Source organism: Odocoileus virginianus, chromosome 18 (assembly GCF_023699985.2).
Source record: "Odocoileus virginianus isolate 20LAN1187 ecotype Illinois chromosome 18, Ovbor_1.2, whole genome shotgun sequence".
Lineage (NCBI taxonomy): Eukaryota > Metazoa > Chordata > Mammalia > Artiodactyla > Cervidae > Odocoileus > Odocoileus virginianus.
The window spans coordinates 55,509,212-55,797,569 of NC_069691.1; the positions used below are offsets into that span (position 1 = coordinate 55,509,212).

At 40.5% G+C, this 288,358-nt stretch overlaps 1 protein-coding gene and 1 long non-coding RNA gene across 16 annotated transcripts; one reads left to right on the plus strand and one right to left on the minus strand.

The window, feature by feature from the left end:
* Positions 1–16,210: 16,210 nt before the first annotated feature.
* Positions 16,211–185,458, plus strand: ELAVL2 (ELAV like RNA binding protein 2). Of its 15 annotated transcripts, none has more exons than XM_070480730.1 (9): positions 46,326–46,423; positions 47,527–47,698; positions 105,442–105,532; positions 108,303–108,546; positions 141,822–141,925; positions 171,323–171,476; positions 174,875–175,100; positions 182,101–182,139; positions 182,682–185,458. In XM_070480730.1, the coding sequence occupies exons 3-9, from the start codon at positions 105,461–105,463 to the stop codon at positions 183,010–183,012; spliced, it is 1,170 nt and encodes a 389-aa protein (XP_070336831.1). In that variant the 5' UTR covers positions 46,326–46,423; positions 47,527–47,698; positions 105,442–105,460; the 3' UTR covers positions 183,013–185,458. The 15 variants fall into 15 exon arrangements, with proteins under 15 accessions (XP_070336835.1, XP_070336836.1, XP_070336828.1 ...); XM_070480723.1 differs by having other exon boundaries at positions 47,527–47,661; XM_070480724.1 differs by having other exon boundaries at positions 47,527–47,661; positions 182,685–185,458.
* Positions 38,185–45,959, minus strand: LOC110148299 (uncharacterized). The gene is made up of 4 exons (XR_002317135.2): positions 45,528–45,959; positions 43,433–43,529; positions 41,089–41,872; positions 38,185–39,653 (listed from the first exon to the last, which is right to left on the minus strand). It is a non-coding gene; the product is annotated as an uncharacterized lncRNA (long non-coding RNA).
* Positions 185,459–288,358: the final 102,900 nt, after the last annotated feature.

The following is a 288,358-nucleotide window of genomic DNA, read 5'->3' on the forward strand; positions in this document are numbered from 1 at the left end:
CCAAAAAATCAAGAGAGTTCCAGAATGATATCTACTTCTGCTTTATTGACCATGCCAAAGCCTTTGACTGTGTGGACCAGAACAAACTGTGAAAATCCTTCAAGAGACGGGAATACCAGACCACCTGACCTGCCTCCTGAGAAATGTGTATGCAGGTCAAGAAGCAACAGTTAGAACTGGACACGGAATAACAGACTGGTTCCAAATCAGGAAAAGAGTATGTCAAGGTTGTATTTTGTCACCCTGCTTATTTAACTTATATGCAAAGTACATCATGAGAAACGCTGGGCTGGATGAAGCACAAGCTGGAATCAAGATTGCCAGGAGAAATATCAATAACCTCAGATATGCAGATGACACCACCCTTATAGCCAAAAGCAAAGAAGAACTAAAGAGCCTCTTGATGAAAGTGAAAGAGGAGAGTGAAAAAGTTGGCTTAAAACTCAACATTCAGAAAACTAAGATCATGGCATCTGGTCCCATCACTTCATGGCAAATAGATGGGGAAACAGTGGAAACGGTAACAGACTTTATTTTCTTGGGCTTCAAAGTCACTGCAAATGGTGATTGTAGCCATGAAATGAAAAGACACTTGCTCCTTGGAAGAAAAGCTATGACTAACCTAGACAGAATATTAAATAGCAGAGACATTACTTTGCCAACAAAGATCCGTCTAGTCAAAGCCATAGTTTTTCCAGTAGTCATGTATGGATGTGAGATTTGAACTATAAAGAAAGCTGAGCGCCAAAGAATTGATGCTTTTGAACTGTGGTGTTGGAGAAGACTTTTGAGAGTCCCTTATACATCCCTTAATCAAACCAGTCAATCCTAAAGGAAATCAGTCCTGATTGGAAGGACTGATGCTAAAGCTGAAACTCCAATACTTTGGCCACCTGATGCAAAGAACTGACTCATTGGAAAAGACCCTGATGCTGGGAAAGACTGAGGGCAGGAGGAGAAGGGGATGATGGAAAATGAGATGGTTGGATGGCATCACTGACTTGATGGACATGAGGCTGAGCAGGCTTCAGGAGTTGGTGATGGACAGGGAAGCCTGGTATGTTGCAATCCATGGGGTCACAAAGAGTCAAGACATGACTGAGTGACTGAATTGAACTGAATTGAGAGGGCATGAGGAAATACCGCTTGAAAGGGATCAGTCCAAATATCTTGCCCTTCCGCATCCTCCCAATTCTTACCCTGGAGGGCTCAAAGACTAGCAAATTTCAAGGGTCAGGGGTAGGGGTTTGGAGGGGCTCCATAAGGAAGAAGAGTTTCACATCAAAACAACCCTGGCCCTTAAGCTTGGTGTGTTATATTAATTTTGAATTGATTAATTCTTAATTTTGACTAATCTCTAAGACAGTGCATTCTGATTTCTGAATTCAGTCTGTGTTTTGACAAAATGACTATAGGATTATATAAGTTCTTAAAAGGGAGCAAAAAAGTCATGGAGATCTGCCCAAGTTTCCACCTTAGGGGCAAGGGAAGATTATGCCTACCAATTATATCTCGTGAGTCTCAGTGACATAATTATTCATGGATATAAAATAAAATATTATGCACAATTAAAAAGGATGCAGCAGTTGTATATGTTTGTATATGGAACTACCTTCAAGATATAGTAAGTTTTAAAAAAGTATAAAACTATGTATGCTGTATGCTATCATTTTTATTTAAAAACTAAAAATATTTATGCATGCATGTGTGTATATACATATATATATATATACATATATATATACACACATGCATGCATGCTAAGTTGCTTCAGTTGTGTCCAACTATTGGTAACACTATGGGCTGTGGCCCATGAGGCTCCTGTGTCCATGGGATCCTCCAGGCAAGTATACTGGAGTGGGTCACCATGCCCTCCTCCAGGGGATCTTGCCAACTCAGCCCAAATCCACATCTCTTACATCTCCTGCACTGACAGCCAAGTTGTTTACCACTAGCACCACCTGGGAAGTCCGTATCAACATGTACATATATATGTATTTTGTATGTACAGAAACCATTCATTTTTGAAGATTTACACTAGAATTGGTAACAGTAATTGTCTCTAAGGAAATGATCCATACTGATGGAAGGCAAGAGTAGAAGAATACTTACTTCTCACTATATACCTTTGTGTATTTTGCATTTTGTACTGTGTATTGCCTATTCAAAAAATTAAAGTTAATTAAAAAGAAAATAAATGATTTCAGGGTCACACATAAGGATGGCCAAATGAAATCATATTACAGAATTGACTACAAAAAATAGTAAACACTAGACCAAAAATGTCATATATTCAAGGAAAGCGGCATAGCCTAAGGCCATTTTTTTTAAAAAAGGAGGCAAGGGAGGAAGTGGTTAAGGTTCCATGCTTCCAAGGCAAGGGGCACTGAGTCTATCCTTGGTGAGGGAAACTAAGATCTCACATGCCATTCAGCACAGCCAAAAAGTAAAAATTATTGAAAACAAAAAGTAGCCAACAAAACAAGGAAAGGATTTTGGAAGACAGCATGATGTATCTCTCAACATCAGCCTCCAACCTGCCCTAACCCCACCTAAACTGCACTATTAAGGTCACTGAGGTGTTCTCTCTGGCCTTTATGTTTTCTGAAAGGGAAAAATGAGGACTAACACAAGGTACAGGCAGATGAGAGACGTAAATATCTCATTTGTAGCTGAAAGAACTTAAGTGGCTGACACAGTTTAGAGTTAGAGCAAAATGAGCAACCAGCTAAAACCCAGAATTAATTATGTTTATCTACCAAATCACAGGCATCATTATCCATCAGAGAAGTAACTATCATCTTTGGCACAAAGAGTTAAGAAAGGTCAGAGTACAGTGCTAAGGGATCTCATTCAATAGGAAACATGCCATCAGAAGTGTGCAACTTTCCCTTTTCTTTATCCTGACTGGAGAGTAGTGGAAATGGTTCCTAAGGAGAAGGAGATGATAAAAAGCAAGTGAACAATGATGTGAAAGAAGTGAGGTCTACACTCAGAATTAAGAGACCACCTTAATTCCAAGTAAATTCTTAAGAGTGAGATATACCACCACTGCCCAGGCAGGAGCAATGAACCTTGGTAGAAAATGTTTATTATGATTTATGAAGTGATAGGAGAATCCACATGTTCACATAATCTTGAGTTCTCCTTCTTCCTCACTTTGCCGTCTTGGTTTGAGAAAAAAAACCTAGAACACTAAGTCCCTAGCTATCAACAATTTGTGAAGAGAAAGCAAACTGGTTTTAGTTAAAGTAGCAAGTTATCAAAGCATTCCTTTAATTACAAGAAAACAAATACAGGTCCAGACTGATCCCCATGCACATGCATAAAGAAAATAAATAGTAGTCAATAACACAAACATATTAGGAAGTGAGGAAAAGCATGTGAAAGACAAACACTGAACCAAGCCTTCTAAAAGTATAATGCAAAAAAGTGAATTAACTTCTCTGCAAAACTTTGCCATGTAGAATAAATTTAAGGAAAACAAGAACTCAAAAATGAGTTTTAAAACAGCAGAATGAAGAAAAGAGGGATTGTAAACCTAAGGAAGTAGAGAGCCAAAACAATGTCATAACGAACTAATAATAAATTTCAAAAGCAAGAAAGAACTGACCTGAGGTAATCATAGGAATGCAAATGAAAAATAAAGAAGTTAATAAATTGGAAGGTCATGGCACAGTGGTAAAGAATCTACCTACCAATGCACAAGACGCAAGAGACATGGATTCCATCTCTGGGTCAGGAAGATACCCTAGACTAGGAAATGGCAACCTGCTCCAGTATTCTTGCCTGGAGAATTCCATGGACAGAGGAGTCTGGTTGGGCCCCCTACAATCAATCCATGGGATCGCAAAGAGTCTGACCGGATTGAGCAGGCACACATGCATAGAAGTGGAAAACTGACAAATTTCATGTAACGGAACAGTGTCTCTTAGGTTAGAAAATTCAGAGAAACATAGCAATGTACTCAAAGACATAATTGCTTTCTTTTTTTTTAATTAGGAGAATCTTTCTTTGAACTGAAGCAAAAGTTTAATCTGCAGATTGAAAAGTAACATATATTTTGATTAGGAAAACTCATCTCTGAGATAAATCCACAGTTAAATTACCAATCTTCAAGGATAAAGAATTCTTCAGGCACCTAAAAAAACAGCAAATCTCCAACAAAGAGAAATATCCATGCTGGTCTCATATTATTCCACAGTAACAATCAGTGATGTCACCGGAAAATATCTAAGAAATTTTGGAGTAAAGGAATATAACAGTAATGTAAATGTCCAACATACACAAAGTATACATGTATACAAGATAAACAGCAGCAGTATGTAGAACAGGCAGATGTTTTCAAACATGAAAGAAGTCTGAAAATACAACACCCATGCACACTTCTTCACCAAAACCACACAAAAGATAAACCGAAAAAACAGAGGAACACATGTGACTTGTTAATGAAATCCAACTACTTAAGAGATGATGGAAAAATAAGAGATGCATAAAAAGTCTTGGGCAAACACCAAATCAATTTAAAATATGTCTAAATTATAGAACAGGATGTAATGTAAAAACCTTGGCAACAACAACAAAAAAACCTTGGCAACATATAAATAATAATATTAATAACAAGATTGAGAGGTAGGAAGAGGGGTAAAGAAAAAAGTTAGTATCTTCATCTTTCAGAGCAGAGAAACATTCAATGCCATCTACAAATTGAAATGGGAAGGTTTTAAAGCTATGACTCAACATTTGCATGTTTTTCCGTCATCTCTTCTAAACTTAGAGGGATCTCTTAAGAAATAATATACTTCGTATTGGATACAAGGTTTATTTGAAATTTAGCAGTCCATTCCAATTCATTTCTACTTCATTTGACTTCTTTCTAATTCATTACCTGTTTATAAAAATAGTATTATAAAATAAAAAAAAATAGCAAGTATTGTGTGCTAATAATGGTTAAAAAGGGATTTGGGGTGATTTTTATAAAAAAGCTCTTTTCTGCATGACTTGAACTCATTAAAATGAGCAAGTATTACATTTACAAAATCAATGAAGAATTTTTCTTTAAAAATGAACAGGAAAGATAAAAACAAGGAAACATTTCCATTATTTTAATACACTTATATTGAGCTCAATAGAAACAGTGTTGTAATTTAATTATTTCTCAGACTTAAGATTTTCTGTGTACTCAGATATATCTCATCTTCAAATTCCAGATAAGCACTTCCATTTGAAAATCCCTTGATTCTGTAAACAGAATTTAGCATGCAGGATAAGTCCAAACACTTAAATTACTGACTTGGCTGCTAAATCAACAGTATAGATGTGATTCAGGGTTGGAGCCAGAGGAAATGATGAAGGTTTGAGAGTGGAGTTATTACATTATAATAAGAATGTAAAAAACTGCTTCTGCTTTTATGAAGTCATCCTTTGTTCTGTTCCCTTCTGCTTATTCCTCCACCCATCTGAACTGGTCCTCGTTTCTTTGCGGGAAGCTTGTTTTTACAAATGCTCTCCTCACATACATAAGTATGATACGTTCAGGTTAAAAACAATACTCACAGAACATGAACTACAGAACTACATAGGATTTTAAAATATACATATTCATACAGGCTACTTATGGTGTGTGTGTGCTCAGTCGCTCAGGCATGTCCAACTCTTTGCAACCCTGTGGACTGTAGTCCACCAGACTCTTCTGTCCATGGGGTTTTTTCAGGCAAGAATACTGGAGTGGGTTGTCATCTTCTCCAGGTGGTCTTCCTGACCCAGGAATCGAACCCACGTTTCTTGCATCTCCTGCACTGGCAGGCAGATTCTTTACCACTGCATCATCTGGGAAGCCCATGGGCTACATACCGCATAAAAATTTCCTTCTCAGACTCCTTAGGATTTTTAGTTCATTACATGAGTTCCCTAAAGTCAAAGTGCCTGGCACAGCTTTATTTTGTCTTTGTAAATCCTAGAGAGTAGATGTTACAGATACTTGTTTACGATGAGAAATATTTTTTTTCACTATATGGATGTGGTAAGAAGAAAAATGACCCTCACCTAAGATGTCTATGTCCTAACCCCCCAATTTTGTAAATATACAGCAAAGGGAAATTAAGGTGGCAGATGGAATTCAGGTTGCTAATCTGATGACCCTGAGATGGGGAGAGTATCCTGGATTATCCAAGTGAGCCCAGTGTAATCATAACAGTCCTTATAAGTGAAAGAAAGAAACAAGAGTCAGTATCAGAGGGATACGATGTGAGGAAGACTCCTTTGCCTTTGAAGATGTCAAGGGGCCACCAGCCAACGAACATAGGCAATCTCAAGGAACTAGACAGAACAATGAAACATATTCTTCCCCTCAGCCTCCAGAAGGCAGGACCCCTCCTAACACCTTGATCATAGCCCCAAAAGACCTGGGCTTATGACATACAAAATTTTTGTTTTAAGCCATTGCTTGTGGTAAGTTGTTGCAGCAACAGTAGACATCTAATTCAGTAAATAAAAGGTGAAGACACAGCACAACCTTTCTCCATGGATCAAGCTTCTGAATTTCCGTGGATACAGGGCAGGCTTTAGGCAAAACAAAAAGTAGCTGTCTAAAGCAACTTGTTCCCTGTGAGCATCCTACTGCTGCTTTTGGATAACCTTGCCTAATAAAACCATAGGATTTAAAGAATAAAAAAGGAAAAATCAATCAATAAATAAATAAAAAATAAAAAGGGCACTGTCTGCTATATACCTATACTACACTGCCCTTCCAGGACCAGGCCATAACTCCTGTTTCACTTTCCGCCCCCTACCAGTCATTTCTAAGACCTGGGTGGTGGGTGAAACAGCTGCAATGAGAGAGAATGGCATGCACAAAAAGACTGGGTGTCTGAACATAGAAACAAGGCAAGAAATTCATTACCCAGAAGACAAGGCATTCCAAGGAAAGAGTTCCATCTTTTGTCTTCCTGGGGAGAATGTAACAGGGATAAGGAAGCACAGCAGAGAGGACACAAGCACAGTTGGCCAGTAAATCCTGTAGCAAAAAAAAAAAAAAAAAAAAAAAATGAGCAAATGCCTAGGCAGGTAAACATTCCCTGATATTAAACAGGGAAGTTGAAAGGCAGGTATTGAACACAGGTGATGAATAAGATCTGTGAATGGTCATCACAGGCAGTTAATTATATGAGAAGCTAGTAATCCCCACTAGCAAAGAAAAGGGAAAACAAAGTATGAGCTCTCTAACTAGAAAATTATGGTCAAAGTAATAGCAATAAAGTCTACAAATTGCTGGGCAATTCTTAAAACAATCTTTATAAACCAAATGTTAACACTTCAAATAATGTGATGTCTTAACCGTATTAAAGTGTTCTCAATAGAAAGCTTCTTAAGGAGGGACTGGAATAGAATGTATTCTACACTTTGGGTAGGCTGTGTCAATTAACATACTGCTGCATAATGAACCACACCAAAACTCAGTGACTTAAAGCAATAAGCACTTATTATTCCTCATGTGTCTATGGGTCAGTTGGGCAGTTCCTCTCTTGGCTGGCATTATTCATGTATTACCTGTGGAACCTGCAGGCAACTCTCCTGATTTTGTCTGGGAATTGACTGGCTGTTGGCTGGCCGAGATGTCCTAGTCTGGCATACCTGGGTTCTCCTCCACGTGCTCTCATGTCTGAATAGGCTACTCTGAGATTATTAAAATGGTAGTGTCAGGGTTCCAAGGGAGAGGAAAAGTGCAAGGATTCTTGAGGCCAGGGTGCACAAATAGTACACTGTCACTACTGCCACATTCTGTTGATCAAAGCACTTCACGAAACCAGCCAAATTCTAAGGGTATTGATAGAGACAACTTCTCTTGATGGGAGAAACGGCAGTGTCACATTATAAAGGACATATTCTTTTGCTCAAGCCTGCAGCAGAGGTTCTCAAATTTTCACAGACATCGGAATCTTCTGGAAGACTTCTTAAAACTTGGATTACTAGGTCTACTTGGGTTTCTGATTCAGTAAGTCTGGAATGAGGCCCAGTTTTTTTCCGTTTCTAATAGTTTCTCAGATGATGATGGTGATGATGTTTGTAGATCATACTTTGAGAACCACTGGTTGTAGTTGAGTCCTCTCTATCAAAAAAAAGTTAAAATTTAGCATACATGTACTTTTATTTCTGAATAAATTATTCCCTGCATAGCATAACATATATTATTCATGATATATTTATCTTCTAGTAAAATAAGTAAGTGTTGGCCGCTCAGTCGTGTCTGATTCTCTGTGACCCCATGGACTGTAGCCTGCCAGGCTTCTCTTGTCCATGGGAATTTCCAGGCAAGAATACTGGAGTGGGTTGCCATGCCCTCCTCCAGGGAATCTTCCTGATCCAGGGATTGAACCTGGGTTGCCTGCATTGCAAGCAGATTCATTACAGTCTGAACCACCTGGGAAGCCCAGTAAAGTAAGAAAAGTTTAAAATCTGAGTCCTTTTAGAGGATTTTTATTTTCCCTTTTTTCTGAAAAATATAATTTCCTTTTCAAAGTGGCACCCTAAATACATAATAAACTCTAGTCAATCAAAAACTACTGACAGATGTTCTTTTATTTCTCTCCTTTCCTCTCTCTACCCGTTTTACTTTCCATCCAGCTTCACACAACTACAATTAGGTCAATAAGGGCAAGATCTTGATTCAAACGAGAAAATTGTGTTTTATATTTAAAATTACCTAGAAGCAAGTAACTGAATAACTTAAAAGTGTATTCATGTTTCATTTTCTTATTTAACAGATGAAGGAATAGGCTCAGAGCAGTTGAGTAACTTATATCCAAACCCTATTTTTGTCTAGTCACCTCTGCCTGACTGTCATAAACACACATGATCTAAATTAACTGCCATCTACCTTCTCTTTTTATCTTAGGTCTCCAAGTAATGGGGGGCTTCCCAAGTGGCTCAGTGGTAAAGAATCTGCCTGACAACATAGGGGACGAAGTTTCGATCCCTGGGTCAGGAAGATCCCCTGGAGGAGATCACCCCGGTATTCTTGCCTGGAGAATCCCATGGACAACGAGCCTGGCCGGCTACAGTCCATGGAGTCACAAAGAGTTGGACACAACTGAGCGACTGACCAATCAACTGCAAGTAATTCTGGAGATTTTTTGTAAACTACAAGTTAATTGTGACTTCCCGGCTCTTAGCAAATGCTCCCTGTTTTCTATTCTCTATTTACAAGAGGTAAAGAAGTAATTACTGGATTCTTACCTATTTTTTGAGAAGACAGAGATTAGTTACATTACACTGAAGAAATGAGACTTAGATTGTTTTATCTAGAATTATACACTGAAATAGGACTGCATCAAACAAAATAATAAAATACCCAGATCAGTCCCTGTTAACTATCCATGATAAACTATTAATTGATGATAAATTTATTGTGCACTTCTTTAGTCTTTTTTTCAAAGTGCCAAAGAAAACACCTTCATTCCGTTAGTTAGCATATCCACTAGTTCCATTTTTCCTTTCCTAGGAGATGTGTGGTACTAGGTGGAGGACTGAAAGGGAGATCGGGAGAAATGAACTTAGTAAAAAGTATATTTTTCAGAAAGTCTTTAAAACTGTTCAAAATTAGAAGTGTACAACTGCCTGCAGTTCTTGGTAGAAACTCCTATAAATAGCCTAATATTGTTTACCTTTTAAGTAATTCAAAGACTTCTCTATTTTCCTAACATAGTCTTATCCTAAGTGATGCTTGTTGATCACCCACTATATCCCAATCATAACACACAAAGTTCATAAGTATTATTTTATTTAATATTCACAATTCTCTAAGATATCAATAGATACTATTTTTATCTTCATTTTACAAATAAAAACTAGGCTTAAATGATTAAATAAATAATCACTCAAATTACACAGTTAGTGAGTAGTAAGGTTGGAGCTCAAATAAAATTCTGTTTGATTCAAAATCTTACCAGTATTATTATTTTGTTTTGCTATTTGTACTTTTTAAAAAAGCAACTCTAGTAAAATTACAGTACAGAAATGGCTTTCAATCAAATGAACACTGAACTTGTTTCAGAAAAAGAAATTTATGATAGAATGGAAGGGGAAAGATGAAAAGGAAACATCTGGTTTATCCAAAGAAATTGCACCTGAGCATAGCCATTAAGTGTTCTTGCCAGGGAAATCCCATGGACAGAGGAACCTGGGCAGGCTACAGACCATGGAGTCACAGGAGTCAGACACGACTTAGAGACTGTACAACAACAGCAACACAGTTATGAAACTGACGAGTTCAGCTAACACGTGTGACCACACGTGCAGAACTCCAAAGCAGTCACCTTCGGAAGACATGTTCATTTAAATCATGTCATCATTGTTGCACCACATTTTAAACCTGATTGTTCTGTGTACGTACCAAATTGTTTTTTATAGTAACAAAAAAATGTTTATTTTCCAGTTTGTGATTGCTTACTTAATTTACTAGATTTGACCCTGAACAATTTTTTTGGATATTTTCCAAAATCAAAATCAATCTTCAGGGTACATATTTGTTGATCTTTCCGGCATGCCCTAAAATTATGATTCAGACTCTGAACATAATTCCTAAAAGAGGGCATTTAAAATTGTTTTGGCTTTGTCGGTAAACTGGAGTCAATTAAATAAGTGTAGTCTTCCAAGGTGAGTATTCTGAATGTTGCAATGTGCATACACTCCAAGGTGACTATGCCTATATGTTTATTTGAAAACAAAAGCAAAAGGGTATTTTATTATGAAAAGAAGGCAGAAAGATATCTGGATTAAATAAACTTTAAGTTCAATCTATTATAGGACAGTTATGGGAATTCCTTAAAAAGAACTGTCAGTTCCAGGACTTCCTCAGATAAATGGTTTTACAAACCTACTCTTGGTTCAATAATTTGAGCAGATATCCCACCAGTACTAGTGACCTGGTTTGGGTGAAGTCTCAGAGTAACCTTTACCTGGAGTTCTTCAAAATGGCACATATGCAGAGTCATTTGAATAATCAAGCAGATTTTATCTATAAGCAGGAAACTAAAACAACAGTAGTAGATATGTCAGCTAGGAAAGCTTCAAGCTACAGAGTATTCAGCTAAATACAGATTAAATAAAGAACAGTATATTTTTTCATATAAAACAAAAAATCCAAAGTTAGTCAAGAATCCCAATTCTTCCCATCTTTTTTCTCCACCATCTTTCAGAGATTAGCCTTCAACTTATTGCCTGATAACTGCAAGATGGTTGTTCCATCTCCAGACATCACACAATATTCATGCAGGAAGAAGCAAGTAGGGCAAAGGGGTAAAAAAATGTGTTGGTAGCTGTGTTTATTCCTCTTGCCTCAAGAAAGCAAGTTTTCCCAGAAGCCCCCTCAGCAAATATGTATTAACATTTAATTTTCCAGAAATACATCAAACGGCCACAACTAACTGCAAGGAAAATTGGAAAAATCAAATAGCCAACTTTCTAGTCTCTAAATTAGAATAAGACAAGGAGGAAGGAAGTTGAGATTTTGTGTTCAGTTCAGTTCAGTTGCTCAGTTGTGTCCAACTCTTTGTAACCCCATGAACCACAGCATGTCAGGCCTCCCTGTCCATCACCAACTCCTAGAGTTTATTCAAACTCATGTCTGTTGAGTCGGTGATGCCATCCAACCATCTCATCCTCTGTCATCCCCTTCTTCTCCTGCCTTCAATCTTTCCCAGCGTCAGGGTCTTTTCCAATGAGTCAGTTCTTCACATCAGGTGGCCAAAGTTTGGATTTTCAGTTTCAGCATAAGTCTGAAAGGACTGAATGAATATTCAGGACTAATTTCCTTTAGGATGAACTGGTTGGATCTCCTTGCTGTCCAAGGGACTCTCAAGAGTCTTCTCAAACACCACAGTTCAAAAGCATCAATTTTTCAGCACTCAGCTTTCTTTATGGTCCAACTCTCACATCTATACATGACTACTGGAAAAACCATAGCTTTGACTAGATGGACCTTTGTTGGCAAAGTAAAGTCTCTGTTTTTTAATATGCTTTCTAGGTTGGCCATAGCTTTTCTTCCAAGGAGCAAGTGTCTTTTAATTTCATGGCTGCAGTCACCATCTGCAGTGATTTTGGAGCCCAAGAAAATAAAGTCTGTTACTATTTCCATTGTTTCACTATCTATTTGCCATGAAGTGATGGGACCAGATGCCATGGTTTTGTGTTGAATTAGCCCAATGGCAATGGGGTTTACACTTTACTAGGTGGTGTGTTTTCATTCTTTGTCTCATTAAATCATCACAATAGTAGTTTGTCCTTGCTCTGTTAATTTTCCTAAAAGGAAAAGTGTAGTTTAGAGTGCTTAAGAGAATTGCCCAAGTCATTCAGTTTATAAGAATTGGAACCAATTTCTATATGACTCCAGAAACCCTACTACCTAACATGGGCAAAGAAATCTCAACAGCACAAAAATAACGCTTTCCTAGAGACTGAGTACTGTCTTCAAAAGGCAGCACGCAGGAGAATCTCTAGACTCCTTATTGGAGTCTTACACAATCGTCTTGTTCCTTCTTGTAACAAAACTCACTGAGAGGTTCCTAAAAGGTGAGAGTCAAGGTCACTTGGGTTGAACCACTGTATTCCATGAGTCACTGAAACCTTGGTGTGACTCTCAATATTTACCCACTGGTGGGAGATATACAGATGGTTACTTACTTACTTAATACCTAGCTTATATATTTTCCAGGCCTGGTTTGTGTTTATTGATGATAATGTCATTCTTGATGTATGTCAAAGAAACTATTTTGTCCTCTATTTTTCCCAGCTACATACAGCAAAGAAAATAAACCAGGCTTCTAATTGTAATAAAATAGATTTAATAAAAATAGAAAATAGAATATATTACCTTTTTCAGGTGTTAAACATCCTCTTTTCAGAGTCTACTAATGCTATAACATAGGTTATCATGGAATGGGCTAGAGAATTTTGGTAGGACAAATACTTTTGCAGAATGGTGAGTTTTTTGTTTTAACATATCTATAGTTTTTCTTTGAGCTGGATATATCCTTCTCTCCTAGAAAAAATTCAATTTACATTTAGGCATATGATTCCTGCTAATTTAGTACAACTGTGTTCCACACTAGGCTCAAGTTCTCCTCATTAATGCTGAGTGAGTTGATACGTCTTAATAATCTCCAACTGTGTTAACGTCTCCCAGGTGCAATTTCATGTTTTGCAAAGTTAATACATTTAATGCATACATTTACTGGAGCTATTTTTATCACATCTTAAAATTTTCACTTGTTAATAAAAGACCCAGTTTCCAAATTTATTGTTCATTTCTTTAGTCTGTTTTTCAAACTGTCAAGGAAAACACCTTTATTCCATTAGTTAGTATTCCCATTCCTTCCATTTTTTCCTCTCCTAACAGTTGTAGTTCTAGACTGGAGGAGCAGTGCAGGAGAGCAGAGAAAAGTGAACTTATTCAAGTACATATATCTAGAAGGTCTTCAAAATGGTTGAAAAGGAGTGTAGGGGGAACTTACCCAATCACTTAATGAGCTATTCTTTGAAAAATATCCTGGTTACCTTCAACCAGAAAAATATGCTAAAAAAGAAAAGTCCTTAGTGTCTTGCCCAACTAGGTCTTGAAGTAATGGTGAATTTTAAGAACAAAACAAACATTTATTCTTTATTATTACACTTATAATAAATAATATACTACAAAAACCATTCAAGCTCTGTCTCCACTCACAACTGTTTTTATGAAGCCTTATATATTATGCAAATTATTAGTAAAACAATGTAAGGGGAAATATCTTTTTAAAAAGTTTTCTATGCTCTTTAAAGAGCTATTTACATAGAAGCAGTTATTTTGTTAATTATATATTTCATATTCTTAGTCATTAAGGTATATCTCTAAAAAGTTCTAAGAGTTGTGAAAAGTAGTTGGTTAAAAAAGGGGAAAGTTTTTGTACTCTTGAAGGTTTATAAGAACTGAAGGAACCAGGTAAACTCAACACCATATCCTTTTTCCCCCCTATGCTGAAGGTCTCTGATAAGATCTCTGCTTGCTGTCACTAAACGTGTTTTCTTATTAGAAGCAATTAAAAGCTACCATCGGTTCCTTTACCTTCCCTTTGGATCAGAAGCTCTTTTTGAATAGTGGCATAAAAGTCATCTTTAGTACTCTCCCACGGCCTAGAACAGCCTGCAGAACCTATTCATATACGCACAAATTTTAAGTAATTAATAAATAAATAGCTGACATAAAAACGGAGAGATGCTTCATTAGAGATAAATGTCCTGTTTTCTCTCTGCTTTCTATTAACTGCTGTAAGGCATGAAGAAAATATAGAAGTGGATTTCAGTGTCAGAGAAATGGAGCTTCATTAACTCTAACAAAAATAGATAAATATCGTCCACGCGCTTCTGGAGAAATTGTTCAAGTTGTTCGAGACAGGTGCTCTGTAGCCACATCGACTGGATAGCATCACAGTAAGTTGGAAATGGAAAGTTGAGTGTAAAATAACAGTCTATTTGTCCACGTAGAGGAATAAAGTAGACCGTAAGGCTTTCCCACACTTGAAAAATCAGTGCTTGTGAACTGGAAAAAGTATCCGCGGATGTTTTCAACGGGGCAATAGGAAGGCAGCGAAGCAACGATTCCAGACTCTTCACAAAGGAGGCGAAAAGAGAGACGTTTTCAGGTGCTTTCTGCCTTCTGGGGGTTGCAGAGCGAGAAGGGCGAAGGAGTGAGACCGGGAGGGGTGGCAAGGTTGCGGGGAGGGGAGAGGAAGAGGCGAGGTCGAGGCGTGGGAGCGGAGACTTGCATGCACACCTGCGAGGGCGGCGCTTCGGCCAGGGAGCCGCGCAGAGCAAGCAAAGCGGACGGGGCGTCGGGCCGAGGGCTACCCCGCGGTCGGGGACCGAATCCGTGGCCCGCTTCGCGGGTCTCGGACCCGGAACTCACTCCATCACCCTGGCAGCCCCCTGCCCGGCCGATCTGGCTTTCGGTCCAGCTGCAGGGTTCCTCGGCTGCCGGCCGCGCGCGGGCAGGGCGCCGGGACCCCTTCTTGCAGTCAGCTCACGGGCGGGGGCCTTTCGTGTGGGTTTCATCCCCACTTCTCCCTCTGCGCCCGGCCCCCAAGTTGGCTCCGGGAGGAAGGCGGTGCGCTGGGAACTCAGTCTCGCGCCTCCCGGAGCCGAGCGGAGCTGCGAAGCTGACAGTTTTAAACTATCCGCCAGCTAAAGTCCCGGGCGCACCACTGCTCCACTCCCGCCCCACCCAGCTGTTCTCCCCACTTCCCCTTACGCCTGTATGTTTCGATTTTAGGATCTTCTCTTTCCTTAAGGACAAATTCGCTATCCATTATCTGTTCAGATGGAAAGGATCAGATGGTTTTCATACTTTTTTGAACGCTGACAGTAGAAAATCCCAGAGGGAGGTGGAGAAAGACGGAAGCGTGCGTGAGAGAGAGAGAAACCGTCCGATCTAGGGGGGAGGGCAGGGGGCTTCCCTCTCCTGGAGGACAGACAGAATGATACATATTGTCATTAACAGTTTTGACCCACCCAGACCCCACCCTTCGGTTGCATCCATCACACAGTCATTACAAAGGGGCAGCGCTGTCATACTGCCTGCCCTGCTCCCGGGGCTCTCGGGCTGGCTTAATGAGGTGCACCCAGCCGGGGCTATTGTGCAGCGCGAATGAGGCAAGGACAAGACGGCAACGATCCTAGCAGCTGCTCGCTGCAGCCCCGCAGCAGTGGCCAAGCCCAGACCTCAAGTGGATGGATGCCTCTGGAAGTGTCTTCCTGAACGAACCCATCAGGCAGTGGAAGACTGTGGCGGGGCTAGTGAACTTAGATGAGGCGTTCCTCTCCTGCAGTTGAGCCGGCTGGAGGCAGGTGCAGTCGCTTGGGTAACCGCGGGGATGCTGGGGGCGGGGGAGAGAGAGCTGGTGGTGATTTTAAGCCCGTCCTCTGTCTAAAGGCGGCTTGGACCAATTTCCCTTCCAACCACTGTTTACCTTTTGTTTTGTTAGCTTGGCATTTCCCACCCCACCCCCTCTCTGGTGTGGTCTGAACCTTGCATCTTGCTCTGGGGGGTGTGCATTTTAATGTAATTCTGATTGGTGAATGTTCTCTCCTTTTTGTTGTGATTACTAGAGACACTTTAGTCCTGCCTTCCCAGTTCTGCGCCCTGCACAAGCAGTTTTGAAAAATTAAGTGCAAAAAGCATGACAAAGCAATATGAGGTTGCCGTGGTAAGTGAACTTTTAAACAAAAAATTACTATTTCTTCTTGTGTGCTCGGTCTGTGGGTGGTTTGAAGGGGACTCATCACACACAAAGGGCTGGGGGCTGGGTGCTGGGAGCAGGGGGCGGTGAAACAAAAAACAGTAGTTTTAATTGTTTTCTCTTTACTCTGGTCAGTCAGTTAACATGTTCCGTGTTGATCTGTTTGACAATCTTGGGATGGCGACGTACTTGATGCATTTAAAGTGGGTGACAGTTGGCAGTCAGCAGGGTCGAGGTACCGGGGAGGGAGAAGGGAACTAGGTTATTGTCTGGTTTCAAAAGAGCCGTGCAATTCTGACTTCCTGAACTCTGCACGGGAGCCGGGTCATTCCTGATCAAAATCCTAAAGAGAAAAGGAACAATGGGGTCACTGCAAGTTACTACAACTATCTCTGTGCTGTCTCCTGCACCGTTAGACCTCCCCCTTTCTTCCTTGCACTAACTCAGGTGGCAACCTTAGAAGCCATCATTCTTAGACAAATTTTAAATGCTAAATGATGATCAAATGATGCATTTGGAAAGTTGTGATCTTAAAAGATGGGGTGCTGGAGAAGAGAATTGCTTCCTACCCTCCTTACCACTTCTCCCTGCCCTCTTCCCCACTCCATCCTCTTTTTCAACTAAAATGAACAGATTCATTTAAGGGTCTTTCCTCCATCTCCTCTTCTAATCCTTTTTATTAGTTTTTTTAATGAGAGGTATATTCCAGGGAAGGGTTTCTGAGTTTTGCCCCTGTATCTCATTTACTTTCCTGAGAATAACTATCCAACTTAATATTTGTGGTAAACTGGAACAATTTTCAAGTTTGTTAAAAGGCTCAACCTTTCCTCTAAAATTCTAAATTGTTTGGCCAGCTCTCAGTAGTCCTATTTTTTTCCGTTTGTGAATCTAGTTGCCTTTTAACTTGTCAAGGGCTGGCCATGGAGATGACTGGGCTCCACAATATTGGAATGGACTTGCACATTCTCTGATGAGGCAAGGCCATCTCAGTTTTCTCATATGAAGGATGGGATGGAAGCAAAAGTACTCCCTTGAAAGGAATTGTTCTCATGTTTTGTTGAAACCACTTCTAACTTTGATTTATATGTGTGTAAATATATAATCGTATGTGCTTACATTTCTCTCAAGATGTATATGAAATAAAGTTTTTTAAAGTTATTATAAATGGCCTCTGATCATGAGAAACACATATAGTAACTTTTTAAACTGATTATTTTGCAATAAAGATTAATGTATTTTATTAGACTTACAGTTTAATAACTTATTTTAACAACTGACTTATTTTTTGTCTATTCTACATGAAGCTAACTGTCATTTACCAGTGACTATCACAGGAAAGTCACACCTTATGGTTAACTTTCAAAGTAATCACTATTTGCAATTACTATCCTTAAAACAGTTTTCAGTTTGAGAGTTTAACTAAACAGTTATCTGTTGGTACAAGAAGAATCAATTCAGTAAAGTTTTGGCTCTCAGAAGAGTTTAGATTAGAATATAATATTTTATATATATTTTAAATATATAATTAAATCCTATTACAATTGGGAAGTTTGCTTTTCTTATATATTGATAGTCTTAGAGCACAGGTAGCCAACTAACAGTGTTTTTCAATTGCATAATTTATTTTGGACCATACTACTCAACTCTCTTACCTATTTAATTTAAATATATAGCCTGAACATATAGAAAATTATATTGCTTTGATACTTGAACTGAGAAAAACATCTTTAATCAGATTTATTTTATCATACTCATAATCTCAAACAAATCCTCAACTTTACTGTAGTTTTTCATTTGTGCATTAAAACTACTATTTCAGTTAAGGATAATATAAAAATTATTATTGAAATAAGTTGGATAGTTGAAAGTTGACTTCTATGATAATTATTAATAGTGTAGATGGTTAGCTTCCTATAAAAGTACTTAGATTAAAGCTTTATATTCTTGGCACTTTCAATTACTAATACCCTAATTCTGTGGCAATTGTAAGTGTGCAAAATAATCTCTATATGGAAATTTCTTTATATCAGAATATAATATTATAATCATTTTTTTCTCAGTGTTCTAATTATATGTTATTGGCACATTGGAAATACAGTGGCCCTGTTTTGATATTTTCCCCTAAACCTTGTTGCATTAGAACAAATTTTACAAATAACAGAAAGCTTATAGTATTCATAAAAACAAAATCCTAAGTGCTTTCAACTAAGCAATGTTTCTATTTTCTCATAGAAATATTCATTTCCCATAACATTGACTCACTTTAAGTGAATAGGTATCATAAATAAAGGAGAAAAAAATGGATGAGATATAGGGAGTGGGAGTGAGTGATAGCCAGGGTCATCTAATATTATATTGTAGATTTTACCTTTTACACTGTATCTTGGACTTAAAATGTTCCTGTAAGCAAAAAGTAAAGGTAAAAAAGAAATGGCTGAAGTGAAACTATGATTTTAAAAATTAAAAAATAACTTTCATTTATTATGTCTAATTAGCATTAAGCTTAAGCATTAATCTTATATCAAATACACAATGTAAAACAGCTAAGAAGTTAACTTTAATAGTTAATATTTGTTGTCTTCCTACCATGATCCAGTCAGGCATCCATCCCATCATGTATGTAAGTGCTTTACCTGTATTATCTCAATCTTCAGAATTCTCTAGGTGGTAGGTCTAAGAACTGAGTAGTTAAGTCAGACAGCTCATAAACCAAGAAGTGAGGATTTGAATCTATCTGACTCTAAACTTGAGTTCAACATCAAGCAAAATGAAAAGGAAATAATAGAAAATGTGAGCTCATTTACTAAATTTAAAGAGACCTTCCACATAAAACCCATGTTATGTCCCCAGATTCCAAACATAGGAATGACTACCTGTTACTCTTGGCACTTTCCTCAGTAAAACATTTTGGAGAAAAAAAAATCTTACTGAAATATTCCTATGTCTCCAAATTGGGTTTGGATATTTTGCTGGTTTGGCTGGTTGTTTCTTTTTGAGGATGCTAATGGAGAATTTATTGCATCTTCTAATCCCACCCCAAAAGTTAACAAAAGAGGATGATTAAATTGAATGACAAAAGTATTTTCAAATATGTGCCAATATATTAGAAATGTACACAACATACACAAATATGTACCAACAACTTCATAAAAGGAAAGACTAACTGAAAACCAGTTTCCCTTAAAAATAAGTCCCTTATTTAAATTTAACTTAAATAAGCAGTGATTTTTTTAAATTTTACCAACATAAATAAGATTAATTTTTCATTTTAAAGACTTTTTTTAAAAGAAAAAGATTCAGTTACAAAAGAAATTCAGTTACAGTAACATTTGCTAAAGTAATGAAATGTTGTATGACTATAGGTAGCAAATCATTGCATGATTTTTTTGGCCGTATGTTTATTTTCTAAGAGTTTAATCAATTAAGTTTTAGCCTAATTATTCAGTGAATAGGGGCCTCCATTTTTAAAACTACTTTCATCTAATGAACTAAGAGACTTAAAGATAGAAAATGATATAGAAAATAAAATCTCAAATGGTGCTTCATTTTGTGATTGCTTTTTTAAATATAAAATGATAGACTCTGAAATACTAGGAAAAAAAATCCTTTCTCTTTAAAAAGCTCTAATTGTTCATTTTTATTTATAAAATCTTTGAACCTAAGAGATTGGGACATAGATACTGTATCTGCTCAGGTTTATTTATTTACTACCTTGGGACTGCAAAACTGAAGATGTTAAGATTTTATCAGGAGAATCCACTCAAGCCCCCCTAAGTACTAATAAAAATCTTTAAACACATCATGTCTTTCAACAGAAAACTGCTCAGTTTTTCACTTTCACCTGAGAAGAAATGAAAGCACTGTATCTGCATTTTTTGCAGTGGATGGAGTCCTAAGTTGTTTTGTGTAGACCCTTTTCTTTAAAAAAAAAAAAATAGAGTTGCTTTTATTAAATTCAGAGAGCACTCATATTTAAAAGGGTATTTGAATTAATGCTCCTCCCCTGATAGCTCAGCTGGTAAAGAATCCATCTGCAATGAAGGAGACCTGGGTTTGATCCCTGGGTTGGGAAGATCCCCTGAAGAAGGGAAAGGCTGCCCACTCCAGTGTTCTGGCCTGGAGAATTCCATGGACTCCTCCATGGTGTTGCAAAGAGTTGGACATGACTGAGCGACTTTCACTTCACCAAGTAAAGGACTTTTAAAATGATTTATCCACTTTGTGAGTTTGATTCTTAGAAAGCGAAATCATCCAGCCCTATCGTGTTTAAACCTGACTATGAAAATTCCAGTAACTTTTTTAAAAGTCTGATAATTTTGAACTTTTAAGAACAATGTTAACAGTCTAAGAGTCAGTCACATATAATTCAGTTCTGCCTCACTTTGACCTAGGAAACCATGCCTTAAAAGACACTCTTGGACTTTTACCCCTGTTCCCCAAACCTAATTCTGGTTATTGCTTTATTTTAATTAAAATTCAGGCTAGGTTGTTTAACAGAGTTAATATTTGTATACTGTTTTATCTTATTATATATATTATGTGTATAGTATATTTATTATAAATAATATATTTGTTATACATATAATAATTTTAAAATATATGTATTTTTATCAATATGTATTTGTACATAATAATATATATTTATTATTGTAGTCTATCCTTGACTTGGAAATTCACATTACTTTATTACTGACTAAAATCATAGAGTTTTATATACAATTTTCTTTCCCTTACAGTTCATCAAAGTACTTAAGTCTGTATGTATAAATAATAACTATACAAAAAGTTATTTTAGTATGAGGCAAAAAAGTTATTAAAGCAGTTTTTCAGTTTCAGTTTGTGGGATAATGCCATGAAACTGAATTTTGTCTAATAATAATAATAATATTAACATTTATTATTCACTAAAAATCTAAGAGTATTTTAGGATAGGTTTGTGGGGTCTCTTGTACCTCTCCACCATCACTGTCCCATAACTTCAACAAAATAATAATTTCACTTGAAAAATTAGGAAAATGCGGACTCTGTTTAAATTAGGAAAATAAATGAAAAGACCTTACGATAGTTCCTGCATAGGTCCTAGAATCTTTAATGCTATGCATTTCAATTTTTACTTTAAATTATTTCAAACATGAAATCTTTACATTTTGTGTTCAAAGTAAAATCACATATTATGGACTTTCAAAGCCCTTCAGAACATGAAATTTTTATAGCAAAGGGCTGAATAATACTATCTAGGTACCGCCAAACCTGACAGTTTGACAGTGGCTGAGAAGGCAGCATTAACGATTCTAACTTACAGAAAGACAAGTAACCCAATGAAACCTGAAGCCACCGCTGTTAAGAAGTGAGAACTCAGTTCTGTGAGTGCTTCCATTAAAAAATAAAACCACTGGGCACATTATGTTTAATAAAATCTAGAGAAGTACTCTTATCCTTCATTAGAGATAAGGAGAATAAGGACTGCTACAGAAATCTAAACTGGAATTTCTAATTTCTCAGTGCTTTAGGTCACCATTAGATCACCATTAGATTTGATGTTATGGTAGAGACAGTATTTAATATATGGTTGATCCTTATTAATCACCATAACAGTTTGATATGTCTTAGAGTATGGAAATAATAACCGTCACTCAACAAACATTATTGTATGCTTATGAGGCTTAAGGTACAGTGCTGGAACCCAGGAATACCATGCTGGGAAAAGATGGCTTTGCTGTCAGGCTATATAGAGTCTGTGTAGAAGGGCATGTCAGTCTCCTTATAATGCAGTGAGATAATTGTTATCAGAAGTGTGTATGAAGTGCTTTTAGAAAGCAGAGGAAGTCATCGCCAGTACGTCCACTGTTGGCTTTCCTATGGGTATTCAGGAAGTGTTTCCCAGTGGAGGTGAAATTTTGCATACTGACTTTTTTTTTCCCGTTAATAGTGGAACTTCAAATAATATAAAGAAGGATTAAAGTATATATATTTCCTACTCTCTACATTTTGATATGTACTTATGATGAGGAAGAGCAAGTTTTCTATGTAGGATGCTGAATTTTTCAAGATTCATTAGTGTAATTTCTCAGATATACCATTTTTGACAAATGCACACAATCAGGAAAGCCTTTAATATATTATGTTAGTGTTTTCTTCGTAGTAGCATAATGGATAACACAAAGGCCTCATTTTTATTCTTCAATGCTCTACCAAATAAAAAGGTATCTTGTAAAACCTTGAAAGGCACACAAAAGCAAAAGTAATTAAATAACATAAATGGTGAGGGAGATTGCCTGTGATCTGGGCTAGCATTAGAAGGGAGGTATAAGAAAGAGGTTATTTGAGAGGAAATGATAGGGAAATATTTTAAAATAGGAAAAAGGGTTCTGCTTTATAGCAATTGGGTATCAACTTAAGTGATTTCACTTTCCTTTGTATTGCTTTCACATTTACAGTGGAGGAGGAAAGTACTATTAATCTCCAACTTTCCTTATTTATGATTGTTTTATTATTGATCAGACTAAAACCACCCCATTTTCTTTTTTAAACTACTAAATGCATGGAAAATCTTTTCTTCAGAGTGATTGGTACTTCCTGTGAATATCGTGCTCACCGATGTCATGACAATACTGCTTAGTCCATTCTTTCTGGGATTCTCTCTTGGCAACAATTTTTTTTTATTTCCTTGTGTTCATTTTTAGGAAAATCCTCTCAACATTGTTATATGTATTATTTTATAGGAAGGAAGCATGTAAAATACTCTTGAACTCATATTACTTGTGAGTTTGAATAGCATTCAGATTAGAATGATTTCCCCAGAATTTTATAGGCTTGCCCAATCCAGCTGTATATTTTATATGCTAATGTAAATTCTATTTTTGTTCCCCTTGGGGGTTTAAGTGATTATAATTGTTGCTCTTCAAAAGCCAAACAGATGATGATTGCTGCTTCAGGAGTATACCAAAAGAAACTGGCTTTCATTAAACCTGCTCATCCACTTCATAATTATCTCCATTTTATCTAGCTAAGAAGCAGGAAAAAATGGCAAGTACAGTTCACTGAAGCCAGTTCAGTTATTTAAACATCGCTTTATTGAACTAGCAGGAGGTGTTAAAGTAGGGGAATGTTTTCATTCCAACACCGATATGTAGCCAGTGGCCCAAGTCAAGAGTTAGTTGAACATCAAATGCCAGTGGCCACAGGGAATGAGAGGGGAGGTATTCTGAGCCGTTCTGAGAGGTGTCTGCTGGTGGGTACAGTAAATAGCACTGCAGCGGCCGCTATTCTGAAATAGGCTTTGTGCTTGTTCTTCTTTCTGTATGTTCAGAATGGAGTTATTCTTTAGTATCCATTAGGAATACTGGGGCTCCCAGGTGGCTCAGTGGTAAAGAATCTGCCTGCCAATGCAAGAGACACAGGTTCAAGCCCTGGGTTGGGAAGATACCCCAGAGAAGGAAATGGCAATCCACTCCAGTATTCTTGCCTGAAAAATCCCATCATTAGAGAAGCCTGGTGGACTACAGTCCATGGGGTTGCAAAGATTTGGACATGACTGAGTGACTAAACGACAACAAACAATTCATTAAGAAGCACTCAGAAATACACCCTAAATAAAAGGGAAATTTCCTATAAAGTGTAAAAAAAAAAAAAAAGGAAGTGGATATTTATAAAGCCTAAAAAGATGCCAAATTCCGAGACTGATCAATATCAAAAGTCCTTCAAGGAATCTTTATGGTCACATAAGCCTGAGACCTAACCATGGGTCAGAAAGCAGATTTTTGTGGAGGTTGGTTTTCCTTAACTGAGACAGTATTTCCCCTAGGTGACCCAGGGCTGTGAGTTATCTCTGCCCTAGTCCTAGGGAGAGGACGGAAGAGTAGCCTTGGAAATGGGTTGACTTGGGACGTATTTTGGGCCACATACATAACTGACTGTCCTCCTAATGGCATAAGGAGGGTCCATGAACTCTCACCCAGAGGAATAGAAAAGTGCCAAGTCAACAGCTGTTCAAGCTTCCAGCTGTGAGAAAGCAATTCTCTCTGGTTAAATGAAATATTCTGAAAGGGATCTCTCCTCTAAAATTTTAGAGAGCCATGTTTTAGAAGCCAATTGTCTAAGTCTAGACTTATATAAAACATTACATTCAAAAACAACCAAAAAGGAAAGTTTCATTTTTTTCTACAGATTTACATTTCCATGTTAATTGTTCAGCAAGTCTGAGCCAGTTTCACTTTTTAAGACATAGGGTTATTATCTTTCAAGTTGATTTTGAAACTTTTGGGGTATTATATTGAAAAGAAAAAAGAAAAAGAAAGCTTACATAATAAATAAAAGTAAATATATTCCTGAAAGGTTTGGATAATTTGCTAGAAAGTTATGTACATTAAAAAATAATTATTTTATCTCAATTCTTATGCCACAGCAATAAATATTTTTTCTAGTTTTCATATACGTAATCTTATTTTGACTTCATTACATCCTTATAAAGTAAGAAAAGAAAATAATATAATTTCATTTTACCTTTACAAAAACAGAGATTTAAAAATAGTTTTACAATTAGAATTTAGGGAAAGCCACTTCTTGGTCAGTATCTTAATCAACATTTCATTGATTGACCAACAGCTTGGCAAAACGTGATGTTGGATTACATCTAGACTGTAGAGTCATTAGTGAACCCTGAGGTGGGGTTGCAGGTAGAATGTTTCTAGATGTTTTCCCAGAGAGATCTTGGGTGAATTTTTGCATGTTTAGATCCAAGGAAAGGGTATTGGCCTTCTCTCTAAAAACTCTCTAAATTCAAAATTCTATTTGGGGGTATGGCTGTACTGGGTTTTCTTGGATTCCTGTATAGAGATGTACTTGCATGCTAACTCACTTCAGTCGTGTCCGACTCTTTGTGACCCCATGGACTGTAGCCCATCAGGCTCTTCTGTCTATGGGATTGCCGAGGCAAGAATACTAGAGTGGGAAGCCCTCCTCCAGGAGATCTTCCCAACCCAGGGATCGAACTCACGTCTCTTATATCTCCTGCATTAGCAGGCAGGTTCTTTACCACTGGTACCACCTGGGAAGCCCAAATAAAGATATGCTAGAGTATAAAGAACTCTGATTGCCTACCAACAAAGAAGGCCTTAAGTCTGAGACCATACCAACCGCACCTAGAGCAGCCCTAGGCAAAAATGGTGAAAAAATGAGGAATGATTTATCTCACCTCCCTATCACCTACCCTTGATACCCCTAGGACCTGGCTATCCCTTATTCCCCTAGGTTCTCATTGTCTCTTTACAGACCTTGCTAAAATCCAAGATCTGCTAGGACAATCTCTCCTTTCAACAGGGAGAGAGTTCATAATCTAATAAACTAACCTCCACTAATGGGACGATATTAAGGAGAGTCTTGAAAGTGAAAGTCGCTCAGTCATGTCCAGCTCTGCGACTCCCATGGACTATATACAGTCCATGGATTTCTCCAGGCCAGAACACTGGAGTGGGTAGCCTTTCCCTTCTCCAGGGTATCTTCCCAACCCAGGGATCAAACCCAGGTCTCCCACGTTGCAGGCAGATTCTTTACCAGCTGAACCACAAGGGAAGCCCAAGGAGAGTCTTGGTTTTAGTTGATATTTAAAAGTTCCTCACAGGGAAAATGCCCTCATTTTTGTTAAACAATCATGGTGAGTTAACTCGTTGGGTGGTCATTTCAGGCCAAAATATATCTTTCTCTGGTAATTGCTTTTCTTAACTATGTGGCAGTCCTAATCTGTATCACTGAGGAGATTGCTCACTTGTCTTGGAATAGGAGAGTTAGAAATGAACTCAACAGGAAAATATAACACTGGGAAAAATTGATTTGGTTGTATTGGCTTATCTGCTTAAGTGTATTAAACAGAAGCAAAAACTACAAGAGGTAGTAAACACTAAAATATATCCATGCCAGTGGAATGACTGTAATTTCCCAGGGTTATCTCACATGTCTCTTCTTTTATTATAATAACAGGAAATTTTAGAAAATCATGCTTACGCTGTGACCTCACAGACATCTGAATACAAATAAAACATTTAAAATGTCTCCCAGTTAAATCTCTTTCAGCATAACCCAGAATACGTATTTGTCAATTACTCAGTTCAAGCCATTCCAAAACAGTTCAAGCATGAGTTTACTTTAAGTCTGTATTTAACTGAGCAACTGAAAAATCTGTATCATTTTTTGCTTTAAATCAGTAGCTCATGAGAATCATTCATAGAGGTTTTTATAAACATGTATGCTTAGCCCTCACCTTGAATGACTGAGTAGAATTACTCCTGGGAGCAAGACCAGGTATCTGTACTATCAAAGAAAAAAGCCTCCGCAAGTGGGTTGAGGTATGAATGCACTTTCATCTGATCTCACCAGTTCTATCGTTCATTGAAGATCCACTCTGTGCCAGGCACTCTCCTGAACACTTGACAAATGTTTTTTCACTTAATGCTCACAACGTCCCTAAAAGGTAGCTATTATTTTAATTTTTTTTATATTTATTTATTTTTCTGTGCCAGGTCTTAGTTGTGGCATGTAAACTCTTAGGTGCAGCTTGTGGAATCTAGTTCCCTGACCACGGATCGAATCCAGGCCCCCAGCCACTAGATCACCAGAGAAGTCACCTATTATTTTTATACTCATTTTACCAATGAGAAAGCTGAGGCTTGGAGAGATCAGGCAACGTGGCTGGAGTGGGGAGTGGGGAGGACCAAAATGAAAGTCTGCTTGAGTAGTTTGAACTGCTACAACCCTGAAAAGGCCTTTTTAAATATACAGATTGCAAATGTATGGCTGCATTTTATAGCTGTAATTTCCAACCTAGAAGCTTCCATTTTGCTGCTTTGATTACCCTAAGATTATCTGGAGCGTACAGGGATTGTTTCATTTTATGGCCTTAAAAGAGAGCCACTATATTCATGTGAAAGAAGACATGGTCTAATAGGTAAGAGATACTTTACAATTATAGATAAAATGTTTTGCTTTCTTTGTATAAAGGTCACAGATGGCTTTGTACCTTAGTTCTTAATTCAGAAACTCAGGAGCTGCTGTAAACTACCTTTTAATTTTGTGGCTGGAAAATATTCAGAAGTAAGACAGTGTTAGAAGAGCATGATTTTCGTTCCAGATCAATTTCTTATTTTAAAAATATTTTTAAATTGTATAAAATCATTGCTGAGAAATGCAGTTTCCAGTGTGGAATATGCAATTTTAGGATATGTTCTTTCTGATTTGGGACTGACGCCATTATTTAGAATAGTGATGACTCATGTCTAGGACTGAAATCTGTTTTTCATGGGTTTATACATTTTTCCCCTTGAATTGCACCAAAAATGGTTTTTTAATTGGCTTTAACTCATGCCCAATAAATTGGACGAAAATTGATTGCCGCAGTCATGTTTGGTTTAAAATTATTCAAGACTGCACCATGAGTCAAATGAGTGAGGGCAGAGGCATTTTATGTCCTCTATTTATGACAAATAACTTTTTTTCCAAAATGATCATACTTTATATATAAAAGTTAATATATATTCACATTTTATAAAGCTTAAAAGATAATAACAGGTCCACATTAAAACACACATCCTGTTAAAAAATAAAATTCTCTTGTTTTGATATTGTTTCTTAGTACCTTCTTTTTCACTTCTGTCAATACAAGTTTATTCATAGTATTCCTTTAAAAATAAATAATGCCTGCACACAGTTCTTGTTGGATTCATGGTCACAATGTTAGATAAATGAGGCTGTTTGGACTGTCCCATCCTATAGAGCTGAGATAGTGAAGAGTGATTTTTAGAGACAAAAATTAAACAATATGAAAATTGAATTAACTCAGGTAACTGTCTAGGGCACTGAAATAGCAATTCACTAAATGGTACCTGTCAGGAAGCCAGTTATTGTTCAATCTCATTATAATTCTTTACTGTCTTACAGTTTTCATTTATTTATTTGCCATAGAAATTTAAGGGCTTTCCTAGTTGGAAATAAAGGTTCATTTTATGAGATTCTTCAGCAACTGCAAGAAAGAATAGAATAGGGAAAAAGAAATGCTTAATTAAATGAAAGAGCATCCCTTGGTCATAGGCAGTGAGTGAAGAAAATAGTTGTTCCTGTGTGCAATTCATACTGGGCAATTCTAATTGGACAAGATAGTTATGTCTGATATTGTATTATTCTTAGAAACTGGTAGAGCAATTTCTGAGATTTTTTTCATTTTGTTCTATTATATTTATTTTTCATATACATTATGAACTTGTCTTTTATAAATTACTGTGTTTAAACTATAAAGCTCCAGAGCTATTAATGTGTCCTCTAAATCTACATTGTCTTTGAAGAGGTCACCAGTCCTCACGACCGCTTATCAACATCCTAGTGGCTACAAGGCTGAAGTGAGCTCTGGAGCTGTAGAGACTTTTTTTTCCTTCTCAAAACTCAGAACTACCTGTTTTTCTGATCTGTTTTAAAAAAAAAGCTCATAATTTTTACAAGCTCAATAATGCAGAAAATGTTAAGAAAAACTAGAAGTCCAAAAAAAACAAACTAAAAGTCCAACTCCTATTACCTCTAAATAGGCACTGTTTAATATTCTAGTGACTATCCTTTACATGATGTTTAATACTTTCAACAATATTTCATGAAAATCTTTGTATATCATCAGTCACCAATATATACTATCCTTGTAAATTATTAACTGTTTCCTCTATGGTTATGGAGTAAACATCTGAACATTAAAATTTACAAAAGCTACATACTTTCTTTTTTTTGGCCTTGCCTTGTGGCTTGTAGGATATTAGTTCCTCAACCAGGGATCAAACTTGCAACCTTGACAGTGAAAACATGCAGCCCTAACCACTGGACTGCCAGGGAATTCCCTGAAAAAGCTACATATTTAAAATTTCTTCAGCTCCCCTGAAATTGCCAGTGGTTAGGACCTCCTAGGACATATTATGTAATAGTTCTCAACATTTTATTGCATTTGACCTGAATTGTAGAAGCAAATCATCCAATTATCATTTTTATCTCTTTTTCATTTGTCAGCAGTAGGTAGCATGGCAAGACAGGAGTATAATTATTTTCACAATAAAAAGTAGAGTTTTGTTTGTGTCTGGTAACTGTAATATCTATTTTCCTTATGCCTTTGTTTTCTTGCAAGTATTAAGTTCTGCTTTGTTTCTTTAGAATTACTGAATTTTATATCTGGAAAGTACCTTACAGGTCATCTACTAAATAGTGGTTTAGGACTTGGACCATTCAAATGGACTACTGAAGGTCAAATCCCAGCTCTGTCAACTTCGCGTTGTGTGATCTTGGGCAAATTACTTAACTTCCTCAGTTACCTCATCTTTAAAATGATAGGATTATTGTGAGGGTTAAATGATTTAATGAACATAAAGCATCAGAAACTTTCCAGGTGTGTAGTGGTTGCAGACAACACAAGAGATGTGGGTTTGATCCCTGGGTCAGGAAGATGCCCTGGAGTAGGAAGTGGCAACCCACTCCAGTATTCTTGCCTGGAAAATTCTTTGGACAGAGAAGCCTGGCGGGCTACAGTCCATGGGATCGCAAAGAATCTGACACGACTGAGCATGTCACATCAAAGCATCAGAATGCTGCCTAGCACATGGAATATACTTAATACTTGTTACCTATTATTATTTTTGTTAATCCAGTCTGCTCCTAGGAATCATGAGGTTTAGTTGGAGGGACTTGCTGAAGGGAATCAGCTAGTTAGTGGGAGAAGTAATACTCAGACTCATGTTTCCTTTCTTCAAACCTAGGAATCCTAGCCAAGGCATCCTTCCCTAGCGTTGTTGGTAAACTCCTCTCTTAAGCACAAAGGTGTTTTAGGGGCATCCACAGGACTTTCCTGGTGGCTCAGACAGTAACATGTCTGTCTACAATTCGGGAGACCCAGATTCGATCCCTGGGTCGGGAAGATCCCCTAGAGAAGGAAATGGCAACCCACTCCAGTACTGCTGCCTAGAAAATCCCTTGGACGGAGGAGCCTGGTAGGCTACAGTCCATGGGGTGGCAAAGAGTCAGACACGACTGAGCAACTTCACTTTCACTTTCACAGATAATTAGGCTACCACATGATTGGCTCTGATTACTGATTTCTCTTCCTCATAGCTTTCTTGGGGGTTTTTTTGGCTCAAAAGTATTATTTGTTTAGAACGTTATCACTTCCCTAACATCTGCTATAAATATTTTCGCCATTAAAACATTTTCATTATTATCAGTGTAAACCCTTCTTTTATACATATCAGTCTTCCCCACATTTCTGTCCCTTGACCTTGCCACCTCATTCCAGGGAGTCCTTAGAGTTATAGACAAAAATCTTCTTCATTCTCCTTCTGTCTTGATTCTGATCCCTGTAGCTTTGAGTTTCTTCCTGTTTGGCATGTCCAAAATTTGCACTTGTCAATATATATATATATATATATATATATATATACACCTTGTATCTAGTAGTTTTATGTCAGTATTCCGCTCTGCTGGCTGTCTGTGATGTGAGGCCACAAAACCTAACCAACCTGGTAATTCTGTTGCTTTGCAGCCCACTTCCTTCATGACAGTTGGCCTAGTCTCCTCATTTCTCATTCTCGTTTGCTCTGAACATACACAGACACACTCATATACACACAAACATGCCCCTGCAATAAAGTAGATTTATATTAAGTTCTTTTAAAACTAAAAAGTAAAACACCATAATATATTTCATATTTTCCTCTTTCATGAAAACCTTGTAAAGATGCTCAAATTTTTCTGCATCCTTTTGATATGACTAATATGGAGATGCACCTCTATTTTAGTAATAATAACATCTAGGAAATACTAATATTTTACAAAACAGTGCTCTTTGAGTTAAATAATAAGCCCTGACAAAAGAGAGACTTCTTTTTTATTGTTTGCACAAGAAATTGAGAAATAGCAGCAAGAGAAAAAAAGAAATTTCACAGTAAATTGTGTCAAAATAATTCAAGGAAATGTCTGTTACTCAGACAACGTAAGCAGTCTGAAACACTGTTCATTTATGTTATATCTTCCAACTCATGTTTACAAAAACTGACATTTCAAACAACCTATTCTCTAATTTGTCATCCTGGAATGACAGTGACCAAAGATACCAAACATTATTTTCCATTACAACAGTACTTTCAGTCTTTAAGATGCATAGACCTGTGCTCAATCAGAGAAATAGATTTTCCATTTAGTCACATCAACATGAAGGGTTAAAAGGGGTTGGTGTGAAATGGCAGTGAAGAGTAACTCTGGCTATTCTGTGTGTGTGTGCTTTTGTTTACTCTTGGTGGTAATTATACTTTCTGGTAGAAGTCTGGCAGTCACATGGTTGGACTTGATTTTGAGTGGGTCAGTCCTATCAAATTATAAGATATATTTAGGTTATAGAGAGATGCCTCTTGAAGTTTAAAGAACAGTAAGTTTGTTTTTCCATTGTAACCTATGAACTTAGACATCCCAAAGTCTAAGTTTCATTCTTTTATCAGGCTGCAAAGCTTGGTTTCCTTTTGTTCTGCTTACTCACTGAAAGTCCACATCTGTAGCTACATCTGTATCAGTCCATGGCAAAGTAAGCCCAGGAGGGAACTGCACAACCATAAGCCATAGGCAAGATTTAGTATTCATTTGACATCCTATATTTTACAATGTCAAGCGGTCATTATGGCTCCATTTTCTTTCATTCAAAACAAACAAACTATTATAAAAAGCATAGTCTCCTGTGCCCTTTATAGAGTCTACCTCTGTGTTCCTTTGGATGTTTCTTTTGATAGATTTTTCAAGCACAGACAACGTAAGAAATACAAAACTGGAGCAGAAAGTACTGTTCACCTATGTAAATGGAATAAATATAATAGCCTATAAAAATATTTGTGAAGAGAGGGAATGAGCCCGGGGAGAGGCAAGTGATAAGGAGGTGGAAACTGATTTCTTTCAAGGCCATAAATGACAGGTGACTTCTAAAAATCTTGCTGTAAAGGTAACAAGAATGGTAAATAAGAATGGATGATGTCTATATATATATATATATATATATATATTGTGTGTGTGTTAGTCGCTCAGTCTTGTCTGCCTCTGCGACCCCATGGAGTATAGACTGTCAGGTTCCTCTGTTCATGGGATTATCCAGGCAAGAATACACAGAGTGAGTTGCCATTCCCTTCTCCAGGGGATCTTCCTGACCCAGGGATCGAACCCAGGTCTCCCACAGTGCAGGCAGATTCTTTACCATCTGAGACACCAGGGAAGCATATATATATCATATATATATGTATGTATAATATACATATGTACACATACATACAAGTATACATACATACATACAAGTATATTATACATATACATATGTACATATATATACTTGAATAATAAAAGCTTCTCAGCACAAAATGAAAATATTTTGATTTGATTAGACTGTGATAGTACATATTTGACTCATCTTGATTTCTGTATTTAACTGAATTATAACCTGTACTTAATGCCAAACACTAACATTGGTAGCCTAACTAAAGGAACAGTGGTTGCAATTAATGCCAAAGAGAGTTACACATTGCAGAAAGAATGATATTCAGGAAACTTATTTTGTATTCCTATTAATCTTAGAAATGTTACCTAAATTCCTCGTGCCTCTGTTGTGCCCTTGAAAATGAGAAATTATTTATGTCCTTCCTTACCTCCTGCGTTACAATGATAAATATGTAAAAGTACATTGAGCTTTTTGTGATAAAAGTTACTATAAAAATCTAAGGTGTTTTTATTATTATATCAATCAAATGGGATCTCAGACTAAGTTCCTTTTTGAAGACGCACAACTTTTTTATGGATGAATCATGAAATTGTATTGGGAAATAAATTGAAGCTACCTCACAGGGGAGACAGAAGATTTTATGCCTTTTGCAAGCCTTTTAAACTTGGTTACAATTAGAAATGTAAGAAGCTATTTATCATAAGATATATCAGGAAATTAATGAGAACAAATGAAAATGTTTAAGAGACAGTATATAAACACAGGAATTCTAATTCTGGCTTCATCAAATAAATGTGCTAAGTCACCATTTTGTTCCGTAACCTTAGTTACCTTGTATGGACTACTTCCTCCATGCCAGGAAGTCTGAGTACTTCACACTTATGTCTTCATTTAACCTTACGGTGATCCTAAATTAAACAATATCGTTACCATTTTATAGATCAGAAAATCAAGGCTTAAATGAGATAAAATAACTTATCCAAGACCCAATAGTAGTGGAGTCAGGTTCAGATCCAGATGTAGCTGAAGTGAAAACCCAAGCTCTTAAAATTTTCAAAACTGTAGCTCCTAATAAAGCAACATATCAATTTCTATTTAAAGGACTAATCTTCAGACAAACCATACTATTAAAAAACTTATAAGAGATATTATATAAATATAGGCACTTAAAAGATGCTTAAAGCAAACTGAAATGGGTCTTTTGTCAAAGATTCCGGAATAGTTAGAAATAGGAAATGATTATGTACTGCTCATCTGACCCTCACCTGAAGATAAATGTTATATCTGGAAAGATACAATTAGTTGTCTTTTTTATAATAAAATTATAATCAGTTTTAAATAAAAATATTTTAACTTTTAGATATTTCCAAAGCTTCCACTATTTTGCCTTTATACATCATAGAGAGACTGTTTACCTTAAAAATCTGTGATCCTATTTCCCACAGAGAAGAATTAACATGGGGAATCATTTTAAAAATAAATTTTGCACTTAAAATTTTTAAATTATTTTTTATCATTCCTAATCTATTGCTATGCTTTTAGAAACTATATATCATTTGTGACAAAAATTAGATAGGAGTGGTCTTTATAATAATTTCATGCTAAAATACTTTTCTGTTCAATAAATTTTTCTTTTTAAAATTATCTTTTCATTTTGAAATATTACAATAATTTATATTTGTAAAATATATTTGTCTCACATTTCAAACTTATAATGCATCTTTTAAGCCTTATGTAAATTATCATCTTTAAAAAGTCCTACTTGTAGTGAGAAAGAATAGGTTAAACAGTTCTTTGTATGCATATTTTTAATTTACTTAAGAAAGCTAAAAATAAAACCCATAGCTTAAGAGACTCATTAAAGCTGGCAATTCAAATTTGTTTGACTATTTGTAACAAGCAGGAAAATGTCTCATTATCACAAGATAATATAATATTGCCTAAAAGTCTGGAATTCATTAAAAATATTTCTTAAAATGTGTATATAGCTGTCATTATTTAAACTAATACCATAATATTATGGAAGTGGTGTTATGGAGGGGAGAAATTACTTAACATAAACTTATATTTCTCTGTCATGGAAGAACCCTTGCAGCACTCATTCATTTGTGTGCTTGAATATTTTTAATACCTCTTGGTGTTACAAGGCATGAAGGATTTTTGCAAAAAATGTTGAACAGAAACATGTTTGAGATTCCATGACTTCTATTTATTTGCTTACTTCCCTATGAGTAATCAAATGGCAATTTCAAAGTTTAAAAGAATTGTTTTTTTAATATATCTAAGCAGTTCAATAACTGGAAACATACATTAGTATCTTAAATTTTTTCTCGTCATTTTTTTGACAAATTTATTTTCAATTCTTTCTCACCCCACTGTGATGTCAATTAAGTGCACTCTGACATTGATCAGAGTTTTGGGGTTACACAAAGTAAAAACTGATCGATTTTCTAAAACTGTGTTAACCATGTCTTATCAGCTCAAGGTATCTTTTTAGAAAGGTTGCTAAAACAAAATATAAATGCTGCCTGGAAAATGCACTTGGTCCTCTCATACTTCCACACTCAAGAATGCACACCAGTGAATTTGCAAACTATTCAACAAAATAGAGAACAAGATACAGTGCAGAGTCATCAGTGAGTCAAGACAACAAGGTCACTGGCTATATTCTGGTTCTTTTACATTTTAAACTTTTTGCCAAACATTTATTTAAATAATGCATAGAATTTCATGTCCCATATCCATAAAAGCAGAAGTGTGTAGATGTAAAGTGTGCTGAGAGAATCAGGTGATGTCAAAATACATGTGTGGAATTTCTTGAGTTTCCCGAAATAACCCATAGTGATTATCTGAGTAAAGGGGGTGGGGTGGATGAGATAGAACTCTCATTCTTGTAAGTAGTTAAAGCAGAATCGTTTCTGTGGTTGACAACTTCTTTGGCTATTCTAAAAGCCAGCCTGGAATCTCTCCTGTGGCCCCATCACTTCAACAAAAAGGTCAGGTTTCCTCCGTTTATGGTACGTACACTCCTCTGTATCTGGTTAATCTACTTTTCTTACAACAAAAGGAAAATTTTAGAGTCCATTTGGAATCTGTTTCTAATACTTGAGTCAGAGAGCTTTCTCTATCCTATGCTCTGAAAAAGACGGAATTCTGTTTTGTTAATCTGATTAGTTTAAATTGGCCCTTAATCTCTATTTACACCGAACTTCACACAACTTTATTTTGTTCTAATTGTTTCTACATCGTAACTATGACTAGGAATCATGACTAAGATGTTGTGTCCCTTTGCAACTTTCCCTTACAGCTTCCTCTCCCCAAATAATTTTTAAAACCGGTGGACTTCTCTCACCGCTCCCCTCCCCCCATTAAAAAAAGAGATCCCGTTCCGGGCGCCCCCTCTCTGCCTGCCGAAAGCATTTTAATGACAGTTTACTTTAGCGGTCTATCAGCCGACTGCTGCCTCTGCCACCTGAATTTCAATTTCTTAATTTACAGCCCAGATAAAACAGAATGGAGCAGGATCTGGACTGCTCTCTGCACTGGGTTGGCCTTATCAAGCGTGAAGTTTGGCGCATTGCAAACGCATTCAAGTGATTATCTGTTGAGGACCTCTCGAGCCATCTCCATCTCTGCAGCGGGCTGATAAGACAGCTGTTTCTCTAGCCGCTGTCTCCCCGGGCCTCAGTCTTCTCCTGATACAAACTCTGCCTTTGTCACCGGGCTCCGGTGCGGTCACTTGCTCTATGGGGCAAGGGTTTGATCTGAACACACGTGGGGGAAAAGTGGGAGTGTGTGAGGCAGCGGAGGAGAGGGGAAATCGGAGGGGGAGAGCAAGGAGAGCGAGATGGGGGGAGGAGGGAAAGAAGGTGAGGGATCGAGGGAGGTGGGGGCAGGGCTGCGTGCCGAGCCGCGTTGATAGCTCTGATTGACTGGTTGCTCAGCCCGGCTTTATTATTTCAAATTAGACGTGCATAGCACACAAGTGGAAACATAAATCTTGAATATAAGAGTCTCCGAGCCTCGGAAGCAGAAAAACCGCTTCTTCCCAGGTCCCGGCAAAGGGACCGGCGAAAAGACTGATTGCCACCAGCTGAGACAGATGGTTTCCTTTAACTTTGCAAACTGCTATTTTTAATTACTTGTATTAATTTTGCATGAGATGTATCGGCTCTAGGAGGAAGCTTAGAGCAGGCTGTTAGCACCTCTGGAAGAAATGGACACGAAGCTCTGATTTGCCCTTTCTCACCTCCCGTTTTTCTTACTTCACCCTCCCTGGTCGCCTAGATCACCCTTTGCATGCTCAGGAAAGACGTGAGTTTATCTTGCTAAAAGTTGGTCCCAAGTAAAATAGAGGAGGGAAAAGAACATGAGGGCATTTGTAGGAGCGTTTACATAAATGATCGTTGATCCTAAGCTGCAAATAAATTTTCTGAGACACTCTGGGGCACGTGCAACAGATTTTAGCCTGAATATCCGCTGGCAAATGATCTAAAGGAGAATGAACCTCATACAAGTTTTGCCGAGAGAGAAAAAAAAAGCGATGGTGGTGGGGAGGAAGAAAAATATAGGCTGATTTTAAAATTTTACCGAGACACTACATTACGTTTAATTTAAAAAACTATACAATTCATGTGTCTTTAAGTGTAAGCAGTAACCTCAGAATTTAGGGTCAATTCTTGCTGAGGTGTTCCCTTTAGCCTTTTCCATTAAACAGGAGTTTAAAGACAAAATTAAAGAGAAAGTAAAGGATGTCTGTGATCCTGCTCACTGCCATCTCTGGCACAGTCCCTAATGGAAAGTGTTTGCAATGTAAAGGGTTCCTTGCAAAATAGTCTCCGAGGTCACTCACCTTCTGATAGAAGGCTTTGCCCCTCTGCCAAGCGATGGAGGGAGCTGGGGGAAGAATTGGGGGAGGGGAGAGAGGGTTTGACGGGTAGACGTTTTTGTTGCGATTCCTCTGGGAATTTCGAGGATTAAAAACTCTGGAGTAGGTTTAGTAGACTTTTTGATGACTACCTGGATTTGCATTTATTTTGTATGAACACACTGATGACTGGCAGGCTCACTGGGGGAAGAAGTGTCTGAAAGGAGGAGAGTGGAGTGCGCACAGCCAGTTCGGGGCACTTAACCTTCCTGGTGGTTTGTCACTATGGCCGAGTCCTAACAAAAGCAAGCCTGTTCAAAATAAACGTGTTTCTATGGACAGGCGAGCCTCTTCCTTAAAGTCTGTAGACATGAAATTTCCCCCCAAATTGCAGTTTCCGTGTCTCACTGGGAGGGACAGAAAACTCTTTGCAAACCTGTAGTCAGGCTGGCTCGACTTGTCTCTGTCCATGGTGCTAATTCCCGCCTCATTCTTTTGCCCCGCTGCCATGTTCTAAATTCAAGTAGCATCAGTTTTCTCGACAACTTTTCTTCCCCCCTGTTTTCTAAACCGTGCAAGTAAAGTTGACATACTTCTTTAGGAAGGATAAATAAAACAGTAATCATCAAGCTATATATTTCTCACGCAGGCAGTAAACTGTCACAGTTTCCACATTATGAACCACAGACACTCTCCTCCCTCATCCCAAACAGCCCAACAAGTTAAGCCAAATATTTTTATTTATGAGAGGATATGATGTTTGAAATCACCTTAAGCCAAACATTGTAAACTCATTTAAATAGCTTAACTGCTTTATTTGCTTAAAAAATGTTACAATTGTAATTTACAGTCACCTTTATCATAAATCCTGAAAGTATTTTAGAGGATACTAAAATAGAGGATACTATTTCTCCTCGGATCTAGTATAAGGGGGTTATTTATCATAAAAAATGGCCACAATAGCTTATGAATATTCCTGTGAATGACTGTTCCTCTATAAAGATATTTTTGTAAAAGAATCAATTAAATTCATTATTTTTTTCCTGCTTTGAGAACCATTCATTTTGCAGCTTTCTCTATGTCAAACTTTTTTTTCCAAACTCTCAATGACTCCCTATACCTTTCCTTCTCTGCTGCAGTTTAAAATAATATCAAGTACTTTGAAGATGTATCAGAGCTAACAAGACAATCATAATTCAAATGCTTTTCTAGTGCAAGATCAGATGCTCTGGATAATTCTTTACTCAACTATGAATGAAGAGGGATTGCTTGTAGGTGCTTAATGTACAATGTGAGGTTGATACCTGGTCTTTATTAATTGTAAGATAGAGTATATTAATATTTCAGTCTATAACAGTATGAATTTCAAAGTGAAACCTACATCGAGATATCATTTGTTTTAGAGTGTATTCCATTTTTTATTTTTAAAAGTTGGAAAACTACAAGTTACTTATACTATATCCATTTAAAAGTTTTTAAATTTAAAAACATTTGTTTTATTGAGGAAGTAAACTAGTATTTTAAGATGTTTTCAATTTCTTAAATAATTTAACTCCACTTTACAGAGAAAGAAACATGTTGAAAAAGACATTTGAAAAATATTTGCTCCTGTGAAAAAACCTGAAAAATGTATATATACTGAATGAGTAGAATTTAGCATTTTGCGTTTGAGTGGACAAGTTTACCATTTTTCAGGTTAATTTCTTTAATGACGTAACACACATGCTGGATTTTCATCACTCCACACCACACCCAACTTTCCATATCCACCCTCCCCCAAATCTTGGAAAAATTTACTACTGTTACCTACAAAACCTTTCTTGTGGATACAAACATCACAAAATAAACAAAGTATTAGTTTCCACAGTTAGATAAAACTTATGTAATTGTAAGTTAAAGGTAAAGATTTTCTTCAAATTGCTGAAAATATTACATGATCAAATGCAACTCATTCAATATTAAGAGCATATTAACAAGGAGAAAAGACAATTTACTTCATTGGTAATTCTGACTAAACAGTATTACACTTTTACCCAACTGGCATTTATTATTTTATTTTTTGTACAGATCTAGGGGGGAAAGGAATGTTTGAAGGAAAATGACAACAAACGGAATCTTCCAGCTGTTTATTCATACATTGATTATTGTGGATGAGGTGGAGACTTTCTGTTTTCTTCCCTTGATTTGTTGTTTCCTCCACCCCTTTACTCTCTTTCTTCAAAAAGCTTTGCTTTCTTCTTCCCCTGATTTCCACGCAGGTCTAGAGAAGAGTTTTAAGTGAAATTATGACCCCAGGCCTGTTGTTACGTAAGATGTAGGGGTGGGGATTACAGCATGATAATTATAAATGGTAGTTATATAGATTCAGGCCTTCTTTCCCAACTCCCAGTTATTTTTACCCAAGGATCTCAGATATATTATATGGGCTGTATGGGAAATAAACAGGTTTTCTGTTTTTTTGTCAGTAAGCATTTATCAGCACTCAAGGACACTTTCAAGGAATTATGATTTACTTCAACCCTGACTTTGTAGTCATTTTGCATTGTGACTATCTGTCCCTTTTCCCTCCATCCCACTCCGCCCTGCTGCCGTCTCTAACTCTTACCCGTGCCTCTTCTTTCCAGCATTCTCAAAGATAGTGGCTAGTAATAAACAAGTAAAGGAATTTCTTTTGGAAAGGAATGAGCTTCTAGAGAAGATATTACATTGTGTAAGAATTGTAAGTACTGTGTAGGAAGCTGGTGCTATTTTTCAAGATTAAAAGAAGAAATCCAAGCTGAAAAAGAACCTAGGTCAAGTGGATATTGTTTCTTCTTATACATTAAGTCGATCTTGAGGACTACACTTTCACTTGGAGGATGAAATAAATACCATGAATAAAACTCAATTTCAGCTTCCTGAATGTTATTAATATATGGAGTTTAATAAAGTAGTCTTCATCTATAAAGCAGAAGGGTTGACAGCACTTGGTCTTCTGGTTAAACTTTCTAAATCCAGATAAAGGCTCGACTATCTTTACTGTCAGCAATACATGTGTGGTCCAAGAACTACCGCCAGCAAATGCAAAGGAGTGGCTTGTTCTAATTTTATATACAGCTGCTCTTTTTGAGAGTCATCATACACCTCAAAGTGAAGGACCTTAGCTCAACTCAGTTCCTCTTTCCCTGGACAGGATGTTTATCCTGCACTTTCCTATCGTAACATTTAGTGATAGGTAATTCAAACCGTGCAGCTTTATTTGAAAGCATTTCTGACTTCATTCTTTTCCTAAAAAGAAGCTTTAAAAAGCCCAAACAAACAGCAGCAATATGCATATATTCAAATAGAGAAACACATAAAATCGCCTACTATCTAATATAGCATACTGGAACACAAATTGAAAAAGGCATGCGTGCAAGTAATGGATCTACATTCATCCCTTTCACTCAGATCAAAGACAGGGCGCTCTCACTGACTCATACATACCGGACAGAGTTTTAATGTTACAAAGAAACGTGCCCCAGATGCGGCAGTGATGGCAAAGGAAATGAGTCTTTCCGAAGCAGAAAGGTTTAAGAAGAAAGGAGGTCGTGCCACATCGCAAACTCTGATAGTACAGTTCCAACCCTCCCACGTTGCTCTCTCCCCATCTCTTTTTGCTTCTTGCATTTCCCTTCGCCGCCAGTGTTAAGTGTGTACCTCTCCGCACAACTTACCTTGAAACGGGACTCCATTGAGCTCTCGAGAGTGACACAAGCTCCTAGCCAATCATGTAGCGCGGCCTCGCTTGGGCGGACTCAATAGAACCGTCTAGACCAATCAGGATCCTAGGGAGATGAGCAAGTTGCGTTGTGAAGCGACCTAGCGTATACTTCCGCGCGTGCTGCTTGGGATAGGAGCCTGGCCGAGCAGCTGCACACACGGCAGTGCGGAGGCAGAGAAGGGGTTGGTGATACCGTGCTATAAATCTGTGGTCCAGTCCACCTCCCTTTTAAGACGTCCTCCCCCCTTATTTCTGTTCTCAGTTAGAGATGCAGCAGCTTACTCCTGTAGCGACCTACTAAAAAGCAACAAGGAGAAAGACATCGTCTTTTTGAAAAAACGTTCTTTCGTCTCTTTCTTTGTTCCTTCGTTTGTTTTTCTTGCCCCTTTTTGTTTAGTTGAAAGGCAATAGGAGGGTAGTCTCTCCGTCTTTTTAAACTCTCTTTTTTAAGTTTCCCCTCCCCGTTCGTATTTTTTTTTTTTTTTTGCCATTTCTTTTAGCGTTGGACTTTGGGGTCGAAAGCATTTCTTTTTATTTGCTTCTTTTAAGCCGAGCACAGTTTAGGTTTCGTGCTGTCTTAAGAGAACTATCCAGCAGCTTCTTGCTCATCCTTATTGGGAGAACTGCACCGTTACTTTAAAAACACACATACACAAAAACCTTAAGGGAGAAAGGTAAGTTTCGGTTTGGTTTCTTTAATCATTAGTTGCAGCGATGCGCTGGCAAACCCAGAAAACCTGTAAGTGAGCGGAATACAGAATAAGAAGTTAATTGCACATGTTTGTCTCATTTCAAAGCGACTGCTCTGCTTTTTAATTCTAGAGAGCTAGACTAAAAGACAGTGGACGCATGCTTGACGTATTGAATATTCGCAAATGTCAATGGCAAAAACTTAAGTGGTAAATGTGGCCAGTGGGTACAGTGGGAGTCTAGATGTTGAGTGAGCTTCGGGATTGAGGTTGGAAGTTCATTTCGTGGGAAGAGAGGGATAACTTGGGTTTGGGGGGGCGGGGGGATGCATGCCTCTACTTTCGCGGAGCAACCGAAGGACTGTAGAGGCTTTAGAACCATGAAGGGGAATCAGAAGCCTGGACTTGCAGATTAGACCAGCGAAAACCCCATACTTAATTGCATTAACCAGATAACATGTGCTGGGGAGATAGGATTGCCAGATGGAATTTAGATGCTGCACCAGGCAGCGAGTTGTAGTTGACTGAAAAAAAGTACATGCCGCCCGAGGGCTGGGGCTGGGGCTGGGCTGGGGTGGGTAGAAGCTGTCAAAACGCATCATTGCGAGGTATGCGGACTCGAAATCACGGTCGCCAATTATCGTGCTTCTGTTTTAAAAGAAGATAGCCAATTTAAGGCCGAATTCTTAAGCCTGTACCGGATATGAGATTCCCTTTGTTCAGAAAAGCGTAAATAAGATCCTTAGAGCTGTGTCTGTGGAGGGGCGGCTGCGTGGAAGCCGAACTGTGCTGGGCGCTGGGAAGTGGATTCCAAGCCCTGTCCTTGGTCCTACGCGGCTGACTTCGCCTTCTGGGCGAGGGGGAACCCCTTAGCAGCCGACGGGCTCCGCAGCCACCTCAGTAGCCAACTCGGCTACACAGCCCTCACTCACCCTCTTCCTTGCTGCCGCCCCCCCCCCCCCCCCGGTTTTTCTCGAATAGCTATTGTTAAACTGACGCCTGAAGAAAGATGGTTGGGGATGAGACGCTGGGCAGACTCTTGCTTCATTTTAACTTTTGTGATTTCTCAGGGTTTAGGAGAAACCAGCTGGCTTTCTACTGCGTGAAAGAGAACCCAGGGTAGACGTGGGATAGGGGGAGGGTGTTCGCGCTGGAAGGGTGATCTTGGGGCGAGGAGGGTGGAGGGAGTGGTGGTGGCGCTGGCTTTGCCTAAGAGAAGTTTAAATTATTGGCACGAGGGGGTGTGGATGAGTATGTGTGCGTGAGAGCGCCCGTGTGGTGCTAGAGAGGGAGAGGATGGGGAAAACATACAAAGCCGGCTGGGGTTAATTTCTCTTTGCTCTCCTCCCCACCCACCCACCTGGTTCGAAAAGCCAGCGCTCGGCCGGCCTCCTCTGGACTCGACTCTGCCATCTCTGGGGCAGTGGGGGTTGGGGATTGCACGGTGGCACTGCCTACCACAGGATCTCAGCGGCGAACAGGACTTCGTGTGGCCATTGTTGCTTAATTTATGCCCAGCACGTTGCCACGTACCCACCTATTTCACGTTTGTAAAGAATTAATATGAGAGCTATACAACTGTGGGAAATTGGAGGTTGAATACATTACCCGTTTTCCATTTTCAAGTATAGGTTAGCGAAACTGATGTCGAGGCTGGGTGTTTTCTCTCGTAATTACCAACTGCAGATCTGGCTTTCTTGTGGCCCTAGTGAGAGAAATAGTCAACCATTTAGAATTTACTCTTAACACCGATGGGCCAGGTTGGATGTCGCTGTACTTTCTCGGCGAACAGGTTCTTTTCCCGCTCCTAGTCATGTACAAACACTCCTGTTGGTTAAGATTCTAAGCCTTCAGCCTTTTCCTACATTTATTATACCCATCCTCTGGATGTTGAGAGTGCGAGGGAAGTGGAGGTGATTTATTTCTTAGGCCTACAGTGCAGTCTATAAAATGTAGTCTTAACATGGGGGGAGGGTAAAGAGTGGACATTAATAACCTAAGAAATTATTTCCCTAACAAGAAATCAGTTCCTAAAAGTCAGGGGAAAAGGTGTGAGTATTTGGGGGATGGAAGGATAGGAAGTCTGGGGCCCATAAAATTTCCTTGGTAAAATGGCCTCTTAAATGGGACATCTAAAAGATTTATTAGAATCTGAACAAATAAGTCTGAAAAAAGACAAAATGCCGAGTGTTTAAATATCACCTTTTGGGGGATTAAAAAGTAACTATTTCTCTTAGTTATTGCTTAGTCTGTCCTACACCAGGTACTCCTGGGTTCCCCTTCCCTCTTTTAGCCAAGTGATTGGTAAGCCTACTTTATAAAGCTTAACATATTCTGGAGTTCTCCAGGAAAATGCAGTGTTAGCCAAGTAGAAGCACTTTGGAAGACTTGGGGAACTCTGTTGAGAGAGAGGACTCCCATAACTTCAAGACGTCAGTTTCAGGAAGTAGGGTGTCCTAAGGCATTCTAAGAGTTTTAGGCTTGGATCGGCAAATTTGGTAGGCCCATTTTTGCCTGACGTTTGGAAACAGGCATTCTTAGCAATCCCGCCTGCCTGGGATGGGAATATTATAATTGACTGTTTAGAGGGAGGTCAGAGAGACGCAGGCGCTTTGAGCCATTTTCCCAGGAACCCGTACAAAGTCAATTAAGGTCATTTAATTGCAAATCGTAACTGGAGTGACAACAGAAATGCTGATATAGAATCAATAGGCTCTTTCTGGTGTCCCTCGTCCGGGTCCCCCAAGTTGAGGGATGGACTGTCTCCATTTCGATCATGGCTGAGCCCTCTGCTCTACTGTGTCTGATTTAACTTCGCCCAAAAGGGCAATTTTGTCTCCCCCACCCTCGTCCTGGGTTAGAGCAGTCTTTTCCCTCTTCTCCCCCAGCCCCGCCCGTCGCGTGGGGGCGGGGAGCGCTGGCCGCCCTTAGCGGACCTTGCTGCATCAAACCCGCATCATGCCCTTGAAGCTGTAACCTCGGTCACGTTCTTGCGGCGACTCAGCCGCCCACTGCTCAGTTCCTTTCTCTTAACCTCTTGCGATTACAGGTAGGTTTGACAGGTGATATTTTTAAATGTAGTTTTTTAGGGGGAAGGGTTAAAACGGAAGCTTTTGCAAAAGGGGGGAAAAAAAACACGACAGGTGCTCTCGTAATTAAACGGCTGAGCAGGTGTAAAAACGTGCTTCCGCCGCGTGGTTTGGAGTCGGTTTTGACTCCCAGCCTTGGGTTTGAGGACAGGCACAGGTTTTTCCTGAGGAAAGAGATTGAGCTGGGCGTGGGGGCGGGCCAAGGAAATACAGCGATGGGACGCCCCCTCGGAGAAGAGTTGGCCATTTCGGGGCTTCGGTGGGTGGTGGAAGGATGCGGCGAGAGGCAGGCGCTTATATAGTCGAGTGCAGAATTTCCTACTTTTGCGTTTGAAGCAGAGAATAGCACCCCGCACAGGTACTCGGGGCTTATTTGAACATCAGATTCCATCTAGAAAGGCAGAGAAGGGCAGCGCCGACAAACCTTTATTTTTTCGCTGAGGGACCGGACCCTTCCGCTGTGAAGTAGGGAAAAAGCCCTTTAGCTTTGCTTGCAAGATGTGAGTATATATATGTATATATACTTGATACACATAATCTATCAAAGTACCCCTCGCGCGAATCGCTCTGGTTGCCGGTTAGCGTCCGGAGCCTCGGGGTTTGCAAACTCGCACCTGGTATCTGACGCTTCTGGGTGCACGACGCTTTCCGCGCTTCCCGGGGAACCTGGTCAGGGAGCCTGCTCGGAATTGGAAGCCGGGAGAGAAGGACGGGAGCGGCCGCAGTCAGACGTCTGCTCCCAGGCACCGACCCTCGGGGCGGCCGGGCAGGGCACGCGCCGGCGGCAGTAGCCGCGGCGTCGCGAACTCGCCGCCGGCCCCGCCTCCTGGCGCTCTTCCAAGCAAGCCCCTCCTCCCCGCCCCGCTACAAACGGCGGGACCGCGGCGCCCGGGCGTCACTGAGGCAGCTGCCGGCCGGTTGAGGAGGCCGGTCGCCGGCTCGCGCGGGTGGGGCGTGGGTTCTGCCGGGTTCCAGTCCGCCTTCCCGCCACCGTCAGAACTGGGGACGCCGCCGCCGCCGCCACCGCCTCTCCGCGGAGCCCGCCCGGAGCGAATCCTCCGCGGCTGTGTGACGGCTGGCGGCGCGAGCAGTAGCGGCTGCAGCTCCGAGTCGCAGCAGGCAAGTGCAGGGGGCGTGGGGTGGGGGCGGGCACGCCTCGCCGGGCCGCGAGTCGGTTTCGGACGCCGCGGCGGAGGGCGGTGCGCGCCGCCGCGGCGCTGGGCTGCGGAGTCCGGCCTCGCCTCGGCGGGAGCCCTCGTCCGGGCTCAGGGCGGGAACGCTGGTGGGGGCGGCGGGGGTGGTGCACGGGAAGTTCCTAGAGCTCGGCCCCTGGCGGCGGGAGTCGAGGGAATTGGGCGCCTCGGGAGGTGGCACCGCCCCTCGTGTGGGCACGGGCTGGTTGGGGGCGGCGGGAGCCAAGCGGGACCAGTCGCGCTCGGCAGCGTGCACGGGCGTGGACGTGCCCGGGTACGGCCGCGTGTAGCGCGAGGAGCACTGCGCCGAGACGCAGGTGAGTGTATTGGAGGGAAAGTGGGGGCGGGGGTTTCTAGAAAAAGGGCAGGATTCCTGTGGTGGACTGGCACCTCCGTCCTGTGGGAGGTGGCGTGCACCGGCCACCCCGGCCGGGTGGTATCAGCTCGTGTGCCCCGTGGTCCGGCGCCTCAGCGCGCGTGGCCCCCGGCGCTCTCGGGCCGTCTCGAGACTTGCCGCGGTCGCGCAGTGTGCGGAGGTTTGGGACCGGGGGCGCCCGGGGCAGAGCGGGGAGGCTCCTCCGGCCGCTCTCCTCCCTGGCGCCGCGTCAGGTGAGGTCGGGTGCAGCCGCGGGAGGTCGCAGCTCGAGGTCGCACCCGGGTTTGCGCGCGAGCGGTGCGCTGGGCGGGAACCGCTGGTCGGGTCGGGCGGCCGGGTGAGGCAAGCTCCCGGCTTTGGCTCGCGGCGGCGGCAGCTGCCTCTCGCTCTGCCAGCTGCGCCCCGGGGTACGGACGTGTGAGCGTGCCCTGGTGAGACCGGTGGCGTCTCGGGCGGACCTGCCTCGCTTCACCAGCAGGTGCTCCTCAGAATGACCAGCAAACAGCCTTCCACGGCGTTTCCTTAAAAGCCGACTTGTTATCCTAGAGGGCTGGAGCGCAGAACCCTGCCTCTAGATGTGAGCCACAAGCACGGAGTCGTAGTTGTCCAGTTGGTCATTTAAATAGTGTGTATTTTAAAAGATTGTCTTTACGATAAAATTTTTAATCTCATATCTTCTCTACGTTTTCTAAAAATGTGAGACGAGGGTTACTTATCGACGCTCTACTCTCCTTTTTTCCTTCCCAAAGGATGGCGTTTAACAATGCCAAACGAAATATGTCCGGCAAGGACAAAGAGCTTTTAAAAACTTAATATTTCGGTGGAGCTAGCCATAATAATTCCATCTTCATAAAAATGTAGCTTAGTCCCGAAGTTACGGTAAATAAGTCCATTTAGGAACACTCCTAATACCAGTTGGGGTGTAATTTCCCCATCCCCTTAAGTAAAATCGGTTTGTTTGAAATACTGTTCAGTTGCCCTTGAAGACAACATTGTCCTCAATCGTTTCCCCCAGAGTCGTTTGAATTTTTCATTTGTGCTAAGGTCGCTCTTTTTTGCGGAAGCTGATCTGGAGTCTCCATTTTGGTGAGCGGGCGGAAAAAGGTTTCCTGGATCTACTTTCTCATCTGGACCTTTGGCTCTAGAAATGCGAGACGGACTTGCTGGAGGAACTGCAAGGTTACTGCGTTTGTTTTTGAGCTGTTCCTTATAATAGGTTTGTAGGAATGTTGATGCTACACTCTATGGGGGCGCGGGGGAGGGCGTACATACTTAGAGAAAGTTCTCTTGGAAATGGAGGTAGAGCGATGAGGGGCCAAGAGGGTTCTGGAAAATCAGCTTTTGAAGGAACACATTACATTTAATTTTCTATGCTTCCTCTACTTTCTTTTACTTCCTGAGAGGACATTTTTGTGTTTATGGGCTCAAAACTGGCCTCTTAATGCCCTTTTGGGTAACTTTGTGCTGCCCCCTTTCGGGGAATAAGGTTTTTTGTTTTCTCTTCAAAGACGAGTCGTAGGCGTTTAAGGCGTCCTTTCTCCCCGTTTTTAGGTATTTTCCTTCTCTGTGTCTTGTTTACTCTTAGAAATTATGTCGGGTCATCTATTTAACCTGCACACACTCTTTCCCCATGATTCGAGAGAATTTTAGGTTTAGGATATTCTCCTAGAATCGATCAGGTACCCCAAACTGATCAATGTCCATCAGGCCTATTATTTCCTACCAAACCTAATTTTCCTTTTCTAGGCTCAGGATGTGTTAGTCGTTAGAGTTCCTTTTTTGGTTTTGGTTTGTGGTTGGTTGGTTCTAGTTAATGCTGCTTTACCAGAGAAGCAAGATCCTTGATCTGTCTGGTCGGGCGCTTTTAGGTGAGACCCAGCTCCCAGTTGGTTACTGGAGAACCATGCTCGAAGTGGCATTTCTGCTTCCTCATTTCTTCGTCCAGCTGTTGGTTTTTGTGTGTAGACAGATGTTCCTGGATGAATGCTAGTTGCCCCTTTCAGCCTTTCTAGCTTTCTGTGCTTTTCATGCTAATGTGATTGCTAAAAAATACTGCTTTATCTCCTCAAACGTCTTATTCCCTTCTAGAAGGAAGGTCCACGTTCTCTTTAAGGACACAACAGAGCCATCCAGAATACCCCAGCTTCTAGGCTAGGGTCAACCTTTTCCTCTCTATTTGATTGGAGAGGAATCTTTCTAAAAAGTGTGATGCCTTTTAGGCCGCAGCATGGTGCAAGAGCACTACCGTGGCAAAATACTCTTTCATGTTCTTTGTCCCCGAAGGCCTAAATACTCTGAAATAGCATCTTCTCAAGACTGACTTTTCCCTCACCTCTTTGATGGTTTGCGCTATCTGGTAGGGTCAGTTCTTTTTCTCTTACTCAAAATCTTATTAAACCTAGCATGTTATCACATTCCTATTGCTACCTTTCTCACTGGTCATGTTTACCTGAAAGTAAGGAAGGTTGGAGATCCACAGTATTTAGCCTGGCCAGGTTAATTTTTTTGATGGTGTAGGGGAATTATCTAGATGAGGTGGTGTGGGGCCTGGATGGTGTGCCACCCTGTGGAAAACCTACCGTAGCTGTTTCTGATTCTTTGGAAAATCAGCTGAACAGGCCAATAATCATTGTAAGCTGCCACATCAAAGCACTGATGATGATGATGTTGTTTTCTTTAGCATTGGTAGTCGGTTGAGGCAGGGCCGCTGAATGGGCCCATGACCATAACGCCTGCCGATACTTTGGTTTTGTTCTGGGTCCCACAGAGTATACTGCTTGTCCTGCTTAGAGGCTGTCTCAGTTGTCAGCATTTAGCTGCCAGGTTTGCTGCTTTGTGCTCATACTGTGTTACAGAAGTGTTGGAAATCCAGGGCTTATGCACTGGTGATGCCACACCCAACTCTTGAATTAACTCTGTGGAGGACATTAGATGCACAGAATTTTTACTTGCTTTGGCCAGTTTCCTTTTGCAGATGTGGAAGTCTTCACTGTTTCTGGTTAGCTCCAGAACCCACGTGTTGTGTACTCTGATGCCAAATCCATTGTTTTGTTTCTAATTTGGAGAGAACATTTATCATCTATTTATTTGATTCTAGATACCGGTGGGTTTGCAACGGTTGTTGATTTTTCTTTGATTTCAAGTGCTAAGTAGAAACAGAAGGCACTTAAGCTTAAAGGCAGTAATTTGTTTTAAGGCTTTTTTGTATTAAAAGATAGGCTTTTTTATTGTTTAAGTAGAACTGGTAACTTGAAGTCTGAACTAAAAATAGGAATTAGCATAGAGTAAAATCTTACAGGGGTTTTATGGTATATTTGAGAAAATTTTCTCTAACAAGAAATGAACAGATTTGGCTTTTAGCATTCATCATGTATATCATGACTTTAATTTTAGTAAGGTCACAGGAGAATTTTTTTTTCCTAAGGAAAGATGACTTTCTATATCAGTAGCCTTGTTTGTAATCCATTGTATAAAACAAAAGGCGACTCCTCTGTAACACTGTGCTAGGTGCATCTCATAGCCCTTAACACCAGCTAATACAAATGCTAAGTTTCCAGAGATTAGTTTACGTAAAAATACATGTTTTTGGTACAGATGTTATTTATTTTCTCAGTGCTTTGGGTTTTAGGTTTTGAATACATCAATTTCATTAATATTCTTATCTGTATATTTCCATTTACAGGGTTGCTCAGTAGTTCTGTGTGATGACAGCTAAGGGTTTTCCTTGTAAGCAGGCTTTATGCAGAAGATAGGTGCTTTGGCAAGGAGTGGAATAAGTAAAATAACAAGAGAAGGTCATAGGAATAGGTGGTGTGGGGTTGAAATTGAACCAGTTTGGAGGTTGCCTTATTAATTGCAAGTAATTGTGTTTTTTTTTCTTTTTAATAAACTTGCACTTTCCTACTATTTGTTTTTATTACTGATTTCATTATATCAGTTTCTGACTGAAAATGAGTAGCAAATAAGGTTTGACAGTCAAGACCCTCTTTCCTGCTTTTAGAAATTATTTGAAAAAAACCAAATGCTTTTTCTCAATAGACTTACTTATCCTGAGACAGTTGTAGTAAAATGTTAGGTTTTTTTTTTTTTTTTAAATCATAAAGGTTTTGTTTTCGCATCAGTTAAGTTTCAGACCATTAGGTTGAGGTATCTGTATGTTTTTTCTTTCTCTAATAGTGGTAGATTTATGCCAGCCTTTTTCCATGACTTAAACAGGAGAAGGCAATGGCACCCCACTCCAGCACTCTTGCCTGGAAAATCCCATGGGCAGAGAAGGCTGGTGGGCTGCAGTCCCTGGGGTCGCACAGAGTCGGACACGACTGAAGCGACTTAGCAGTAGCAGCAGTGTTTCTTTTTCCCCAGAATTTTTGTTGTTGTGGGCTGTTGATTACTGGAGATTAATTTCAGCAGCCTTAAAGACTGTTAATGGAATATCACAAAAATCCTTATTCTCATATGTATCAGGCTGACTAACTGTTCTTTCAGTATGGATTTTCATTTTATTTTGTTTTGCTTTTAGTTAGCAGTGGTCAGACTCACTTCAAGCTCAGTACTCCGTTTGACTTATCTCTTTAGGAGAATATGGGCAGTGGTTGCTTCAGAATTCTCTGCTTTTCTGTGTTTCCTTATTATGGAGTCACTGTAAAATTGGAATTTCTTGTTAAGATTGAGGAGTTTTGAGACTCTCTGAGAATCTGAAGAAAGCCGTGGGCCTTCTTTCCCTGGAGAAATTCACAACTACAGAAATTTCCATACAGTTTTTGCCATCTTGCCCTCTGGAATAAAGACTATTAAAGTTCTATTTGGGAAACAGGACTTTGAAAATTGGAATTGTCTTACATTGGTGAGAGCAGGAAGAAGTCACTCTGCTCTGTTCTTGTTTGCTGTCGTGTTTGCGGTGTGGGCCTTTAGCCTTCATCCAAGACAGACTCCAAGCTCCCTTGTCTCACAGTTTGTTTTAAAATCCATTCTGAGTTTGTAAACAAATATTATACTTGTAAGGTGGTCTTGTGAGCACAATGCTGCCAGTTTAGCTACTGAGTTGTCTTGCTTGAGTACATTTTGTCACTTCAGTTGAAATTCTTCATTTAGCAGAGCCAGGTGGAAAATACTAGGCTGGAATTTTGCAGTTTCCATTGTCTGATTTTGACTCAATTACCTGTGTCCTTGGTTTCTTAGCCTTTTGAATATAAAACCTCACCCTCCACATCTCTGTGTTGGCTGGCATGAAGATGAGCATATTAAAGTATAAGGTTTCTGGCAATGGAATGACAATGTTTCCTGAATTGGAAAGGTGGTAATAGGTGGACCTCATAGATGACTTTTTTATATATTTGACTTCCAGTATGTTTTATGAACCATTGTTTTTAGAACATACCATCTTTATAGCATACTGTCATATAATGTATATTCCTGCCATGGAGAAAGAGAAAATTTCCAGACTGTAGGGAGGTTTTGGGAGAATTATGTCTTTGAACATTTCAATATGGAAATAGATATAAATATATCAATGGAATTTGGAAGGGAAGTTTAAAATGTATTTTTTTCTTGAAAATATAAATAAAGTTAAGAGATTACATATGAAATTATGAGAATTTAGCCAGCTGACATTCCAGGAATATAAATGTCTCAATTTAAATTTTCCATCTTTTTTTCAATGAGAAATCAAAATCTAAAATTTAAGCATTTACATTAAAATAATCAGTCCATATTTTCTTGATTTGAATTTTAATCTCTTATCAAGGATCTGTTCCTATACATAAAAAAAAAAAATGAAATTTACACAGAAGTAACATTTTTCCCCATGTTTGTTTTAATACCCTCTCACATCCCAAGTGAAAAGTCACTGATGAATGCCCTGTCAAGTAAGTTATTGGAAATCGCTCACCTGCTCAGTTTTTAAAGGATGTTTAACACTTTTTTATCCTTTAGGCATCATTTGTGTATATCAGAAATAAAAGAAGTATGTCTCAAAGCAAATAAATCACAGTGTATTTGAAAACAGATTCACCAGATTGAGTAAGGTAGGGAAAGTATTCCTGGATCTGATGGTACTTGGTCTGGAATTTCCTCTGAGCTGCTTTTCAGAAGTGAGCTTTTTCTATTTCTCCGTCGCTGCAGCTCTGCTAGAGGTACCTCTGGTGACGCGACGATCACCCACCTTTATTGCAGAGCTATCTGGAATGTTTTAAATACACGAAGTTTATTATAGAGTGAGCAAGTTTCTAGAATCTGTTCCGAGGTAAGGCCTATTTCTGTATGAGTTTGGTCAGCGCCACTTTGTCTCCCGTAGGTGCTGCTTACTGGTGCCTGGCTTCTTTTGTTTAAATCCTCGGGGTCCCTTCTGGCCTATGACTGTGAATGACTCATGGACTTTCCCCAAATACCAGGACACCAGTGCTCTAGGCTTTTATCCTTTCCTTGACTTTGTTTCTGCAGAGGACTTGAACCACCCACAGCCTTCCTCTCCTCTCTGTGACACCTCTGTGCTAGCCCTTAGTCACCTGTCTCTGCTTCTGAGCCCCGCGCCAGCTCTGCTTTTAGCCTGGCAGTTCGGGGTGAGGTGTAACCTACTCTTTTCTTATTTGGCTTGCACTTTTGCATTGGCCCTTAAACATTTTGTTTCATTTTACTCACTGAAGACTACCTTCTGTGACCAAGACGATTCCTATTACAGAACAAAGAGGGAGAAATAGGTGTCAACAGACAAGTGAATTCAGCCCCTGATTCCAAATGGTGGCCCATGGCTTACATATTCTGGAGCTTTTATTTGGCCTAAGTTATGTTATTAGAAAAGTAGTAAGTTGTTGGTTTAGGCTTTGGGAAATATCAAACAGAGATCTACAGCCCTATTTGTGTTGTCTTGGAAATGTGTGAAGATGGAGCAACACTGAGCCTATATTTGTTAACTGCACCCTTTATGTGGAACATGGTTTATTTCACTTCAGAATAAACTTCTGTCTGGCATCTATGGGTGTTTGAGCCTGTGAGTCTAATGCTACAGTTCCTAAAGTCATGGGAATTAAAAAGTTTGTTCAGATATCTAGGCAAAGGCAGTAGTTCTAAAGACTTTAGTTCTTTTGATTTTCTTTGTGTTTGCAAGTAATATTTGAATTATGTTAGATTGTTCCTTACAACTATACATCTTGAAGTCTTTATTTTAGGTAGAGAAGTCTTGTTTTAGACCTCATTTTCTTTAATGCCGCCTCCTTCCTTTATAACATGTGCTTCCATCAGTTTATCTTATCTTTTCTCCACTCCCACTCTGGGATTTTAGACCTGCCCCTTTGGGAGCAAAGATTTCTTACTGCCTGTTGCCTGCTTATATTTGTTCAGATGCTTCCAGGTCAGCAGAAGTTACTTGGTGCTGTGAAAGCTAATAGGATGTTGAATTCAGTTCAGTTGCTCAGTCATGTCCGATTGTTTGCGACCCCATGAATCACAGCACGCCAGGCCTCCCTGTCCATCACCAACTCCCGGAGTTTACTCAGACTCATGTCCTTCGAGTCGGTGATGCCATCCAGCCATCTCATCCTCTGTCACCCCCTTCTCCTCCTACCCCCAATCCCTCCCAGCATCAGGGTCTTTTCCAATGAGTCAGCTCTTCGCATGATGTGGCCAAAGTATTGGAATTTCAGCTTCAGCATCAGTCCTTCCAATGAACACCCAGGACTGATCTCCTTGCAGTCCAAGGGACTCTCAAGAATCTTCTCCAACACCACAATTCCAAAGCATCAATTCTTCGGCGCTCAGCTTTCTTCACAGTCCAACTCTCACATCCATACATGTTAACGAACTGTTTAAAAGAGGCCCATGGCCCACCTGCTAATCTCAGTGCTGATGGTGTCAGCTTAGAAAAGACATTCTCCCCTCAGAATCCTATAAAGAAGAACTGATTCGAGAGGTTACCAGGTGTGAGGTTTATATGTGTTGTTTTTCTCTCCTCTTCCCCCCGCCCTTTTTTTTTTAGTCTTCACCCTTTTCTCTCTAGAAACAGCAGGGCAGCTCTGCAAAGCTTTCTCCCATGTGTGCAGGAGAGCAAGTTGATGCGCCAGCAGAAGTAGAAAGAGGCTCCACATGTCATGTTTGGACCAATGCTGTAATTTTATTTTACAATAAGGAAGGTGGATGTTATTAATCTACTCCAGAGCATAATAGCACAATTTAAATAGCAGAGAGCAACTTTGGTGTGTGTTAATGTCTAGTGAGATGAATACAGATGAATGCTAAGTAGGTAGAAAATGTCAGTGTAGAGCTTTCCTTTTGGTGACTTTAAGCACTTCCATTTCTAGTTAACTTTTTGTTCAGCCCGGCACACAGATATGAAGATCTATTTTATCAAGCCAGCGTTAATGTGGCTTCTGAGGCAGAACAATGCCTATAAAGCCCTGCTCTCCTGGCAGCCTCTTGAGCTGGGCCAGTCATAGCGAGGAATTCTGTATTGAACTTCTTTGCAAAACCCTTCAGAACAATAGAGGCTTAATGCTGGCAGTTTTAAAAATTGGTGCAGTCTTTAGCCTAGCCAGATTTTTTTTTTTTTTTGATAACTTGGAGTGTGACTAAAAGTGTGTGCCTAATTTGAAAAAACAACTAATTTTGAATTAACTGTGTATAGTTTAAAAAATACTATAGGTCTATTCTGAACTTATTTTTCGGAGGCACTTAAAAACAATTCTTGATACCAAGAGTATCTTCTTGGTGTCATCTTCCATGATTATATTATTCTTTTAGATGCATATGTTGCTTATTTTGACAGGCCCTGAAGTGTCTGGTGGAGGGGCTTCCAGGGTGTCTGTCTTGTTGGCGGAATTGAGATTTTTTTTTTTAATTGTGTTTTACTTTTCCTGAAGGTGGAGAATCATTGTCATGGAGCTTCTGTGCTATTAGAAAAGCTTTGGTTTTGGTGGGCCGGTGGGCTAGTCTACCTTGGAGACAATACTTATTCCAATTCATCTAAAGTTTTTTCTTCCAGTTTTATTGAAGAAATGTCTTCAAGTCTTTTCATATTGGAACTATGTTCAGCAGCCAGGAAGTTTGTGTAATACTTAACATTTCATCACACATCAATCCTGAGTGCCTAGGTGCTGAGAGAGCTTTAGAGGAATTTGTAAAGTATCCCTGTCTTTATTCCTTGGTCTGTCTGCTTAAGGAGATGAGGCAGAAGAGAATAACTTAAAAGATGTCACAGGCCTCTCCCTCCAACTTCAGTAGTCTTTTGAGGACTTGAGAAAAGGGACGTACCTCTACAGTCTGGGTGTTAAGGACACGGCCAGGACGCTGCATGCTGTTCTGGGGAGAGGGGGTGTGGTTTTCTTGCTCTCCATTGTTTTGCATCTATATTATATTTAACTTAGTTTCTGTGTCTTTCCTCCTCCTCGCCCGTCCCTCCTCCCTTCCCATGTCATTGTTGTTCCCTTTGCGTCTGTCTTTTGTGGTGTGAATAATTACTTCCTGGTTCGCCAGGAGTCCAGCCGCAGGTAAAGAACGTCCATGCAGTGCAGAACCTGCCGAGTGTAAGTTGTGGCTGAAGAGAGACCCCACTGCGACTGTCTTCATTCTGCTGTTGTCCAGCGAAGCTTGGATCCCACATGCGCGTGTGTGTGGAAACACCTGGAGCCCCCTAGTTTCCCCCACACTTCTCTTCTCTTGCTGACATGTTGTATCAGGAGCTTCATCCGTGTGCAACATTTATTTTTCGAAACACTTAGGAAAGCTCAGCCGTAAGGATGATGAGGCTTCTTTGCCTCCTTCCCTGTTAGTGTGGTTGCAGTAGCAGTGAGTGAGTGACAGGCCAGAACCTGGGCTGCTTTTCAGAACACAAATCTCTACCTTCTCCTTGAGTCTTCCTCATGCTGAGATCATGTCTCCCAAGAGCAAGTGTCCTTAAGGCTGCTGAGTTAGCTTTCTGATGCCAGTTCTTGGTATTCTCAGCTCTGCCTATTGCTTTTCTCCATTAATGGCATTTGCATTATTTTTCTTACTTCTGGAAGGTGATTGTACAGCTTGTATGCTGCTTCATCTCCTTGTTTTGCTGGAGAGTCTCATTCCTTCAGGTGGAACTGGCTCTTTGGAAATACGTATTCTTGTTTCTTGGACTTTTAAAAAAAGATTTGGCTAAGCTACCTGTATTGTTTGTGGACAGTAGGGGGCAAAGTTTGATTTCATGGTGAACAACATAGTTTGTGATCCAGAGAGGAAAAGTGAAGACGTTGGTACAACTTTCATACAACTTCTAACAGTAAGTTCAAAATTACTGCTTTGTAAGAGTGCAGTGAGAGGAAGAAATGCTGTAGTGGACAGCCAAGTTGGCATTGTGTTGGGTGGCGGGGCAGCAAGAAGCTGCCTGTTTTTAGTTGCTGTCCGTCCCGGTTGTTTAGGAGAGAAAGACAGATGGAGTCAGTAATTGCCGGTGGTGTACTGCGCACAGTGATGGAGCCAGGAGACAAGCATTGCCTGTAGGAACAGTGATGACACCTAGAGTTTCTGTTCTTCGAGGACCTTACCAGAGTTCCCTGGGACAGTGAGTTTATAGGTGAGGGAAATGAAGCTCAATGGTCAGGTGGTTTGTTCAGATTCATCCTGCTGCGTGGGGATGAAAAGTCTGTGACCCCTACCTAGTTCATGACCTATCACCCTGGACTCCAGAATGATGTTCTTTCTACCTCTGGTGGTTCTGTTGGTGATAGTCTAAGGTGGCTGAGGACAGATACAGATCCAGGAGGCACCTCAACAACTGTATATCATCTCTAGGCCTTATTGTTTGGCTCCTCAGTGGTGGGGCTGTCATAACAGGTTTTTGTTCAAAAAGCTTCACTCTGGTCTCTGTAGCGCTCGCAGCAGAATACCCACGCCTGTTTCCCCAGGGCCAGGATTCTGACACTGCATTATTTTAGGTCTATGACCAGGTATCTTCCAGGAGAATTTCGTCACAGGCTGGTGTCTTGATGCCAGCTAGCAGTCTTAACTTGCAGGAGTACTTTTTGGAACCATATGAAATATGGATCTGTAAGTGAGGAAATGAAGACACTGTCTTTTTCAGACTTTCAGGATTCTGTTAAAATCAAGAAAAAAAAAAAAGATGGTGATACTGTGTGCTGTATTCTTGGTACAGTTGTCATTCCCCATAACCCTAACTTGTTGTAGAAGAGAACCTATTAGGGATGTTCCTTAAAGTTGTTAGGTTTCTGAGACGAATATGTTCCAAATCTAGTGGGGTTTTAGAAATGCAGCTGTCTTTGTTCTTAAAAAGTTGCAGGTCAGGTACGCCATAGGATGTATGATGTATAAACCTGAATCAACAAAATATCTACCCAGTAAAGATTGTTACCGATTTATCTTGGTTCTCCAAATTAGCTGTTAGAGAATCCAATTGAAGGGAGGGTGGATGGAGAAGAATACAGATTCAAGATAATCTTTTTGTTTTTCCCTAGAAAGGGGACATCTGTCTTGTTTATTATCTCTTGCATCTAGTGTGCTACTTGTTTGTAGTAAAAATTCAGAAAGTTTTTGTTTAATTCACTTGAATTCAGTTTGGAATTGAGATACTACAGTACCTAAAATATGCTGTCAATTGAGAAAGTTGTATTTGCATCTGTAGGTAAACCATGGATTATTAAAATTTTAATCACATTGAGGAAATTTTAGCAAAAAATATTGTTTTAACTAATGCCATATTTCCTCAAATCCTTGATGTACAATTTTTACATGTTTTTAAATCTCATAAATATGTCCACTTAATGTAGTGATTTTTATTTCTCTCACATAAGTGAGAAGTTTAGTGATGTATCTTTCGATCCACAGTATTGGAAAAGAGAGAAGCTTCTTGGTTTCTTATCCTTATGTATATTTTACTTTTTCCAACTTGTAAATATTATCCTTGTGCTCTGTGAAGCTGTTGGAAATCTAAAAAAAAACAACAAAACTGTCTCTACATATTTCAAGCAAGTGTCTCTGGTGTAAAATTGGTCCAACAGGCTATGCACACAGCGAAAAGTATAGCATAGCAGTCAGGTGGAATCCTGCCAAGGGTGCTCCGCACTGCTTAGCCATATTTAGGACATCACAAGATGAAGCAGAAGTCAAGATAGGTATTGAGCGTTCAAGACTGAATAGCTTTTTGTTAAATCATCTAATTGTAGAGGACACCACAGCCCTCGACTTTGACTTGAATACTGCCCATTTAGATACCCCCTACTTCTTAATTTCTCTAAGTTTTTTTAAAGTTGGCCTTCACTACCAAAGATTTTGAGTGAAAGTGGTCTACAGTTCCCCAGTTCTCTGAGAAACTAAAAAAACAAAGAGGCCAGGGGACTTGTCATCAGGTCTTGGGCATTTTATATTGATTTTCCCTAAGGATTTTTATGGAACTTTATCTTATGGAATTTTTTATTGTGACTGACACTTCTTTCTCTTCCCCATCCCCTATGATTATTTCCTGTTTCTTATTGTATAAAGAAATGAAGCAAATTTGCTGACAGTTTATTAAATAGCTCATGGGTATTTGAAAATGTCCACTGTACCTTTTTGCTAAAAAGCGGTTTCTTAAAACTTTAGACTTTCCTCTGGACCTGTAGCTTTTATAGGATTTAAATTTTTATGACTATGTTGTGCCTGTCCTCCTGACCTTAAAGATATTTTACTGTCTTCTTTATTTCTTATTCATTCCCATTTTTCTTGGATTGTTGATCAGCCTCTTTTGCTCTGCAGTAGTTTAAAAACAATTATTTTTCCAGCTTATGTGTGAAAACATCTTAGTTTCCTCAGTTTCATTTACTTGGTAAACATTTGATTCATATTGTATGCCACACACTTAGATAGTGAGACATAGTGGTGAATGTCATCTAGTCTTTGCTGACATGAAACTCAGAGTTTAGGAGGAGACACATGTTACGATTCTGGAAATTATTATTTAGAATTGTGATTTGTGCTATAAAGGGAAAGAATCTTTGGGGTGCCTAACTCAGTGTGGATGGTCAGGGAAGTTCGTTTGTTAACCTTATCTTCCATCCTCCATCCTCCATCTTCCTGCTTTACTCCCACAAAAGCAGACTTTTTTTTTTTTTAATTTCATAGGCATTAGAATATTAGAATGGAAACGGGTCCTGAAGTTGAACTCTCTTCTCCCTGTTAAATTCACGGTGAACTTTGAATCCTGCATCTGATGTATTAACAGTTTATATCTCACCAAAAATCTGTTCTTAAGTATAACAGTAATTGGACAGCTTTCACACTATAACCTATACAACCACTGCCAAATCCAGCAGTGTTATCTGAATAGTCTGCATCCTTTATTCTCTTTACTCATGGTTTTGAAAATATGCTGTCTTACTCAGTTTTGAGGTATAATTTAGCAACATGATTTGATAATACTTTTCTGGTATAAAGATTGCATTTATAAAAACTGTAAAGAGGAATATTTGTTAAGCTTTCTGCTTGGTCTAAAGGACTGGACCAACTTGCCCAAAATTATAATTTGTCATGGTTTGAATTATTTGGTTAATTTATAAATAAACTTTGTAGAATTTCTTTTATGTAAATTCCTTTTATAAATCTTTTATAGAATCCCTGTGCTAGATCAAGGCAACCTACCCCATTACTTCACAGTACTATGTTCCTCCCATATGCATTTAAATTTGAGCTAAAATCAAGTACAATGTTATTTTGAAATTGTCTTTGAAACATTTGTTGGGATGGAAGAACTTAGGCAGTTTTTTTTTTTTTGTAGAAACCTTGGAAGACATTTATTGGGAAATACTTTTTTTCTTAAAATGACCTGAATGTGTTTTGGCCAGTCCCTTAATCATAAAGGGCTGTATATGTTTGTAAGATACTGGTAGTAGAGGCTGGGAAATTGCTCTAGGTAATTAGAAAAAGACAAGAAAAAGAGGTTAAAAGAAATGAGGAAGTGAATTCTCCATGTGGCTTATTTCTTCTCCCGCACACATCATCAGAACAGTACGATAAACTTATGGCATGATATTTTAAAATAATGTCTTACCAACCTATTAGATCATTGTGTTTACTAGAGTATATCTTTTTTTTAATTTGAGGCTAATTGCTTTACCATGTTATATTGATTTCTGCCATACAAGAATGCGAATCAGACATAATTATATATCCCCCTATATATATATATACACACATATATGTATGTGTATATGTGTATATATATATATATATCCCCCTCTTAAACCTCCTTTCCCCCATCGCACCCCTCTAGGTCATCACAGAGCGCCAGCCTGGGCTCCCTGTGTTACATAACAGCTTCCCATTAGCTATCTGTTTTACACACAATATTGTACATATGTCAGTGCAGCTTTCTCGATTGGTCTTACTCTCTCCTCCCCCTCTGCGTCCACAGGTCTGTTCTCTACATTTGCATCTCCATTCCTTCCCTGCAATAAGTTAATCAGTATTTTTTCTAGATTCCGTATATATGTGTTAATATACAGTATTTGTTTTTCTCTTTCTGACTTCACTCTGTATAACAAACTCTGGGTTCACTCACCTCACTAGAACTGACCTGTTTGTTCCTTTTTACTGCTGAATCATATTCCATTGTATGTATGTACCTCATCATCTTTATCCATTCATCTGTTGATGGACATCTGGGTTTGTTGCATATAGAGTGTATTCTGTACTCATTGGTTTCCTCAGAGAGGTGAATGCTGCTGGCTAAAACAGTTGTTTTTCTCCTGTTTTTAATACTGTGTGGTCCTTTGGAAGGTAATCAAAACTTCTATACCCCTGTAGTTTACATCATCTAGAACTGTTTTTTTCTAGTTGGATCTTATTTCATCAAAGCTTTAGATCTTAGTCCTTTTTTCTTTAGGTGGAAATTGATGTCAGTGAAATGACACTAATAATCCCCACTGTTGATTGAGGGAACTTAGAAGTAAACAAGTTTTAGCTCAGAAGAGAATTCTTGTTTTTTCCTCCACTTTTTTTTTCCAATTTTTAAAATTGTGATAAAATCTACATAATGAAATTTGCTATCTTAATCATTTTTAAGTGTAAAGTTGAATGGTATTACATATACTCACATTTTTGGCCAACCAGCGGCACCATACATCTCTGGAACTCTTTTCATCTTGAAAAACAGAAACTCTGTACCCATTAAACATTAACTCTTCATTCCCCCCTCTCCCCAGGCCCTGGTAACCACCATTCTGTTTTCTGTCTCATAATTTTAACTACTCTTAAGTACTTCATGTAAGTAAAATCATTCAGTATTTGTCTTTTTGTGCCTGTTTTACTTTACTTGGCATAATGTTCTCAAGTTTCATCTATGTTGTAGCATGTGTAAAAATTTCCATACTATTTAAAGCAGAAGAATATTCTATTGTCCATGTATACAACATTTTGTTATCCATCTTTGGATGAAGACTTGTGTTGCTTCCACATTTTAGCTATTGTGAATAATATTACTACAAACATGAGTGTACAAATATCTCTGAGGCTTGAATTGTAATCCTTTTGAGTGTATACCCAAAAGTGAAATTGCTGGATCATATGTAACTCTGTTTTTTTAATTTTTTGAGAAACTACCATTCTGTTTTGCATAATAACTGTACCATGTCACATTCCCACCAACAATGTACAAGGTTTGCAATTTCTCTGTATTCTCATCAACTATTATTATTTTTTGTTTTGTTTTGTTTGATAGTGGGCATCCTAGCAGGTGTAAGTGAAATGTGAAAGTGAAAGTTGCTCAGTAATGTCTGACTCTTTGTGACCCTATTGACCGTATAGTCCATGGAATTCTCCAGGCCAAAATACTGGAGTGGGTAGCCTTTCCCTTCTCCAGGGGACCTTCCTAACCCAGGGATAGAACCCAGGTCTCCCGCAGTGCAGCCAGATTCTTTGCCAGCTAAGCCTTATTGTGATTTTGATTTGCATTTCGCTAATGACTAGTGATGTTATGCATGCGTGCTCAGTCGCTGCAGTTGTGTCTTCGACCCCATGACTGTAGCCCACCAGGCTCCTCTGTCCATGGAATTCTCCAGGCAAGAATACTGGAGTGAGTTGCCATGCCCTCCTCCAGGGGATCTTCCTGACCTAAGGATCAAACCCGCATTTTCTGCATTGCTGGCGGGTTCTTTACCACTGAGCCACCAGGGAAGCCCAAGTGATGTTGAGCATCTCTCAGTGTGCTTAACCAGTTGCAGATCTTCTTTGGAGAAATGTGTGTTCAAATCTCTTGCCCATTTTTGAATCTGATTCTTTGTTTTCTTGTTGAGTTTTAAGTGTGTCTATATATTCTAGATATTTCTTATAGATTTACAAATATTTCTTGGGTTCTGTAGTTGCCTTTTTACTCTATGGATACTGTCTTGATTCACAATAGTTTTAAATTTTCATGACATTAAATTTGTCTGAATTCTAATGTTACTTCCTGCATTACATGAACGTTAAGGGGCTGGTGAGGGAAGTGGGTTTGGGGGTAACAATTTCCTATTGCCTTGAGTGTAGATTTGTTCTTGATGGCTGTTTAAATGAGTTTTCATTTTTAGGACACTCACTTAATGTTTTCAGCTGTGTTGGAAGCTCCTTGATGTCAGTGGTTGTGTTTTACAGCTTTGTTCCTTGAAGATAGTAGATCCTGTATTTTAAAAATAAATTTTAAAATTATACAGGCCAAAGTACTGCATATAAGTTTAATTTTTTTAAAGGCATACTCAGCCTTGGTACTGTGACTACTGAGAAGTTGCTGTGTATAACATACATATTTGACCAATTGGGGTTAATCAAAATTCCTAATGTTTAAACTGAGTACTCTGAGGTTTTTTAGAGACCTTAATTATTGCTACACAAAAGTATTTTAAGTGCTGAACAGTAGATAATACAAAAAGTCATCTGAAAATATTAAATTAACAGTGCTGTTTGTCTTCATCCTTTCCTGTGAATAATTATGACTTTCCCATTTTTATTTGCACTCTGATAGCTGGTAAGTTTAACAATTTACTTGGACCACACAGGAAAAGACCTGGTGTGATGCTTCTGCAACCACTTTGACACGACTGAGATTATGCCTTTTACATGTATTTATGACCTCTTTTATACAGCTTCAAAGCATGCTGTATTAAAAAGTATCACTGCTTCAGGACTGAACTGAAGTGGCTGTGTTTGCCAGAAGTAAGGAGGCAGGCTCCAGGGATGACTGCCAGGCTGGTCTAACAGCAGTGTGAAACCTCCTTTGGCTGTTGGGAGAATGACTGCTTTCTGCTCAACACTGAATCTCTGGAAGCAGAGATGCTAGCTAAGATCCAAGGTGGATGCTTTGATCAAGAAAGGCTAATCTTAAGAAAGGTTATTGGGCTGGGTACTCCTGAGGTGCACGCTTGGTATACACAGACACACACACACAGTCCAGGGTACAGTGGCAGCTCCATCTGGTATGTTGCAGGCCGGCCGTGACATAGGACTGTTTGTTCTAAAGCAGCTCATTTTAAAACTGCAATATGTTAAATGGGCAGCCCTTCATTGAAGGCCCCTGGTATGTTGGCAGTTTATCAGCAGCAGGGTTGTGATCCTGTCACTTCTTGTTAATGAAGGCTTTTATTTAGCATAGCAAATCATATCTCCTGTTACATCCATTCTTTCAAATGGTAAACTTGAAAGGGATGTTTGTGACTTTTTATTAATTAGTAGCCATCAGGGTGCTTTAGTTGTCCCTTGTGATCGCCATTTAGCTGCATTTCTTCTACTGAGATGCTGCTTGTCTTGACTAGGAAAATCCCCCAGATGATTAAAATGATTCTTTTTTTGTTTGTTTGTTATTTTTGGAATGGTTTTTTGTCTTTCCTCTTAGGTGGCCATTTCCTCCGGTCTCAATTTCACTTCCATTTTAAAATTCCTAGCAGGGGTTTTTATCAGCATTTACTTTCCCAGTGCAGCAATTTGACTTTCCCAGCACTTGTTTGCTTATTTCTGGGCAGCCCAAGAGAGTAAGTGTTTTGTCTTCAGTTGTAATATGCATTTGTTATATACAGCAAATTCAAGAACATAGAGAATATCAGAGCTGGAGGGGCCCTTATCCACAGTGTTGACCAACACCTTCATTTTATACATGTGGAACTTACGGTAAAGATGTTGTCAGATGTATTAGGAATAGTGTCAGCAGTTGGTGACTCTCCACCCACTGCTGGTTCCTGACATACTTTTCCTTCTCCCAGTTCCCTCTCCACGTTGCTGCATTATTTCCATTTCATTTTTAAAAATGCAGGCAATGTCTTGGTGGGATTGTAAACTGATAGAACTTTAGAGGGCTTTTTGGCAGCAACTAGCATAATTAAAGATATAAATTGACTATGAACCAACAGTTTCTATCTTTGTATTTTTGCTCTCTTGTGTAGGGTATTTATTGCAAGCATTGTTTGAAATAGTAATGTCTTGGGTATTTATCAGGGGATAAGTTATATAAATTTGGGCACATCTCTTATAGTCAGCCTCTCTGTGTCTGTGGATTCAGCGAACTGTGGACTGGATAATGTGTTTACCATCTGTAGATATGGAATCGAAACCATGGATACAGAGGGCTGACCGTGGGACTTGGGAATCCTCAGGATTTTGGTATCTTTGGGGATCCTAGAACCATTACCCTGCAGCTACGAAGAGACCACGTTATAGCTGTCCTAAAGAAAGCATTCTCGTATGTCTGATACTTAGATCTAAAAATCAAGTTGCAAAGACAGCTACAGGACAATCTACCTCTGCGAATGTACAAAAGTATTTGCTTTCTTCACCTGTGCTTGTATTTGTTTATATTGGCTTTGAAAATGTTCGAATTGTTAATGAAACTGTTAACCTCTGGTGTGTGTGTTGGAAGAATTATATTTCTTTTTCATTTTACAGTGTATGACAGTCTTTTTGCATCATATATATGTCTAATTTGCAAAAATATTAATGTGTAGTTGCTAATTACTACAAAAAATGATCCCTCATGTGTTTTTGAAAGCACTTTAGCAGAGTTTCAGTATTCTCTGCATCTCAACTGTTCATTAGTGGTTAGTGCCTCTGTAGAGCCCAGCTTCGTGCCAGGTCTTTGGGAGTTCAGGAGCAGTTGGGTGTGGATACTCTCCTTAGGTTAAGTCTAGTGGACAGCCTGTCATTAGGAAATGTGCTGAGCTGATTGTGGGAGAAACAATTTGGTGAGGGCTGCCGCTTCGTTGGGAAAAGGTTTGTGAAACTACGGAGATGTAAGTAGCACTTTGGGGAGGTTTTTTTTTTTTTTTTTCCATTTATTTTTATTAGTTGGAGGCTAATTACTTTACATCATTGCAGTGGTTTTTGTCATACATTGAAATGAATTAGCCATGGATTTACATGTATTCCCCATCCCGGTCCCCCCTCCCACCTCCCTCTCCACCCCATCCCTCTGGATCTTCCCAGTGCACCAGGCCTGAGCACTTGTCTCATGCACCCAACCTGGGCTGGTGATCTGTTTCACCCTAGATATACATGTTTCGATGCTGTTCTCTTGAAACATCCCACCCTCGCCTTCTCCCACAGAGTCCACAAGTCTGTTCTATACATCTGAGTCTCTTTTTCTTTTTTTGCATATAGGGTTATCGTTACCATCTTTCTAAATTCCATATATATGTGTTAGTATACTGTAATGGTCTTTATCTTTCTGGCTTACTTTGCTCTGTATATAGATAAGACTCTTTTCCTCAGAGAAAGAAAGGGTTTAAGCATAACATGCTCCGTATTGAGGAAATGGTTTTGATTGTTAGAGGGTGGTTAAGTTTCCAGAAGGCCTTGAAACTCAGGAAGGAACGTTTTTCCCTCTCTGTGACTGTGGGCATAGTGGGATGAAGGCTAGAGAGAGACTAGATGGGGACAGTTGCAGGATGGCCCAGGATGAGGAAAATGGAAATAAGGAATATAGGTTGGCACAGCAAAAGCAGCCTTAGAGAGGAAGGAGCATGGCTTCTGGAGGGAAGTAGAATGTAGTTTGGTGCCTGACTGTGGTTGAAAATAGCAAATGGAAAATGACTATCTGGTATCTTGTATACACTTAGCCAAAGTAAGTATGCAGCATGAAGTGTACCTTATTATGATGCCTTATAAAGTGTCTTCTCTGAGATTACATTCATGGTTCCCCTATCATGGTTTTATAGAAATTCTGTATCAAAGGAAGTTGAACTGATTAAAGTAAGTACTGAGATAAGAAGTTTACACAGTCCCAGGGCTAGAGAAACATCTCTTGGAAGGTAAGGAGAGCGATAGGACATCATTCTAAGATTTATCTGTATTTGCTGTAAAAATTCACCATGGAAGAAAACTTCTTAGCATGGGATTCTCAAACTTAGCAGAGATTCACAAACGTTTTTCCTTTGGACCTCTTTTTACACTGAAACTGCTGAGGACTGAAAAGACATTTTGCTTATGTAAGTTATGTTTTATTAATATTTTTATTGCATTAAAAATTAAGATGAGAAAGTTAAACATAGATATTTAGCTTAAAAAGTCCAGTAGTATTAAAAACAACATTTTAAAAATGACAGATACGTATATTTTTCTAAAACAAAAACAGTGGTAAGAATGGCATGATTTTACATTTTTTTTCATTTCTTTAATGTACACTTAATAGAAACAGCTGTTTTCTTACATTGCACCAGCCTGAATGTAGAAGCAGCTATCACATATCATATAACCTTTAGAAAGCTCTGCTGTATGCTTATGAGAGGATGGGAGAAGAAAAGGTATTGTTTTAACCTCCTGAATCTGTGAAAAGGTCTCAGGGACCTTTGGAGGTTCCTAGAGCACACTTTGAGAATTGCTCGGTTGGGCTAATGTCTTCCTGGGACGAATAGGGCAAGGCTCATTTGAGCCTTAAAGGAAAACTTAGAATCTGTATCATGGGGATTAATGGACAGTCATGTTTCCAGCGAAAGTGCAAATTTAAGAATAAAGGCATGAAATTAGAATAATCAAATGTTGAGATTGTACTGGGAGTCGAAGCCTTGAATGGTGTAACCAAGTTCTGTCACTCGCAAATTTTACCTTGGTCCAAATACTGGTTCTTATTTTCCTTACCTATAACTTGAAGCTGTGACTAGCTCTCAGAGTCCCTTGTAGCACTAATGTTCTATGACTTATTCATTGTTTTTTTATAGTGCTCACAACACTTCCCATAAATACACACATGGCCACACATCTATGTACACACGTTTGGAGCGCTGTGGAAGGTCACATGAGCTAAAAATGCACATTGGAGTACTGCACCTAAGCGTTTTCTTTTTCCTACATTGGCTTCATTGTCCTAGTTTGTTTCTTAAATAGAAATTGACTAAATGGTACTGTGGATGTATATAGAATCTTAACCTCTTTTGTCAGCTGTTGAACACACCTGCAGTTTTTTTTAAACCTTCCACTGTATTTATTTACCCCCCCAGTTCAGTCATAGGACTAGAGGAAGGTGAGATGTCCTCCAAACCACTGTCAGGCAGGGCTGTACTTGCCCATCCCAGGTTGCTGAGGTCCTCGCGAGAAGAAAATGACACTAGAGTCCCTTCCTTTGAAAAGCAAAATGGGGTTGTTGGTGGTGGAGTGGTGCCCGTTTACTTTTTTGTAATACTGTGTTCATTTAATATCCTGATAGAATTTCTTTAAGTTTCAGATTTGTTCAGTTGGACATTTCCTGGATTTTAGTTTGAATAACAAATTCCTGGACGTCATGTTGTCATTTATTGAGGCTGTCATATACCCGGATGTGATCAGGAGAGCCACTTATATGTGGAATCTAAAAATTACAACAAACTAGTGAATGTAATAAAAAAGAAAACCGACTCAAAGATAGAACAAACTAGTGGTTGCCAGTGCTGGGAGGGGAGGTGGGAGGAGCAGTGTAGGGGTAGGGGATAAAGAGGTACAAGCTACTATGTATAAAATAAACTACAAGGGTATATGGAACAACACAGGGATTATAGCTAATATTTTGTAATAACTATAGAGCATAACTTAAATTTGTGAGTCACTGTGTTGAACACCTGTGACTTATATTGTGTATCAACTACATGTCAGTTTAAAAAAAAAGCTTAGCTAATAGAAAAATCCATACCAAGCGCTGTCTAGCATTCTTAATGGTGTTGATTTCTGTTTAAAACCAGAGTCCCCTTACTAGGATACCTCTGGTGGGTGGTGGTGAGATATATTGATATTTTGGAGTTTCAGGTTGCAAGAAACTTACTTCTCTGAAAATTCTGAAGTCCTTGAGGGCAAAATGACACTTTTATATTCTGATGGTTCCATGTACACAGAGCTTAGTATTTATTGAATGAACGACAGTGAAACTTTTTATTTCGTTTCAAACACAAAATTCCAAACAAGAAGTATTGATCACTTTTTTCTTTTTGAAATCTCTGTAGCTATAAAAATGCAGTCAAACTGAGAAAATTTCTGCCTAGGTTAAAAAGAAATAAGGCTGCAGTTAATATTATTTTATATGCAGGCACACACTCATATATGTGTATATATATATATAAAATTTGAAACTGTTTCCAGTACTGCTTTTTGTATGTCGTTTGTGCTTTTATATTTCATACTTCAGGAGTCTCAGGGTGATGGTGTCTCTACAGGTAAATTTTTGAGAAAAAGTCTGGAGGGCACCTGTATCTTGTGTTATACAGCTCCAAATGGAAAGGAAAAGTGAAATTGGAAGGAAGAAAAGGGTGCTATACAGTTCATGGTATTTTGGCTTGAAACTGGGTCCAGCTGTTTTCCTGATATGTAGTGTGTTATTGCTGAAAAGCCCAAATAAGGTGCTCTCACTTCAGAAGAGCAGGAAGAGCATGTTAATGCTAGCTTTTCTGTCGCCTCTGCTTAGTAAATGCGAATGAGATCCTTTGAAGAGATTTAAGAAACATACTCATTGCCCTTTAAGGCACCCATATCCAAGGAATACAGATGTAAGTTGTTACTGTAACTTTAAGTAAGGTGAATTTTTCTAATTTTGTAGATTGATTTGCTGAAAAGGATTCTAGACTGATTCTATGCTTGCAGACAAGTCATCTGAAGTAGCTTTTCATTCTCACACCGTTTAGGTCACAAGAAGTTACCATTAGTAAAGATGGGGACCTAGGTCCTTTGAAAGGTGCTTTAAAATTTCATTCTTAGTTTTTTTAAGAAACTGAATGGGGCTTCAGTCCATTTCAAGTTACCCTTGAATGAGAGAAAAAGAGGCTATGGAGAAGCTGAATTGCAGGTTTCAGAGTCAGTTTTGGCACTGAAGCTTGTTCATATACAAGGGCTTCCCTGGTGGCTCAGTGGTAAAGAGATGCAGAAGACACGGCCTCGATCCCTGGGTCGTGAAGATCCCCTGGAGGAGAAAGTGGCAGCCCCCTCCAGTATTCTTGGCTGAGAAATCCCACGGACAGGGGAGCCTGGCGGCTGGAGTCCACGGGCTCACAGCGTTGGACGCGACCTGAGAGCGCAGGCACGCACGCCCATACCGCCTCGGCAGAGCGGCTCTGTGGCTGCCCCTTCCGGGGTGGAGGGGACCCGTGTAGGAACTGACAACCCGGTTATCCCTGCCAGTGTTAGAAAAGCTAAGAGAAGTATGCACTCTTGCATTTAGAGCTTAGGATTATTACACCTAAGGTTAGGAATTCAGGGTCCTTATTTAAGTAAGCAACCTCTCTAAGCCTTTAAGTTTGACCTACAAAATGGAAATAGTGGTGATACCTCTGACAAAAGGTTAACTGGGATGCTATAGTTATGCTCCCCTTCCCCAAACAGCAGCTGTTTTCTTTTTTCTTTTCATCCCTGAATTGGAATTCCTTGGAAAACTGAAGATGCTGAGACTGTTTTAGGAGAAACTGAAGGCTTCGAATCCTGCATAAAGGTCACTTGTGTCCTCTGCACTACAGAGTCCTTGGACAAGTAAGTTTACAGGTACAGGCTTGGTGTAGACTTGCTTGGATAAAGGAAGAAGAAAGGAAAACTGAAGAGATGAAATTTCTTTTTGGTGATAAATAGAGTCCTCTCAGGGTTTTCTAATTCTTTATAGATTTCATGGCCAACCGTGTGTCTCTTGTTCCGTGTTTTAGGGCTGTAAAGAAGCTTAGTCTAGCCAGAAGGGACCTGGGTGTGGTAAGGCAATTACAAGCTCTCAATAGATGATGCACTAATTAGTGATCTGCATCCCTTTCAAACTAGGATGTTGGCTGCTGGGAGTAGCAGGAGTTACTATTAAGCATCAGTGACTAAGAATTAATCTTATTTAGCTGGAAATGGGGATAGATATTGTAATTAGATGCCAGAGACACAGCTCTCAGGCTTGAAAATGTAGGCCCTCAGAATTTCAGTTTTACCTATCCACACAGTGGGCTAGAATACAAAATGTTGTGGGTTTTTTCTTAAACTGGAAGAGACCTAGGTTCTAGCCTAACTTTGATCCTGAGTGTCTTAGGAGGGCACCAGTTCTTGGCGTCTCTGTTTCTTGTGTCTAAAATGTGGGACGGGAAAGAAGCAGAGGGCTGCGTTTCTCCTGTGAGGGTCTGATTTGCTGATGTCAGAACAGGGTCGGGTAGAATGCTGTTACCAGTGACTTTGTTTTCTTGTTCGGAAAGCTCTAGGTGAGAGTGAGAATACTCCCTTCTGTTCTGGGCTTTTTGTGGGCTGTTGTTTAGAGATGGGGGTGAAACATTTAACAAGCTGTTATGAGATTGCATTGGGTTGTGTTATGCTCTCTGTTCTCAGATTATGTCTGTCATAATTGGGTAATAATTAGCATTTTAGAAGGCCATTATGATAAGGGTTTTAATAGTTCCTCCGCCCTTCACTTTACATGACCACCACCTGGGAGAATATTTTTGTGCACCTATCGAGGAAGAAAATGATCAAGTTTTGGATTTAAGAACCCAATTGTTAAATCTTGATTAAATGATGCCTATTAGGTTGTAATTATATCTACCCATAAAAAAAAGATGATAGCAGATTTGATTGCCGGGTTTCCTAAAGCAGTCTTTTAAGATAATGAATTTTAATTACATATGTGTGCCTGGGAACCATTTTAAGCCATTGAGAGGGGAAAATGTGTGAGACATATTGAAAGAGGAAATGTTCACCTGGTTATGTAGCCTTTGGCTTGTGGTTTTAGAGGAACAGGGACAGAAAAGTCTGTCTCCTCATGCTGTCCCCTGACACAAACTCCTCTACAAAGGCTCCTGGATCCACGGGCTTCCGTTTTGTAGGAACTGTTAGGTAACTTTGGTCAGATGTCGAAAGGGTGTGGCATAGAAGAAGCGGTTGCATCAACTTCACTTGGAGGCCTCTTGTCTAAGCTAGGCATTATTGTAAGCAGTCCTCATTCTGTCACGCAAGCACTCTGAGGTGTACACAGTAAAGGGTCACCAGTTTTGCAGATGCCAGATGGGAGCGCAGAGATGTTTATAAGTTCCGGAGGCACAGGAAGTGGGAGAGCTAGAATTGGAACCCGTGCAGCCTGGCTTCCAAGTGCATGGTTCTAGCCATGCTAGAGTTCTCTGGCCAGGTATTAGACCTAGATTGTGGATCTGTTGGAGTACTGTTCTACTTCGGTAACCTTTTTAGCATTGATTTTTATGAACCATCTCCCTGAATAAAAATAGCCCTGTAGGATTTAGGCACATTTGAGTTAGAACCTTGGCAAAGGACAGGTAAAGGGCAGCTCTGGCTGTCTCGCCTGCTGGAAACCTTCCTTGGCTGTTGGTGGCCTTAAGAACAGATTTCAAGCACTTTCAGACATTTCACAGAGAAGGTAATGGCGACCCCCTCCAGTACTCTTGCCTGGAAAATCCCATGGACGGAGGAGCCTGGTGGGCTGCCGTCTATGGGGTCGCACAGAGTCGGACACGACTGAAGCGACTTAGCAGCAGCAGCAGACATTTCAGGTTATCCATTTTTTTCTCAGATGCAGTATTCACTTTGTGAACTAGCCAAATATTCTTTTATCCCTTGAATGTGATCAGTGACTTCTTAGCCCATAGTTTTTATTCACTCATGTGTCTTTTGGGAACCCTAAATCCTACACATGTTGCCTTTTTTCATCTCTTCTCAGCCCATCTTTTATTACTTCTGTCGTCATCTTCCTGGCTTCTCTGTCCATCCTCGCCTACCCACCTCTCGCCCCCCGCCCCTGCCCCATAACACTGTCCTGAATTCCTAGTGCTGGCCTTCAGGTCTCATTTATGTGTGATTTATATGAAATTTATATGATTTTCATGAAATGAAATGATTATATAAATTTATATGAAATTTATGTTACTCATTTATATGAATAACATAAAGATGACTTGCAAATTCTATTTACACTGCTCCCATGATGAATCAGGGTCTTAAACTCAGGGTTCACACATATACTTTGGATTGCTTATATTTTACAATTCAATTAACCAGAAAATAGTTCTCTTTTCAAAGGCTTTTGTTGGTTTGCATTGTGGAAAAATGCATCTTTTTTAAAAAAAGATAAAGGCTCATTTTTGGGTTTAAGCAGAAAGTAGGATTTCGTCTGGATTTTGGTTCATTTTTGTCTCAAAGCCATTTAAATCTTATTGTTAGCAGTTTAGGACTCAGCTGGGCAGATAGTATCCATTGTATAACAGAACATTGAAGCATAAAGGTCAGGTTAATTCAACCTGTGTCCACTTAGGCTAAATTGGCTACTATGTCATGCTTGTGGGTTGGACTCTGCATCAACCAGCATTACTTTACATTATCGTGTTCCTCATCCTTTGTGGGTTGCTGTCAAATGCATCCTTATTTGATTCACTCAGATAGGGAGAATGGGGTTAAAGTGAATGAATAAGCGAGCCTAAATTCAGTCCCTCTATTGTATTCTATGATTATGAAATTGAATCAGTAGGGAAATCTATGCAAGTGTAGTTATTCACAGAATACCTTTTGCGTATTTGAGACAGTACTCTTTGTTTTGAAGAGACTTAATTATAGAATTGTGAGTAAATGCCTTTCTGTTCAGGGAACCAAATATGTAAGTAGAACTGACAGTGGTAGTGTCAAGGCTCCCTGTAAGGATAGTAAACCCTGAATACCTATCTTACGGAAAATCATTGCCCCAGTGAGGGAAATCAAAGATCTTTGGACTATAATGACTATGTAGCAAAATCATAAACTGGCAACTTTGTAGGTTTACTGTTAGAGGGTTAAGCTGTTTTTGCCTTTTGGCAGTATTTTGCTTTTATCAAGATGATCTCAGCTTTCATTAAGTTTTCATCTAATTGAAAAGATTGATTTTTGAGTAGGTGAGAGTCCTTTTATGGAATGTCTCAGAGGACAAAGTATGGGTCAAATCACTCTTCAAATGGATGGTAATTGTGAATGAAGAGTCTTTTATTTTTATTTTTATTTTTTTTTATTTTAAGCATCTTTATTTAATAAATAACTTCACTAAACAGCATTGTAAAAAGTGAACTGTTAAAATTAAAAGGCACTTAAAATAAGAATGTGAATAGTATGAAACAAAACAGGAAATTCAAACAGTGAGAAGTAAATATACAGTGGTCTGTTATAGCACTAATTTAAAGTAAGAAATGCTTAAGTGATAGCTATTGAATGAGCCACAGTACAACTTCACATGTTCAATAAAAAGGCAAATGTACAGCTAAAACATCAATGAAAAAGTACTGATTTTAAAAAAGTCTTACCCCAAATTGCAAATAAATACATTAAATGATTAGAAGAGGTGATAAAAAGCACCAGGCTTTAAAAAGAAAATGAATAAAATAAAATTCACCCGGAGGTCCCCAATTCAGCAAATACTATGTAAATTAAGGCTTTTATGTAGATAATGCTAAATCAAGGACTTATTTTTTTGCAGAACCTGAAAGATGAGTATGTTAGGAGATACAGGTATAAAGTAATGAAATATTTGATCTGCAGAGGCCATGGGGAAAGTCAGAGCTAGGAAGGGAAAACATAGCTTTAAAACCTATGTGCCATTTTAAGAGTTACTTAATCTTGGTAACTTTTATGCCTTCTCTTTGTAAATTCAAGTCTTGGATAAAAGAATTGGGAAATTTTCTGAAGAGTCTTTTAAAATGGAGATAGCAAGTTATCCAGAGTTTATTGGAACTGAGAGCTTTTATATGTAATGAGCTTCCATATTTGTAAATAACCCGAACCAAAATAACCCAGTGGAATCCCTGAGACCAGGGCTTGAACCAGACTTACACTTTTCCGGTCCTCACCCTTAGAACCCTCAAGTTTTGTATTAGGCACTCCTGTAGCAGGACCTGAAAAGTTTGACATTCTTCAAAATTTGGATTGCTGAAGTATTTTACTCTTTGTAGTTTTGTTTCTTGTAAAATTAAGACTCAGTAGAAAAATATAAGAACCAAGATGAGTACACTTCCTTTGTATGATATTCCACAATGTGGTGGGGAAAAATATTGAGATCAAGTCAGTCAGTTAAGCATCCATTTAAGCATTTCCCCCAGTCTATAAGGAGGTGGTGGTGCCACAGAGCAGGTTGTGAAGAGGAGTCAGTATTGAAAACTATCACTTAGCTCTTGGAACTCCTTCCTTGGAGTAAATCAGCTTTCAGGGAGGAGACACATTGGCATTACATGTCTTATTTTTGTGTAAGCGTTGTAATGAACAAAGGAATTTTTTTCTTAAATACGTGGAATCTTGATATTTTAAATGCCTTCCTAATACTGGCAATTGGAAATTCCTGCTCTGTGTAAGATGTTCTTTATTTTATACATGTTCCATTCTCTTTGGGGTAATTTTATATGTTGTTAAAGACTATGAACTTTTTATTTTTCAATACTTAAAATTCTGTATTCTCAGTGTTTTAAGTAGTCACTGGTAGGATAGGATCTTGGACTCTGGGAATCTTTATATAAAATGTAAACAAATTACACACTTAATCATGAGCCTATTACTCTTCTGGTGTATGAAGGTAGGGGCTTAATTTGATTTTCAAGGTGGTTGGGTTTGAAGATACTGCTTAGAAATGTGTTTTAATGTCTAAAGACTGATAATGTTATTTTATTCCTGCAGTTTATTTTGATAGCTATTGATAGGTAGGGTGTGTGTGTGTGTGTACATGCGTGTGCTTTCTGTGTGTCTAAAATGAAGAGAAAATTTAATTCAAGAGAACTGTTGGTCATTTTAACTTTCATTAAGTATTATTTTTCTAGGAGCTATGTGTACCTACCAGTATACTCCTGACTCCACTTATCATTGTAACAGTAGAAGGTGGAGATTTTAATACTTACTTTGCCATGTTTTATCTATATTTCATTGGTCAGGGATTGTCTTGGATTTTTGACAGCAGTGCCAAGTGGTTGATGTGCTGGCACTGAAAAGATTAGGTAGCTTTAACCACATGAGTTTTGACATGATTTCCCTAAACACTAGGGATTGATTGTACAAGCTTTGTGTAATTTTAATAGTCTGGTTTGACAAATGTATTTCTTTGAAGAGGATTGGTATTTTGGAAGTCTCAAATTGTAGAGTTTTTACAACAGAAAGATATCTTATTAATCTTATTATCTTCTGAATTTGAGAAAGGGTGCTGTCTATCCAGTATGGTATGGTATATATCTTGTCACCTCTTAAAAAAAAAAAAAATTGTTGTCCTCAGGAGCTTTTAAGGTCTCTGGCAGGACAGCTTGCCTCTTCTCCTTTGAGAGGCCTGCTGTACATGTGTTGAACAGTCAATCTGTCTTAGAAAGTGGGTGGTTCTTTCCCCCTTTCAGTGGGAAGCTGATGGCCCAGCCCTGGGCACTCGGTGTTCCAGGAAAGGAGAAAACCTGAAACAGTCCCTGAAGTCTCTGAATGTTATCCTGTCCATTTGCTTCTGATTCTGGAGCCAGATTGTAGATCTGCTTGGTATCATTTCTCTGTCCTTTCACTCCGCAGTTAACATGGGAAAGATAGGGTCTTCAGGCAGTTTGAGTGCCCCTGGTGTGCTAATGACTGACCCCGGAGTATCTGGGTACTGCTGACGGTAGGGTACTTTGATTTGGGATGGAGCAATAGAGCTTAGTTTCTTCTGCTTTAAGGTTCTTCTCTGGTTAGGTTTCTACATAAAAACTACCACTTACAAGTGAAGTTATTGTTGGGGTCTTAAAAGGGTCTGTATGATAGTGCATGCTAAGTTAACAGGGTAATTTTTAAAGAGAAGGAGGTATTTGATTGAAGGTGCATGAAGTTTTTATAGTGAGGAGCTTGCGTGTGTGAAAAAGTGGAGAAAATAACAGTTATGAGAGTATGGAAGAGAAGGTCCAGTGAGTGGGATGGAGGCTATTTTGGTGCATATAAAATTACGAGCCAGGCATTCACTTCGTGTAAATCTTGGTATATTACTGTTTTTGTCACTCACATGATAAAAATCAGTAAGATATAATAATGTAGGTTATGGAGTTCAGTTATATCCTCAGGAAAAGAGGGTTGATGAGGCCTGGGAAGTTCCTTGAAGAGTCGATAGGTGAAGGGATCATTGAAAATCAGGAAGATCTGACAGAGACTATTGATTAGAATTTTCATTGCTGGCATATAGGTGGAAATGAAACTGGGAAATAAAACAGTGGGTTTGAGAGGGGAACTAGTTCAACTTGGAGATCAAGTTTGTGGGTGCCTCATGGTCTCCACAGACTTTATGTGATGCTTACTGGGATGGTAAGATATAGGGGGAGATAAAAGTCTTTGGAAACTTTCTGAATTTAATTATGTATGGTCTCCCCCATTTCCTGTTTATATGGAGCTGAAATTTTTATGTTGTGAAAGTTAAGCATCATTGACTTTAAGTAGAGCATGTAGTCTGTTTTCAAATGCCTGTTTTCAAGGGCCAGTTAAAACCTCATGGGTTTTCTCCTCCCTACTCCCAAACCAGAAATAGTTGGGATATATCATGAAATGCATGGATATGATGTGGAATTTGTGATACCACATTTGATTATTTCTCTTCTATTGGTTGGTACTGTCTTTCAGATCCTGTGAAAGACCTTGGCATGATGCCTTGGTAGGGCTAAAAGCCTATTAGAGTAAAAATAAACAGAGCAGTATTTTGGAGCGGAAGGTTTTGCCATAGCCCCTTCTATAATTTTCTTCAGTATCTTCTCTTCCAGCCACCATTAAGAAGGAGGGGGTAGAGCAGAGAGGACAGTGTAATTTGTAACAATTAAAAAAAAAGAAATGGGAAAATTGAAGAGAGATTCACAGGATGGTGCCGGCTCATTCTGACCTTGTGCAGGGTTTTTTGCATGAGAATTTGGAAGGAAACATTCGGGCAGGTAAGTTGTTACGAAGTTAGAGAGGTCCTTGAATGCAGGCCTGTGTGGGTGCGATTGATGGTGTTTCAGCAGGTGATAGAGGGAGATGTTCGTGGGAAGTTGAAGTTAGCTGCGTTGGGATGAAATATAGGTGATGAGGGGAGACAATACAGTGAGCAGTATATATGGTGATAAGACTTGCCCTTGCGTTTTGGGAATTGGAAGATGGAAGGGTGGATGTATAGTGAGGGGAAAATTAATGGTTGTAAATTCAAAAGTAAGGAGGTATTGTTTAGTGGAGACATGCAAATGTACACATACATACACACCCATGGTTCAGATGCCAAGAGTCCATAAAGGTTGGGCATCAGCATTAGGAAGAAAAAGATAATGGAGAGGATGAATTAGCTGAGGGGTTGCATCAGTCTATTTGGGCTGCCATAACAGAATAAATGCCACAAACTGGGTTGCTTAAACTAAAGAAATGTATTTTCTCATATTTTGGGAGGCTAGAAATCCAAGATGAAGGTGATGGCAGGGTTGGTTCCTGGTAAGGCTTTGCTTCTTAGCTTGTAGAGGGCTGACTTCTGACTGTCCCCTCACACGATGTTAACTTGTGTACGCTCCTGGTGAACCTTCCTCCTCTTAAAGGGGCAGCGGTGCTGTTGGATTGCAGCCCACCCTTATGACTGCATTAACCTTTATTACCTACACAAGGGCTCTGTCTCTCCATGTGCAGTCACATTGGGGGTCAGGACTTTGACATGAATTTTAGGAGAGAGGGGTAAAGGTATTTAATTCCTCCAAGGATGAAAAGAAATTAGGTTTTTTTCCCTTGCATTTCTGATCTATACTTTGCTTTTTTTTCAGTGCAGAAGAGAAATACTTTCTGATCTTTGCAACTAGTCAAAGACTTCTTTTCTTGCTCCTCCCCAAGGGATTGGGCAGTTCCAGTGCGAAGTTTCTCTCCCCTTGCAACCCTGTACAGCAGTTTCTGACCAGCTTTACCTTTTAAATTTGGTTTTTGACAGCTGATATGCAATTGATTTCTTATCTCTTCAACTTTATAGTCTTGACTTCTTACAAAACTGTTTTTAAAGGCATGGTGCTTATGCTTTAAAAGCCACTTAACTAGCACATGTGTTTAAAAGAGACACGATGCTTTTGCCGCAGGTGTCGAGAGAGTCTTGGCGGTGTTTTCCCCGAATGTCTGCTGAAGTGTGTGTGCAGCTCCGAGACCCTCTGGGCCCCCTTCACTTGTAAAACCTCAAGAGGTCAAGTGTTTATTGTGGAACTTGTGATATTTTTGTTGGAAATGTTAAGAGATGTGAGGTTTGGGGTGCCTTCTCTTTCTTTTGTGTACTCACACAGAGCACACATCTGCAAGTCACAACTTCTTGGTGGGACACAGGTTTTCAAACTTACAGACAGAATGAGCACCGGAGCCCTATTACAGAACAATAAAATCAAAGCTCCGGAATAAATGACTAGCACCTTTTTACATGGATAGCTAGTCAGTTGGTGGTTATTGGCTCTGACCTAACTTAACTGTTGCTTTCCTGTCTCTTCAGGGTAACTAGGAGAGGGCCATACCTTTAACTTTCTTCTCTTGGGGGAACACAATAAGATTTCTGGCTTTCTTTGGGCTGAGGTTTATAGGTGTTGGTGAGATTGAGTTGTGAGAACAGGATGGTGCCTTAGATGGATATTACCCCATTTCCATCAGTCAAGTTTTTAGTGTGGCCTCATTTTATTTGAAAGTAAACTCTCAGGGCAGCTGATATGCCTGAAATTAATCCTAAGTAGAAAATGCATTTCAAAACCAAAACTCTTTTTGCCTTACCTATGTAGGCACATGTGGGTCTCTGAGAATGTGGATGCAAATGATTTGGTGAAAATATCCATTGTCCTTTCATCCAAGCAGGCCTTTCAGTGTATGTTTGTTTTCCTCTACTCTTTTCACCACAAAACGTCAATTTCAGGATTCCCTCTCTGATCTCTCCTGGTATTCATTATACCTGTTAGTGCTCTTTTGTTTCCAGTGCAAAACAGGAGAACAGCAGTAGGACACTTCGCCTCTCTCAGAGTGGTTCTCTAGCCAAAGCATGATTTGGGAGAAAGCGTCTCATTTGCTGAAAGGCCTTTTTCCTTCTTCCAGAAACTACCATTTTATTTGTGTCTTAAGAGTTACCCAAGGTGTTAGTGTTTCTCTGTGAGAACTGGTTTCAGAAATGGGAAATTAATGTAGTAATTACTTCACTCTAGAAATATGCATTCCTCCGAGTTGCCCTGTGTCTCTATACTGGAGAGGGTTAAAAGAACACAGCTCTTTTAAAAACACCTTCAAATACCTTTTTAAGAATAATTTTTAAACTATACTTAGTAGACTTGAACAGTAGAAGTTAGCCCTTTTTATATCTGTACTCTTTTTTCCTCATGTTGAGTCCTCTCATTTTTAAAAAAATTATTTTTATTTTTAATTGGAGGATAATTACAGTATTGTGTTGGTTTCTGCCATTCAACAGCATAAATCAGCCATAGGTATACATATGTTCTTTCCTTCTTGAACCTTCCTCCTACCCTCCCCTCCCCTCTTATTAAGAATATTTATTTTCTTGGAGAAGGAACCCAAGTTCCTTTCTAGTTACCTATTTAGGTTTCTGTCATAATGACCATTTGTGATAGCTTTTATAATATAACAGATTATTAAAGAAGCAATTTCTTGCCATTCAGAGTGTGGGTTTAAAGGTCACTTAGCTAAAGGATTACCCACTAAGTGTAGAAAATCATCTTAAGACATAATAAGGTATATGAAAACAAAAGTTAAATGGGAAGTCTTACAGACTACCAAGCTTTATCTTGCATGGGCTATTTTGATGAATAATTGAAAGTTTTAACCAACTCTTATTACTGGATTTGTTTCCTGAATATTTGTCTCTAAGAATCCAGTTGAGGACATAGAGAGTATATTTTAATACATAATTTATGCAAAGTTATTATATCACTTAATATGTAAATTCACTAACCATCTGTAAAATGACAGTCATTTTGCAGGTGGTGGGGTACATTCCACCTTACCATTAAGGAAAAATTTCCATATTTAAATGGATACATCTTAGCTTCCTGGGTACTTGCCTGGACTGATATAGAGAATAACTGAAAATAGAAACTAAGCAGGGAGGCCAAGCTTCCATTCTACAATTATGAGTCTTTAAAGTTATCAAGGCCATCTAAAGATGTACTAGTAAGAAGGAAAAAAATTGGGGTACTATTTTGTTACATTCTTGGAATATGGCCGCTTCAGGTCTATTTTATTTGGATTATCTTCTCATTTATTCCTTCCAGTAAGTGGACAAGATGACATGATTATTTTCTCCACGTTCTAAATGAGGAAATCGAGGCTTAGAATGGTGAATGCTAGAAAGGATCACTGCAGAGCTTGTGGTTCCAACCGCTGTGCTACATCCGACTGCTCAGCAAGCCCTGCTCGTTACCTGTCCCTTCATTGACTTGAGATTAGTCAGCTCTTACTTCTTATCTCCCGAACATTCATAGCGCTTTTGTCAGATTAGCTGTAAAAATCACCCTGTGCCCCTTGCTTGTTGCCGTCTTCTGAGCACAGCCCGCCTGGCCTGTGCTTGCTTGTGCGGTCAGCAGACAGGTTCCGCCGGCTGTCCCCGGCCGTGTCGTCACTGCCCTGCTGAGACTCCGAGTGACCTCTGGCCTGGCTCTGCCTCCACAGCTTCACTGATGCTCACGGCCCTGTGCTCCGCTGGAAGTTGGACGCCTTTCCCTTCTCTGCTTGTTTGACTCTTATCTGTTCTGCACGTCCCAGCTGCTAGTCCACTTGTTTTATGAAGGTCTTTGCAGTGGCTCTTAACTTTGGCTTCATGTTACAGTCAAATGAGGTGCTTTTGAAAATCCCAGTGTCGTGGGTCCTCATGGGAGAGATTCTTATTTCATTGGTGGAGTGAAGCCAGGCATTGGATGTTTTAACTGCTTTACTGAAGTGGCTCAAAGAGCTTGTGCTTTACAGTCTGGTAGACCTGGATTTGCAAGTTTTGTAGTTCAGGGCAAGTTAATCTTTTCTAAACCCATTTCCTCATCTGAAAAATAGGGATAAAATGACCTATTTCCTTAGGCTGTTAGGATTGCGTGAGGATAGTGCCCCTGAAAAGGATTTTTAGTGCATTGCCTGATACATCCCAAGTTAAACGAGTAACCGCTGGTGTCTTTCTCACCCCATCCAGCGATGTTGTCTTCCTTTTCTAAATGCCTGTACACTTTGTCACATTTGCCATTTATATATCTGCCTTTCCACCATGTTCATATTTTTCTTGCCCATTAAAATTTGTTTATGGGTCCAAGGTCATCCTCAGTGATGTTTTATTCCATTGTGTACTTAAGTAAAAGCATACCTTTAAACTCTTAAAATATATTAGACATGAAAATCTTCCAAAGAAAAATAGCTACACAGCATCAAAATTCTTTGACTAGAAAAGTAAACTGGGTCATGTGGGTTTCATTTTAAAATTTCACTGGCTTAGATTTTTATTTATTCATTTATTTTTGGCTTAGATTTTTAAAAGGCTTTCTTTTCTTTTTCTCTTGTCACTAAAGGCTGTTACTGAATCCACTGCAAGTTTCCTGCTAATAACACTTTTTGAACACTTAACGTCTTACTTTTCTGTCTTAATAGGCTCCCAGTCCTATCCTTACCTGAAGTTTAAATTTTTTTTCCCCCTAAGCTTCTTATAGCTTCAGGGTGACTTTCTGAATGATATATTCTATCTCTAGTGATAAAGGGGAGATCAACACGAGTTGAAAAGGATAACTGTCTTTCTATTTTTAAAAGATGGGTTTTTATTGAACTGTACTTTTATTTTTTTTAAGAGTAAAAGATTTCTTCAAAACTCCCATTGTTATTTTTCTGATATGTCAGTAGTCAACCTTTGGGTTGTCACCATTTTAGTTGCTCAGAGTCCATGTATATTCCTAAATCATTCATGTTTTATAAATCTCAGTATGAAATAAGCATCCATCTGAGTTCCTTGCCTAAAATAGTCTGAGCTATGTAGTTATGTAGTATATAATAAATTATATCTTTATTTCTTGCATTATTTTTATAAAATTGGGTATCATGATTTTAATTTTCATAAAGTTCACCTTGACTTTCCTTATATATAATGGAAGAGTGTTTTTAAACTACTGTTCTATGTTACTTTTTTTTTTTTTTTTTAGTGCACATGATGTGGGCTTTCAAGGCAATTTTTTTGGAAGGTGACTTTTCTTCAGTAACAGATAAATGCTCTGTTACAGACAAAAATGTTTCTGATGTCCTTGAAAGATTTAGAAATCTCTCAAGTTCAGCTAGCTAAGACAGTGTTCAAGCTAGAGCGTAGCATCAGTGAAGACCAGCCAGGCTGTTCTTTCCAGTAGATCAGTCCACATTCTCTTCAGGGTGACCTTAACTGGTGACCTTCAGAGCGCCGAGGTCTAGAGTTCTTACTTAGGTCACTACTATTCCTTTGGGGCTGTGAATTAATGTGAAAAGGTTGAGAGAAATCGCCTTTAACAGGGATCCTTTATCTTGCCAGTGCAGAATGGTGTAAACTGATTACTTTTCTTCCCGTTATTTCTTCACTTTTAACCTCCTACTCGTCTCAGGCTAAACCTGGTTGCACACTTCGGAAATGTCTGTTTGCAAGCTGACCTGGACCTTGAGCAGCAGCTAATCGGCAAAATAGGTCCAAACTTCTGTTTTAGGTCTGGTTGTGCTTGTGCTGGGAGTTTTGGGTTAACTAGATGTGAGACAGTGAGGGGTGAGTTGTAGCAGCTCCAATCCAAAGGGCATTTCTCCCCATGTTATTTTTGTTCCTATGTGATCCTTAAAGTATAATGTAAGAATGGAAAAACAGGTGATTGAAATGTAATGTTTCCTTTTTGACTATATGTGACTTCTAAAGACAGTTGTAATAACTTAAAAGGTTATAAATTGCTTTGTCAAATAGGACACAGAAATTGATCAAATTTCTCAGTTTGTAATACACTTTCATCTGTGCATGGGCCTTCTTATTTCACTGCTGAATAATACTCAGATGTGTGAATGTAAATGACCATTTATTTATCTTCATGTCTTCCTGTTTATTTCCTTGAAAAGTACTGGGATTGTTTTCATTTTTTTTGCTTTAATGAACCTTCCTCTTAGTGGCTGCTCACATTCTCCCTATTCTCTGTAACAGTTGTTCCTCATAAAAAAGAAGTGTGTGGAGGGAAGGGGACTGATCGATTTGCCAACTCTTTTTGCCTGGGAAAGGCTTTGAAAAAAATCTGACAGAATCCCTGTTATCATTTCCTGGATGCTTAGATACCCAAAAGTAGAATGCATATAACTTCAGAAGAGAAAATGAATACATTTCACTTTATGAAAAGCTGGCTCTGTTTTTTGATTTTGTTCTGATGAGGAAAGGTGATTCTACAATGACCTGTTAAGTGCGTGGATCGGAGTCTCCTTGTTTTCCCTGCAGATATTAAGCATTCCTTGTACAGTATCAATTCACTGAACTCTGATTGTCCATATGAGTTTTCTGATAAAAAATCTAATGGGCAGTGCCAAGTAATGACAGTTAAGAGGTTACTGTCCCCACCTCTGCCCCTGCCTCATTCAGGGACAGTCCCTGGGCCGATCTCTGGGCTTCATTTCCCTCATTAAAAAGAAAAAAGAAAGGGTTACGCTGAGTGGGTTTCAGGATCTCCCCAGGTCCTTAAGCTTCCATCCTGGTAAAATTCAGTTTACTGGGCTTCTCCGTCCAGCATGTGCATGCTTCCCTAGGAAGAGATTGCTCAGGGTGTAGGTTGTATCTTATTCAGCATTCCTTCCATATCCCCAGCACCTGACATGTGGCCTGGCTCCATCCCCTCCCTCCGAAGAGACAAGTATTAATACATCTAAACATGTCCCTTATCTTTAAGGTCTCAGTTTAAATGTCACTTCTCTAGAGACATTTCCTGAGCACCCTTCCTATTTTATTTACATGGATGCTTTTTTTCCCCCATGGCATAGGTTGCAGTTTTAAACAATAGTTTATCCCTTTTCTTGTTTGATCTCTCTCCCACCAAGTTCCCCAAGTGCCTGTCGTGTGGACTGTCAGAGTAGGCATTTGTTAAATGGCTGAATCCATGCATGTCTCACCCCCTAACACATGACAATGGATAGCTTAGTGCATGTGTCCTTTTTGTTTTCTCAACCTTTCTGATTTTTTTTTCCTGTCATCAAGAAATAATCCCTGCTCCCCACACATACCAGATTGTGTCCTCTGTTGTGGTTCTGCATGTGTTCCCTTCTTCACTAGACAGAGTGGGAACTGATCTGAGCCATCTTGAGTATCCAGCACAGGGCGCTGCGTGTTACAGGATTTGCATATTAGAATGAATGTGAATGTCTTTGTCCTTCACATATGTTTATTTGAGGCATATCTATTTTTTCTGTGTCCTTTTGGTTGTGACTCAAGCCTCATTCGAAAGCTCCACCTCAAAGGATCCCTGATGCCTTTTCTTATGTAATAAAACCTCCTGCTTTGCAGGCTGGTTGTAATGTATGGCCACTTTGTAGTTGTCCAGATCCTATGAGTTTGTCATGCTGTCTGCAGTGGTGTGTATTTCTTCAGTTTCACTTTGGTTTTGCTTGCCGTCATTCCATTTAAGTGCTCCTGGATCGTAAGCTGAGATCTTGCTGTTTTCTGTCCTTGGCCCTTTAAGCATTTCCTTTTATGTTCACTTTAGCCATTTTCTTTTGAGCAGTAAAGGTTAACGGATGAGGTAAAGATAGTTCTGCCCAGTGGGTCCTCTGGGAGTGGGATGACGCCATTCTCAGGGAGTTTGGCTGTCTTTCACAAGTATTGGAATACATTTAGAGGTGTTTCCTGGTTTTTGAGGTATGGATTTATTGGATGAGGAGAAAATGCATTTACTTCTCTCAAGCCAGATATGTACCAGTTAGTAACTTGGGGGTACTTGGGGATCCAGCTGAGCTGTCAGATGGGAGAGGGGATAAGGGCTCATTGAGCAGCAGAGATGAAAAGCTGGGAGGGAAGAGAAGAGGGTTGGTCTGATAAGTGCAAGACTCTCAAAGAGATTTGGCCCGCTTCCTGCTCTTCTTCCTGCCCCACCTCTCCCCCCCACTTCACCGCTTTTTTCAGTGCTCTGGGGTTTCCACCTTCAGTTATGCTTTACCCTTGTGCCTAAATGTTTGTGATTGTACCAGAAAGTATTTGGCTGTGTAAAGTGGTTTTCTTGACGTGGTATGGTACATGCTAAGCATTTTTTGGCTTAATTTTAGTTCATAATTATAGCTCTCTTAAATGGCCTAATCTTTTACATTTTAAAGAATAGTAAGCATTAAACATTAATTACCAGTAACTGTCAATTTGCTAACCATGCTAAGACCCTATGTCTCTGCTCGGCTCTGAGCAGATGCCTAGCGTGTACTTCAGTTCTTAATGATCACAGGATGTCTGTAGTACATGGTCCCTAACTTAGCATCTGAACATCCCCATCAGCTGTTTAGCAGGAAAGTGTTTGAACTCGGAGTGTTTAAGCATTCTTATGTTAAACTTTATTCAGATAGTCTGTTCTGTCTTCTGTTGGTAGTTTAAATATTTGGTACTTGAAACTTATTACACAAGAGTTCTTGGTCTGCTTGCAGGTAGATTTAAGATAGAAACTGGCCTTTTTCTTTTTTTTTTTTTCTTTTTAAGCAAACCCAGCCTGGTCCATATGCAGACCTTTATTAATTTGAATTTCCCGAGTTACAGTGATTGTGACAGCTTGACCTTAGCACAGATTAGAAGTGACAGAAAATAGTTCTCTAGAAGGTTAGTGTCTAAAGAGCAATACTCTACATAGTATTTTACAATTTTTATAAGCTTTTCTTTTTTTAAATTTTTATCAAAGAATTTAAAGAACAACCTATATATAAGTAGGTATTAAAAGTATGGTGAAAACAATAGAATAATACATGTTGTGTGCTAAGCCGCTTTCAGTTGTGTCTGACTCTTGGTAGCCTGCCAGGCTCCTCTGACCATGGGATTCTCCAGGCAAGAATACTGGAGTGGGTTGCCATTCTCTTCTCAAGCTGTTGTCTCTGATTACATCAGGTGAGGTGGCAGAGGGGGTGCTGGTTTTAGAGGAAGATTTGGGAGAGATATTTAAATTTGAATGTATAAGCTATTCTTTTATCCACTAACTTATAAAAGCCCTGTTTGCTGGGCATAGTGGGAAAAATCTGTACTTTAAAGATGAGGAAAGTTACTAAGGTTAAAAAATTTTTCAAAGATCACAAACTATGAAGAAATACTGTTAAGACTTGGCAGCAGCCGGCTGTATTACTTCAAACAGGCTTTTGCTTTTATTCTTCACTGTTTTCATATCCCAATTAGTTGTCTGTTAGACTTGGACCTAGAAATCAGATATATGTTCCCCTAATCAATTCCTAGCCCTCACTTCGTTTGATGGCAAAAGCTTAAATTCCAGAGTTCTCTCTAATGCTACATAGAACTAAGACTTGTCTTTTCTTGACCTTACTTTACCTGGCTATCTCTTAACTCTTCTGAAGAGCTAAACTGAAGCTTTTATTTTAATACAAATGAATGCAATTTTTTTCTGATATTTTAGGTCTGGGAAATAATAGCTATACTGGGAATTACTGTGTGTTATAATAATTTGAGTACAGACTGATCACTGCAGTCATTTCTGTAACGCTGGGTTTTAATTAAGAATATAGTAAGAATCATGGTGGGGGCCAGCATAGCTAATGTGAGCCGAAGGAGTGTAACTCTTGTCTGCAATTGACATAATCTAGAGTTTAGCTTTTATAAGGTTATATTAAATTAAAAATATAGTGAGTAATCGATTAGACAAAGACCCATAGGGAGTCAGTATTTAAAAAACTTTGTCAAGTTGGAGGTTATTTAGTACATAGAAAATAATTTTCCCAAGTTTCTTAGGCTGAAAGCATACTTTAAGAGTTAATAACAACCAGGTGCCAAGGGGAGAACATAAATACTTTTTTAAATGTGAGAATTTCAGATTCTGTTCAGTAAGTTCTCCATTGTTTGACTGCTTCCTTGTTTTGAAATCTCATACTGGACTAGTAAACAAACAAATATTTAATGCCAAATGTTCATCTGTTCCCATTTTATGTTTTATAATACAGTCCTGGAAAGAAGAGAGTCAACCTAAGTTACACACCTTAGGTTTTGGGGCTTCCCAGGTGGCGCAGTGATAAAGAATCCATCTGCCAGTGCAGGAGATGCAAGAGACACGGGTTCAGTCCTTGGGTTGGGAAGATTCCCTGAAAAAGGAAATGTCAACCTGCTCCAGGATTCCTGCCTGGGAAATCGGTTCTGTTAGACAGAGGAGCCTGGCAGACTACAGTCCATGGGGTGTAAAGAGTGGGCACATGACTGAGCAACTGAACACACACATACACATCTGAGGTTTATCACAGTGGGCAGTGTACTTTGCACATTTAGGAATTCATACCTCTTGACCTTATTATAAAGATTGGACTGGAAGTTCATGAGGTTTCCTTTTTTTTTTTTTTTTTTAAGGCAAGTTACCATGGATTATGGGGGAAAAACAATAGCATTAAAGTAATACTCTGTAACCTTAAATATTGGCAGTTGATAAAGCATAATTTAATGTGTCCTATAAGACCCTCAGGTTTTAGTTCCTGTGGCATTTAGTGAAGGAGAGGAGGTGAAAACTAGTTTTTTGTTTCTCTCCGTCTGAAATTACCGAAACTTTCTATGCTCAGTTCAGGAGATCTTGGGGGAGACCATTACTAGGTATTGGGTGGTGCTATCTTTTGCTTTGTGCTATCTTTTGCTTTGTGCTATCTTTGCTTCTATTTCTAGAGTATTCTTTATTTCTGGAGAATTGGAAAGAATGGTGAGTCAATTACTTAGGATTTTAACGAAATTGTAATTGTTGTGATATTGCCAAATGGGGCTAGGGACAGTTTTGCAGTTCTTTGAAAACATAGTGGAAACAAAATTGCAGTTTCAGGCCCTAGAAGAATGCATTCAACCTACCCCCAGCGGTTCATTCCTTCAGCCACCGCCCAAGTGGGGCATTCACCCCCTGGGAAAGTGGCCAGTCCTAGGCAGGCTTTCTGTAGGCCCTGGATTGCTTTTGTCCCACTGCCTGCCCACTCTGCAGAGTTGAAACAGGTTTTCATGGGAATCTTTTTGGGCAAACTGAAGGCAGCTGGGAAAGGTGTGAAGTAAGACCTCTTTGCACTTCTGTTCTGTCCCTACCTGCCCTCTATCCTGCTTCCAAAATATAAATGGTGGTATGTCATGAGATAGTGTTTAGAGAAGATGACCTTGAAATTGGCTTATATTCTTGCAAGGGCTTCTGGTAAAATGCAAGGTAATTTTTATCTTTTTCTGTGTGGATCACCCCGCCTGCCCCACATCCTGGGGTAAAGCAGTTAATATGTCCCTTCCATTCTTTATGGTCTCAAAATATTTAATTAGATATAACTTTTTCCTTAGTCTCTGGAAAGGACAGGATATATTTAGTTCTGTATGGACAAAATGGTTTTCAGTTAGTCCTAATCGGGGAGTATAACATGCCAAAATCTCCTTTTAAGAGTGCTCTGAATGTAAGTGGCAGTCTTAATTAGGACGTATAAATACACAGAATTGGAGCCTTTTCTTGGGCTGCGGCAGTGTAGAATCTTAGTTCCCCAACCAGGGGTCAAACGTGTGTCCCATGCGCTGGAATGCCAGTAAAGCTTCAGTCCTTTTTATGCTTGGTCCTTGGAATATTTCATAGATAATTAGGTCCAAGGTTAAGAATCCTGAGTTTTGAGGAACACGATTTATCAAAAGTAGTTAGGATGAACTCATTCCACTCAGGCCCATCCTTGTTGCATCTCTGTGTATGTAGTACCTACAGTGACATTTCCACACATTTCATACTAGGGATATTCTTGTCATTTCTGTTCTCCCACCCACTTGCCAATATTCTGGTCTTCTGAACCTCTCTGTCACCATAGTAGAAAAGCTCTGCACCCTTCAGTAAGTTTGACCTTTAGGCTGTCATGATCCAGCCCTTGCAGGCCAAAGAGAAGAGCTGGTCCTGGGAGAGGACAGTGGAGAACATGGTCCATTTGAAGGGCAGCCTGCTGACTCATAGCTCTGTGGAAATATGGCCTCTGTTGCCACCTGTTTATTTTTTTTAAAGAGAAGCCGGGAATCTACTAAATAATGTTAAATTGCTAAAATGGTGAAGTTTTATATGTTGAACACTACTAGTTAAAAAAAAGACATAAACCAAATAACATATATTTGCAGGTTAAGTCCACCCGCTGGTGTTCAGTTGTCTCTGACCTCAAGATCTTGAGCCTGACTGCTTGTTTCCATCTATCTCTTGGCTTTCCTCTGAGAGGCATATGCATGATTGTATGTGGTTGTTAATGAATATTTTTTTGGGTCCCTTTCCTAACAACTTTTAGATGTGATCCTATAACCTGTTAATAATTTTGTGTATGAATTAACTGAAGTCCACTGTTGTCTTATATTTTTCATTTTATTTACTCTGATCATCTGACTCAGCCAGGTGAGAATTTGCATAATACCTTAATTAGGAAAATTCTTGTCTACCTATCTCAATTTTTCTTCCTGCTGGTCACAAACCACTGTTAGTTATTGTTTGCCATGCCGCTGGTGTTTGATGAGATGCAGACCACAAAGAACCTTAGAAGTGCCCTCCCCCCGGCTGTTGTCATTTCTGTTAGCCCTGTGGATTAGATCTTAGTTCATGTGTAGCCAGTTTTGACAGATAAACAAGAGGATTCATTTGTTTGCATTTTGGTCAGTTTCTAATGTAGGAGACCAGTCATTTTTAGTCTCAGCAATCAAGATATGGGTCATTTTCAGTTAGAACAGAGTACTACTGGTGAAATTGTATTGGTGAAATACTGCTGTGTCTTGGCCAGTGATGCATAATAGTTGTTCTTGCTTGATCTGGTGGCAGTGAGACTCACTCTAATGAGTGTTCCAGCGCAGGGAAAGTTTTGTCCAGTCTTAATTTACTACTGCTGCTTCTACTTCAATGATTCTCTTCCTCTGTCCTTGCTCTTCTTGAAGTACAGAATGAAGAGTATCCTTTTTCCTCAACACACTTCTAAGGCCTGCAGCCTTTTTCGTGAATCCTGGCCTTCAGCCTGAGACAGGATGGCTTTAAAAAGCATGTTTGAGTATAGAAAATCACATTTCGAAGCCATTCTACTTCCCTTATATTGATGATTCTCAACCAGAGATTGGCAATCAGAATCAAGTCAAGAAACTCTTTAAAATTTGTCTGAGGGTGTACTTGAGTAGATCTCCACTCTCTTTACAGAACGAGTGAAAATTTGGGTTTGGGGTTACAGTCTCAAGGATGGCTTGAGGATTTTGTTTGTTTGTTTTTAATCTATCTGTGAATAAAATAATAGCTGATGGTAAAAAGCTGTTTCCTTTTAGGCTGATCTGAAATAGATTGCAGTCATGATTGCTCTGGACTGGTATGTTACTTGTTACACAGTAGGTACTTTCTGAAAGTCTTGTCTGAGGTAAAATACTGTGCATTTACTGCCAAGCAATTTAAGTGTTCAAGCTGCTACAGTGAGAAAATTGTTGTAAAGAAACTTGTTCTTTATATGGGATAAAAGTATGACAGGAAGTGGGTACCAGGAAACTCTTAGTGGTCCTAAATCAGGAAAACTTTTCAGCTTGTGCTTCTTTGTAATTTCATATTTTTCTAATGAGGCAGAAATCCAGTTTAATGTTTAATTGGGAAAGCTGTGTATAATCTGCTGTTATCCTTTAGCATTTTAAACACCGGGAAGGAAGAGGCTTCATTTCTGCTCAAATATATGTCAGGCTCAGATGTTTAAGTTAGCAGTGGTAGTTTCCATGGCAGCAGTGACTCTGCCCTTTTATCTTTTTCTTAGCACAATATTTAGCATAGGTTGTCCAGAGAGATGATTATTCCTGGCCGTGGGTTCTTAAAGACTTCTGGCGGAGCCTTTGACATCTCTGGGTGAAGGTGTGGTCCAGAGAAGCTCCCCGCGGGGTGGGGTGTGAGTCTGTTTTGTGTGCCCTTGTTTTCATGGCATCTTGCACAGTGTACCCCCGTCACATCTGGTGAATGAGGGGTGTTGCTTTTCTGCCCTGGTGGCTTCTGTACTCCCAGCTTCCTGAGACCTTGGCTGGGCTGGAAGGAGAGGTATTAGCTCTCGATGTGGTTTTGGTTTTTTACTTTCATGGTGAAGCCTCTTTTTAAAACTGTGATGTGATTACAATGGACCACTCCTATAGTCCCCTCTCTTCCTTTCTGAGGCTTATGTTGTTTTAACAAAGGCTTGTGGCTAGGAATTTTTTTTTTTAAAGCTGATTCAACTTGATGCTTGAGCTCATAATAGAAGAATCAGTAGGTGTATCTGGAAAGGGACGTGTGTGTTTGTTAGCGGTGGGGCATGACTACCTAGAATATGTCTGCCTTCCTTCCCCTTCATTGACAACCCGAGGTGACTCTTGCTGCTCCAGATATATAGAGTTTCAATAGAAGGTTTCCTGCTTGGCAGGGAAGGTGAAACCGCATGAAAAAAAAAAAAAATCCCATAAATAAGTGAGAATTTTTTTTTACTCATCACCTTGAATTGCACTTCCCTGCATTGATGTGCTTTCTTTTATGGGTTCTGTGCACTTTTATCGCAGAAGAGACTGAAGGTGAGTGTGGGCTAATAGCACAGAGGAGGAGTATCGGTCTCAGGTCTCAGCTTAGCTGTTCAGAGAAGGCTTCCTGGAGGCATTGTGCCTCCTTTCGTGTGCTGAGGCTGTTTCCATTCCCAGGAGAAGAAAGGTAGTGAGGCTTGCGGGCGGAGAGAGGAGCGTGAGTAACAGTGGGAAGCAGCCTGGATGTGGGAGGAACTGCTGGGAGATTGTTAGAGCCTTGTGTGTGACAGGGCATGGTGGGCATGGAGAGGTGGGCATGGCCCTGGAGAGGGAGGTGGGGACCAGCTCAAGTGCCGACGATGCCCCCTCTGCAGGCTGAGATGGTACTTTGTAGTCAACGTGGGGTCAATGTGAAGGCCTGAGAAACAGAAATGGTCCTGGGATGCTGACTGTTTTTAGGTAGATCATAGTAGCAGTGGAATGGAGGATGGTTTGGAGAAGGGACAAGCCTGGAAGCAGAGATCAGGTAGGAGGCTTCAGATATAGTCTCAGCACTGATTACAAATCCTAGTTATTCTATTTAATACCTGATTAGACTCTTGAAATTCTAAAATCCATTTGTAAATGGAAGCTAATGTATATAGCTCATAGTGCACGAGATGACTAAGTGGGATTTTTGTCTGTAAAATATGTAGCTTCAATCCTTTCCTGGACTAAGGAATAAATGCTACTTTTCCTTCCTTCCTTTCCCCTATTTCAGTCATCGGATTCACTAAATTCTGCTTCAGGAGGTGGTCAGATCATCTTTCCTATAGCAAAAGATCCCCAGATCCTTTGGAGGGTTTAAGAGGATGCCGTATTTATTTTTTATTTTAATTAAACATAAAGCCTAGGTTAGGCTTGTGTGTATGCTCAGTCGTTCAGTTGTGTCTGATTCTTTGCGACCCTGTGGACTGTAGCTCACTAGACTCCTCTGTCCCTGAGATTCTCCAGGCAAGAATACTGCTTTGCCATTTCCTTCTCCAGGGGAATCTTCCTGACCCAGGGATCAAACCCAGACTTTCTGTCTTCTTGCATTGGCAGGCTTAGGAAATACTTAAATTCAGGTCATTTTGAAAATCATAATAGGAGAAAGATGGTGGGAGGCCATAGAGTTGTGTGTGGAAGTATGTAGAACACTGATCTGTGAATTGTAGAAATTGTGACAGCATGCAATACGAAACAGTGTGCATATTATCGATCTAGATTCTAGAGTACTGTTATGAATGAGACTTTGTTCCCTTTCTGCCCTGTATTGTAAATAACTCAATATAAGGAGAAAATGCTTGTGTCATCCTTGGAATTCGAATTCTTAACTGAAGTTAGGTAGCAGTTTCTAATCTTAGATAGTAAAATTCCAAGAGGCTGAGCAGCTGATGAGAAGACTTGAGAGTGGAACCTGTGTACTGCTTTGCGTGTGTGTATGGGCTGTACTCGAAGACAAAATAGACAAGGCTGTAATCTTGATGTGAACGTTTAGGCTATTGGCATTGTATGTACTTATATATAGTATTTGGAGGTCAGGGGTCGAAAATTGCAGCATTTTAACTAAAAATTCTAATCCTCGGTCACCATTTGTGACCACATGCTGAATGTAGTTTAATGTAGCTTCAGGGGTCCTGCACAGGAATTGACGGTCATGACTGGGCAGTCTTCACACTGAGCTTTCTGTCCACCCATGTCCCCTTTTCATGTCAAGAAGCTCCCACTACAGCTCTGCACTCTGTTGCCCATTTAGACATGAAAACAAAACAACTGCGCCATGACCTAAAAGAGAGAAGCAAGTTCTCTATGCCAACACGTTAAGATGCATCTTCCTGTGCCCAGCAATGATGATAATAGCGCGTGAGAATTTGTAAAGTGCATTCACATAGTATCTATCTGAATTACATGCATATAATTGAAGCTTTTATAGAAAACAAGCCCCTTTACTTCCTCTACCTCTTACCAGAGTGGAAATAATTCAACAGCTAGATTAAAAAAAGTTTTTTTCTTGTTAAAATATAGCATTTGATCGCACATGTGCCCCTTCCTCCACTTCAAACCTATAGGAGATGCTTCTCTTCAACTTTGGAACTACGTTTGTCCATATGTAAACAGGTTCTGTAACTTATGCTCACACACTTGCTTCATTGTCCATTTATACAATAGGGGGACTTGCCCCAATGCACTTTTTGAGATATCTTCAAGCTTTTGTTTGAAATGTGCTTTAGCTTAGTGATAAGATAACTGGTGAGGTGGGAAGTCTGGCAGCAGTTGAAGTGACTGTCATTGGCAGAGAACCCAAGCACCTTAACTCCTTTTTGCGCTGGAGAGGTATCCAGGATCTGGGATTTTGTATTTGTGCCCACTGTGGATATAAGCAGGCAAGGGCTGAGGTTAAGAAAGACCTTACCTGATCTGTAAGGTAGTGCATTAACTTTCTTTCTTTCTTTTTTTTAAACATTAGTGCTTGCTCTTTCTTTTTAATGGAAAGTATCACTTGAGTTAGGGCTTCCCTGGTGGCTCAGTGGTAAAGAATTCACCTGCAGACACAGGAGACGTGGGGGTTCCCTCCCCGGGTCAGGAAAATCCCTTGGAGAAGGAAATGGCATCCCCCTCCAGTATTTGTGTCTGAGAAGTCCCATGGTCCAGGAGCCTGGGCAGGGGGCATGGGGTTGCAAAAAGAGTTGGACACGACATAGTGACTAAACAACAATAATCACTTAAGTTAGGTTCATTTTGTGATGGTAACAGAAGTATGCACTGTGGCCATGTGAAAAGAGCTTTGAGTCCTTTGTTCTCTTGTGTCTGAAAGTGCACACTTTCCAACATTTTAACTGTTGATCCCTGCAAAGGGCTGAATCCATCTACTGAGAATCTTTTTTTTTTAAATTAATTTTTATTGGAATATAGTTGCTTTACAATGTTGTGTTTCTCCTTAGAGCAAAGTGAACCAGTTATACGTGTACATGTTTCCCCTCTTTTGGATTTCCTTCCCATTTAGGTCACCACAGATTATTGAGTAGAATTCCCAGTGCTATAGAGTGAAAGGGAAGTCGCTCAGTCGTGTCCGACTCTTTGCGACCCCATGGACTGTAGCCTGCGAGGCTCCTCCGTCCATGGAATTTTCCAGGCAAGAATACTGGAGTGGGTTGCCATTTCCTTCTCCAGTGCTATCCAGTAGGTTCTCATTAGTTATCTGTTTTGTACGTAGTAGTGTATATATAAACATTAACTCTTTTGTAGGCAGCAGATTAACCAGAAATTTACTTGTGACCCTCTCCTTTAGGCCCCCTCCCCCAGTTGAAATGTCTGGAAGTGAAAATAACACTTCATCTGAATGCAGTCTTGCCCCTTCCTGAAATGTAGTAAATAACGAGAGGCTTATGTACTTGTTTTTCCTAGCTGGGATGTAGCTTTTTAAGAAAGCCATCTTTTGAGGAGGAGGGGAAGAGAAGATGGACCAAAGGAAATAAAGTATCTTTCTTAGAGTGAATCATGTTTTTTAAGATGCTCCAACTTTCTGTGCTAAGTAATTCACAGTGGTGTTGCTAAATCAAATGTAGCTATCTCTTGGGAGTCTCAGGACTTTAACATCAACTGAAAAGAAAAATACATTTCATAGGTGAATATCAGTGAAATGTTCCACTTTCCAAGAGAGGAAAGAAGCTGGCCCTCTGTGCTGACCTAGGTTTATGCTCCCACAAATCCTACAGTGGACAGGGGAGAGCCGCTTGGTCTGTGTTCTGCAATGCATTAATGAATTACAAGATTTTATATGTCTAAAGGTAGTATCTCATTTTCATTTTCTTTAAATTTCAACAGAAATATTTGTAGCCTCCCAGCATTATGAAGAAAATATGCCTTGTTCTGTTGACATTTTATTTTGTTCACTTTATTTTGGTATAAGCTACTTGGAGTTAAACACACTGTAGTTTGGTTTTCTGTGTGTACGTTCTGCCAGATGACACTTAAGAGTAAAATAACCTTAGTGGCCAGATGGAGTATTGTGGCCCTTTATAACACTTCTGAGTTAAAAAACAATATTTGTGACTATAAACCTTCCTTGTCTTTTATATTCCCTTTAAGACTAGGCATACTTGCTCTTTGGGAGCTCGAATGTGACAGTATTTTAGTGGCTGTGTCCTACAGAGGAGCTATGTTTTTAACCTACCTAATGAAAACACTCAACTACTGGGATTAATTTGAGGATTTCCAATCAGCCTTTCACAATTTGTACAACCCTGAGGGGGTTCCCCTTAGCTGTGACTTTTGCAGAAGAATGTGAAGTTAATCCAATTTCTTTGTTGATTACTATGTTAGCTGTCTTAATTTAGCAATTCAAATTTATCTGCCTATACCAAACAAGAACCCTGCTACAAAACTGTGGGAGTAGTTGATTTTCTTCTTACTATGTTCATGTCCTATTTTAGGTTCTACAGCCAAATAATGGCGTAGAAATTAATAATGCCCACTGAGGTTGGAATGATTCATCACTAGATGCTAGTGTATTCTAGCCTGTAACCAAGATTAAACTAACCCCTGGCTTAACCTTGACTACTGTGGAGTTAGATATATATATATTTATATGACCCTGTTGAAGAATGTAGATTTTAAAGTTTAATTACATATCACAGAAATGTAAGTTATTCATATCACAGAAATGTAAGTTATTCTCATTATTTTCATCTATCATCTACTTTGACCTTTTGGGGTGAACTTTTGAGGTTTTTTTTATTGAACTCTGAGCCTTAGGGGCTATCATAGGTTATAAATCAGTTGCTGACATGCTATATTATTGAGAGTTGCATCTTTTGAATGATTCTGGTTTTTATAGATTTTGCATTTGCTATTAAATGTTTCACTTGCAGAATTCTTTAAAGACTCCATAGATAAAGTGAATAACTTGATTTAATATTTTTAAACTCAAATTTTCAAATATTGGGTTTCTTTAAGGAGATCTCCTGCTCCCAAAGTAAGACACTAACTTTCCATAGAAGCTTATCCTTTTCTTAATCATCATGTATTCTTGGTGGCCAGAAAGATGAATTGATTTGAATGTGAATAGTTAGAATCTAAAGCAGTTTCTTGATCATGGATTTAAATAGTTTGTTGTTGTTCAGTCGCCACTGTTTGCGACTCCAGGGACTGCAGCATGCCAGGCTTCCCTGTCCCTCACCATCTCCTGGAGTTTGCTCAGACTCCTGTCCATTGAATCGGTGATGCCATCCAGCCATCTCATTGTCTTTTTACTGATGTAATTAAACTAACACATTGATGACATGCTTCCTGCTGGGTTTGTCCACTCTCGCCTGGTATCACCCTGGTTGGAATCACTGTCATCCTGCATCTTGGTTACTTCAGTTGTTTCTTGGTTGGTCTTTTTGTTTCCAAAGTTGTTGAGCTCTCCCACACAAACATATCCAGTTTATTTTCACAGTAGCCACCTTTTCTGCTCAAAACCTTTTCTATGGTTCACTTTCTTGTGGCGGCCTTTGATGAAGTTGAGAATGTACTGCTCCAAAGTATGTTACTTTGGCATATTAAATATCTTAAGCTGAAGGAGTTTGAGAAAATAGCAGAAGTAAAAAGGTGATTCTAACCTCCTCCCTCTCCTTTCTTCTCTGAAATGGGTAGTAAAATTCCCATGTGGAAGGAACCCTCCCTGTAATAAGAGGAAGGAAGACATTCTTAACATCAGTACATGGACTTGGGGCCTGGAAATCTGAACAAGCATACTTTGTTCAGTTCAGTCACTCAGTCGTGTCCGACTCTTTGCGACCCCATGAATCGCAGCACACCAGGCCTCCCTGTCCATCACAAACTCCCAGAGTTTACTCAAACTCATGCCCATTAGTCGGTGATGCCATCCAGCCATCCCATCCTCTGTTGTCCCCTTCTCCTCCTGCCCCCAGTCTCTCCCAGCATCAGGGTCTTTGCCAATGAGTCAACTCTTCGCATGAGGTGGCCAAAGTATTGGAGTTTCAGCTTCAGCATCAGTCCTTCCAATGAACCCCCAGGACTGATCTCCTTTAGGATGGACTGGTTGGATCTCCTTGCAGCCCAAGGGAGTCTCAAGAGTCTTCTCCAACATCACAGTTCCAAAGCATCAATTCTTTGGTGCTCAGCTTTCCTCACAGTCCCAACTCTCACATCCATACATGACCACTGGAAAAACCATAGCCTTGACCAGACGGACCTTTGTTGGCAAAGTAATGTCTCTGCTTTTTAATATGCTATCTAGGTTGGTCATAACTTTACTTCCAAGGAGTAAGCATCTTTTAATTTCATGGCTGCAATCACCATCTGCGGTGATTTTGGATCCCAAAAAAATAAAGTCAGCCACTGTTTCCACTGTTTCCCCATCTATTTCCCATGAAGTGATGGGACTGGATGCCAAGATCTTAGTTTTCTGAATGTTGAGCTTTAAGCCAGCTTTTTCAGTCTCCTCTTTCACTTTCATCAAGAGGCTCTTTAGTTCCTCTTCACTTTCTGCCATAAGGGTGGTGTCATCTGCATATCTGAGATTACTGATATTTCTTCCAGCAATCTTGATTCCAGCTTGTGCTTCTTCCAGCCCAGCATTTCTTATGATGTACTCTGCATATAAGTTAAATAAGCAGGGTGACAATATACAGTCTTGACGTACTCTTTTTCCTATTTGGAACCAGTCTGTTGTTCATGTCCAGGTCTAACTGTTGCTTCCTGACCTGTATACAGGTTTCTCAAGAGGCAGGTCAGATGGTCTGGTTTTCCCATATCTTTCAGAATTTTCCACCGTTTATTATGATCCACACAGTCAAAGGCTTACCTTCCTACTTTGGGCTTCCCTGGTAGCTTAGCTGGTAAAGAATCTCCTGCAGTTAGGAGACCCCAGTTCAATTCCTGGGTCGGGAAGTCCCCCTGGAGAAGGGATAAGCTACCCACTCCAGGATTCTTGGTCTTGCCCGGTGGCTCAGTCGGTAAAGAATCTGCCTGCAATGCAGCAACATGGGTTCAATACCTGGATTGGGAAGATCCGCTGGAGGAGGGCATGGCAACCCACTCCAGTGTTCTTGCCTGGAGAAGCCTCATGGACAGAGAGGAGCCTGGCAGGTCCCATTCCATGGGGTCGCAAAGAGTCGGATGCAACTAAGCGCAGCACATCTTCCTAGTTTCATCCTTAACACTCACTACCCCCAACCCAAACCACCTTGTCTAGTCAATTCTTTACACATCTATTGTTTCTTTATCTAAGAGGTATATAAACTTCTTGCTCAGATTACTTCTCTTTTGTGAAGACTTCCATGTACATGTATAAATAAATTCAATAAAATTTGTGTGCTCTTCTATTAATTTGTCAGTCTAGTTTGCAGACCCAGCCAGAACCCTGAGTATTGAAGGGAACTTCTTCCTCCTCTACACCCCGAAGATCCTGTGTCTGTCTTTCCACCTCTTAGACTCATGTCTCTCTAGCCCCCTTCTGGCTTCACCCTGGCTGGTCTCTGCCTGGTTTGTCTTCTAGATATCCCCATGGGGATGTATTTATTTGCTTATAAATCTGTAACAAACTAACCATGAACTTGGTGCTTAAAACAACCCAGATTTATTAGCTTCCAGTTCTGAAGGGCAGAATCCCATGATGTGGGTCTATTGGGCTACCATCAGGGTATTGGCAGGGCTGCATGCCATCTGGAGATGCTGGAGGGAATCTTTCCCCTTGCCTTTTTCAGCTTCTGGAGGCTGCCCACATTCCTTCCTAGGTTGATGGCTCCCTTCCCTCTTCAAAGCCCATGACTGTGGGTTGAGTCTTTTTCGGGTTGTATCACTCTGACACCAGCTCTTCAGCCTCCGTTTTCCATTCACATGGACTCTTCTGATTATCCGGGGCCCGACTGAAAATCCAGGGTAATCTTCCCATCTCAGGGCCATCTGATGAGCAGCCTTAATTCTGTCTGTATCTTAATTCCCTGTCATGTAACATAGCCACATATTTCAGAGTTGAGGATGTGGGCATCTAAGGTGAGCTGATATTCTGCCCACCACAGGGGTGCTTACGTCTCTTTTAAATCTTGCCTGAAAGCTTGCCTTCTCACTGAGACCTCCTGTTTAATATTGGAAACTATCCATCCTTCATCTCCACATTCTCAGCCCTCTTACTCGGCGCTACATTTTCTTTTATTCCAAAGCACACTTATTTCCGGCTAATACACAGTTTTATACATGTGGACCCCTCCTATTGCAGATGTGCACTCCAGGATATTTCTTCATTGCTGTCTCTGAAGCCTGTAGGACAGTCCTTAGTTTGTGGGAGCTGTGAACTGATGTTTGTTGAATGAATGGGTGGATGAACAGGGTAAACCTTAGGCGAATCTTTTCCACAGGATCTTTGCTTTTGTGTTGCCCAGCGTGGAAGCCTGATGCGGACCTAGAATGAAGGGAAGGACTTGGGACCGACCCCTAAACTCATATTTACTCTCTCACCTCAAAGCTTTTAATTCTGCCAGCTCTACAACTACAAAACCTCAGAAATCAGAAAGACTGGCGTCAGAAGGACTCTGTAGGGGCCATAAAGGGCCAAGAGACAAGAGAAATGTTCGCATTCGCTGCCAAAGAACATTCTCCCTGTGAGTCCTGCAGCTGTCTGGGGCAGTGTCTCTGGCAGCTCTTGGACCCTGTTGGCCCCAAGGCCAAAAATCTGAGCTCAGCAAGGCTGAAGAATCCATGGAGCTGGAGGCAGCTAAAATAGTATGGGAGTGGGGCGGGGAGTTGACAGGGATTCCAGGATTGAGGATATCCCGTGAAGTTTAAAGCTGCAAACCTTTATTCCTTTAGGAACCACACAGCAAAGTGAAGAGGTTTAAAGAAAACAAAGAAATGGCTTATTCTGGTAGCCATCACGTCAGAAGTTGAGTTTGAGTGCTTGGTTGACCCTTCTATTGTTTTCATTCAGCAAAGCTGAAATGTATCCTGAAAATGCCAGTTTAGTGATTTGAATGGGAAAGATAAAACATTCTGTAGGCATGGTGTTTGCTAGACAGATGACCCACCTTGCTGCTTACCCAGCTCTCATTTTTGAACTCTTGTTATTCACTTCGCTGATTATTTCCAGAGCTTTAGCTCCTTGCCTTGAGTTCCTCAAGGGAACATGCCTTTTGGCCATGGCTGCTGTCTTTTTTCATAGTGGGTTCGGGGCTCTTAAATGTCAGAGATATTGCTTCCTTGCTCCTTGTGACTTTGTCTTTAGAGAGGTTTGGTGTCGTCTGAGGAAAGGCTTTGCGTTATACTGATGCTGCCCCGGTTCTGTGTTAGCCGAGGTATTGAGAACCCTCTAGCTGTAAACGAGTATCCAAGGTCACTCCATCCCAGCCAGACCTTTTGAGTATGAGATACTTGTCCTTGCCTCTAGCTATGATTCTTTTTAGAGATCTTACCTTTTATGTTTGTTACGTTTTCTAGTCTCTGTCAATTAAAAAACCCTTTGAGATCTGTAACTTAATCCCGATGTATTTAAGTACATTTGAGTTAAAATTTAATTTTTTTCACATCTACCTGTGCTTCTGCTGGTTTTTTTTTTTTTTAAAGTTAGACCCAGGTTCCAGACACCGCAGCTTGATGACGCTGTTGGCCAGAGGCTTGGAGCACATTTGTAGCATGTTTTTGGATTTGTCTTGGTTTCTGGCTTTTTTGTAGTGGTCAGGTAGCCATAGCAGGCTCGTGAAATGACTGTATACAACTGATCACTCAAAAGATAGTTTCCTTTGTTGTGCCATTTAACAAGAATTTAGATTTCAATGGGTGAGGATGGCTGATGGAGTGAGCCAAAAAAATGAAAATATGCTTTCATAATTATCTGTGGTTTGAAATACTTGAAGTGAGATAGAAAAACAAGCTACCAAGTTTGCATACTATTTAGAGAGGTGATTGCCCCTTCATGCTCGAGTTTTTTTTTTTTTTTTTCCCTAAAGGAACTGCTCTTGACCTTAAGTATAATTTTGATTGCTTAGTATGTACAAATCTCAAAGCTGGATATGGAATAGGTGTGACTTGGGGGCCTTTCTGGCAGATGGAACTGTACAGGCAAAGCCAGAAGAATGTATGGTCTTCGGTGTACCGTGACTGCATGAAAGACCAGGAGCAGTTCATATTTTTAGATGCTTGACTAAGTAGCCTGCTGAAAGCAATTGTCAAGGATCTCAGATGTCTATATGCTCTTAATATTAGCAGCTTGCACTTTATTTGCTAGGCATCGGAGAACTCTTGAGAGGTTAGGAAAGTCTGTTGGAAATAGGGTAGTGTGTGAGTTAGGATGATGAGGGAAGCTTTGGGAGGCTGTAATTTGGTGGTCCAGATAAGAAATGAGGGCCCAGATCAGGATGGTATACGTCTCAGTGGACTGGCTGGTGCACATAGATGGTCCTCATGAGAATTGTGCAGGAGCCTTTTCTGTGCCTTTAAACCACACAGATCTGATCCCGGAATCAAGTGGGTTCTAGGTCTCGGAAACTGTTTTTCCCGTAGCAGACGGTGTACTTAATGAGAATTCTCAGACTTTCTTCATTAACCGCCTGTCTTGTTTGGTGGCTTCCTGAAGGAGGTTTGAAAATAGGAAAAAAGCTAATTAGTTTTCAGAATTTTTTATTGGGACGTTTGGAAAATAGGGACTTTGCTTTTTTTCTTCATGTAACCAGGAAACTCTTATTCCCAGCTGTGAGCAAACATTAGCATCGGTTTGGTTTCCCCAAATCCATTATTGTGAGAAACTTAAGATATTAAAGTATACAGAAGGCCATTTAAGTAAAAACAAGGAGGGGCGGGAATTCCATTTAAAAAATCTTGTTGGAAATTTGGAAGTAAACTATAAGTGAAAACATAAAGGCCACTTCTTCCGCTGCCCTCCACCCCACCCTTTAAAATCCATATTCCCACCAAGTTGACACCTCATCATTATCTCTCAGAACCAGGGAAAGTTTAGAATAGTCTAGATCGATCTATGCTCAAGTGCCTTTTCATAAATGATTTCATGAAGAATGACGGGAGAAAAAGTAGTCTTAGTTGGCACAATTGATGTCTAAATTAAGAGGGGAACATACATTGAAACACTTTCTTTAAGCTTTAAAATTAATGGTTCTATGTTGCTGGAATATGGCCTTTTATTTTGCTTCCAAAGAGTTTCAGAGCCAGTAGAATCTATAAATAGTGCACAGCCTGGTTGTCTCTGCTAGACTGAGTAGAGCAGAATTGCCTGTCCTTAAGTGAAGGGGAAGTAGCTTTACATTTTTAGTAACTGAATTGTTGGCCAGCATAAAGGTAAGGGCCATGTGAGCAACTTATTTATAACTTCCCATAAAGGTATGTGTCTGCCTCAAGCAGAGAATCTGTCTGGGGTGCTTGAAATGTAAAAGTGCAGTAGAATCATTTTCCATACACAGCCTTCCTAGCTAGTTGGTGCAATAAAGTGATTGTTCGCCTCCCTGGGGCTTTCAGAAAGAGGGGTGTCAATAGATTAGCTCATTAGCGTCCGCTTCCTGTGGAATGGAAGGGATGAGGCCATTAAATTTGAATCTATGGTTTTCTGTAGTGATGAATGTTTAGATATTAACTCCTCAGGGTATCGAGGACATACATTTAAGCTTGATTTAACCTGTTGGGTGTGGTCCTCCTAACTGTTCTACCCATGTAGTCTAATCACAATTAGATTCTTACCAAAATATCGATACATCATGGCTATGAAAGCATCTTATTTTTTCACAGGTTCAGTTCAACTATAAGTAGTGCCTTTTCTTTTTGTAAAATAAAGAACATAACAATCAGACTGAATTCCCTGGTAACAGTGGGAGAAGGGAAGAAGAGTAAAACATTTTTATGGCATCCCGTAAAGAGTATGCTAAACCCTTTAGGTAGATGCCAGAAAATGGAATCCATTGTCACGTGTTATAAATTTCATCACATATGCATCAAGAGTAAATCATGTACAGCCAGGTTTCTCTCTAAGGATGAAATTTTTATAATCATAAACATGCAAGTAAAAGACATTTTCAGCCCTCCTTTGTTGCTTGTTTATTTTCTTAGACCCAAGTTTTTGCGAATATTATGTTGACCATTTAAAGTAGCTGCATATATGGCTAAAATGTAAACTTTGGTTTCTTTGCCAACTTTGTGACTCTGTTTAGGATTGGAGCAGTTGTATTAAGTGGTAAATGGCCCATTAACCATACTGGATTCCTCATAGCAGCACTCATTTCACATTGTGCTGGCTTTACAATTTGCATATTAAAAACGTTCACTTGATTTCCTTTAGGGACAAAGCTGACATCCTATATAGACATTACTCCAAACAATCCTGTTTATTGGTCCAGTTATTTCAGTTGAAAGATGCTGGTTTACTGCATCTTAGTATATGTGAACAATTCTCAGCAAAACTCCTAGAGATTCTTTGTAGTGGCAGAATAACCTCACAGGGTTTCAATTCACTTTTAATTTTAAGCTCCAGGATTAAGGATCATTTATAGTATAATGTAACAGTGTGGGCAAATATAGCTTTTCTTAATGCCCATCTGATATTTGGGGGAAAGAATGTTTTTATGCAAGGCATTCACTAATGAATTGCATGACTGCCTTTTCTCACTATAAATATAATTTCATTCACATTTCCTCCCTTCTCCCACATCCTTAAGAGATAGGACAGCATGCAGTGTTTTGCTTCCTTTTATTATGGAAAAACATTTTTTTTAAGTTGTGGTTTAAGGTAGTTCTTTAGGATAGATGTCAAGGTAACTAGTTAATACTGTTTTAAAATCAGGCTCTTAATTAAAAATGCTTAATTTGTGCAAGAAAACTACATGTTAAAATGAATTTGGAAAGATTAGATTGGAATTGCCTCAAATTCAATTAAGCCACACTGCATGGACGTGCTGGGAATATCAATACAATCACTGTAAATTTTGTACAAACTGATTTGTTGCATTATCTTGCTCATCTAACATACGGTACTTTTTGTGTCCATATTGCAGACGGCAACTCCAAACTAACATGGCAGTCAGACTGTGTGATGTGGCTTCTCTGCTTAGAAGTGGTTCGTGGGCAGCAGAGCCTTGGACCGGGGTCTGTGGGATTTTTCTTAAATTCTGTAGGCTACTTTTTTTTAGCATGTTGCAGGAGTGCTGAGGCCATACCAAACACTTGAACTTTTCATTTGGCATACTAATTATTCTTACATTTAACCTATTGTGGTATGGCCATCATTAGGATGTAAAGCACATTGCAATTTTAGTGGTATATGTAGCATCAGAACCTGCTTTTGTATGTAACTTTTATTATCTTAATTAGGATTTAGTGCAGCCTCAAAAGAGTGACAAGCTTTTTTAAAAACAAAAAACAAAAGTTTTGGTATGGTCTGAATACTAAGTTACCGTAATTTTTTTCATTCTGTTTACTATGTATTTTTTTGGTTACTAAATTTTGAAGTTATTTACAATTCCTGATGCTTAAAAAAATGTCAAAATTGTAAATCTGGCTGAAAATTATTTGCCCAGTAACTGTTGAAAGAGTTTGCATTCTGTGAACAGTTGTGTTGAGCCTATCAATGGAATATGCATTATTTGTAAAATATAGCACATTAGTATCATTTTATTCTGAGCAGATGGTCCTATAGCTGAGAGATGCTGTAATTTTCAGCGCACACAGCCTACTGCAGCTGTTCACTTGAATGTTGGCTTAGGAGCTCATTCTTGCCACCTGAACATGGAAATAAATGTGCAATTAAGTGAGGAGTGTTTGTTGTCCTTGCTAAATCCTGCTAATTTCAGTCAATGAACACTTTATATTTCAAATGCCATCCCAGTGAGCTTTAGTCCGAACCTCGTATTTGGGTCTCATGTAGTCTCCACATATACCCTAAGTTTTTGATTAGTGATTTGTTTCAATTGGCCTTGGCCACTCTCACCTTGCAGATCATTGTTTTCCTGACTGCTGGACAAAGGTTAATCTCACGTGCATTTTCCTGTGGAAAGAGTGACCCTGGGCTAATATTCTATAAACTGGAACGGTTATGCTTTATTAGCAAATCTGAAACCTCCTTTTGCAGTTTCAGATAAATTGGTTAATTATAATAAAATGCATATCTTGAATTGCTTCCGGTTTTTTTTTTCCCAATACAGATTTCCAAACATTTCTTTATTTCTCTTCACCTCTGAAAATACATACTTGAGAGAGGTATTTTGTAGCTTGCAGAGTAAACAACCCATTTCTTTTGAAAAGGAAATGAAGTTTTGGAAGGGGTTATAGTTGGTTTGCTGTTTCATAGATAGGCTGGAGTTTTGTCTCCTGTTTTTCATGCTGACGGCACAGCCCTTGTCCAGTCTGACCAGTCTCAATCTGCCCTTTGCTGCCTTCTTTTAGAAACATCTCTTGGCAGTAGAGTTCTTCCTGTTTGCTTATCCATGGTTGTGCCCTTTTTATTTTTCTTAGGCAATATGCTTTTTAAAAGACATTTTTCCCCCTCCCTTCTTGTAACAGCCTTTGCCTCTACTTTGCTTTTTTTTTTTTTTTTAAATTTTTTAAATTTTACCTCAAATTCCTTGCCTTTTGTATGTTAAACTTTCCCTAAAACTAGCATCCTGTCAATTCAGGATTGTCAGTTTTGTAGCTCTTTGTGGAGCTGAAAGATGGATGGAATATGAACGATAATCCTTTCAATGATGCTTGGATTTTTGGATTCCCCCACAATATTGGGTTCTAAAGTAGAGAGTTTTTGGAAGATAGTTTTAGAGAATTTGGGGCTGTGGTTTGTAACTCTCGTTCAAAGAGCATAGAATTGGTTTTTAGGAAACTAGATCTAAGTTTGCTTAGTAAGTGATTTTAAAAGTAGCCTGAACAGTTTGAGGCCATTTTCCCCAACTCTACTGTTTATTCTGTATTTGGAGTTTATAGATACCTTATCACTTGCGTTTTCAACAGGTTTAGGTGCTCAAATGAAAATTCCTTGGGCTGGTCTGTTTGCAAAAATTGAACATATTTGCACTGTTGTTTTGGTGAACTGGATAGGTTTTTTTTTTGCTTTGTTTTTTTCCTTTAAAGTCAGAGTCAAGGCAGAATATCACTTGAAATTGTTTGGGGATTTTATTTTGATGCTGTAGATCAGCTGCCTTGTTGGTGATCTTTAGCTGCCAAGGTTGACAAGAATGGCTTGTTAGATTCACAGGGTCCGCTAAGTACTCAGTTTATTCCCCAAGTTGTCCTGCAAATCCTAACATAAGACATTTACTATTTTCTTATTTCTTACCAATGATAGAGGTATAAGATACTGTCAATTAAAAAGATTTTCAATATGTAACCAAAACAGTACATGTTGACAAATTTCTAATTTTTCAAAGTACTCTTGCTCCTTGATTTTAATTAATGGATGTCTGTCAGTTTTAGAATAAACTCCTAGGCTAACTAAATATCTCTGCAAAGTTAGGGTTCTTTTTTTTTTTTTTTCCCTTTGTTTCTGGTAGCATGTTAAACACTTATTTTCTGGTATTTTTAGTTAGAATTTAATTCTGTGCCCTTTGCTACTAAATTTCCTCAACTCTGTGGACACAGCAGGTGAGTAAGGGTTGTGAATAGATCCAGAATGGGGTTCTAGAGAATGTTAAAGATGTAAATTGTGCTTTCGTGCATGTATGGAATATGTATGTGAAACGTACAGCTGTGATCTTAAATTGAATAGCTTAATGTGAAGTAAAAGTTAGCATAGGTGGTGTACTTTTTGAAGCTTTGTTGTAATTTCAACAGGACGACTTTTTAGTGACAAGTGTTTAAATTTTTGGATGGAATCTCTAATAGTTTGTGAAACATGAATTCTGACATTTCTTATTTTCTCTGTTTTTAGCAGGTAATTGCTGCCATGGAAACACAACTGTCTAATGGGCCAACTTGCAATAACACAGCCAATGGTCCAACCACCATAAACAACAACTGCTCGTCACCAGTTGACTCCGGGAACACAGAGGACAGCAAGACCAACTTAATCGTCAACTACCTTCCTCAGAACATGACCCAGGAGGAGCTGAAGAGTCTTTTCGGGAGCATCGGTGAGATAGAGTCCTGTAAGCTCGTAAGAGACAAAATAACAGGTATGCGGTTTTAGATAAGGTCCCTCACATGTAGATGATTATGTTTCAAGGTGTGAGAATATAAGTTTGCTGCCTATGATTCATTCAGTGCTAGAATTTTACACGTCTCGATTTTCTCTCTCTGTTATTTAGCTACATCAGCGGTATGAAACTTTTAAGTTTTAGAGAGTTTTAAGTTTTCCTTTCAAAGCATAAAATATTTTTTATGAGCAGTATATATTTAACTGAACTTTTATATAGTCTGAACTATACAATAACATCTTTGAAATTGTTTCAAAGTTGTACGTGTATCCAGAGCCGCAAGCATCATGTTAACCTTTAGTTTTGAGCTTGCATGGTTTAACATTTCAACAAAGAAATGAGAGGAGAATTGTGTTTAGCAGAGGAAAATGACCTTAAAATGTCCTTTTCCTTAAGTCTCGGTAGTTTTGCTTATATATGACCAAGTAAGTGGTAATACTAACATTGTCAGTGTATAAATATTTGTACAGATACAATTTCAGTATGGCAAGATCTTAGCTTCTGTCTGTTAACAAGAAAGGAAAAAGTGGTATCTGAGTGCTCCTCTTAAAAGATAAGAATGAAAGGATGAGTAATTTGGCTTTTAATAATGGCACATTTTGAATATTAGGTACTGGAAAATCTCTTTAGTATTTTGGAGGATTTGACTAAACTTTTAGAATAAAGCAAAACCTGAGTAAGTGTTCTTGGCCATAGAAGGGTTGATACAGGAGTTGTTTGCAGACAGTGAAAATGGATGAAGTGTAGACAGACTCTGTAGCTTTTTCATGTTATTGTTAAATATGAGTAGTGCATATCAAATGGTTATCACCAGAATATTAAACTAAATATTTGAAATAAGTAAGCAGTTTAAGAAGTTGGACCAAGAATTTGAACTGTGATCATATGACCTTGGACAAGTAAGCTGTTGGCTTCAGCTTCAGGTTTACTTGGTAAAATGAATCAGAAGGTAGAGGGAGGGGTCTGGAGTCAGCTGTGGCTTTTTATGGGATGATACCTTTAGCTGTTCTTTCATTGAGAGAGAAGGGCTTATTGTCTCCAAAGTGCCTTAGAGCTGTTAACCTGGGCTTGGCCTTGTGGCCGTATTTACTGCAGATTGAGGTTCACAGAAAGAATTTATTCATTAAAATTAAGTAAAAACTAAGTAAGACTTGTTTATCATCAATCCATAGTAATATTTTAACTAATTATGTTACTTAGATGTTCACCATGATAATCAGGAAGGTTTGTTTTTTGTTTTTGAATATTGGTAAAAAAATGGATAATATTTTTCCATCCCCACCCCCCCCAAATTAGTGTGAACAGTATACATAAATTGTTTTTTTTTTCTTTTTTTTATTTTGAAAAGTATTTACTTAGTTTGAATAAATTAATTGCAAATAAAAATTAGCTACAATATATAGCCTGAATAGAAATGACTAGAACAAATACAACACAGGACTTGATTTCCTTGCATTAGTCACAAAGCATGTGACAATCCAGAAAACTTCAAATTGTTTAAAAAAAAAAAAGTTATTGAGAAGTTGGGAAAGACAGAGAAAAAAGACTTTTTATTAACATGTGTCTGTCCTGATACTGAATTTTATGTTTTTAGCAAAACAGCATCTTTTTATGTGTGCATTTTGTAGCCTCTTTGACATAAATGTGATAAATGGTGTTAAGGTTTTGATATAAATGATAAGGGTTCTGGTTTGACTGCTTAGTTATCTTATTTAAAAATGATGCTTGAATTAGTTGTAAAGGTCACATTTTTTGTTATGATAGATGAAAGCAGTAAACAAATCATACATCCAGTCATTCAGTCATGCATTGAATTAGGCATTTTCCCACAGGAAACATCTCACAGATTTTCATCTCTTACCTCTGGTCAGTCTTGAATTATCTTACTCTCTGTTAACCTTTTACTAGAGCTGTTATGTGGCAAATTGGATAAATTTGATTTCTTTGTCTTCATTCCCTTAGCTTCTCTGGCTTTATGTGGAGGATGGTGGTAATAGAACCACAGTGCATGGATAATACAAAGTGCATGGTTAGATACTTAGGTGCTGCCAAAGCGTGTTAATATTTGTTGTTCATTTCTTTCTCTCCCCCACTTCTTGGTCTTTTCATAGACAGCTGGATAATGAAGGTTTCCATCCTAGTAAAATTTCTGTTTAAAATCTCTCATAAGCAAACCAAGTACCCAAGGAAATGAATAGTAAGCACCAAAAATCGAAAGTTGTTTTCACTAAACTTAGTTCCATGAGATTTAGTCATAAATACTCCTCAAAACAAGTGTTCCACTAACAGACAAGTTTGAGAAAAACTCCACTCCATAGTTTACCACTTAAGAACCATACTGCAGATCATTAACATTAAAAACTATGTTAAAATCCTGTAGTAAAGAAACCAGTTTGATTTACAGTTCCACCCATTTTATTTAACCATAGAACTCTGGGGAGGGGGTGGTATCTCCATGACCCTAGATTTCTGTTGAACGTGTTACTTTGGAAGTCATTTGCTAACTAGTTATCAGACAATCTGTAATTCTGCCATAAAACTTGTTCACATCAATAAAATATGAACATGTTTCATGAAGTGAACATCCATGATAATGAACTATAAATTAAAAAGTTGAGTAGACACATTAGAATACTTAGTTCCTCTTCTATTAACCTTGTTTTGATTTGGACCGCTAACATCTTATTCTTGGTATGGGTTAAATAAGCATTCAGAAGGTTCTGACTCCTTTAGCTTCAAACAGTTACCTTAGATTTTTTTGTTGTTGTGTTACTCTGAGTTTCTTAGTAAATACTTGCATTGAACAAAGTAGTCTAGTACATAGATTTCTGAAACTGGGTTTAGAATTGTTACACTTGGCAAAGTGGGCGTATTTTCTGAAGAAGCTACTTATTAACATATTTCTGAAAGGTTTTGAAAGAATCTGTGGGGATTTGAACCCCACTCTGGTATTCAGCATTAGTCGTCCTGAGCAGTTTTTCAGTATATGCTTTTACAGTTGGGACAGAGTTTTTCAGTCACTCTAATTATTCAACTTAGTCTTATTTCCTGGGGGAGCTAGTGGGCCAGCTCCTGCTCGCTGATTTTGTAGGAGCATTTAATTGTGTGGTAAGAAAACTGGAATCACTCTGTGTGAAGAAAATTTAAATTCTGCCCCCCCCTTTTCACTTTTATTAAGTCTTTATTTAAATAATGCTAAAATTAGGAAACTATATCTTAAGTACAAAATACCTAGTTAGGAAAGTATGTGCCTCTTTCCGAAGTCCTAAAAGTGTACAATTTTTAGGTTGTGTCAGTGTTCACAAATTAATCCACTATTTTGATATGAGGATTAGGGAACTACATTACAAAACATCTTCAGTTTCAAATACAGTAATCTTCTCACTAGTCGAAATTCTATTGATCATGTTGTTTGCTGGGCTCTTGCTTTGGGCTCATGCCAGCTTTATGCTTCACCTGTTTCCTATCTATAGGTATTAATTATGAGAAGCTGTTGTTTGTATAGCCTAGCTGACGTCGGTCGGTCCCTCTGAGTTCTCAAATGCACTTCAGAGTCCTTGACACCTGCTGATGCTGCATTCTAGAGGAGTGAAATGGATTTTATGATGCAGGAAATGAATAATAGAGCGTTGGAGTTGAAAAAACCCTTGAGGTGACCTTAGCCAACTCCCTCACTGACCAGAGATGAGAGACCTAGGTTTGCTGACATGTCGAGTTCAAGATACACGTCTATTAAATGGCAGAGTGGGGACCCTAATTCTGGCTTTCTCATTCTTTCCGAGCGTGTTTCCTCCTTGCCTTTTTGTTGGAGGGCCAGAACTTACTCTTCAAAAACTAGCACAGGGCCAGCAGTTGAATTTCTGTTGAGACATGTAACTTTTCCAGGATCACACAGGGGCATCATCTGGTGAGTGGTGAGTCTTCCACGAGAGGAGAATGAAAGATTTTTGAAGGTCAGGGCTGAGGGATACATAAAACTAACATGATCATCCATGCCTTTCTAGAAACTATATAATCCCTGATTGTCAGTTTAGGTAGTCTAGCCCAGTAACTGGCTGCACATCTTTACCTGAGGAAATTTTTAAGAATAAAGACTTCAGAGGCCTTGAAAATCTGTTGTCAAGAAGGATCTCTCAGTGATTTGATGGGGGAGGCAGTTCGGTATTTAAAGTCTGGTCAGTAGAATACCTGCATTGGAATCACTTGGGATGACTGTCAGAAACGCAAGTTCCAGGGCCCAGCCCAGACCTACCTAGGGCATCAGTCTGCTCAGGGAGGGCCTGGAATGTGGGCATTACCTGGGCGTTACAGCTTCTTTTTCCTGAACATTCTGCAGGAGATGATAGAGCCGGGGGTTTCCAGGTCTGCCTGAATTCTGGCTGGAAGTGGGTGGGGCAGGTGGGTGTGACTGCAGCGCCCAGCTGTATGGCGGACGGAAGTTTCAGGGGCTGTTCCCTCTCCAGCTTTTGATCTCTTGGGTTTCAGGGCTAGAAACACTGAGTGTAGAAGTCCCTGGGCTGTGTCTTTTCTGAATCCCCGACCTGTCCCTAGAAGAGAGCACGCGTGCTGGGGGGGCGGGGGGGGGGGTGTGTGGTGTGGTGTGTGTGTGGGTGTGTGTGTGTGTGTGTACGCGCGCGCACATGTGTGTAAGTGTGTAATCAGTTTTCAGAACAACGGGGTAGTTTGTTCTGTGGCTGTTAACTTTTCCTTCCAAAAGAGAAGATAAGAGAATTCTAGTTGAAGATCTCAGGAAATGAGTGTTGCTCTTTCACATCTTAATGTGATAGCTTCGCTCTTACCCTAGGAATTGTTGAGGTGGGTCCTGTGCTGACCCCGCAAGCTGCCAATTAGAAGCTTTCAGACAACAAAGGCCAAAACAGACATAAAGAAACACCAGTTACAGGGGCCCAGAAGAGGGGCTTTGCAGATGTAGATTATCTATGGACAGGCAGTGCCTTGGGTAGGAACACAGACCTCTTCCCCCCGCCCCCGCCACCCTTCCTGAGATCCCATGTGGTGAAGTCTCATATAAAACATGAGGGATCTTAGCTAGGTTTAACTTAAGTCTCTGTTGCTTCCTGAGAACTTGAAAGTTAGTTTTTAATGCTGGTTTATTTTATGAGGATAATATGATTTTCAAACTTTATTTTGACAGCATGGTATTTCCCCCTCTTTTTAAAAGCAATCTTAGCTCCTCAGGATTGAAAGAGATAAATGGTATTTTATTAGTCTAATGCATACCTTCAAATTTAATAGCTGTTTTTTTTTTAACTGTGATGAAGTCAGTCACAGTGAGCCCAAGGCTGTGATGAACATTAATTTGAGAAAAGTGGTTTTGTGCATCAGTTACAGTCTTTAAGTCAGTTGATAGTTGTAGCTATTTATAGTATCGAGAGGTTAAGAATCCTGATTCTTGCAGACAAGTGGTTGAAAAGGGTAGGGTGGTTGAGTGAGTTGGTGGGTGATGATAGTTTAATAAATCCCTCATTTTTGCTGACTCTGGGTGTATTTAGTTAGAAATTTGGCACAAAGGCTGGGCGTATGCCCAGGTGTTCGCAAAACAAGAAAACTTGGCAGCACAGGGTAAATGCATTGCTGCCGAGTATATTAACTGTGGAATATAATACGTTTGAATATGTCCATCTTTAGGTTTTAGTGGCTAAATTTGTATAAAATGAAATTCATATAAAATAAGATGAAATTTATTTTTTCATGGTACTGAAGAAACTATCAATATGGTATTTAAGAAACTATCAATATGGTATTGAAGAAACTATTTATCAGTATATCTTAAAATTACATTTCTGTGTACCCTTGTTTCTTCCAAAGGTCGTGACTAATCAGTCATTTCAAAAATCTGATGTTACAAATTGAGCTTTTTATAAAGTTTTAGGGAAAACTATAAAATTTATGCTTGTTTTTTCCACTCAGACCTTTAACTTGGTGTTTTATAGAATAATTTTCAAAGTGTCAGTATTGATTATAGGATTTAAGAAACTAAATACATTGGTTTTAAAATTTTTTTCATTTTAATTTTTTATTCATTTTCAGGGAGAAAAAACTTTCCCTGTACCCTCTTAATTTGCAAGCCCCCAGTCACTGAACCTAACAAAAGACAAGTTACACAGTGTTATATGTCCACTGTATCTCAGTAAAATCAGGGAGAAAAGGGCGTATCAGGAGACGTGGCAGTGCTGTTTTTACTAATATTTCACATGCATTGGGAGTTCACAGAAAAGAAATGAAACAAAGAAGTGGCTAGTCTCTGGGGCTTGTTTACCATTTTAATAAAGCAGAGGGGATTTGGGTTCTGAGGGTGGATAAACTGCAGGGAGTGACCAAGAAAATATATAGGGGGAAACTAATGGAAGACGAGAACGATTTTAGCAGGGTTTGTTTATGCAGCTTCATCTTGGTGCTGGTTCTCCATCTCCATTGGTTAAGAGTGACTCTCCTTTTCCTGATAGAGGAGAGGGGAACACTTTCACAAGGGAAATTTATAACCTGTTTTTAGGCGGAAAAAGCTAGGGCAGAGAAGAGTACTCTTCCTGCATCTGTTGATTCTTAATTGCCTTTAACTCAAAATAATCCTTGTGCCTATAAGTGCCATGGTTTGGGATGAGGGGACAGGGCATATCCTGACTCTCTTCACTGTGAGATAAGTTTAACTTTCAGTTAGCAAACTGAAACAGAGTTTCTTCTGATTGTTGTTGTTGTTAGTTACTAAGTCCTGTTGACTCTTTGCGACCCCATGGACTGCAGGACGCCAGGCTTCCCTGGCCTTCACTATCTCCTGGAGTTTTTTCAAACTCATGTCCATGGAGTTGGTGATGCCATCCAGCCATCTCATCATCCTCTTGTCACCCCCTTCTCCTTCTGCTTTCAATCTTTCCCAGCATCAGGGTCTTTTCCAATTTTGGCGTGTGGGGACAGGGCATATTCTAACTCTCTTGTTTATGAAATAAGACTAACTCTCAGTTAGCAAACAGAAACAGAAAAGTTTCTTCTTCTGATAGTCTGTGGTAATGAAACCTTTAAATGACTAGTTTCTGAAAGGAAAAACATCTATTGTGAGGATATGGACAAGTTTGAAAGAGAACCATTCTCAATTAATTTGTAAATTATCTGTATTTTTGTTTCTCTCTTTTCTTGATGGTGATCTTTGTATTGCTTTGTTTTATTGCATGAGAAAAAAAAAAAAATGAAGTGTATTGTAACTCCCAAGAACAGGTTACCTAGTTTCCCAGCAGCTTTTGAGGAGCTTCTCTTGTGGCTCAGATGGTGAAGTCTGTCTACAATGTCAGAGACCTGGGTTCGATCCTTAGGTCAGGAAGATTCTCTGGAGAAGGAAATGGCAACCCACTCCAGTATTATTTCCTGGAAAATCCCATGGACAGAGAAGCCTGGTGGGCTAACAGTCTGTGGGATCACAAAGAGTCAGACACAATTGAGTGATGAACACTTTCCCTTCCTATCACTTTACTGCGAATGTGAGATTGAATCTGTTGGTTAAATGAAGGTGAGTTTTGACTTTGTACTTTTTTAGTCCTTATTGCCCCTGAGACTTCTAGAATGACCATACCTGTTTTGCCAGTAGATTTGGAACATAGTGTTTTAATGCCCTTGACTTTTTCCCTTAATTAGTTTGATACAAAACACAAACTTTGTTAATGTATTCAAATTTAAGGATACAGTTGAAATTCTTCTGTGAGGATTTCTCCCGTTAAATCATAGCAAGATATGAATGGCCTGATTGTTCTTCAGACCTTTCCATGGTGTTTCTTCTAGTGTTTGTCTACTTGTATTTTTGGAAAAAGTATACATACACGCATGTGTACATCAAGTGATGTAAAATAGAAGCCATTTTCAGTTTTAGTAGCTGTCATCATAATGATGGAAAATGTAGATGAGAAAAAAGATGGTGAAGTAAATGGGAGAACATACAGAACAAATTCTGATCCAGGAATCCTTCCTCTTTTTTAATCTATATAATGTTAAAATCCTGTTTCTCAGATATGCAATTGATTTATCAATCTGTTTTTCTTTTGATGGTGTTTTTTTTCCTGTTTTACTACCTTATCTATTGCACCTGCCCTTGCTTTTTTAACTTTCTAAATTATGAGTACAGCAAAGTGTTTTTATTTTACACCTGTTGGAGCATTTTAAGTGTTTCTTGAACAGAATAGTTGATCATTGAAACTAAAGCTGTGCTTCAGAATACACCTCCTTCTTTTGTGCTTGTTTTAAGTTGCTTGACTTTCACTTGAGTCCGCTGCTCCTACTAAATTTTGAGAGCTGAGAAAACCATGAGTGTCTTTTTACAGGTAAAAGCACTAACTTAAAAAAATATTTTCTGGCATTTTACTTGTGAGCATCTTTTGATCTGTCGGGCCTGTGCAGTGGCTCGGTTAGCATATTTTACTTAAAATAATAATAATAATAATTTTTCCACTGTGCTGCATGGCTTGCAGGATCTTAGTTCCCTGACCAGGGGTTGAACCTGGGCTGTGGCAGTGAAAGCCTCCTAACCACTGGGCTGCCAGGGAATTGCTTAGCATGTTTTACTTACTAATGTATCTGATTTTGCTTCTTTAAGTACCGGAACATCAGTATTTGACATCACTGGATATCCCTTTATGGCTGATGGTATCTTCATACATTTTTTGAGGAACTTGAAGCTGCACTGGCAGCTCCTCCCATGTATTGTGAAGAGCTGGAGTCTCATTTAAAACTACCTTTTTTGTGATTTAACTACCCAGTAGTCCCTCCTGCCACCTCAGGTAGTTGACGGGTGACCGCAGAGGCCCCGGTTGAGGACCTCTGCCCCTCGCAGAGGGTCTCAGGCACAGCCTCCCTGTCCAGTGCAGTCCTGGGACTTGGCCTGGACCAGCCCCCAGCCAGGGCAGAGTAAGTCTGTTCAGCCAGAAGAACCGTTAGGGCTTTCCTGTCTTTCAGAGCAGCTGTGATCCACTCCTAGCATGCCGTGCCCGTGCTGATGAAGATCATTTCTTTGGAATCCAAACAGTAAAAGTTGAATATGGTGCCCTGAAGCCCAGAGCACCTGGGGCGGGCTGAGTGCAAGGAGGGGAGACAGCCATCTCAGCCTCTTGGGGCTCAGGAGACTGCTTGGCTACTTCAAAAGAAGAGGGGAGAAGGGGGGTTTTAGTTTAAATTCTGTTGTAAGCATTCCTTCCCATCTTTCCATGTGAAATGGACTTTGAATGCAGTGGTAATAGGATTTACCAAACCCCTGTGTATACCAGGGTTGTTACTAGCTTAACTTGGGATCAAGTTGTTGGGATTAACAAAGAAATGAGACAAAATGAGTGCTATCTTCAAATCCCCTGCTAGGGAGATGGGCTAAGGGGCACAGGTTTTCAAGGTTTTAGCCTAGAAAGAACATGTTGCACTTATGTTCAAATAAAGGCCTAGCCATTTCCTTGTATTGTAGCATTGTTTGCGTTATTTGACTCTGAACTTGTTTCTTCCAGTAAAGTGCTTAGCACATAAGGGTACTCTTTCTCTCTCTCCCCAGCTCCTTATTCATTCAGTTAGAAGACAGTTGGAGATGTTGTTTTCCTCCGGGCAAACTAATTGAAAAAAGAAAAAACAAATAAATTGGTTGTCTTAGAATTCTTAGATTTTTCTCATGATGTGGAAAGTTTGCAAAACATTTTCTCGTCTTTGCTTTCTAGATGACTTGACCAACAGAATTGATTTTCTAGGGATGGGACAAAGTGGGACTAGGAAGTACAAGTTGGGACTTGGGAGCCCAGAAAGATGATTAATGATACTACACCAGCCTCTGTGAGCTGGAGCACTGGAGTGTAGAGTTATTGCTCTGTGTGGTATTGTGTAACTGTTATTCAGAATGAATTAGCTTGACTTAAAAATGTGAAGGTACTCAGCCAAGCTTCCCCAGTGGACTGTTAACTGGCCTGGAAGGTCAGCAGGTTGTTAAATTGAGCCATGAGGTATCAGATAGATGAAAACTAACTGAGGCTTGTTTTCACTGTTACTGATAGCTTCTTCCTTAAGATTAATACCCCTTTAATGTAAATCATAAATACCAGTACTATATATTCTGATTTCATCAAGTAAGATTTTGAAGAAGAGAAATGAAGATATCTGTGTGTTTGGATGTTAAGAAGCCCAGTGTTCCTGCAGTGTTAGGAGATCAGAGGACTTAGGGAAAAAAAATTGCTGTCCCTTGGTTTTCTTTTGTTGAAATATTCATTGAAAATGTTTAAAGCATTGCCTTATTCAGTCATCACAGACTTTACAGATTCCAGTTTGTGTAAACGGGGTGGGGGGGGGGTGGTAATTTCCATGAGGGCATGGTTAACTTAGCAGATGCAATTTTACATCTTGTTTTCCTTTTTTTGTTAAATCCTTATGCATATTGTGAATTAGAGTTTATTTTTAGCTCTTAATGAGTTCTTTCCTCATCATTGTACTTTTTGTTGAAACTGTTTTCTACATAATGCTTTGATTTTGAAGAGGGAGTTGATATGGCTCACAAGTCCTGTATCTATCCCCAGCCTCCACTCCAGCTCAACTAGAATTTGCATTTTTTCATTTGCAGTAATAGATCTGGTTATCTATTACTTTGTAGAGAAAATGTGGTGATGCCCTTGACTCTTCACCACCTGTTTGACCTTTGCTATTTATCCTAAGAAAGATTTAAAGAAGGCATAGCTGCTTGTAAACAGGTAAACCAGAATTATTTCATTGTATTCAAGATCACTGAAGCCTGAGGGAGCAGTTTTATTTCTTCATACTTTGATGCTTTACATTCAGTCTTAAGGAAGTCACTGGGTCATTAACACAGTAGCTTCCAGGATACTGTGTTCTGAATCCTTCTTCCTGATCCTGGTACTTGTCTCTGAGAGCTTTTTTCATATCACTAAAATGAATTACAGTTTGCTTTCAGTCCACTTTAATAAAATGTACCTAAATCGACTGCTTATGGTATGTCAAATCAGTTGACTTCTCTCCTCCTGTAAAATAAAGGTGCTTTCCTAAATGATCTGAAGTCTTATCTAGCCCTAGATGTCTGTGACCTTTCTCCTTTGTGAACATAACTGCTAAGTTAACTCTTCAGCATAGTGCCAAGGGATTCTGACATGTATGGTGCAGAATCATTCTGCTTCTCAGGCAAAATGATTTGGGATCTAATACTTAAGCTCAAGATATTTAACTAGGGTTTTTTTTTTTTTAACTCTTAGTATTCCTGGGCATTTATTTCAGGGGTTAATTCCCTTCTTTCATTTTATAATCAGGTTAAAATACAGAATTGTCAATATTGATTTGTTACTGTGTTTTTTGTTAACGTGTTTCTTTTTGTAAGTGCTGGAAATTGAAAGCCTTTGCAGAAAGGCATGATGGCGTATCATTTTTCAATGCAGTAATGTCCTCCAATTCCATATTTGGGGACATTAAAAACAGACCTAATGAGCTCTTAAAAATCAAAATGTGAAATCTTCTGAGCTTAGGTTCCCTGATCTTACTAGAGATTTTAGTTCTCTGAGTGTTTATTGAAAACAACATATGTGGACGTAGCTATCAGGGGAAGGAGGGCATCTAATATTCTTTGCTGGTTTCTAGGGCTGGACAGAGACTTTTTAAGAGTCCCTCTTCCTTTTTGGTGGGGCAGTGGTAAGATGCTGCCAGTGAGCTTAATTTAGTGTATACAGTTCTTAGGTAGTTTTGGTTAGGTGAAAACAAACATCTAAAGAGGGAGGGGTGAGGCTTATCTGCTTCTTAAGACTAAATTCTGCCATAGGTACAGGCATCAAGTTAGTCGGCTGTAATTGACTGATAAATTGCTTTGCAAGCTTGATGGAAGTCCCAGTTCTCTGTTCTTTTTTGAGGTGCTTCGAACACCTTTTATGAAATGTTCACTGTGACTGACAGCGTTCCAGGGGTGGGGATCTGTGCCCTGTCTGCATCATGCAAAAAGAAATCCTTTTGAACAAAGGCTGAATCCAGGACTTTGTCATGTTCAGGTTCTGTCCGTAAGTGTACAAGTGAAAGACCCCTTGGATTCCTTGGATTCTTGTGTCCTGTTGATAGAAGGCTGGATAGAGTCTCTAACCTAGTTTAACACATCTTGAATACCTTTAATTTTACTAATGAAACCACCATTTCTAATGCTCAGTACACTAATTAACAAATAAGTAGCTTAAGCAACAAAAACGCTTTTTGACATTCATTATAGTAATTAGCAGAGAATTGGTTGTTGACTTAGATACAGATGGTAGATAGTCTTGTAACTAGGCACTTTTGGAGATTTGTCCTTACTTGTGTTACAACGAACATGAATAACATCACATTGATTCATGACAAATTAAAAAAAAATTTACCTGCGGTAAAATCTACACAGCATAAAGCTGACCATGTTGGCAATTTTAAGTGTATGTGTGGCATTAAATATATTCACAGTGCTAGGCAGCCATCACCACTACTTCTGGAACTGGTTCATCATTCCAACCTGAAACTCTGTACCCATTCAGCGTAACTCCACACGCTATTTCCCTTAGCTCTTGTCAACCACCGTTGTACTTTTATCCCTATGAATTTGTCTGTTCTGGGTAAAACAGTGAAGTAGTTCGGTATTTGTTATACCAAGGTTTTCCAGGTGGTGAATCGGTAAAGAATCTGTCTACCAGTGCAGGAGACACAAGAGACACAGTTGCGAGTTCTGGGTTAGGAAGATCCCTGGAGTAGGAAATGGCAACCCCCTCCAGTATTCTTCCTGGAGAATCCCGTGGACAGAGGAGCCTGGCAGGCTGCAGTGTGTGGGGGTCACAGAGTCAGACACAGCTTCTCACACTGAGCAGGACGTTATGCCAAAGTTTTTTTTTGTCATGCCATGCAGCATGTGGGATCTGACTTCCCTGACCAGGGACCAAACCCCTGCCCCTTGCGTTGGAGGTTCAGCGTGTTAACCACTGCACCTGCAAGAAAGTCCCCCAAAGTGTTTTAAAAGTAAATTATAGCAGTTGTTTTAAGAGACGCTAAGTTTTTGTCTTGGGCCATGGGCTTTTCTGCACATTTTAATTTCCTTTTATTTCACTGTGCCTTCAGGAACCAACCCCTCCTTTTGAAATATTTTCTTGTTTTCAAACTTGGTTCTTGCCACTTTCCCCGTAAAAGGAGTATCCAAGAAGAAAAGAGTGAATTTGTACACTATTTCAGCAGATTGCCTGCTCCTTGCAGGGACTTCATCTCGCCTGTTTGCAGTGGTCCAGCCTGGTTCGGGCTTGTTTTCGTCCTTGGAAGTTGCCTCCGAGCTCCATGGCATGTGGGCAGGCCCCCTGGAGGACGGGGTGGGGGGCACACGCAGTAGATTCAGGGAAGAGAACCAAGCAGCTTCGAGCCTCAGCAGTCCTCTCTGCCGTCATACTCGTCTCCCTCCCCTTCTCCTGGAGAGGTGTGCCACCCAGGGACAGCCACCTGTGCGGGGTCCTGGGACACAGGGCAGTGGCCTCAGTCTTCTTTCTCTTTATCTTGCTTCACCCTTCTTCTGCTCAGAACCTGAAGGCACTCTTGGCCGAAGGCTGTTGCTCAATAGAAGGAGCCAACGAGGAAAAAGTAGAATTTCTCTTCTATAGTTTTAGCTTTACCTTCTGTTTTTCCTCCTCCTCTAGCATTCCTTTTGCCCATCCCATCCCACCTCCCCTAAAAAACAAAGAAACACACACCCACCAAAAAAAGAAAAAAGAAAAAAAGATCCAGCGAGGGAGATCCCTTTTTAGACCACTGGAACAATTGCCATAGTAAAGGAAGCCTTAAGCATCTTCCTGCTGCACCTTTGGGAGACAGATGCTGATGTAGGTTGAATGTAGAGGCAGGTGGTCTGTGGCCTGTTTCTGCCTTTACATTATTTCAGATTCTGTGTTACTGAGTAGAGCAGTCTCCCTTTAAAATTTTAGGTCCCATTTCTTGGCCTCTTGCCTTCTCTCTCGGCATCTGCCAAATGCCTGCTTGGCTACAGGGACATCACTCCACACTTGTTGCCTGTATTTATTTTCAAATGCTGGCTATTGACAACTTAAGAGCAATTGCACCAGTCGAGAGTTGGAAGAAAGCCTGTGGTGGAGGTGTTAATAAAATAATTTTTTAAAGGTAATCCTTCTTATGGCTTAAGGTCTTAATTCCAGCTTCGTACAGGCTTCCCCACACTGTGTTCTTTGTGGGGAGCGTCCGGAGGCCTCTTTTTTGCCATAGGGAAGAGTGACTTCTGGGGCTGGGAGGTCTTGTCAGCTGCTGGTGGCAAAGGTGGCTCACGTTAGCAGCTTTTCTTAACTGAGAACATTGGCGCACTGCAGAACATCTGCCAGGGTTGAGTACTTGATTTCAGGGTGGTGGCTGTGTCTCTTAAGAGATCCGGAGTCACAACATACTCTGCGGATCTAACTTCTTACATTATCGGCACCTTATTTTTCAGGTGAGTTTGAGTTGGAGGGAACTGGTCATAGTTTGCAGAGGGGAATGAAGAATGCTCTAAACAGTGACTTGTTTTGGAGCTAGGATTTAGCAGCAGTTCTTCCTGTGTACTCCACATCAGGAGTGTGATTTGGAGAAGGTCTGGCTCAGTAGTGAGTTATTGATTATTGCATTTGATGGATGAATCTTTGATGCAGTCATTTTATTGAACAGAAATGAGAGAGGTATTTCTTTTCAGTTCGTATGGAGAAATCTATAAGACCCTTCATGTATCCGAGAGGATTGTCTAACTTCATTATGACCATTCCATATTGAGATAATCTCTTTCCTCTCTCTGCCCCTATCTTAAGTATAGGCAAGGGGCCAGTATGGAACCCAGGTAAGATCAGTTAGGTATTTTCTCCCAGAACCTCAGGGAAGTGATGGAAGGATGAGATGGTGATGGTGGCCCATCTCGTTAGACACGCTGTCTGTCTTACCTCTGGGATGATGGCTCTCTTCACTGCTTAGCCCACTGGAGCCTGGTTCCTAGCTCCTCTTGATTCTAAAAATTTCTGTACCTCTTCCAATAAATTCCCTTTTGCTAGTTAGATGAAGTCAGTTTATGTTACTTCTAGAACTCTAGTGAAACAACTTTTGCTTAATTCACATTTCCGTCTCTGTCAAAATTTACTTTTCAATACACCCAAAAGTAAGTTTACTGATTTTTTGGAGGGGTGGAGTTGGTACCACTTTGACTCAGAAGAGTAACTTTTATAATTGCTTAGAAGTCCTTGATTTGAGCTTGTCATCTTTCCACAGAGGGCTCTCAGAAAAGGTGCAGATTCTGGCCTCACTTTCTAGGTAAAACCTCATTTAGGCCAGAACGTTTTCCATTAGGAAGTTATTTGAATCAGAATGGGAGATTGAGCCCTTTTCTGGCTCAGGCCATAAGACATTTCCAGTTAGGTGGATACCTTTCATACCTGTATTATTCTAACCTGAACTTTCAGTTCATGAACTTTCAGTTCTTTAACATAGCATATGTGTTCAACTAGATTCTCTAAAGCATTTGTGTTGTGGCAGAAATTAAGCTGCAGTCTAGAGTCCTCAGACTGCTTCATGGATACAAAGGTGTTGTGATTTATTATTTTGGTTTGTTCGGAACAGCTTTTAACCTTTGAGTCTGAAGTTTGTTTAAGGACTATTTTTCACTTCCAAAAAAACCCAACTACCCCTTTTTGTATAGTACTCTGCATTGCCAGTAATCCTCTAGGCTTTGCATCTTGACCATTTTCCAGGGTCACAGTTTTCCCTCCTTTGAACCTGTTAAATTTGTCATGTCTGTAGTAGATGAACTGCCCAAGAGAACTGCTTACTCGCCCTGAGACTTAGCTTTGAGGAAAACAAAGGCTATCAGTAGAGATGTTTGTCTCTGTTTTGTGAGGTATGTATGAATGTGTATTTTATAAAGTCATTTGTCCCTGTCTTTCAAATAGTTGACTCGTATTTGATCCACGTTGTCGTCGTTGGAGGGAAACCAAAGTTCAAGTATAATTATGCAAAAATCATAGGTGCAATGAAGCTAATTAATAATATACTCTCCTAAGTAACATCCTGTGACTTCTCTCCCATTTCATTACGTTTTGTGGTCAGCCTTTTTCTCCTCGAGTGTAGCCAAGAACCCCCTGAAGACTGGCTGAGATGACCAGTAGTGATGGCATTCTTAGTGATGACTCAGCTGGTCTTTCTGGGTGTTTCTTCTCTGGCTTTTAATCTTCAGAGGTCAGTACTGTTTGGTGGCTGCTGTTGTTTATAGCAACTGATGAGAGTCATAGACCTTATAGAAAAACAAGCTTGCTTGTGAATGATCTCCATTTATTCCCTCTGCTTACTTAGTCATCATTTAATTAAAACCCATTGATGTCTAGTCATGTGGGAACATAGGTAGGTATGCTTAGAGGTATTATATTTCTGTGTTCCATGGGGTCAGTGGTATACATTGTCAGTATCAGTTTTTTTTTTTTTTTTTTTTGGAATGGCTTTCAGTTCCCTTTGAAAAGATCAAACTCTAGTTTTTAATCTTAATTTTAGTATATTTATTTCTAACTAATCATTGATGCAGAATCATAACTCTTGTTTGAAATAATATCCAATCAATTTTATGTCCTTACCTTGCAGCCTCTTAGGGTATTTATGTAAGCTTAAAGGATTAGAATGGGATATCTGTTCGAGTAGCTTTAAGTAAAAACACAGCATGAAGGTGAGAAGAAGGATGGCTTGGCCAGGATATTACCAGGTTTTAGGAAATGATACAGAAAATCTTTGAATAACACCTTAATTAGGCTGTAGATTCTGCACTCTGAAAACAAAAATCCTGTGGGAATTGTTAAAGTTTAACTTAGCTCTTGGTCCCTTGATTCAAATTGCCTTAGAAATTTTGCTTCTCTCTTTGTTTTTTTTTTAAATCTTAGATGAAAATGATAGAAAATTAAAATGAAAGAACACCTTAGCTTTGTAAAGAATGATGAAATTGAGGGCTGAGGTATCAGTCAAGATTGGGGAGTAATTATATCTTATGGTAAGATTTAAAATTTGACCAAGGACAATTATTTGATGAATTTGATAACTAATATAGTTATAACTAGGATTAACCTTTATTTTTTTATTTCTGAATATTTCTCAACCAGGAGTCTTGAATTGCTAGGGAAGAGAGAAATTATGGGTTAATTTCCATGTTTTAACAGTAGAAGGGCTATAATTAAGATAGCCAAGTAACATAGAATAGTTAGTTAATTGAATTTTTAAATTACATGTTTAATGTAATCTTTCATATGCTGGAGGCTTATGAAAAATAATTTGCCTTGGTTTCTTGCTTCAAAAGAATACTGTTTAGAACTAATCAGTCTTTATCTGAATTTTAAGTAAATCTCAGAGGTATCTGGGGTTTTTACACATACGCAAGTCACAACTGTAAGATGATGAAGCTTTTTAAACCATAAAACAAGTTCCACTTCTTTAGTCTTGGATGTAACATTTTAGGGAGGAGCAGAGGATCAAGATCCCAGATAAAATATAGAAGGCTTTTGGGTTAAGGGGATGCGTTGCAATTCAGAGTATATATGTGTGGTTTCTTGCTTAAAGATTGATAATTTAGGTATATATGGACTACTTTAATAATGTTAGTATTTACTAAGAGAACTAGAATGAGCATTATTTTTGGAGATAGGGCTTAACTAGTCAATGTTCTAGCAGCATACATAAAGTCTTCCAATTTTTCCCCCAAATAAAGAAGATTGGTTTGTAATATGTAATTATTTAGTGCCCTGCTCATTTATATATAGCAAGTAAGAAATTGGCAGCAACAAAATAGGAAAATACCTGGACACTGAGGGCTATTGAATACTGGAATAAGGTAAGGACTTGTGTTTGGTGAAATGTTCATTTAAGTGTTGTACTTGTCGTCGAATACCTAGTGTTTTGTGTAACATTCTCCAGCATAAGATGCTCCTTTAATGAAAGTGGCTTACTCTACTGCACAGACCTGAAATTATTTGTGAAACTTAACAAGAGCAAGGTAGATGGTAGAGTCATAGGGGTGAGCATTAGAGTGTGCTTTTAGTCTGGCTTTTGTCACTGATGAGCTATCATTTAATGGATCTCGGTCTTAGATGTAGCAGGAGAACATAAACTCCTTGGCCCCGTTTCTTCAGGGGACAGTTCAGTTCAGTCGCTCAGTTGTTTCTGACTCTGTGACCCCATGGACTGCAGCACGCCAGGCCTCCCGTCCATCACCAACCCCCAGAGTTTACTCAAACTCAATTGAGTTGGTGATGCCATCCAACCATCTAATCCTCTGTCGCCCCCCTTCTCCTCCTGCCTTCAGTCTTCCCAGCATCAGGGTCTTTTCAGGTGGCCAAAGTATTAAGTTTTAGCTTCAGCATCAGTCCTTCTAATGAATATTCAGGACTCATTTCCTTTAGGATGGACTGGTTGGATCTCCTTGCTGTCCAAGGGACTCTCAAGAGTCTTCTCTAACACCACAGTTCAAAAGCATCAATTCTTCGGTTCTCAGCTTTAGTCTAACTCTCACATCCATCCGTGACTACTGGGAAACCCATAGCTTTGTTGGCAAAGTAATGTCTCTGCTTTTTAATATGCTGTCTAGGTTGCTCATAACTTTTCTTCCAAGGAGCAAGCATCTTTTAATTTCATGGCCGCAGTTACCATCTGCAGTGATTTTGGAGCCCCCCAAAATAAAAGTCTGTCGCTATTTTTATTGTTTCCCTATCTATTTGCCATGAAGTGATGGGAACAGATGCGATGAACTTAGTTTTCTGAATGTTGAGCTTTAAGCCAACTTTTTCACTCTCCTCTTTCACTTTCATCAAGAGGCTCTTTGGTTCTTCTTCACTCTCTGCCATAAGGGTGGTGCCATCCATATATCTGAGGTTATTGATACTTCTCCCAGCAATCTTGATTCCAGTTTGTGCTTCATCCAGTCCAACATTTCTCATGATGTACTCCACACATAAGTTAAATAAGCAGAGTGACAAAATAGAGCCTTGTCGTACTCCTTTCCCGTTTTGGAACCAGTCTGTTGTTCCATATCCTGTTCTAACTGTTGCTTCTTGACCTGCATACAGATTTCTCAGGAGGCAGGTCAGGTAGTCTGGTATTCCCATCTCTTTTAAGAATTTTCCTCAGTTTGTTGTGATCCACACGGTCAAAGGCTTTGGCTTAGTCAATAAATACCTACAAAGACTTTTAGGGACACTTGGTGGCAAAAAGATGGATTTGTATGAATGTGAGCTCTTTTGTTAACTGTCTTTGCCCAGTTCTTGAAATGTGTTTGTAGAGTTGCCATGAATTTTGTAATATGGCCCCCAATAACCTAGCAGCTCTGTCTATAGATGTTACTTCTGCATCAGATGGTCCTTTGTACTAATCTCTTGCCATGAAAATACAGCACCTTCCCCAGGAGTGAGCCTCATATGTGAGAATAAGCAAGTAGTCAAGTAACTTGAGTAATAGAGGATGAGGGAAGACGTTTTAGAAATTGCTAAGATGAAGTAAAATTGAGGTACTGTTCTTGAATAAAATTTCTTACCTGTACCCTGCTTATAAGATAGATTCATGGGTACATGAGACAACAAAATAATCATAAGTTAAATTGTTTTTGTGTTTAGGTTTTCCCTGTCTGACAGGGATAATGTACCCAAGAGTTAGCAGCAGTGGTGTATGAAGTTGTAGGCTGTATATTTGAATATTTCATTTTTAATATACTTTTAATCAGTGGTAACAGACAAATCACCTACCTTCTCTGGTTCCACATGATGGTGCGTTTGCTGAGACTCTGATGTGGACAGTTCCGTAACACCTTGGTGTGCTGGATGAATCATTGTCAAGGCCATATCTTCTAAGCGATTGCATTTTTGTCCTTGTGGTTCTGTGAATTTTTAATTTAGAAGATTACAGGGCCTATTAATACATTTTTCAACTTTTAAGCTAGATGATTAGCTTAAAAAGTCACATGGATGTGATATGAAGTTGGCAGCTGCAGGAGCTAACCCATTTTGTATCTCCCTTTAGAAACCATCTGTTAATTGGCAGAGAGATTGCGCGGGGTCTCTGCGTGGTTTGCTGTAGCGTAGCTGTCCCTTACCACGAAGCACAATGGATGTTTATTGCTGTCAGGGCACCTCTTGACTTAATTATAGCCGTGGCTCCCATCGGACCTGCAGCCTTTACAACTTCTACCATGTCCTGCTCAAGTTCCTCTATAGATTTGTTCCATTGGGATTCTTTCCTCTTTACTGCTTTTGAGAGGGCTCTTTTAAAGTCCTTGAAGCCGTATCTGCAGTATTTAAATCGGTTTCCTTTATAGTCAGCAGTTATACCCTAACCTGCCTAAACACAACTGGTCTGTTTGGGGATTTCTCCTAAGTATAAAAATCAGTGCTTTCGTGTGACTATTTTAAATTGAGGGGGAGGAAAAAAAAAAAACAAACCACACTCCTCATATGGTTTTGAAAATGTAACTGCCTTTCTTTATTAAATATAGACTAAACAAAATGTCCTGAACAAAAAGAAGGAAAATCATATGTTATTTATACCTAAATCTTTGTGCAGATTGGGGACAATGGATGTCCTTTGGAATTTTACTTCCTTTGTTGTTGCTAAAAATATCACTGATTTCATTCTGGTCTGTCTTTTTAAAATAAAATGAACTAAACTGGAGAACTGTCCCCAGAAGGAAGCCTTGTTACTTGTATGAAAGTGAAAGCGTTAGTTGCTCAGTCTTGTCCGACTCTCTACGACCCCCATGGACTGTACCCCGCCACACTCCTCTGTCTATGAGATTGTCCAGAGAAGAATACTGGAGTGAGTTGCCATTCCCTTCTCCAAGGGAGCTTCCTGACCCAAGGATGGCACTTTTTCAGGTCTCCCGCATTGCAGACAGATTCTTTACTGCCTGAGCTACCAGGGGTGGTGGCTTCTTTAGGGGATGCTTCATCAGTGATGCAGATAAGAAGGTGAAACGTTACCTGCTTTTACTTCATTTGAAACTTCGTTGTTGTTGTCTGTTGGCCACGCCATGTGGCACATGAAATCTTAGTTCACTGACCCAGGGGTTGAACCCATGCTCCCTAAATTGGGAACGCAGAATCTTAACCACTGTGCCACCAGGGAAGTCCTGAACCTTTTTTTCACTTAATGATATGATGCTCTCCAGTGTCTCCTCTAAATGACCCAGCCTTCCTCTCTCCCTCTCTTTCTTTTTTGACTTGGTATCACCATATTGTATGAAAAAGGACTTAGGTCCATGTGTGAATTCAGAAGTGCTGTATCACTTTGTGATTGCTACCCAAAATGTTAAAATAAGGTTTGTTAACACTCTGTGCCCACTTAGGGTAGTTATTAACACTTTCACTCATAGTAATAGCTTAACTGGGTGTGGAAGAGGATTCAGATATAAGTGTTTTTTATAGCTTTGTAAAAGAGATCTCGGAAAATCATAAGCCTTCCTTAGGGCAGTCATCTTGAGTTTTGCTCTTTTTTGACGGGGGGTTAGTTAGATACTTGTGTGTGCTCGTTCACTTCACTTGGGTCTGACTCTTTGTGACCCCATGGACTACAGCCCACCAGGCTCCTCTGTCCATGAGATTATCCGGCAAGAATACTGGAGCGGGTTGCCATTTCCTTCTCCAGGGGATCTTCCTGACCCAGGGGTCAAACCCACATGTCTTGCATTGGAAGGCAGATTCTTTACCACTGAGCCAGCCAGGATACATAGTGAATAGGCATTTGAGAAGTTGTTGTATGGGTGTTCTGCATTAATGTCAGAGTATTAACCTAAGGTTCTAAAGGCTCCTTGTGTCTTATTATTATGGTGAAGGTAAGAAGTTAACCACCAAGGGGCTTGAGGGGGTTGCCTTTGATGCCCGTCCTGGCCCTTGATCGGAAAGGCCCTCTGGAGGGAAAATAGTACTTGTTCTGAAAGTTCAGTTTTGGGTAAAAGGCCACTTGGATTGAGTTAACTGTGCTCCTTTTCGGGTAAGAGTGTACTTGACAGAGGCTCAGTCAGTGGTAGCATAAGCAAAAGTTTTTGTGGAATAGACAAATAGGAATAGAAGACTTGGGCTGTAATTTGTCCGGATGAGAAGTGAGCCTTTTAGGATTGAGGCGATTTGTAGGGACTTGTGAAAGATATTATGGGTTTTTAGCCTCTCATTTTTGCCTCTTTAGAGATCTCTGGAACCTTTTTGAAAGGATTCTGGGGTCAGATCCCCGTTCTGGGTTGTCACAGCTTCTTGCCCAGTGTTCCCCTTGCTCTTTGGTCTGCATTTCCTCTTGACTGTTCAAGCCGCCAGGGCGAGCTGCCTCGGTTTCCCTCGTCTGTGCCATGGTCACTCGCTGCCTGGTGCATCCTGCAATGTGACCTCTGCGGAGCTTCACGTGGGGGGCCCCTGCTCTCAGCGCCCGCTTCTCCCCTCTGCCCAGACCACGTGTGTTCAGTGCGTCTTTGGTCTGACCAGCTCCTCTGTACTTCTCTACCCGTTAGCTCTTCTCCATATGCCTTTTTTGCACAGTTGCTCTGTCAAGAAACTTCTGAATTTCATCTCTTCTATTTCAAATGACTAAATAAAGCCTTCTCTTCAGGTTCTTCCTGGTTAAGCATGAAATGCCAGTGATTAAATATAGGTGTTCTGTGTTTATTAAGTGTACCGTTTCTCTTGTTTCTTCCTTGCATCTCTCTTGTTTATCATCTTGCTTTAAATTTTTGAGCTAAGATCTTAGAGGGCAGACCATGTGGTATTGATCCCACCTGCTTTTCTACAGCTAGAAAACCATGTTAGGCGTGTGAAAGCATTTTAATGCAATCTGCTGACGAGGGAAGCGTCATGTGTGGGAGACGAATTTGGCAGTAGCAAACATGTTTGGCTTTAGCCATAAGAATTGCTTTCTGAGTTTCTGGAAAAGAAGTATGTAAATCAAGTCCTGTTTTAAATGAATATTTTTATAATGTGGAGATCTCTAATCTGTTTTGTAGTGATGGATTTGTTTTGAAGGTTGAAGTGGTTTGTGCACCTGTGGGGTGATGAACCTTTTCTTTTTTTTTTTTCCCCTTGTGTATCTATTGTCTTGATGGATTGAGAAAGAATGGTAACATTCCAGTGAGTCAAAACATGACAAAGAACAAGAAAAACAATGCAGGTGTATTTGGAGACTATAAATATCCTGGTTGAAAAGTTGTGTACTTTGGATGCACGGGAGTCTGCCTCAAAATAATTCCCAAGCTTGGCCAAAGGCAGTGAAATGTATGCTGAAAAGACTGGGCTTGGATAAGTTAATTCTAGTTTCAAAAAGTAGCTTCCATTCACCAGCTACCTCTGTGCCTTTGAGCAAGTTAGTTAATATACCAGGACCTCCATGTTTTTATCTGTAAAATGGGTACACATGTATCTTCACAGAGCTTTGTTTTGAGAGTTAAGTATGATGGCTGTATGTTAATACAAGTCTCAAAAGTTGCTTGATAGCAGTCAATAATTAGGAAGTGGTACTGTTTGCTTCCAGACACCTCGATAAAAGCACTTATGGGACAGTGGGAACAGACTTTGACCCCAGGCTTACCAGGCTTTCCCAATTGGAAGGTCTTGGCTGGTGAACCTTGGACTTTTGGGTGAGTGAGAGATTTTTTTATTTTCAATCATGTGGACCTGGTAGGATTTGCATGTTTCCCATTCTTTGGGACAGAACACCACAGAGCTCTCTAGAGTGGTCTGTGAAACTCTCATACAGTTTCAGACGGGGCACTGGGATGGTTACAGTGTTTAGGGCCTTAGAATAGTTCTGTTGTAATACCCGAATAAAACAAAGGTCGCACAAAGAGAGAAGCACATTAAGAAATTTCGACGGACAGCTTCCTGACCTCCGTGTGTGTACAGAGGTGGACCCCAGCTGGTGGTGCAGGCAGCAGCAGACGCCCTCTTTCCTACTGCAGTTGTTGACTGGTTTCTCGTTCCCCTCTTTACCACAATACTATTTTGAGGAATATAATTCCCTGGCCCTCACCTCAAATCATAGTTATTTGAAGAACTCCATTGCTTTTCAAGTAAGCACAAGATAAAGCGGATTACACAGCCCCTTTTTGTGTGTCTGTGGCAGAGGAGAGTTAATTATAATTAACAGAGAAATGAGACTATTGGAGCAGACTCAGATCTTAACTTACGAGTTGATTTGTCTTAGCTCAGGGTATATTAATATCCTAACTTTTTTTGAACTGTAGGGTCTGACTTTCTGGCCAACTAACAGTTTTTTGGCTTTTGTTCTCATCATGGGGATAGCTCCAGCATTTGAAGGTAGGCCTGCTGATTTTTCTTTAAGAGCTACTGTGTAAATCAGTGAGTAATGAGAACTGGGCTTTAAAAAACAAACAAACCAAAAAAAAAACCAACGGTCTTGAGATGCTGTAATATCTTAACTTTTTCTCAAGCTGGAGAACCTGGTCCAAGTTAAAATATTCCCCTAAGATGTGTGGACTAGAGGAACTAGTTTATTTTCCCACTTTAAATAAAGATCATATTTCCTAATCTTCCTGGTCTTGGAAGCAAGACATCTTAGTATCCATGTGCACTACTTGAGAATTTAGAGGATTTAATATGCTGTACTCAGAAGCCTAAGACTGGATTATGTGGGAGTTCTTAATGTTGCCTGAAATGGTGATATATTAAGAACCCACAGTTTTGCCGACTTAAGCAAGGTCACACTGCGTTGCCAGCATATTCATAATTACTGGGACTGGAACTATAGGAAAATGGAGCTTTACCAATTGTATAACCGGAGGACAGATACGGCCATTAAAATTAACTCAGTAGGAAAACACTGGTGCTGAGGCTCCCTCTCAAATTAGGTTCCTTAAGTAGTATTTACCAAACGATGACCATTTACAACTTTGATTTCAGCAGAAAAGGCATGATTTAAACTCTTCTGTATTATCGCAGTATATCTGTGAAGTCCTGAAAACCATTTTAAATTTGGGCACCTAAGTCTCAGGCCAGCTTTATTAGCATTTGAGTGGAAGATGAGTCTTCGAGTGAGCCATCTGTTTTCTGTATTATGTGAGTGTCTAGGTGGAATTCTCCATCCTGGTGATAATCCCTGGTAATGTCCTTTGGGAAACTGGTAAAAATGCTCCGAGCTTTCAAGGGAGTCTGGCTTGGAGTAATATAGGATCACACCAGTTCTCTGCCTCATAGTTTGATCTTTCCCGTTAGAGGGTGGTGAGGAGGGCCTGTTCAATTTGACCTGAGTTAGTCAAATGTTTAAATGGGAGGACTTCCTGCGTCTGGCATGCTGCATCTGAGGAGGCTCGGGCTAAGTCAGGAATTAAAATTTGGAGCGAAGCGTGACTAGAGAAGATTGCATTCCTCTGTTCTCTAGGCTTCTCTCAAAGCTTTCCCCTGGCGTGTCGTCTGCACGTGGTTCCGTCCGCAGGAGATCTGAGTCTTTGTAAAGTCTGGAGCACCTTGGTTTGATGCCGGAGTTGCGGGGCACAGCCTGTCTGAGCAGACACAAGACCAGTGCCCAGGAGCAGGAAGTCGGTCTGAAGCAGCGCAGCACGTTTGCAACTTTACTGTGTGGGGGACGAGGGAAGGGCTATGTTAGGCGTTAGAATGAGGGAAAGGGGTTCGGTCTGTCTTTAAAAGTGAAAATTGTCCCCCTTGAAGTGAAAACTTGTTTTCCTAAATATCATTTTTTTTTGTTGTTTGTTTGTTAAGGGATTAAAGGATGCAGCTTTGTATAGGGACCATGTTTAGAGACAGTGAATCTTCTCAATTTGCCTTTTTTTTTTTTAAGTGTTACATTATTAGACCTCAGCTTGCAAATAGTCTTGCTTGTCAGAGAGGACCATAGTGACCTGTTTCTGCTTCCTGGGGCATTTAGAAAAGAGTCATGCTGCTTTTGTCTTTTTTTATTTCATAAAACATTACTGCTGCTCTAAATAAAATAATAGATACACATCAATCAGCATAGGCACCTTTTATTGTTGATTCAACTACTAGGTTTTTACAGAATTCACTCTGCATTTTATTTGACTTGTACATGAATAGTCTCAGCAGACTTAATTATATTAGTGAAAAAGCACTTTCAACAAAATTATATGCTGACATCCCATAATTCATACTTACAGATTTGTGAAACAGATTTATGTAAATCTATCAAATTACTCTAGGTGACATTATTTTTTTAAAATTGAGATTTCATTTAAATAGTATTTGCAGAAAATTTTCATATGAAAAGTTTTACATGAACTGTTTGAAAAGGAATGTATCTCACATCACTCCCTTAGAAAGACAGAATTCTGTCACATTTGAGCATCTTGTCTCCTTTTGTTCTGTAACCATCTGGTGTGATGTAGGGACATAGATGGGGAGCATGTTTATAAGGGCATCTCTCTTCTCAACCATAAGTTCCTGGAAGGCAGACGGCTGTTTCTTCATTTGTTCATCTTTTTTTTTTCTCCCCCCATTAGCTTGTTCGTTCATTCATTGTTTCAGTGAGCATGTTAATAATCTATGCTGGGGTCTTCTGTATCAGGATCTATGCTCAGCTTGCCCTTGCTCAACAGTCTAAGCGATGAGATGTGCAAATTGACTCAGTACCCATAGGTAGTAAAATAAAGGTGGATAATACCAGGGCTGTGGAAGGACTAGGGAAGGGCACTGAACGGTGAGCACTGGGAGTGAAACAAATTACAACAGGAAAAGGTCTTAGAGAAAGCCTTAGAGCTGTGCTCCCCACCTTTTTGACACCAGGGACCAGTTTTATGGAAGACCGTTCTTCCATGGACCTGGGTCAGGGGGCTAGTTTTGGGATAATTCAAGTACATTACATTTATTGTGCATTTTGGAGAGTTGGGCCATAAAGAAAACGGGGGGCCAAAGAATTGATGCTTCTGAACTGTGGTGTTGGGGAAGACTCTTGAGAGTCCCTTGGACTACAAGGAGATCCAACCAGTCAATCCTAAAGGAAATCAATCCTGAATAGTCATTGGAAGGACTGGTGCTGAAGCTGAAGCTCCAATACTTTGGCCACGTGATGCAAAGAGCTGACTCATTAGAAAAGACCATGATGCTGGGAAAGATTGAAGGCAGGAGGAGAAGGGGATGACAGAGGATGAGATGGTTGGATGGCATCGCCAGCTTGATGGACATGAGTTTTGAGTAAGCTCCAGGAGTTGGTGATGTACAGGGAAGCCTGGCATGCTGTAGTCCATGGGGTTGCAAAGAGTTGGACATGACTTAGTCACCAAGCTGAACTTAATTTCTATTATCATTACATGAACTCTACCTCAGATCGTCAGGCATTAGATCCCAGAGGTTGGGGACCCCTGTCCTAGAGGAGGAGATGTGTGTTCCGGGCACAGGGAACTGAATATGAATTTCAGGGTATACATACTTGTAGGAGTCCTAGAAGTAAGCAAGAAGCTGATGATGACCTTGGGAACCAGATTATGATTGGGATTTTCTTCTAGAAAGACTGGTTTTGGAGTTAACAGGAGTCTAGGGAAGGGATGATGGTTAGGATACTGTAGCAGTAATCCAAGTTAGAATAATATGTGAACTGAACTGACCTGAACTGAAGTCGCTCAGTCATGTCCAACCAGGCTCCTCCGTCCATGGGATTCTCCAGGCAAGAATACTGGAGTGGGTTGCCATTTTCTTCTCCAGGGGATCTTCCCAACCCAGGAATCGAACCCAGGTCTCCCGCATTGTAGGCAGACAGTTTAACCTCTGAGCCACCTGTACTAATGCCTAGGGGGTGGGAGGGTTGGAGGGGTGGGGCAGATTTAGCTGGTAGAACAAACAGGATGTTATACCCCAGTGGTAGAATATGCACTGAAATGAATCTGCTTACACAGCCTCCCTAATAAGACTATGAGCTACTTCCTTCAGGTCTTGGATCAAATGTTATGTTCAGGCCTGGGCCCACTCTCACCATTATACTTAGGTCAGCGGCCCTGACCCCGCACTCCCAGCTCTCTACTCTTGCTTCTTTTTTTCTCTTTAGCCTTTATTTTCTTGCAGTATATACTGTAGAGCTTGTTCTTTTGTTGTCTCCTAACCAGAATATAAATTGTATGAAGAGGAACTTTGTGTCTCTGCTGTATTCTCCAGGATTAGCAAAAAGTAGCTTTTCTAAAATCATCGGACAAATGAATGGTGAATGTTGGTGAAAAATATGTAGGCTGACTTTTAAATACAGAACTTTATTTTTCACAATTCTATGTTGAGAAGGATCTCACTTAATATTGGTTGGATAAAATTAAATTAATGTACCAGGTTTGTAATCAAGAATTATGGTGATCTATTGCCTTTACCTTTAAACCTGAGGGGGTAATTTGATATTCAGAACATTGGTAGTTATTTGAAATAGAAAAGACTAAATAAAGTGACCTTTGAATTAAATGGGTTCAGAAGATTGTGTATTTTTAATTAAAATATGCAATTAAATTTTTAATTAAAGTGTGCTATTAAAAGCAATGTAGGTGGCAAGGGAACGGCTGCTGCTTTGAGTTATGCACAGTTTGGGATAAATTGGAGTTTACTGTGTTTCCCACTAGCACTTTGTCACTAAACGGATTCTCTGCCTGTTTTCCTCTTCCTGCTCTGACCCCATGCAGCTGCCTGCGCCTCAGCCCCCTTCAGAGACCCTCGGAGTGTCTCAGCTCTGCGCTTCAGATCACTGGACCATGGTTCTAAGCAGCCTGTTTATAGCTGTTCTCCTTATGCCAAGGAGCAGTTCATAAGGGATTTTTCTGTCTTTTGTGAAGAGCTCTTCTTCTCTGTGGCATGTGTTTAGATTAAAAGGAAGGGTGCGAAACAAAAGCCATTCACGTTCACACGCTATACAGAATACCATGTGCTGAAGTGCAATATTGACCTGGAGTTTTCAGTACCTGCTTGAAGCCATAGGCCTGTGACTGTTCAGAAGGCTTCCTCTGTAGTGACGTTCTAGAATCCCTGCCATGGCTATTAGGACCAAGGCTAAGATGAACGGTTTCAAAATCTCTAAAGGACCATGGGGCCACAGGTAGCTTGTGAGGACTAGTGGAGTTGACCTTATTCTTGATGTTCAGCTACCAGAGGAACTTTTTGACTTCTAAAGACAGGATTTTTTGGTCTTGAAGGCTTTTTTGGGGGGTAAGCCTTGGCTTTGTTATTTTGTTCAGAATTTCTTTTGATCATGGTGGTTTCCATAATTGTTATACTTGGAATTTAAATGTAGAGCTTTATAAGTTTTTTAAAGAAGTGATTTTTGGTTTTGAGATTGTCAATATGCACATTCTAAATTCAGAATGACTTGAAAAATAGACTTGGAGGATATGGATAAATGATGCTTGGTTTCCAAGCCTTCCTTGGTAGTTTATGACTGTTACTAGCTGATGCATACAAAAGTGGGAGAAAGTGGTTCTAAATATTTTGTTCTTGATGTTTGACTTCCTTCTGCTTTTATTTTTTAAAAATCTGCACTCATAATAACCTGAAACAGGCACTATGTAAACAAGGTGACTTTACACTGTCATAGGAATAGCAGCATAAAAATTCACATAGACTGAAATTGATACTTGCACAAGAAGTACTGGAATTTAAGACAGTAGGCAACTGTCTCGAAACAAGTCTTTTTTGGTAGAGCTTTGTTAGAAAATGCGTGGTTACATTATATTTCAAGCATACTGAAGATGGTCCAGGTTCATATATAAACTAGTCGTGAATTGAGAGAAGAACATAGTGTTTGAGATTCTTGGATTCAGGTTCTGATGACTGCTTTCTGCCTGTTTTTTTTTTTTTTCCTCGATTTGAGGATACTGATCGACCTTACCCATCTTCAGATACCATTACTTCCTTCCAGAAGAAAAATGAATATCTCACGAGATCAATGTGAGGCTAAAATTAAACCCTAAAACACCACACAGCTGAAAAATGAGAATGGGGAGAGTCTTGCCTATCTTTGTATCATTTGTGATGCCTTTATATATTTTAAGCATTCAGTACATGTTTGCTGACTTGATTAGCTCACTTGAAAATGAAAATCTGTGAAGTTACTAACTCCCTTATAGTTCCAGTGCCAACATGTTAGTGCATCTACTGCAGTGGATTTAGGAATGAAGCCATTTAGCAGCAATTATCTCCCTTCATATTATTTTGCTTAGGGTAGTGATAACATTTTGCTTACCTTAAATACTAATTGATGAGTGTTGCTCTTCCGAAAACTACCGCTAAACAAGGTAGAAACTTTGTGTCAGAGAGCTCGTTTAAGGATAAATATTGTTTGAGTGTACTCCGTTTCCAGTAGTTGAAATTTGGTTGACTCATCATTAAAGCTAGCCATGGCTGCTTGAGGGAGTCAGATCAAAGACTCATTCAGTGGCTGGATCATCTGATGGTGACGTGGATGACATCAAAAAGTGTTAGTCACTCAGTCATGCCCAACTCTTTGCAATCCCATGGACTGTATGTAGCCTGCCAGGTTCCTCTGTCAGTGGAATTTCCCTGGCAGGAATACTGGAGTTGGTTGCCATTCCCTTCTCCAAGGGATCTTCCCAACCCAGCGATAGAACCCTGGTCTCCTGCATTGCAGGCATATTCTTTACTGTCTTAGCCAGCAGGGAAGTCCATTGATGACGTTGCCTTTGGTTAAATGAATAACAACCACTGGGCTTCTCATTCGTGCATTTAGCAAACTTTTTGAGTGCCCCCAATGTGTTGGGAGTAAGAGCCTAGAGGAAGGGCAAGAGATGGCTTAGCAGACAGGATTTTGACTTTACCCAGCAGCACAACTCCAGCAGGCCCCTGCTGTGCCAGAGTGACCTCAGGAGGCAATAAGCTGCTCCTCTGAAGTCATGGATGACTTGAGGGATTTAGAAGAAGGACATCTACTAATATTTTAAAAATGCATCTGCCAAAAGGCAGGCAGTCTTTACTGCAGAGTCACTTCATACCCAGACCATCAGCATCTGGCCCTTCTTAGGGCTCCCAGAATCCTTATTTGCAGTCTCAGATTCTCTCTCACTGTTAAAACTGTTATTTTCAGCCTTGACTACATGTGTTAGAGTCACTAGGATTTAAGAAACCTGGTTTGTAATAGACCAATTTAAAAAAAAATTGGGGGAAAGGGATGCCGACATCAGTTTCTGTTTTTGTTTTTTAAGCTCTGTGGATGATTCCAGTGTACCAAGATTGAGAAAGGACTTTGATTAGAAGCTGATAAAATATAAGTGTTAGTGTAGTGCCAGTAGATAGGAGAAATGGACTCAGTGCTTGTACAGTTGATAATTTGGTTTATTTTGTTATAGAATAGCAGCGTGGAAAACCACACAGTGTTCACTTTGCCTTTCCTTCCCCTGTTATTTTGGTAGCATCGTGTCTGGTTTAATTTTAAATGAATGTGTGTAAACTCCTTAACATGTAGTAGACATGTTATTTTTCCTTTATTTTTTCACTGGAGTGGTCTATCTCCATTGATAGTGAAAGTTCTCATCACTGACTCAGCAGTCTCATGGGATAGGAATTATCCTCATACTAGAAATAAGGAGGTTAATGACTCAGAGAGGTTACGTTGTCTCTTCAAAGTCACACAGCTGGTAAACAGTGGAGCTGGAATTAGAACTTATGTGTGTGTATCTCCTAGCCCATATTCTTTCCATCATAAACAGATTCCTTGAGCAGATTTTTTAATGTTCAGCCAATTTGAATCGTGCTCAGTGATAACAGAACCGCAGCACATTTCATAAGAGGGCACTGTGCATGCAGTAGACACATGATAAATGTCAAATTAGAAAAAAGCTGAATGCTTAAAACTACAGTGATTCACATGCAACTTTTAAAAATCAGATCTTTGAGTAATACACAATTTCTGTGAGTAGTGTGATGAAAAAAATTAATGAACTGAGTTTTAGATCTCTCCTCACCCCCTTTTATAAAAATAGGAAAAAATGTGGTTTGATTAAAGATACAAGTTAGCAGTGATTATCCCCTCAAAATGATAGTGGTCCTCAAAATAAAATTACAAGTTTTCATGGTTATTAGGCATTATATTTAGTTTTCTCTCTCCCTCCCTCTCTTTATATACGTGTGAGGAACCAGTTAGGAAAACCACAGTGGCCTTTCTAAATACCTGTATTCATAAATACTTAGACCTAAGGTACCACTTAAAAGAAAAAATATTCTCTCACTTTGCTATGAAATTGATCCAAAAATGGTAGTTTATAGAAAGCATTTGGACTTTTACTGGGAATCTTCCAGGAAACCCTCAATTGGTTTGGTTTGACTGTTAGTAGACTAAACCTTTAAATGTCCATTTTTGTCACCACCTTTTTACTATTTTTTGTCTTGTCAAACTGAGAAGCTTTCTTTTAGTTGAAAAATGGAGACCTTTAGGGTTGACTTTACTTGTCTGTGCATTCCATTGATTCCAATCTCATGTTATTTCCTGTTCCCTGAGAGTCGGGACACATCAGTGAGCCGAGGATGAGAGAGGTCTTAGATGATGGATAAAAGCAATGACAGGCTCATTTAGAAGCAACTCTTATTCCAAAATTTTTCTGTTACGTTTTTATTTTTTTTCTTTCTTTTCCACATATTCTTATGGGTTTGTTTGTCTTCAACCATAAATCTTTGTATTCATATTTCCTTTTATTCCTTTGCTAGGTTTTCAGACCCCTTTAGTAAATTGGATTTAGTTTATTTGAATAAGCTCTCCTCTAAAATTAATGTACTTAGGCACACACACACACATAGATTACATGTATACACACACATACGCATGATTCTCCACTAGTTTAGACTATGAAATAATTGTACTTGGTAAAGGCTGTAAATTTATCAGGGTAATGTGTACAGAACACTGACAGATTCTTGGTTGATGCTTTTCACTTTCCAGTTTTATGTGCAAGGAAACGGAAGCTGAACAAGACGTGCCCGTGAAGCCCACACAGCGGCTCCGTGGAGACTTGCACCACAGCTGCCTTGCTGCTGGGCGCTGGGGCTCAGGCAGGGCGTGTGTGGTGGAGCACTGGGGATGTGTGTGTTTTAAACAGCACAGCTTGCTGTGTTCTAACTGATGTTTAAACTTGAAGCTGAAATAGACAGGAGATGAAAAAGGCCACATGTGTATTTCTAGAATTAATGTAGACTTCTTTTTACTCCTGAGAAAATCTACTGGCATTAATGACAAGACTTCATGCCAGAACGAACGTGGATGTCTGTCATCAGCGGTGGAGAACTAACGTATGCCTTTCTCCCCTTCCCTTTCATTAGGGCAGAGCTTGGGATATGGCTTTGTGAACTACATTGACCCTAAGGATGCAGAGAAAGCTATCAACACCCTGAATGGATTGAGACTTCAAACCAAAACAATAAAAGTATGTTTACATTTTTTTAAATATCTACTCACAGAACAGAGGTTGAAAAAAATTAAGGTCTCTTTGTAGTTCTTTCCTTTATTGGTTTTGTGCCCATATAGACACTTCTCTGGGAGGCATAGCAGAATGTTTTGGTTTGTTGCCTGATGGGGGGAACTTAATTCATGAGTACTGCATGTGTGTGCTGACCTTACTCCTTCAGTCGTGTCCGACTGTCTCTGACCCCATGAACAGTAGGCCACCAGACTCCTCTGTCCATGGGATTCTCCAGGCAAGAATAATAGAGTGGGTTGCCATTTCCTTCTCCAACTACATGTATTGCATTGGGCAAAAAGTTCTTTCGACTTTTTCCATTATAATTTACAGAAACCCCCCAATGAACTTTTTGGCCAACCCATTAATTACTTGTGTATTAACAAAGGGACAGAGCAGCAACTTTCTTAGATAAGTATGTTATGAAACTTACTGAATTAAATTTCCATCCTTTATAGAGAATTACTTGCCTCTAACTTGAAAAAACCGTATCTGTTTCTTCTAGCACAGGGATCAACAGTTTTGATTAACAGGCAATAAAAATGTTAGCTTTGCAGGCCATTATCAAATGTAAAAATCCTTTTTAGTTCTCAGGTCATAGAAAAGTAGGTCCTTGAGCTATTGTTTGACTCTAGTCTAGCAGACTCAGCTTACTTTGAGGAGACTGACTAGGAGAGTGTTTATGCCACACAGGTTATTTTTTTTTCTGTTATAGTTGTCTTTTCATGACAAACAGTAAATAACTTTATGGATGTTTTCCCTGCCTTTTTAAATTTTTGAAATTCTGATGTAAATTCTCTCTGGATAAGAAGTTAATACAGTTTGCTGTGTAGATCTCTTTCCCTTTAGAAGATAAAAGGGATGTTGCCTCTGGCAAACGCTTAGTACACGTGCCATCAATTTTCCCTCTTCTGCCCAGTTCAGACATTCCCGATCAATCATGGCAGCCTTTCTCACTGAGTCTGGATGTGACTTCCAGATATTTGTCAAAATAGTGCTCCAGACAACCTCTATCAATTGACTGAAGTTGGAACCTATTTTCCACCCTTGATTTAAGAAGTCAGCTCAGACCATAGCCTGGAGTGGTGAGGGGAAGTTAGTCAAGGCTGACTGTGGTATCCATCTTGCTTAGAGGCTTGTCTAGGAGATTTCTGCTCATTTTTTCAGGTATCTGGAAATGCAGTGTCATCTTTGTGTTTAAAAGTTGCTTCTCTCAGAGTTGTCAGTTAAGGTAATTCATTAGCCTGGGGTAGTTTTGACATCTCATTCTTTATATTTATTGGCTTGGAGGAAAGATGCCTCTCACCTCTGTCTCATCTAAAGGAAACTGTATGCAGTGACCCCCAAATATACATGGATGTAAGATGTCTGAGATTCTACATGCTTCTTGGTCAAGAAAATGTCCTAAGTATGAAATGTCTAATTACTAGATTTCTACTATCACAAAGGACTTGTTTGTTTTGACCTTGGTTTGCAATCTGGAGTGTTTTTTCTAATTGTCTACTCTTCTTTGCCTACTGTTTGTGTTACAGAGATGAACCTTTTAATAGTATTTCTAAGTGTAATGATCAAGTATCTTTAAAAAGACATCCCGTGTCCAGTTACCTTTTCCTGTTGTTTTGCAAACACTCTGTCCTACTGCAGATTTTAGTGAGGCGCCCCAGTGTCTGTTGACTTCAGGATTATTGCTCACGAATCGTGGTTAAAAAAATTGAATATTGATGGTTGGATTGACACGCCCTTTTCTCCATTTCAGAAATAAGCACCCTCGTTTCACTCTAGTGGGTCAGTGTTTTTGCTCTACATCAGTTCTTTTGGCAGTAAGGTCCACACGAAGGTAGAAATGCAGGAGAAATGGGTCTCCATAGAAGAAATGTCCATGGCCTGCAGAGAGACCACTGGTGACAGCTGCTTCCTTCTAATTGCCTGTCACCCGGCCTTCTCTTCAGGGCCCAGCTGCTCAGGCAGAATACATGCAAGAAAGGACAGTCATGCCTTGTGGCTTTTTCAGCATGACATTTGCCCCTTCTCTTCAGATTTTCTGGGATGGGGGTGGGCGTGGTCGGTAAACAGCAGGCTACTTCTTTCCCACCCCTCTCATTTGGTTCCGACAGAAATACCAGATAACAGCTGGTATCCTCAGTTTGGCCCCGATTTGTCTGAGGCAAAGCAGACCATTTCCCAAAACTACATAGCACCATTTCTGTCTATCTGTTCTTTCTGGTTTTTTTCAATTAGATGTGTTGTGTGTTCTCATGCAACATCTGAACCAGGTTTTTCCTGGTATTCACTGCTTTCATGGTTTTTAGAAGCTGTATTTAAGCCTTTCTCTTTCCTATTCTGTGAATCAGTTTCTTTTTGCTTTCTGCAGTCCATCCTGGTGGAGGCTCTGAAGCTAATCTTATAAAAACACCACTTTCCTCATATTGCTTCTCACTCAAAATTCTCTTCCATTCCCCTACTGTTTTACCACATCACTTGGCTTCACTTTGGAGTGACCCAGCATTATCACTGATCACTGTTCTCCGTGGTGGTCAGGCTGGCTCTTCCATGGCAAGTTCCTCTCATTCCCAACCTCTGCACATAGCTTTTATGGCTCCCCTGGCATACTCTTTCTCACTCAGTTTCACAGTGGCCGTCCCGTCTTTTGGAGTCCATCTCAAGTTCTTCTTGCTGCTGCCTTTCTGGGTTTTTCTGACTCAGGTTGTGTCTCTCCCTTCTTTTGAAATAGTCCATGAGGGATCACAGAAGTTTGGAGATTGAAGGGGACCCATATATAATTCAGACTTAAGCATTAACCTCTACCCGCAGTAAAAAAGTCGAGATTTAAGTGGCAGTCACAGAGTTTAGCTTAGACCAGGCGGTTGAAGTCAGAGCTGTGACTCAAATCTTTGTCTTTTGATATCTACCCTAAGACTGTTACCATGACACCACATTTTCCTTTAGAAAGCTGCAGTAGATTAATTAATATATATGTCATTTATAAGTATACAAGTATTGGTGCACTCCTTGAGCTCAGGTTTCTGTCATGTCTTCCGAGCCACCTCTGCATTTGGTAGAATTCCTATTGGAATATTGAAACAGTGAATCAAGCTCTGTGAAAGATGGTTTATTTAGCAGTTTTTCCTGGGGCTTCCTAGTAGCATTAGCCCAGTAGGGTTTTGTGTAATAGATGGATGGTATGTTGAATAGATGGCAAATATTCACTATTTCTGTAATGAGTGAAGCAGAGTCCCATAGGCACTGAGAAATCTGAAGCAGTTATTCCCAAAGTTGGTTGCAAAATCACAAGGAGGATGAGTTAGATATACAGATTCTGGGACCCACTTCAGATCTACTCAATCAGTGTAGGAATCTGTTTTTTTGTTTTGCAGGTAATTTGTGACAGTGAGTCTAAGACCTGACAAGACCTAACACTGAGGAACTGTCAAAATGTATATGGGTTTTCTAAATACTTGGTACTTTTCCATGCAGAATTCCATTTGATTTCATCTTTTTACCTTGATAATCTTGTGGATAATGCTCTTAACTGGAATATTAATCGTGGTTTTATTTTAATGACAATTCAGCATTTGGAGTAAAAAGTTCATACTGTCTTCACTTTTTAAAAGGTGTAGCTTAGAAATTAGAAAAACTTAATAAGTTGACCTTATGTTAGAGATTTGTTATGTACAGTGGCATTTATAGGTTAAAGATTCAGGGTGGCAGTTCTCTTAAGGTTCACTTTTTTTTCCTGGTTGAGTTAATGTCCCAGCAGCTTATATTGCTGGTGATAAGAGGCAATCATGATGAGTAAAGCCTGCCCGTGTTATCCCTAATAATGAGCTGGTAAGTAAAGTGTGGATATTACAAGATGTTTTTAGCTTTTGATACTAGGGGGGTAGTAAAAAGAGAGTATATGCACAATTCTTTCCACTCCTAAGGGAAAATGAATTTTTTTGCGTAGGTTAATGGTATCAGACTTAGATTCATGCTGAGCAGGGTAAAATAACTCATTTCTGAAAATACTTACAGTTTCCCCCCCCACATCAAGTACTGTGAATAAGAGAATGTCCCATACACAGTAAAGTCTGTGTCTTGACTCGCAGCCTATCTCCCTTCTACATGGGCCTAGGAGGTTTTATTCCACAAGTGGCTTTGCTTTATTTCGAAGTAGTGGGAGCTGTTGGGCTCCCCAGGTGGCTCAGTGGCGAAGAATCCACCTGCAGTGCAGGAGGTGCAGTTTCCATCCTTGCGTTGGGAAGATCCCTCGGAGGAGGAAGTGGCCACCCACTCTAGTATTCTTGCCTGGGAATTCCCATGGACAGAGGAGCCTGGTTGGCTGAAGTCCACAGGGTCGCAAAAGAGTCGGACACAACTTGGTGACTGAACAACAACAGCAAGGAGCTGTTATCCCAAGGGATAGAGAACTTTTCATCTTTATTGATAGGTTCCTTTGTGACTCAGCTGTTAAAGATTCTGCCTGCAATGTGGGAGATCTGGTTTTGATCCCTGGGTTGGGAAGATCCCTTGGAGAAGGAAACGGCTACCCACTCCAGTATTCTGCCTGGAGAATTCCATGGACTGTATAGTCCATGAGGTTGCAAAGAGGGTCGGACGTGACTGAGTGATTTTCACTTTCCCTCTTACCCCTAGAAATCCACGTCTTCTCTCTCAGAATAGAAAAAACCCTGTCTGGAAATGCTACTAGCATAGAAAAACTGCCTAAAATTGATTTTGATTGAATTGATTTTTCTTAATCATTCAGACATAAGTCAGATTAAACCTTACCTTTGCTTAAAAATTACTAATTGACATACATTAATGTGGAAATTCTCATTAAAATAATTAAACTGCCATTTCTGTCTATATGAAAAAAACTTAACAATAGGAATATTAATTAGAAATAGTAATGTGTATTCTGTAAAGTGTTCACTTTAATAGAGAGCAATTAAGTAAAGCTTAATACACCTTTTTTCCTGAGCTACTGTATTGCTTTTAATTTTTGTTAAATTTATACCTTTTCTACCTATAGTTTATCTTTTTCTCAGTTAGTAAATGTCATGTTTGTCGACTGTTTTTCTGCTTAGCATGAACTATATCCTTAATATAGGAGGAATCTATGCATTTCTAAAGTTTTACCCTCCCTGATACTGTTTAAGTGATTTAACTGGCTGTGTAAGCTTGGATGGACTTGATTTTTTAACCATTTTAAGTTTCTATTTATATCTGTAAAATCTTTAAAAATAATGGATCGGCTTATCACTGAGTCTGTTTATTACCTGAGTCTCTTAACTTTCTGTAGTGTTCCAGATTCTTTTCTAAGAAAAGGTGTAACTGTCTAATGAACTCATGGCTATCACAGAGGATGGTTTGGTTGAGAATGCATTTAGTGTGAAGTGCAGCACCCTGTCCTGAGGAGGTAGCACTTAACTCTTTATGCTGTTGAACGTTAGCAGCCACAGTAAAATTTGTACTGGAAAACTTGTCTGTCTCAACCCTCGGTTCAGGATTATCTGGGATGGGGTTGGTTTTTGTCTGTCATTCTAAGTTGTCATTTTATAAAATTTAATTCTGAACCTGAGGATATATCTTGTGGCTGCTGCATAAATCATCTCCCCACTCATTAGTGGAGGAAAGGACATGGAAACAGGAACGGGAGTGAAACTGGACTATAGGCTTGCCTCTTGTTGGGTGCTCTAAGTTTCTGCAGCACTGTTCTGGGGTATGGGTTTTATAATAGCAGGAAAGCTGAGAGTTCATACTTCTGCTGGGAAATTTGAAAGCGGGTGTTAGGGAAATCACATATAATTAGCTGGAGTAGAAAGCAGGGTGGGGAGTGGTGTGGAAATGAGCCTGAGAGCAGTTGGGGATCTGAAAAGGTACGTGTGCTGTGCTGAGTGAGGAGCTGTGGTTTTATACTGTAAGTGAGGGAGGACCACCGAAGAGTTTTGAGCAAAACAGTGACAGGATTGGACTTGGATGTTTCTTAGGAGGGGAAAATCTGCCTTGGATTTAAACTCCACATCCCTCTGAGCATCTCAAGCCACCTACGGCTCTTGTGGCTTATTTACGTTGTTGATATTTCTCATGAAGGTACAAAGTGTAAATGCTTATAGAAGAAGTGTGGACTTCACAAATTTATAAGGCATCTTCTGTAAAGTATCATCAGTTCAACAAGAGTATAGGTCATCCATTTGCCTTTTATCTTGACCAGACTGGGAAATTCTGAAAGTAATAGTCTGAAGGACAGACCTCACAGTAACTGAGAAACTTTTGAGATGTTATCCTAAATTTATTATTTATCTGATCAGGTCTCTGTGGAGAGACAAATGGAAACTTTGAGTAAATGATTTCTATGCCCTTTTTAAGAAAATGAGATTGGGTGTAAGTTTTTCTAATTTCATTTTTAACCCATGATCTGGAACTTTCTAGAGCCAAATTCTAAGTGTATTACTACATGTGATTATCAGAAACTCTTCAGTGCATTTTAATAAACCTCATATCTATACTGAATCCAATTTACATAGTCCTTATATGAAATGAGGAATAATAGAATTTTTTTTTTGAGTAATATGTTTTTTGTGGAATGTTTTACTTTCAACTTTGATTTTTTTTTTTTTAAAAACATAAAAATCTCCAAAGGTTGTTACTTATCTAGGGGGCCTGGCAGGGTCCAGAACCTGGTCCTGTCTTCAGGCCTGTTGTGTTATTTCTGCTCCTATAAGCTTTGTCCATAGTGGGAATTAGACATTTGAAAGTTCCCAGGGGGCAATACCTTGGTAGCCTCTGAACAGCTTTTCTGTAGAAGGTACTTCTCCACGGTTGCTGAAGCAAAGGCTAAGACTGTACAGAGGGAAGGTTGAAGAGGAGGAGGGTTCCTGGGGCAGTGTCCTAGCCTACTTCCTGTCCATCCCTGCTTGTGAATCACGGAGGGTGGCGGTGGGAGAGAGTCTTAGCAGCTGACCTAACCCCATCTTCCTTGGGAGGGATTTTGTAGATCATTTTATTACGCAAGCGTGACCCTACATTTCCTGCCTATTTCATACATGTACACCAGCAAAGGCATTTCTAATGCAAGCACTTCTCTGCTTAACTTTTCTAGTGCTCTTTAAGGGTAGGGTAGGGCAGAGCCTGTTGTCATTCATGTATAACCCAGAAGTAGTACTTGCTCAGTTTGGTGGCTTCAGCCTGTTGTTCCAAACCGACTAGAGAAGTTAAGTAGGTGTGCCGCCTTCCAACAGAGCCTCAATTCCTTGCTGTATTCGCTTTTGTGTAGTGTTTTCATAGGATTTTTATTCTTCTATTTGTTTGGATTCGTGCCAAAACAGTAATAGTTTCTTGTAGCCCTTTGGCCAGTGAAATGAAGTGCAGGTTAAGGGGCTTGTTCAGAAGTAATATAGCTAATAATAATACTGCTGGGACCAGGAACGGGCCATGTTGGCTGATGCCGGCACCTTTAACGGTTTTCTTTCCATTTCACGTTACCGATATTCAGATATCTATACCACTATAAACAAATCAAATAGTCTCTTGAAGACCTTGACTTGGGGCTCTTAGTACCCTGAGATCTTCTGAACCAGCTTATTAGGTGCAGGGGAGTGGAGCAGTGCCTGGTGATGGAAGAACTCTGTTGTCTTTCAGGCTGAGCCCTGGAGATAGCCAGACCTCCTGTTTGAGAAGAAAACTGCTATCTGGAGGTCCTGTTTAGCAGATAGGTGAAATAACATTTCAATGGTAATTGGACAGTAAAAGGATTATTCTAGTAACTTTCTCAACCTCTGTTTTGTAGGAGACCATTCATACTTCCAGAATGCTTTTCTGGCATGTTCCTTTGAGTCCTAGATGCTAGTTTAAAAATCACAGCAAAGCGCATTTCTCTCTCTCTAAATTTGTGTGGACTCTTTAGAAAAGCATGTGTGGTCCATTTTCTTCTGCTCCTACCTCTGCCAGGTTTTCCTTTAGCATCAGTTCTCAGCCACGAGTACTGCATCAGAATTCCTGGTGGAATTTTTGCTTCAGAAAGTTTCTTGGCATGCTATTTATGAACAAGCAAGAGAGGTGGCTGTGTTTTGAAAACAACACAGGAAATCTGTTCCTTACTGTGCCCCGCCCCCCTTCTTTGAAGAGCTCGTTAGAATGCTGCATTAGGACATAGAGCCCCAAGTCCCAGATCCGTGTTCTGCTTTTATCTGTTGGTCTAGTTTCCTCAGCTGTAAAATGGTAGAGATGGTACCAGGTTACTCAGTTCCTGCGAAACATTTGGCCTGAGATCTAGAGGTAGAAAATACTTGTGTTGGTCTGTTATTTTCGGAAACAGAAGATCAAGAATATTTCATTGTTTTTTAGTTTGCATTTTCTATGTTAAAGTGATATTTTTAGAAGTCTAGCTGGGAGGAATTAAGAAGCTAGTTTTATTCTGGAGAAAGTAGTCACAGTGTTTAATTCTTTAATTTTGTTGGATATTTTAAAAATGGGTCTAGTTGCTTGAGTTATAGAGAAGTGGATTGTGAACAAAAATAAATCATGCTAATAGGCTTTCTTTTGGGTGATTAGTACCAGGTTACCTCCTCCCAGGGGAGAGAGAATTTTAATCCTTCCTGCACAGGTTCTGGGCTTGCTAATGAGTCTTGAAATGACCCTTAGGTGAGCCGCAGGAAGGACAAGCAGAGCACCTGCCTGGCCCCGGAAACTGATCGTTCAGAAAATGCTTTAGTTTCCCCAGGGTGATTCTTTAGAAGTCTGGCCATTTCTGCTTGCTTCACCCAAACAACCCTGTTCACATTCCTAGAAAGATTCTGGAGTCATATGGAATCAAGCACGGCAGCCTTTTCCAGAGACTGGCCATACTGGGGGGCTCCCTAACTCAATGGAGCCATACACAGTGGGTCTACTTCTTGGAAATAACCTTTGGGTGGGTTTTATGGACTTGGTTTTACTTTTGCATTTTTGTATTTGCTGGTGATTTATAGTCACATATACTTTCAAGATACCTGGGAATTTGTCTTATTCAGAAATTAATGCTGGTAGATGGGAAAGAAGAGGGCTTGACATCTATAATTTTTATGAACTTCTCAGGAAATCCAGAAATACACCCCAGAGTTTGAGGATTACCTGTTTAAAATCCCTCGACATAAGGGACTGCTAAAACTGTAATGTTCATCAGAATCACTGTGGTGCTGTGGTTAATAAAATGCAGATTTCTGGATCCTAGTCAAGACTTACTGAATATGATTACCTACAGAGTGAGGCCGAGAAAGTTGTAGTTTAATAGCCACCACAGGTGATTCTTAACAGGTGGTGGTCTAACCTGAGGACCATTGTTTAGTGGTTTACACTTGGACAGCTTTCTGGTGCTTGTTTTAAAACATGTAAGTAAGATTTTCATTTTGGGGTCTTGTGATTAATGGGTGTAATTTTAATGAATATAATGCCCTACCTACTCTCCCCCTTTGTCTCTCTCACATACATGTGCTCATGCACTCGTTTTCAGAGCATTTGAATGTCATTAAGTACTTCTAGCATTACAAGTACTTAAACATCATGTAGTATTTGATTCTGAGAGTGGGGAATTTGCAGCATGGTTCTTCTGGGGCCCGTTCATTTAAAACGGCTATTTCATAGTGTAGAAATTGGGAGTTGAATTTTATGATCCCAGATGGTTGTGAATCCTTAGATTATGGAAGTTGCTTTTGTAGTACAATTAAAGTTGGTCTCGTTTTTATAAGTGTCTAGCCACACTCCTGACCCACCCTCCCTGGTATCTGGATATTTGAACTTTCCAGGCAGGGGTCCGAATAAGTGGAAATGTGCGCTCTTATAAAGGACTCTTCCACACAGTGTGTTAAAAATATTTAAAGAAAAAAATTTATAGTATGTTACTTTAATTTATAAACATTTTGACCTATAAACTGTATTTTGTCTCAAAGCTGGGGGAAAGCGGTGTGCACATACTGTTGCCTGAAGGCTTAGTATGTGTCTCTTCTCCTCAAATTTGCAAAAAGGGTTATTAAGTACTTGTCACCAACTTGCAGGATTTTCCTTCGTGTTCTTCATTAACCAGTGTTCTTGGGGGAATTGTGAAATATGCATTGTCTGCAAACTACTCTGAAACACAAAGTCAAATGAACTGTGAAGGTGAGGGCTAAAAACACGGCTCTCACCTTTGTACTTCGTTCTTTGAGTATTAGAGAACATTGATCTGCCCGGTGGCAAAGGGGGTACTGCTGGCGGTTTAATTACGGCCAGTGAGTGTTATTGACGCTATCAATCAGTGGGACCCAGGGAAAGGGCAAGGCGCCAGGCCATTCTGTGCTCCCAGCAGTGTCATTAAATGCCAAAGGACTGGATTCTCAAGGTAAAGGGAGGTGCTTCCGCACATCTGAGGGAGGAGTTCACTTCGTCTTGCAGCAGAGGTAAAAGTGGCTGCTGCTGCTGAGTCTGCTCCAGTCGCGTCCGACTCTCAGCGACCCCGTAGACGGCAGCCCCCCAGGCTCCTCCGTCCCTGGGATTCTCCAGGCAAGAACACTGGAGGGGATTACCATTTCCTTCTCCAATGCATGAAAGGGAAAAGGGAAAGTGAAGTCTCTCAGTCATCTCCGACTCCTAGGGACCCCATGGACTGCAGCCCACCAGGCTCCTCCGTCCATGGGATTTTCCAGGCAAGAGTACTGGAGTGGGGTGCCAAAGGTGGCTAGCCCCTCCTTATGGCCGCCTTTACATTTCCGGAGGAGTTCTGTGAATGGCAGTGGTACGGTCTCTTTGTGTACAGTTAAGATTGTTGGTGTTTTCCTTAAAAATCCTCTCTTTTCAAATCTTCACAACTGTCATTTAAAAGACTCTAGGAATACAATAATTGCTCTCTGTTAAAAGCTGTTTTTGGGGGAATATATAGCCCAGGTGTCTAATAGATATTTGGAGAATGAGAGATGGTCTTCGAATGAGACTATTAGTCCTGCAAATCAGTTCATTTAAAAAAGCTTTCCCCATGATGACTCCCTAATGTCTAATCATGTTGAGAGAAAAATATCTTGGTTGGTTTGAACTTATAAAGCATTCAGTAATATTTCAGGGGTCATTCCTTTTAAATCATCTATTGAGCACAGTTTTCATAGTTGTATAACTGAGGTCAGGTCTACATCATCTATGTAGGTGAAACTTTATTTGGCTGTAGGGAAGGATTATAATAACGTTTCTATTATCCTTTTATCATATATTTCCTACATACACATATGTGTATGTCTGACGCGCGAATCTCCATCTAGGCCTATTTGAGAGAGGAAATTAGCTAATCCAAAATGTTTTCTGTTACTGCCTCTTTTTTCTTTTTAATTGATGTATATTTTGTAATGACGGAGGGTTACCAAAGACAATTTACCCTTGAAAGAGATTGGATTTCTGATTTTTTTTTTCCCAAAGGATATATGCATACACATACACGCAAAATCCATGACAAATGGGTCAAATCGGGCCCCAGAACAACAAGTCTTAGCTATTGTAATGTACTTGTAATACAGGTTTGGGTTGTAGGTTATTTATATATTTCTCACAGGTATTTGAAGGGGGATTGTTGAATTATCTTCTCCTTTGTTTAGAACAGGATGATTGTTAGAATTTTTTCTTCAGAAGTTTGAGGAGGAATTTTTTTTAATATACGTTAAACGTTTACTAAAACGGCCTCATTGCATTATATAGAGCCATAACAAGACCGGTGGTCAGCCTCCCAAGTTTGTAGGGAAGGTCATATGCTTTAAAAGTCTATGTTCATCATACATGTGCTTTTTCCCCTCTACTCCCCCACCACCAAGGGCAAAGGTATTATCACAATGTTAAAATAATTACTTGCAAATTGTTTTAAGACTGTGTAATCATGGTTATACAGCCTTGGATAGGGGATATCGGTGAGTAATTAAATAATTCTGGGGGCATTCTGAGTGGCTAGTATGTCCAAGTAAGCTTTGCTAAGTGTTGAAGCAGTGCTAAAATATGACAGGATGCAGCCTTGTCCTTGACATCCGTGTGTAGTAGGGAGACAGCGCGCGCTTTATGTGACCGTCATGTGGATGTACGGTAAGTGAATGCAGAATGCAGTGGCAAAAGGATGTGTCACTGGCTGCTGAGAGGCCTCTGAAATGGTTTCAGAGGTGATAGGGTTCTACAAAAGAGGATTATCAGGCAGAGAAAGAAGAATGGTATTACACATGAAGGGATGTCTGATCAGAGGCACAGGGGCCATTGTGTGACATGAACCTTTCTGGAGGAAACTACATCTGAAAATGATAAAGTGTGCTGGAAATGATAAAGTGTGCTTATTCTATCAAAATGATTCTACAAAAATGATTGGTAAAAAAATTTCATCCAACCTAGCCCCGTATTTTACGTTTACCCTTTGTTTTTGTTGTTTTAGTGAAGGCTTAATTTACAAGGAAATATAGAAATGAATTTGGGCAAATTAATTCATTTGTTTGTAGACATGTTATCTGCCTTGTTTTGAAAAGATCCACTGTGGCCCATGAGACTAATTTAAAATATTTACAAATGGTACTGAGAAGAAATTTCTCTTTGGAGTATTTAGTATCCACACAGAGATAGGATCATTATATTTTCATTACAGTAGGTATACATAGGCCAAAGAAGACTTAGATATCTGAGCTAAAATTGTAGTGAAGTAGTTTTTTCTTCTAGTTATAGAACAAAGAAAACTTATTGTAGATGGTTTTCTTTTTTTTTTATTGCCACACTTATTTTTGACTGTTCTCCTCACCCAACTTATTATCTCAATATTATATATGTGTGTGACATACATGTCTATTTCTGTAGCCCATTGAAGTGAAGTCGCTCAGTAGTGTCTGACTCTTTGAGACCCCATGGACTGTAGGCCTACCAGGCTACCCCGTCCATGGGGTTTTCCAGGCAAGGGTACTGGAGTGGATTACCATTTCCTTCTCCAGGGAATCTTCCCAACCCAGAGATCGAACCCAGGTCTACCCGCATTGTGGGCAGACGCTTTACCATCTGAGCCGTTAGGGAAGCCTTAGTAGCCCATTACTCCCTTTTTATAAAAGCTTGACTGTGACATTTAAGGATGTAGAATTACTATTCCAGTGTTGTCACTGTCCTATAGAAATTTTTATCCTTTCATGTCTGGCTTCTTCATCCTCCCAAGATTCCAGTCTGATTCTTTGCCTGCCTATACTACTTAATATACCATTGTCATTACTTCCTAAGGTTTATTTGGCTAATAAAGCATGTATTTTTCAGTGCATTTTATCTTTCTCTCCTATTTGGTGGTCTGCTCTCTGAGAACAGGTAGTCTTTGTCTTCAGAGCACCTCATGGAATGCTTGTGCCTTTGTTTATAATTTCTGAATGAGGAAGTTTCTAGCTGTTGACTCACAAGAAAGAGTGGAGACCTGCTCAGTGTACTCAAAGACGGGAAAATTCAAACTATAAGCGAAATTAAAAGTGAACCTATCTCTTCCTGTTAGGTGTTCCGATTCAATGAAGATGTCATAAAATGATTAAGGGATTTACCAACTCTTCTTCCTTTTCTACAATAAATGAAGATTTAGCTGCTATTTTTCGTGTGAGATTTTCTACATAATGTCCATGAGTCTGTGTCTTTTGTCTATCATCTGTGTCTCTTTTGTAGATTCCTTTCTCCTGTCTCGAATCTTAGATGGAGTATGTGAAAGCCCTCGAATATTTAACCTACTGAAATTGACTTGCTGAGAACCTTTTTCTTTTCCCACACTTTACCACCCAGTAAAAAACAGCTTAGTTTTTATTCTTAAACAGTGCCACTTTACTTACATCAGCTGTAGTGTGTACTCCCTTCTTTAGGTTTAACTTTCTAACTCAGCTTTTTAATCCGTCAACAATGTCTTAGACATACTAGATGGTCAGATACTACATAAATCATATTTAAAGTTTATTTTTGAAGGTAAAGCTGTGATAGGTATCCTGATAGTATGGTTTTTGTTGGAGATTGCATCTGATCATGTATCAGAATCTTGAAAGAACCCTTTAAGAAGCTTTTACTGCAAAATAACTTTCTAAGAATTGGAAGAGTACAGCTATTTTTCTATAAGCCAGTTTGTTTCCAATGAAGTACAAAATGCTAGATTGTTTGGACAAGCATCTTACCTTCTAGTCATCTTGCCTGAGAGGTACCTCATAAATAACCTTGCAGGAGGCCGTGGAATGGATTCACTCAGCAGATACTGGCATGCTTACTTGGTGGGTGGGGCATCCATATATACAGACATATAGTCAGCCCTGTGGTTCACATCTGCAGATATGGAGGGCTGACTGTGTTTGTTGTATTACACTGTTTTATATGAGGACTGTGAGCATCTGTGGATCTTGGTATCCATAGGGACCCCATGGATACTGAGATGACTGTAAATATAAGAATAAGTTTCAACCCTCTAGGAGCTTAACGCCTAATACTAGAAAAGTTTTGTAAGTGCATTACAGTACTCCCAGTCACATGGGGGCAGTGAGCAGGGAGGCTATGAGACAGTCTTCTGCGCTGGCCCTGATGAAGAAGCCCACGCACAGCTGAGTATTGAGTCTTAAGTACTGAGATTTCCCGGCTCTAAATCTCCCCAGTGTCTTCATAGTATATTTAGTGAAAGTGTCTAAAGTAAAAACTTGACATTATTACCTGCTACTGTAGCATTCTTAGTGTTTTTTCGCTAAGATTCACATGGTATGAATTCTGATGGTGTCATTGGGCACTGGCTGCATGGTGATTTGTAACCATCCCATATTCAGAAACAAACATGGTACCTATTCTAACCTGATGTTAGGCTGATTTCATGAAGTTCATTTATTGTGTCTGCTGTTGACTCCCCCAGAAGAACCCCTTTTCTCATTTGGCATTTCACATTAAGCTCTAAGAGAGCCCTGAGGATGGAGTCAGAAAGTGGGAGGATTTGATACGTGGCACTTTGTTGGAGAAATTAAGTTGGCCTTTCTTATCAGCCCATTTAAAGGTGCTGGATGGGATTTCCCTGGTGGTGTAGAGGTTAAGACTCACTCTTTCACTGCCGAGACCCCAGGTTTGATCTCCTCCCCACTGGTCTGGGAACTAAGATGATCCCACAAACCTAGAGGTGTGTTCAGGGAAAAAAAGGATGCTCTGTGTTGAGCCTCGAGGTGCAACAGTAGGATGGCCTTTCCATCAGGGTTGGTTTCAGCAAGACTTCATGCTTTCCAAAGGTACTCATTTGTTGCTCTCTTGTAAAATACTTGTATCATTTTGTGATGTTGTAACTACAAATTTTATTGTAACAATATGAATTTTGATAATAACTGTAATAGATTTGGAATAAGGCTTACTTTATCATTGAACAGGTTCTCTGTTAACTTAATCTTTGAACTGTTTTTCTGTTAAAGTACATCTGCTCTGTGCCAAAACTCTCTCTGTCATCTCTGATCTCAGAGGTAATGGTATTATTTGAGTTTTTTTATTCCATAAATTGGGGCCTCTGAAAATAGTAGCAAATTAATACTCTTGTTAAGAGAATCAACCAATTTAATAAGTGTAACATGCCCAGCACAATGCTTGGCACATGGTAAGCACTTAAACACTAGGAACTATCATCATCTGTATTGTTAAATGATTTTACACATATGAAATCATTATATTATGATTAAAGTATTATTATTGTTCTCTAGTTCTGTACTGCTAGTTTTATTATTTCATGTAATCTCTGTAAGGTCACTGTGAGGTAAGAACTGTCATTAACCTCAAATTACAAATAAAGACAGAGGCTTCAGAGAACCTAAGGAAATATTCCCAAGTTATGTAAATGGTAAGTCACAGCGCCAGGACCTGAACTTAGCTTGTGAGACACCCATGCCCTGTGTTTTTACTGCTTCGTGGCTCTGGACAGTTAGTTCTAGGACAAGCATCAGTTGCAGGGCACTGGTTGTTCAAAATATGCTCTCTTGTGGCCTGAATTTCACCAGTGATAGTGTATCCTCTTTTTCCTTTGTAAGTTTTTGACCTGGTACTAAATTAACTCACATTTGTCTCAGTTAACACCTTGTTCGTGTTACTTGACATTTCTAAAGATTTTGTGGCCAAATGAACACAGGCTCATTTCTCATTTTTAATACTAAGAGTAAAGGCATCTACTTTCTTAACCACTACTGAAGGTATTCTTCGGTGGTTACAGCTGAAACTCTAATCTATTTTTTTTTTTTCCCATGCCACTTTAGTATAATCACTTGCAAAAATTTTAATGGGCTCAGTGGAGGTATGGGGTTAGAAATGGAATATGGAACATTTTGATTGGCAGATTGTGGCTTAGACCGTGGAATGACTCAGTCACCACCTCTGCAGTAGCAGACATTATTGAACCACACACTCCCATTCACATGCCATATCTACTCCCGTTGCTCTACTTGTGCTTTATTTTTTGTTAAATTCTTTGCATGCAAAGATCTTGAGGAATTTGAAAGGCATTTGTGACCTCTCCGAGTTGCATTTCAAGAACATCTCTACCATAGACTTGCTGTTGGTCTTTACCAGGCTGAGAGTCCTTGCTGAAACAACTGTGTACTACAGCCAAAACAGAAGAAATAAAAGAACAGATACTGGCCAACTATGATAGTTTAATAAAAAAATATAAAGGTATCTATGATGACCTCATTATGGGACCTTCAGGTCCTCATTTATGGACATTTCATGGATGAAACTGTTTTGGGTAACATTTAATAAACTCTGCTCAAAGTTATTTTTCTGAAGGTGTTTTAAGATGTGTGAAAGGGGAACTCTAATCTGTCAAGTCCTCTGTTTGTGATTAGTTACTTAATAACAAATTTTACAACTAGTATACTTTTGTTTTTCTGAGGCTCTTTCATAGTTTTAGTGTTGTTTTTTAATAATCCCATATGTAATCACTTATTCTTACAGCATTACTGATTCTTTGTTGTTCAGTTGTTCAGTTGTGTCTGGCTCTTTGTGACCCCATAGACTGGAGCACGCCAGGCTTCCTGGTCCTTCACCATCTCCTGGAGTTTGCTCAAATTCCTGTCTGTTGAGTCAGTTTTACCATCCAACCATCTCATCCTCTGTTGTGTCATTCTCCTCCTGCCCTCAATGATTCTTAGCTGATTCTTAAGTGATTCTTAGCTACATCTTTAAGTTAGATACAAAAATTAGCTGGCTTGAATTTTATTTAGTGATGCTGCACTAAAACTTGGAAATAATGTGAAGCTGAGACAGTCTCTCTAGTGTAAAATAGCCAGTTGCTATTTTTACTTTATTTTTAAAGGTATATAATTAAAAAAAAAAAAGAGGAGACAAAGCATTAGTCTCAGGAATTATAATTTAATATTTTTCTCTCTCCAATTTGCTTTACCCATGTTAGATTTTCCTCAAATATCTCCTAAATAATTCTCAAGCACTGCTAATAGAAGAAATATAGTAACTGTTCTAAGAGAAAGACTCATTTCATATATTTCAGGTTTTCCTTATACATGTATAAGAAAAAATTTAGCAAAGTTAATGTTCTTCTGGCATGTCTGTTTAGTATCTCCATATTAAATATCTGATCATTTCTGTATAAATTTGCATGATTGTGTGTTGCAGCCGGTGGCTTAATAGAAAACCCCTGGAAGAAGAGGCAAAACTCCAGAATTCTACACTTAACTCTTTTGTTCTGTCTTTGGACATGTCACTTCACTTTTATGAAATCTCTTTTTTTTTTCTTTCTAAATACCAAGATATTGGACCAAATGATGTCTATATTTTTGCTCTCAGGTTAAGATATCCTTATCTCTGCTACATAGTACTGTGTTTAAGAATGTGTTGTTTCTAAGGATTTGAATCCTCAATTTAAACAATGAAACTTCATCTTTTTTTTTAATGTTTAATGGAATCTGTAGTATGATGCTGTGAAAGTGCTGCACTCAATATGCCAGCAAATTTAGAAAACTCAGCAGTGGCCACAGGACTGGAAAAGGTCAGTTTTCATTCCAATCCCAAAGAAAAGCAATGCCAAAGAATGCTTAAACTACCACACAATTGCACTCATCTCACACTCTAGTAAAGTAATGCTCAAAATTCTCCAAGCCAGGCTTCAACAGTATGTGAACCATGAACTTCCATATGTTCAAGCTGGATTTAGAAAAGGTAGAGGAACCAGAGATCAAATTACCAACATCTGTTGGATCATTGAAAAAGCAAGAGAGTTCAAAAAAAATATCTACTTCAGCTTTATTGACTATGCCAAAGCTTTTGACTGTGTGGACCAGAACAAACTGTGGAAAATTCTGAAAGAGGTGGGAATACCAGACCACCTGACCTGCCTTCTGAGAAATCTGTATACAGGTCAGGAAGCAACAGTTAGAACTGGATATGAAACAGCAGACTGGTTCCAAATAGGAAAAGGAGTACGTCAAGGCTGTATATTGTCACCCTGTTTATTTAATTTATATGCAGAGTAGTACATCATGAGAAACGCTGGGCTGGAGGAAGCACAAGCTGGAATCAAGATTGCTGGGAGAAATATCAATAACCTCAGATATGCAGATGACACCACCCTTATGGCAGAAAGTGAAGAAGAACTAAAGAGCTTCTTGATGAAAGTGAAAGAGGAGAGAGAAAAAGTTGGCTTAAAACTCAACATTCAGGAAACTAAAATCATGGCATCTGGTTCCATCACTCCATGGCAAATAGATGGGGAAACAGTTTAAACAGGGACTTTAGTTTTGGGGGCTCCAAAACCACTGCAGATGGTGACTGCAGCCGTGAAACTAAAAGACGCTTGCTCCTTGGATGAAAAGTCATGACCAGCCTAGACAGTATATTAAAAAGCAGAGACATTACTTTGCCGACAAAGGTCCATCTTTTAAAAAGCTATGGTTTTTCCTTCAGTCATGTATGAAATGTGAAAGGTGGACTATAAAGAAAGCTGAGCACCAAAGAATTGATGCTTTTGAACTGTGGTGTTGGAGAAGACTCTTGAGAATCCCTTGCACTGCACTGGGATCCAGCCAGTCCATCATAAAGGAAATTGGTTCTTAATATTCATTGGAACTGTTGGGTAGTTAGAATAGGAAACAGGAGTCCAGAATGGCTGTGGCTAAAAGACAAGGAAGATAGAATAAAGGAAGGTCTGAGGACTGTAGTTGAGGACCTCAGGTAGAACATATAGCACTCCTGGCTAGTGCAGTTTACATGGGGCAGGCCCAGGGGGAGGAAAAAACACATAAAGAGGAGCCAAGGGCCCGAGGGGTCTCTCTCTCCCGCATGCACGCACGCTCAGTGTCTGTGTCTTTCTCTCTCTGTTCTCTTCACGCCTTTTGGGTTGCCATGCCCTTAGGCCTTCAGGATGTATTTTCCTTTATTTTCTAAATAAAACTGATCTGTCCGAGAACTATAACATGGACTGTCCGAGAGCTGTGACAGGCTGAGGGCTTTAATGTCTGTCGCTTCAAATCTTTGTTGTGACAAGACAGAACCGAGGAGGCTACACTCCGTTGACAGAAGGACTGATGATGAAGCTGACACTCCAGTATTTTGGCCACCACATGCGAAGAACTGACTCATGGAAAAGACCCTGATGCTGGGAAAGATTGAGGGCAGGAGGAGAAGGGGACGAAGAGGATGAGATGGTTGGATGGCATCACCGACTCAATAGACATGCGTTTGAGTAAACTCCGGGAGTTGGTGATGGACATGGAGGCCTGGTGTGCTGTAGTTCTTGGGACCACAAAGAGTCAGACATGACTGAGCAACAGAACTAGAACAGTCTAGTATATGCACAAAGGTACCGTAACATAGGATTTTTGTTAGGTTAGCAGATTATGGCCTTTTCTAACTTTGTAGACAAGATTTCAAAAATTAAGCATCCTCAGTAAATTTGTGAAGATCATTTGTCCTCATTACAGTGAATGTGTGGTATGTGCTGGAGTATACAGCCAAGATAAAGACAAGGTGTCATGTTTCAAGGAACTGAGCTAGTCACAAGACATGGTAACAGATGAGTATGTCTTGGGTTCCTCAGTATTTAGGAGAACGAGGCATATAATACAGTGTGGGCACAGATGAGGTGTAAGCAGCTCATACTAGAGCGGAGGGGATGGCTGAGAGGTGATTTTCAGGCCCAGGTGATGCCCGTGCAGTGTCTGAAGTGATGGAAAGTTAGATGAGTGGAAAGAACAGTTTACCTTAACGCAGGGCCGTGAGAGTGGAAAGCTTCGGGAAACTGTTGAGTTGTGTGTGTTCACATAGAATAGGTAGTCAGTACCCTGAGCATGAAAGGTTGTTGTTGAGCCACAAGAGACACCAGGATTCTTATCCTCAGGAGGAGAGGAATTCAATCCAAGGCCAGTGAGGAGGCTTGATCACTCAGAGCTTTTGTGTAATAAAGAAAGTGAAAGTGAAGTCGTTCAGTCATGTCCGACTCTTTGCGACCTCAAGGACTGTGGTCTACCAGGCTCCTCCGTCCATGGGATTTTCCAGGCAAGAATACTGGAGTGGGTTGCCATTTCCTTCTCCAAGAGATCTTCCCAACCCAGGGATTGAACCCTGCCTGGTCTCCCACATTATAGGCATGCTGAAGTTTCATTAAAATATAAAAGAGATGGAGACAGCTTCTGACACAGACATCAGAAGGGGCAGAGAGACTGCCCCTTTGGTAGTCTTCAGCAGGATGTTATATAGCTGCCAGCAGTCTACTGATTAGAGAAAGGAAATGTCTCAACTCAGAGAATGACACCAGGGCCCGCACCCACAACATGCATTTAGAGACAGCATTGGCACAAGGTGAGTTGTCCTGGGCCATAAAATGATTGACTTGAATCTTGAAGAAAGGCAGGTTTCCAAGTAAATACAGAGTTTCATTAACATAGATTAGGAGACCAGTGTTACCAGTAAAACATACTGGTTTGTCAAGTGGGTTCTGAGTCATAGGTGGAACAAACTTGAAAATAGAGTCGAGCCTAGTTTATTAACATAGCTTAAGACAAAGATTTCCATAAGAAAAACGCATTGGTTAGCTCAAGGTTTGAGAAAAGTTAAATTCAGGTAGAACCAGGTGTTCTGTCATGGCAACACAGAATTTTAAAAGAAACCCCCTTTTACATTTGTATAGAGAAGGGGAAAAAAATAATAACACTAGGACTTTGTTTCCTCCTGCCACTTGAGAGAGAGAGATTAAAACTGTCTGACACTTGCAGCCTATTTCCTCCATTTGGAGACCCCTGGCCTTCCTGCCTGTTAGCCTCTCAAGCATAAACAACTAAGAAACTTGAAATTAGTCTTAAAGCATTAGGGAATCCCTGAGAGGAATAACCTGATCAGCTCTATTTTGTGGTATTTCTGAACATCTCTTTTGAATCAAAACAATCTTACATAGACTAAAGCATTCAAACAACCCAGTGTTCAATAAAATTTGAGGTTCTGTGTGTTTTCCACTGTTGAAATATTCTACATTCTGTGTCTTGGAATACCTTTTAGAGGCAGCTGCTCTAATCCATAATACCTTTGCTAAGCCTTCCTGTTACGTGTGATTATTCCTTTTAGCTCTCACTCCTTCACTAGGGCTAATCTTTAATTTCTTACGAACTTGTTTCTGTATGCTTTGTTCTCTCTCAGGTTTGCTCATTTGCAACCCTGTGTGAAACATGCTTGCTCTTACGCCAAACATAATCTTGGACTGATATGTGTATGTCGTGGTGTGTGTTTGAGACCTGTTCCTGGTAGGGTTTTGCATTTAGAAGTAGATCAAAGGACACTGCTTCCTTCTTGGTGGATTTTGAGGTCTATGGCCTGAATTGTGGTTAGAAGTTAATGTCTTTCTTTGTGCTTCTGAGCTCTCTTGGTGGGTCCAATGTAGCCCCCTGTCTGTAAAGCCTTGATGCTTTCACAAGACCTTTGCTACTCTCTGCCAGAGCTGGAGCTAATTTTTATTTAGCGATACTGTCGTTTTTCTTAGTCCCATCAAGGCTCCATTTTTTGATATGGGAACAGCAATTAACTCTCATTTTAAATAGGCATAACTGTGACCTTGTCCACTCCTTTCAGCTGCAGAATGGAGCTTCCAAAAAAAAGTCTGAAGTGGCCTGTGTCTCATTTTTTTTTTCAGGTTTAGTGTTTATAGTCCTGGGTCAGTAATTGACAAGTGATAGAAGTTGTTTACTGGTGATCTTGCCAGTGGGAGATTTTTCAGATGTCCTGAGTTTAATAAAGAAGAGATTGCTTTGTTCATTTATAGTCCTTATCACTTTAATCTGTTGGTATTAATGTCCACTGTCACTGATCTTTCTGTTGGTGAAGTGGAGAGAATTGAGAGCAGTTGTACTTTTGGACAGAAGCGTTTAGACACACTCCTGTTAAAGTGATGTACAGGGATTTTAAACTTTATTATGTACATGTAATAAAGTACCAGTTCTTGTCCACATTTTCATTTCTCTTAGTTCTGTGTAGTTTTATTAACTTGTGTTTTGACAGTCCATTCATAGTATATGTGTTACTTGTCCTTGAATGTTTAGTGTATAATTAGTTTTGTTTGCTGATGAAGATGGCTCAGATGATAAAGAATCTGCTTGCAGTGCAGGAGACCCGGGTTCAATCTCTGGGTTGGCAAGATCCCCTGGAGAAGGGAATGGCTACCCACTCCAGTATTCTTGCCTGGAAAGTCCCATTGACAGAGGACCTGGCAGGCTGCAGTCCATGGGGTCGCAAAGAGTGTGACGTGATTGAGTGACTGTGCATACTGATGAAGAAATGAGTTTTTAATTACAAGGAATATGCTGTGTCTCAAACTATTCCATTTTCAGGACCTGATTACTTTGATAAATCTATTTTTATCTCTTGTTTTGTCCAGTCAGGTCTCTTTTGTGAAGAACAGCTTGAGAAGCCATTGACTAGAGCATTTATTGCCTGGTACTTCTGTCTCCCTTCCTTTCCCTTCAAGTAATTTCCGCATTGCTTGTCTTTGTTTATAATATCACTTGTACTCTTGTGAGGAATTCCAGAATAAACCTGAGATATAAAATGCTATCTTTGGAGTAGATTGGTTTTCAGTGTTGTACTTTCTGTATCATCTTTAAATATTTAAATTGCAGACTCTCTGGCTGCATCTTAAATTAGATCCTTCACTTAGTAGTTTTGACATTTCATAACCTTGCTCCTCAGGCATTAAATATTCACCTCTTTAAATGGCAGTGAAATGTAAAACCCCAAACCTATCTCTTAATCCAGTGATTGCAGATTGGAGAACACCTTGCATTTGGTGAAGGAAGAAGCTGTTTTGACCCTCCTGGAACATATGCTGGAGGTTCATCCTATCGAAGTATTTCTAATACAGAAATAGCCATAAAACAAAACCATCTCAACCGGTCTTCTCCATGGAGTGTTATTTTAGTCTTGAAGAACCACAAGACAGACTTAACAACTTGAAGTTTCAGATAGCCCTAGAGTCGTTCTCTAGGTAAAAATTAAAGCAGGGCACCAGTTTGAGCTCCAAATCTATAGAAAAATCAGAATCAAGAATTGCTGATTGAAAAAAAAGAATTGCTGATAATTGTTGGATAGAAAAGTTGGTCTAGAAACTGATTTGAATCTCCAGAGTACAAGTCCTTACCCCATTCATTGCAACTCTTCTTCCTCAGTTCAGTCGCTCAGTCGTGTCCGACTGCGACCCCATGGACTGCAGCACGCCAGGCCTCCCTGTCCGTCGCCAACTCCCAGAGTTTACCCAAACTCATGTCCATTGAGTCAGTGATGCCATCCAACCGACACATCCTCTGTTGTCCCCTTCTCCTCCTGCCTTCAATCTTTCCCTGAATCGGAGTCTTTTCAGATGAGTCAGTTCTTCGCATGAGGTGGCCAAAATATTGGAGTTTCAGCTTCAGCATCAGTCTTCCAATGAATGTTCAGAACCAGTATCCTTAGGATGGACTAGTTGGATCTGCTTGCTGTCTAAGGAACTCTCAAGAGTCTCTTCCAACACCACATTTCAAAAGTATCAATTGTTTAGCACTCAGCTTTCTTTATCGCCCAACTCTCACATCCATACATGACCACCGGAAAAACCATAGCTTTGACTAGATGGACCTTTGTTGGCAAAAGTAATGTCTCTGCTTTTTAATATGCTGTCTAGGTCGGTCATAACTTTCCTTCCAAGGAGTAAGCATCTTTTAAGTTCACGGCTGCAGTTGCCATCTGCAGTGATTTTGGAGCCCCAAAAATAAAGTCTGTCACTGTTTCCACTGTTTCCCCATCTATTTGCCATGAAGTGATGGGAGCAGATGCCATGATCTTAGTTTTCTGAATGTTGAGTTTTAAGCCAACTTTTTCTCTCTCCTCTTTCACTTTTATCAAGAGGCCCTTTAGTTCTTCTTCACTTTCTACCATAAGGATGGTGTCATCTGCATATCTGAGGTTATTGTTATTTCTCCCAGCAATTTTGATTCCAGCTTGTGCTTCCTGCAGCCCAGCATTTCTCATGATGTACTCTGCATATAAGTTAAATAAGCAGGGTGACAATATACAGCCTTGACCTACTCCTTTCCTGATTTAGGGCCAGTCTGTTTTTCCATATCTGGTTCTAACCATTGCTTCCTGACCTGCATACAGATTTCTCAGGAGGCAAGTCAGGTGGTCTGGTATTCCCATCTCTTCAAAAATTTTCCATAGTTTGTTGTGATCCATACAGTCAAAGTCTTTGGCGTAGTCAATAAAGCTGAAGTAGATATTTTTCTGGAGCTCTCTTGCTTTTTTGATGATTCATCAGATGTTGGCCATTTGATCTCTGGTTTTCTGCCTTTTCTAAATCCAGCTCAGACATCTGGAAGTTCATGGTTCACGTACTGTTGAAGCCTGGCTTGGAGAATTTTGAGCATTACTTTACTAGCGTGTGAGATGAGTGCAATTGTTCGGTAGTTTGAGCATTCTTTGGCATTGCCTTTCTTTGGAATTGGAGTGAAAACTGACCTTTTCCAGTCCTGTGGCCACTGCTGAGTTTTCCAAATTTGCTGGCATGTTGAGTGCAGCACTTGCATAGCATCATACCTTGGTCTAAATGCATTTTCTGTTTCTAATCCTTTGAGGTGGAAGGAGAGGAAGAAATATTTTCCCTTTCCTGGAATGGAGGATTTTGCTGCTAGGAGAATCCTCAGTAAAGCAGGGGAAGGGGTTTATTTTAAATCAAAGGAAATAGTAAGCATGTTTGTTTATTGAATAAAGGGGGAGAGGTAGCACATTGGTTTGGGAGCAGAGCTGTTGCCTTTCCTTCATCTTTATTTCTTGGAAGTGGTTGGGGGTGAGGTGGTGGTACATGGCTCATTTGATGGCATTCAAAAAATTAGAAAGTAATAAAACCCATTTCAGAGTCGTAATTATGTATGGATATTTTGTCAGTTAATCATAATTAGTGGCCACTCATCCTTTCTTGGGAAAAATTGCTGTAGAAAAATATTAATGAAAAAATGAAATAAAATAACTTTTGACACAACTGTAATTTGTGTGCTTTTTCTGCTGTCTGTCCTCAGTTTCACTGTGTATATATTTAAGAAACAGTTAAGATTCATTTAATTTTTCAAATTTTCAGGACAAATGCACTGATAAGCTGGTTACTATTATGTGGTTTCATGGCAAGAAAACTGGACAAGGAGATAAGGACAGAGGGTTCAGTTCAGTTCAGTCGCTCAGTTGTGTCCAACTCTTTGCGGCCCCATGGACTGCAGCACACCAGGCCTCCCTGTCCATCACCAGCTCCCAGAGTTTACTCAAACTCATGTCCATAGAGTCGGTGATGCCATCCAACCATCTCATCCTCTTTCGTCCCCTTCTCCTCCCACCTTCAAACTTTCCCAGCATCAGGGTCTTTTCACATGAGTCAGTTCTTCACATCAGGTGGTCAAAGTATTGGAGTTTCAGCTTCATCATCTGTCCTTTCAATGAATATTTACGACTGATTTCCTTTAGGATTGACTCCTTGCAGTCCAAGGGACTCTCAAGAGTCTTCTCCAACACCACAGTTCAAAAGCATCAATTCTTTGGCGCTCAGCTCTCTTTATAGTCCAACTGTCACATCCATACATGACTACTGGAAAAACCATAGCTTTGACTAGACAGACCTTTGTTAGCAAAGTAATGTCTCTGCTTTTTAATATGCTATCTATGTTGGTCATACCTTTTCTTCCAGGGAGCAAGCGTCTTTTGATTTCATGGCTGCAGTCACCATGCAGTATGAGAAGGCAAAGAGATAGAAAAGAAAGAAAAGAAAGATGAACCCCCCGGACAAGGGTTTAGAAGATCAGAATTTTAATCTAGAGTTCAACACCTATGTATAACTTTAGCAATGTTACTTACCTTTTCTGTATCTGTTTCACCAGCTTTAAGATACTGATATATGCCCTCCCTACCTCACAGGGTTGTTGTGAGGCACAAAATACTGTATCTGAAAATGCTTTGCAAATGGTGAAGTCCCATAAGCCCCTAAAGTGTAAGTTAAATGGAAATACTGTTGCTAACATGAGTTTCTGTATGATCGAGTCACCCGCGTCCTGCCTGTGGTGATAGGAACCAATTCTTTGGCAAAGTCAGTGAAAAACAGTGTTGAGATGGTTTTTTATTGAGAGTTTTTATTGAGAGTTGGAGCCTTATTAGTATAGCTGTATTCTGAAAATGCACCTGGGTAATCAGGTAAGACATACATAAATGATTGTTATGAAGGAGAAAGCTTATATTTTAAGATCTTCAGAAAGAGGAGGCAGAACATGCCATGCAGGGTCACATGGGCAGGCCCCAGAGATGGCCAGGAGGCAGAGGGGAGAGGGCAGAGCGTGGCCTGCAGCCTTTTTGGGGTCCTGGTGGAGAGCTGAGGACAAGGCAGGACGGGTAGACTGGGTGGGTTTGCACTGGAGAATTTGAAATGCTCTGGATGGCTCTGGGCTCTAGGAGTGGTAGGGCTTCCCTAGCGGCTCAAACGGTGAGGAATCCGGCTGCAGTGCAGGAAACCAGGGTTCAGTGCCTGCGTCGGGAAGATCCCCTGGCGAAGGGAATGGCCACCCACTCCAGTATTCTGGGAGATCCCATGGACAGGGTGGCCTGGCAGGCTGCTGTCCGCAGGGTTACAGAGAGTGGGACAGGACTGAGTGACTGGCACTTTGACTTTCCACTTGATTGTCTGGTACCTGGCCCTAGGCTGATTCAGAGTGGGAGGAATATTGGCTTGGTCTTAGGATTTGATAAAGGAGATGGGCTGTGGCCTCTGGTTTGTATATCAAAGATACCTCCCAGGGGAATTGTTTGCTCTCTAGAATCAACTATTCCTGGGAAGAGAGGTCTCTCCTGGATCAAGGCCGCCATAAATGCCAGAGCATTGAGAATACAGAGGATAAGAAAATGTAGTCAGTATAGGTTGGAATTAAAGTAGCAGTGTGAACTGAAGACCAGACAATGAAAGGAAAAAAAAATGTAGATAACATAACTGACCCAAGTATGTTTTCAAAGCTTTTACATAAGCACTAAATATAAACCCGTTTTCCTAAATATATTTTAGGATAACTTTTAAAACACTCCACCCACACTCCTCTGAAATGCTCAAAGCAGTGAATGTCACTGCATGAGTAAATTATTATGGAGCACAGTAAGGGACTCAGGTTACCCTCCACTTTAATGGTCTAGGTCTTTACCTGCGTTCTTAGATGTATTTAGAGGTGAATATTTATAGTATAGTCACCTGGGTTTTTAGGCTCTGTGCTAACAGAATTTTATGTGGATTAGAGATTATTTGATTATTTACAGCATACCCCATTTGCCAGACCATTGACAGAAATGGTTGAATCCCTGAGTCGGACATGACTTAAGTGACTAACACTGATTCTTCCAAGGAATAATATAGATTACCTATGGTGATCATTTATATATTGGGGCTTCCCTGGTGACCAAGATAGTAAAGAAGTGTAATAGATGTGCTCAGTAGTGTCTGACTCTATGCAACCCCATGGACTGTAGCCTCCCAGACTCCTTTGTCCATGGAATTCTCCAGGCAAGAATACTGAAGTAGGTAGCCATTCCCTCGTTCCCTTCTCCAGGGGATCTCCCTGACCTAGGGATTGAACCTGAGCTTCCTGCATTGCAGGCAAATTTTTTTTACTGTCCAAGTCACCATGAAAGCCCAAAGATGGATACTAATGGTTATAATCAACAGGCAGAAGTTGACCTGTCATGGTACTCCACCAGATGAAACCCAGAGCTAGACTCATTTGGCCATTTTTGTCAGTGGTCTGGCAAATGGGGTATGCTGTAAAGTTTCTGTCCTTGTAGTTAGTCTAGAAGAGCTTACTATTAAACTAAAGGAAATGGGGTCAAAATAGCACAAGAGACTCAGAGCTGACTTAAAATTGGCAAAGAGACATTATAGGCAAAGAGGTATCGATCACAATTTGGCAAGATCTAAGTGACTTGAACTCTTCCTTGACTGCTCTGTGCTTTGTGAACTGTTGTGGATCCACAACAGATTGTGGGACCAGTGGGGTACTAGATTGGCTTTACTCAGCAGATACTCTAGCATGTGCGATGTGCCAAGTTGATGAGGATGCAGTGATGAGAGGCGCAGCTCTAACTCCTTCACTCCTGGCGTGTCTGTAAGGTGTGCTGATGATACATACACATGAACTTATTCTGTCTTCATTTTGCTAGAAGTTTAGATACTCTATCTCAAAGGTGGGAAGCCTTTTGAAAGGGCATGTGAAGTCAATAAATCAATAGATGGACTTAAGACCTTTTTAATAAAGATTAAAAAGATTTGTGGACAAGACAATAGACAAGGATGACAGGAGATACAGTCCATTCATACATCTGAGAATTTAAGGATGATAGCTATTTTTTTTATCATGATAATCTGCTTCAAGATGTTTATTTACAATGTGTTTATTAAATAATACAGTGTTTAATTGAAATTGCTAAATAATTTCAGAAAAGGGCATATTGTTTAGAAAGTGTGTACCATCCCCCCACCCCGACTGAAGTGGGAGGCCCCAAAACGGGTCACACAGATGTGTCAGATGAATTTAGAATCCGTAAGCGTGACCATTCAGTTGAGCCTAAATGCCTAGTTGAGCAGATTGGCCCCCTGGAGGACAGCTTATTACCAGGAGTCCTACTCTGCTGTGTGCACCACTGGCCAGCTTTGAACATTTACAGACCTGGGGTAGATATGCTCTTCTCTTTGCCCAGGGGAATGGTGTTTCTCACTTGTCAAGAGTTTCTCCAGGAAGGAGTGAAACAGTTCATACTGGACATGCTTGAATATTTTGCTGTATGCTCCTTATGGAAAAGCTAACTTGAGGCAGTTTTCGAATTTCGGAAGGAAGGTCACTGAGTGTGCATGTACATTTCGCTATTCTTTTCCAGGTTTCCTATGCTCGCCCAAGTTCAGCTTCCATCAGAGATGCTAATTTATACGTCAGTGGACTTCCAAAAACAATGACCCAGAAGGAGTTGGAGCAACTTTTTTCACAATATGGACGCATTATTACTTCTCGTATTCTTGTTGACCAGGTCACTGGTAAGTAGACAGCCTCTGCTCTGACTGGCAGATGGTGAAATAGTCTGCCTTCTCATACCCAAGTCTTGCCTCTAGATGCATCAAAGGTATATATATGGGCCAGAAAATGCAGTTTTCTGCTAGGATTGTTCATAGAGATGCATGGGTAAGCATAGATAGTGTAGTGAGCAAGCTTGAGTCATTTCCTCCCCAAAGGTGCAGGTTTGGAGCCTGTTTTGTGGTTTATAATAATTATTGCATATAAGTTATTGCAAATAATTATTACAAATTAATAATCTTCATTTCTAAGCTGCTGCATGAAAAAAGCTCCCAACCTCCTTATGAAGCATTAAGTAACAGTCTTAAGTTTGTGAAAAACATAGTTTAACGCTGCTAATTCTCTAAGGGAGAATTACACTACATCTACACTAGTAATTGCGATTAAGACTTTCTCAGGTCCATGCTGTGTTGCATAGGCATGCATAAGAGTTTGAAATTTTAAGTGTTAGAAATTGATTTTAATCTCATATTACTTTTAACCAAACCAAAATAAGAACAATATGTTTATTAAAAATTTTGTGTTGAAGGGAGCTCTTCTGCTAAAGCTTTCACTTAAAGAAAAACTAGCAGTAGAGATTTGATTATGGATCTTAAAAATAGAGGCACATTTTTCTATTATAAAAGCAGTATTCTTTCTAAAACATATTAAAATTAAGGAAGCATGCTAAGGAGGGGGGAAAAAATCACCTGTAGTGCCATATACTAAAGCAGGCACTTTAAGATTTTGTGAGTAGTCTTTTTTTTTTTTTTTTTTTAAGAAAATAGGTTTTTCTCTTTTCTGTATGATTCTTTTTGTCCTTCCCTCCTTCACTATCCCTGTTGTCTTTTTCTCTCCTCTTCTGTCTCTCATAATTAAAGTACCAGTGGAAATAGTTGTGCATTATAATGTGTGATTATATTTGTTAAGAAATGATGGACCACAGAATACAATCAGGCCAGTTTTTTAAATTCTGCAAGTGATGATCAATTTAGTTGATCTGAATTTAATCAGAAGCATCCTTTGTTATGTTCCTCTGTGCTGTTCATTAGCTTCTTACAGAGTCTGAACATCATACTTCTGAGTTCTGAGTATAGTGGTATCTACCATCATCCATATGCTTGGGAGTGGGGCCTGTAGATTTTACTGTATGGAGAGAATTAGTCCAGTGAGGGTATATAAAAACATGGTCTTAAGTGCTCGGGCCTGGTGCACTGGGAAGACCCAGAGGGATCCAGGTGGAGAGGGAGGTGGGAGGGGGGACTGGGATGGGGAATACATGTAAATCCATGGCTAATTCATTTCAATGTATGACAAAAACTACTGTAATGATGTAAAGTAATTAGCCTCCAACTAATAAAAATAAATGGAAAAAAAAAAAAAAAAAACCCCAAAAAAACATGGTCTTCTTAGCTATGTTTCATGATTTTCATACATTCTATCATGGTGTATTATACACACAGATGGCAAATGGGGTTGAATAGAAGTCCAGGCCTAACAATGCAAATATATTTGTTTAGAGCAAAATAAAAGGGCCTTTTGTTTGTATTCATGCTTTTTAATTCATTCATTCTTAGTGAGGACTTGAATCAAAAGTCAGTTTCACCTGTGATGCAGAAAGCCATTTCTCAGTTGCAGGTCCATCCCGAGGGTGTGGGCTCACAGGAAGACTATGCAGGCACCTCCTGAATGAGTCAGTGTTTCTCAAGTGTGGTTCTGCACCTGCAGCAAAGCACCCTCCTGGAACCTTGTTAGAAATGCTGGCTTGGGCCCCCAAATCTAGTGAATAAAACTCTTAGAGTGGGCATTTTACCAAGCCCTTTGGGCTGTTCTGATGCATGCTCAGGTTTGAGGACCATAAGTTTAGGTGACTCATCCTAAACTGAGGCTGTTTCACTGCTCATCTAAGGCTTTACTTATGGAATAATCAAGTTTTAGGGGTTGTTCATGCTTAATAGATAATGGAAAGGATAGATTTGGTGTCATTTCACCATTTCATCTTTACACTTAAGACTTTCAGTATGAAATTGTCCACTTTACCTAAAATGAAAAAATCCTGCAATTTTGTTATTTGTTATACAGCCATCAGGTGTTAATAATGTGCATGCAGCAGGTAATAGCTTAAAAATAGGGAAGGTGAAGTGATAGGGGCTGAGATAAGTGCATATGGGGGGAAAATGCCTTACCTACCTTAAAATAAAATTCTGAGCCTTTTGACTTACACAGTATTGATTATAAAGCAAGCAGACCTTTATTCTTTTTTAAGGTTCCTATAAATCATAATGGTCTAATGCTTTTTCTTAGCCTTTCTTTCTTAATTGCTTCTCACTCTTCCTCAGTCACATACTCTGAATTATCTAGGCTTTTCCTGCTGCTAGTCCCAAGTCAGTACTGCTGCTACTGATTTGTTTTGCCAGGAAAGTCTTTCCCTGCAACTGCTGATCCCATGATGGCCAGCTCTGGCCACCCCAAATAGTCTGTTAAGCTAATTAAATGGAATGAGTTGGGTTTCTTGCTGCCATTTCTCAAAAGCTGGGCAGGTACTTGGCCATCCTTCTGCTTCCCCCCTTCTTGTCTCTTAAGGTGGGGAAAGCGTGAGCCAGGGAATAGCATTCTGTAGTCAGAAGTAATGCTGTCAAAGAAAGCAAGCTTTGAGGCTTTACTTCTGTCTTGTTTATTTTTACTCTTACCTCCTCTTTTCACTCTTTTACTCCCATATAATATTATTTCTCTAATAGAAAAGAGGCAGTTAAAAGCAGTGGGGGAGCTTCAGGGAACCAGAAATGCCTCTTCAGGCATTTCTCAAAGGGTCAGTAGCCTGTATAATTAAGTAGAATTTTATTATTTAAAAGTGTAGCTGAAATATGTTTTTCTACCCCTGTGCATATATTTTTAGCATAGCTTTATAGCATTTTTAGCAAAGGCTTGGTTCTCTTCTCCTTGTTGCAAGAGCAAGCGCTCCTCTGCCCTCCTTTTCTGAATTGTTTGTCCAGTAGCTTAATTTGAAAAGTACAAGTCAGTCATACGGTTGACATTATTAAAGAATGCACGAGAGGGAGAGAAGAAGGTGGGGAAAGAAACGTGGACATACTTGTGCGCTTTCTTCTTCTTCCTGGCTTACTGGTAGCATGTGGTAATGGACTTTAAAGTGCATTAATTTAATTAATGCATTTCATGTATTTAAAAAATACAAAATTGTAATGCTAGACTGGATTGCTACTAAGTAAAGGTGAAGCTTTTCTCCTGGTGTGATTTTTGTGGCAGATGTTACATGTGGGTGAAAACATGTTCTTGAGAAGGGAAAATTAATGTATCCTTTCTTCTCTCCCTCCTGTCTCCTTCCACTCCCTCTTTCCCAAATCCTTACCCACATCTACCTTAGGCATATCAAGGGGTGTAGGGTTTATTCGATTTGACAAGCGGATTGAGGCAGAAGAAGCTATCAAAGGCCTAAATGGCCAGAAACCTCCTGGTGCCACAGAGCCAATCACTGTGAAGTTCGCTAATAATCCAAGCCAAAAAACCAATCAGGCCATCCTTTCCCAGCTGTACCAGTCTCCAAACAGAAGGTACCCAGGCCCGCTAGCCCAGCAGGCGCAGCGCTTTAGGTAAGTCCGGTTTACTGCTCACACCAGCGCACTCAGGGGCGCTGTCCAGCACTTGTAAGAGAGGATCTCCGGCTTGCTCTCACGGTCGTTGTTTTCTTTCTTTTTCTTATGGACACAGGGAAAGCCTACTTGGGGTTTAGTGTCTTGTGGGTTATCCAAGGTGGGGACAAAAGTACAGTAACCTGCGGCGGGCAGTGGTTCTCAATCGGAAATAGTTTTGCTCCTCTGGGGGTGCTGACAGTGTCTGGAGACACTGATGGTTGGCATCAGTTGGGTGGGGATGACTGGCATCTCGTGGGTGGAGGCCACGGGTGCTGCCCATCATCCTGCAGTGTGCAGTAAAGCCCCCCTACACCAGAGGGCTATCTGGTCCCAAACGTCAGTGGTGCTGAGGCGGAGAAACCCTGACCTGCAGAATAGTGGGGGTCTTTGTAACTGTTTTCATTGCTTCTGATTTCCCTCATTTAGTTTTTTACTTTAGAAGGCCTTTTCCTTGTGTTTTAATTTTTTAGGTCAAGCTCATTCAATTACTTGGTTTTATTATATGTTCACAACTAAGGATATATAACTTATGTGATTACATTATGCTTTTATAAATATATCCATCTTCCCTTTTTAAGTTTTTAATCTTTGCAGTTTAGAGGTTGGCAAATCCCTGTAAAGGCCCAGATAGTAAATATTTTAGGCTTTGTGGCCACAGTATCTGATGCATGTCTTTTTAAAAAAATAAAACAACTCTTTAAAAATGTAAAAACCATTCTTAGCTCTTGGGCTATAGAGAAACAGATGGCAGTCTGGATTTGGCCTGTGGGTGGTAGTTTTCTAACCTCTATAGTCCATGGAATGACCATGCATTTTTAGCCCAGAGAAGATATTCTATCTCATAGACAAGTTAAATATTCTAATTTTTCAAATTTTATTCTAATACTGGGGAACCAACCAAATCTAGTTATTTTAAAAAAAAAAATCCTTAATATGCATGTGAGGAGAATGGTGACTTCTAGATGTTAAACAGAGCAGAGATACATAAGTAGCTTTTATTTTCTGGAGCATTTTTAAGATCCTTTTTTGGCCATATGGTATACTGCAGCCATAATGCCATCTAACCTCCATGCTAGTATTTTTTTGTTCTTTATCAGAAGTGCATTATTTCCTTGCTGGGACAAAAATATAATCACAAATTTAACTTAATAAACAAAGATTTATATTTTCTAGTTTATATCATGTGCATTTTTTTTTTCCTTTCTTTTTCTATTTTTTGTGCTCGGGTATTTAGAATGCTGAAGAGAATAAAGATAAAAATCAGTCAGATGTCTTCTTTAAACCTCAGTATGTCACCTGAGGGGTGAAAGGGAAGTTTTCTGTAAACATGTTCAGTTCTTACTTGAGGTGGCTTTTGCTTTGGGAGGAAATGTTGTACTTTTCATCTGGAGGCTTCATCTGGAACTGGATGACTTGGTATCCGGTTGACTGAGCCTGGCGATCACTTCACTCTGCTTCAGCTTTGCATGGTCAGAAGGCATTGGCAGAAAGGAAACAGTGCCACTTTTGTCTGTGGTGGTTGGTAGTAGTGATTGGGCTGGAGGAAGAGATGGGTGGAGCCGCCCTTGTGGAGAAAGAAATTTCGCAGAGTCGTTTCTTAGCTCTGCTTGTAGGTTTCTTCTGTGGCATCTTAAGTGAGTAAACTTTTTTTTTTTAATTTAGCACAGACATGAATGAAGGAATTTTAGAGATTTTTCTTGGGCAGCCTATCCAATTAACCCCAGAGCTCTTTGAGGCCCAGTAAGGAATTTTGATCTTAGGTACAAGAGAGTTCTTTGAAACTTACTGGTTGATTTTAACACTGAAAATACCACATGATTGATGTTAGAAGAATGCTCCATGCGTTTAAATTGTTATTTTTGGTGTTTCCTAATTTAAGCTCTGGTTTTTGTTTTATTGTAGTTATTGAGTAAAACTATGCTCTTAAAGTCAAGATTGAGTTTTAAGAAAGGCTGGGCAAGAGGACTGAAATGATAGTATCTTCAGGAGAATGCCTGATTATTGAAATGGCAAGGCTTTTGTAGGTGACTCAGATATTAGGTTGTCTAACTATTTTATCTGTTCTCACTTTGATCTATCCCCCTCCATACATGTGATGTGTTGTTGTTTTTTTTAATTAAAAAATGTTTTATATTGGATAAAGCTTTACAGGTTGTTCTGATAGTCAGATTTAATATTTTAAAAAACTTGCCCATTCTGTGCTTTTATCATTTAGTTCCATCTGTAATTAATGTAGAGATTCTTCCTTTCCTTGTCTCCTATTAAAAACTAATTTTGGGGAAAGGGAATGAGACTTGTCTGTAAATTTTAAGGGAAACATGGTTTCAGAAAATGGGAAAGATGTTTATTGTCCTTTCAGATTCCTAACTCTTGTCTCTGTCACCTGACTTCCCATTCTTCTCATATCCATCTTCAGATAATAAATTATGAACTAGTCTTTGAGCTCAGTGAAGGCATTTGGTCTAGATTCAGTGTTAGAGGAAATTGAGAGCTTCTATTCCTAGGGTTCAAGTTTAGCCTGATGTGTGTTTGGCTGTTTTTCTTTAATATCTCTGAACCTGGTCTGTTATTGCCTTGATTTTTTCCCCCCCTTCCTCTGTTGAATTAAGGTCGAATCTTCTTTCATCTCATAAACACCCTTGAATGAGGGACCGGCTTGCTTTGTTGGTATGTCGCTCTGCTGTAGTTCAGGCCTAGTTCATTACTTAGATCTTTTGTTCCTCGTATCTGTGTTTTAATGCTCTTAGCCTTGGGTTTGTCACCTTCTTGCCAACACTTAAAAAATTTTGCACTGTGTTTTTCTGTTATCATAGTATCTCGGTAGTTGAGAGAGACTGGAGAATACAAGTTCTAAATATTAATAGTCAGGGATGTTTTTTAATATTTATGAAATGTACCATATCTTTTAAGGCAAAAAAATTAAAATCTATATAGTAAGGGTTGAGTTTAAAAGTGGACTTATGGTGTTTATGGCTCAGTCAACCTGTATGAATAATTAGAAAATTATTTTAACATGAGCACTGCTGATCTAATATGCTTACCTAATTGACTGCAGTTTTCAGAATAAGACCAGCCTTATTTATTTGGATGGCTACTGTGAGTCCCTTAAGTATATTCCTGGGGTATGGTATCTGAATTAAACTTCCAGCCAAAGTTTTTTTCATCTCTCTTCTTGTGGAGCAGCCTTAATTTTATTAAATGTGATCTAGTCTAATGACCTGTGTGCCTGCTTCTAGAAGCCTTTATGCATTTTTAAAGGAGCTTCTAAGTCAGCACTTGAGATTCATTTAAGGCATGTGCTGCTTGCACTATCACAGCTTCTTTGGGGAAAAACTGGTGTCAGTCCTCCTGAATAATTTTTTTCTCTTTTGGAGGAATTAGATAAGGACATGAATTGATGATCTTTTTGTGGGCTAACTTAAAAGCAGTCTTGGTTGGTGATCTTTAGAGAGGTTTTGAGAGCCACTATTTGTAGAGTTCAGAGTTTTGTTTTCTTAACCCATTAACAATCTGTTTATATTTTTTTGTTTCTGACTTGGATTGACATTTCCCTTTACCTGCATGTAGATCCTAGCATAGTCTGTCAGCTGAATTTCTTGGAAACTAGGCACATATCTTCTTTTTATTCTCTACTTATAAATATCTAGCTTTGAAATGGGAATATGTTTCTATTCAAAATATTGCCCACATATAGTCTGATACATCATAAACTATATGCACATGGGGGCTTGTGCTAGTACATTCATTAATTCATAAACGTTAAACATAATAAAGAGAAGGATGAAATAAACAATGTATCAGTGTTTTGCTAAGTATCAGGCTGACTCATTTTCCACGTATGCAATTAGTAAATATTAAATAATACACCTTTGAAGCAAGAGTCATAGAATTATGGTCTTGATCATTTAACATTTCTTGACTGACTTCATGTGAGACATGTTTGATTATTTTGTCTAACCTCAGTGTAACTTATCCTAGGAGCAGGAGGAATAATCAGCTCTCCCTTTTCTTATTTACTCCAGCTTTCCTTACAGGTGTCACCCTCACTCAGATTATGACGGTGATGATGATATTGATATTTGCAGGAATCTCGTAATCTACCTCTCCTTTGAGGGTTGTTGTGGTTACAGCAGTGTTTCCCAGTCTAACCCTTCAAATCCACTTAGCATGTTATTTGTGAGTGGATTGTGTCCACGCTGCAGAATAGGTGGTTGTGTCCCTGTCCCTTTGAGGACCGCCAAGTTGTCCCTCAGGAAAGTATGTGATGCCTGGGACTGATGAGGCTGTTGGGTGCAATGTGTTGGTTCAGTAGGAATAAAGATTGTTTTAAGATGAAGAGTGTATTTTTAATGGACTCTTTAATATTATTGGCCACACTGCTGTTCATCATCAGGCACGTTCCCCTGGGACATTCCAGAGGCCACTAACTTAGTCTCCCTTAAAAATTGGTTTCAGTCATTAAAAGAGCATATTACAAAAGGTGGCTGTCTCTGAACTCTGGACAGACCCCGGAGAAATAGATGATTCTGGAGAGCAATAGTGGCCCTTGTGTCTCAGCTAACCACCTGGTTGACAGTGTTCTAGCTGCTGCAGGACTCGGGGTGCCTGCGGGCCCAGGGGAGCTCACACGGCCTTCTTCCAGCCCCCGTGGGGCTGCTGAGAGCAGGGAAGGCCACCAGGCCCAGCTGCGTGCAGGCAGGGCTTTTCAGCATTGCTGGGGTTCTGATTCTCAGCTGTGGTCTTCCTCCCAGCTCTCCTTGTTGACGGGAGAGGAGGGAGGGGGGTCAAGAAGAGCAAGGGAGAGAGAGAGAGTTAAGTAACTTGCCTTGAATTCCACAGGACTGACTTTTTCCTAAAATGGATATTGAGCAAAGATATCGGTGGTCAGGATCATGGTGTCTTACCGGGTTTCACAGGCAGGGCAAATACGAGGCCCATTGAGGGAGTCCTCAGATATCCTAGTAGAGAAGTCTCCTGCCTGGGGAATCCCGGCGTGGAGAGTGACAGACGAGATCTCTCCCTTCAATGCATGGAGTTCACTTCTAGTGCAGTTCTGGTTTCTGCCCTGTCTTGAAAGTACTGAGAACTCACTTGGGAGTTTCCTGTCGCTGGACTTTGGGCTGGTGTCGTAGCTGGTGGTGACAGAGAGTGCACGTTAATGTGCAGACATGACGTGACTCTGCTTTGGTGTCTGCTTCCGGGTCATTGAGTGCTTTGGAAGGAGGCTGCAGTAAGCTGTTCCATTCTACAGGCGTCACATGCCAAATGCACTCTGGACTGGTCGTTCCAGCATTTTTATGAAATTATCTGTATCATTACTTTATGGTTGGTAATTTTGTTTGCATCTCTATTTCTGGTATTTGTGGCCTTTATTTTGGAGTACAAAGATGTGGCATCTTTGACCAAACAAAACCCTCCCACCTCTTTTCCCTTGTATGTGCAGACAGGCCCCCCAGCCTGCCTTCCTAATAGTTCTTACTCTGGATTACATAATTAAGGATGCTGTTAGCAGCCTCATTGCTTTTATTCAGTCAGCAGATACTGATGGTAAGCCTGCCATGACCCAGGCTGTGCTCCATGCTTAGTAATGAACGTGTCGCTGCTCCTGAGAGGGTGGGGGGAGAAGGTGCACACGCCACATGGTGCTCCTCTGTCACTGCGGTCTGTTCCTCTCTCTTATTAAAGGTATTTTGCATTACATCAGCTTGATTCTTTTCAGTTTTACAAAACACTCAGATGTGCAGAAATAATTGGGAATAGGAACATAAGAAGATTCTTGGTCTACTTCTGAAAGAGCAGAAGAGGGAGTCTTGGGGTTTCTATAAAACTAGGAGGCGCTGTTTGCTCCTCTGTGCTCTAGCCTCACTTGAGGCCACAGGTTAGATAATAAGGTTGTAGCGTTTTTCAAACTAAGCAGTTCATAGGTGTTAAAAGAAGAAATTGTTCCTCAACACAGGCACTTACTTGGGGAGTGTTGAACGTGATGGCATCGAACATTGTGACATGTTAAGTTACGGTTACTCCTCCACAAACGTCATTGACTGGTAAACGTTGTGGAGATAGAGAACGTCAGAATGGTCTCTTTGAGACTGATAAAGCAAGAAGAATCAGGTCCTGTAACATCAGTTTAATTTTTGAGACAGGAAAAGGGTAGAGAGTTTTAAAAGAGTACCCACCCACTGCCATCTACTACTTTTAAAAAAAAATTGTAAGAGAAGGTCAAGTTAGTTTGTTTCTATCTACCTGATCTCTTCCATCTTGAGTCTGTACTTCTTGTAGAACAATCAAACATCAGGCTGGGATCTGATCCTTGCTTTATTGCTCAGTGAGTCTGTAGTCTTATGTTCTGTGGACTTAGCTGAGCATATTGAGAAATGGGAGGTTTGGCTGAGGTTGTGTATAAGATTCTTTTTATCTGTACTAGTTACACTTTGATTTTTAGAAATGAAAGTCCTTTGTATTTGGAAGGTTGAGGGGAAATTATGAAATTCTGTGTAAACTGCAGAATTTGAGTATCAATGCCACTGCTTTCTAAACCTTTTGGCCTTGGGCGACTCCCTTAATCTAAGTGCCTCCTGATCCTCAGGAACCAACAGCTGTGAAAACTAACAGTAACAAAGACTGTGTAGGTGAATGTGGGGTGCTTAGAACTTGGCTGCAAAGGTGAGAACCCAAATGGTAACTGTTTCACAGCCCCCACATTTCCTCTCAAAAGGGTTTTCTGAGATGACCACCAGTGATGTCCCTGCATTGCACTGACCTAGGGATTGAAAGAACTGCTGTCATATGGCAGTGGTACCCATTTGCTCAGAAATGTAAGAAGACCCACTATTTTGAGACTTCACATACAGTTAACATATAAACACCCCCCTTGGAAGATGGCAGTAACGAGCCCAGCTTTCTTGGACATCAAGGGGAAAAGTTAAAAACTGAAGTTTGCTGAATGTGTGTTTTGCAGGTTGGACAATCTGCTCAATATGGCTTATGGAGTAAAGAGGTAATGATAGAGGTTCATGATACTCATAATCCCCTCCCATAATTGATTAGTTTCTGTGATTTGGGGAGTGACAGCCATTATAAGTTTGTGTTGGGTTTTCTTTTGCATGTACAACCTAATGAAAAGCTGTTTCATGAAGCACGGTTGACTCAGAGTATTTTTATACCACTTGATGCCTGCCACCTGGTGTTTAAAAACCTCATTACTTGTTTTCTGTTGCATTGCAGCATTACAGCATGTTTATGTCTGTGTTGGTCCTTCCTGCTCCCAATCCGCTTAAGTTGGTGAAACCAGTTCCAAATATGTTTCTTTTTCTCTTGTGGATAGTATTATTCAATACAGCATATAATGGCCATTTCATGACTTACTAGTATCATGATAGTATAGCATGCTGCTGCAAGCCACACATGGACTTTGGTTGAAACATCAAATAGTTGTGTGTACCTGTTGAGGGGAGGGGAGTTGGGAAAAGAAATAAACCCATCGCTGTAACCAACCTCTGTTTCTGTTTTGTGTGTGTGTGTGTTTCCTATTTTGTTCAGTAGGTTTTCTCCAATGACCATTGATGGAATGACCAGTTTGGCTGGAATTAACATCCCTGGGCACCCAGGGACAGGGTGGTGTATTTTTGTGTACAACCTGGCTCCTGATGCAGATGAGAGTATCCTGTGGCAAATGTTTGGGCCTTTTGGAGCTGTCACCAACGTGAAGGTCATCCGTGACTTTAACACCAATAAATGCAAAGGTTTTGGATTTGTGACTATGACAAACTATGATGAGGCTGCCATGGCGATAGCTAGCCTCAATGGATACCGTCTGGGAGACAGAGTACTGCAGGTCTCCTTTAAGACAAACAAAACGCACAAAGCCTAATGAGCTCTTGTCCTCAGTCCATTTATATATGAAAACTATACAACAAAGGCAAGTTAAGAGAAACTTTATACATTAGTAAATGTCTTTGTAAGTCAGTGTTGAGATGGGGATAAAACGACTACTTAGCATCCTAAGAAATATGTGAGATTTTTTATTGCTAGTATTTGAATTAAAACTTCTTAAAATATCTTTTATGTTTGAATATGGACAAGAGGTACAGGGTTTTTACCTGTCACATTGCATTTTATTGCCTTCTTTGAAGAAGGTGGACCTTTTAAAGTGTTTCAGCTAAGGGAAGACATTTCTTTTCTTTTTACATAACTGCCTTGAACCTGTGAGTAAATATTGAGGCTTTGTGTTGTAATTCTTCAGTTGGTTGTGTCCTTTTCCCCCCCTTTTTTTCTTTTTCTGATTAGCTTTGTGTTTGGTTTACATTTAAAGCATTGCTGTTATGTCTAAGAAAAGTATTTTGAAGTTTACATTTTTATTTATGAAGTTAAAAACAGTATTTATTTTGTAATTATGATTTGGGTTGGGGAAGGGGGGGCTACATTATAAACGCTTATTGTAAGAATACTGGAGAACTTTTCGTAAAGCAGTACCTTGCCAAAGAGATAAGAGCCTCTTTGATGTGGGTTTAAAAAAAGCATCTATTTTTATAAAAAAGAAAATTTGGAGAAACTTTTTACTGGTCCTGGAACAAATATTTTGACTTGAATACTTTGAGAAATCTCTTCATATGACACCTAGTGAGCTTTTAAAATTTACCAGGAAATTTGCAGTGGTTGGAAAATTTAGAAAGATTTATGATGTAGAAAATACTTTTGAGATCTTTGTATGAAAGGAGTAGAATCAATGGGGGAAACACTGCTGGTTTCGTTTTTGTAATCACCAGTGTAGCGTCTGATCATCCTGGTTATTACCTGATAGGTGGCTCACATTGATTTGTGATTTTGAAACAAATAAAAAAAAAATTTACAAAAGAATATATAAGAGCAGGCAAGAAATTTAAATTACCAAGAGATGGGGGAAAAAAAAATCTGTTCTTCCTAAAGAAATCCCTTCAGATAGAGCTCATGGTGTTTAGTGATGTACTTGCAGTATTGTTTGAAGAATTGTTTTGTCTTAAGGAAAAAAAGATGTTGCACATGATTTGTACTGCAGCAAATCGGCAAAAGTGATCTGAGTTGGATATATTTGAAGGTATTTTGAAAGTTACGTTCAAGGCTAACACCTGAGCTTTGTGTAATGTAAATAAGACCTTGTGTTTATGAACCTTTCAGCTAATTTGATTTTTTTTTTTCCCTTACATGCCAAGTGATGTTCAGGTTTTAAATGTTTTTGTATCAGTTTTTTTCCTTTGTAAATGGCATTAACATTGTTACTTGAGGTCTTGCTTAATCACTTTTGTTGTCCTGAGGACTTGAATTTACAGTGCATCAGATTTGTTGCTAATTTTGTCTGTAGATAGTCTAGCTTCTGCTGTTTATGGTGATGCTACATTTTCGTTTATAAATATGTTTGTGGTAAAAAAAAAATGAGTATAACCATAGGTTTTGAACAAATTTCCTTACATTTTTCATACAAAAATCATAAATATCTGTATGCTATTGAAATTTAACTTTGTATGATGCTTAAACCACTATTTGGGGAAATAATAAAATAAGTCTTTACCATGTATGAAAGAAATTTTAAAAAATACAAAATATTTTCTGATTAGCATCTAGCTTATAATAAATTTTCAAAAAAGCTGAAGGCAAAAATGCCTTCATCAGGATGCACTGAGAACTATATAGTTACGTCCTGCTTTTTGTATAAACTGAGATGCTCACACGCTTCCCCTTAGAACAGGCAACGTGCTATGCATAACATAGTTGTACATTATCTTTGCAGTTGCGTTGTTTTATTTTTTATTATTTAAAATTGTAGTTATAAAATTTTTCAGTATAGTACAGTACATATACTGTGAGGCGCGTGCTAAAGTGAATAAGCGAGTTTTCATGCTGACCCACTCAATGCTATTCAGAAATCAATTGGCTTAGCACTTTCTCATATCCTTAGGTGCATTTAGATTGTCAGAGTTAACCTGCGTTTAAAAAAAAAAAATAAAAAACGAAATACATGTATATACTTAAAAAAAAATAAGGTTTCCCCTCCCGGGAAAACAGCAGCTACATGCTTCTTTCCTATACTACTGTAGCAAACCAAGGCATTGATGAGAGGGCATGCAAATTGTGCTTCACTTCACAGTGTTTATCAGAGCACTTAATAAAATGTAAGGCTGGTATTTATTTGAAGTTGTACAGTATGACTTAATTCACATCTGTTGGAATAGAAAATATATTCTGTTGAGTATTTAAGAGGCTGTACATGTTTTCTTTTGTGTTTGGATTCTTTGTACTTTTTCATGTTCAGTACATCAATAAACAAAGTTGAAGGGAAAGAACAGTGTGGTGAGTAGGTCTTTATACATTTTTGGGGGCTCCTGTGCTCAGTCTAATAAACTTGCTCTCTTGAGCTAAAAGAGGTTACCTCAGAGCTCTCATTGAAAGCAGTGTTATTGAACAGATTCCAAAAAGCATGTTACGTGAAATAGAATGTGCAAAAATTTTTCTTTCAATGACAGCTTCCTATTATTTTTCAAATATTACTTCATGAGTCATTCTTATAAGGATATGTGCTTTTATTGGCTAGTTGTAAAGTAATTGGATGCTGACATTGTTCTATACCCCCAACTTAATAACCATCAACTTAAAAAAAAGAATGAAAATTGTCCTCACACATTTACTTGAGCTAAAGAAAACCAAATAGAAGGAAGGTAACTTACTCTGCTGCCACTGACAAGATTTAATTCACCCACAGCATCAGCTGTTGTTGAGTGAAACTTGCTTTTGTCACTAGTGCCAGATTGTCAGACTCATCTGTAAAATCAGATAAACTCCCGTTTCCATTAGGTTAGGTTGATGTATGTAGTACATGTGTGCATATCATGAATTCTGCCAGCGTGGCTTCACGTGTATATTCAACAGTGGTAACACATCCTTAAGAGATCCCTGGAGGAAGAAAAAAGATGTCTTGCTTATCTTTTATATAAAGACTCTACTTCTGTAGAAGTTAAGAAATACGTTAATGAAGTACTTTTTTCTTTTTTTTAACCAAAGTGTACTAAATGGCTTCTTTTAATTTGATTTTATCTGTCAGCTTTTTGGTAAAAAGCAAGTCTAAAAGTAATTGTCCTGAATTCACAGCTTGGTCGTCAAGAGCTTAGCTGAGTGACAAGACAATTCCTTTTCTTCCAACATGCAATTAATCTCAAATCTCCATACTCCCTTTTTTTATTATATGAATTTAATACTCTAATTTTGTGATGTTGGAACAGCCTCCCCTCACCTCTCTCCTCTTGCATGGGTATCAGTATTTTGACTGGTTTGCATGTCAGCAGTTCTTTTATATTTGAACAGATGGGGAGAAGATTCTCAGTATAAGTTTTGTGACTACTTGGTGTGCTTGAGGAAAAATATTTTTTTCTTAGAATCCCCTCTCACCTTCTGCTTTCAAATCATCTAGGGTGTCATAATCCAGTGTTCAAGTAGCTGATACAAATTTTTAATCTTACCATCATTTTGCATTATTCTGACTTGAGGAAATGTAGTAGCAGTTTAACCTTACTGCTTTAAAAAAAATAGATTACAAGTGTCCTGGCCTTTTTAAGCTGTTCAGAATGTAGTGCAAACTTGTAACTTCCGTTGAAAGGATTGCCTAGGAATACAATGCATACACGTTAATAATACGTTGAAATTTTAATATAGTTCTAGAACAATATGTGTATGCCTTGTAGGCAGAGGATACAAAAAGAGAGAAACAGTGATTTTGATGCTGTTTGCCTCTGTTACCATATAGGATCCTCAAATGTTAGAAGAAGAGAAAAATATTGCTAAAATTATAACAGTTTATTATTGTTGTGAAGATCATTGGTAGCCTCAGTTATTTTAGCAAGTGGTTCATTTTTTTTTCTTTACTGTTTTTTATATTCTTTCTCTGAAGACTTCCAAAACTGGTTTCTACTCCACTAAAGTTTAAAGGATAAAACATCTACAGTATTAATATAGACAGCCTGTTGGTGTGGGGTTGCTGAAATGAACCCTTCCAGTGTTCTGGTTCATGAAGTAAACAGAAGTATTTTTTGGTTGCTCAGCACAGGTTTATTGATTGTCTGCATACTAATGCTGTGTACTGGGTCTGTAAAAAGGAGCAATACATGGCTCTTAACCTTCTTGGAAACTGTCACTTAGAGATGAGAACAGACAGGCCACCCTGACGTGGCTGCAGTGTCATAAGCGCCATGGCAGCCAAGAGGTAGGCATCCAGCTAACTTGCCAGAGCTGCTACAAACCCCTCTACAACTCAGAAGAGTGGATCTGCTCTGTCCTCCTCATAGATCCTGCTTTTCCTTCTTTGGATTGATTAACTCACGTGTGTAAATTTCAGCCCAACATCAGCATCATTTAGTTTACTAAATGAGATGTTCTCCTATCCAGGAAGTTGTCATTTTCTTTCTGAAGCAAAATGAAAGTTAATATAAAATAAAGACACTGCCTATATGAATAGTTGGGTTGATCAAGGAATTGACTGGAATGTCTTGCTCTCTCTAAACATGTATGGAGTGACAATTTGCACAGCATTCATATAGTAAAATACCTTGAATATTAAAGTGTGCTGACTAGCATTATTCTACTTTGAATGAAGACATGTCACAATCTTAGGGTCTCAAACTCATTATTACTACTACTACTTTTAGTTTAAAAAACTAAAGGTTTAGATTAAGATTAAGCAGTTGATACTAACCCCCAGAAATACTCATGAATGTTACATTTTCAAATACCATCTAGGCATCAAGCGTGAACCCATTTGGAAGACAGGCTTCCCCCTTACACAGCCTGTCTTGTTCTGCTGAAGATTTGTCCACATCCCCAAGTAACTACACAGTACAAAGAAAGTAAAGAATGCTGTGCACAGAGTACATTAAAAAGAAGAGGAGGACGGGTGTGACGTGTGTGTGTGTGTGTGTGTGTGTGTGTGTGTTGGGGGAGGATAGTTAGTGGGGTGGGAGTGGGCTTCCACACAGAAATGTGGTGCATCATTAAGTGGGGTTTGGAAGAGAATGGGGAAGGGAATTCACCAAGAGAACATGACCAAAGACATGTAGGTGAGCTTCTGTCTACGTGTGACATTTTCCCAGCTTCCCTGATAGCTCAGTTGATAAAGAATCTGCCTGCAATGCAGGAGACCCTGGTTCAACTCCTGGTCAGGAAGATCCACTAGAGAAGGGATAGGCTACCCACTCCAGTATTCCTGGGCTCGCCTTGTGGCTCAGTGGTTAAGGAATCTGCCTGCTCTATGGGAGACCTGGTTTCGATCTCTGGGTTGGGAAGATCTGCTGGAGAAAGGAAAGGCTACCCACTCCAGTATTCTGGCCTGGAGAATTCCATGGACTCTATAGTCCATGGAGTCCCAGAGAAAGGACACTGCTGAGCAACTTTCACTTCACAAGTTATATTTAATACAGACCTATGAGCTTATTAAATATTTTTGTGTCCACGACTAGGTTAAATCTCAGATTAGAAATTAGAGTTTATAGATGAAATACAAACTATGTAAACATCAAAATTTTGTTCTTATTACTTTGCCCATTTCTACTGTAACATTGAAAATATTTTCTGTGATTATATGTGATTTTTGGAGTTGCATAGAACTAGCTAGTAAGGATATTGACTTCGTTTAAAAGAAGGCATTTATATTTGGAGCATGTTGTTCAGTGTATGCAAAAAAAGACTAAAATAAGCTAAATATCCCCAGTATTAGAACTGGACCAATCTCTTTCTTTTAGTGTATCCTCTTTAAACTCACTAATTTAAGATGATAAAGTGATCTTTCTTTAGTATTTACACTGTTTCTAATGCCATAGTGCCTGGTTCACTTTAAAAATTTGGATTTGTAGTTATTACTTTTCTTACCTATCACTCAGGTATCACCTTTGTGGAAGGTGAGGGGAAAACTATAAAATCCAAATGTTTCTCAGATGTTTCCAAGATGAGGTTTCAGTTTGACAACCTTTTACCTGTCTGTCATTTTGATAGCTCAGTTAACACTCAGACCTTGCATTTCAATGAAGAACTGAAGGAAGGGAAGGCAGCCCATTTATATAGCCCTTCCAGAGAAGGGCTTTATTTGTCTGTCTGTCCTGAAGGGCCCTTGGATCCGCAGATTGTCTATAGCTCGGTGCTGTCTCTAACTCTGCTTTTCATTGTGCTCCCCTTCTGAGAATCCTTGTCCAGATCTGGAGGCAGTCCACTCTACTGTGGCCCTTCTTGAAGAAGTGAAGACACTGGCAGCGGTCTTCAGGCTGACCTACCCCTGTGGAATGAAGCACAGCAGGCGAGGTAGCCTGGTTCTCTGGATCGGGCTGGATTGTGACAAAGGCGCGGCAGCTGTGCTGAGAATGGGGGACGGCGGCTTCCACCCGTGAATGTGAGTGGTCAGACATCGAGGAGATACACAGCTTTCATCTCAGACCAGATGTACCATATTGAGCACCATATTGAAAGTGCCTGAGCACCTTACGTTTACAGGCATGTACTAATAAGTCTTTTCCTTTCTCAGAATATAACTTTTGTCAAGTTGCAAGGAGTAATAATTATAAGAAATAATGCAGATTTCCACACCAAAAAAGAAAACCTACTTATCAAAAAGGATAAGTAGCTGTTGCTATGTATGTTGAAGCAGCAGTTACAGTTGTTACTGTATTACTAAAATATCTTCAGCAGAATTGCATCTCTTGAGAATGGCTGCTGCTGTAATCTCCATATGAGTCCAAGTATATGGTGAGAGAACCTTCTGCTTTTCAGGAGTTACTCTTTTGAGAAGTACCTGTTTACGTCCATACATCACATAAGGAGAGCCTCTTTGCTTCTTCAAGTCAATTGCACCTTAAATGGCCTGAGCACCAGACGAATAGGCAGACTCTCTGTCTTTGCTAAATGCAGGGTGGTGAGAACTGCAAAAGTTTATCTGAAACTTACCCTGATACTGGCGAGTTGGTTTTTTATGTGATGGTGGTGTTAAGTTGTGCTTCTCAAACTTTTTCATGTTCTGGGCTGTAGTCTTGAGAAGATCAGTCTCTCTACATGCCCTTGATCCTTCTATGTTGCACACAGGTTGGGGAATTATCTATTAAATACGTTGTTTTGTTTTTTTTGAAAAACTTCCTTTCTGGGTAATTCTTTCATTAAATGTACATTGAACTTCTGCTCTGTACAAGTGGCCTTGCTGTTTCAGGACTGAAGATTTAATTTATGTCTGTCTTCAGTCTGATTTTGAGCTGGAGGACAGCTCAGGCATCCTTAATTCTCACCTCACCTTAATTCTTCAGATGTCAATCAGACCCAGAGAAGGTAAGGCTCTCTAAAGTTCTTCTGCTAACATGAGATGTGGCACTTGAACCCAGTCCTCCTCACTCTTGAAATCTGCCCTTTGCTCTCATTCAGGTACTAAAACTCACACTGCATTAACTTTCATAACCTGTGTCCTTTTGTGCAATCAGATTTCGTGATTTGCAGGATTTGAGTATTTAGAAGTCAAATACAGGTAAGAGTATTTTTTATTTTATTATGGTGCACTCAATATAATTTACAGTCTTGTGGATAATTTTAACTACTAAAATATGGTCACTATAGAAAATTGATAAAGTACTAAAAACAACAAGTCAAAAATTATTCAGTTCTTTCCTGAAAAAGATCACCTTTTTTCCCCTTTGATGCTTTTCTTCTTGAAGTTATGATTATATATCTCATCTTCATAAAAATTTTAAACTTTCAGATTTTAAAAGTTTGGTTTTTTTTCTTGATAAAGCTGTTTTACTTTCTGATTTTGTTCATGAGCATTGGAAAAAATTTTTCAACAGGCATAAGATAATCCATTTTGATTTTATTTAAGATAAGGCACATGAAAGCTACTATTTGGTTTTGATTGTATTGATTATTACTGACATGTCAGGGAGGTTTATAAAAATCAAGGATTCTGTATGGTTTCCCATTACAACTCCCATTACAACCTCATTCTTCCAGGTTTTCGTAAAGACTGAAGACCAACTGAAGTATAGAAACTGGGGCGATATCTCCAAGTCTCAGTGTGGGGAGGTGCCTAAATGCCTGCTTGCCACTATTTACCATGTGCAGTTTGATTGCAAACTTCTGCTAAGCAACAGGGCCCTGGGTGGAAAGTGGGGAGATATGTGAAGCTACTTTTTCTCCCTCTAGATGGGGATACACAGATTCCCTAGCATACTGATAAGTCAGCTGGTTCTGTCCTTTCTTTCTTTAGGAGAAGACAGTGCTTCTTTCATGGATAGGGGCTTGGAGGAGAGAAGGATGATGAACTCGGTTGTGGGTGAGTAATTTTTCCTCCTTCCATGGGTATCTGATTGCAGGGATCTTCTTTTCTGCAAGGGTCTGGGTATACACCGGCTCCTTATTGCATGTGCCGGGAGAAATAGCTGATAGAAGAAGAGCACTTGTCGAAGGATGGAGGAGGCGGAAAAATGCTTGTTAGAGTGCACCTGGATGTGCCGTGACGTCAGAGGCGGACCCTAAATGGCTCTCCAGCAAGTACGACAGCCTTTTTTCACCCCTTTCTTAACAATGAGATGTAGATTGGGCTTGTTCTCTATTCAAGCATCCTTATGAGTAAATGTCTATTTTTACGGTAGAGCTGCACTTTAAAAATAGCTCCAATCAGTGCGACTCTTTTCCCCCATATGTTAAAAAGTTATATATGAGTTAAAATATCTCAGATTGCTTAAATTCTTCCAGACACAAGGCACTTTTTCTTTTTTCTTTTCTTGGGGGGAGAAGTGGAGGGTGACAGGGGAGGATGAAATACAAAGTAAGGACTTTCTGCGCCTCCTCAACCCTGTGTTTGTTCTTTGAGACTTTTTCAACCAGTCGCAAGGCTTTTAAACCAAGATTTGAGATTTCTGACTGTTAAAAAATTCATTAATATTTGGCGGGTTACAGTCTTCTTCCTGGAGCGATTGTTTATTTTTGTTGCTGAGAGCAATTAGCTAGAACAGTCACAGTTGCAGCTGTTAGATACTCCAGGCTCCAGCAGAGATCACAAAAGGCTTTCTGCACATTTAGAGTCTGTATTTGAACTGTTTTTAATGGATGATTCTTCTGGAGTATACTGTGCGAGCAAACTCGATTGGGTGATCCTGAGCCAAGTCAAATGACAATGGGATCCTGAGCCTGCTGGGTTGCTTCGAGTCACCTAGGCCCCTTGCTTTGTCAAAGCCTGAGTAACTGTGGCTGCCTGTGGCAGGAACCTGTCCCGTTCCTGTCTCTCTGTATCCTTATCTTGCAAACCTTAGTGTGACTTGTCCCCAAAGGCCGTGCCCAAAACTCGGTGTTTTCTCAGGAATTTGTCCTGGGGTGTTTATTCCTTGTTTGCTGCTCTTAACTTGTTGAGGCTTTTGTGAGATAATCTGCCTGTGCGAATGTGAAAAGAGTCACGAGTATAATCTGGTGTCCATTGACATAACATCTTTAGGAAAGACTAGCTTCTTAGAAAATCTTGGCTCCAGTTGAATGCCTGACACTTCAGAAACAGCAACCCAAATGAAGGGATTGTTTCTCTATTTTTATAATGTCTGTACTTTTGCCTTTGCATATAGTTTTGATGGAAAAGTCTTTATGTGTGTCCGTATTTAATAGTCATACAGCTTTAAGGTTCACAATATGCTTTTTTTAATATGAATATCAGTAACGTGTGAGGCAGGGAATGCTGTGTTTTGTTACTTTATGGAAGAGTAGATAGTCTCACAGGTTGGTGGCTAGCCAACAACCTGTTTGGTTTTCTGTACTGTGGCCATTTGCTTTGTGTAAGTAAAAAATATGTATTTTGCATATTTCACTGCTCGTGTACTAAAGCAGGTTGATGCACTTAGCTTTATTTGAATGGCTCCTGGAAAATTGCTCTAAGTTCCAAGGCTGGAGTGAGAACTCAGTAAAGTAGGGTTGAATCAGGATTATGTTACTTCATCTTTATTTCGGGGAAATTATTTGGGAATCTTGGAGAGGCTTGATAATCGCATTACAAGTAGGAATCCAAAATGTACAGTGAAAGTTTATTTCCTGCTAGCTAGCATAAATTAAGTTAGCAGTCATTACATTTTGATGAGATTTAGTTACTTATATGAAGATATTTTTAGAACAGCCTTTCAAATGGCAGTTGATTGACCAGATGGCAGTTTGCTTGATTAGCCAGCTTGGATCTATTACTAAGTCAGGTAGGTTGTTTTTCTTTAATAATGCCCCCTTCCAATAAAAATTTTTATATACTTAGATATGAACACTCCTGAGAAATCTGTATGCTGGTCAAGAAGAAACAGTTAGAACTGGACATGGAACAACAGACTGGTTCCAAATAGGAAAAGGAGTATGTCAAGGCTGTATATTGTCACCCTGCTTATTTAACTTATATGCAGAGTACATCATGAGAAATGCTGGGCTAGATGAAGCACCAGCTGGAATCAACATTTCCGGGAGAAATACCAATAACCTCAGATATGCAGATGACACCACCCTTATGGCAGAAAGTGAAGAGGAACTAAAAAGCCTCTTGATGAAAGTGAAAGAGGAGAGTGAAAAAGTTGGCTTAAAACTCAACATCCAGAAAACTAAGATCTTGGCATCCAGTCCCATCACTTCATGGCAAATAGATGGGGAAACAATGGAAACAGTACAGACTTTTGGGGCTCCAAAATCACTGCAGATGGTGACTACAGCCATGAAATTAAAAGACTCTTGCTCTTTGGAATAAAAGTTATGAGCAACCTAGACAGCATATTAAAATGTTTTTAATTAATGTTTTTAATTAAAATTACTTTGCTAACAAAGGTCTGTCTAGTCATAGCTATGGTTTTTCCAGTAGTCATGTATGGACGTGAGAGTTGGACTGTAAAGAAAGCTGAGCGCTGAAGAATTGATGTTTTTGAACTGTGGTGTTGGAGAAGACTCTTGAGAGTCCCTTGGACTGCAAGGAGATCTAAGCAGTCCATCCTAAAGGAAATCAGTCCTAAATAGTCATCGAAAGGACTGATGCTGAAGCTGAAACTCCGATACTTTGGCCACCTGATGTGAAGAACTGACTCATTTAAAAAGACCCTGATGCTGGGAAAGATTGGAGGCGGGAGGAGAAGGATTTGACAGAGGATGAGATGGTTGAATGGCATCACTGACTTGATGGACATGAGTTTGAGTAAGCTCTGGGAGTTGGTGATGGACAGGGCAGACTGGTGTGCTGCAGTCCATGGGGTCACAAAGAGTCAGACACAACTGAGCGACTGAACTGAACACTGATGAATAAAAGTTCAGTAATTTTAATGAAATTTTTCTGTAGATATTTTTCTTTCACAGCTTAAATGATACTATAGTGTATTTTCTCTCTCTCTCTCAGCTTAAATGATACTATGGTGTCCTGAAATATCATGATTTGAATTGAAAACAAAAAAATTTCAAGCAGAATGCAAGACTGTCTTCTCTCTTCCCTTCTGAAGAGTACATAATTGTAGTAATATGAATTACTGATGATTTTCTTGTTTCTTCAAACTTTTAAGAATAACTCGTGTTTTTCATGGGCTTTCCAGGTGGCTGAGTCGTTAAGAATCTTACCTGCCAATGCAGGAGATGAGGGTTCGAGGAGGAAATGACAGCCCACTCCACTATTCTTGCCTGGGAAATCCTATAGACAAAGGAGCCTATAGGGCTACAGTCCATGGGGTCACAGTCAGACGAGACTTATTCTGCATGCCCTCACACAGTGTTTTTAAGTGTTGGAAACCTAGGCAGTATCTACTAGGACACCACAAACATTAGAGTTAACTCTTAAGTATGTTTGAAAGCAATGTGGCAACATCATCTTGGATAAATTAATTAAGGACTCAGGGCTGATGCAGATCAATGAGAAGGATGTGGAAACTCAAGGAGAAATGATTTGCCCAGAACATGTGAACGGAACAGTGAGGGCATCTCTGTGATGCTCTTCTTTCCATCACAGTGAATGGAAACCTGGGGTGAGGTCGCTGATAAATCAGTGAGAACCCCATTAGGAAGATTTCTGGACAGAACTTTGGACAGTGATCCTGAGATTTTGAAGACTGGAGGCTCTATTAGCCTTCAAAGTATAAAGCATCAGAAACACAAAAGTAGTTTGTGTTTCTTAGATATGCATGATGCTCCCCTTTGAAGCTTATTAAGACAGATGCTTGACGCTCACCTCAGGTGCTGATTCAGGGGCTCTAGAGCGAGTCCCAGATAAGTTTCAAAATGGAGGAGGGTCTTCAGCCAAAGTAAAGACCTTCTGGTCTAGTGTGTACCGCAATGAGTTATTGAGAGTATAAGAATTCCAAGTGTTCCTACTTTGCCTGTTCTTCATTCTGTGATGTATTCTTTTCGCTTTTCAGGAAGCCCTTGGCTGGCTATTCCTAGCCTGATTTTCACCTAGAAAACTGAATGAGATTTTGGGTCAAGCAACATGCTATGTGTAGTGTGTCAGTAACATCACAGGAGAGGTTCGCTAATGATCCCTACTTTACAGAAGGATAAAGTGGAACTTAAAGAGGTTGAGCACCTTGTCCAAGAACCTCAGCTGGACAGTTGTTGAGCTGGAGCTGCGGCTCGCTGTCTGCCTTCAGAGCTGTGGTCTTAACGACACAGTCTCCTGCAGTGGGTACCAGTGGGCAGCCGTGGTAGAAATACTTGATGTTACTCTAATATGAGCTAGTTTAGTTTTACTGCTACAAGGACATCCCCTCTTGGAAAAGAGTCTGGCTGTTTTTTGTTGTTGTGTGTGAAGTTTGTAATATAAAGATATGTTTGTTTTGTGTTTTAGCTCACTTTCTAGACTGGGAAATTCCTTAGGGTAGGATCTTTCTGTGATTCAGCTTGGCGTTTCATTTCCCATATGTCCACCATGGTGCCTTGTGCTTGCATCGTGAGTGCTCAAAGGGGTGGGGAATACATAAAATGGAAAAATGAAGCTTGAGGAGCTGTTACCTGCTCAGAATTCGGGCTGGTGTGAGACCTGGTGTATCCTTAATGTTTATTTTCTCCTTTGGAAAATTAGTGCTGATAGTATTCTATGTTTCTTGAACATTTCATGTGTGTTTTCTTGTTTTGCAGATGAGTCAAGGTTGAAAATATACCGAATTGTAAAATGATGACCCCAGGAAAAGTATGGAAAAGGAATTACTGTGCTCTGGGAGAAAGTGCAAGTCTGTACACCAGGGACTTTTGCTATACATTCTGGTTTCTATTCTCCTTGGGTAAAAAAGTCTTCTAGGTGAATGTGAGGAACATGATCAGTTAATTTATTTTGTCTTGGACAGTGCTTAAGATGGTCCCATGTCTGAATAGTGTATAAGACAGAAATATAAAGGAAAGTTGAAATGTCTTGGTTCTGTTGCTCAGGAGTCCAAGGTAACCCAGTATTTTGTGTACATTTTAAAATAAAAGATATCACAGCTCTTCATTTATTTATATATTTATTTTTGGCCATGCCACATGGCATATAGGATCTTACTTCCCTCACCAGGAATCGAACCTGCACCCCCTGCATTGGAAGCTTGGAGTCTTAACCACTGGACCGCCAGGAAAGCTCCTCTTTCATTTTTTTAGGAGGATATTATGGTGTTAATAGGAAGAAAGTAACTTTACTTTTTGAATTTACTCTGAGTGATACAATGTCCTCTGCTTAAAGTTTATAGTTTGACTAATGCCATCTCTTGAACAAATCCAAAACTTTCTTAGTGAAAGTCATACAAGAGTATCAGGATGTTAAGTATAGTGTATTAGTTCAGGCTGCTGTATCTGAATGCCATAGGCTGGAGGCTTATAAACAACAGAAATTTCCCATCACCGTAGAGGCTGGATGTCTGAGATCAGGGGGATCAGTATGGTAAGGCTCTGAGGAGGGTCCTCCTCCAGCTTACAAACTGCCAGATTGTCACCCTGACCTCACAGGGTGGAAATAGCACGTCAGCACTCTGGCCACTCCAGTATTCTTGCCTGGAAAATCCCATGGGCGGAGGAGCCTGGTAAGCTACAGTCCATAGTTTGACACAGAGTCAGACATGACTGAAGTGACTTAGTACGCATAAAGTAATTTGCTTCTGCTAATCCCAAGTGATTAGGTTTTAATATGTGAATTTTGGTGGGGACACATTCAGTGCACAACATTTAGTGTGGCGTTCTAAGGTATATTTGGGCAGACATCTCTCTGATTCATCCTGAGACTCTCATCATATAAAACTGTTCTTGTGATGGTTTTCTTGTATTGACCCAGTCATGAGGCTGGGCATGTCACATGAGTTAATTGTTAATTTTCATGATGCTGCTGACAAGGTACATAATATTATTCCCATTTTACAGAGAGGAAAATCTGAGACTTGGAGAGACCTCTGATGGAATAAAAATGTTTCAGCTTCTTTCATCATTGCTAAGTAAAATGGAAAAGCGAGTTCTCCATTTCCAGGTAGGCTGATGATAAATGATATATTTGGTAACTAAAGCATGGTCAGGGGAAACATTTGGGGACTGAAACTCGGGTTATTCTCTTTGTGTCTTGTACATTCACCTCTGAGAGATCAAAAGTTTTGCAGGCTTTAGCGGAACCTAGCTCACATTAAATCTGTATTTTTCTGACTTAAGAAACAAGAGAGCATTTGTTCTTTTGGTGGTAAGGTACTCATTTATCTTATTGCTTTCTTATCTCAGTAACAGTTGTGACCATTTCTGTTTTTACTGGTCATGCATGTTACTGTCCCTGTAAGAAGTATGTAAGACTCTGAATCAGTTGTTATAGGTGCCTTCGTTTGGCAGGTGAGAAAGTCAGGTAAAGGAGAAGCAGTTGACTAGATTAATGTACATTCTCTGTGTAATTAGAACTGCAAGCCCTCAAGTATGAGGCTGTGATTTAGAAACAGCAGTGTCATATGACGTGGTACCTGGAAACACATTCGGCGGGAGCACTCACTGTTTAGACTGAAGTGTATACAAATGGAAGGTATGGGCTTTTCTAAAATAAAATGCACAATATTTCAGGGAGTGGTCCTCTTACCTACCATTATTACCTCTTCTTGTTCAACATCATGCCATCCTGGTTCCCAGACTAGGTGGCCAATACATTATTACAGTACACAGAAGAAGAATATTGGACTCTGTTCTCTAAGATCTTGCTCTTCAAATGTTAATATATATGGTCATTGACAGCTCCTGGGAACTGGTTAGAATGCAGACTCGGTATATTTTCAACCCCCAGCCTGCTCAACTATCATCTGTATTTTAGCAGAATTCCTGGGTTGATCCAAGTGCATTTTAAAGTTTAAGATGCAGTGCTCTTAAGTGAGTTTCTCCAACCTAATCATGCTAGAGATCTTAAGTCAGTTTCTCAAACCTGATCATGCTAGAGATTGACCTGAGAGCTTGTTAAAACACAGATTCCTGAGCCCACAGATTAACTTGGTAGGTTTGGGGTGCACACACTGAGGATTGTTCTGTCCTTGGACACTTGCAGCGTTGCTTGGATGATTCCTGGTGCTAGCACGTTCCAGGTATTATTATCATTTGGGTGGTTGAACTCAGTGACCATAAGATACTGCACAGCCAATCATGGGAACTTTTACCGAGGGCTGAAGATGGAGTCCATACCAGTGCCATTTATTTATTGAAAAGTTACCCTGCAGACGATTAAGGTTGATGGAAAACTGTTCGGTAGCCACTAGGAGAAGGGAAAATCTATTTCTCTATATAAAACAGAACAAGAGAATAACATCCAAACAGTTCCCAGTAAACCATTTATTGGGTTGACCAGAAGTACTGCCCTCTTTGTCCATCAAAGAGGAAATCTTGCACTTCTCAGCTTTTCTAAGAGTCCACTTCCTTCTAAGAATTCTGATTGCTTCCCTTGCCAAGTATAGCAAACACAGATCAGATAGGAGTAGCTGACATGGCCATCCTGCCTCCCCTTTTATATTGACCTAGGGAAGTTCTTGTGAAGCGAAGGGTTGGCCTCCGACTACTTTGCTTTCAGGCATTTTTTAATGTGTTTTTCTGTTGAGAGAAAGGTACTTTTGAGGACTAAGCAATTCTTGATCCAAGGAGTCAGAAAGTACTGAACCCTACCCACCCTTGAATGTCGCCTAAGTCTGCAGGGAAGCAGATACGGGATCCATTTTTCTCGTTTTTACTGAAGTATGATTGATTTACAGTGTTGTGTTTCTGGTGTACAGCAAGATGTTTCAGTTTTACACATGTATTTAGATTTTTTTTCAGATTCCTTTCCATTATTTTTATTGTAAGAAATTGAAGTATTGTTAGAGCTTTAGTGTACTCTTGTTTGTATCATGAAGTTTTAAAACAGCAGATGCACTGGAAAATACACACACATCCCCAAAATATTTTTTTCTTGAGAACTTTTTTCTCTGCAGCGTTTAAACTATTGTTTATCTTCTGTAGTTGACATTAAGTATTTGATGTGTCTTCAAGGAAAAAAAGTCATTTCACTGCTTGTGGCGGGTGTGATATTCAGCAAAGTGCTTAAGTTTGAAAGTAAAGCTTTGGGTATGTGAGGTTTTATTCATTTGCCCTTAGTTTTTAACTGATTCCTTTAATTATACTAAGTTACTTATTCATAGATATATAAAGAAACTATTAAAGGGTGAAATTCCTGTATGACAGATGTCAGGATTTTAAAACCCTTTAAGTTTCTTTGGGTTCAACTTTCTTTGCTTTTGAAACAGTAAGAGTTGAAAACATTGGATGGATATTTTCTAGAAAATACATTCTAGGAAAAAATGAGTTTAGCATTCGTTTCGGACATGGCATGTATATTTACTTACTGTATTACATCATATATAACATATATGTATGAGATATCTCATATATATATTTCTCATACATATTATTTATATATATACATATATATATATATGTACATATATACATATACATACATACATACACACACATATATATATATATATATATATATGAAGTGTGCTAAGTCACTTCAATCATGTCTGACTCTTTGCGACCCAGTGGACTGTAGCCCACCAGGCTCCTCTGTCCATGGGATTCTCCAAGCAACAGTACTGGAGTGGCTTGCCATTTCCTTCTCCAGGGGATATATCTCATATACACACTATATATGAGACATGTCTCATATATACTATTATGTTACACAAAGCTGATAAAATAAGCATAGAAGTTTTATTTGAGATCTCAAGATTAGAAGAAAGCCAGTGTTTAATGGAGTAGCGACTGTCAACCTAGCACTGTGTAATGCACCTCACAATTTTGTCAAGTTAGTTGTGTGTTCTTACAGTTGAGGTATCAGAGGCTTAAATCAGTTACCAGATTTATCTGCAGAGCTGAAATTTACATTTGATTTTGAATGTGAACTCTGGAGCCCATTCTCAACACGTGCCTTACTTTATTGAAAGCTGTGTAAAAAAGATTTGATTCCATGCAGTCATTTTAAAAGACAAATCTAATGGCTAAACCTCAGGATTTGAAAGTTTTAAGTATGTATTTTAATTTGATCCTCAATGTGTTGTGACTAGACAGGGCAGGTGTTAATGTGCTCATTTACAGGTAGAAGGTGGGGGGATGGATAGATAAGGATCTGAAACTCAGAGGTTGAAGGACTTGAGCAAGGCTAGTGAATGGCAAAGCCTTTAATCAGATCCTCTTGTTTACTCAAGACCTTTCTTGAGTCACCTCATGTGCTTTCTCCTGCCTGTCCTCCTGTTTGCTAAAAGTGTATTTCAAAGAGGCTGGAGGCGTTGTTAAAGCAGAGTATCTCACAATTGTAACATCTCATAAAAAGGCTTGTGGAACACCCCTTTCCTTCCATGCCCTCCCCATCCCAGCATCCTTTGTAAATTGATTCTAGCAGGAAGCTGTGTGCTGCCAGGAATCAGCTGAATGAAATGCGTTAGTATTGTGATCTATTCTAATTGTATTTAAATACTCATGTCGTTTAGAGCCTAATTTTCTTAGGAAAAAGTTTTTCAGTGTCCTAAAAAATAGTCTATCCAGTGATTGATGACATATACCATAAAAGTTTGTTGATCTTTTGGCTTCTGTTCACATCATTAGTTTTTATTTGCAAGAAAAGGAGGTTTTACTCACTGTAGGAACATTTTTAGCCTCTTTGCTTCTTGGGAGACATTTGGAGTTTGAAGGTAGTGCCCAGTGTGAACATTTGGGACTTTGGTTGGGAATGTGGCAGGGGTGGGTTTTAATTCCTGTGGGGTGACTTCCCTTTTGCTCTGACCTGTCAGGTCCATGTGTCTGGCTCTATCTAGTCACGTGTGGGGATCTTTCTGTCTGGTGAGCCCCAGCTTAGGAAGTGACATGTCGACCCTGCCCCAAGAGCCTGCCTGGGAGGTTTGGCAGACGCTCCTGTTCCTACTGTGAATCCCTCAGGCTTGTGCGGGACGACAGATGGTCGAGGGAAACTCAGAGCCACCCCTCTACGTCATGATGAGAAAGGACCAGCCTCCTGGTAAGTGGAAATCAGAACCCACGCACCTTTTAATTCTGGTAAACAGGACATTGAAACAGACACAAAGGGAAGAGGGGAGGAAGACCTTTCCAAAGTTACCAGTCTGTCTTTGTCGGTGCTTCTTGCACTTACCAGCCAAAAATTCTTCATCTATATATTGTTTTACCTGTATAATCAGTACACTGTACTGACCATATAGTGTACACTGTATAGTACATACATAGTACACTGTATCTATATAGTAGTACACTGTGGACTACTGGGACTGAGGAATTATCTTTTTGTCCCCTTTTTGGATATAGGTAATCACTGTAAATGCCGAAAATGTGAGGCGGGATCCAAATGGGGGTCCTGTCGGAGCAGCCACGGGGCTCGCTGTGCCCCAGCCCCTCCTGTAACTCGTCCCGAGGCCTCCGTAGCCGCTGCTGTAGCTGGCCTCCGCGAATCGGACCTCTCGCACGTGACTGAGGGCCGCGGGCTGTCGGCTACCAGGGAGTGGCTTGGGGGTCCTTGCAGAGCGGACCCGCGTTAGTGGAAGGCAGAGAAGCGGGCTGGCGGGGTGGCTGAGTCCCCAGTCATCATGGACTCAGGAGGGAAGACTCTTGAGCTTTTGCTGCCTAGTTGCTTTGGCTACAAAGCGTGTCATTGGACTTTTGTAGCATTTCTGTCTTCCTCGCTACCAGCATATCCTTACGATGAGGCTTCTTGATTGAAGCCAGCCTCTACATGAAGCCTGTCCACAGCCTGGCTTCAGTGCCGTCTCTGCCCGTTCCTAGCTGATGACTTCCCGGCTGCTTACCCTCTGTGAGCATCAGTTTTCTCACTGTACAGTGAGATAACAATACCTGCCTCAGAATATTGGAAGGATAAATACGTAACAGATGTGCCCCGTAAGCTTCTGCCATTATGGTTATTGCTGTCTGTTGTCATTGTTATTGCTCAGAGGAGACCATATGAACATACTTCCGTTTCCTAAGAGGATACAAAATCCCAAGGTTATCGTTGTCCGGATCTGACCACTGGCGTGGTTGATTGTGTTGCGGTCTTGTAGCAGTGAAGGTAAATTATACAAGGCTTTCCTTTCCTTTCCCTAAGCCCCTTAGAACTCTGTCAGCCTGATCTTTGTCCACAAACCTGAGGCTTTTTTTCTGTTGTTTCTATTTGAGAGAGAAATATCTAGTGTACAAAGGGGGCCCCAAATGCCATGAGTGTCAGGCTACTGAAGGGTTATCATGCCAGGATAAAATCATACGGTGCACTTTAAATGTGTCTCTCCTGACCAGTTATAAAAAAAAGGAATTTTAAAAACATTGCTGTATATGTCCCCAGACAACTTTTGTTCACTAAAATACACAAACATACCACAATCTTTTGATGAGGTCTCTCCTCCTCCGATGACCAAGGCTGTCTAGGTTCTGCTATGCTGGCAGCTGGACCAGGAGAAGGAGGTAAGCAGAGATAGTCTTTTATCTCTGACCTGTTCACCGTCAGCCCAGTGCCCTACTGCTTGTGTGCAGGAAACAGAAATAAAAAGTAATTATTAAAGAGAACTCCCCCACTGTCAGGGCTGTGACCTCCTTCTCTGGCAGTCAGCTTTTAAAACAAGCATCTTAATATTTCAGCAGATGGTGCTAAGGTTTGTTAAAGCAGCCTACAGTATTCCCACTTCATTGCCACGTTTCTGGATTCTTTGTAATTAGCTCACGACATGGGTGAAAGTGAGCTCAGAATGTAACCCAAACCCGTGGAGCTTGGAGAAAGAGAAGCATTTGGTGAGAGGAGCTGTATTCTTCCTTTGCTTTCAGGGAGTGGCCCAGAGGTGAGCTCTGTGAGATGAACGGCAGCTGGAAGTCTTTGGAGCTGCTGAGTCTGTCCTGGCTACCTTCTTCCTTCCAGATATGATTCAGGTATTGATTTTCATGTATAGAAGCCCTTTGTCACTTTCATCCCCAGCCTGTTTCCTGAAATGCACCCTTGCTCCTCTGTTTATTATTTATTCCTTGTCTCTCTGTTCCTGCATTTTGTCCATGTGTCTAGAGATCTCATGTAGAAGGTGTTAACAGTTTTAGAAAACACTGAGGTAGATTTTGTAAACAAAGAGTGTGTTGTTAAGAAAATCTTGTTAGACTGAGTTTAAGTGCTTTACTGCATGAGGATGGGTGATTGTATTTCACTAATGTTACAGCAGTCCTGAATATTCATTGAAAGGACTGATGTTGAAGCTGAAATTCCAATACTTTGGCCACCTGATGTGAAGAGCTGACTCATTTGAAAAGACCCTGATACTGGGAAAGATTCAGGGCAGGAGGATAAGGGGACAACAGAGGATGAGATGGTTGGATGGCATCACCGACTCAATGGACATGGGTTTGGGTGAACTCCGGGAGTGGGTGATGGACAGGGAGGCCTGGCGTGCTGAGGTTCATGGGGTCAGAGAGTTGGACACGACTGAGCGACTGAACTGAAATTGAACAGCCACTTACACTCTCTTTGTCAAAGGAGCTCTTCATTTCACAACCCGCTCTGCCTAGATAATGCTGGGCAGGTGACTATTTCTTGATGAGTGTATGTGACATAGCATCATCTGCAGGAGCTGCCAGTTAGGAACGATGTCACACCCTCACGAGGTAATGTTGGAGCGCTGTGTCAGACTCTCAAGTAGCCTCACAGAGGGTTTTTGAACCAAAGCACGTGAAAGGTTGGGAGTGTTTCAGTTTTGCTCATGATAAGAATAGCGAAAGTAGAATACCATCTTTTCTACTGAGAATTTGCCTTTGTCTCCCAAGTGTTTGGCTTAAAAGAAAGTCAAGAAAGAAATCTTCCCCTTGTACTTCTTCCCTAGCCTGCTTGTGTTTCTGTTTGTAACAAACACTGTGCTCTTAGCAGGAACTTTGCTCAGTAATGATTCTTAAATAGATATTAAGTACTTAAGTACACATGAAGAACTTACTATGAAGCAGACACTGTTACCTATTTATATGCATTTTCATTCAGTTCTTCTAGAGATAACTCCACAGGTAAATTGGTTATTATTTTGTTTCATAGAGGAGGACCCCAAGATTATTCAAATAGTAAATGGTAGAGTTGGGACTTGAACTTAAGTCCATCAGACTTCAAAAGCCTGTCAACTGAGACTTGCTGGAAAGAATTCATTTTGAGTTGCTGTCCTTAATGCTCTTGTTTCTTCTTTGTCAGCTCTTAATTTTATCTCTTCCTCACTTAGAGACAAAACAGACACAATGTATACACTACACTGTGGAGTAGAATTAGGAAGGAAATGGAGGAAAATTTCAGTTTTCCTGGGATAATTAACTTAGCAAAGGAATGGTTTGTTACTCTTCAGAACAACAAGGTCAGTAGCAAAAGTGAGCTAGGGCAGTGAAGGAGAGGAATGGCATTGCTGTGTGAGGGGAGAGCAGCTGGTAGCAGATCTGACAGTAAATATTGCCGCTCTTGCTTTCTGCACATGGCACAAATATCTGGGTGTTATTTTCCTCCCCGGGGGATAATTTATTTGTAAGAAGAGTGAACAAATTCTTTGAAATGGGACCTCTAGATGGGTATTAGCTGTTCTTGTTGTCTTCATCCGTATCATCATCTTCTGCCCTTACAATTTTTTGAGATATCTTGTCTCAGGGGCAGTGTTGGAATGCATCACTCACATTTTGACAGAGACCAAGTACCTGAGATTCTAGCCTTGGTACCTAGGGTTTCCCTCCTGAATGCTAAACCGATTCAAAAAGCAAAGGTACTCCTGAGGAATCCTCTTTGGCCAGATGGATCAGGGATACATTTCCAAAATTAGTGCTGCATGGAGAATTCTCTCTCATGGACTAATTCTTCTCCCCTCTCTGAGGACCATCTGTCTCACGGGCAGAAGAAAAACAGGCATGTGTTCGGCTCTGCAGGGTTGCCACCTGGACCTGTTCCTGCAGTGCTTCCAAGTGGAGGGTTGGGCTGTCTTTGGGCCAACCCAAAGCCTCAAGTTCTGGTTCTTCAGTGAGGAATTACAGAGTGAGGACAAAATAATTTTGATCCAGAACCCAGTTTCATGGAGCAAGGACCCATCACTCCAGACCACGGGTGAACAGATTTTTTCCATAAAGAGCCAGGTAATGTGCCTTTGCAGACCAACTCAATGGATATGAGTTTGAGCACACTCTGGGAGATACTGAAGGATGGGGAATCCTGGCATGCTGTAGTTCATGGGGTTTGCAAAGAGTCAGACATGACTTAGCACCTAAACAACAACAACAATCTCTTGTCACAGCTATTTAACTTTTCCTTTGTAGTGCAAAAGCAGCCACGGATAATTCCTAAGAGAGTAATCCTGGCTGCGTCCCAGTAAAACTTTTTTTTTTTTATGGGTTTGATCTGTCTTTAATAGAAACAGTGTATACAGTAAAACTTTTATTTACAAAAAGAAACAGCCAGCCAGATTTGGCATGCAGGCGGTAGTTTGTTGACCCTGTTTTAGACTACAAGAATTCAGTATATAAGGGGATATTTTCCCATTAGAGGATTTGGATTCATGCAGTGTAGTTGTCAAGGCTGATGTTGAGAAATGTAGACTTCTGGATTTGTAGTTTTTTTTAAGGCAGTTTTGCCTTCCACTTCTGTGATGTTCAGTGTTTAGTCACAGTTCTGATTATTTGAAAGTAATTTCATCAGCAGCATAAGATGACACCGGGAGGATTCAGTGCTGATGCTGGACTCCCAGAAGGACACCAGATGCTTTGGAATGTCAGTCTGAACACATCCACTTAGACATGCTGCTTCTAAACTGAGTGTGACCAGCTCGATCCTGGATGTCGTGAGCTATACTGAATAAAGTCAATCATGTTGAATAGACTGTTCCTTTCCTTCTAGATTTTGCTTCCATATGGGTTGGAGTTCTTTATCACGAAGCTGTAACTTCCTTCTAAAGATGCTGTGGGTGTGCAGCTCATCACAATTACGGTGATGGATTTGGGCCCAGTAACTGTGTTCCCTTCCTCACTTTGGCTCTGAAAGGATGCATTGAAGACAGAAAGCTGCAGATGTGAGCCACCAAAATAAACGCGCCTGTGACAAAGCCGATGCTTCCTGTTTCTTGGTTGGGCTTAAATTCTTTACATCCAGACTGATGGTTAACTATCTAGGCAAGTGAATTAGAAATTGTTTACAAGCTAGAATGTGAATACCAGTCAAATATTCCCACATTATTTTGTATCATTTCCTTTCTCTTCATTCTCCAAGGGGAGGGATGGTAATTGTGCCCATCTGAACGTTCTACTTTTACTGCCCAATTTAAAGAGATAAAGCCTCGTTCGACATGTACAGTGTTTGCTTTTTAATTTGTGATCAGGATTATGTAGTAGGGAGAGATACTAACCTCTTTACTAGATGATTGAAAGGCAGTATTTAAGCATTTGTTTTAAGACTTAATTTTCTTTGACTGGGTGAGTCAAACAACTGGGTAATGATATATCTCACATAAATTAAATATCTCATTCTTGGAAACACATGGAAACCTTAAGTGCACGTAGTAGACCTTATGTACCTGAGCTTATTTTTACAAGGAAAATTCACTGTCAAAACAACAGAGAAGAATGAATGAGAAATGAAGAAAATAAGGAATTGTAGTGAGACAGAGGGATGGAGACCGGTGTATATTTTCTCCCGTCTTAGTCCAGTGGACTAGAAGCTTCTAGGCACCATTAACTCATCTTAATGGAGTTTATATAGTAGGGTGATGTGAATATATAGGTTTTTTTTCTTTAGTATTTTCCTCAGACTTGGAGGAAGAGTTATGAAAAATGAGTGAAGTAAATAATACACACATATCAGCAAATACAGTAGTATTGACTTTACATAGAAAATGGTTCACTTTTTCATGCATGAGATTGCAGGGATTTAATGAAATCTCTCACAGCTTCTCAAGATAATGAGTGAGAAAGACAGAAGGAAACATGCAGGGCAGAATGTGAGGGTGCTGGAGAGGAGAGGAGAAGCTCCTCGCTGAGGCTTGCAGAGACCGATCGGTCTTCCTGGTAGAAGTACTGTACAAGCTGAGCCACTGAAAGGCGAGGGGAGTTAGCTGGGCGCAAGGAGAAAGCAGGGAGACGCCTGCCTTGTACAGAGCCTGGCCTGTTCAAAGGTGAGAAAGAATATATGTGAGTTTAGGGACTTTGCAGTAGTCCATTTTAACTAGATGATAGGGACTTGGGAGAGCAGGGTAGGTGAGAGGCAAGTCTTGCAGATAAAAACAGGGGCCTGCTCTTTTCAGGGGGCGGGGTATTTATTTATTTTGGCCTGCATCAGGTCTTAGTTGTGGTCCGTGGGTTCTTCGTTGTTTCCCTCTGGCTTCTCGCTCATGGACAGGCTCAGTAGTTGCAGAATGCCTCATATGTGGGCTGTTTGTTCCCTAACCAGAAAGGTTGAACCCACATTCTCTGTGTTGGAAGGCAGATTCTTAATCACTGGGCCATCAAGGAAGTTCCAGGGGCCAGATCCTGATAAATTTTATAAGCCATGTTAAAAAGATGGGGGTGGGTTGTTTGTTTTTAACTCCTGCAGGGCAAGTGAAGAGCTTTAAGCAGGGAAGTGATTCAGTTATATTTGATCACTATGGAAAATATGGATGAAGCGTTGGAAGGAAGATAAGATTGGAAGCAAGGTGATTAATTAAACCGTTCCTGTGAAGCAAATGAGAGATGGTGGTATCCATTTCTGAAATCTCCAGGAATCAGTGGCTGTAGAATCATTTGAAAAATAATACTCAAGATCAGAGTAAGGTAAAGGTAGGAGTTTTGATTGATGGTGAGATATCTAACAATTTTGCTATATATTCAGTGGCTCATTTATTGAGATGGAAAGCAAGGCTATTCAGACAGGTTTGGAAAGGGAGCAGGTGAGTTGATGTATTATCGAAGCCATTAACAGCTGCTTGGAAAGAGCCCTAAACTGAACAGGTGTAAGAGAGCATCAAGAAATGGAACAAGAAATGAGGCTTGGGACCAGGTTGGGGGCTGCAGTGGTCTGTGAATCCTCTGTGTGAAGCCAGGTTTGCAGGTAAGTAATTTTTTGTTGTTGTTGTTGAATAACTAAGTTGTGTCCAACTCTTGACAGCCCCATGGACTGCAGCACGCCAGCCTTCCCTGTCTGTCCCTCCCTGTCTTCTGGAGTTTGCTCCAATCCATGTCCATGAAGTCAGTGATGCTATCCAGCCATCTCATCTTCGGTCACCCCCTTCTCCTGCCTTCAATCTTTGCCAGCATCAGGGTCTTTTCCAGTGAGTCAGCTCTTCACATCAGGCGACCAAAGTATTGGAGCTTCAGCTTCAACAGCAGTCCATCCAATGAATATTCAAGGTTGATTTCCTTTAGGATTGACTGGTTTGATCTCCTTGCTGTCCAGGGGACTCTCAAGAGCCTTTTCCAACACCACAGTTCAAAAGCATCAGCACGCAGCCTTCTTTATGGTCCAACTCTCACATCCATATGTTACTACTGGAAAAATTACAGCTTTGACTAGACAGACCTTTGTCTGCAAAATAATATTTCTGCTTTTTAATATGCTCTTTAGGTTTGTCATATCTTTTCTTCCAAGCAAACATATTTTAATTTCATGGCTGCAGATAAGGAATGGTGACAGAATTTGAGCTGTAATTGAACGAGAACTCAAGGGAGGTGGAAAAGAACTATGAGACTAAGCGGCCTTTGCTTTAGGCCAGGTAAGAGGAAGAGGCTTACAACAAAGCACCAGGGTGGATGATGGAACATGGTTGTGATACAGGGGAGTTCAACAGAACTCTGAAGCAGATCTCCTTTGCACAATGGCCCAGTACTTTCCCAGTCTCACCTTATATCTCCTTTCTCAAGACCAGGAGCTGACTGTGGCTTGGATCATGAATTCCTTATTGCCAAATTGAGACTGAAATTGAAGAAAGTGGAGAAAACCACTAGACCATTCAGGTATGACCTAAATCAAATCCCTTATGACTATACAGTGGAAGTGAGAAATAGATTTAAGGGACTAGATCTGATAGAGTGCCTGATGAACTATGGATGGAGGTTCATGACACTGTACAGGAGACAGGAATCAAGACCATCTCCAAGAAAAAGAAATGTAAAAAAGCAAAATGGCTGTCTGAGGAGGCCTTGCAAATAGCTGCAAAAAGAAAGGAAGCGAAAAGCAAAGGAGAAAAGGAAAGATATTCCCATTTGAATGCAGAGTTCAAAGAACAGCAGGGAGAGAGATAAGAAAGCCTTCCTCAGCAATTAATGCAAAGAAATAGAGGAAAACAATAGAATGGGAAAGACTAGATATCTCTTCAATAAAATTAGACATACCAAGGGAGCATTTCATGCAAAGATGGGCTCAATAAAGGACAGAAATGGTATGGACCTAACAGAAGCAGAAGATATTAAGAGGTGGCAAGAATACACAGAAGAACTGTATGAAACAGATCTTCACGACCCAGATAATCATGATGGTGTGATCATTAATCTAGAGCCAGACATCCTGGAATGTGAAGTCACGTAGGCCTTAGGAAGCATTACTACGAACAAAGCTAGTGGAGGAGATGGAATTCCAGTTGAGCTATTTCAAATCCTGAAAGATGATGCTGTGAAAGTGCTGCACTCAATATGCCAGCAAATTTGGAAAACTCAGCAGTGGCCACAGGACTGGAAGAGGTCAGTTTTCATTCCAATCCCAAAGAAAGGCAATGCCAAAGAATGTTCAAACTACCACACAATTGCACTCATCTCGCACGCTAGTAAAGTAATGCTTAAATTCTCCAAGCCAGGCTTCAGCAATACATGAACCGTGAACTTCCAGATGTTCAAGCTGGTTTTAGAAAAGGCCAGAGGAACCAGAGATCAAATTGACAACATCCACTGGATCATCGAAAAAGCAAGAGAGTTCCAGAAAAACTTCTATTTCTGCTTTATTGACTATACCAATGCCTTTGACTGTGTGGATCACAACAAACTGTGGAATATTCTGAAAGAGAAGGTAAAAGCAGACCACCTGACCTGCCTCTTGAGAAACCTGTATGCAGGTCAGGAAGCAACAGTTAGAACTGGACATGGAAAAACAAACTGGTTCCAAATAGGAGATGGAGTACGTCAAGGCTGTATTTTGTCACCCTGCTTATTTAACTTATATGCAGGGTACATCATGAGAAATGCTGGGCTGGAAGAAGCACAAGCTGGAATCAAGATTGCCGAGAGAAATATCAATAACCTCAGATATGCAGATGACACCACCCTTATGGCTGAAAGTGAAGAAGAACTAAAAAGCCTCTTGATGAATGTGAAAGAGGAGAGTGAAAAAGTTGGCTTAAAGCTCAACAATTAAGAAAACTAAGATCATGGCATCCGGTCCCATCACTTCATGGCAAGTAGATGGGGAAACAGTTGCTGACTTTATTTTTCCGGGCTCCAAAATCACTGCAGATGGTGATTGCAGCCATGAAATTAAAAGATGCTTGCTCTTTGGAAGGAAAGTTATGACCAACCGAGACAGCATAGTAAAAAGCAGAGATATTACTTTGCTAACAAAGGTCTGTCTAGTCGAGGCTATGGTTTATCCAGTGGTCATGTATGGATGTGAGAGTTGGACTATAAAGAAAGCTGAGTGGTGAAGAATTGATGCTTTTGAACTGTGGTGTTGGAGAAGGAAGACTCTTGAGAGTCCCTTGGACTGCAAGGAGATCCCACCAGCCCATCCCAAAGGAGATCAGACCTGGGTGTTCATTGGAAGGACTGATGCTGAAGCTGAAACTCCAATTCTTTGGCCACCTGATGTGAAGAGCCAACTCATTTGAAAAGACCCTGATGCTGGGAAAGATTCAGGGAAGGAGGAGAAGGGGACGACAGAGAATGAGATGGTTGGATGGCGTCACTGACTCGATAGACATGGGTTTGGTTGGACTCTGGGATTTGGTGATAGACAGGGAGGCCTGGCGTGCTGTGGTTCATGAGGTCGCAAAGAGTCAGACAGGACTGAGCAACTGAACTGAACTGAATTGAACTCATCCTTATGTTCTTTTGCCAACCTGGATAGTTTGCAATTTCATGAATATATGAGCTTCATTTTTTGTATTTTCTCCCTATATTTTTCCTTTACCTTAAATGCCCTTGTGCCAGTTAATCAAATACCAATGCGCCTGGAAGAAAGTAAGAAAAGGAAACTTTTTCCTCTTCGTAAGCTTCACTTCAAAAGCCACCTTCCCACATCTTCTGCCCTTAGCCTGAAATCTGTTGTAGGATATCTTCATAGCTGGTTCTCACTTCTGGCTCCACTAAGCTTTAACCTCGCTGACAGCGTATGTCTTGATTTTCTCAGGTCTGTTTTCCTTCTTCTGTATCTGGTACTTTCTCAGTAATGATTACTCATGCTTACTAGAGTCCAACAGACTGGAATCAGATCTGCACTGTAGCACTTACTGGTTCTGTTACCTGGAGTAATTTATTTCATCCTTTGAGCCTCAGCGACTTGTGTGTAAAACAGATTTGTTATGAAGGGTCAGTTAGGTCACACATACCCTGTACTTACTGTGACGTTTGGTACATGACAGCTGCCATTATTGAGCGCTACTGCTGATGGCCGTGTGGATACTGGTTTATGGGGGGCACGTCACGTAATGATTTCTTGTAACTAAAAGAGGACACCTGTACTAATGGATGTCCCAAGGTGTACAAATGAGGGTATGTGTGTCCAAATGATGGATTCTGACCATTTTCCTGTACTTTCATTTTTATTTATTTATTTTTTTCATTTTCCTGTACTTTTAGAAGAACTAGCAGATACCTGACGTGTAACCAATAGAAGTCTTGTGGAAAATAAATCTGCAACATACATAAATAAACAAATCTGCATAAACCCATTCTGTTTTATTTTGGATTAAGGCATATCCAAAATAGGCCCCCCAGACTCCCCCCACCCACCTTTTAATCTACTAAATTGTATCAGTTTGATTCCATATGACAAAGGGCCTGATCGCTCCCTCCCAATTTGGAATGTCAGGAATACTCAGGGCACTTTATGGCAGTGTCCTAGATAAGTAATATGCCTAAAAATGTTGTGAAAGGGCTGATCTGAATTTAAGTAACATTTGACAGCTGTTATTCACATTTATACGTGGCAATGCCGATTCTTAAAGGTTTTTTTTTTTTAAGATTTTATTTTATGTTTTCTTCATTGCATGAATTCTGTTTTGCTGTACTTGAGTAACTAATAAATTGGCTGTTTTAGGCTTTGTGTTACCAAATCCTGTTTTCCTCAGTTCAGGCAACAGACAGGGCAGATTCCTATGGGCTGTCTCTTTCCCATCCTCCCCGTGGACTCTTCTGTTTGGCTCACTGTCTGTAGATACTCCCCATATCCTGAAAGTTTGGTTTCCAACATAATTATCTTGAAGTGAAATCTGTTTGTGTTTTTCACCCATCTAGGCAGTTTCCCATTATAATACAGCTTTCACAGTTGAGCACTACTGATCTCTTGTGTTGTTGAAAACGGTTGGTGATTAAAATCACCCTTTTTGCAAGTGCTACCCACGGCTGCTCTCCACAGAGAATAATAAACTACTACACAGAAATATTAAGATGGCACTTAAGAGTACTAGAATTTTAACCACTTCATGTGGCTGAGGCACCAGGGCCTTTTCAGCCTCAAAATTGGTAACGGGCCTAACTAACTTAACTGGGTGCTCCCCTGGGGCCCAGGCCACCTCCTACAGTGCAGTGTGAAACTTAACTGTAATTTGTTGTGACTGATCCCTAATGCAAGTGTTAACAGTGGCTGGTTGCCATGAGTAGGGAAGTGAGAGTACGTGTTGTTTATCCAGACAAGAAGTGATACCAAAATGAGACAGGAGGTGTGATTCTAATTTGCACCTCCATTTCGTTTGCCTGGAGAAACTACCTTTCTTTGTCATTATTTCTGAATATATATAGTGACGGGGAAGGCTTACCAAATGCACTGCTGACAGATGTGGCAGTCACACCGTGCAGCCCCTCGGTTTGTTCATTCATACTTTCTTCAAACCATTGTGTGTTTTGGAGAAGGGGCCTATACCAGTATTGCCCCAAATCTCGGCCAAGTGGGAAATATGAGTAATAATAATAAAAAGGGAGCATTTTGAAGCACTTTCCATCATCCTGTACTTTTCTGTATTGTGACACTTATGTGTTAGATTGTTTGTGCAAAATATTCTCCTAGAAAATGTGAAATAGTGAAGAGTGTATATGTGTGATAGAAAAGATAGTAGAATATTCCTGACACTTTTAAATGACCAGTTTCAGATATTGCAAAAGTTTGTGCCATAGAACGCTAGCCCTATAGAACATGGTGCTGTGTGAAGAAGATTCAGTGGTAAAACATTAAAGACTTAGAACACCCATCTAAATATTAAAGACTGGGACATTTGGCGGAGGAGCATCCCAGTTAACTTCTGTTTCACTCTGAACGTCTTGTACTTATTTGCTCAGAGAAAACTTGTTATGCCGTACTTAATAAATTATACTTTTGAAAACACCAGCCTGTTCTGATTGTCAGGATAGATAGACATTTTTGTCACATGAACCGGCTTTTGTAACCCTGCGTTCTTTGACAGACTAGTAGTAGTGAGTTCAGGAGTTGATGCAAAGTACAGCAGTTTTTCAATAAGAATATTCGTGACATTGCCATTATCATTATTATTATTTTTACTGCTGCAGTTGACTATAAACAGCTCTATCCTACAGAAAACCAAAGTGTAAGTTCAGGGAATACAGACAGTTGGAATCATGCTGTGAGACTGTTGTGTTTCTCCCTCATGCAGTTGAGGAGAGAGGGACAAGTCCTTCGAGAAAGCTAATCTTAGCAGCTGTGGGAGGCTTCCTGAGTCAAATGCCGAGGAATGCTTTTACCCTGTAGCTGTACTTATTAGAAAGCCTTGTTGGAGGTTTTCAGGCAAATGGAGACATTCCTTCATTTCTAGCTCTTAACCGTGTATTGTGGAAATAAAGCTTTAGGAGATGTATGATCGATTAATGCCCTCCTTCCCCTTGTGACTTTCAGCAATAGCTCACAAATACGAACTCTGAGTCAAATAAAGAAGTATTGTATAAAAAGAACTTCAATACAAACTGAACCATATTGCCTTGTAGAAATGCAGGGCTGGAAAATGTCATTCTTTGAATCAAAAGCAGCTCCAGCTTCACTGGCCAGCCCTTAATCACTTTAGAGTGTGACCCACATAATTGGCTTTCCTACTGTCATATGACAGACATAGCACCCCAACATTATATCAGAGAGCTGGAAGATAAACACTTGGCATGACAATGTCTGGAGCTAGGAAAATAATGCTTACAAATTTTGCCCTCCTTGCTGTTTTGAAGTTTGCACCTCAAGGTGCTGCTTTGTGAAGAAAATTAAATTCAAAGGGAAAGTGCCCAGGTCTAAGTTAACCATTAGATCCAGGATCCTTTTCAAGAGATCTCAGGAAATCATTGCCAATGATACTCCCATTTGCCTATGTGAGTAGAAAGTTGGGCAAGTATAAAAATAAATGCCTGGTTTTTCCCAAACTTAGACTCTTTGCAGCATGAAATTCACACTGGCAAAGTGAAAAGATTAAGCCTCTTTCAGTAGAGCAGGTAGAGGGATCTTCCTACTTAGAAGGAAAATTGTTGTACAGGAAATGGACACATTTCACAGTCCAATGCCATCCATATTCTCCATTGAAGAACGAGGTGAGCAGGGTTCTATCCCAGGCACACACAGGCCTGAAGATCTTTTAGGGTCTGAATTTCCCTCGATAGAAGCAGTTCTAGCAAAGGAAGATTTCCCAGGGCCAGGATCCCTGAGTTGCTGGCAGGTTTCAGATAACTGTGTCTGGCCTTATTGGGGAACTCTCGGGTGGAGGGAGACAAACTCGCATAACTAGGGCTGACAGGTTATTTTATCTTCAATTAAGTTGTAGCATGCCCTGAGATCAGATTGTTCTACTTAAATTAAAGATGTTCTTTCTCTTGCAGTTTGTGAAGTAGGAGAGAGGCTCAGAGGATGGGTGGGACCAGAGCAGTTAGAAGCTTGTCAGCTTCATCACTAACCAACCACAAACAAACCAGTACGTAGGCAACCTGCTTTCACTCTGCTTTGTGCTCACTGTTGCAGTTTGAGCTCTCCTCACAGGCCATGGTGAGGACTAGGAAGCTAGCACTGACTGGGTGGAACCTGCCAAAAGTAGCTGTAAGTCATAGGGTGAAGTGATTTTTGCTGGTAGAAGATGATGTAAAGCCAGTGGGTGCTCAAATTCTCCTTTTCAAGGCAGAGACTCTATTCCTGGGCTGTGTGCACTGCTGAAGGTCTGGGTAGCTTGTTTCTTGTTCCCAGCACCTGGCAAGTATGTAAGAGATTGCTGAATGAATCAACTTAGCTACTTGTTTTCCTCATTCTCTTGGTGGCTTCTCCTGATCAGATTGGCAGGGGAGAAAAAAGAAAGGGTATGAATGAGTCTGGGACATGATTCTTGTCCTGCCCTTGGACTGGACTTCAGACCTTCGATTCCTCAGCCTTCATAATCCTGCCAGCCAATGTAGGTTCTGTTTCTCTGGAGACCCCTGCCTAACACAGAGGGCACTCTGCTGTCCTCAGTCTGCTGATCTGAATGCTAATCTCATCCCCAAAACACCCTCACTGACATACCCAGGGTGTTACTTGACCAGTTGTCTGGGTAGGGTACCCTGTGACCCAGTCAAGTTGACACATAAAACCTGAACATCACACTGGGTCATAGACTAGGAGAGGAGTACATAAACATAAAGTTTGGAGAGAAAGAAAGGCATGGGCTCATGCAGGGTTTATTCTGAAAGTACTGGGGAGGCTGTTGAAGGTACTTGTTATACGGGGAGTGTATGTAATTACACGCATCTCCTTTCCAAGCCCATCACTCACGTTTCAAGCTTGGGTGGAGGTAGCTTTGAAGGTATGAGGCGGGATGATGGGAGGTGGAGACACTTGGACTCAGTGGAGAAATATTTGGAAGGGTTGAGTTTGGGGAAGGAAAGGGTCAGTCAGGTGTGACTAAGCCTCTAGAACAAGGCTCTGTGCTTTGCATTCTCCAAGGTAGGATGCTGAATGTGACAGTTGTCTCATTCCCAGACAGGTTTCAGCAAACTACAGTCCATACCTTTTTGTATGGCCTGCAAATAAACAATGTCCTTTACATTTTTATATGGTTGAAAAAAAGACCAAAGAATACAGTTGACCCTTGAATAAAGCAGAGCTGAGGAGTGCTGACCCTCTGTATCATCAGAAATCCCCATATAGGCATGTATTTTGTGACCTGTTAAAAATTCCATGAAATTCAAATTTCAGTACCCACAAATAGTCTTATGGGAACATTTGCATAGTGTCTGTAGATGCCTTTGCCCTACCTCCACCCTTCAAGCTTGCGTGGAGGTATCTTTGAAGGTATGAGGCGGGATGATGGGAGGTGGAGACACTTGGACTCGGTGGAGAAATATTTGGAAGGATTGAGTTTGGGGAAGGAAGGGGTCAGTCAGGTGTGACTAACTAGAATGGCAGAGTTGAGTAGCTCCAGTCGAGGCCATGGCCTGCAAAACCTGCACTATATATGGTCGGGCCTCTTACAGAGTTTGCTGATCCCATGCTAGCGGTCTCTGGAAAAACATGCCAGCATTCATCTGGCCATCTTATCTAACCCTAAGACACCTCTTGGCAGGAGCATTGTCAGAGGTGAATTTTTCTGTCTTCGCTGTCTGTGGACTGAAGAAAGCCAGCCTTAAAGGGAAGGGGCACTTTGTTGGCCAGCGTTAGTGCCTTGACCTACTCCAGCAAGCAATTAAGGCAGCTTCTGAAATTGAAGAGAGTATAGAGGTGGTGACCGAGGGTCATAAGCACCGCTGCCTCTGTCCTGGTAGAGACTGGCCGGCCAGGGCTCCAGGAAAAACAAACCGGAGGGTGTTGGCCGCCCTGATGGTGGAGGGAGTAGGTGTCGGATGTGAGGGAAGAAAAGGTGCCTGACCTTTTCATTTTGAGATTCTGCAGAGATTATCTTCCAGTCTATGCAGCTGTTGGCCCCCTGCGAGATGAAGTTGTGTGTTCGGTGTCCAGCTTTTGCCTCCATACAGGACTGGATGTCATTCTATCGATTGCCTTTTGCCGGGACCGAGTTTTATACCAGTATAAGGTCCTCAGCAGGGATCTTGCAGAGCCCCTTGTCAAGACAAGAGCAGAACCCGCCCCCACCTGCTTTTCAGATACAAAGGGCAGTATTCCTGAGTCCCTTGGGGATAGGCACTGCACCTGTGTGGTACATATCCTTTCACAGGAATGAGTTTGACGAAGTTTTCTTCATTTGGGGGGAAATAACTGAACCTTTGTGGTTGGGACACCGTTTCCTAAAACTAGCATGGCTCAAAATTGACCTTATCAGAGTATGTTTCTATGAATCTGAGCGTGACTTCATGATTCGCCACCACGGAAGCACAGAACGGCTTTTTGGTTTGTGGGGGAGGGGTCCTTGCCCTAATTTTTTCTAAGGCTCCAGGGGTTTGAAGGGAGTTTGCAAGGCTGTTTCCTTGTCTATGAAGAGGCCCAGCTCAGGGCCACAGGCCACTTCATGAGGCCGGTGGCGGCCCGTCCACACTGCCTTTGTGCTCTCTGCACAGTAATTTGAGAAGCACTTTTCTGGGCTCCACATGTGCAAGCTCTGCTGGTGAACTTTTAGTGACACGAGAGAGAAATGGCGTCATAGCTTTAGAAGGCTGAGACTGTCCAAACAGGACCCAGGCTTAACCTTGAAGCCAGGGAAGGGAGGCTTCCCTATACAGGTCTTGAGGCTGGTCGGGGCAGCAGAAGAGTCTCAGACTTGGTGAAATTGACAACACAGTGCCACGTAAATACTCCTCAGTAAAGAGTATTTATTTTTGGGGGCTCCAAAATCACTGCAGATGGTGACTGCAGCCATGAAATTAAAAGATGCTTACTCCTTGGAAGGAAAGTTATGACCAACCTAGATAGCATGTTAAAAAACAGAGACATTACTTTGCCAACAAAGGTCCGTCTGGTCAAGGCTATGGTTTTTCCAGTGGTCATGTATGGATGTGAGAGTTGGACTGTGAAGAAAACTGAGCGCCAAAGAATTGATGCTTTTGAACTGTGGTGTTGGAGAAGACTCTTCAGAGTCCCTTGGACTGCAAGGAGATCCAACCAGTCCATCCTGAAGAAGATAAGTCCTAGGTGTTCATTGGAAGGACTGATGCTGAAGCTGAAACTCCAGTACTTTGGCCACCTCACGCGAAGAGTTGACTCATTGGAAAAGACCCTGATGCAGGGAGGGATTGGGGGCAGGAGGAGAAGGGGACGACAGAGGATGGGATGGCTGGATGGCATCACCAACTCGATGGGCATGAGTTTGAGTAAACTCTAGGAGTTTGTGATGGACAGGGAGGCCTGGCATGCTGCGATTCATGGGGTCGCAAAGAGTCGGACATGACTGAGCGACTGAACTGAACTGAACTGAAAGAGTCTTTAGTCTTCCTTTCTCATCTTCGTTTAACTTCCTATTTCTATCTTCTCAACCTCATGTTACATCTTGCCTTTGCTTATACTTCCTGGAGAAGTCTGAAAAGAATACTGAACAGGAAGCATTCTTTAAAAAAAAAAAAAAATTCTGCTGTTCCAGCATTATTTTTTTCATACTATGCTAATCATTTCTGAATACGTTGTACAGATGGTAGGTTGTATTTTTGCGGAGGGTTTTTTTTTTCAAGCCAAGTTCATAGACATGATCTTGAATTTGTAATGCTGTATTCCTCAGTGTCTTTTTTGGCTGTCAAAATAGTGCTGTCTTTAAAAAGTACAATGTAGATACTCTGGGTAATGCTGATTATATCTGCTTGCTTTATAAAAAAAAAAAAAAGTCTTTTTCCCTTATTGTAAAAGAAACATTTATTATAGAAAATTGGGAAAAGGGGAGAAGTAAACAGAGGGATGGTAAATGGGTTTAAGTATCACCCACCAAAAGAACCTCTTTCTTATCCTCCCAACCACCCCCCCCCCCCTTTTCTTTTTGGCGATACGATGAGCAACATAATACAGATTCATTCAGTTCCATCTTAACTATATGTGTCAGATATGCCTGCAACAAAATACCTGGCTTGGAGAACAGATTAATTGAACAAAACAGCTGGCTTGGAGAACAGATTAATTGTATGCAGTTTGGATGATAGAAATAGTATGGGTTTTAGAGACATATAGATCTGGATTTGAATTCAGGAATTGGAGTTAATGTGTTCTTGGGAAATCACTTGCCTGCATTTTAACTGTAAATTAGGCAGATGGTATTTTGGGGAGGTACTCCGTGAAGAGCGTCAGCTATTGCCGGCCTCAGAACTAGGGGATCCACCTAGTCTGTGTGATGGCCCTCACCTCCTGACTGCCTACTGCATGCAGACCTGGCTTAGGGGCGAATTTGCATTATAAAGGGTCACATGAAAAATATTTTAGGCTTTGAGGACTAAGGGCAAAATCAAGGATATAATGCAGACACTTATGTAATCATTTAAAATGTAGCCGTTAAAGAATATAAAAAGAAGACATTCCTAGGTCCCAGTCCCAGCCAAGACAGGCTGTGGGTCTGTAAAGCCATCTGCACATATTGTGAAGGAGTCATACTTCTGATAAATCCAGAGCCGGGACAGGGGGGCGGGGGGCAGCAGTCTGCGCTCCTCTCATGCCTGAAGGTCGTCACTGTAATAAGTGTAACCACCAGGACCTCGTTTCCCTTCGTCTGTCGGCTCAGCCCTGCGTCTTTCTTCGCGGCGCACACCCGTTTCCTCTCCCTCTGTCCTGCCCTCATTCTTGAACCTGCCAAGCGCTTGTCGTTCTCTGGACCTTTTCATCGCAGGTCTCTCTCTATGGAATGCCCTGCCCCCGAGTGCCTGGCAGACTCCTGATCCCTCAGGTTTCAGTTCAAATGTTAACCTTATCTGGAGAATCCTGCTTAAATATATGTACTTAACCCTGCTGCCCCAGACATTCTGCCACACCATCCTTTACCTTCATCCCCTTTGCTTCCTCTTCACTTCGTAGCGTTCGTCACATTCTGTAATTGTGTTTTCTCCGCTTCCTGGATTGTCTGCTGCTGCCCAGTAGGACACAAGCCCTTCCTCAAGGGCAAGATTAGGACCAGTGTCTTTTCATTGATAAATTCTCAGGGTCGGAACAGTGTTGAACAGAATAGGTGCTTAGTCAGTATTTGACAGATGCCTTTATTTGTCTCGATGTCTGTCCTTATTTTTTAGAAATCAGCTTACATTTTCAGTGAGGGCTTTCTGATTCTAAATGCAGATAGTGGGTCTCTTAGTGTACCCTGGTCTTTTCCTTTGTGGCTACAAAAGTCAGCTATCATTTGATAAGCCCAGCATCAGAAAAGGAGCCATTTCCTCTCCTGCGGAAGGAGGCAAGAGGTGTGATCCTCGTGAATCCACAGCGGCCAGGATTCCTGCACGAGATAGAACCTCAGCCTCAGCAAGAGAAGGGAAATCGCAGAGGAAGAAACTCCATTTTGCTTTTTTAAAAAAATAATTTTATTGACCGATTTTGGCCGTGCTGGGTCTGCATTGCTTAGTGCAGGCTTATCTGCAGTTGTGGTGAGCAGAGGCCAGTCTAGTGGCCGTTCATGGGCTTCTTACTCCAGTTTCTTCCCTTCTTGTGGAGCACGGCCTCTGGGGCTTACAGGCTTCAGGAGTTGTGCTTCCAGGCCTCAGTAGTTGCGGTCCGTGGGCCTAGTTCGGCAGCGCGTGGAATCCTCCCAGACCAGGGATCAAGCCCGTGGCTCCTGCGTTGGCAGGTGGGTCCTTTACCACTGAGCCACCAGGGACGCCCCGGGAGAGACTTGTTTGACAGAAGCATCACCTGACTGCAGTCGGAACTGGAGCAGTAGATGGTGCTTCTCAAGCTTCATTGTGCTTAAGACACTTGGGATCTTAGGCACGTTCTGATTTAAGTCGTTTGAGATAAGACCATAGTTCTGAATTTCTGACTTGCTGTTAGCTGCTGCTCAGAGCTGCTGGTCAGCAGACCACTTATAGTCACATACAGTAATATGTAATTAGGTCAGGGTTTCTCATCCTTAGTGGTATCGATGTTTTGGATCGCTTTTCTTGTAGGAGGCTTTCATGTGCATTGTAGAACGTCCAGCACCTTCCCTGGCCTCTCCTGACTAGATGCCACAGAAGTTCTCCCAGAAATGTCTTCAGACATTGCCAAATGCCTCAGGGTAAGGGGTGGTGCAGAATCCTTTCCTGGAAGACCGCTGGCCGGGGTGGTTCTGTGCTCTTAGTTTGTGTCTCAGTGCTGCTGTAGATTCTCTGAGCCAGTGAAGTTCCCTTTTGCTTAAGCTAGTTTAGTTATTTTTGAACCTGTAATTGAATCCTGCTACTTAGCTACACAGAAGTATGTAGTTCTCTGCATGATTTTATATATAGTGCATGTGTATTCCACCAGGCTCCGTAAATGTCCATTTGGTGTCACTTTTAATACCCAGCATGGAGTCCAGTCTTCGAGAGGTAAGTTGATAAATGCCAGCTGAACAAATTAAGTTCTATAAGGGATGATGTGTTTGTACTCCTTTTCTCCCTTTCAAGTGCAATAATAATTTTTAAAAAGAGTTTATTGAAGTATTTTATACCTAAAAGTACACATAAGTGTGGTGGTGTTTTTTAGTCACCAAACTGTGTGTGACTCCATGAACTGTAGCCCACCAGGCTCCTCTCTGCATGGGATTTCCCAGGCAGGAATACTGGAGTGGGTTGCCATTTCCTTCTCAAGGGAATCTTCCCGACCCAGGGATTGAACCCAAGTCTTCTGCATTGCAGGCCCTGATTCTTTACTGCTGTGTCATCAGGGAAGCCCACATGTAAGTATATATAGCGTGGTAAGTTTTCACATATTGAACATTTGTGTGTTAACAGCCTTCCAGGTCAGGAGCAGAGCATGCCCAGTATCTTAAAAGCTTCACCTGCTGCTTCCTTCTGCTCACTCTAGCATGTTTAAAATATTTCTTACTTTTCAATAATGAAAGGGAATCCGTGTTCACTGCTCAAAATTTTAAAAGTACAGATAATTAAAAGGAGAGAAACGTGATACTATTTTAATACATCAATTTTAACTCTTTGATGTATATCCTTCCAATCTTATGAATGCCATGTATGCACGCAAATGTGTTTTTTAAACCAAAATGGATTCACTATATTTATCTTGTCCTCTGATTAGCTTTTCTCACTTAATACCACATTGTGTCCATATGAGGAAATGCACATCTAATCACTGTTATAATGACAGTGTGGAATTCCACTAAATTGATACACCACAAATTATATAACTCATCTCTTCCTTTCTTAGAAAATTGGGTATTTAATTTCCGCCTTTCACTCTTAAAAACAGTTTCAACTCTGTGATTTTCTTTACTTCTTTACCATTACAGTTGCAGCATTAAATAAAATGGACTCCCCTCATAAAACCTCTAACCATACATATTTGGTTGCTTGAACTGTTTTTTTAATGAACTAATTAAAAAGTGTGTGTGCAGTGGAACTTTGTTCAGTGTTATGTGGCAGCCTGGATGAGAGGGGAGTTTGGGAGAGAATGGATACATGTATATCTGCAGCTGAGTCCCTTTGCTCTTCACCTGAAACTATCACAGCATCATTAATTGGGTATACCCCAATACAAAATAAAACATTTTTTTAAAAAAAGTATGTGTGCATGCATACATGTATACATAGAAATTGAGTTTAACATTTACTTTTGCTGAAATAGTCAAAATGAACAGGAAGAAAGCAGAAGAGAGTAGCTGTTCCTTCCCAACCCTCCAGTCTTTCTCAGAGCAAGTGCTGTTACTGGTTTCTTCAGGGTAAAGGAATGTTGACAAGAGTAGTCAGGTAAGGCCTTCGGTGTTGGAACTTTGGAACTGTGCTGCTGGAGGATACTCTTGAGAGTCCCTTGGACTGCAAGGAAGTGAAACCAGTCAACCCCAAAGGAAATCAACCCTAAAGGAAATCAGTCCTGAATATTCATTGAAGGACTGATGCTGAAGCGCCAATACTTTGGCCACCTGATGCAAAGAACTGACTCATTGGAAAAGACCCTGATGCTGGGAAAGATTGAAGGCAGGAGGAGAAGGGGACAACAGAGGATGAGATGGTTAGATGGCATCACTGACTCGATGGACTTGAGTTTGAGCAAGCTCTGGGTGTTGGTGATGGACAGGGAAGCCTGGTGTGCTGCAGTCCATGGGGTCGCAAAGAATCAGACACGACTGAGCGGCTATACTGAACTGAGAGCCTTTTAAAGTAAAGTCAGTGAAACTGTTCTCTCAAGCTTGAAATTTCCCGAAGACATCAAAAGGACTTAAAGGGAAGTCGCTCAATCGTGTCCGACTCTTTGCGACTCCATAGACTGTAGCCTACCACGCTCCTCTGTCCATGGGATTTTTCAGGCAAGAATACTGGAGTGGGTTGCCATTTCCTCCTCCAGAGGATCTTCCTGACCCAGGGATTGAACCTGGGTCTCCCGCATTGTAGGTAGACGCTTTACCATCTAAGCCACCAGGGAAAAGGACTTACTGGATGACTAAGTCTATACTCTTCATCAGAGGTCGGTAAACTTTTCTTTGTAAAGGGCCAGATGGTTAGTCGGTACTTTGTAGACTTTAAACTTTACAAGCCATATGATCTGTCTTATGGCTACTGCCCAGGCTTTCAGCCTCCTTGCAGTGTGGGAGGAGTCACATGCTGCTTTGTTGGATGGTAAGGTTTGCGCCTAAATGAGATTCAACTAAAAACTGTTTCTTCATGGGGTGCAGATATCCTGAAATCTCTGAATTATTACTGTTGAGTTGCATGCATGCTCAGTCAGGTCTAACTGAAGCTTGCCAGGTTCCTCTGTCCATGGGATTTCCCAGGCAGGAATACTGCAGTGGGTTGCCATTTCTCCCACTGTCATTACTCCAGGGGATCGTTCCGACTCAGGGATCGAACCTGCCTCTTCTGCATTGTCAGGCAGATTCTTTACCACTTGAGCCACCTGGGAAGCTCCCTCTCTCTATCTCCCAAAACCAAGGGGTTCCCTTCTTCCTTCTTGAAAGGTCCATGTTTAATGTTGTGTGACTACACCTACAGGAGCAGTTTTGGTGCTCATTTGATGAAGGATTCAGAGATCAAAGTTGCTTTCCTTCTTTCTCTCTCTCTTTTTACCTGTGCTGTGTGGCATGAGGCATCTTAGTTCCTTATCCAGGGATCAAGTCTGTGCCTTCTGTGGTAGAAGCGTGCAGTCTTAACCCCCAGATCACCAGAGAATTCCCCAAGGGTGATTTCCTTCATTAAAGTTGTGCAGAATTCTCCCAGTTAGGGGTTCTGTGCCTCAGCTGAAGGCTCTGCCCAGTAGTCCTCACTCTGGGGTCCAGACTCAGTGAACTTCCTGGGTTTCTTCTCTCTTCTGTTCCCTCCAGGGTGTAAGTGTGCTCTGAGTTGCCTGTGCTCCTTTGGATGAGTGTTGTTTCTCCTTTTTCTTTTCCCCTAAACAGTGGAAAAATCACTACCTGACTTCGAGACGTCCTGTAAAGCTACAGTGATGAAGACCCTGCGGTAATGGTGAAAGTGCAGACAAATAGATCCCTGGCTGAGAATCGAGAGCTTGGAAATAGATCCAGTCAGTTATAATCAACTGATCTTTGACTGGCGGAACAAAGGCCCCCCAGTGGAGAAAGGTCTTATCCACAAAGGGAAACATCCACATGTTAAAAAAAAATGAACCTAGACACAGTTTTTGCAGCTTTCACAAAAATTCACTCAAAATGGATCACAGACCTAGATGTAAACTGTAGAAGATAATCTGGTAGAAAATCTAGGTGACCTGGGACTTGGTGTTGAGTTTTTAGATACAAGCCCAAAGGCATGAGCCCTGAAAGAAAATAATTGACGAGTTGGATTCCATGAAAATGTAAAACTTTTGCTCTACAAAAGACTGTTAGAGAATGAAAAAGAAGCCACAGACTGGCAGAAAACCTTTGCAAAACCATGTATATTATAATGGTGGTGTGTCTAAAATATACCAAAAAAGCTCTCAAAATTCAATAAGAGAACAACCCAATTTAAAAAATAGGCAAAATACCTGAAGAGGCACTTCAGCAAAGAAGATATACAGAAGGAAAATAAGCTTGGAAAAGATGTTCCAGGTCATATGTCGTTGCAAGCATGCGCGCTCAGTCGCTCAGTTGTGTCTGACTCTTTGTGGCCCCATGGACTGTAATTTGACAGGCTCCTCTGTCCATGGGACTGTCCGGGCAAGAATACTGAAGTGGGTTGCCGTTTCCCCCTCCAGGGGATCTTCCCAAACCCGTGGCTCCTGCATTGGCAGGAGAATTCTTTACCACTGAACCACCAGGGAAGCCCCTGTGTGCATCAGTAGGGATTACAAATTAAAACGAGGTATACTATTACACGCCGGTTAGAGCGGCTAAAATCCTAAATATAGCACCAGTTACAGAAGAGAATATGGAGCCACAGAAATGGTCATTAACTGCCATTAGGAATGCAAAATTGTACAACCTTTTGGAAGGCTCTGTGGCAGTTTGTTATAAAGTTCAACATAGGCATACTGTATAGTCCAGCAGTCATGCTCCTAGTTATTTAACCAAGTGAGATGAAACTTTATAGCCACAGAAAAACGTGAATGTTTACAGCAGCTTTATTCATAATTGCCCAAATTTGGAAGCAACTAACATGTCCTTTAGCAGGTGAGAGGATTAGCAAACTCTGGTACATCTATAGTGGAAATCTGTACAGTGACCAGAAAAAAAAGAGTTAACAAGCCACAAAAAGACATGGAAGAACCTTCAGTGCATGTTAGTAAGTGAAAGAAACCAATCTGAGAAGACTACAGTGGTTTCAACTATATGACATTCTGGAAACAGCAAAACTATGGAGACAGTGAAAAGATCAGTGGTTGCCAGGGTTTCAGGAAGAGAGAGGAAAGAAGGGAAGCGCTGGCAGAGCCTGGGGGGTTTTTAGGGCAGTGAAACTGTTCTGCTTGATACTCTACTGGTGGATCCATGATTCTGTGCATTTGTCAGAAACCACAGAACAGTGCAACGCAGAGAGAACCCTGATCTAAGCTGTGGACCTTGGTTAATGATGATGTATCTATAATGGTTCATTAATTTTAGTAAATGTATCACATTAATAGAGTGTTAGTAGTGGGTGAACTGATATGCATGGGTATGATATGGTGGGAGAAAAGGCCTATGGAGCTCTCTTCACTTTCTGCACAATTTTTCTGTAGACTTAAAAGTGCTTTTTTAAAAACCTGTTAATTAAAAAAAATCAGATGCTTTTTCCACACAATATTTCTGTGTATGTGTGTGTGAAAGTCGCTTAGTCATGTCCAACTCTTTGCAACCCCATGGGCTATACAGTCCATGGAATTCTCCAGGCCAGTAACACTGGAGTGGGTAACCTTTTATTTCTATAGTTGTAACAAAATGACTCTAAAAGACATTCTTAAGCAACTGAGCAACTAATACTAGTGTTAAAAGTATTGAAAAGAACACCAAGCCTGTGGTTATCACTCCCTTGCCTGAATGTGAAACCTCATCTTTTACTACTTTCTTCCTTTCCATTCTCCACAGGACCCACAGTCTAGCCCCTTACCACTTCTTCACATGGTTTTTCCTGTGATTGGAAAAGCTCCTGCCAGACTTGCACTTCAGGCGTCGGGTTGGGGCGGGGGGGGGGGATAATACTTTCCTGGTGGTCCAGTGGTTAAAACCTTGCCTTCCAATTTTAGGGGTTCCAGTTTGATCCCTGGTCAAGGAGCTGAGATCTCACGTGGCTTGTGACTAAAAACCAAAACATAAAACAGAAGCAATATTAGAATAAATTCAATAAAGACTTAAAAAAAAATGGTTCACGTGAAAAAAAAAAATTCTTTAAAAAGAAAAAAGTCAAGTTGGGAATCATGACCTGTGTTTCCCTAGCACCACTCTCCAGTTGCCACAATAACTTTTAAGAGCTCTGCACGTGTTTTATTAATCAACTTTAGGACCATGCATTCTTGGATCTTTGTCTTCTTGAACTGTTTTCCCATGATTAGTGAGTTTTCTGGGTTAAGTCATTTGTTTCCTAATTTTCTGGCATGTGTGGAGTAGCCAGTGTATTATTGTTTTAACCGAATCAACATAGACCTTAACAAATCAAGCAAAACAATTGTATTAAGCTAATGTCAGCCACTTCAAGAAATAACGGCAGTAGTTTATTCCTCCAGGCTCCTTTCATTTTGTGGCTCTGCCAGACTTCTTTCACAGATGTCTCCGAAGGCTGGTGCAGAAGGATAAGGAATGTGGGCAGTTGTCTCTTTAGGGGTTTATGGGCCAGGCCTGGAAGCCATGCATATCACTATACTTGAACTCAGTTTCATATCCAACCCTGTCCGCCCCAGAGGCTCGGAAACCTGTCTAGCTAGACATCCATGAGAAAGATGGATATAGTTTGTGAATAGCTAGCAAGATTTCTGCCATATGTTTATTTAGAATTAATCTGTGTTGAGATCTGAAGTCCCATTACTTTCCACTTAAGACAGCCACTTTTTTTAGGTTTTTATTTCATATTGGAGTATAACTGATTAACAATGTTGTGATAGTTTCAGATGGACATCAAAGGGACTCAGTTGTACATATACATGTATCCATTCTCCCCCAAACTCCCCTCCCATCCAGGCTGTCACATAACATTCAGCAGAGTTCCGTGCACTGTACAGTAGGTCCTTGTTGGTTATCCATTTTAAGTATAGCAATATGTACATGTCCATTTTAGTGTGATACGGAGTGAATAACAGGAAGGGGAGTTAAATCCCTCTTAAAAGTAGGTAGTTCTCTCTGTGTTCTAGTGGTTTTATATATATATTTCTACCTTATTTAAGGATACATAAAGGTATCAATATCTTATCATTTTGCAAAGCCAGATATTCTAGAACATATGACACCATGCCTAATCACACTTCTTGTGCGTAGCACCACTACTTTCATCACTGGTGGCAGTGACCCTGTCTCTTTCAATTAAATGTCATATAAATTGCGTTATTTTTTAGAGGATGAAGGAGTTCCTGTAAGTGTGGTATGTGTTTGAAGGAAATGGCTTTCCGGAATTCAACCTAGTAAGTGAATTAGAATTCAATCAGTGTGATAAATCATTGAACTTGCTGTTGAAGGGCCTAAATTTAAATTAAACCTTTAAAAGCAATAACCTCTTTTCAATTTTGGTACTACTAGGAGATAATGGAGCTCTTAAGTGGAATGAATGTGATTTACAAGAACAGCAATTTTGTCTTCAATTGCTGATGTTTTCCACAGTATATGTTTTATTCTTTCAAAGTTTAATCAATAACTAAGGTAAGTGAAATGTCTCTTTTTACCTGTTTCCTATTTAAAATATTCTCTGGTTTCTAGATGTGTGAAGGTTTTGTTTGACGTCGGGACTATAGGTATAAATACCCTGGCCAGAGATATGATTTTAAACAGGTACTAAAAATGTCAGGGAATGATGTATTTAATGATAAATACACATTACCCCAGGTAGTTCTCACATGACTGAGGTCCTGTCTAGATTTAACTCACTTTAACAATGTGCCACTCGAAGGTGCTATTGTCATTCTTGAACCAAGGCCACGATGGGGATTACCATCAGGCACTGGTCAGCCAGAGTGAACCTTCTGTAGCCTCATGTAAATCGAGACCACTTTCCTAATTTTTTAATGATGGATGTATATACTTGTTTATTTATTTTTGGCTGCACTGCGTCTTCGTTGCAGGCTTTATCTGGTTGCAGTGAGCAGGTCTGCTCTCTAGTTGCCGTGTGCGGGCTTCTCATTGTCCTGGTTTCTCTTGTTGCCACACGTGGACTCTAGAGCATGTGGGCTTCAGCAGTTGTGGTGTGCAGGCTAGTTGCCCTGAGGCATGTGGAGTCTTCCCCATATCAGGGATCGAACCCATGTCCCCTGCATTGGCAGGTGAATTCTTAACCACTGGAACACCAGGGAAGTCCCATTTGCCTTCTTTGGAGTGTGGCATTGCAAAAATTTGATTCCTAGGGTTGCTATAACAAATCACCACAAAGTTGGTGTCTTAAGAAAAACTGAAATTTATTCTCATGTTGCTGGAGGCCAGAAGTCTTAAACCAGTTCCTTTGGGCTGAAATCAAGGCCTTGGCAGCGCTGTGCTCCTCCCTGGAAGCTCTGAGGCATTCTGTACCTCTTTCAGCTGCTGGTGGCTCCTGGCATTCCTTGGCTTGTGGCCACATCACTGTCATGTCTTTCTCTGTGGCCACAGACCTTCTCCTCACCTGTCTTTGCCATATCTGTCTCCCTCTCATGACAACACATGAGACTGTGTGTTTGTCATGAGAGGGCCCACACAGGTAATCCAGGATAATCTTCCATCTCAAGATCCTTAAATTAGTGACAGTTGAAAAATTCTTTTTTGCCATCTAAGGAAAATTCACAGACTCTATAGAGATGAGGTTGCAGATATCTTCTGGGGGAGAAAGTGCATTATTCAAACTATCGTAGGCATGTAAGCTGTTCTGGAAGTGACTGTTTTGGAAGTGACTTCCCAGCTGAACTTAGAAAAAAATCTGAATTCTTGGTAGGCAAGACTGTCTCATCACAGTGTTACTGCGTCTTTTGCAAAAGCTAAGGCTTTCCTTTCTAATGAAAGGCAGCCCCTGTACCTTGACAGAAAAAAAAACAAAGGCAACTTTAGCACTTTGGGCTCATTTTTCATGTTTTAGTTTTAATTTCTGAGCTACGTTTTTTATATTCCACTGAGTGTGAAGATGAAAGTGATGACATTGTAAATAGTTCTGTGTAAAATCTCCCCTGAGAAGCAAATACATTAGACTACCTTTTAAAATGATATCTAACATTTATTTTCTGATTAGAAAAGGGTAGCTCATTTTTGGAAATTTATAAAACCCAGAACAGCATGAAGAAGAGAAAAACCTGTGTAATTTAACAACTTAGAAATGATGACTATTGATATTTTGGCTTCTTTTATCATATTACATTAGTTCTCTCCCTAGAGTGTTTAGCAGTTGTTACGCCATTTGTCCACACTGGGTTGAAACATCATCATTATTATTGTCAGGAAGTAGGATTTTCTGAAATGATAGAAAACTGAAAAAGCAGTACTGTTAAGGTAGACTCTGCTTTCTTCCTGCAGTTGAAGAGTTGGCATTACTGACACTGAGTTTGACTCAGGTTCGGAGAGGTCTGGATATTTGCAAGCTTATCCTTAAATGGAAGGCCATCAGTTATTAAGGTAAGTTCTTCCTGAATGTATCTTTAAACTATTTATTCCAGCATGTTTTAGTAGAGCCCCAATCCTGAGAGATGCTCTTAGGGAGAAACAAAAGGAACAAGTAAGTTTGGGAAACCATGCACGTACATGCATGTTTTATTAGTCACAATGCATATTAACATTTTAAAAATCCAGAAACCTTGTAGAATAAAGAAGACTGTTTAACCTAGAGTTTCCCTCCAGCTGATTGATAGATTTTTTTCTAATGCCTGTTATAAGAACTTTGTGGAGCATAATTTGTGAAGCACAGTATTAATGAATTTAGATAAGGGATATCCAGATGTTTTTGGTATGACACGATTTTGGTTGGTCAAAAAATATGTATGTGTGTGTGTATATCTCTATGCAAATAGTATTGTTGTCATCCTTGTCAAAATCGAAGTTTGTAACAAGTGCCTTATTTGTTTCTAGTATTAAAAAACCTTATTTAAAAAGAAAAAACTAAAGATATCTTAAATTATAATATATTAGATGGCTTTTCTCTACCCTTTGAGGAATTAGGAATTAAAATCTCGGAATAGTATTAAGCAGAGTGAAAGTTCAAGGGAAGAGTGAAAGAAGTGTGTGTGTTTAAAAAAAATGTAGTGTGAAAGCTTCCCAACCTCTCCCACCAAGTGTCATTTTGGCCTGAAGCTGAATTAGTTCTCATCTGATTAAATCAGAACCAAATTCTGCTATTTCCTAACTGCTGTGAAGTGCAGATTTTTTAAATGTGTCAAAAAAGCAAGAATTTAATCCTGGTAGGAAACAGCTCTCTTAAAAGAGAATAATTAGCATTTCATTTATATCATCATTTTACAACTTTTCAACATATAAAATTATTCATCATATTTGTGTAACATGTAATTATTAAGTGCCTGGTCAGAACATCAGCATTAATTTTGATATTCAGCTTTCTAAATTTAGATCTTCGAAGGCTTGAGAAATCTTAGGAGGGGGAATAGAAAGCCAAACCAATTTTGTTTTAGTTTCCATGTCTGTCAAATGAAAATGGTGATCTCAGAACCATAATTAAGCTTGTGATTTTTACGCTTATGGAATCAAGAAGGAAGTCAGGTAACGTAGACAAGTGGCTAATCTGAAAATTGCTTATTTGAAATTAGGAAGCAACTACAGATGTATACGTTTACACATATTCTTTCTACACAAACACATATCTAGACTGGTGTTTGGCCAAACAACTGGCATCACAGTCTAGCCAGTCTAGATGTTGCTGTGAAGTTATTTAAATCAGTAGACTTTGAATAAAATGGATTACCCACCATAACCTGGGTGGGTCTCATCCAATCAATTGAAGACTTAAAGAGAAAAGATTGTGATCCCTAAAAGAGGGAGGTGTTCTGTTTCAGACTGCCTTGATACTCAAGACTACAATATGGACTCCCGTTGGAATTTCTAGCTTGCTTACCTGCTCTGCAGACTTTATGCTTGCTGGGCCCACAATCATGTGATCCAGTTCCTTAAAATAAATCTGTATCTAGTATGAGTGTGTATGTTTTTATATATGTGTGTGTGCACACGCTCAGTCTGGAGCGGGTCGCCATTTCTTCCTTCAGGGGATCTTCCCGACCCCAGGATTGAATCTGCATCTCTTATGTCTCCTGACTAGCAGGTGGATTCTTCACCAACTGCACCACCTGGGAAGTCTGTATGTTTTTATTTACATACACAGATCAGCACACACCATATTGGTTCTGTTTCTCTGGAGAACCCTAATATACTTGAGTGTTGGTTAGAAATGCAAATTCTCAGCTCCCACCCCAGACCTGCTGAATCAGACACAGCCGGGTTAGGACTCAGCAATCTTCATCTGCAAACCATCCGGCTGATGCTGATGACACCCTGCCCCCAAAACTTGAGCTCCACTATAGAAAAATGGAGGCAGCCTCCTTTAGCAGTTGAAAAAATTGAAATTCAGAAAGGTTAGTAATGTACCCAAAGTTATCCAGTCCTGGGGTAGCCAAGATTTATTCTTGATCTTTCAAAAGTGTAAAATAATTTTCATGGATAGCTTAGCAGTCTTTGAATCTGCTTTTAAAGTGCCTTTTGGGGATGTTTATTTTCTTAAAAAGCATGCAGGGAACCAACTGTGTGTATATAGTATACGCCAGCAGTGGTTCCAAGTCTCTGTACCCTCACATATCACTTTTATTACTCCATGTGATGAAAGATTTTGTTGATTAAAGAAACTGTATCTTAAAGTGATAGTTGTTTTGCCATAACGGCTGTGCAGAGCCCCTGATTTGGCATGAGATCACCAGTACTGGGCCCTGAGGTGATGTATCCCAGGCAAAAGCAGGGATGTTTCATGTTTTAATCAGCTTGTAAACCTAAATGTAGATTTTCCATTTCTGTTAAGCATTTTCATATTGGAAGCAGCCAAGGGCTCTCATTACTATATTACAGTTTTCCAAAGCATCTGGAGACTCCTAGTTGGATGTATTTGCAGTGACGGACACTTTTAAATACAGTTCCTGAGTGCTGACTTGCAGTAACGAGGATGTATTAGCAGGGTATAAAAGGTAAACACCCAAATCTTAGAGTACATCACTTTTGCTTTCACCAAAATTGATGTACTTGTCTGGGTATAGCTTTCCTCTAATCAATAGTTCAGATACCCAGAGTCTGTCGTTTTTGAGGCTTAATCTCAAAGTGATTTGAGGTTAAGGCAACCTTAAAGGTTACCGTGTAAAGGGGAGAGCATGGAGGGTTTCCAGTGCGCAGGGTGGGAAATGAGGTCATCATTTCCAGCCCCTTTCTGTTGTCTGGAACTCAGTCACATGACTGCACCATAACTGCAAGGGAAGCTGAGGAATAGGGTCTGACCGTGTGCCCAGAAACGAGCAGAAATGAGTTTAATGATCTGCCGTGGGTCTGTTCTCTGGGCTCTAGTTGCTCTGATTATTTGTAGCTTTGTGCTTCTACTCATGTTGGATTTACATTCTTTCCTAATAACCAGAGCAAAGTAGGTGTGAGCAGTAGGAGTAGACACAGTCATTACTGATACGTCTTGCCTCTTCCCAAGTCCCTTACTGCCCGGTGGGGACAGAGAGTACCAAGAAAATGTCACTCAACTTGCACTGGCTGTCGCCCATAGCTTCGGCAGGGATCTTCCACCGCCTCTAGGTTTTCATCTAGTTGTATCTTATAGATCAGTCTACTAGCAATGCGTGTAATACACTGTCTTCCATCTTTTTTATCTTCCATTTCATGTGCACCCCACCCCTTACCCATGGTGTAAACTCACTGCCTTAGTCAACTGAGGGAACCCTCGGGCTGCCGCTGTGCCCAGAACACCGGCTTGGCCTCCGTAAACCACTGTCCCCCAAGAGGCTGGAATGGTATTGTGTTCAGGGCAGAAATAAGGAGAATTCCTCTTTTCTTGGTTATCTACTGCTGTGAAGCAAACAACTCCAGTTTATCTCTTTTCAGAAGTCTTTGGGTTGGTTGGGCTCAACTGGACACTTAATCTGCTCCGTGTCTGTTGGCTGGGGCTGCTCCGGTGGTTGCTTTCATCCGGGAAGTCAGCTGGAACTGGTGAATCTGAGATGGACACCCACTCTCCAGGGCCTTATCCATGTGGCTCTCATCCTTCAGTAGTTTCTCCCGGACTTCCTTATAGCTTAGCAGCCAGGCCTGGAGAAGGGGAAACTGCCAGTCCTCTCATGGCCCTGAAAGTCAAAGAACTTTACTTTTGCTACATTTTATTGGTGAAAGCAAGTCACAAAACCAGCCCAGATGCTAAGAGAGAGGAAATAGGTCTTATGTGTCCAAGAACAGGAGAAATTGGCCGTGGTCACATTTGGAGATTATCACCATGTTGTATCACACTGTCCATTTTTTAAATCTGTTTTCTCAAGGTTGTGCTACTTGTATTTTGGTATATCAAAATCACCCATGAAAATTATTCCTTCATCCCACCACCAGGATAACCTTTCTCCTGAGAGTTCAGGCTACTGACATCATTGCTATAACCTTGGTCAGGGAGTCCCTGATTCTGGGAATATGTGAGGTGTGCACAGGGAATAATGAATGAACTAGTTTGGTTGGTGATGAGGGTTTGTGGTAGGAGGGTAGTGAGCTTGAAGAATTAAACAGTGGCCTGAATTCGAGACTAAAGGCTCAGGAAGCCTTGAACTAGTGGTGGTAGGTCACAAGACAGTATTTAAGGAAGACATCTCACAACAGTGTATGAAGAGGATTGGTGGAATGTGACATTGACCATGGGGCTTCCCAGGTATTTCAGTGGTAAGGAATCTGCCTGCCAATGCAGGAGACATGGGTTTGATCCCTGGGTTGGGAAGATCCCCTAGAGGGGCAACCCACTCCAGTGTTCTTGCAGAGAGTCGGACATGATTTAGCAACAGAACACTTGGAGCATGGTGTTGACCATGGCCACCACGTGTAGGTGTGGCATGAGCAAGACTTGGACCAGAGGCAGAATAGTGGGACCTAAAAGAAACCGTCAGGAAAGACAGAAATAATCAGCTTGACTCAAGAGACTGTGAGGAGGCAGAAAGGAAAAATGGAAAGTCTGGATGCAATCAACTCTGCCACAGATTAACACTTTTAAAATGCTGTTAACAGGAAGGTTTGTACTAAACATGACACTTTAGAACTAATCAGAGATAGGTAGCCAAGAGGCTCTTTTATTTAAATCTTAGTTTGGCTTTGTTTGGAAGTGGTAGTAAAAATTCATACATCAGTCAGCTTAGAATTTATTATGCTATTGCAGCAAACAGCTCCAAAATCTCAGTGGCTTGTGATAACCCAAGACTTATTCTCACTCATATTATGACTGTTAACAAGTCAACTCAGATCTGCTTCATAGCTTCTGTATTTTGTGGTCAGGCAGAAGCAGCCCTCTGTCTAGAACAGTCTTGTCTCAGGGTGGAGGAAAGATAAGGCACATGATGGCTCTTGAAGTTTCTGCTTGGAGTTGCACATGTCCTTCCCCTGTTTTATTTTATCTTTATTGTTTATTTTATCTTTATCTTTATTGTTTTAGTCAAGCAGATCACATAGTTAAGCCTGATGTCTGTGGGGATGAGAATTACGTTCCTCTCACAAGAAGTGACACCAGGAAAGAGCTCCTTTGGGGCAGCACATATTTTTTAATCAATAATAAAGTCAACTGTGGTTACATTTTCCCTATTTTTAATTACACAAATAATGAAAATCATCATAGATAATACAGAAGAGCACAGGGCAAACATTTCCAGTCACCCCAAGTTTCTCTCACTAGAAATAACTGCTCCTGTTAGAATTTTGATGTAAATATCTTCAGACATTTTTCCCTGGGAAGTTTATATAATGTAGTCAAATGACATATGGTATCCTGTCACTTAGTACTGACTTCCAGGTAAACAATGTAAGTAAATACATGTCTGCATCCCACACATCCATGTGAGTCAATATGCACCTACATCCTAACTCAAAATTACTCTTTGATGTTCCTCTGTACCAGTGTACCATAGTTTACTTAATTGCTGGACACTTATATATTGTTTCCAATTTTACTGTTTAATAAGGTGCTATCGTAAGTCTCTTATATGTACATATTTGCACATATATCAGACTATTTCTCTTGGATAATTTCCTAGCAGTCATATGATAAAAGACATTGAAGTCTTTTTTGATACATCATTGACAAATTTTAAGCTCCGATTTTATGGCCCACTCTTTCCCCTCTCCTAAAATGGAGAATTGTTACCATAGCAATAAAAAAAAAAATCAGTACTAGTGGAAGGGGCTAATTTGTCTTTGTCTTCATTTTAGCTCAGAAAGTTAGGTTTTGTGCCAAGGTTGGCATATAAAGTACCTGTTCAGAATCTCTCCTGGATTAGGAGGTCAGTGCCCCCTGGAGATGACCTCCACACCCCTGGTTATCCTGTTTCACAAATTGGCTCCCCTGTTGTCTGCTGGTTTTGTCCCTCACTGCTGGTCATGTAAGTTATCCTGTCTAGGGAGATGCAGTGACCGATGAGTGTCCCATTAACCTGTAATTTAGAAGCAGTCAGTCGTAAACAAGGCGGTTTATGTAAAGATCATTAATCTAAAAAAAAACCCAATTCATTATGGTAGATTTATTTGGGGATCTGATTCATTTCTCAAGACCAGCTGGAGAAACTACCTGTCATCCAGGTAGTTTGTGCAAGCTACCTGTCATCTGATTTTCTTGACAACAGGAAGAAAATGCGTAATGGGATGATTAGTTTATCGCCTCCCACTCTAATTTACCCCACCTTATGGGGACGGTGTGCTGCTTTGGAAACAAAGCTTGCTTGAAGTTGGATTCTCAAACGGATGGTTGAATTAAAAGATGATCAAAGATGGTCCCCGTGTAACTTCAGAGGTGTCCATGTGAGGCAAGTAAAGTGCTCATGGGGTGAAGGGCGGAACACAGTTCTTGAGGCATGGGGAGAGCAGAGAGGAGCAGCAGGAAAACGTCCGTTCATTATACAGCTGCCGAGATTGGGCTGGGGAACCCTGAAGCTAGACTTAAACAACTCTTCAGCGGTGCTGACTGAAATACCAGGTTGCTTATTCTGTTGTAGCAGAAAATAAGTTTACATTTATGTTGTAAAAGGCAGAGTCCCGTGTAGTAACTGAAGCAAGGGCCATTATACGGCATTCTTCTCTCGTTTGTTTTTTCTTTAAAGAGTCAGGTAGCAGATAAAACATGAGCTTTGGAGAGAGACAGCGTAGGACTTGAGTTTTGGCTGTGTCGCTTCCTAGCTGTGTGACCTGGGCTTGTACCGGTTACCTTCCCTGGGCCTAAGCTTTGTAATTTATGAAATGAGCCAGGGTAGCATTGAAACTGAAAGCGAAAGACGCTCAGTCGTGTCTAACTCTTTGCAACCCCATGGACTATTCAGTCCGTGGAATTCTCCAGGCCAGAATACTGGCGTGGGTAGTTGTTCCCTTTTCCAGGGGCTCTTCCCAACCCAGGGATCAAACCCAGGTCTCCCGCCTTGCAGGTGGATTCTTTACTAGCTGAGCCACCCGTACCTTTTACCTTCACTGGGCCTAAGCTTTCTAATTTATGAAATGAGCCAGGGTAGCATTATCTACCTTATAGGATATTTGTAAGAGGAAAATATGTTAAACACATGGTAGGATCTCTGCCTAGTGCACAGACTGAGGTCAGTAAATGGTGGCTGTTTTTCAGTATGATACATACGATAATTACCATTATTTTCTTAAAGCAGTAGCATACTTGATGGGTTTCAGTCACACAATCAAGGGCAGTAACACAGCCCTCCTAATCATGCATATGAAGAGGATTTGAACCTTACATGGTTCTAGTCTTCTTGGTTTTTTTGCTTTAATAAAGTCAACTGCAGTATTTCAGTGACTCGGTACAGTAAAGTGAATTTCTTAATGTATCTGTTAAATGGGATGTTATTGGACAGGGGATCACTTTCACATAGTGCTTGAGATTCCAAAAGTTTTTTGCATTCGGTAGCTCCACCATCCCTTAAGACCTCAAGTTGGATTGGCGCCAGCAGAGAAGGGAGACGCCTAAAGGGACATCAGGAGGTTTTCCATGGTTCTGGCCTGGAAGTGGTGCACGTCACTTTGGCTTGCATTCCGTGGTCTAGAGCTAACTCACAGTTTCACAGCTTACTGCAAGTAGGGGGACTGAGGAGTGGAACCTCTGAGTGGGCAGCACTTCTTAGCAACACTCTACCCCACAGAGAGGGCACAGGGATTTTAAAGACCGGCTAGCCAGCTCTGTGATGAATGCTCTGGTTCCAAAGCATGGTCAACTGATGTTTTGTATGGTTTACCTTCCCCTGATACTTTAATGATGCTGGGAAAGATTGAAGACAAAAGGAGGAGGGAGCTGCAGAGTATGAGATGGTTAGATAGCATCACCAACACAGTGGACATGGATATGAGCAAACTCCAGGAGATGGTGAAGGACAGGGGAGCCTGGTGGGCTGCAATCCACAGGGTTGGCAAGGAGTCAGACAATATTTTAAAGGAAAAAGTGATGAGATTTTTGTGGCAGGGCAGATAAAAGGAGACAGGAAAAAGGATTTGAGAGATGGGGTATTGAATCTATCTAGGCTGGTGATCGTTACATTATAGGAAGTAGAGATTGGGAGCAGATCAGCATTTTTGTGGGAAAAAGATCAGTGAAGGATCTTTGAGCCAACTGTGAAGTGAGCCATGGAAATCTTCCTTAGGCACTTGGAAACAGGCCTCGAGCATCAGTGTGGCCATCTTTCACAAATGAGGATACATTTACCTGTATCCATCTTAGATATTGAGCAGTCAGAATGATGCTCAAGACTTACCTTTTCTTCATGCACAACCCAAATGGAAGGAAAAAACTAGACTTTTGGGGGGGATATTTTTTTAGATTATGCATTCTCCAGAAGACCATGCGTAATGTACCTTGTACATTTCTTTCTGTCATCTCCTTCTCCTCCTGCCTTTAATTTTTCCCAGTATCAGGGTCTTTTCCAATGAATTGGTTTTTCACATCAGATGGCCAAAGTATTGGAGCTTCAACTTCAGCATCCGTCCTTCCAATGAATATTCAGGACTGATTTCCTTTAGGATTGATTGATTTGATCTCCTTGCTGTCCAGGGGACTCTCAGGAGTCTTCTCTAGCACCACAGTTGGACAACATCAATTCTTCAGCACTCAGCCTTTTTTATGGTGCAACTCTCAAACATCCATACATGACTGCTGGAAAAACCATTGCTTTGACTATATGGGCCTTTGTTGGCAAAGTGATGTCTCTTGCTTTTTAATATGCTGTCTAGGGGACTGGTTATTCCATCACATGGTTTATGATTTGTTCCTCTGCTGCCGAGGGAGAGTGGGCCACCCTTGAGTGCAAAAGATCTCTTGGGGAATGTGGATCCAGCAGAATTCCCAGCAAGCTATCGAGTGAGCCATGTGCATTATAAAATCATAGATCTGGTGTCTGCAAACCTTTTATGGTATTTTGATTTAAGTTGGTCTCAGTGTAGGACTGGGTGACTGGCTGCGTGCATGCCAGTCGTGTCCTACTCTCTGCCACCCCATGGGCTGTAGCCCACCAGCCTCCTCTGTCCATGGGATTTTTCAGGTAAGAGTACTGAAGCGGGTTGCCATTCCCTCCTCCGGGGCATGACTGGGTGCTGTACTTAAAAACAGTTTGTTAACCTCACACCAGAGGGGAGGAGTTTGCTGACAGTCCTCAGATTCTGTAAAGAAGTGTTTATTGTCTGCAGAGTTTTTTATGCAAATAATTCATTTAATAATTCAACCTGGGTGAGCATTTCCTATAGTTTAATTTTCACTCATCGGTACTATCTCTATTTAATTGACTATGCCTTTCAAGCTAAGCATCTGAGTTTCCTGTCCTCAAGAATCTTACACCTTGATAGAAGATGGTATACCCAGGCTACCTTCATCTTAGAACTAGTAATCACTCTCTTAGTCTGCTTGGACTGCTATAACAAAATATCACAGACTAGGTGGCTTCAACATCAGACATTTGTTTCTCTCAGTTCTGGAGAAGAGAAGTCCAAGATGGAGGTGCTGACTGATTCGGTTCCTAGTAAGGACCCAGTCCCTGGTTTGTAGATGGCCACCTCGGTGTGAGCTCACACAGCTTTTCCTCGGTACATGTGCCTGGACAAAGAGAGTTTTCTGTCTTCCTTTTATAAGAGCACTCACCCCATCGTGAGGCCCCACCCTCATGACCTCATCTTAACCTTGTCACCTCCCAACAGTCTTACCTCTAGATACCATCACATTGGGGGTCAAGAGACATATAAATATTCAACCTATAACACCTACCTTTGTCAATTCAATAGGTTTTATGCAGAGACTTATTTAGAGGAGCTGAGAGTCTTTTCCAGATTTCAGATGGAAGAAAGAAAAGAGTACAGATGAATCACCCTGATGTCACTCTTGTGATAGCCTTTTATTTATTCATTCAGTCCTTAAACATCGATGACACATTTAGATACCAGGTAGTGAGCTAGGTGCTCAGGATGCAGAGATTTTTCAGATATGGTCAGTACCTTCAGATAAAATAAAGTCAGTTAAAGTCAACCTTCACACAAATACTCCTGACAGAGTGCTGTGATAGGAGCTAGTGTAGGGCATGGTGGGGAAGCAACAAAACAAGTGGTTCCTTTTGCCTGAAGATACGGCGGAATGGATCCTGTCAGAGGCATGTGCGATCAGTGGTGGATTGGTGTTCAGAAGTCAGGTATAGAGGACTCGGGCACTGAACTGAGGAATCAGTGTGGCCACTGTATGCAGCTCTGAAATGACCTGGTGTGTGTGTGGAAAAGCAAATAGGTCAGCGTGGGTTTCAAGACTTGGCTGATGTGGAAGCAGGTGCCCTATGCAGGAGGACCCCACTCCATAAAAGGATTTTGGACCTTATCTTTTGGGTGTTGGAGAACCACTGAAGAGCATTAAGTTTGGAAATGACATTGACCTGCAGTTTTGGAAAGATCCCTGTAGCAGAGTATGCGTGCGTCCTCAGTTGCTTCAGTCTTGTCCAACTGTTGGCGACCCAGTGGACTGTCAGCCGCCGAGCTCCTCTGTCCATGGGATTCTCTAGGCAAGGATACTCCGGTGGGTTGTCATACCCTCCTCCAGGGGATCTTCCTGACCCAGGCATCGAACCCATGTCTCTTATGTCTCCTGCATTGGCAGGCGGGTTCTTCACCTGTAGCGCCACCTGGGAAGCCTGTGTGTGTTAGTCGCTCAGTTCTGGCAAGAAGACTGGAGTGGGTTGCGATTTCCTTCTCCAGGGGATCTTCCCGACCCAGGGCATTATTGCAGGCAGATTCTTTACCGTCTGAACCACCAGGGAAGCCAGTAGCAGAGTGTAAATCATGTTTAAATCATTAGAGTATAAGTCATTAGAAAATCACGTTACATTTTATTTTGTCAATAAATTGGACCTTGAAAGTGTCTTCCCTGGGTGTCAACTGTTATCATCTTTTGTGAATCACTGTGACTCAGGTCTAAAAGTACATTTATGAGAAAGTGTGCAGGAGACATGAATTTCTTTGTTCAGCAGCTCTCCCTTGAACCTCGACCTAAAGAAGATGGAGGTCTTTCCATCCTGGGATACTTGCACCACCTGGAAAAGGTCACTGCCCTCAGATTTTGTCATTTGCACCTACTGTCAAGTAACGTACCTGACAGGTGAAAATACAGTGATGGTCGTGGCTTTTTTTTTTTTCCTTTAAGAGAAGTTTTAGCAAAATGTTTAATCTTTTCTGAGTCAGTTTCCTCATCCGTAAAATTGGAGTTCATAGTACCTGGCCTGTGGAATATAATCAGTTCTGCTATAATTATGTTGAAACCGTTTATTTATTTTGAACCCATTAATTTGTTCTAGTATAGTCAGTCAGGGAGAAATTTGATCATAACATAGATCTTGTATTCATTTAGGCAAGGTTTTTCTGCAAGGGACATTTGGTGGACACAGAAGACTATAGCCAGCTGACCAGGCCTCACAGGAATACGCGGATCACAAACCCACGCTTCAGAAATCTGCCGGCTGCCTCAGTTCTGTGCTAGGGTTGTAAGCCCGAGCCACCCACATCTGCCATCACAACTGTCCCTCTGGTTTCAGATAACCCTCCCTCCATCCGTTCAGTTGCTCATTCGTGTCCAACTTTTTGCAGCCTCATGGACGCTAGGCCTCCCTGTCCATCACCAGCTCCCGGAGCTTGCTCAAACTCATGTCCTTTGAGTCAGTGATGCCATCCAACCATCTCTCCCTTCATCACCTCATGGTAAAGCCTGAGCTATGCCCATCTGATACCCACCCGTTTCCACAAGGAAACTTTGGGCCTTTTTCCAGGTAAAGTTGTATAAATACATATTATGCATTATGTATTATACATATTATGTATTAATATGTATTATATTATACATAATACATATGTGTTGATACATATTTATTATAGTATTTCTTGATCATTTAATATGTATGAAATGGTGCTGCTCTTTTTTATTAGCCTTCTCTGTGTCACTGACAAAATTTTGTGACAGTTAGATCCTCACAGTTTCCCCATGAGCCCTGTGGTTTTTGTCGTGCGATTTTTGCATTGCACAGTGCAAATTTTTCTTTTTTTGTTCTTAGGTTGCACCATGCAACATGCAGGGTCTTAGTTCCCTGACCAGGGATCGAACCTGCGTGCATTGGGAGGGTGGAGGCTTAACCACTGGATTGCCAGGAGTGTCCCGTAGCACAGTGATTTTTAAGAATGCCTATGTTGAGTTATAGCAGAACTGACTGTTCTGTGAAGATTAAATGTTAGGATGCATATGATACAGTTCTTGGTACAGTATTTACATGCTGTGTGGGCATCCACATAGGCTGATGTTTTTCCATTCATGAAGCTGTTCAGTGGGAGCCAGATGAAACGGGAGATACCTTTTCAGTTGGCATCAGTGTGGGTCACACTTCATCATCAAGTGAGGGGATGGGGTCACTGGTGGTGGGTTCCTGGGGGTTGCTCTGTCACCCCATTTACCAGTGCTCGCTCCCCCCGAGGGTGTGCGCTGCTCCTCACTTAGGCTTTGTCTCCAGCTCCACACGCACACCGTGCACTCAGCTTGGGGTTTGGACTTTGAGAGTGGCTCCCGTAACCCTGCGGGGAGATGGCTTGCTGGAGATGGGAAGGAGGGGCTGCTCCTCTCTCTGTGCTTGCTGTGGTCCTGGCAGTGGTCCTCCAGTTGGTTTGTTGTTTTGACATGCCCAGCGCCAGCTGGCCAACACCTGCTCCTCAGACGTCTGCACCCAGCTCATAGAGCCCCCTCTCCAAGCTTCTAGAGTGCTTCCATGTCTTTCCTAAAGGTGGTGGTTCCTTCCTTGGGTTTTTATTTCTGCATTAACTCACTGTTCCCTGTTTACTTTTTTGATTCCACAACACCATTTAACTAGTTCCTCATATCCAGGTCTCTCTGATAAGATGCTTGGTATGGTAATTACATATGGTAATTACAGTGTCAGTAGAAGTGGTACAAGAGCAGAAGGTAGGGTGGCTGGTTGATGACCAGTACTTAAGAGGCTCACCTGAGAAGCAGTAGCTCGGAGAGCCTCTGGCTAGGATGCCAGGCTAGTGCCATTGGGGTGAAGAACTTGGGCCTTGCAGCCTTAGCTCTGCCATTGAACTTGTTTCCTCAACAGTTTATTAATCCCTTTAAATATGAATATCTTTATCTTAAAAAAGGAGTATAATCATATCAGTGTGTCTGGTCAGGACTAAATGAGATGATACTTAACGATGTGTTTAGGACAAGGCTGACACATAAATAAGCTCTGAATTAAGGAGATTTTCCGTTTCCATCCTGCTGCTGCTTGCAGTCACCCTGAGGAGTGCCTTTTGATGTCTGTGGCTATAGTTACTCATGTCCTTTTGTTTTTGAGTGGCATCAGAGCAGGCATTTCATAGCCCAGATTTTCAGTATTAAAGTTATCTTTCTGACAGTGATAAAGAGTGACTCACCTGGTTGAAGCTCATTTTAAGCAGAAAGCTTTCCTTGATGAGTTGAATTTAGAATGGTTAGTGACTTTGCAGGGAAGTGAATGGTCATCTTTTGGGGAAACTGGTGACCCTGTCCCAGTACCATACAAGTTGGATGTTGGAATGTGCTGTGGACTTGAAGGTGTGATGCAAGAAGATGCCATGACATCACTGTAATGAAACAATGCCTCGCCTTACACTCAAGAGAAAATCTCCACACAGAGTCAGTGTGGGTCCCGCATTTAAGTGCTAGGTATGAATTTGCTCTATTATAATTGGATGCATGAATCTTACATTTCCTCTTTGTTCAAAATTCAGATTAAATCTGAGACTAGGCCCTTTCTGCCAAAGTGGAGAGATGCCCAACCCACGTTATTGGGGTGGAGATGATATCTTCCTAAGGTTTCCCATGAATTCCTGAGACCTTACACACTTTCATCTGTTTCGCTGTGCTGGATCTTTATTGCTTTTCTTTAGTTGTGGCAAGCAGCAGCTCCCCTCTAGTCCGGTGTGCGGGCTTCCTGTTGCAGTGGCTTCTCTTGTGGAGCGTGGGTTCTGGGGTGTATGGGCTTCAGTAGTAGTTTGCAGCTCCAGGCTCCATAGCACAGGCTCAGTAGTTGTGGCACATGGGCTTGGTTGCTGCGCAGCGTGTGGGATCCTCCTTGATCAGGGATTGAACCTGTATCCCCTGCATTGGCAGGCGGATTCTTTACCACTGAGCCTCCAGGGAAGCCCAACTTTCACAGTTTTGACATTCCCTGTCAGTGTCCTGGTTATTACCTGTATTGGTTGCCACTGACTCATTATTTAAGTCAGTGTGATCCATTTTAAAGGCAAGCTGGACACAGCAGACATTCTTCCAGGTTCTGAGCTGAGGATTTGGTTTGCCCTTTCAGGTACCAAGTAGAAAATGCACTTGGGCACCCTATTTACTTTCTCATTGGAAGGAAGCTTAACCCACTTTCCATCCCTTGCCACCTGTTGTCCCTTTTAACCCCCAGATAAAGCTCCAGAACTCTGATCACAAGGATGTAGCTATGTTCTTACAACAGAGAAAGTACTGCTCAGATTTTGCTTGTTAAGGTGTGAGTCAAAAGTCAAATGATCATCTCAATAGATACTGTGTCACATTCCTACTTGCCAGAAATCACGCTTTGCTTTCACCACTACTTATCCTCGATAATTCTGCATGGTATTGACCCTGTTTAACAGATAAGGAAACAGAGGCTCCAAGAATGTAGATGACATGCCCGAGGACTTAAGCTGTTAAATGATAGAGCTCAGGTTAGAGTTGAATTTTTAATATTTGAGACTTGTGTACATATTTCTTTCTAGGTGATTTGATTGGCTCAGAATGAGAGAGAAGCGGCACTTGGCTAGCTACTTGAAAGAGAACGTTATACCTTAGAATTATATTTGTACCATATTCACCTTAAGTGTTTTGTATTTTGACTTAAAAAAGTAAAGTGAGCATAATGTTGATGAAATTGTGATTGTGACTGAGTGAGCGCTGTGACACTTCTGTGGGAAGCCTGCTTGTTACATGAGTGTCTCAAGGCATATGCTTTTGATTTCTGAGCCCCAGGCCATGTTGCTTGGTGGCAAGTATTTTGGTATGTTGGTATTTTACCTTGTTGGCCTAGAGCTGTTAAATACCAGTGTCACTGGTTATGGGCTTCCCTTGTGGCTTGGCTGGTAAAGAATCTGTCTGCAATGCGGAAGACCTGGGTTTGATCCCTGGGTTGGAAAGATCCCCTGGAGAAGGGAAAGGCTACCCACTCCAGTATTTTGGCCTGGAGAATTCCGTAGACTGTATAGTCCATGGGGTCACAAAGAGTCAGACACGACTGAATGACTTTCACTTTCACTGGTTATGAGGATGTGAGCCTCATTACCCTGACCCCTTTTCTCTTGTTCCCACATGGTGGTTTTGTGACCTCTTCTTTTTTTTCCTCTTGATACATAAACTGCAGTTAATCCTTATTTTTAAGAGCACCTGAGCACAAATATGGGCTCATGGCTAAGAAATGAATATACATTTTTTAAATGGAAAAATTTATCTTATCAAAAAAATTTCCATTGTATGGTTTAAATTCTTGGCTCTTTCAACAAAGAGGATCATACAGTCTTTTGAGGGGAAATAGGGCATTAATACTGTGCATAATATGTACATATATACACAGGGACATAGAAGAAAAAAGACAAGTGTTGTAAATTAAAAAAGAAAGTAAGGGATATCAGGAGACAGGCTGAGGAGTGTTGAATCATTAAATACAGCAGTCCAAAGGATTATATATACATGAACATATAGTGGCTATTGCTAAAAGTTTGAATACACCTCAGCAAGGGTTTGCAAAATGTATTTAGTACTAGATCTAGTTATTTGACATGTCATTTCTGTGTGGGATTGTGCAAGCCTTTGTAAAAATCTGGCAGTCACTATTTAACTAGTGTTAGAATTTATTCATCAGACATATATTGGGAACATTTTACCATTTCACAAAAGTTAACGATTTTTGTGTTGGAAAATTTTACCATTCAGCGTTTTGGCAATCATCAACCCATATAGCCCAAAGTCAAGTCTCATTATAGCAATACCATTTCAAAAGATTCTATTTAGCTGTTAATTTTTTCTTAGTTTTTCTGTAACAGAAACACAGAGTTTTTTTTTGTTTTGACCTCAAAGAAATCCTCTTTAGGAAATAGTGCAGTCCAACAAATGCCTTTGAAAGGTCCTTTCTAATTCTTTGTTGTGTGTAAATTTTAACTATATATGTAGAAAGGAAGAAAGACGCTAAACTGGAATTCTGCTCCTTACTTTGGTTCAAAAAGAACTCTTTTACACCAAGGAGGGAAAGGGGGTGGGATGAACTGGGAGGTTGGGATTGACATATATACACTATTGATAACTGTGTCTGTCTGTTAAGTCACTTCAGTCGTTTCCGACTCTTTGCGACCCTATGGACTGTAGCACGCCAGGCTCCTCTGTCCCTGGGGAATTCTCCAGGCATGAATATTGGAGAGGGTTGCCATGCCTTTCTCCAGGGGATCTTCCCAACCCAGGGATGGAAGCCCTGTGTACTGTAGCTCATGCACTGCAGGCGGATTCTCACTGCTAAGCCACCAGGGAAATACTATGTGTGAAAGAAAATGAAAGTGAGGTCTCTCAGTCGTGTCCAACTCTTTGCGACCCCATGGACTGTAGCCCACCAGTCTCCGTCATCCATGGAATTTTCTAGGCAAGAGTACTGAAGTGGGTTGCCATTTCCTCCTCCAGGGGATCTTCCCGACCCAGGGATCGAACCCGGGTCTCCCACATTGTGGACAGACGCTTTACTGTCGAGCCAGCAGGGAATCCTAATGTACTATGTGTGACGTAGATAACGCATGAGCACCTACTCTACCACCCAGGGAACTCTCCGCAGTGCTCTGTGGTGGCCGAAACGGGAAGGGAGTCCAGAAAAGAGCAGATCCATGTCCACGTATAGCTGATTGACTTTGCTGTACAGCAGAAACTAATAGAACATTGTAAAGCAACTGTACTCCAATAAAAATTTATTAAAAAAAAAGAGAACTCCTTAGCTTCCTCAACCCCAGCATGTCTCCAGTATAACACCCTCCTACAAAGGAGCTGGCTGCAGACGTGCGTGTTCCCAGCACCTGCCCTGTGCCACCAATCTAAGGGCGGGGAAAGGGAAAAGGAGCTGACTTCAACCAAGGGGTGACTTGGAGGTGGTGACGCTGTGCTGGGGACAGTGATGGTGGTGACTTCGGCTGATATGGTGGCAACTCTGTCCTCAGCTCTCTACGCAGCTCAGGGCATCATTGTCACATCTGTGTTTAAACTCGGTGGTGAGTGGCTGATATCCCCGATGTACCAGTGAGGAACCTGAACCCTGACCAAGTCTGCCTACATGAGTTTTACTTAGTTCGGCTGGGTTTCCAGGTGCCCTTCCTCCAGGGTGAAGCAGGTGGGGGGGCAGGGGGATGAGAAGGCAGGGTTGTGACGTGCCTCTTGCTCCTTCCTCTGTCCAGGAAATGCTCTCTGTGACCTCAGAGAACACTTCCTGAAGCAGCCTTATTATCCTATCATGGCTCAGGTATTCTGTCCTTTCTCTCACGTGGCACTTGGCATGGTCTGACATCATAATACACATTTATTTGTTGGGAATGGTTTTTTCAGTGGTGGCAGGAACTGTGTGTAACTTGCTACTGTTCCCTAGCACCTAGACCAGTACCTGACTTTGAAGTAGGCTTTAAGGAAATTTTTACTGGACAAAGTGTGAATTCACTCGACTCCACTACTTCAATCTGCTCCAGCCTGTGCCCTGCGTTCCTGCTGATTCTCAGAATGAAGGGCGCAACCCCTGCCTGTCCAGAGTAAAGCATTTTCCCTCCCTCATCCAGTGGACCACCCACTTTGCAGAACCAGACCTAGGGGCTGTGAAATCCTTCCTTATCACCCTTAACTTTGATTTCTCAGTTCAGTCGCTCAGTTGATGTCTGACTCTTTGTGACCCCATGGACTGCAGCACGACAGGCCTCCCTGTCCATCACCAACTCCCAGGGTTTACTTAAACTCATGTCCATTGAGTCAGTGATGCCATCCAACCATCTCATTCTTTCTCCTCCTGCCTTCAGTCTTTCCCAGCATCAGGGTCTTTTCCAGTGAGTCAGTTCTTTGAATCAGGTAGCCAAAGTATTGGAGTTTCAGCTTCAACATCAGTCCTTCCAATGAACATTCAGGACTGATTTCCTTTAGGATGGACTGGTTGGATCTCCTTGCCGTCCAAGGGACTCTCAAGAGTCTTCTCCAACACCACAGTTCAAAAGCATCAGTTCTTCACCACTCAGCTTTTCTTTATAGTCCAACTCTCACATCCATACATGACTACTGGAAAAACCATAGCTTTGACTGGACGGACCTTTGTTGGCAAAGTAATGTCTCTGCTTTTTAACATGCTGTCTAGGTTGGTCATAACTTTTCTTCCAAGGAGCAAGCATCTTTTAATTTCATGGCTGCAATCACCATCTGCAGTGATTTTGGAGCCCAAGAAGATAAAGTCTGCCACCATTTCCACTGTTTCTCCATCTATTTGCCATGAAGTGATGGGACTGGATGCCATGATATTAGTTTTCTGAATGTTGAATTTTAAGCCAACTGTTTCACTCTCCTTTTTCACATTCATCAAGAGGCTCTTTAGTTCTTCACTTTCTGCCATAAGGGTGGTGTCATCTGCATATCTGAGGTTATTGATATTTCTCCTGTCAGTCTTGATTCCAGCTTGTGCTTCCTCCAGCCCAGCATTTCTCATGATGTACTCTGCATATAAGTTAAATAAGCAGGGTGACAATATACAGCCTTGATGTATTCCTTTTCCTATTTGGAACCAGTCTGTTTTTCCATGTCCAGTTCTAACTGTTGCTTCCTGATCTGCATACAGTTTTTTGATTTCTATCCCCGAACAAACTTTTTTTTTTTAAAGATTTATTTACTTGTTTTTTTGGCTGTGATAGGTGTTCGTTGCTGCACGGGGGCTTTCTCTAGTTGCAGCGAGTGGAGGCCACTCTTCGCTGCAGTGGGTGGCCATCTCATTGTGGTGGCCTCTCCTGTTGTGCGCAGACTCTAGGCACACAGACTTCAGTAGTTGTGGCGCGTGGTCTCCAGAGTGCTGGCTCAGTAGCTGTGGCACACGGGTTTAGTTCCTCTGTGGCATGTGGGATCTTCCCAGATGAGGCGTCAAACCAGTGTCTCTTGCATTGCAAGTGGATTCTTAACCACTCGACCACCAGGGAAGCCCACCCTCGATAAACTTTTGATCATCATGATGTTCAGCTGGCATGTCCTTCTGTGTGTGGAAATCATTCTTTCAGTCCCTGAAATGCTAAAGAAAGCCAAGTTTCAAAACCCCTCATTTTGTCAGTAAAGCTAACAAGGAGACTGAGATCATTCGGCCCAGTCTCTCTCTGAGAGCAGCTCATCTTGAGAAGCAGAGAGAACCAACGAACTTATTTCAGTAAATAAGACTGAGTGTAGATATTCAGTGCAGACTGTTTGATAGTGCCACATGCTCCCAGAATCCTTACAAAACACCCAGACTAGTTCCCTTTTTATTTCTCTTCCTTGGGAATACTGAATCCAATATTAAGTTTGCTTTGAGAAAAGAAGAGAAAACATAAAAGGTATTTATATCCGAGGCTAGCTGGAAAGCTTCTGCAGGTCCTTCTGGGTTAGAGTAGCAGTTCAGGTATCTAAGTTTTAGCTGAGCCTCTAGTTTGTCATATTTTCTGCTGCTCAGATTATCTGCAAACATTTTCCTTAAAACTTTGGTTAGGGGACTTCCCTGGCAACCCAGTGGTTAAGACTTTGCTTTTCAATGTAGAGGGTATGGACAGGTTCCATCCCTGGTTCTGGGGAGCTAAGATCCCATATGCCTCACAGCCAAAAAACAAGACATAAAGTAGAACCACTGTTGTAACAAATTCAGTAAAAACTTGAAAAACGGTGCACATCAAAAAAATGACTTGATCAGGTGATGCAAACCATTGGTCTCTCAGCTGCACAGGATACCAGGTCTATTTTTGTTTGACCCAGATGTGTTTTATATTGTTGCCAACATTATAAAAGTTGGAGAAGTTCACATTAAAATGTATATTTCCACTTCTCTTGAAATATCAGAAGATGTGTCCATACTGGACCTCCATGCTGTGGCGACAAAACATTGGGCTGATACTGAATGCTGCCTGGCGTTTCTATAGAGCTTGAGCGCTGCAGCTTGCCACAGTTCTCTCCACTCTCTAGTAGTGTCCACACTTGCTTCCCTGAATTACTTGCCTGATTCCTGCAGAATTCAGGCAGTAGCCGACTCAACATGGGCTTGGAAAAATTAAACTCTCGCTCATCACTTCATGCTTTTATGCTCTCCTCCTGCAAGTCCGGGAGTCTGTGCTTCCTCTGTGCGTGTTGGTCACTCAGTCGTGTCCGACTCTTGGCAAGCCCATGGACTGTAGCCCGCCAAGTTCCTCTGTTCATGGAGTTCTCCAGGCAAGAATACTGGAGTAGGTAGCCATTCCCTTCTCCAACGGTTCTTCACAACTCAGGGATTGAACATTGCAGGCAGTCTCCCGCATTGCAGGCAGATTCTTTACCATCTGAGCCACAGGGAATGCCCTGTAGAAATGCTTCCTGTCTAAGTGTCACTGGTGTAGCCAAACCCACTGAAGCCTTTGAGAAAGACTCGAGAATTGATTTTTGGAGACTAGCTTGTTTCTCTCTAGATGGGAATGTTTGATTCCGTGCCTGGGAGATACAAGAAGCTAGATAGACTGTAGCCTTCTCCTCCTCCTTGAGCTTTTTCCCATCAGTCAGGAGGAGACTCAGTGAAAACTCTCAGTAGAACTTGAACAAGCTGTGCTGATAACTGGAGCCAAGTGCATTGACAGTGCTGTTTCTGCCCTCCCACTCCTTTTGATTTTCCACACTCTTCTCTTTTTGCAGCCCATTTTAGCTGACTTTTATGTGACCCAGTAGATAGAAACTTTAATGTCAAGGCCATTATTAAATCAGTACCTACAGAAATAATCTGGTAATGCTAAACCCTGGCAGGAAGGATGTTCCAATTAGTACGGATAAAGGTCCAGTGAGCTGAAAACAAAAGTGAATTCAGCCAGTAGGAAAGACAAAGTACAGCTCCTCTGGCTCAGTTGCAACATGCAGAGTCTCAAGAATTATCTTCCTTGTTAAGTATTTCATTTATTTCCAAAAGATACTTTCCCTTGCTCTTTAATTTACTTCACTGATTGGTGAGGACATGAATCTTTTGCAAGGATAGGGTTTTAGGATTGCCCAGTTCAGTTCAGTCACTCAGTCATGTCCTGACTCTTTCAGACCCCATGGACTGCAGAGTGCCAAGCCCTGCTGTCCATCACCAACTCCCAGAGTCGACTCAAACTCATGTCCATTGAGTTGGTGATGCCATCCAACCGTTGCATCCTCTGTCATCCCCTTCTCCCGCATTCAATCTTTCCCAGCATCAGGGTCTTTTCAAATGAGTCAATTCTTCGCATCAGGTGGCCAAAGTATTGGAGTTTCAGCTTCAGCATCAGTCCTTCCAATAAGTATTCAGGACTGACTTCCTTTAGGATGGACTGGTTGGATCTCTTTGCTGTCCAAGGGACTCTCAAGAGTCTCCTCCAACACCACAGTTCAAACCATCAGTTCTTCAGTGCCCAGCTTTCTTTAATAGTTCAACTCTTACATCCATATATGACTGCTGGAAAAACCATAGTTTTGACTAGACAGACCTTTGTTGGCAAAGTAATGTCTCTGCTTTTTAATATGCTGTCTAGGTTGCTCATAACTTTTCTTCCAAGGAGCAAGCATCTTTTAATTTCATGGCTACAGTCACCATCTGCAGTGATTTTAGAGCCCAAAAAATAAAGTCTCTCACAGTTTGCATTGTTTCCCCCTCTACTTGCCATGAAGTGATGAGACCAGATGCCGTGATCTTAGTTTTCTGAATGTTGATTTTAAGCCAACTATTTCACTCTCCTCTTTCACTTTCATCAAGAGCCTCTTTAGTTCTTCTTAACTTTTTGCCATAAGGGTGGTGTCATCTGGATATCTGATGTTATTGATATTTCTCCCGTAAATCTTGATTCCAGCTTGAGCTTCATCCAGCATTTCACATGACATCCTCTGCATGTAAGTTAAATAATCAGGGTGAAAATATACAGCCTTCACGTACTTCTTTCTCTATTTGGAATCAGTCTGTTGTTCCATGTCCATTTCTAACTGTTGCTTCTTGACCTGCACACAGATTTCTCAGGAGGCAGGTAAGGTGGTCTGGTATTCCCATCTCTTTAAGAATTTTCCACAGTTTGTTGTGATCCACACAGTCAAAGGCTTTGGCATAGTCAATAAAGCAGAAATAGATGTTTTTCTGGAACTCTCTTGCTTTCTCGATGATCACATGGATTTTGGCAATTTGATCTCTGGTTCCTCTGCCTTTTCTAAATCCAACTTGACCATCTGGAAGTTCATGGTTCATGTACTGTTGAAGCCTGGCTTGGAGAATTTTGAGCATTACTTTACTAGCGTGTGAGATGAGTGCAATTGTGTGGTAATTTGAGCATTCTTTGGCATTGCCTTTCTTTGGGACTGAAATGAAAACTGACCTTTTCCAGTCCTGTGGCCACTGCTGAGTTTTCCAAATTTGCTGGCATATTGAGTGCAGCACTTTCACAGCATCATCTTTTATGATTTGAAATAGCTCAACTGGAATTCCATCACCTCCACTAGCTTTGTTCGTAGTGATTCTTCTAAGGCCCTTTTGACTTTGCATTCCAGGATGTATAGCTCTATGTGAGTGATCACACCATCATGATTATCTGGTTCATGAAGATCTTTTTTGTATAGTTCTTCTGTGTATTCTTGCCACCTCTTCTTAATATCTTCTGCTTCTGTTAGGGCCATACCATTTCTGTCCTTTATTGTACCCCTATTTGCATGAAATGTTCCCTTGGTACCTCTAATTTTATTGAAGAGATCTCTATTGTTTTCCCCTATTTCTTTGCACTGATCACTGAGGAAGGCTTTCCTATCTCTCCTGGCTATTCTTTAGAACTCTGCATTCAAATGGGAATATCTTTCCTTTTCTCCTTTGCTTTTCACTTCTCTTCTATTCACAGCTATTTGTAAGGCCTCCTCAGACAACCGTTTTGCCTTTTGGCATTTCTTTTTCTTGGGGATGGTCTTGATCCCTGTCTCCTGTACAGTGTCACAAATCTCCATCCGTAGTTCTTCAGGCTCTCTGTCTATCAGATCTAGTCCCTTAAATCTATTTCCCACTTGCACTATATAATCATAAGGGATTTGATTTGGGTCATACCTGAATGGTTTAGTGGTTTTCCCTACCTTCTTCAATTTCAGTCTGAATTTGGCAATAAGGAGTTCTTGTTCTGAACCACAGTCAGCTCCCGGTCTTGTTTTTGCTGATTGTATAGAGCGTCTGCCTCTTTGGCTGCAAAGAATATAATCAATCTAATTTCAGTATTGACCATCTGGTGATGTCCATGTGTGGAGTCTTTTCTTGTGTTGTTGGAAGAGGGTGTTTGCTGTGACCAGTGCATTCTCTTGGCAGAACTCTATTAGCCTTTGCCCTGCTTCATTCTGTACTCCAAGGCCAAATATGCCTGTTACTCCAGGTGTTTCTTGACTTCCTACTTTTGCATTCCAGTCCCCTATAATGAAAAGGACTTTTTTTTTTTTTCTTGGTTTTTAGTTCTAGAAGGTCTTATAGGTCTTCATAGAACCATTCAACTTCAGCTTCTTCAGCATTACTGGTCAGGGCATAGACATGGATTACTGTGATGTTGAATGGTTTGCCATGGAAATGAACAGAGATCATTCTGTTGTTTTTGAGATTGCATCCAAGTACTGCATTTTGGACTCTTTTGTTGACTATGATGGCTACTCCATTTCTTCTAAGGGATTCTTGCCCACAGTAGTAGATGTAATGGTCATCTGAGTTAAATTCACCCATTCCAGTCCATTTTAGTTCGCTGATAACTAGAATGTCAATGTTCACTCTTGCCATCTCCTGTTTAACACTTCCAAAATTGCCTTGATTCATGGACCTAACATTCCAGGTTCCTATGCAATATTGCTCTTTATAGCATGTGACTTTACTTTCGGTGTTTAGGATTGTTGGGCTCAGTATTTGTGTGGTTGTGTGCATGCATGCTTATATCCTGCACAGGAGAGATAGGATTTTAATTGATGTTTTTTCCCAACTGAATGTCTTTGAATTGCTGTAGAGTTTGCTCCGTATGTCCACTGGGCCATCGGAGGAACCACTGGGACCTGTGTTAGGAAAAATGGAGCCAACTTCTCATGATCTTCAGAGAGATGATTTGATTGGTTGTGCTCAGATCAAAGCTGAATCTCACATGGTTATATGAGACTTGGAAAACTTTTACATACTTGGAATGTGTTTTGTTGTTATCTGTGAGAAAACTTAACTTTAAAATGGTATTCTTCCTTTTACCCAAGTAATTCCTGCTTATCCTTTAAATCCCTTTATTCAAGAAGGCTTTAGTGCTCCCACCCTGTCTCTGTCTAAGCTAGGTGTGCCTCCTCTTTGCTCATAAAACATCATCTGTAATCTCTAGTATACTATCTTATGATCAGTGATTTGTCTCTGCCAGATTCCAAGCAATGTCTTCTTAAAAGAATGTCTGTTTCTTTCATCTTTTTACCATCACTACCTGTCACATAACAGGAGCTTACTATATGGTGAGTGAATAAATGAAATTGAGTGAATAATTGGATGAGTAGATAGATATGTAAAAGCATTTTTTAGTGATTGTTGATTTAGCATCATTTCTGAATTTTATATATGATTGGACTAAAATACATCATCCAGTGTATCTTCACTTGTCATTTTGCTTGTATTTTATGAGTTTGCAGATTCTGATTTTAGGTCCTACTATATGATATGTTTTTAACATAAACATGAAGCACTTCTTTTTTCAAAAATTGTTAATCGGAGTTCTATGAAAAATATGCAACGTTGAAAGAAGGACTTGACCTTATAGGAAGTAAGGGTAAAAGGCAGATGTTTACTGAAATATTGGCAAGTTTGCTTCAACAGTGCAGAGGAACCTGACAGAAGTTGTTTTTACCTTTAGGCCACTTTTCCTGCAGGGAGAGGATGCAAGGAGATTTGCCAGCTTCTTCCCTGATCAGTAATGTCCCTGTAGGAGGGGACAAAAGGCGCTTCAGACTCTGAATCCTTGCATTTAACCCACTCATGGGCATCTCTTCTGCTACATTAAAAAAAAAGGAAAAGTTAAACTCTTAAGTGCTTTTGGAGTAGATATGAACCCTCCCTCCAGAGCTTGTCAAGGTAGCTGTCCAAATGCTGAATACATTTACTCCATCCATTCCTGTTCTCTTTCTGTTTTAAGTTTTAATCTTACTGTTTCTGCCACAGAGGTTTAAGGACTTGTCCAAGGCTGCAGGGTTCAAGTCTCCTACCTTTCAAGTTCACTGCAGCCCCATCGTTTTGTAGGCACCTTGGTGATTCCCATCTCTACCAACAACAATAAAGATATTCTTTTTAAAAAACGTGATTTAAAACGAGAGCTTTTGAGTGCAAAAAGCCTCAGAAGGCCAAGATTTTCCATAAAGCAAACATTTATTGAACTGAAACTTTAAAGAAAGCATGTTGCTTTTGTTGATGGCCTCATGCATCAGAGCTTTGTGTTCCGTGTTACTCTAAAAGCCAGCTTAAACCTAAGCCTTAAATGTCTTCAATGCAGGAGTCCTAGCTCTGGGGGCTGTACAGATAAAATAGCTTCAAAAACACACCATACCTCTAAAAATACTCCAGAAGGTAAAAACCAGGTTAGGAGTTTGCCTTGAGCTTTTAGCACAGAGGAGATACAAAACCTCAGATAGCTGTAACTTGCGCCATCAATGTGGAATTTTAACTCAACAAAATTGACATTACTAGACAAAATGTACTTGCTAAAAATATAATATGAAGTAGAATTATTTAGTAGATACTATGGTATAGTGTGTATAGATGAAGCTCATGGAAAGCTACAAGGTATATTTCAAATTATGGGTTTGGAGGAAATATTAAGATGTCATTCATTCATTCATTCACAAAACATGTATTTCTTTCTTATGCTATCCAGTAATCCTTCATTATCTTAGACAGATGAGGAATACTGGAGTTCATGACTTCCAGAGAAGTTGTTTCTATTTTTTCTTCAGTATCTCATTCCAAGAAGCCAACCAAAAACTTCCTATATCTTAAAGTTATATGAAAGATGGAGAATAAATTTCCTGCTTTCCATTGTATAAAAGCTATGCTGCTACTTGGAACAACCATCATAAAAAATTTTCTCATGGTTGCATCTGAGCACTGAATAAAGTAGTTTTTAACTTTGTATATTAATATTTCCACCACATCCTACCTCTGACATGCATGTTTAATGAAAATTAGAACAGACTATAAACTTTTATAAGAAAATTACTCTATCGAGTCTCCATTGAACTTTATGCTGTTGTGACTTGGTAAGCTCTCTAGATTAATCATTTTGAAAACCAATCATTTGAATCAAATTTCTGACATCTCCTCTGTAATATGTCACTTTTCATGACCATGTTGGGAAGTACTTTAAAGAGCCATCTAGTCCAAGGATTTTTATTTGTTTTTTGTTTGTTTTTCACTTGGTATGCATTTATGAATACCAGGGGAAATGTGAAAACTTGGACATCATTAACTGAAGGACTTGTGTCTTTGTCTGTCTCTGCAGAGAGTTTGAAACTTTTATCAGATGCTCTAAAGGGTGGTGGTGGTTGTTTAGTCACTAAGTCATGTCTCTCTGTGAGCCAATAGACTGTAGCCTGCTAGCCTCCTCTGTCCGTGGGATTTCCAAGGCAAGAATATTGGAATGGGTTACCATTTCCTCCTCCAGGGGATCTTCCTGACCCAAGGATCCAGCCCATGCAGGCAGGCCCTGCTTGCAGGCAGATCCTTTACCTCAGCCACCTGGGAAACCCTCTCTAAAGGTTTGGTGATCCCTTACAAATGAAGACTAATTAAACTAGACATCCCTCTTTTCCCCACCATTTTAACTTGAGCACTTTTGCAGCTTGCCTGAGATCAATTGTTAACAGTCTTTAGATTTGTATCTTGTAGGTGAAACTCATAGTTGGCCAAAGTGAATTCCTACCAGTGATTGATGAATAGGGGCCCTGGTGTAATCTTCCAGCAGAGTGCACTGTCAGTACAGCTGTCTTAGACATTCTATTAGACCTGGGATTTCCAGAATCCATTTGGATATCATTTTAATGTTCGTAAGAGTGTTGGGGCAGAGGTAGGAAATACAGGAAAAGAATGTGTATTCTGCTGTTAGGACATAGGTCTTTAGACTCAAAAGAGCATATATCAAGATCTGAAGAAATATGTAATTCAATCAAAGTGATACAACTGTCAGAATGGTGGTTATAGGCTCTATACTGATTTAAAATTTAGAAATAATGTGACTAAAGTCTTAGGAACCTGGTTATGTGTGTACCAACTTCAGTTTGAAGTCCCTTATGTAGAGTTTAATAGGAGGACTCAGGATGTCCCTTAAGTTTTGCCAAGAATCCAGTGAGTGTCCTGTTAAGATCAGTAGTGGTGTTTGTTAGCTTTTTTATAATCTTTTTAACCAGACAAGGTTTTAAATTAAATATAGAAAATGTTTAAGAGAATCAAAACTAACACAAGGTGCTTTTGTGTGTGTTTGGTATTTAAAGTTTTATAATGCTTAGAATTTGGTACACTAACAGATCAGTTTCATAATTCCAATTTAAAATGTGTAATTGAGTAATTGATCTAGATATGTGATTTTAGGTTGAAATATTACTACATTAATCTACAGTGTTAGAGTATTTAAAAGAATTTGGTTCACTGTATTTATAAATTTAATTTGTTTGATATAAGAGATTTGTTTAATTACTCTGTAAAGTTTTAAGTCAGACAGTTGAAGTACTTAGAGGAAATCAAATACATTAAATTTATAAATGAATTTTAAAATGCTTGAAGAGCATTAATTAACTGTTTATAAATGGAGCTAAATGTTCCTGTAAGTCCTCTTAAAAGCAATTGCTAAATTTTAGGTTATAAATAGAATTAAATTTGTAAGTTGAACTGAGAAGCTTAAAGAAAAACTAGGCTTTTAAATTTGTGACATAAATAAGTCAAACATTAATATTTAAAACCAAAGCACCATCAGATTAATCTTTTCAAACACAAAGGTCATCCTCAAGGACTCTAGAAACCGCTAGAATTTTTCTTCACATCTCGATGCAGACGTATACATTCCTTTTTTCCCTAGAATCATGCAATACTTTAGGCACTTTCCTTTTTCCATTTTTGATAGACACATTTTTACTAGGAAAGGAAAAATCAGTGCAAATGTGATCTTTGGGGAACAATTAAGAATTGTTCTTAATTCTTAAGACTGTGACAATCTAAATAATGCCTACTGGTTGACTAATTATTGCTTGGTGATTATCCTGTGTATGCTAACATCTTTTGTTTTATATTCCAGAAGAAGTTGGCAATTTAATATGAAATCTCTCATATGAAAAACTTTGGTATCAGTTTTTAAAAATAGCTGGATGAAAAAAATAAAAAAAATTTTAAAAAATAGCTGGATGTTGGGAATATGGGAAGCAAAAATCTACATCTGAGAGTAAATTAGCCTGCAGGTCACTTGTTTCGGGACTTTGTTATAAAAGTGCTCTGAACAGTGGTGTAACCTGATGTCAACTGTCCCCTTCTCATTCTGTGCCCCAGAGAAATTAGAACTCCATGACTTTCTGAGTGTCCCTAGAATCAACTCAGACCAAAACATTGGTAAATAATGTAGTTTCCACTGAAAATTTTGAAGAGTAGGAGAGGGAGTTTAATGTATGTTCATGCACTCATGCCATATTAAAATACAAGAAAAACTAGATTACAGATCCCCCATTATACACATTCCTCCAGTCTTTCATACTGCTGCCCGGGAAGTCTTTCATACTGCTGGGGAGGGAAGCAGAATGGTTTTCTCTCTTCCCCTCTTCACACAATACTCAGTAACACAGGCCTCTTTCTGTCCCTTTCCCTAATTGTCTTTGTTGTCTAGTTCAGTCGCTAAGTTGCGTCTGACTCTTTGCGACCCCATGGACTGTAGGCAACCAGGCTCCTCTCTCCATGGGATTTCCCTAGGCAAGAGTACTGGAGTGGGTTGCCATTTCCTTCTCCAGGGGAGCTTCGTGACCCAGGGATTGAACCTGAGGCTCCTGTATTGGCATATGGATTCTTCACTGCTGCGCCACCAGGAAAACCCCTGATTCTCTTAAGAGTTCTTCAAATTCCACTCCCCTCCAGTTTCATCCCATACATAGGCATCTGGGGCACTCAGCAGTGTAGTGGTGGTGCTGCTGAGACGGATAGAAATCCAACACATACCATTATCCGGATATGGAGCACTCACAGCCCGTGCTTTCAGCCTCGTGGTGCTGCCGTCGCCCACTTTCTGGCTTTTGTTCTCGTAGCTGCAGCTCTAACTGCTGCTCTTCCTCCGTCCCCTGGCCTGTGCCATGTCGGCGCACGCTGAGCTTGACTTCCCATGGCCGCACCGGCTTCTCTTCTCACTGCTGTCTCCCCCCACTGCCGATGGGCAGGCTGGGGGTGCCTGGCGAGTAAGACCCCTCCCTCCACCCCAGGCAGGGCCCAGGATGAGAGTTCGTATTTGGAAACACCAGCCCCTCCTTGCTCAGATGGAAGAAGTATGAAGCTGTTTTCAAAATTCCTCAGTGGGGTTGAATTCCAGTTGCCTATCCTGGTAACCAGTTGATGATGACACCTTGAATATCTCTCTTCCTTTTCCTTGTCTCATGTTTTTATTGATGTTTCCCTGAATCACTTCTTATGTTCTGATACCCACCTCTAGGGAGGTTCCCAGGTGGCTCAAGTGGTACAGAATCCACCTGCCAAAACAGGTACCTCAGGAGATGCAGGTTCAATTCCTGGGTCAGGATGATCCCCTGGAAGAGGGCGTGACAGCCCACTCTGGTATTCTTGCCTGAAGAATTCCGTGGACAGAAGAGCCTGGTGAGCTACAGTCCGTGGTTGGACACGACTGAGCACACACTCGTGATCCACCTCTAGACCTGCTTCTGGTGGAGCCTAAACTGCAATGCAGGAGACCCTGGTGCAATTCCTGGGTCGGGAAGATCTGCTGGAGAAGGGATAGGCTACCCACTCCAGTATTCTTGGGCTTCCCCTGTGGCTCAGCTGGTAAAGAATCCACCTGCAATGTGGGAGACATGGATTCAATCCCTGGGTTGGAAAGATCCCTTGGAGAAGGGAATGGCTACCCACTCCAGTATTCTAGCCTGGAGAATTCCATGGACTGTATATCAATGGGGTCGTAAAGAGTTGGACATGATTGAGTGACTTTCACTTTCACACTGTAAAATAACCTCAAACCAAATGCCACTTTAATGAGATAAATTAGGCTTGGAATTTAGTCCTTAGCAGTCTCCAGAGAAGACATATGCATTGCCAGCAGGATGCTACTGTGTTTGGTACTTAGACCCAGCGCTTCTCTGACTCACTGGAAAGAAAAACATACTCTGATAATAGCCTGCCCTTGATCACGGGCCTGGATGTTAGAAAGGATGTTTTTCTCTCTGGAAGTTTTGATTCAGCAATTCGAATTTTAATAAATGGTGCCAACCCCTGTTTTTCTGACAAAATCAATTCCCAGGAATCCCATCCCAGCTTTAGGTAGAAGATAATGATGTTCTGGGCAAGGGGGGGTGTTTCCTCTTTAAACCCTTTCACAGCCGTCTTCTCGCAGCTTCAGGATGGGGCTGCACTAATGGTTTTCTGCTCCACTCTATTCAGAGGCCAAGTATACTCCTGAGCCTAGTGGATGCTTGTGAAGTAGTTCATTATTCCTTGCTTAAGGTTTTCTGTCTGCCTCTAAATCACCTTATTGGTGACTCAACCACCCCCAGGAAATTTGCTTCAGGGAAGACATTTAAAATTTCTAACCGCTGACCAGGGAGTGGCTTACTCACGCAAAGGATACAATCTATTCATGCTGACTAGGCTCTAATGCAAACATTATAAAGTATTCATAAGCTTCCCCTTTGCCTCAAAATAGAACCCATTTCTCCATTTGGATAAGGTATGAGAGCTTTAAATGCCTCCACCATGAATCTGCTAGCTTCTGGGGTTCTAATTGTTTCTCTCTCCTCCTTGGAGGGTGCACTCTGCTTTCCTTAGCCATCTGTCCTTTTGCATTTACTCTTGCCTCGTCTCCCTGTCTCACTTTTCCCTTCAGCCTTGTTTACAGCGCTTTTTCTGGAGGGGTACTTGTGGAGTTAACTTCCCAGGGAAAAAAAATTAAATATTCATGAGAAAGATAGTGCAGGCTTATGGGATCTGGAAGAAGGCAAACTGAATATATAGTAAATGAAAAAATTTAAACATGTTAATTTTAATACTTGAACAAGCACTGGCATGTCTGTAGCCCCTCACAAGATGTAGTCTTCTGGATAGCCTGTGCTATACTTATTTTAGTCATGCATGATTTTTCAACCCCCTCTGTCATTAAATTAGAATATGATTACCTCCCACAGCCAAAATAGCTCCCTTTGGTACTAAGTAATATAATTTATTTCATAAATAGGATCAAAACACCTTTATTAGATGGTAGTGACTGGGGAAAAACAGCATTTTATTAACATTTTAGTATTGACTCTATTTTATTATGTTTAATCAGAGTGGGATTTTGACAGCTACCAAGAGATGTATTCTAAACTTTCATCTGTGCTTCAGCTACCTTACTTGAAAGATGCTTGTTTTCTCTTTTAACGTAGAAAACCAGGCTGTTGGTGACAGATTCTTTTCAAAACCACAAGGGCTGCATGTTGAGTTTGTCTGGGATCTGGGTTCCTATGGCTTTCTTTCTCTTGGTAGGTTCACGTGAACAAGGTCACAGAGAGCATGATGTGCAGAGCTCTGGGGAGAGGACCCTTGAAGATACTTCTCCCCACTTCCCATTCTTTTCTGTTTTCCACAAATACTTATTTAACACCTGAGTATCCAGCAGTCAACAAAACAGATATCTTCCCTTGTGGGTCTGGAATATAGGAGATAGACAATAAAAAGAAAGACACGTGGGCCATGACGTGGGGCGAGTCCCGCATTCAGCCTAGGTGTCCTGGATCTGTTTTCTGGGTGAGTGCTGTGTTCAGTACCACCTACAGCTTCCACCGCGTGGTGGCCAGCAGTCATGTTTAGTTGTCCTGTCACGTTTTTCCCTGGGGATGACAAAAATAGCATATCACCTCATTTCTAGTTGATGGCATAAAAAGAATTACTGTGAAATCTAGAGGAGACATTAAAGGTCATTAAAAAAAAAAAAAAGAGCCAGTGCCACTTACCAGAAAGATGATCTTGGTCATGTTATTGGACTTCTGCATCTCAGTTTTTTTATACTATAATAATAGTACCTGCCTCCACGGGTTGTCATAAGGGTTAAATTAGTTGTTATTTTTGATAGACCTCCAGTGATGCTGCTGGCATTCAATAGGTGACACCCACACGGTAGTGTTTTGGTCTGTTCTCCTGTACAGAGCTTGAGTTTTTGTCTCTGTTGGATTGGTTGGCCAGTTTCTGCTAAACAGCTCTGCTGATGAAAGTCAGGGCTCTGAAGGGCCTTGTGAACTTTACCTGTTTTTGCCCTTTCTTGTGTAGAGCTGACATCTCTCTTTCGCTCACGTGTCTTCTACCCCATGGCCTTTCCCCTTGGGGATCAGTTCAGAGGAAATTCAGTTCTTCTTCCACATGATGCCTTCCTAATATTTGGAAAGTGTACACCATTGGAGAGTATTTTTCACTAGGCTCAATAGCCCAGGTCCTAGTTTGTGAGTTAGTTCTAGTATCCTCCCAGACTACTGGAAGGACACACACCAGATTCTCCTCCCTGTTGTGTGGCTTGGCGTGTCCTAGTTATCCCAGGTGCTCGCCTTGGATCTGTTTTCTCTGTATCTATTACCTATCTTGGGATGGGATGTCTAGACATGAATGAATAGCCCACGGAGTTCTAGTCCACAGTACACAAGTAACAAGATGAAAGAGCCCCTGCACTCACAGAGCTGCATTCTAGTGATGAAGACAGATAATTCTGTTTCATGTCTGATGGACAGGGAGGGCCTCTTTGAGGAGGAGATCACAAGTGGAGAAGGACCCAAGCGTGTGACTATCTAGGAAGGAGTGTTTCAGGCAAAGGGAAGAGCATGTGCAGTTACCCTGAGGTGGGAGCCAGCTTAACCATCAGATGAAGCAGCAGAAAGGAGGTGCCTATTGCTGGAGTGGATGCGAAGGAGGAGGGGAGTCCAGTAGACAGCCGTCTAGATCTCTGCTCATCAAATGGGATCTCGGTAACAACTCTCCTCTTGCATCCAGAAAGTTTAAAGATTCTCAGGGTTGGAAGGGACGTTTCCCAAATGCCCCCAGTCTCTCTCCTCCATATACTCATACTCAGCCTTCACTCAAGCTGTACTTAGGTTCTTCAAGATGCCCTCTGTAGCTGTTATAAACACTAAAAGTGTTTTAAAAACTTGCAGATACCCATATGTAACTATTGCAACAAAACTTTTTCCCAAATTGCTCTCCTAGAATTCTAGCACCATGTTCCCTCACACCTCTGTTCCTTTACTCAGTATTTTCTCTACTTGAAACTCGTTCTTCCAACTTATTCTTCTTGTTTCTTTATGTTCTTCATGGGCTTCTTGTGCCAAGAATACTGGGGTGGTTTGCCATTCCCTCCACACTGGAAAAGACCTTGATGCTGGGAAAGATTGAAGGCAAAAGGAGAACCAGCAGAGGGTGAGATGGTTGGATGGCATCACCGACTCAACGGACAAGAAATCCTGGCCTGCTGCAGCCCGTGGGGGTCACAGTCAGATGTGACTTAGAGACTGAACAACAACAACAACTGCATATTCTGTAAAACCCAACAGGAGGGCACCTCCACCTCTGAGAGGGCTTTCCCACTCTCTGTATATCCACACTCAGACGCTTGGATAGTTAGAGGAGTCTGCTGTCCTTTCAGTACCTGTTCAGACTTCAAGATTAGCCATGTATCACTCTTTGAAATTGTTTACTTATTTCCTTATCTCCCTCTACTAGTCTTAAGCCTCTTGCCAGAAAAAGGTTCATCTTGTGCTGATAACTATAGCATTTAGCAAGGTGCTTGAAACTTAGTTCCTCAACCTCATCCTTGCTGCATGACGGTTTATTGAGCATGAGCTAAAACATGCTCTCCAGGATTTGTCTAGCCCACTATGTCTCAGTGGGAGAACGATTTGCATGTTGGGTAGTAGAGTCATTTGTTGGGTGGGGTCATCCCTTGCCTTGCATCCCACCCCCTTCACTAAGTGCCTCTGTGAATTTCCCAGCACTTCCTAGGGGGCAGTGGTGGCCTCAGTTGAGAACCTTTGCTGGCCTGTTAACTTACTTATTCATCCAAGCCCTGTGACCAGTCTCCGTGTTTGAGTAACACTAAGGCAGGAATTCACTGCTTCTTGTTCTGCCCATCCTCAGTCATCTCTGGAGGACACTTCTTCCTCTTTATATCAGAATGTGCCTCTCCTTGTTACAGAACCAGACTTGGGTCTGCTCTCCCAATCTACTGACACTGGATTGTGGGGAAGGAAAGTACAGCATTTATGGTGAGGTGCTGTGCGAGGAATCTGGGACAGGTAGTACTCAGAACACCCAAACTCCTCAATAGGTTTTAGCAAAGCTTTTCAAGGCAGAGTGAGGGAGCAGTGGCCCAGGGTATGTGATCTCTTAGCACTCAGTTCTGTGATTGGTTCATGGTGAGGTAACAGGGCGGTGTCACAGGTGAACATTAGCAATCTGTGCACACCAGTAGAGAATGGGGAGGTTCATGGCCATCAAGTAGTTAATTCTGTTTGGTTGCTGGCTTTTGCATCTGTGAAACAACAGTAAACGTGCATCAGCTGCTATTAGTGAGCTAGAGCAGAGGATGTGGGCACGGGCTCTGTCTGGGGAAGGCCCCATAGGGTCCTACCCAGTTACAGCCCAACTTCTAAACATTGATTCCTCTATTATCATCTAGTGTACTACAGAACATACCCAGTGTTTTTCTTTTGTGATAGCCTTTCAACCATTTGGAGACGTTTTTACTGCCCTCCATGCATTTACAATTTTTCCTTTCTCTTAAGTGAAACAGTACTGATTTTTTTGTGTGTGTGTGTGACTGTTCCCTCTGACAGGCATTTGAGTGATCTCAGCTCTTTGTGTCAGTATGCATTCACTTTGACTGTCAGGCTATAATATTTTTACTCTGCTTTCATGTTTAGTGTTTTCTCCATTGTTTACAACTCAAGCAGTGATAGACCTGCGGGGTTTTGTGTGGGTAATATTTTTAAATGCATCAGGTCATATGGATGTAGCTGTAGCAAACGCTTCTTTGTAAAACGATTGTCTCTTTCTAGGCTTCTGGCAGGTGGCAAAATATTAGCACCTACTGTGTATGCAGTGCTGTGTTGAACAACACAGAGGACAAAGAGAAATGTAAAACACCACTGTTGTCAAGAAGATAATGAACTCGTTAGAGCAGTTTACAAACATGGAAAAGTTAAAACCAGTGGTATATCAGTAAATGGTTAGCAACTGACTCTGCGTGCTGGGAGTGGAGGGAAAGCCCTGATCTGCGTTTGCTGATTTCTGTGATGAAAACTGTATTGTCATAATTGATTGCAAGCTGCCAGTATGATGTCATAGCATGTGGAGTTGGAAAGAGAGGCAAGTAACCCTCATCTTATACTATTTCTTCCATATGCATATAACAGACACATAATGTGAAGGGCATTGGTCATAGTAAAATATAATACAAATAACTCACTGCAGATGGTTGACTGCAGCCATGAAATTAGAAGACGCTTCTCCTTGGAAGAAAAGCTATGACAAACCTAGATAGCATATTAAAAAGCAGAGGTATCACTTTGGCGGCAAAGGTCCATATAGTCAAAGCTATGGTTTTACCAATAATCAGGTACGGTTGTGAGAGTTGGACCAAAAAGAAGGCTGAGCGCCAAAGAATTGATGCTTTCAAACTGTGGTGCTGGAGAAGACTCTTGAGAATCCCTTAGACAGCAAGGAGATTAAACCAGTCAATCCTAAAGGAAATCAACCCTGATTATTCATTGGAAGAACTGATGCTGAACCTGAAGCTCCAATACTTTGGCCACCTGCTATGAAGAGCCAACTCGTTGGAAGAAACCCTGATACAGGGAAAGATTGAAGGCAAAAAACGGGGCTGCAGAAGATGAGATGGTTAGACAGCAACACCTACTCAGTGGACATGGGTTTGAGCAAACTCTGGGAGATACTGGAGGACAGGGGAGCCTGGTGGGCTATAGTCCATGGGGTCACAAAAGAGTTGGACACCAGTTAGCAACTAAACAACAAGTAGAGGGACCAGACTTGTGAGCATCCTCTGGCTTGTCAAATCATCTGTTTACACACCAGTGTTCATAATTATAGACATCAACTAGTTGTTTCAAGTACTCTTAGTGCTTAAACATTGCCATCCACTTTTCAGTGATGGACCAAGCACCAGAGTGTGCTTTCCCATGGCTGTCATGTCACTGGGTCTTTTTGGGAGATGCATGCTCGGTCGCTTCAGTCCTGTCCTATTCTTTGTGAGTCTATGGGCTGTAGCCTGCGAGACTCCTCTGTCCATGGGATTCTTCAGGCAAAATACTGGAGTGTGTTGCCATTTCCTTCTCCAGGGGATCTTCCTGACCCAGGGATGAAACCTGCATCTCCTGCAGATTCTTTTCCGCTGAGCCACCTGGAGGGCCACTTTGGGGAGATGGCAAGTGACAGAAAACCGAGGTGAAATTAACTTAATGAAAAGTGACATTTATTGGTCACAAAACTGAAAGTACAAAGATAGGTTGAAGGTCAGGCACGTCTGCACTCAGGGATTCACCCTCTATTCTTCCATCTCTGCTCCAGGTTGGTACCGTTACAGGCAGGCTTCCCCTTGGTGGGGCAAATGCATGGCCTCAGTTCATGCTTATGTTTTCACCGTGCTAAGCCAGGCAGAAAAGAAAAAGCAGCTCTTTCTCCACAGTCTAAGGAACTAGGATCCTTAGGCCATATCCTTGTTGGCCCTGGCTGGGCTGTACCTTCATCAGTGGGCTACTCATTCTGGCCTAGAAGATGTTCTCTTCCAGCCAAGCATGAGTCATGTGTCCTCTCTCCCTGCAAGATACATGGTGAGAGTCAGGGAAAGATATTCCTCAGAGGGTTACAAGGGATACTGTTAGCTGCAGCCCGTCATACAAATGTAAGGAAGAGAAATGTGGGACAGAGGAAGTCAGAGGAGATGACGACACAGTGAACACAGAAATCAGAAAGAAATTGTACTATGAAGACTAGGGTAGAGCCCGTGTCCTCTGAACCCTTCTGGGCTAGAACACATACAGAACACAACTGTATAAACATGTGTAGCAGACATTTAACAGTTTCAGAACAGCAGCTCCAGTATAGGGGGAGAGACTGTGCTCATAAGAGGTCATTTCCTCAACATTTTTGGAGCAACTACTATCTGCTAGACACTGTGACGGTTCACATTCATATTTTCATTTTTTGTCTTTATACTTAGGAGAATTAAATAAGCTGTACATATTGGTACTTAAAATGCACACGTATATTCGACATACGCATATACCCATGAAGCCATCACCACGTTTAGAAAACAAGCATTTCCATCTTCCCCAAAGGTTCCCTAGGGCCCCTTCGTCATGGTGCCCAGTCCCCTTCTTTCCTTCTGCAGGCAACTTCCTAAATGTGCTTTCTACCGCTACAGATCAGTGACTTTTATATTCTAGAATCTTATGTAAATAGGAGAATATAGTATTCTTTTTATATGTTTTTCCACATGGTGTAATGGTTTTGAGATTTCATCTACGTTGGATATATCAATACTGTGTTCTTTTTTGTGGCTGAGTAGCATTCCAATTGTATGGATATACTCTGGTTTGTTTTTCTGTTCACTTCCTAATAGCTATATGGGTTGTTTCTAGTTTTTATGCTGTTAACAGATAAAGCTGCAGTGAACATTATTGTATGTGAACATATATTCTGACTTATCTTTGTAAATCTCTAGGAGCAGAATACCTCAGTCATATGGCTGGTGTTGTTTATAAGAGGTGGATAGATTGTTTTCCTAAGTGGCTGTACCATTTTACATTCCTACTATCAGTGCATGAGAGTTCCAGTTCCTCCACTTCTTGGCCCATTGTATGAAAATGTATGTATAGTCATTTTTTTTTTAACTTTATTTATTCTAATGTGTGCGTGTGCTTTTTAAATCTCCATTTTCCTGATAACTAGTGACACAGTCTCATTTTGACATCATGTCTTACCTAGAGATGATGGAGACGCAAGAGACTCAGCTTTGATCCCTGTTCTGAGAAGATCCCCTGGAGTAGGAAATGGCAACGTCCTCCGAGCTTCTTGCTTGGAAATTTCCATGGACAGAGGAGCCTAGTGGGTTACTGTCTGTGGGGTTACAAAGAGCCAGACAGAACTGAGCACACACACACAGATGCTGAGGCTTTCCTGTTAGGTAAAACTTCCCTGTATATAGACTAAACTCCCTTGAACTCCCTAGGCACAAAAGATATTATTTCTATGTAGAATAATGACAGTCCAGTCATACAGCATGTCTCTTGACTTACATTTGTGAAACTCTTATAAAGAAACTAGTTACAGAGAATCTCTCTCAATGTTTTTTGACTCTTGAAACTTGCTTGAAATCAGAGTAGTTTAATGTAATTTTAGCAGACTGTAGCTGACCTTCCTTTTCTTTATATGATTCGAATTTTACAAACTAGAAATTTATTAGGACGTCTGTCTTTAGAAATAGTCAAGGCGAAATCTCTCAAGTATCTTCTCTCTGGAAAATTCTAGACTCGCAGCTGGAGATAAAGTGACATAGTGAGGGAGAGGAAATTTGCATTACTGTCAAATGGGGCAGTGATATTTTTGGATCTGCTCATATTCACACATGTGCAATATCAAGCACTGTCCTGAGGTTGGAATTTTTAGAAATAACCACTTGATTACTGTGCTTTCCTCAGTTCTGATGCTGTATCTCCTTTTTTCTAATCTTACTTGAATGTCTCTAATTCGGTCAGTATTTTCTGGAGTGCATACATGCACACAAAGCTCTAATTTGAAGGAGGAAATCTGATTATTTATCTTTGTTTCCCGGTTTCCAACTTTCTGGCATTCATCGTCAGAGGCCTGCCTTTGAATGGGGTTTCTGGGTTTCTGAGGCAGTCATCAATCATCATTTTCCGTCCAGCAGTCTGTCTGCTCACCTGCAGAATCAGTGGTGTTTCTCTGGGTGGCTGCCCTGATGGCAGAAGGAAGGAGGAAGAGAAAGGATGAGTGGAGTCAGGAGTGTTTTTTAAAGGCAGACTTCAGGGCTATGCTGGCAGTGCATTTTAAAGATTCTGCCTAAGTTTTAGTAAAGTTACAGTGATCACTTCTAACACTTACGAGTGTTTGGTGTATGGCAGCTATAGTGTTAGGTTCTTTACTGGCATCCTCTGTTTTAGTGAGGGTGAGTGATGGTTCTAGCCCCTTGTTTGTGGATGTGGAAGCTGTGGTTCAGAAACTTTAATTTGTCAAACGTCATTGTGTATATCTTGGTGGAGCCTGGGTTTGAATCTGGGCCTGTGTGTTCTATGATACATTTTAATCCCTACATTGTACTCACTTGACTGGGATCAACACTTACTGCTTTATCAGAAAATATGGAAGAAGATCCATTTTTATAGCCTTGGAAATGTTTGCCATTCATGTCTCTAAAAAGCTTGTTTTATGCTGGATGAATGAGGGGAATTTACGAAAAATATGCGAAGCACTTTCTCCATCTGTACATGTTCCACTGAGGGTCAACACAGACTGGCTTCCACTGAAATAGTCCTAGAAAGAAACATCAGCTAATACTAAGATGAGGCAGATGTGCGCCTTAACAAATCCCCCCACTGCCTTTTCATCTTTTTCTAGTTCTGGATGCCTTTATACCCTCCTGATGAAACTAGAATCCTAGTTTTGGAATTTCCCTATTATTGAGACCTTGTGTTCATTTTAGATGTCATCTTGACTTGGTGACAGGGAGTAGTGCCCAGATGGTTGTCAAACATTATTCCAGGTGTGTCTGTGAGGATGCTTCTCGGTGACCTTAACATTTGTTAATAGATGGAGTGCTGGCCTTTGCATGGAAACTGTGCTGACCCTGCAAATACTAGGATTTGTCGGCCTCCCTGTTAGTGTGAGCCAGTTCCTGGTAACAAGTCTCTACATTATACGCACTTACACTGTGTTGACTGTGTTTCTCTGGAGAACCCTGGCTCATACAGACCGTTAATGTGTACCCATACATCAGCAGTCCCCTACTTTTGTGGCTCCAGGGAACGGTTTCGTGGGAGACAGTTTTTCTGCCGGGCGAGGAATGTGAGGGCGGTGGATGACACATGAAGTTTCTGGTTGGCCCGCAGTTTGCCTCCTGATATGCAGCCCTGGTCCTGACTGGCCGTGGACTGGTACCAGTCGATGGCCTGGGGGTCAGGGTGGCCTGCTCTGCATAACTCCGTGCCAAGTGATCATTCCGTCTACAGGTAATCAGAAAGCATTTCCCACTCTCCCGGCTCAGAGAGAAGTGGGGTTGGTCCATTCAGCTCTGTCAAAATCTGATAGTTATGTTGCAGAAAGCAGGACCTCCTTCCAGGGGCCGAGGCGGGGGCTCTTGTCTTAACACTGGGCAAGAAGACACACCTGCTGACAAGACTTTATTGGGAAAGGGCGCCCAGGTGCAGATCGGGAGGGCTGCTCCATCACCTGGCACGGAGTCCCGTGTTTTAAGGTGATGGAATGAGGTTCTGGTTGTCTCTGCCCAGTCATTCTGACTTAGTTCCTGGGGGCGCGCACATCACTCCGCCAAGATGGAGTCCCGCGAGGAGGAGTCTCCTAGGTTGGTAGGACATGTGAACTGGCCTCTCCTTTAGACCTTTCCAAATTCTTCTGGTTGGTGATGGCTTGTTAGTTCTGCGTTCCTTCCCAGGGCCTCCCGTGGTGAGATAATTCGTGTAGATGGTTACTGCGGCACCTGGCCAGGGTGGGCGGTTTTGGTCAGCGTGCCCCCTGACAGACCTTCCCTTCCCGGCGTCTGCCCTTTCGTCTCCGGAGCTGAACGTATCTCGGACATTCGAAGGCTGTCGCGGGAGTGAGTTTCCTCGGGGACTGCATCCGCGGGGCTGAGCAGAGACTCTGGGTCTGAGTGAGTGCCTGCGTGCAGTGCTGCTGGGGTCCCCGAGATGGGCAGCGTCGGCAGCTTGTCCGCAGCTGGTTCCAGGGGAGCTCATGCCGTCCACAAAGCTGGCCGTGGTTCTCACCTGCAGGGTCTCTCCAGGTGAGGGGGTCACCCCGGGCTGCGCAGACAGCGCACAAGCGGTCTCCAGCTTCTGCCCAGAGCATCGCTTTGTTTTCTAATCTTAGGTTGGTTGGTTTGACGCCCCCTTCTCAGTCCCTGGAGAGGTTTGTTGTTCAGTCACTCAGTCGTGTCCGACCTTTCGCGACCTCGTGGACTGCAGCTTGGTAGGCTTCCCTGTCCTTCACCTTCTCCTTGAGCTTGTTCAAACTCCTGTTTATTGAGTTTAGGCTTTTGGAATGCAGATACAGGAAGTGGCCCCATTCTTCTCTGCTCTGTTCCTCCCTACCCTGAGGCAACGAACGTAGGCCACCTGGCTCCGAAGGAGACCTGGAAGGAAGGGTTAAGAAGGAAAGCTTTTGAGGCGGGTGGAGTCAATTAACATTTCAAAAATACCATCTTTATGTCTGATTCAGGCCAAAAAAAGTGACCAGCTCCTTTTCCTCCTCCCGGCTCAGGAAAGATCCTGTATGTGTTTAGAATGTGATGTTTGGAACTTGGTTTTCTCCAGGTCTGACATCTCCAGTTCTTTCATTTATTCAGCTGTTCATTCTCAGGTGACATACATTTAAGTCTCTTTCCTGTCCTGCCTGATCACTTACTTTGAGCTTCATATTGTTGTTTTAAGATTTTTGACTGATCCTGGGCACCACCTGTGGCCTGAGCCGGCCACGTGCATAATTTCAGGTGATTTCTGTTTTAGTGATAAAACCACACTCCCACTCCCAGTACCCGTGTCCTTACCTGTGTGTATTTACACACACACGCAAACCACCAACACCCCCCCCCCCCACCAGTGTCCTTGCATGGACACACACCCAAACCCCCAGTCCCGTGTACACAAACATACAAGCACACGCATACCCTCACACCCTCCTGTTGTAAGTTAGAGCAAAAGCAGATACTGTGTATTTTCCTGCAGCTTCACTTGGTCCTCAGAGTCTCTCATGGGTGGGGAGGGAGCTTGCAGCCCCCAGGAATACTGTCCATCTAAAATCAGGTCCTGCAGAATCTAAGAATCTTAGTTTTACCCTGGGACCGAGTCACTTTATATTCTGTCTTTCATCACCATTTAAAAAGAATTTACATACTCAGTAAAGATCTCTGTGTATAACTCTTCCATTTAAGGGGATATTTGCAAACTTTAAGCTCTGCTAGTTGCTGAACTAAGCTTCTGTCGGAGGGTTCCATCTTCAGCTGGGGAAAAGCAGGGAGCAGGCTTTCTGAGCTGTGTCTTCCCTCTGTTCTCGTCCATCCCGGAAAGCACGTTTGTTCACGGTACAGTGGAGCGCATTGTTCCTATTACAGTGATAGTGGCGAGGTCGGCTTCGTGCGTTATGGTGCACTGGACCTGGCTTTGCCAAACAGCCCAGAATTTAAGGCTTTTTTTTCTCATATTTTCCCCACCCCGCATCCCTTCATACCCAGGGTTTAAGAACTTTAAAATTCTGATGAAGAGCTTTTCCAGAGGAGGGTACACCGGGGCATCTCTGTCAGTGTGGGAGTAGACCCACCACCCACTTTGGAATATCCAAGATGGAGCACTCAGAGGGCCGATGGCCAGGTGATGTGTGAGAACCCTGGCCCACATCCTCCAAGCAGTTAACCCATTAAGATCAGGACTTGGTCAGTGACTGCCAGCTCCCCTCTTTTTTGCCCATTTCCAATTCAGGATCAATCAGAGAAGGTCAAATATGCTTTTCGAACCAGTCAGTTAAGAGGCTCTGATTCTACTTAGCCTACCGTCAGATTTCCCATGCCAGATTTCCCATTTGAGAGCCTCCTATCAAAGCATTTCTGAAGTCTTCCTTTTTTTTTTTTTTTTTAAAGTCTTCCCTTTTTAATTACAAGGCTGTCTGTGGCCTGCCTGTCTGAGGCTTTGCTTGTATGCTGGTGATGGTGTGTGACTCCTTGCTATACCCAGCCTGTGTTGATTCTCACTGGGCTTGTCTTTATTTGTACACATTTTATCATTTAATCCTTTGTCTCCATTATTCTAATGATGCATAGAGGGGATAAGTAATCTGCACAAGATCCAACCACTGCTAAATGATGGGTCAGCATTTGAATCTAAGCGCCCTTGTGGCTCAGCTGGTAAAGAATCCACCTGGAATGTGGGAGACCTGGGTTTGATCCCTGGCTTGGGAAGATCCTCTGGAGAAGGGAAAGGCTACCTACTCCAGTATTCTGGCCTGGAGAGTTCCATGGACTCTGTAGTTCTTGGAGTCACAAAGAGTTGGACACGGCAGCTACTTTCACTTCACTTCAAGCTCTTATTTTCTGTTTAAACAGGTACCTCTTGCTGTCTCTCTTTGAGCACTTAGAAGCTGAGTGTTGGTATCTGCTGTCAGATGGAGAGGAGTTGAGATTTGTTTTTTGTTTTGTTTTTTAAAATATGTGTCTGTTTTAGGTCTTCAGGCCACAGATGGGTAGCTGATCACCAGCCTGGTGCTTCCCTATGATGTAGACTTGTGAAGTGCTGTTCAGCTGGGAGTGCGTTTCCGAAGGCTCTCGTGTCTAGCTGAGATTAGGTAGCTACTTCTGGCTAATGAAATGTCAGCCTAAGTGACGTGTGTTCATTTGGAAGAGGAGGTTAAATTGGTGGTATGCTGTGTCCACACTTTCTTCCACATCCTTCCGTGGAAGTCACGTGGGGTCATGTCACAGATGAGAGCAACAAAAGTTGTACTTAAAGCAGATCCACCCAGGAGGGCTGCCAGACCAGGGATATTCCCACTGGACTTGGCCTAAATGCTAAATAAATATTTTTTCTCTGAAGTCATTGAAGTTTGGGGGTTCTTCTAACAGTCAGCCTATCATGACTAATACATTTCTCCTAAAAAATACTTCCAGGGGGAGAGTTAAGCACTCAGATCACTTTCTAGAAGCAATTAGATTTCATCTGGATCAGTAAAATGTCCACACTGATGTTTGCGTAAAAGCATGTGTAGACTTTTTAGCTGGTAGGGCTTGAAGTGCACAGTAGACTGTTGTACGAGAGCTGACATTGAATACAATTGATTGCAGCCACACCGGGAGCAAGACAGATGAGGTAAATAAATTATGAATTCCGGGGGAAAGGAGCTTGCAGTGGCTGCTGTTTCATTTCCCTCCTAACCCCCTGTGAGTATAAACATGCTTATAGATATATTTTATTAATCATTGTTTTGATGTATTTGGATTTTGCAAGTGGGTATTGTAGCTAAGGGATTTCTGGACACCCCTCTAGCTAATCAGATTAAGGACATGAATGCTGTGGTGACAAACTAGTGGATGTATGAGAAGACAAATGGAGACGCTCTCCCATACCGGCACTTGTAACCAGCTGTTTGTTTAAAATAACAGCTTTAGACCTCTTTCCAACTGTGCTTTCCTCACTTCTGGCTACACATAATGGACTTTAGACTGAAAATTGCATGAGAAATATTTAACAAATAGATATCTTTCAAGGAACATCAGAATAAAACACTTCAAAATTCACTTAATTCACTTTATGCTGCTTGGAAGAAAGATAGCACTGATAGGATATATTGAAAGAGCCATCACTGCTAGAACCTTAAAAGACTTGTTCATTTTATAAAGATGGGGAAGCAAAGCATCTATATCATTAATAGCAGAGTAGGCTCTGCATGTACAGAGGACAAGATAGGCTTTGCATGAGCTCAGACATACCCCCACAAGTTTGTGTGTGTGTGTGTGAGTATGTGAGCTCCTGGTTTATTTCTATCCTGTACTTCATTGGATGTGGATAGTGATCACTGCTAGTCTCAAACTTTGTTTCTGTTCAAAAACCACACAATGGAGTCTTACCCAAGATCCCAGGAAACTTGAGGAGATTGCTTTTCTTTCTGATAGTCCTTTGGAGAGAGTCATTTGTAGTGGTACTTTTTGTTTTGTAAATTTGTTTTATTTTTCTGTTCTTCTGGCTCTGCCTTCTTTACCACTTGCCTGTTTTGTTCATTGCTATATCTCCAGCACCCAACACCCTGCTGGGCACAGAGAATACATTCAGTATTTGTGGAATATAGTCAGGCGTGAGCAAGGTGACAGGAGAACAGGTTGGGAAAGTCCTAACATTTCTTTTTTTTTTTTTTTTTAGTCCTAACATTTAAACAGAAGATGGGACTTGGGTTAGGATGTCAAGGTTGGATAGTTGTGACTCTGTAAAGAGGAGCAGAAGTATTGCAGGTGGGGGATGGAACACACCCTGGGCTTAAATCTGGGAGTCAGGAATGGTTTCAGTAGGCTTTTCAGAACAGTAAGGAGAAGTTGGGGAGATAGATTGTCAACATGGAAGATGTGCTTCATGGCTGAGTACTGCTTTCAGATGCCAAGGTTGAATATCAGTATGGAAAATTCATCCAAAGTTTTAGGATAGTCTTGTTTTCACTCAAAAGTTGTTGTAAAATGTCTTTTGTGAGTTAGTTTTACTAGTTATGACCACACACTTTGAATCCTATTTGCCTGTTTGGTTCATCTGCATGGAATTCTCATTAATACTGTATATGTAAAACCAGACTATACAAGCATTTATTGGTTTCGTGTTCCCAGAGAAAAGAATGGAAATTCATTTGTCACTCAGCCTTTGTACGTTCCCATTCCTAGCCCCAGGATGGAAGATTCTTGAGTCTAGAAGTATTTCCTGGAATGGATGAGATTCTGTCAAGCATACTTTATGGACCAGCATTCAGTCACTTGGGGTCTGGAGCGTCCAGGCCTGGGGAGAGCCGGAGGAGCAGGGCTGGGTCTAAGGCATCACTCTGATTTTTTTTTTTCTTTAATTTTGTCACCGTATTTCCCCAGCTTCTCATTTAAAAATTTTTTATGATTAGCTTTATTAACAGTATGACATTTTCATGTATTCTTTAACTTTATACTAGTTCTAATATTCACAGTGTTTAAGTTCAGATCAACAGATATTCAAGCCTACATGAGAAAAGAATGAAATTAGATTACCTTTTATATAATCAGCTAAATTATTTTTAAGAGTAAAAAAGTTAACATCATTATTTAGTTGCTCAGTTGTGTCTAACTCTTTTGCGACCCCATGACTATAGCCCGCCAGGCTCTATAGTCCATGGGATTTCCCAGGCAAGAATACCGAGTGGGTTGCCATTTCCTTCTCCAAGGAATCTTCCCAACCCAGGGATTGAACCTGTGTCTCCTGCATTGGCAGGCAGCTTCTTTACTGTTGAGCAACCAGGGGATACTAGGTTTTAAAAACCTAAATTTCCACTGTTACTGTTAATTTAGTCATATGAGCAGTTGTAGCAGTTTCTCTAGCTCCTTATGGTCCAAGAAAAAGAAGCTTTTCATTGGTCACTCTCCCATAAAGTGCTTACTTGTGAAGTCGGGAGTCTTACCTCTCTGACATTTTCTTCTTACACAGGAGCAGAGGAATAGGCAGTCTGGCTGCCTCAGCTCAGCTGTTTTTCTCGCTTAGGGAGACTAATTTAATAAATCAGAATATTCTTCCACCTCAGTCCTTAATAACAATAATTACTAGCAATTAATAACAGTAATTACTAATATGTATTTCAGTTGTCAATCAGTGACTCTTCTCAGTCACGTCCAACTCTTCAGGACACCAATGACTGTAGCCCTCCAGGTTCTACAGTCATACCATGAAGAATGCCATGGGGTTCTCCAGGCAAGAATACTGGATTGGGTTGCCATTTCATCCTCCAAGGGATCTTCCTGACCCAGGGATTGAGCATACATCTCCTGCATTGCAGGTGGATTCTTTACCTGCTGAGCCACTAAATGCTTAGAAGCACACTAAATTGTTCAACTATATTACTTAATTTATTCTCCAAGAACCAGAAGTTTTATGATCCTTAGATCAAGAGAGATTGCCCTGAGAGTTTAGGGAATGTGCCCAGTGTTACTGAGCCAGTAAATGATTGGGTTGTCTGTGGATTCCTGGTATGTTTTGATCCAAACTATAATCACTATCTAATGCTAGCCTTTGCCTCCATTTTAAAAAAATATTTATTTAGTTGGCTGCCCAGGAGTTTTAGTTGTGGCATGCGGGATCTTTAGTTGAGGCATGTGGGGAGCTAGTTCCTTGACCAAGGATTGAGCCCGGGCTCCCTGCATTGGGCGCACAGCGTCTTAGCCGCTGGACCATCAGGGAAGACCCTTTGCCTCCATTTTTAAAGGCAGTGATTCTCACTCATATTTAGGCTAAAGTCTTCTTCACAGGTTCCAGTTAGACCTCCAAGTTTAGACGATCGCAGACCTAACTTTAAGAGATACCATCTGCAGAGATTATTCAGGTAGAACTAGGAACACTACAAGAATGTGGTGATCTCAATACTCACTTACCTGATGGCCTGGGCTCAAATCCCAGAGTACTGATTACTCGCTCTGAGACTTAAGCCTGTTTTCTCATCTGTAAAAATTGGAATAGTGCTTACTTCTCAAGGGATGTGAGGCTTAATTAAGGTATTGTGTGTAAAGTGCATAGCACTGCACCTGATAGACATAAGAACTCTGTAGATTCTGTTAATAATGTCCTGCAAAGTGCACACAGTTTGAAGTGATAAAAGTGGAGCCATTTTCTTAGTTCACAAACCTCACCTGTTTTTCCTTTCTCTGAAAGCATGTGTTGGAGTGCTTGGTGGTCTAATGAAGGAACATGAAGCAGAGTGGACAGGTGCTTCTAGCCTGTAGAAAAGACTGCAGGACTAACAAGATGAGTATCATATATTTGTGGGAGGAAATTTTAAGATAAAGTATATTTGGAACCTGAAGTTTAAAAAGGGATCATAAAGTGCTAAAGGGATTTCTTTGTGAACCTTGAGCTTCTCTATCAATGCTGTTAAACTTTGAAAATCACAGAGCCATTAATAACTGTGGAACAGCCTGGGAAATCTACCCTCACAGTGCGTGCGCGCGCACACACACACACACACACACAGAGTTATGCATACAGTTTTGGGGTTCGGAGAAACACCCTCTAAAGCCCAAACATGTGTTTGCTCTCAGGCCTTATAAAGGCCTCTAAGACACTGATGAGTCTTTTCCATCAGGACCTTTCCTTAGTGGTGATGAGGGAATTGGAGGTTGAAGATTGAGGAGTTTTGTGGGTTAAAACACAGGTGTTGGTATAAATTTCCAGGCCCAAGGTGGGGCTGCTCTTGCCTGAGTGCTGCTTTAGCAAACTGAAACTTAGATAACTTTCACATGCCTGTGTATATCCAGTATATCCAGTCAGCCAACCCCCAAATCCTAAGCTCACTCTGGGCTCTTTACTTACTTCCTGTTGCTTATTCTTTATCCTGTTGAAAGCTTCCTGCCTTCTGCCCCATTTTGCAGTTGTCTTGGAGAACTTGCAGTTCCTTGGAGATGGAGACGGGTCACTTCATGAAAGGTTAGAGTTTGTTCGTATCACCTAAATTATCATCTTTAATAATTTTTAACAGAGGAGGACATAGCAATAAAGGGGATTTTGTGGATGAACTTGAGAAAGAGTGAAAGTGAATGGTGGGATGTCTTAGGGAATAGAAAACAGGCTGAGACTGAGAGAAGAAGTGTTAGTCACTCAGTCATGTCTGACTCTCTGTGACCCCTTGAACTATAGCCCACCAGGCTCCTCCGTCCATGGGATTTTCCAGGCAAGAATACTGGAGTGGGTTGCCATTTCCTTCTCCAGGGGATCTTCCCGACCCAGGGATTGAACCCCTATCTGCTGCACTGCAGGCAAATTCTTCACCGTTTGAGCCAGAGACTATAGATAACTGTTTTTGCTTTCATGCTGAGAAATTTTTGTCTCATCCACAGAGACTGACCATTTTCAGAGCATTACAGGCCTGGGATATGGCAAATCAGGGGTGGGGAGGTCATCTCAGTGGCCCTATCACAGTTGTAACTGGAATAGCTGCACATTATGGCTTAAATATAATGTTTAGTCTGGATTAAGGATTTTATAGATTTAAAGCATTGGAACAAAGTCTGTTATAGGCCAAAGAATCCCAAGAAAACTTTAAGGCAAGGAATTGATGTGAGGCAGTACTTGAAAGGAAAATGCTGGCAGCAAGGCTTAATGAGGACACCCGTCAGGAGGCCAGGAAGAATCTTGGTTCTGGATTTGCACTGTCCTGTTGAATTTTCAGCTGTGGTGAAGACATCTCATAACTGTGCTGGCCAGGAGAGAAGTCACTGGCCATGTGTGGTGGCTGTTGAACACTGGAAATGTGGTTAGAGTTATAAAGGAGCTGGGTTTGCAATATTAATTTCATTAGTGTAAATTTAAATAGCTATGTATGGCAGGTGGCTAGCATATAGGACATTCCCAACTCTGGATGGATGATATATCTCCCAAAAGAATGTAGCCCTCCCTGCACGTTGATTTTAGCCCAGTGAGACCCGTGTCACACTTTGGACCTACGGAACTGTAGGATAATAAATTTCTATTGTTTTAAACCACTGAGTTTGTGCTGTTTTGTTATGGCAGCAATAGAAAAGTCCTAGTTGTAACCTTGAATGGCATCATTAAAAGGGCTTTGGGACAATCATTTCAGACTATAAGTCGCCAACTGAGATGGTTTTTTCTTTTTGAAAGAATATTCTTTGATGATCTAAGTAGTCTGTGGTCATTACAGGAAATTTGGAGAAAGCACAGGACATTATAAAGAGGAAGAAAGCAGGTAGCTACATGTTCCTTTCTGGAGGCAGATACTGATAGTTTTGGGTGATAGTGCCTCTTGGTTTTATATTCATATTTTTATGATGATGGTGATGATTATGATCTTAGAGCTGTTGAAAGACTACTATGTGCCAGGTCCTGTTCTAAACATTTTTGTAATACTAAGTCATTTACTCCTCATGACAGTCTGTGAGATAGGCAGTTTTCACACTGCACAGACAGAGAAACTGAGGCAGGGAGATACATATGCATGTATGATACATGTCATATCTATATGCGCTTCTGTCTCAGGTTCTGAGTTTCAGGGCACAGCGTAATCCTGTACTTTACTGTCTATATTTTGAATATACCATTTTTAATCTTGATTTTTTTCAGATACCCTTTAAAAATTTTCTCACGTTATTAACAACTGCTGAGAACAAACATGGTTAGCTCAAGGGGTACCCTTTTGGAGCCATGTGCATGTGTGGTAAGGCACTTTAGTCGTGTCGGACTCTTTACAACCCTTGGACAGTAGCCGGCCAGGCTCCTCTGTCCATGGCGCTCTCCACCAAGAATACTGGAATGGGTTGCCATGCCTTCCTCCAGGGGATCTTCCCGACCCAGAGATCAAATTGGTGTCTCTTATGTCTCCTGCATTGGCAGGTGGGTTCTTTACCACTAGCGCCACCTGATGTCAAAATATTTCCAGTGACCTTCTTTATTATCAAAGAAAAAAGTTTTACAAATAGAAATCCTTCTGCTTAAAGGTGAAATTAGCAGGCTGCTCCCTTATGAATGGAGGCGAGGAGTGGGGGCAAGAGTCTAGTAAATTTGTAAATTCATTTACTTGAAACGTGAAGTTAATTTTCCTTTAATTTGACCCATTGTTGGATTTTCACCAACGTCCCCTTCCCACATGCCTGTTTTTCATGTAGTAGAACTATACTAAATGTTGCCAGTCCACTGAGATTTATCTTGTATGTGAGGGGAAAAAATGTCCCCCAGAGAGGTGTAAAACTGATCAGAACAGAGATACGCAAGGTTATCTTTCAACGATCAGTATCGATACGCAAGGTTATCTTTCAACAATCAGTATCGAATCTGGGCCTCTGAGATGTGGCCTGGAAAAAGAAGAGTTAAGTCAGAAGCGTCTTCATCAGCCCTGGGAGAGCTGAGAGGGGAATGTCTGGAGCACCCACTGGCAGCCCCAGGGCAGGGCCTCACAGGTTGGAGGGAGCTTTGTTTAGCCAACGACGACCTCTGAAGGGACTGGCCTCTTTGCAAGACAGATGCATCAGGTTATTTTAGGCGATGGAGTTAACATCAGCTCACTCTCTTATTTGCATATCCACCCAACAATTTCTGTTTAAAAATTTGGCTTCCTAAATGGGTCTACCACTAGGAAGAGATTTCTCTGGTCTTGTTGTCACAAGTATTATCAGCCTGTTACAATTGTGTTTATCATTATAAAGTGAAAGATAAGGGTAGTAGTTCTAGAAATGATTCCTAAGTTTGGTTAAATCAAATATACCTCTCAGATATGGGTCCATTCTTGGCAGGCTGAGGAAATCAGACCCTGGAAAGTGCTCACGAGACCCTGTCTGGCCCTGAACCAGCAATTCACCAGGTCTTCCCCTCTGTTCACCTCCTTTGACTTTTCATTGACCGAGCTTCGGCTCCAGTGTTATTTAAGCAATTGCAGTGTATTTGTAGTAAAACAACAGGAGAAATACAGTTGGGATCTTAGTAATTACTGCAAAAAGATGCTAAGGTCCAAATAAGAACAATTTAATTAGAGAAGGATATAGATGCTGCTGCTCATAATGACAAATAGCATTAATTGGGGACTTAAAAATGGGTCAGGCATTGTATGATACTTTAAATGAATTCATTTACTTCTAACAACCCCCTGAGGAAGGTACATTATTATATACAATTTACCACTGGGAAAATTCAGGGTCTAGAAGTCTAAAGACTCAGCCAAGGCTAGACATTTGGTATAGGTGGAGCTAAATTTGCAAGTCTAGGCAGGTCAAGTCTTTGCTCCAACTCTTAGACATAATGCTCCACGAAGGAGCTGAAAGGAGGCTGTGGAAGAAAACCCAAGGGGAACTTGTATTTCAGCTTCAGGAGCCGATGTTCCTGGTTTCTTTGTGATCCAGGTACAGGCAAACCTTGGAGATAGGGCAGGTTGAGTTCCAGACCCCACTAGTAAAGGGAATATCTGCAATAAAGTAAGTCACAAGAGTTTTTGGGTTTCCCATTGCATCCAAAAGATACGTGTGCACTATACTGTAGTTTATTTAGTTTACCATTGTGTCCTAAGAAAACAACGTACATACCTTAATTAAAATTAAAACACTTTATCGCTGAAAAATGCTAACCATCATCTGAGCCTTCAGTGGGCTGTAGTCTTTTTGCAGTTATAACATTAAGGGCCACTGATCACAGATCACCATAGCAAACATAATAATAAGAAAAAAGTTTGAAATATTTTGAGAATTAACCAGAATGTGACACAGAGATAGGACGTGAGCAAATGCCAGTGAAAAAAAGATGCCATTAGACTTGCTTGAAGCAAGGTTGTCACAAACCTTCAGTTTGTAAAAAAAAAAAAAAAAAAAAAAAACACATTATCTGTGAAGTGTAATAAATGCCTGTATTTGTTGTTATTGTTTAGTTGCTCAGTCATATCCAACTCTTGCGACCCCATGGACTGTAGCCGACCAGGCTCCTCTGTCCATGGGATTTTCCCAGCAAGAATATGGGAAGGGTTGCTATTCCCTTCTCCAGATGATCTTCCCCACCCGGGGATCGAACCTGCCTCTTATGCATTGGCAGGAGGATTCTTTACTGCTGAGCCACCGGGGAAGCCCAAATGCCTGTATATTATTAACTTTTCCTACCAACCAGTCAGGGTTTGATTCCATTCATGGCTTACCACTTAGGAGAGAATCTTCTAAGAGAACTAGATGAGAATTGAAAGGGACAGGGACATAGTGATGAGGAAGGGGTCAAAGAAGAGACGTGTGTGCAGAAAAGGTAAAAAATTAAACAGGTGGTGAACATGGAAGAAGAAAAGTGGGAAAGTAAGTTTGGCCACTCCTAACCTTATTGAGGAAGAAAAAAAGAGTAGATCAGACATTAGTTATTAGAAAAATCTGTGTTTCTGTTTGGCCAGGAGGTGAGGGGTAGGAGAAGCGTGCTCAGCTGCCTCAGTCTGTATGTTCCCTGGTTTGTAACTGCAAGTCCTTGCTATTGCCTTTGAGCTCTGGAAGGGTTTTATTGCTTTTATAAACTACTAGCTCTCTTCTTTTAGGGGGAAATAACAGATGGTCATGTTGGAACTGAGCTTTTCATCTGAATCTTCAAAACCTTTTTGTACACAATTTATGAGGTTCACTTCTTTGCAAATTCAGGGCTTTCTTGTAGCTTTTCCTTTTGAGATGAGTCACGAGAGCCTCGTTTTTGTTGGGCATTGCCTATTAGCAGCAAAACTCCTTTCTTATTTAATCAGCTTCTCCAAAGGAATAAGGCTGAGTCCAGATAGGTTCTATTTATAAGGGTGAAAAGATTTTGGCGGTCTGACTAAAAATAACACGTGGAATCTGCCACCTGGGTCTCCCTTCCATATTCATCCTGTGTTTTTATGCTTTTTTGCTCATGGAGTTCAAGCTGACAGGTTAGGCTCTGGGCGTGTGGAAGATATTTGACTGGGTCAAGTGTTTGCATCTGAGGTATGGAGACCACAGCAGTGCTGTGGAGAGGCTGACCCCAACCTGGCTGCATGTTTGGGAGGCCAGGTTGCCATAGCCCCAAATCTTGGTCTTTTGGAGTTCAGAATGTACCGAGGATTGTTGCACCTGCTCTCTGTTGAGTGGAAAAACAGATAGGAGTGAAATAGTATTGCCTATGGAAAAAACCCTAGGAAATATATGTTTTTTCATAATTACTAAAAATCTGAAAAATAGTTGGATACACACTAGGCTCAGAAAACAACCAACCAAACCAAAATCAACTTTACAGAGTTAAGCACATTCAGAGCTCATTTTGTTCTCCAAGCTAATTTCCAAAATTACTTGGAATTAATACCGTTCTGATATATTATTCAGATCTCTGAGTCGACCAGAGATGCTTGTAGCCAGCTTTTGTGCAATCTCTGAATACTGCCTAGGCTTAAGTATGGCAGGATGGTTTAGTGGCTAAGAACCCAGGCTATGGAGTCCAACTCTGGGTATCATGTAGGGTCTGACACTTAAGAGCTATGTGACTTTGGGTTAATGATTCAGGTCTTTTAAGCCCTTTAGATCTTTTCTATTGCAAAATAGACATAACAGGTATTGCTAGGGTTGTTACAAGGGTGAAGTCATATACATAAACATATGCATATATAGACCCACATACACTTGAACCTTGAACAACGTGGAGAGCTGAGGATGGTAACCCCCATGCAGTCAAAAGTCTTCCTGTAACTTCCTGCAACTGCCCTGTTGATGTGGGATTCTGTCCCCATAGATTCAACCAACCTCAGTTAGTACTGTTTGTTCATATTTAGTGAAAAAAAATCTTTGTTAAATGGACCCATGCAGTTCAGACTTGTGTGATTCAGGTGTCAACTGTATATGTGTATATGTGTTGCATAGCATATATATATGTGTGGATAAAGTGTTGGCATATAGCGTATAGGCACAATAAACTACAGCTGTATTGTTGCTCAGTTGCAGACTTTGCTCCTGTGTTATCTTTGTGAAGGAAGAAATAGTGTTTGTAGTGTTGGGGACTACTTGCTTTAATTATTTTGGCTGAAGGGAGAAGACTAAGTCTATGGTAAAAATGTAAAAATCTCTTGGAAATTCTGTAAACTACCCTTCCATTTTGAAGAATCATAATCCAAATCATGCATTAAAGAAACCTATTTAAATTCTTATATGGTGATTTGATCACTAAAACCATTTCCACCCCCCGCCCCGTTATATCTATTAGTATCCTGTGGATTCACTGCTCTGCAAACATACTTTAGGAAATTCTGATCAGTTGATATAGCCATGGTCTTGAACAGAGAAATATGTATTTGAATCCTTGTTCTACACTTTTCTGCCTCTGTGTCTCCCCGAACTTGGCTGTGTCCTATTAACTGACTCAGCTTGGATATTATCAGCCCCAGGACCTTCAGCTCCTAGAACACTAGGTAAAAAACGCTCCCTATATGTGCTCTTAATAGTGCCATATTAGAAGCCAAAGTAAAAATCAATTAACCTGATGCTGTCTTCATTTAATATGAAGTTCCTCACTTGTCTCACCCTCTTCCTGGCCCTGCTTATAATGCCATGAACATGCATCTCTCATACGATAATAATTTATTTATATATGTCTCCACAAATAGAAAGCTCCTGGTGAGTCAAGACCATACGTTATTAATCTTTGTATCTATGACACTTAGCATTGGCACGAAGTCAGTTTTTAATAAATGTGTCTCAGAGTAGAATGCTCTTCCCCTAGAGATTCAGTCCTTCACTTCCTTCATGTTTCTGCTTTAAGTATCATCAGAGAAGGCTTTCCTGTAAATCGCATCACCCACATTACCACCTCAACATGTATCCCTTACGTCATTTGATTTTTCTTCATAGCACTTGTCATGATCTGACATCTTTTTATTTTTTTATTTTGTATCTCTCTGGACTTAAACCTTGGTCTATTTTTTTCATATCTGCATTCCTAATGCCTAGAATAGTACCAGGTATATAACATAATAAATATTGGCTAAATAAATGAATTGCTGAAGCAGTGAAGGAATGGATGAATAAATTTCTTTTTCCTTCATTGCCTCTTTTGGCAAATGGGAGTAATGCGATGATCCGCATCTGCTAATAGGATTAAATAAGAATGTGCATGGGTGGCACTTAATATAGTGCTGTGAGCATTGGTGATATTTGATAAATGTTTCTTTGATAAACTTGAGTCTAATTGAATGTGAAAAGAAAATGGAAATTCATATGAGGGTATTGGGGGGCCAGTGATAACTTTTGTGCCAGAGTTTTCTAACACCACAAAGAGAATGCTAGATATCGTGATGTCATTTATTGAGTAGTAATTTTATAAACAATACTAATGAAACAAGAGTCACACGCCTTCTTTGAAATAGAGTGTATGTGTAATCAGAGACTGAGATAATGGTTTTTTATCCTACGGTTCATCCTTTTATAGGACAGTCTCTTGAGACGACCTTAGGTATTTAGGTACTAGCATCCGAGCTTGAATTCTGGCTCTGACATTTAGTGGAAGTGGGTGATTTCAGAGAAGTCACTTACCCTCTTTTTAAGCCTTAGCTTCTTCATTGGTAGGAGAGCATCATTATAAATAGCTGTGTCTCAGATTTGATGTAAGAATTGCATGTGCTCATTTTACACAGCAGTGAGTGAGTGCTGCTTCTGCTCTTATTACTGCTGTTCCCGCGATTGCTACCACCACTGCTACCAACACTACCACAATGACTGCTGGGCAGCATCCACTGGGGATGTCCAAGCCAAGCTGTATGGGGAAAATGTTACCCACTATTTTATCTCTCATAAACTTTGATCAGGTCTCAAAGTCCAAAGGGAAGCTGCAACCAAGACCAACTGCAGTCACTGACCATATATACTGACAGAACCTAGAAGCTGCTATTGCTACCAGTAAGCCACCCTTCAGGTCCTATCATCCATGCCCCTTAGGACTATGCTGCTTTCTCAGGGAGGTCCCAGCACAGTCTGACTGTCTTTTGGACCATGTCCCCTTAGCGAGCAAGAAGGTTGTTGGCTTGCACATGTAGATCTACAGATGTTGCACATTGCTGGTTTATTAATGCTCCATTTCTGTTTCCCATGTATGTGTGTGTTTTGCAGAAGGTAAACAAGCAGCTTTGCGTAAATCAGTCTTTCCTGTTGAGCCAAGACCATTTCAAGAAAAAGTCTGGAGGTGTTACCTCTGCACCACTTGGAAGAGGTCAGTAAGATGGTGGGACCCTGAACAGAAAGCAGAGTTCAAGGAACTCTTATTGAAAGTGGGTCATGGATTTTTAAGTG

What these genes read in the sequence shown, in the direction of transcription:
- ELAVL2 (XM_070480723.1), top strand. Translation starts at nt 47,630, where the DNA reads ATGCGAGACGGACTTGCTGGAGGAACTGCAAG. An exon ending in TTCAAACCAAAACAATAAAA is followed by an intron (nt 141,926 to 171,322) that starts GTATGTTTACAT and finishes ATTCTTTTCCAG; the next exon opens with GTTTCCTATGCTCGCCCAAG. An exon ending in TCTTGTTGACCAGGTCACTG is followed by an intron (nt 171,477 to 174,874) that starts GTAAGTAGACAG and finishes CATCTACCTTAG; the next exon opens with GCATATCAAGGGGTGTAGGG.